The sequence below is a fragment of the Nothoprocta perdicaria genome, unplaced genomic scaffold (assembly GCF_003342845.1).
Source record: "Nothoprocta perdicaria isolate Ctin4 unplaced genomic scaffold, notPer1 scaffold_105, whole genome shotgun sequence".
NCBI lineage: Eukaryota > Metazoa > Chordata > Aves > Tinamiformes > Tinamidae > Nothoprocta > Nothoprocta perdicaria.
In genome coordinates this window covers 2450273-2717211 of record NW_020454150.1, presented here as the reverse complement: position 1 = coordinate 2717211, position 266939 = coordinate 2450273, and the positions used below count along the sequence as shown (strand labels likewise).

At 45.5% G+C, this 266939-nt stretch overlaps 4 protein-coding genes and 1 long non-coding RNA gene across 19 annotated transcripts; 1 reads left to right on the top strand and 4 right to left on the bottom strand.

The window, feature by feature from the left end:
- Positions 1–5036: 5036 nt before the first annotated feature.
- LOC112951785 lies at positions 5037–35782 on the bottom strand. Its single transcript, XM_026044548.1, has 9 exons — positions 35719–35782; positions 25121–25974; positions 18230–18391; positions 14279–14465; positions 13227–13381; positions 11981–12007; positions 10434–10552; positions 6265–6384; positions 5037–5774 (listed from the first exon to the last, which is right to left on the bottom strand). The coding sequence occupies exons 1-8, from the start codon at positions 35756–35758 to the stop codon at positions 6288–6290; spliced, it is 1641 nt and encodes a 546-aa protein (XP_025900333.1). The 5' UTR covers positions 35759–35782; the 3' UTR covers positions 5037–5774; positions 6265–6287.
- A 22117-nt stretch (positions 35783–57899) lies between these two features.
- Positions 57900–78872, top strand: HELLS (helicase, lymphoid specific). Its single transcript, XM_026044598.1, has 21 exons — positions 57900–58004; positions 60081–60203; positions 61504–61563; positions 61960–61996; positions 62092–62156; positions 62581–62622; positions 63017–63241; positions 64510–64692; positions 64949–65092; positions 65896–66092; positions 66777–66873; positions 67765–67926; positions 68419–68561; positions 70551–70689; positions 71353–71436; positions 71558–71677; positions 72915–73031; positions 73878–74037; positions 77041–77137; positions 77354–77430; positions 78324–78872. Exons 1-21 carry the CDS (start codon positions 57900–57902, stop codon positions 78419–78421), a joined length of 2475 nt encoding a protein of 824 aa, XP_025900383.1. The 3' UTR covers positions 78422–78872.
- Positions 78873–82585: 3713 nt separating this feature from the next.
- Positions 82586–114788, bottom strand: PDLIM1 (PDZ and LIM domain 1). The gene is made up of 7 exons (XM_026044587.1): positions 114677–114788; positions 107316–107467; positions 100057–100141; positions 91004–91200; positions 86385–86539; positions 84353–84470; positions 82586–82981 (listed from the first exon to the last, which is right to left on the bottom strand). Exons 1-7 carry the CDS (start codon positions 114770–114772, stop codon positions 82795–82797), a joined length of 990 nt encoding a protein of 329 aa, XP_025900372.1. The 5' UTR covers positions 114773–114788; the 3' UTR covers positions 82586–82794.
- Positions 114789–115863: 1075 nt separating this feature from the next.
- On the bottom strand, positions 115864–217972 carry SORBS1 (sorbin and SH3 domain containing 1). 15 transcript variants are annotated; one of them, XM_026044316.1, is made up of 31 exons: positions 217918–217972; positions 194529–194634; positions 178536–178591; positions 176869–176940; positions 170425–170547; positions 168882–168908; positions 168628–168746; positions 164565–164933; positions 161560–161707; positions 159185–159214; positions 156909–157084; positions 155766–155829; positions 150607–150654; positions 150363–150492; positions 148249–148363; positions 144899–144982; positions 141333–141398; positions 140683–140784; positions 139285–139334; positions 136330–136487; positions 133298–134818; positions 132492–132577; positions 131138–131305; positions 129650–129696; positions 129449–129563; positions 129216–129341; positions 128388–128582; positions 120542–120601; positions 119750–119808; positions 118380–118492; positions 115864–117795 (listed from the first exon to the last, which is right to left on the bottom strand). In XM_026044316.1, the coding sequence occupies exons 3-31, from the start codon at positions 178543–178545 to the stop codon at positions 117728–117730; spliced, it is 4449 nt and encodes a 1482-aa protein (XP_025900101.1). In that variant the 5' UTR covers positions 178546–178591; positions 194529–194634; positions 217918–217972; the 3' UTR covers positions 115864–117727. The 15 variants fall into 15 exon arrangements, with proteins under 15 accessions (XP_025900101.1, XP_025900070.1, XP_025900152.1 ...); XM_026044285.1 differs by lacking the exon at positions 120542–120601 and having other exon boundaries at positions 119750–119940; XM_026044367.1 differs by lacking the exon at positions 133298–134818.
- Positions 124278–126296, bottom strand: LOC112951666. Its single transcript, XR_003250259.1, has 2 exons — positions 126244–126296; positions 124278–124405 (listed from the first exon to the last, which is right to left on the bottom strand). It is a non-coding gene; the product is annotated as an uncharacterized LOC112951666 (long non-coding RNA).
- Positions 217973–266939: the final 48967 nt, after the last annotated feature.

Below are 266939 nucleotides of genomic sequence, written 5' to 3'. Positions count from 1 at the left end.
ACTCCCTCTTGCCTCTCAAGGTTACATGTCCGCTGCAGTTATTCCATCACTGGGAACTTCATCCCCTTGAGTGTTCAGGTGTTCACAGTGCCACCGCTGCCTGCTGTGTCCGAGCCTGGTCCTCTGTCCTTGGAGATGCGCATTGCTGCAGGTAGGAGGGCCACAGCCCTTGCTGGTACCTCTGGGGGCAGAGCTCTGTAACTATCTATAGATAYCTATCTATGACTATAACTCAATAACTAATCTGGTGATAATGGGVCTGTGATGGGCAAATGCTGGCACTGCTTCTCCCCTGCCACATAGAGGGCTTGCTGGTGTGGCTGTCCCTAACTGCCTCTCCTGATCTAAAGTGACTTTTATGTATTTCTTGTGGTGCAGAYGAAAGGTATAGGTCCTACTATATGGACAGTGACTATCCTGTGGTGAAGGCTCTGAGAGACCCCCTCTATGTGGAAGTGCGGCTCCTTCAGAGGACAGACCCAGACCTGCTTCTTGTCCTGCACCACTGCTGGGCTACTCCAAGTATTGGCCCTCATCAACAGCTACAGTGGCCTGTCTTGGTGGATGGGTGAGTATCTGTGGAGAGTGCTGTGGCTCRAACAGGGCCTGACACCTYGTGATTGCTGGTCTTTTCCTCTCAGGTGTCCCTATGAAGGGGACAACTACCAGACACAGTTGGTGCCTCTCCCTGGGGCCTCAGGCCTGCYGTTCCCCTCTCATTACCAGCGTTTCACCCTCTACACCTTCACGTTTGTGGACTCCGCTTCCCAAGAGATGCTCTCTGGGCTGGTAAGATCCTGTCCTGGCAGCCTAGTGTGTTCTTGAGATCAAATAACAACAGTGGGCAGTAAGTGCCAGTCTGCTGCCTTCCTAAGCTGCTGTGTTGAGSCTGCTTGGGGAATGTGGTCTAGCCACATTGATGAGGCCTCTTCTAAGCCTTCTTGGCCCAAAGTCCTTAGTAGCTCTTGTAACCTAGGAAGTGTCTGGGCTCCCTCTCAGATTTCTGAGCAGGAGTCATATGGAGTTCACCATGGCTTCCTTGCTTGCCCAGTAGTGCTGGGATCAGTACTCAAAGCCAGTGCTCACAGCAGTGGTGTTGGAGAGCTGTGCTCATCCCAGGTGTAGGGAGCAGCGTAGCTCCGGAGGGGCCCCTAATTTGAAGTCTGTGTGGTAGGTAGAAAAGGTGCCTGGGACGCCTCTGTTCTTTCCACCAGCTTAAAGTGAATAGGCGAAGCAACCCGGAGCACCTTTATTGCCTCCCCATCTCTGAGACCTGTCCAGTTGTCTGATTCGAGGCCCTTGTCCCTTCTTTGTAGGTGTTCCTGCACTGCACTGCCTCGGTGTGCCACCGGTTGCTACAGGAATCCTGCACCATCGCAGCCTGTCTGGCTGGAGCCAGTAGGTGCCCTGTCCTTGCTGCTGCCTTGCCCCCAGGGTCAGCAAGGACTGGCTTCCCAGCTGAGGGGGAAGGGAATTAGACTGTGGATRCTACTGACTAGTTCTGCTGCTAGTGCTCTCTGGGGGCCTTTTCCTTTCTGCYGAGGAAGGGCTCTTGTCCTCCTTAGGCCAAGGAAGCAGAGGCCTTCATGGGCCCTCAATTGTGCTCCTTGCTCAGTTGGAGGTTGTGGTATCTGTTGAGAGGGGGATTTGGACCAAATGTGGCAACCCGTGCAGTGGGAACACAAACCATCTGCTGCTGTGTGAGACTGGGTGTTGGCAGGGGTGTCTCTGCCCAACACAGTGTTTGAGGCCACACATGCCATGGCCTGAGACTGCTGCTGTTGTGTAGGGGGCAGGAGGAGTGCTGAAGGTGGCCTGCAGGAGGGAGCCTCCCATGTCACCAGCAAGGGCCCTGTGATTCTCCTCCAGGATCGGCTGAGAGGGGGGACTGCCATGGATGGCCTTGGTAAGTGTGCGGGCCTGCCTTGCCCAGGCTGGCCCCAGAGGCTCCTCTATGGAAGGAGAACCTCGGGTGCTCCTGTGCCTCGGGGCCGGGGTCCCTGACAGGCCTCTCGCTCCYGCAGGAGCGGCGGTGCTCGCGGCAGCGCCCTGGGCTCTGGGTGTTGCTGCGGTGGCTGCTGGCGCCGTCCTGTGTGCGCTGCTTGTGGCTGCTGTGCTGTGGCAGAGGAAGGCCCCTGTAATGTGTGAAGAAACCCATGCACTCCAATAAAGTGGCTCTTAAACCTRGCTTGGCCCTGGGGATCCTTCCACCTGACCTGGAGCACCTGAGGGGCAGCAGGAGTGTGTTCCAGGGCTCTGCCTCTAGGCCCTTGTCTGTGGCAGCCAGAAAACACAACCCTGGCAGGTGAGACTGATTTCCCAATACTGTCTTGTGGWCTTACTTGGCCTGCTCTGAGGTTAGTGAGGATCTGCTGCTCTCTATTGGGGGCCCTTGCTGTTGCCCGCTCTGCTGGGAAGCTGCGGTGTGAAACAGGAGAGGTGCTGGGGGGTTGGGAGGCGAAGCTGCCTCCATCAGTCTTCCTCTCTATTCCTCCTGCTGCATTTGCAGCCACTTTCAAAACTAACTGAAGCCCATGGTCTGATCTCTCATACCTGGGAGATGCAGTGCTGGGATGTGGCTGCCWGGGGAAGCTGAGATGTTGCTGGTGGGCACTGCACGTGTCCCAGGGTTTCCCTGAAAGGGAAGCAGCCTTTGAATGCATGGTAGAGCTTTCTGCAGCTGGGGCTGCCTCGTGGTGCTGTATGTGAAGCTGCTTCTCCTGCCCTGAAGAGTGCAGGACATGTATGATTGCTTGAAACTGAGTACAAGTTGGAATGGGGGCAGCAAGGAGGCAAAAAGAATTCTCTTTTACCTTGTATGGGCAGACAAATGTATTTAAGGGATACCTCTGTGGTACCTAGTAGGAGGGGAAGGGCATGAGCAAAGCTGGGGGCTGAGTTGCCCCTGTGAAGCCCTGTCTCGGGCAAAGGCATGTAACCCAGAGGTTTCTTCCTGGGCTGGCTTTCCCCATTCCTCCAGCCTGTCTCTTTCCCTGACTCCATCAGGCTGTGCTAGTGCCCTTAGCTACCTCTCTGCACCGTGGTCCTGCCTCCTGCAAACTGCTCTTTTTTCCCCCTGCTTTTGTTCCCAGGCCAAGCCCTGGCCTTCCTCCGAGGCCTCTTGTCCCATTTAGGTGGCTCTTGCTGGCTTCCTCTGCGAGTTGTAGTTCTGAGTGGGAGTGTTGTGCCATGTGAGCGCCGCTAGCTCCCTGTTCAGGGGTGACAGAGTGTATGGGCTTGGCCTCAGGGATGCTCTCCCTAGGAGAGAGGTGGTGGCAGTAGGTGTCCTGCCCTGTGAGCAGCTGCCAAATCAGTCACGCAAATGTTGGGTCTCTGCCTTGGCCTCTGGTAGAAAGGGCTGTGGTGCAGCTCTGCTAATGAATGCAGACTTTTGGAAATTCCTCTTAATTCTGYRTGTTTGTGCACCCTTCACCCTTTCCCAGTGTTGGCTGTTAGTGTCTGCCTGCTTTGCAGTCGGGTTCCAGGATCAGAGCTGTCCCACACCAAGTGCTGCTGTCAGGCACTATCCGTGACCTCTCCAAAGGCTCCTCTCTTCCTCTGAGTTTCTGTGAGATCAGTGGCAGTCTCTGAAGAGCACATCTGCTTTGTAGAACTAATGGTAACCAAAGGTAAAGGTTTTTTTTCTTGACCAGTTGTACTCACCTGAAGCCTTGAGATGTGTGTAGCCATTTACATTTTCCAGCCTTGGTGTCTATTAACACCTGCAACAAATTTATTTCATAATAGTAATGCTTTTTATTAAATTTTATGCTTGTATTACAATGCATCCTGGAGTAGAGAACTATACAATATGTTACATGTTAAATATATTTCTGGAAATACATGAATATATTTCATATTATGCTGTAGTAAAAAAGCTATTTCATTCTAGTTTAAAAATCTGTAAGACAAATATAGTTACAAAAATATCAGTTTATGATGCTAGTCTTTAAAATACTTCAGTCCAGTTCTACACAGATTCACATTCCTTACAGTCTCAAAGCTGCAGGGATGATGGAGGGTGTAAGATAATGTAGGATTTCAGCCCCTTGTATTTATGGAGATATGTTGACTATTCACAGAATAATCAAGTTAGAGATATCTCTAGCTTTGAGTGAAGCTAGCAAGGTAGACAGTGAATGTCTGAATCCTACAGCAGCTAAAACTCAACTGAAACACTGAAGACAACACCTCCTTCAGGCTGCTAACTCTGAGCCAGCACAAACTTTTTTGAGATGTTAACAACAGCCCTGCTGAAGTTTCCCAAAAGTGCTCTGAGCACTGGGAAAAGGGGCCTGGGCTGCCTCTGGTCACCCCATGAACTACAGCCATGCTGCCTGTGKGGGCTGTTGTTCAAACCAGGAGTAACTCTTTCACTTCATTGTGTTGCTTGCTACTGGAACTCAGATCCTGGAACTGGGATATTCTGAATCTCAGGTCCTGTTTTCCTGGTCAGTGGACTTCAGGGGCTGAGCTGGGTGAGCACAAGTGAGGCAGCTCTTGTTCATGCCTGATTCTGCTGGCTTCTCAAGCCTCAGTGTCCAAGCATGTAGGATCAGTGGGGGTTCTCAACTGAAGTTACTCAACTTATTTTACAATTAAATCATAGTTTAATGAGTAGAATAGGCTTATAACAAGAGGCAGAGCTGACTTATCTAAATTCCTACCCTATGTGCCTGAAAGCTAGTACCAATAACAGSTRGTGTGCAGAGACCAGAGCAATCATRGGAYCTCTGTTATCTGCACATGTTGCCTCTGGCCTGAGTCTGAAAGTAGTGAACACAGGGCAAGAAGGTAGTCACCAAACAGCCTGAGTGTTGTAAGGCCTCCTTGTCTGAGTCCTGGAGCCCTGCTCTCCCCCAGGCCCGCTCCCAGCAGAGGGAGTGCAGGTCCAGCACACAMCATCCTGTGGCCAWGGCAGCCTCCYRGGGTTCCTTAGCCTCTRACTTAAAAATGGGAATTGAAGCTTGGTCCTCTGAAAGACTAGAAGAGCAGCCTGTCAGAGCTGGAGAGAGTCTCTGATGAACCCTCAGGTGTCTCAGAAGACCCACAGTGCCCCTGCAGTGCTTGCTGCAATGAGTCTTCCCTGAAGCCTGTTTTTGCACAGGGCAGTACTAAAGTTAAGGGACCTTCACAWAAGAAGCAGCCTTGCAGAATTAGAAGCAAAGGGTGGATTTAGGAATGGCCTCTCAGGAGGTCTTTGCTTCACAGACTTATTTTTTTTCTGTTGGATGCCCCCCGGTCTGCACTGCTGGCTGGTGCAGCTCTAAGGACAGGAGCTGCTGTAGGTGTGARCAGAGACTGTACCTCAAACCTCCTGAGGGAGGAAGCAATTTGCCCCATCAAGTGTTGCTACCCTTCTAGCACTTCTCCTGGCACTGTTGTCTCCTATAAGTCTTCTCCATCTGAAATAAGCTTAAATCTCCAAAACTCCATAACTTAAAAGCTTCAGTACTTCAGGTTGTTCAGGCCCCAATCCGGAGCAGAGAAAGAGTTGCCAGATCTTATTGAAGAGGCCCTATTGGCTATGTTGCTGAAATGCTGACCAGAGTTTTCATGTGTCTTGATTTCTGTAAGTATACTTCTGAGTTGGGAGTGAAGCTGTGCATAGTCAAGTACATGTCCTTCCACAAACCTCTCTTCACCTCACTGCTCTTGCTCTTCTCTTTCAACATCAAACCAGAGTTGCCATGTCAACTGCTGTAGGATGCAGCTTGCACAAAGTAACCCTGGCATCTTCATTTGTGTCCACTGGTGCTCCTGCTCTTTCCTTTCTGAAACAAGAAAATACAGAAAAGACATTAGAAAGTGCTTCTTTATGCTTAATTAGCAGCCTGAGTTTTTACTGTAGTAGACTAATCTGTGTGGGTATTTTTTAACTTTGATTAGTGGCATATTGTTCATTTCCAAGATGTACGGTTGCCTTATCAATAAAAGTCTTTTGATTAAGGCCCCAGATAACAATTTTCTGTTGCATTTCCAGAGTGCAATGCAAATGTTTTGTGTGGTAAAGCCTTGATCAGAGGCCCTAAAGTTACTGAATTAAAAAAAAAAAAAAAAAAAATAAGTGGGGGAGGGTATTAGAAAGTGTATGGGCCAAGCTTTGGCTGCCAAAAGCCCATAGAGCTTGAACATCAAAATCTGATCTATTCCACTCTTTGTGTGTTGGAGTACATCTGGATGAAGGAAGAAGATTATGTCACTCCTCAGGGTAGGCAAAAACAAACAGAAGACAAGCAGAACCTCATTTGTTAATTATTTTACCTTGTTCCCTTTGATTTGGGTTATCAGAAAGGCCATATGTTTTCATTCTTCGTATTTTGTCCAAGAACAATCATGGAGTTCCTCTCAGTTTTCCTCAGCTCTAAAGACATAGTATCTGGCCTTAACAAATGGAAAAATACAAGTAAAGTTGATGGTAGTCAGAATACATGGCCCTTTTATAGCATTAATGTTCTGTGCGTATGTCCCCAACACCAAAGGTGCACCCCTAGTAATCATTTCCCTCCCATTTAGTCTGAAATTTCAGAAGAGACACTGTTCAAATATTTGTGGCAGTATCCAAAAAGGGAGCTATGACATTCATCATTTAGCATGGAGTCATAACACGAGAAAAAGAAATTTGTGTTTATCAGTTGAGAAGAGCCAGTGTTTTCTGCTTAGCTGGAGGTGAGGGTGGGGGACAGGCTAGTGGATAAATGTCATAGGGAAGTTTAAAGTTCTGGCTAAAGTACTAAGTAGGAAAYGAGACATTGCAAAGAACAAGACTAAACTAGCTGCTCTGGACTMTATCTAGCTTAATGTGTGTTTGCTTTGTTTTGTCCTTCCCTCCTCACTGCATACCCCATGTATTTGAAATAAATATAATCTGTTCAGTGGGGTTTTAATAGCTTGGTTAGGTCTGCCCTCCAGTCTGATGAGAGAAGAATCTTTTGGAACATCTTTTTAAATGGTTGCTGTTTTAAGAAAGAAAAATGTTTTTTGTTTTGCCTTTTGTTTTGTTTTTAAGTAATATTTTAAAGCTACYGATAACACTTTCAGACTGAAGGCATGTTTGCCGTGATGCAGAATTGTTTTCTCTTCTAACCACTAGTTGGGTTTCTTTCTAATGTCAATGTAGCATTTGTTTCATCAGCTTATACAATGAAATAACTGAGAATCTGCTTGGACTTCTATTCTCTCATTCTTTGGTTACCCCACAGCTCTGGCAAGTGGAGATGTCCCTTGGTAGTAATTCCCGTGAACTGCAGTGCTCAGAGCTGCACCTGAGCASTGCTCAAGCTCTGCTTCTGGGGAACTTCTCAGCCTTTGTGCAAGCCTTCCAAAGGCCATGCTCGGAACTGCCCAACTGACTCTGCCCCAGCTAAAACACAGCTTTTGTGTGGCTGTCAAATGGAGACCATCATCCTACCAGTGAAAGATACTGGTAGATACTAGCTTTACCTTGATTTGTTGACACACAGCTGTTAAAGCTGCAGCTCCCCTAGATACAGCCTGAGCTGCATCTGARCAAGAATGCCAACCTGTGATTTTCCAAAGCTTGTTCACCTCCCAAGCTGGGTGTGTCTCCCAATGTATTTTATAATGTCAAACTGACAGGCAGTAGATAAGCAATAAAATTATGCAGAACTGGCAGCCTAGTTTTCACAGGCTGGACTRGATTCTCTCCATACCACTCAAGCTAGCATCTGCCTGTTTATGTGTTTATCTGGGGCAATCTTGGCTTTTTGATGTTGAGCCATCATTTGAGAATAAATTTCAAGTGCTAAAACAAAGTCCAAGTGTCAAAAAGGTCATGTCTTGGGGGCCATTGAGGAAGTGTTCCTTGCTCAGGGCAGAGGGATCATTCCCCCGTGATTTAGGGAAGAAATCTATCTCTCTGCCATAGGTCAGATTCAGGCCCATGTGYTGCTTAAGTTCAATGCACTGCAGTCAACTCATTCATTGGCCTGTTCTTGCCCTTTGCATAAAATAAGACTTTCCTTTGTGGGAGTAAAAGCACTACCAGGAAAAAAAAGAAGAAAAAATGAAAAACTCAGCCTGTTAAGAACAATGTATGACAAACCGCTGAGTCTTGTGCCGTGTGCTTATCTTGGCAGGCCCCCTTTTCTCCTTCTGGAAGCACCGGGTTCTCTCTACTCTGAGAATTCTTTTGTAGATGTTAAAAAAAAAAAAAAAAAACCCACCCTGGAGCAGATCATTCATCAGATGCAGAGTGGGACCACAAAAGGGGATTTGCTTTGACCTAGTTACAACAACAAATTGCCTGAATGACTCAAGTGGGAATGGGTGTCAAAAGCCAAAAAAAAAAAAAAAAAAAAAAACCCGTGCTTCCTTCAGAGCTATATGTAAATACAGGGCAACAGGCTTCAGCCTGTTGCAGTTCAAGACCTTGAGAGATGTCTCAGAAAGGAGGGAACTGGGTAAGCACAATCCCATATGCTGTGTGTACAAATGGGGCAGAGGCCAGGGCAAATATGCTTYATAAACTGGAACAAAAACAGTGCCTTCAAATGCTGAGAACTTTAATGTTTCCTCATGTTAAGAACTGCAGCCAAGCAAGAGCTTCATGGTATTGCTGTGGGGAGAGCCTGGCCTTCCGTCCAGCAGCATTTGCAGAGCTTTCACTGACCCCCTAAGGCCCAACTTTTTGTTTCAATGGAGCCTGAGGGCAGTTAGGTGCCCCAAATGCCATAGGAGGAGGGTGCCCAACCTTTCTAGGCACCAGTGAAAGGCCCATGTCAATGTAATGTCACCCAAGGACGTGGGGTGAAGAAAGTGAGAGCAAAGAAAAGTAAGGCTGGGGAACAGGAGCTAGGAAGGGGGAGAAGGAAGACTGGGGGAGTTCTAGGGCACGTGTGGGGACAGGGRAAGTATGCAGATATGTGGGAGGAAGAGCATTAGTAGTTGAAAAAGAGAAAGACAATTTTAGCAGCAACAGAAATCTGGCTGGGAAATGATGGGGTGTGATTTCTGGGGCTCTCCAGTTCCAGCCCAGTCAGAAATTGCCCCTCAGGGGTCTCGTTCTCCAAACTTTCTGTGACCGTTGTAGCTGRCTGCAACACACACCCAGGGGTAGCAGAGCTGTTTCTATTGGGAGCTATTAGGCTGGCCCCTCCGTGGAGCAGCGCTGATTTATCTTGATGGGATCTAGCCTGCAATTCTCACGCACGGTGCACTGGCCGTAAGTTTAGTGCTACAGAGAAAAGGCCAAGCAGGAGATTACAGAGACAGGACTTTTCTGAAGCCCAAATAATGCTTGTGTCTATTCAGATTTAGCAGGGAGGTTCACGAGAGTTTGTATTTTTTCCCCAGCTGGGTCACTATCTAYTTTAGCTGGAACTGTTTGATCTCTTTCTGCTTTGTGTTTCTTTCAGTTTCCCAAACAATGGGAGGAAGCTCGCCTCTTACGTGCACTTGGGCCCCAACGAGCTCTTCCCAGCTGGAAAAATCACTCCATGAATTATACACGTTTTTCCAGCTGCGACTGCAAGATTCCAAGCTCCCTTTTGCATTTGGTAATGTAGGTACAGGCTACCTACGGGGAACAGTGTGACATTCCTGAGCGCTTAAACAACCGCTGTTTCCCAACCATCACCCCCACTAAAACCCGAGGAGGTTGTAGTGGAGGTTTCAAGCATGTTTGAGCTATTCCGTCAAGATTACTACAGCCACAGCTGAAAAAACACAGGGGAGTGCCCAGCTCCATGGGATAGTCTTGCTGCATTGAATAAGGTACCCAGGCTCTTCCCATTAGCTCGTTACATACACAACCTCCACAAATTCAGCAGGGCAGGTGTGAGCACTTGGCAAGCATATGGAGAATACCAGTGCAATGGGTTGCTATCACTTCAGGAAGCGACATGCACTGCACAGGTGGGCACAGGCTAAGCTGGTACTAGGCACTGTCATGGACCTCTTAACAGAGGTGAGGCCCAGTTCTTTCCCCGAATACCATCCATAGCAATGAGTGGGAACCACTCAAGAGCACATGTGCAACAAATTATATCTCCTCTTCCTCTGAAGAGAAACCTTCTAGTTTATCCTGATGCATCAGATGCATGTGTTAGCATTCCTCTGGATGAAAAGTGTAAAGGAGTATGGGGGAAAGCATTAAACTTGACTGCAGTACTTAGGAGGGACTGAAAAGAAAATATGTTAGGGTATGGAATGGTTTTGAGCTTCCCTTGGCCCTAGGGGATGTAAGTGTCTTCTTTATAGGGAAGCACCTGAGTTTTTCCATTATTTCTCACACMGGTAACATCCTGCTGGGATCTTAGAGCATCTAGATGCTAAGGAAGAAAGGCAAAGCCAGCCAGAACCATCAGGATGCAGTGAGAAGCACAGACAGGTCTTCTGGCTCAGCAGCAACCACAGGTAAATCAACACCCCCTCCTAGTGATAAGTGAAAGCCTCCCACAACTCTGCCTTACCTGTACAGCTGTGGGCAGGACCTCTTCAGAGCAGCAGAGGACAGCCCCAGCTTGCTCTGGTTTCTCAGCCGTGTCTTCCTCATTAGATCTCTCACTCTTCCCCAAGCATGGCTTTCTCCCTAAGGAGCAAAAACAAACCACAACTTGTAGGACCAGAAACTGGTTACTGGCAGAGCCCACCCAGCCAACACATGACACTTGAGTACTCCATCATGATGGGAAGAGAGGTGTTTTCTACTCAAAATATTGTTCTAGCAAGAGCTTCCATCTTGGTAGAGCTAATGCAGGGCAGTGACTTCCCCACTGTTCTGCAGCTTCCCCAGTCAATAYGATGCCAACTGTTGCTTTGAATTTGTTTTGGGAAGATTAGGAAGACTTTGTTTTTTATTTACACAGTAAAATGGGTTGGATGGACTATCAGTAACACCTGCTCTCTTGTATTTTGCTCCTTGTAACATTGCTATGTCCAGGATCCTGCCGTTCTTTTTCAGTTAAATCTTTCAGAGAAGAAAACTCTTGGCTGGTGAGTGCTGAGTAGCTGCCTAAGGGCACATTTTAACTTATTGTTACACTGTATTACAGGAAAAGAAAAGAGCATGATGTGGTTTCCTACCTCCTTACATCCGCACAAGGGGTCTTTTACAACAAAAACAACCCCCAAGAGCAGTTTAACTCCCTCTTTCTTTCTGCTGGGGCAGAAGCATGTTGATGTCAGCTCTTTTCAAGGTTGCAGGGTTTTGTAGTCCCTGAATTTAAACAAGATCAAGGCTTTGTTTCCCTATCTTGTCAGTAAGCCACAGCTATTGGTCACTTGCATTTGAAATGCTAATAGTGATTTTTCAGGAGATCAGGAAGTGCCATAAGGCCTTTCCTAATGTTCCCACCAGGACTGAACTCAAACTGGGGACTTCAAAAAAGCGATGTTTAAAAAAATAATAATAATTTTTGCCACATGGGATGTTTTTTCCCTAAAGTAAGGGCTGAATGAAAAGGACATGGCCCCCAGCTAACTTAGTGGGCAGAAATTATGCCTGTGTTATGAAGCTCTCAGGAGGAGCCGTTGTGGCCACCTCAAGAGTAGAACCTGGTGCCCACCAGCAGCTCACACACCAACCCAGGGAGAACCTAAGGTGGTAACTTTTCTTCAGGCTCCACTAAATTTCAGCTGAAAGCTTCAGATGGAGCCAGGGGCTCAGCTGCAAACTGCAGCACCAGTTTCAGTGCTGTTAATTGCTCTTAACGAGGCTGTTTACCCATGAAAGTATTGAACCTTTGTGTTTATTACTAAGAATAGCACAAGCACTGTTAACAGAGAAAGCCTGGGCGAGTGCTTGCTTGTGAAGGCCAGCTAGCTGTTCAGGAGGTGAGAACAGGTCAAACAGATAGACAGGCGTAATCAGAACAGCATATGTGGGGCTGTTATTTGCAATACACTTTGGGAGTCAAGTGATTCTCTTTAATCATGTATAATGCACACGTGTATAAGGGCTTGGTCTGCAACAGTGCAGATATGCAAATGAAATTAACTCATCAAAGGCGGTACCTACCGAGATGTTCTTACTGATGTCCAGACCCTAAAAACAAACAAACAAAAAAGGATAAATAACATGCAAATGAGACCATCTCAAAGTGTAGGGAAAAGACTGGGCTCTGTTCTCAGCTTTGCCTTGCTTAAGTCCTACATCCCTTTGTGATTCAGGCCTTCACGTGTGGACGATGATCTCCGTTCCTCCACCATTGCCTCTCTTCGTGTTTAGCGTGCCAGTTCACATATATAGCCCTTGTTAACCCAGGAATAGAACTCCCTTACAGTATCTATGGTTGTAAAAATAAATGGGATAGTTCATGCTCAGGGTACACTGGGAAGGACAGATAGTATTAAGGTGTGGTATAATAACAGAGCACTAGGATTTAGGTTAAGGACTTTGGAGTTTGATTTTGCAGCCCTGTGAAGTTGCCAGGGCTTCCCATGTGCTTAAAATAAAGTTCATACTCAAGAACTTTGCTGGACRTAAGCCAGAACATAAAGCACCTTTCAGGATTTGGCCTTGTTGGGTCTCTGAAGTTCATCCAAATGCTTGCTGCCCATTTGCAGCTTTGGGGTGGAAATTTCATGAGAAGGTCTTTCCCGTGAGAGACCTACTCCTTCCTTTTTCCTGTAAGGCTGGGAATACTCCGATTACAGCCTCTGCCCTGGTATTTCAGCACTTCTGATCCCCACAGGAACCTGAAAGTGCTGAGACAGCCACAAACAATGGGAAAGAGAGGGAGAGGAAAAGCATTAGCCCTGGCTTCCTTGGATTTCAGTGATAGAGGTTCTCTGAAACAGGCTTTGGGGGTTGAAGTTAATTACACTGACACACTGCCAGTCTAGTAATAAGCATCCCCAGCTAAGGGCATACTAAGACAGTCAACCCACTAAGATGTTCACTGTTGCTAATAAATGTATCCTGGCTTTAATCTTAATAGTGACAGTACTGAAGGTACTTTAGTCATCAGGTCATCTGGAGTTAGCACAGGATAAGGCCAGTGCTGCTCTCTGCGATGCTGTTCTCCACTGTGCCAGGCATGTGATATGGTTTTGCCTTTCTTGTCATATAGATAGAGTCACCACTTYAATTTGAGGGTGGCCAGGGAGGCACAGACAACCCCCTGTCCTCACTGCTCCTGTCATGCTTAGTAGCAAACAGGACCAGTTTGATCCCCTGGGAGCCCTGCTTTGTCCTGAGCAGAACGTCTCCTTGCCTATTCCTCAGATCCCACTAGGGGTCTGGCTTCAAGCTTGTCACTCACCTTCCTTACTGCGGTGTCCTTTGATGGAAAAGCTKGTCCCTCAGCCACGCCACAGGCTTCTCTGAACTCGTTTTCCTTGTTGCTCCTATTGTTTGATGACTTCCTGAGCCCTGCCATCAGCTGGCTGTTTCCTGATTCCGGGTATCTCTCATTTCCTGCAGTGAAACGCAAGGGCTTGCTCACATTCCTTGGCAGCAGCCTGCTAGCATGGCCTCTGGGCAGTGCCACCAGCACKCTGTGACCTCAAACGGGATGAGACCCTCTAAGGATGGGAGTCTCCACAGTGCACTGTTTCTACCTTGGTTTGCTATACAAATAGGCCAAAACAGTGTCTGACTAGAGCAGACTTTCTAATAGCTCCCTCATGGTCTTATTTTGTGATGTTGCTGTACATTTCACCASGTATTAGAGCTAGGCCCAGATCCAACGTTCAAAATAAATTAATCAGCCTCATTTAGTGGGCTAGCTCACCTCTAAGTTTGAATGCAGCTATTGCGGCTGGCTTTAGTATCAGCAGGCTAAGTTCAGTCCTTCTCAACCTTCTGGAAGAGTTGGTCTCTGGATCCAAGCTTTGCAGCTGTGACTTATTTCTACTTGGCCTATAGAATAAGTCATCTTCCAGGAATGTGTTCCCTGCCTGCTTGAGATGGTGGGAGACTATTAATAGGCTTAAGGCTTCCTACCTTAGAACAAATCATGTCTTGGTGAGGGAGATCTCAGTCCCCGGGGCGGGCTGTGCTAACCTGCTTATTCAGCCATGCCAAGTTTCCACCAGACAAACACTTTTGGTAATGCATTTGTCTTAATCTCTGTAACCACATCTTCACTCGGCCCCAAGGCCTCTTTCACATGTATGGAGAAGCAAGTATTTAAAATCCTAGCATAACCAAAGCATTTTAAAATGCATCTCTTAGTGAAATTAAACCTTAGCTGGGAAGCTAACACCTTGCTTTGATTCCCTCTGCCTTTCCTAAGGAAAAGGAAGTTGCTGGTGAGCTTATTTCACCCATTGGTGACAAGCATGCGGGCAGGTTGGAGGTATTTAAACTCACCACTGCAGCTGCTCAGCTTTTCAATGTTCGCTCCTATTTCTGGAATGATGGAAAGATCTGAAGGGTTTCCAGTCTGAACCAAGAGGCTGTGGGGTCTGCTCCTCCCAGTAAAAAAAGGCTTTACCTCTTGGTACGAGTTGAGGAAGACGCTGGCAGCTCCACAGGAGCAGTGCTGCAGAAGGTACTCCTACACCAGACAAGAAGAAAGAATGCAGAGTGTGAGGTAATGGGGCAGCATGAYAGTGCAGTGAGATTACCAACATTCCAGCCAGGGATGCCCATCCCCAAACCTGTCAGGACCCAAAGAAAGGATTTAATTCTGGAGATGGCTGAGCAGCCAGGAGGTGGTAATGTAGATGTTTCCTTTGGTTCATTTTAAGTTTTTTTTAAGCAAAAATCAAAGGTCAAGTTTCAGCATCAGAAGAGTTTTCTTAAAGCTATAAAGCTAGAGCAGGAATAAAATAAAGCAGTTCCCTGTTTACCCATGCGAYAGCTGTTCAGTGGAGGAAAACACTTTTGACAAGCTGAGCTCCGTGTTTTCCTGAGTCTGTGTGACTTCTCTGCCTGATCACATCTTTTATTTGTGATATTCTGGAGCTCTGCTGATAGCAGAAAATTAAATGACTATATCCAACCTCTGAGAGCAAKGGAGAATCTGGCACTAGTGTTTCCAAATGATGCATTTTGAATAGATACAAGCCAGAAGCACATCTCTGTGTGCAAGTAGGCCTGGACATCAGAAGAGTTTCAACTCAAACTGAATCTGACAGATTCAAATGGGGCAACCCAAACATGAATGAACGTCATTTGTGAAATCCAAATGCTGCAGTTTGAATCAAGCARTAACTTCAGCATTGCTGTAGTGACACGCAAAATTCAAAGAACCCATCTTTATTTCTCAGCTTCTAAATCCAATACTAAATACGAATTCTTCTGGTTCCCATCTGCTTTTGGGTAGGGACAGTGTTTTTTCTAAGAGCCCAACTTTGGACACTGAGGTCCTTGGCATGTAGAAATAGGAGTAGCTCCAGTGATCTCAGTTGGAAGATGTTAGTTGATGTTGGCCACTTAAAAGTAAATTATAATAGTCCTCTGGAGGGAGTTAAGATTTCACATATTTGGTGTTCTGCACCCCAAATGAGTTTGTTAGCTGGTCCCTTAAGGCTAGACACTGTACTGGGTGCTCTGAAGCCTGTGGTTTCTGCTAACAGTTGGGAAGCTGAACCATACAGAGCAGCAACATGTATGTATCAGTGACACACTAAAACCCCTTAAGTTTTTAATTAAATTGCCTGATATTCAGCATCTTTTGGATTTGCTTCCCAGAAGGAGTTGAATGCAAGTTTCTAAACACACAGCTGCTCAACTGAGGCATTTGTGTAAATAAACAAAACTATTATAACAGTGATTCACATTTTAAGATAATATTATTTGTTTAGGAAAGTGCACAAACAATAGTATTTTGTATTTTTATTGATAGGATACCATAGTCTGCTTCTGTGTTATCAAACAGAGGCACTGTATGTGGTACCTCAGTTGTCTGCCAAAGCAGTGATATTCCCTCTGTGAGTTTAAGGGCTTTTGGAATTGAATGAACATCTTACATTTTGTAAAATCTTTCCATTCTTCAGGGCTTATTAAAGAGTAGTGCTCTTGTCCGAGTACACTGTGGCTCACTCCTGTAACCAGTGATGGGAGGGGGGAACTTGCATGTGAGGGGGGACCATTCTACCTTGCACAACCCAGTCACACAAGAGTGTAGGAAGGCAGGAAATCAGAAAGGCTTATTCAGTGGAAGTGGAAAGGGAATCAGACTCTTTGGTGCTGGAGCCATGTCAAGCAAACACCAGTTTAGCACCTTTGGAGACTCACGAACAACTGACTTTGCAGTACCTTTAGCTTTGAAAATCTGATGACAAGTGATAAATTTGGCCCAGTAAAGTCAGTAAAGATTTCCTTGCAAGGCAGTGGATGTGCAGTAACCATGTCCTCATGTGTCCCAGGATCAACACCACGTCCATCAACATCTGCTGTGGTTATGTCTGGGAGGTTTCTTAAGAGTGGAGGAGACCATTAAGCTGATGAGATTCACAGCAAAGGCAGCGCAGGCAAGCAGATGTCCCCCACTTTTGGTGTGGGTTATGGTGAGTCCTGTGAGTTATGCTGTGTGCTCAGCTTGTTGTGGTGTGAACTGCCTGSGGCCATATGGATTCAATCAGTATAGCTCTATCAACTTCAGCAACCTGTATTACCTGAGTGCTTGTAGAAATGTTACTGTTCCTCATGGGGACATCTGTAGTGCTCTGAAAAGAAATGCTGAGAGTGTGGGCCCCCTGCCACCACTATACATACGTGTGTGGTGAGCTCAAAACCAGCTCTTAATGCCACCCTAAACCTTCCCAGCTCTGTGTGTTCCCACGCTGTGTCTGGGATGTGGAAATCTTGACATGCTCAGCCTCCTTGGAGAGTGCATGCAGTCTGGAAAGCAGCCCTAGCACACGCTCCAAGGTGCCGTGGGGACATACCCTCCATATCTCTCAGCAGATGGGGACAGTAGCGTTTCTCTTGTAGATAAAGGGGCTGTGAGACTAAAGAGAAGAATGAGAGAAAGCTGCTCTGACAGAGGAGGTACCGGCACCACAGCAATGCCCAAGAGTGCACCCCATTACCAGAGTGCCCTGGAAGTCCTGAGTGCTGAATGTCATGGCTGGGGATAGAGGGCCCCAGTGAACAGTGTGAGCCGTACAGCTGAAAAGGCTCTGCTGAGACATCTTGAAAAATTCCAGGAAGATCAAAGTTTTAAATATATAAATGAAGGCCCAGTGCCTTTCATTTCAGTGGGAGCTAGGGAGGAAGGGGCACATTCACCAGATGASGATTTGACCCTGAAATTGCAGCTTGGAAGAGTTGCTTTGAGCAATGACTCACAGTTGCTGAGCTTCAGGAAATGTGTTAACAATTCCCAGGCTCTATGTAGGAGGCTGCATTCCTCTGAGTGTGAGAGATGGGTACATGGAAATGACGGACTCTGCTGCTTTGCAACCTGACTCACAACTTGGCTTTGGCTCTGAGAAGGAGTCAGTCACCTACTGCAGATGCAGGCCCAGCAGGTGGGAGAGCAGCACTGGGTGGGGGAATGACGCTGTCGGGAAAATAAAAGCCTTGCCACAGCATGGTTGAGGAGAAACAGCTGAGTGTGACAAACCTCTTCTGTCCCTTTGGGGGTGATAAAATAAATAAGAAGTAGACAGGAGAGAGGGAGGGGAAGGAAAGAGCTGGAAACCTGCGGTGCTGGCCAAAGAAAAGGACCTGAAAAACAGCGGTTGGGTAGAGTTGAGCAAAAGGTGGAGGGCTCAAAAATGCTGTTTGAAAGGAGGCTGAAATGAATTGCAAACTGGAGTCAAACTTCACAGCTGATTTAAAAAAAAAAAAAAAAAAAAAGGCAAAGGAGCACACAGATACATTTCATTTGGAGATTTTCCATTTGGCAGCTCACTTCAGAAAGGCAGTAGGGGAAAGAGAAATGAGGGCTAAGTAGTTGTACCACAGCTTCTCCCCCTGTTGGGCCTCTTTTCTGGGAATTCTGGGATTTTGATAGCTTGAAAGCAAGAGAAGAAAGAGCTTTCAACTTGCCTCAAAATGGACTTCAATTCAAAACAGAGCTACTGGAGGCAGAGATGCTCTCTCTTGTGTTCTTCAATGTAAGCAAACACATGGTAACAAGAACATTTGGGAAACAAAATTGACTAAAATTAGAAACCTAAGCCCACCCTAAGGGAGGCTAAGGCTGCTGTGGTTGGTAAGTGTTCCCTGAAGACCAGGCCATGCAGCTCAAGTGAATATGGGGTCAAGAAAATTCTCTTCTTTCCTACCTGGAACACTTCAACCTTTCCACTTGTGCCTTGAGCGTATACATATAATTTAATGAGGGATATGGTGGTGTCCGCTTACCTCCTTTATCTGGCTCATCTTCTGCTCTTTCTGCAAGCTGCACACCTGCTTTTGGAGCCGCAAATTGTGCTCCTGTAGTTGCCCAATCTTCTCAATCAGTTGGCAAATGTGCTCCAAGTATCCCAGGCCAGATCCCAGGGCTTTGCTGTTCCCCTGGTTCACCTGCAATGATAGTAAAGCTTAGACCACAGGGTGAGAGCAGAGCAATCCTCATTAGCAGCTGAAGCCCAGCCTGCCTCTTACAGTAGTATGAGCTATATTTGAAGCCACCARAGCTTCCTCTCATGACAGAATTTGGTTATAACCAGAACCAAGCTAGAACTTTTTGGCTCACACCTTTTCTTTTTTTCCCTTTCTTTCTTTTTTTTCTAAAGCCATCCAGCTAGATGCTCCATCGGAAGGACTCTTCTGCCTGCTCACAAGCTGGAGCAAAGGGAAAATAGACTGCTGCAGTCCCACCTAGCCCGAGGTAAGCAAAAGGAGTAATACAGCAGATGAGGCGTTGCACTGTTTTGCTGTGCAGTGCTTCTCTGAGACCATGTATTGCTCTTTTGAAAAAGCTCTGCCCTCAGCTTTATCCATCTGCTTGGAGGTTGTGCTCAAGACACAGTAGCTATTTGGGAACTGGGCTGTAGGAGGTGGTGCAATTTTTGTACTGCCTTTGTGCTACCTGTGAACAAGTGCCCCCGTGTTTATGTATAACTATATATAACAAAATAACTTGGGCTACGACCAGACTGTACCACTGATCAACCCCTGTCCAGGCCCTGCAGATCCTCGCTGCTGTGGCACCATTTCCCATCTCCTGCTCGGCACCTCACAGGTTCTGCCCTGATGTTCCCGTGCACGTTACACATGTGCTGCCCTCTGCACTGTGAATGGACTCGGTCAAACACCCAGCTAAAAAATACATGCAGAGTCCCACTTCCACCTTGGCGCTGCCTGCTGATGTGCATGTGATATCAGTAAGTAAAATAAACCTAGATCTTTACAAAGCAGTGCTCTAAGTTTATCTTACTTCAAAAAATAAGTTCCCTCTACAAAAGCAGGAAGCTTACTCTGTCTCCTTTCCCACAACAATCGACATTTTTGGGGAAATGCCAGCTTTGGGACTCTTCCTGTCTTTTCATTATGTCAGAAAGCTCATGGTGTGTTCAAAAATAATCAACATTAGGATTTACTTCTTTTTAAACAAATGATGATACAATGTTATTTATAAATAGGTATTATTATGTCCAGATGCTTTTGTGCCTGAGGTTGGGTCACAGGTTGCATGAAATCATGAAAAACTATGATGACTCCAAGGCAATCAGTCATTCACATTCATGTTTTTCCCGCTGGCAGAGCAGAGCCCAAACGSTGCCTGCTGGGAAGAGCTGGGATCTGTGCACTGCAGCTGACACCTCCAAAAGCAGCTAGTGATTTTAGTGTGCCCAGCTTCACAAACATGATTTTCAGAAAGTACCTAAGTATCAGCTTCTGAAAATCAGGCCTTTCTAAACTATCCCAAAATGGACAGTGAGAATTTCCTCATTCTMTTTGAAAATGTAGGTTTTCTGTGACTCTATTCCCTCTTTTTSTGCATTTAGCAAATCGCTGCTATGTCAGTTTTCTGTTGCAGCCACTGATAACTAGAAGATCTATATTGCCCTGTAGAGAGACAAACCCAGTCCTTGCAGAGCTGTGCAAATGCAAGAAAAGAGCACAAGGGTGGTGAGTTCTTGTAAAAACAGATAAATTAAATWTATATATATTTGGTTATCATCTCAGGAATGAGGAGAGAACATGAAGCATTTGACTTATTTTTTTTGGTGCAGGAACTATCTTTCTGTTTCGTGTGTGTCCAGCACCTGTTACTCTAACATGCTAGTTGGTATTCAAGGCTGCTAGGTTTGTAGGATGAAGAAGGCAGGTGGAGGAGAGCAGAAGGTAGCTCGGATTTCTAATGGTCTGTGCCTAAGGCTGAAGKCTCTCGGAAGCAAGTATGATTTGGGCAGGCATGAGGGAAATCTATCAAAAGTTAGAGAGAACTTCATAGTTCTCTCTAGAAGATAGTTGAATAGAGGGAAACAAAAGCTGTGTACCCATTTTTGAGCTGATACTACCAACCATGCACGAAGAACATCTCACTCATTGAAGGTGGGGATGCAGGGGATCAGACACCATTTTAGAACAGGCTGTTAAAGTTGCAGTAGGATTTTAAAATTTGATGTACAAACAGCTGGCAGATTTTCTTTTCAGATACTTGATATTGAGCAAGACTCTCAGTCTCAGATGCCAGGATCTTCACCTCTGCTGAGCTGTTCTGTGTCACTAAAGTTTTGCCTCTCTTGGGTAAGGGGCACTAAGCTGCTTTTACATCAGTATAACCAAGATCTCTGCCTGCATGAGACTTGTTTTGGGGACAGATTTGCAGTGGATGTAGCCTTGCTCAGATAGCAATAAATCAGCACAGTTTTGCTAGCCCATAGGTTTCTTAGGAAGCCGAAAAATGCAGGACCAACATCTGCACTAGGAGTTTAGCTCTTATCTACAGCCTTTTTGTCAATATTTTGACTGGTGTAAAATCATGTTTTTCTCGAAATCACCAGGGTTCCAGACCTGGGAATCTACCCCTCAGTCCCTGTGTGTGTATAACAGTGTTGGCTTCAATGTCTTGTGTTGATATACCCTATATATATGAACATACGATGGTTCAAAGTTCAGTGGGAGATGCAAGGACAGTCATTTTTCAGGTCTCTTGCCCAACTGAGGTAAAACCAAAGTCTGCATTTCTTATAATCTRTCTAATATTCTGTCTTGCCTGATTTAAATTGTAAGCAATTACCTTGATGCACGTGATGGACTCTTTCTTCTGTTGGGCTCACTAGAGAACTGCTGGGCATGGGAGCAAAAGCCAAGGACAGCAGGCAGAATTAGCTTGGACGCAAAGCTCTGCTTTGTCCAGACTAGAGCTCACCTATACTTTTTGCAGTGTCTTAGATTTCTGCACTTCTTGCCACGCTTTTCACTCTCTCTTGTGGATAGCATGGAGTTATACGCTGCTCCATGCAGGAATACATGCCCCACTACTTGTTCCTGCTGCCTTATAGCACGGCTGGGGAGGAGGCCGTGCGATAACCGCGCCAAGAGCCAAAGGACGTAATTTGCCCRCACGCATCGTGGGCTTAGCATAACTCATCAGTGACCTCATGGGCTGAGAGGGAAACATTTTTCAGTGGGGGCTGACAGCACCAAAAGTCTTGTGAATAACAGGAAAGAGAGGGATCGTGCTGCGTGTTTCTGAATTTCTGCTCCACCCTGCTGTCCAGGAATGGCCRTGCTGGCTGATAACTTCCAGTTTCCTCTGAGCGGCACGCACAGGGCACAGGCAGAGCGTCACAGGTTGCCATGTTCTTCCCCCAAATCCTTGCACTCTGTAGAAATGTATTTTGACTGCTTCGGCCAAGGGTAATTAGCACTATGTGAATAATGAGTTTTTTCATTTGTTGGTGACGCTGCTGCTGCCCTGTCTTTATTTTAGAGGATTGGGCTGGGTTTAAATGTAAACTTTATAGAGCAAAGCAAAAGCATCAAAGAGTATATATATCTCCAAACTGACTCAAAACATTTAACATGGTTTAAAAGAAAATGCTTTTATTTTGGCTTCAAAGATCTTTCATGTGTTAAAAGCTTCCACTGACTTTCATCTTTTTAACTGTAGGTAAATTTCAAAATATTGCCAGTTCAAAACAAAAGATCAAAAAGTTTTGTTTAAGAAATGCCAGACTGAAATGACGTGATGTGTGTGCGGTTTCAGCCAAAGCCCTCACCAAATGAATCCAGATTGTCCAAACATTCAGTCTTTGCAGACTCTCTTTTTCAGACTCTTTTTTTCAGCTTTTGACAGCCTCCTGGTGTCTAGGACATGGACTTGTCGGTGAAGGTGGCTGGGAGGACTTCAAGGTCTATCCTCATCCAGTGGCTGAACCCACCTTGGCTGCCAGAGCACCAGCAAGAACCACGGTGGCAGCTGCACCCCAGCTAGCTGTGCTGGGAAACCCATCTGCGCTCCTGTTATTTAGACGCTGTACTTCCAAAGACAGCAACAGAACTGAGGAAACTGCTATCAGCCATAATAAGCTTATCCTGGCATGAGAGTTACAAGAGTGCCTACTTTGGCACATGGCTTTAACACAACAGGAATCAATTTGATGGCGCAGCTTGGTTTGCCATGCTGTGCAAACAAGCAGGATATGCTGGATTGGTTTGCTGTTTTTTGAACATTTGAGTGTATTTCAGGGGCTATCTGAATCCTTGAGACTAAATCAGGCCAGACAAGGGAGTCCTAAGGGCCATGTAGCTGGGACAAGTTCCCAGGAAAATGTTAAAGCATGGAACACAACCTCAGCTGTGGTGAACCGAGATGTATCCCTCAAGCGGTAAGGCTGGATAGCTGTCTGGGACATGCTTTCTGAAACAGATTCACACCATTCTGCCTCTGCCATGTGACACTGGGGACACTTGTGTAGCTACAGCAAAGGGATGAGGCTCCGGGGCTGCAACAAGCAGTACCTGGTGCTCTCCAGCACGTAGGCTGGAGCAGCCACGGGGCTGTGCRGCAGCCACAGGGGCTTGTTCCTGAAACCAGCCTGGGCATTAGATGGTTTCATAGCAGCTTGAAAAGTGCTGCTCTTGACATACAGGCTCTGTTAAAGGGGCAGACTTCCCCAGTGTCCAGGCCACAGCTGTATTTATACAGCTCGAAAAACAAACAAAGGAAAGTGCTCCGGGGCACAGAGCTTTAGCACTCGCCAGTGAGGATATTAAAAAGGAGGGGAGATAAGCAACTGGGAGCTTCATTTCCTCTTCAGCTCCTTTCTAATTTATCCTCTTGTTTATTTAAATATTTTGCTTTGGGAAACTGAGGCTCCATTTCACAAAGGATTTAAAGGAATGTTATGGGCGGCCAGGCAAGGTCAGCCTGGCTGCAAACCCCCCAGAGCGCAATTGGGAATTTAGGTAATTTCTTATGAAGTCTTCTTGCCCAAACTCTCTTGCTCCAGCCCTTTTCCCAGCTATCTGTCAGAAGGCTGGGTCTCTGTCTGTCTGGGAACCATTGCCCAACACATGTCTGTCTGCTGGCAYGTGCAAGATGGCTCAGATTGATCACACAGTGATCCTAGATAGATAATCCTGCTTAGATATATCATGTTAACAGAGATGGGCCTGACTTAAAGGGTCTATCTTTGCCCTTCCTTGCTGCTCGGGAGGGTTGGGTGTGCTGGAAGGGAAGGCCGTCACTTGGTGGCTCCTGGCCGGATGCAAAGGTCACAGTAAAGCGTGTTTATTTTATGGACAGCACACAGCACTTGTCGCTTTGCTTCCTCYCTGACTCCCAACCTAATTTACTTCTATCACAGCAATGAAGGCCTGAGTGGGAAGTGATGGCTGGGCACTTGATGGCAAAACAGCCCTGAGGACGGGTAACTTCAGGCTGCTCTGCCCCAGACCTGATTAGTGATTTGAGGTGATTCCCTCTGTGGTATCTTGGAAGGGTCCTCCTTCTTGGGGACCATCACTTTCTGGTAACTCCTCCTCATAGCACATTTCATGTTGAGCCACCAGAATTTACAGTTCAACCAAAACTCGAGTAACATTATAAAAAAGTACCTCTTCTAAAGGTTCRGACACCTAATTTCTCCTAAAACAAGGAGTAAATAGGATGCATAAATAAATCTTTTTAGAGTASAAGGCTTCAGTACCCTTATCTTTCTGGCCTCTGTGACGGGCAGGCCCTGCTGCTTTGATGACTAGAGAGATGAGCACACTGCATCTATCGAAAAGAACTGCCCCTTATGCCCTGCTCAATGTGCTTTATGTGTCTGTGTGACAGCTCCTCATCTAGCATGCCTTATCCTTTCCTCTTGTTCATGAGGCTCTTTGGTCTGTSTGCCTGTCTCTCTCTCTCTCAAGAATTAATTTCCCCATTAGATCTTTTCATCGCTGGTTCTTGGAAGCTGCCRCAGCAGGTCGGCACTGAAGCAATCTGTCAGCAGGTCGGTGTGGGGCTTTGGGCAAACACCGGAGCGAGCGTTGGCCAGCATTCAGTGTGGGAGCAGGTGGACGGACAGGCTTTTTATTTGCCCGTCAGTGATTGAAGTGATTCTGTAGCTGYGTGGCTGATTGAGCAGCTGCACAGCACACCTAGCGATGGGGAAGCGGAGTAGGACAAGCTGCTGAAAATGATATGTCTTTGCAGATACGCAAGACCTCTGTGTAGCAGCCTCAAAATATACAGGTTTCCGTCAAGTTGTGAGGGTGAGTTAAAATGGGAGCTCCAGCTCAGCAAAGGCAGGAGTTTGCCCATAAATTCGCTCGTATTCACTATAAGACTGAGTTATTCACTATTAGTCTTATTCACTATAAGACTACAAGACTGAGGCCATTGAGCCAACCCAGACTAGAAAAGGAATCAGGTGGACCTTAGACAAGTTCTTCCTAACTTGTTCCAGCAACCATCCAGGAGTAGAAATAACATGGCCTTACAAAAAGGCACTACATTCTGATCCTCATCCTATACATTAGAGGTGGTACAACCCCGCAAGTTGTTGGGTCATCTACAGGGTCTAACTTCACAACATTTGTGTTTAACAGCAGAAGCCAGAAGCCATTACATGCTCTAATCTAGGGCTCTGTGAATCATCAGATCTTCATGAGCTGTTAGGCAGCTCATGAGCTGTTAACCTTGTCCAGCACAAATAAATGTCAATTACTTTAGAATTTTACTGTGGTGAAAAAAGAGCTCTTAAAATCAATTACAACCATTTGCTGATTGGTACAGACAACAGAATATGAATGAGTTATTTGGACAAGCCTATCTACAAGAGACAGTTTACACGTCTTTCTTACCTCGCTCAGTCTACAGCATTCATCCATGTATTCATCCAGACTGTCACTTGTGGGGTACTTTTTCAGCTGATGTTCATGGATCTGAAGGTCTTGCCCACTGCCAAAGGTCTCTGGGTAATGCTCAGCAATTGTCTTTGTCTCTTCTAAAGGAGCTGGGTTAGGAAGTGTGTTTTCCCTGGGAAGGTCTGTCTCTTGGGTAGGTTGTTTTTCYAGAGATTGCCTTTTACTTTGGTCAAAATGTTGTTTGGGACCTCCTCCTTCCTGAGGAACACAGATGTCCTCAGGGGAAGTTGTGGGGACGTGCACATCATCTGCCTCCTGGTTGTAGTCCTCAGCTTGCTTTTCACTCTCTGGCCTATGGTGACTAGCTGTTCTGACCCGCTCTTTACATGTTCGCATTATCAGGTGGTCAATCTCAGGAGAAGAAGAGGTGCTAAGCACCCCAGAGTCACAAAATGAGTCTCTGCTGTGAAGCACAAAGCTCTTCTCTGAACCTGTTGGYGTTGATGGAGAATTAGCCCCACTAGGCAGTTCAACCCCCGAGTCCTCTGATTCAAATTTGGAGAATCTGTGAAGTCGACCCTTGGGCTCAAAGGCGCTCAGTTCAGGCAGTGTGGCTACATAGTCTGTGCTCGCCTGGGTATCTCCATAATCCGGATTTGCTGGTGTGGCTGCTGCATTCAGGTTTCCCTGGCTCTCCGGTGGGAGGCTGATGCCAGGGAGACGGGATCTTTCTGTGCAGTCTGTTTCATCTGGAGGCTCAGAGATTAACCCTGGGTTTTGAATTCCTTCATTGCTCAGTATCTTCATGTGTGTTAGCACGACTGTGTCCTCAGCAGGTGGGTTCTTCTTACCTGATTAAAAAGAAGCAAATCATCATAAGACACTACAAAACTCAGCTTATTCCATAGTGCATCCCCTGAGGGATGGGAATGGTAGAACTGTCTACACTAGGGAAGCAGAATGCGGGGCAGTCCTGATGAACTTTTCTTAAGCTATATGAACCAAACTGTGTAGACCCAGACTGCTCCAGGGAAGCCTAAATGCACAGAGTTCTGATTTATTACATAGGTAGAAAACAACTCAAGAGTGCAAATGACTTTCCAGTGATTTAATGTGTACAGATGAAGACTGCATGTTCTTTCAGCATGATAAACATTAACTTAAAGTCTAAAATATTTCCTTTGATTGCATTTATTGTGAAACAGCAGAAAAGGGCAGAATTGAATAAGGATTTCTGCAGACTTAAGCAAATTTGGAGTTGTACCAACTTGCCAACTAGTTAGCAGTGTTCACTGCACACAGTCGGGTGATGAAAAGTAGGTACTCATAAGAAAATCAAACCAAGCACTGTAGATCTCTTTTGCTCTCTGTATGAAATCACTTCTTTGAATGAAGTCCTACCTTCCTTGTAAACAGAAAGATTATAAGAGTAGCTTTGTTCATGAGTCTTTTTGCATATGGACAAAGTAGATTTGTTTCCACCTCAGTCATTTCACACAGTGATGTGGATCATCTCTAGAACAGTTTCTAGATGAGAGGTTGATTTGCTTGAGTTGAGTTGAAGATCAGACATGAGGTTTCTTTAGTGTTTTGCTGAATCCAGCATTTCACTTTTTTTTTTTTTTTTTTTTCTTCTTAAATTCAGATTTTCACAACCCAGACTTCCGGTTCATAGAGGGCCAGTGTGTCAGCCCTGCATCCATCCCTTAGCAAAATGCAAATCTTGGATCCAAATCCATCTTTTCAAGGACTTGGGACCATGAATTGCTGCTATACAAAACTTCTGTTTCTCTCATATCTTTCCCTTCCATACTGCCTGACCCAGAGCACATCAGAGTGCATTCGCTTTTCTGGATATCTTCCTTCTTTATTGCCTTTCATTCTCTTCCTCCTACCTTCCTTCCTTTTTTTTTTCCTGACATCAAATGAGCAGCTGCTTCAGAAATTCATTCTTGGAAACATAATTGCTGGCAAGTCAGTAGAGAGGAGACCTGCAGCTGGAAGTAAAGCAAAGGGAGCTCTGTCGCACTGCCCTCCTTCGCTGAATCCACAACACTCCATTTCTGAAATACCCTCTTTCCTGCCTTCGCTCCTCCAGATTTTTAACTCATGACAATGCCCATAGTTTGTTTAATTAAAGTCAAGCTATTACAACCATTTTGTACTTCATTTAAAATCCTTCTATCTTAAGATCTTCTTAGGATACATTTGAAAGATGCCCTTCACCATTCACAACCAGCCACAGGTTTAATTTTTTACACTGGTATTTGCAATGGGGCTGAAGGAGRTAAAGAATCCCATCTGATGGACTTTTGATGGGACTTTTAACCCTCTATCTGCTCAAAGAATTGTGCCTGCTTCCCCAGGTCCCATTCACAGCATCTCTGTAGTGYGAGGAGCCACGTCTGGGACAGTCAGTGCCAGCAGGTACCAGTGCATGGCTGCGATGAGGACAGGAGAAAGACTGCACTGAGGAAATGCCAGGGGAAAACTCTGCCTACACAGGGCTGGGCAGCCCCCTTTTATCCTTTCGGGATGAAGGTGCTGGTCCCTGAACTGTGGACAAGCAATTGGGAGCCTGTCTTGCTGCTTTACACACAGCAAAAGATCCTCAGTGATACCAGTGGCCTGGGGGAGAAAGTGAAGTGACATCTTTACTGATCTGGAGTGAAAAAAGATCACCTCCTCAGTCTCAAACACCTTCTGYGATGCCTCTGCAGCTAGAGACAAAGCACTGTAATTGTGTGAAAAAATAAAACTCTAATCAGCTACTCCAATGGCCTCCCCATCCCAACTGGCACAACAGAGCTAACTAAACCACCGTGTGCCAGCTAGAAAGCAGCTGTTGTGCTGCCTTTTCAAGAACAAATGATGCAGCTGTCATTCTCACCCAAAATTACTGCGTGCAGTAATTTCCCACAGACATCTGGTGGCCTTCATTTATTAATCACACCATGCTTGCATTTCATTGGAGATTCTCTCACTGTCTTTCAATCTGCCCCTTTTTTCTTGCTTAACCGGTTTCACCCTGGCCTACACAAATATTTCTTTGTCTGAAATCAGGAAGCAACATATTAAAATGAGGGCTCACTGGTTACAGAAGATGGTAGGTACCTTAATTCATATTTCTGATGGCTACAAAATCCAATGATTAAGGACATGAAACTCAAGTTCTTCTTTCCTCACCCTTCTGAAAGAATAGTCTCTCCTTCCTTCTTACCAACTGGGTTATAGACTCTAAACTATGGTTCTTCCAACAAGCTGGTCAGATCTGTCACAGATCTCAAGAGATGCAGACATAAATGCTCAGCTCTTCCATGCACATTGCCAACAAGCACCAGAGGGGTGCAATTAAAGCTCATCTGYAAAGCTACAGAAACAAGTGGGCCAGAACAGACCTTCAGCTGCCACAAATTAGCTCATTTCTAGAGAATCTACTAGAGTTGTGTCAACTAATTTCAGCTGATGGAGACCTGTAAGTGCGTTGTGCAACAGTACTGGAGAGTGCTTGGGAAAGTTGGGAAGGTGGTGTGGGAGTGAGCGCCTTGTGCAGGTAAGGTGATGGGGCTGTGGGGCTGAAGCTCTGAGGAAGGACTTCAGTGAGATGAAGAGTGGTGTTAAGGTTGGTAGGGTGTATTTACTTGTGCYGTGGGCTTGCTAAGTTGGATACTGCTTTCTTGGGAAATCAGATAGTTTGAGTTTTGTTTTTCTTTCTGCCCACTCCCCTTTCTTTCTTCTGAGCTGGCTTCCTGCATCTTTCCTGCTTTGTTTAAAAAAAAAAAAAAAGAATCTAAGAGAAGTAGCTTTTTGATTGCTTTTTTTTGGACCTTGGTGCAGTTGTGCTGTAGGGATGGGAGCTGTGTGTGCATAGGAACCACTGCAGTATCCTTGAACCTCCTGCAGCAGCTCTGGAAACACGTATCCAGGACAAGTGTTGTTTCAATTTGACTTGTGCTACCTGCTTAGTAGTTATCTCAGAGGTTATATGGCTCTGTAACAGAGAGCAGCAACGAGCAGATTCCCTGGGCTGTCATATAAGCCTCTAACAGACTGTTACGGAGGTGTGCATCTCTAGGCAAGCTGCTGCTCTTTTTGTGCCTGTAGAATTGGAGAGTAAGACCCTCTCCTGTCCCATAGGGAGGTGATGACAGGAACATAGCTCATAACTGAAGGTGACAACAAATAGGGAGCAAAAGTAATAAATGTCTCAGCTAAATTTCCAGAACCTTCCTTTGTTTCACTTCCAAACTGCTTTCTAGGATACTTCTCAACAGTCAGAGATGCTTAAGTTATTCAAAGGTGGATATCCTCRTAACAGCTGCAGTCCCAAGGCTTCCCTCTCTGTCCCTGGAGTTTTGTCTTAAAATCAAAAATGTCCATTTCTAAGTGCACTTTTCCTGTTACACAATAACCAGTAGCTGCCAGAGCAGAGTCCAGTGCATTAATAAAGAGATCCCTGACCTAAGGAAGGAGGATGCATGTCAAAGAGCTAAATATCAAGCAGTTTCTTTCTTCCAAATAAACTGCCTGTGAGGGACAGTTAAGGAAGCTCCCAGGCATTCCCAGTCCTGTCCAGGTCCAATTGCTGCAAAAGCTCCTGCCCTTCCAGTGAAGGTATCCAAGGTCCATACGCACATGCCCAGGCTTCAGGGCATTCAAAATTCAGTCCTGACTTCTCTGTAACTGTGTAGGAAGGAAGGAAGGAAGCCTGGAGCAGCATTCCACTGGCTGTTCTTTCTGTGCAAGCCCTGGTGGGCTCTGCATGAGCCCAAAGTGTTGGCCTTGGCCTCTAATGTGTCGACTCGAGGGTGCATCGCTGCATGTGGGTGTATCAGTGCAGCACAGTGCTTTGTGAGCTGCTTGCATAGTACAAATCCTGCTCATCATCTCACCAATAATACAGCCCTTTGCTGCTCTCCCTGCTTTGGTCCCTCATGCCCATCCSTTTTCTCAATGTTCATCCTGATTTGTAGATGGTTTGGCATGGGAAGTTTGTGTGTCAAACATGTGCATGGCAGCTGGCACAGTGGAGCCCAACCTCTGCTCATCTCTATCTGTCCTGGTGATACCAGTGTGTGATGGAAGTGTTGGACCCATTACAGCCCCCTTTGTCACCAGGACCATTGAAAAGATGATGCGCTCAGCAAACTGGTCAGTGGTGTGTGGTGTTAGCAGGGCTGCATCCAAAAATGCTCAAGAGAACCTGCTCCTTGCTCATGTGCAGCCTGGAAGATGCAGCCTCTCTGAACTGAACTCCAGCACTCTAAAACGGTGGCCTGGGGACAGAGCACAGGAGAGCAGGCATCCCAGTGACTTGGATCACTGTAGCCCCAGTAACTTTGCTATACAMAAACATCTAGGCAAGCACAGCTGCCCTGCAAGGGAAAACAAGGTACATSCTTCATTCCTACTAGTACACTCTGTCCCTGTTGCACGGGAGCAACATGCACAAGCTGGCCCCTGGGAGGGGGTTTTCATGATGCTGCAGAGGACTGGTGTACCCTGTCTGGCTCTGGTGCATGAAGGCTTCAGGATTCAGTTCTATGCCATCAGCACAGGTCCTGGGACAGGACTGAGCACAGTAAGAGATGATCATACAGGCTCCTGAAGCACTGTTACGCAGCAGTGACTAGTGTGCTGGAGTCAAGCCGATGACCTAGAAGTGAATGGCTGCTCCTGCCATTGAGTCCTTGCAGTCCCTCAGTTGCCTGCCTGCCTTTACAAAGCATCTCCCTTTATTTTCCTTGCCTGCTAAGTGCTGTCTAATACTCTTGGCAATACAGCTCAGGTGGTATTTCCCTTTCACTGCAAAGAGGAGGGTTTTTTTTCTTCTCACCAATGATGAGGTCTCAATTTCCCACCATTTAAGAGAAAAAGGGTCACTTCCTTTCTGAAACAATAGGCATTTTTTGCTGCTGACTCTTCCACCATATGTGCTGTGTGCGGGGTGTGGTGGGGCTGCATTAACACCTCGTTCTCGGCCCCAGCCCCTCAGCTGCCCCATGCGGTGTGCAGGAGCTGTGCTTTTCCTTAGGGGGACATAGATCGGGCCTTGCATAGTCACAGGGAGCTGAATGGACAGGATCTTGAGATACTTGGAAGAATCAAATCCCTCTTAAGTTATCAAAGAAACCAGCAACCATCCCTGATTGCTCCTCTGGGAGTGAAACTGAGCTCCCTAGAGCTTCGCCGTTGGCTTCCATAGGGTGAGGATTTCCCTGTCTCCTGATGTTCTCATGGGCCTGCTGAAGACCAGATCCTGGTGATGCCAGGGGCTGCTTGGCTGGCTCTGCAGACAGGCTGCTTCCCCAACACCCTGCCAGTCTGCCTCGGCCTACAGGGCTCCCTCAGATGGGGCTCTTGAGCTGCCTCAACTGAACAAGGACTTCTCCTGAACAGTCAGGACAACTTTGAGCCCAGTATGTTTCTGTGGGAGGTTATGGAAAGGTCCTGTGGTGACATTTCAGTGCAGCAATTGTAGCCACTATCTAGAAGGGCAAAACCTTGTGAAGATATTAAAATCACAGCGCTAAAAAATGAGTTTTACTGGAACTGTCATTTTAAACCTTCTATCTTTAGAGAAATGCATGCCCGTCTGGAGGCTGTGAATATTTACACAGGAGGCCCGATTCTCAGAATTTCAGTTTTCCCAGACAGGGAACTGAAAAATATGTRGATTTCATGGGAGTACCTATATGGCCCGATTCACTGCAAAGCTGAATGAAAAGCAGTAATTGTAACAAAGCTTTTTATCTCATAGAGTCTGTAAACAGAAAGCACAAAGTTCTCGGATCCTTTGGTTACAAGGTGCTCTCCAGTCTTTCTAGTGGAAAATGTATGAAGTTCCTATGGATGATTGTTTGATAACATAATGGGCCTAGAAATGGTATGGACTTACAGCTGCAGCAGGTGATGATAAATCCATATAAAATAGGTGCTGTGCAAATAATACTGAGTTCAAGGACTTGCTGAAAAGTCATTTATTGCTTAAATATGTACATTTTTAGAAGAGGAGATAGTAATGACTGTTTTCAGGTGTTTTAGGCAGCAATGAGTGGATGGCAGGGAGACTGATTGTTTACAAATGGATATAGTTGGGTAAACTAAAGAGGAAATGGTTTCCCAAGTAGAGAGGCCACTTGACACTTTTACAGCTTGCTTCCATTTAGTCCAAGTGACCTGTGAAGCTTTCGAAACAGAATGACAGGTCTGATAGATTAGTGACCTTTGGCAGAAAGTCCTGGGGCACACCAGGTCCCCACTGATCACCTGGTTTATCCTGGTTACTTAGACATGCTGGAACTYACCGCTTTTAAAGCACCTTACCTGGAGCATAGCACTAGCTAAAGAACTGCACTGACTCCTTTCTGTACCTACTGTACAACTTATTTCCTTAGATAAATAACTAAGAAGGAAAACATGACTAGGGGGCATTTCAGCATATTGGGATCATGCCTAAGTTCTGACTGCTTTGCAGCAAATTATTCCCAGGGCCAATGCCAGGCATCTACCAAGCTTCTTTATAAGACTAGTGAGAGTTGTCGTCTTTTCCAATGTTCTTCAGAACCAATTCTTAGGGGAAGAAATTCCTGTATGTTCCTTCAGGGGAAAGCTTCAAAACAATAAATTAAGGAAACAGTGGCCAAATGGTTGTTGCCTCTGCCACCCAACCCCATGGGATCTGCTCGGGTGGGTGCTGTAACAATCACAAGTTCAGAGATGGTTGTAGTTCCTTCTAGATGAAATGACAAGAAATAGATTTGTAAAAGAGCTCTGGCCTCCTTGCCTAGGACTGCTACAGAAATAAACCCTTACCTAGAGCTTTTCTTCCTAGTGCTGTAGTTGCCCTCCCTTTATGGAAGCACAAGCAGTTTGGTTATCAGTGAATTTGGAAGCTCTACCTGCTTTCCTCACAAACCCAGCTTCACCAGAAAAATACTGGACTCTCTTTGGCTTAACGAGAGCCCAGGAAGGATGAAATGTCACAGTGGAAGTGGATATTTGGCAGCAAASATAATCTAGGGGAGAGATCTTTACTGGTTGTCACTGCTTTTGTCTCATTGACTTCGGAGACTTTTGAGAATTACTGATATATCCCTTCAAGTGGGAGTGTGTCAGAAGGAAACATAGCCTGGTTGAATCTATTCAGCAAGAATCAATATAATTATTTCTCTTTTTCTGTAGTTCATGATCAGCCCTGTATAATAATATAGATGTCACTTGTTATACAGCTTGCTAATGCATCTGAGTAGAAAGTGATGGAAATARATATTCCACACCTTAGCAAAAATGTCGAGGTTGGAAGATCTTTCCTTGATGGTGCGATCTGCAAGTCGTGTCATCTCACACAGGAGTATTCAGCCAGAAACGGATTAGCAGACAGAAGGCKCTCTGCAAGGGTGGGACTCGCCCCCCAGGGATGACAGCTATGCAGTAATTCAGGTTTTATTGCCTATAATAAGCTTGGATAAACAGTTGTCCTGCAGCCCTGAAGTGGTTAAGCCCCCGTGCTTCTGCTGAAGCCAAAGGAACTCATGAATCCTGTCAGAGAGGTCACTCAAGCTCTTAACCTGTTTGTTATGTGCAGTCTTTGCTGTCCCCAGGCAAAACCCTAGAGCCTCCAGCTCGCAGGGGGTGGCAGCGAGCAGGTGGCGTTGCCAGCGAGGGGGTCTGAAATCATCCCTGGTGAAAGTGAGAGCAGGGAGGATTCTGCTCTCTGTGGCCCTCCCCGTGGCCATGCAAGGAGCTTGGTAGGAGAACATGGAGGGAGAGGTGATGCAGAGTTCTGCTGCTACAGTCGGCTGAACTTACCGATGCAAGGTGTCCTGCTACCCCAAAAATCTCTGTTACAACAACTCTAAGAAAGCAGGGCCAGATTCCGTCTACTTTCCCAACTAAAATCTGCCAGTTCAAAAATGTTCATAGTAAGGCAACGATGACACAAGTAGCTAAGGAGGCATCTGGTTTGCATTCTCCCTCCCAAGCTGCCTTTGGATATGCAGCTTTAAAGTCCTTGCCGTGAAACAGGCAAGCAAAAGCAAGTTATTGGCTCTGAGTCCAAGCTATGGCCCAAGCCAGAACAGGGTACTTGATGTTTCCTTGCACCTAAGATTTAGGAAGCTCCCTCCTGGTCTCTTGCTTGGAGAAAATCCAGCTTAATTTCCTCTCTCCCGATTCTTTAATGCTATGTGTGATGTGCCCGTTCTCCTGACATGGCTGTGACTGTCTGGGGGCTGAGGGACGCTGCTGTGTGGCACAGCAGGCCTCCAGCCTCCCCTCCCCTCCTGCCTGACCTTGCTGAAAGGTTTGTGCTGTGCAGCCTGGGGGAAAAAGTTCAGAGCCAAGTCCTTCCTCAGGAGGACGAAAACAGAAAAAGGCTGTTTCCACCCTTTGGAAGGGAGCATCTCTTCAAACAGCCCCCACACCTGGCTGCAAGACTGGGCTGCTCTCCTGGCACTGCCTTAGCGTGGCCCTGCAAGCCAACCCTTTGTAGGGTGGGTGAAGGCAGCCTCCAGACCAAGCCCAGGCGCAGCCTGCGCTCCAGCAGCCCTTGCTAGCAGACCCAGAGTCGCCCGCGAGGCACATAAGAGTCTTTAGCTCACACTGAGCTAAACCTCCCCAGTAGGAGAGCCTGGAAGAGCCCTCCTGGCAGGGAGGGACCGAGCACATGCCCCTGAACATGGCAGTCTGTGGTGGCTGAAGGAGCTGCAGCAGTCCAGAGACACAGGAGTCAGATTATAGGTAGGACCGTGCAACCCTGGGCAGAACAAAGTGCTCTCCAGTAGATGTTCTGCAGAATCTTAACCACAGCACTGTCGCCCAGCCTGATCTGCCGAGGGTCTGACAAACTCCATCTGCAGTCACCTCTGGGCTCAGCAAACTGATCCAGCGCGGTGCTGTCACCCAGGACAGACACTACAGAGTGTTTCCAGCTGGTACAAGCCAAGCTGCCCATAAATGAGGTTCTGCTACATGGGCTCGAAGCTGTGCAACTTGTTACGGTGCGAGACACACCAAACCTGCCACAAAGGCAAACTCAGCAAAGACCCTGGCAGGTGGGGCCACCCCAAATGCTTTGATGACAACCTTTCAAAGTGGTACCTAATCTACTGCAAATTCGGAGCTGCCCTCCCTGCCTCCCTCAGCTCAGCTTCACAGAACAGAAGGGAGAAACAAAAACCTCTCCAAGTGAGCACAGTTTCTGTTTGTTGGGGATGCTCCAGCCTAGGGAAGGTGGCATTCTATCCTGGCCGGTATAGGGCAGCCTTGCAGGGCTGAGGGGCAGAACTGCTCCTTCCCAGGCGAGCCCGAAGCCGGGCACCATCCCCGGAGCGCGGGTCGCGCRCTCCCATCCGCTCGTGCCCTGGAGCTCTGCCCCGCAGAGCCCCTCTTCCTTCGGGCCCCCGCTCGGGGGCGACGCCGCCCCGACCCCCGTTTCACGGCCGCCGAACGGGCGCGTCCCCCCCGCGCCGGGAGCCGCCGCCACCGCCGCTTACCTGGGTGCGCGCAGAGGCAGCCGGCGAGCAGCGAGCGCAGCATTTAGGCGGAGCGGGGCCGCCCCGCGGGCAGCGGGCGCGGGCCGCACCGGGACTCACCTCGGGCGCGGAGCGCGAAGGTCCCGCGCCGGGGCAGCATCGCCGCCCTCAGCGGCGCGGCGCGACCATCGCGGCGGCCTCGCGGCGGCCGCTGCCCGCGCGGGCGGGCGGCGGGGGGCGGCTCGGGGCGGCTCGGGGCGGCGCCGGGGCGCGAGGCGGCGGGGATGGGCGCGCGGCCAGCGGCGACTACGGAGCGAGCAGCCCTGAGGAATGCGTCTCCTTGGGCTGATAAGGCGGGCTGGCGGGAGGGGTTTGCGCCACCTTTGCAACCCCCGCGAGAGAGAGAGAGAGAGAAAAGGCAGGCGCGAAGGAAAAAGAAAAATACTGCGGCACTTGCATAATGTCAATAAACACCCCCCTCTCAAGTGGCGGGAAAGGGAAGGCTGGAATGTTTGGGGTGGGGAGCAATGCTGTTTCGTGCGTTCTTTCTGCCTTTCCCTGGATAAATCCCAGGTAGTGTGCTTGCAATGCACAGCTCTGCCTCGGCTGCCAAGGGGCTGCAGGCTCCGCTAGGAAGGGTGGGGGGAAGCGGCAGTGCTAGTGCTGAACCCAGGCTCCCACGGGAGCATCTGTGGTGCTGCCCCGCGCCAAGGCGCTGGGAACCCGCGGGCCGGGCACCCACCACCCGGGGCCCATGGCCGCRCTGCCTACGTGCCTCTGTGCACACCCGGCAGCACTGCCCCCCGGGCAAGGTTGCAGCAACCCACCCCCAGCCCCAGAGCCTATCCAGGGTCTCTCCCGTGTGTTTGCCAAGGGATTGCCAGTCCCTCCCTGCCTTTCTCCCGTCCAGGCTCCTGCTGACTCCAGCACTGTCAGGAGAGAATGGGGCTGCTCCACCGGTTAAACCAGCCCAGCTGTATGGGCTCCAGCTGTCCCCAGGATCAGGGGCCCAGAGGAGACCACAGGCAGGATCTGGGTGCTGCCCAGGGTCAGATCTGTTCAGAGCTGCCGCAGAAGCCGCCTAGTCCTGCTAGGCTGGGAGAGGAGCTGTTGCTGGAGACCCAGCCCAGCTGTCCCTAGCTCTGCTCCCCGGGGTGCTAGTCCTTGTCCCCCACCTCTGAACCAAAYGCCTCAGGTCAGAAGTCTACTGGGGCAAATTGACTTCTGGTGGTACAAGTCCCTACAGCTTGCCGTTTGCACCAGCTACTGTTAAAAGAAATAATTATATATATATTTAAAGAGCAATTTAACTGAYCCCTTTTCCCTACCACAGTTGCTTTGCTATTTAATTATTATTTTATTATTTCTTTCTGTGCAATGCAAAGAAATCTTTCTGTGGGAAAGCTGAGGAGGGCTGTGTGCAGGGCCAGCCCAACCCAGAGGCCATAAATGCCCTCAGGGATGGAGGTTGCTGTTCCTCTAACACGGACTCAGTCCCAGGCCAGGGAAGAGGTGACCTGCRGGCCCCTACCCCAACACATGGCTGCTTTTCCTTGCTCTCCTGTCACCTTCTTCCTAGGATGTTCTCGGTGAACAGCAGGGCCGACCCTGGACCCAAGCCCGGCTCCCACTCAGGGACTGCTTGGGTTGAAGAGCTGGGACAGCCCAGAAGGTGTGGGGAAGGGACAGAGCTGCTTCTGCTCTCGGTAACCTCCCCTCTGTCCTGCGGGGAGGTGCTCCTAGATTAGAAACCATTTTACAGGAGCAAGGGAAGACAGGCCATTCTTTCTGAGGAGCTGTGGATGGATGTGCTAACAAACTGGTCTGGAGGGCTCGGGAGGAGCCTGGCAGAGCTCAATGGCTTGTAAAGCATCTATTGCTATAGAATGTTTCCATCAAGTCCCCCAAAGGCTCCACACTGCAAACGGAGCCAGGTTTCATATGGTGGGAGGTKTTGGGCTTGGTAGGTCTTGCTGCGAGTGTGCTGAACTGCTAGAGCAGCTGAAAGGTCATTTGCAGGTCCCTTGGTATGAATTCAACAGCACTGCAACAGCCAGAGGTGTCTGGGGGACAAAGTATTGCCAGTCACCCCTGCCCTGCCAGACCCTCCCGCAGTCGTGGCTTGGTTTGCACCTTCCTCTCCTCCTGCCACAGGGCTCAGGGCTTCTGTACGCTGTTCAGCATACTCCTGTATCGCCCAGGGGCTGCTTTTTCTTTCCTTTTTGTAAATAGTTTGGAGGGGAGGAAAAAAAAAAAAAAAAAGCTGTAGTGCTAATGTCTATGTACAGCTGCAATTCCAAATGCTCTGGGCAAGACAAAGTGCCTGGGATAATTATGGCATGGTACAGTCCCCTTTTAATTATTACACAGACCGTTCTTCCTTCTTGTCAGGGCTTCTCCTGCACATCCTTCCTGAGGAGACTTTCCTTTGAGTCACTTTCAGCTCAGACCAGGTCTAAGAGGTACCAAAAACTGTAGCCAGCGTTTTCAGTGTCTTGGGCTTTGGAGGCTGTGGTTGCAAGGTCTAATTTCCAGAGAAATGACTCTAATTTGCAATGAGGGAAACGTTTTATACCACCCAAAAAACAGGTTCCTAAACAAAGTCTCAAATTACCCTTTTCTAAGCTCAGCTTACCTCCTTGTGCTCAACCAATGCTTGGGGCCAACAGAAATGACTCTGTTACCAAAGTGCAATAAATAAAGGCAACCAGTGACAGTAAGCTCTTGAACAAGAATAAGAAAATCCCCTGGAAAGCACTCAAGCCAACTGTTCGAGCCTTAGGCTAGGGCAAAACTTGGAATGCAAGTGGCTGGAAATGAATATAAGGTTTCAATACTCTAGGTGCAAGAGAATGTGCTTGTGTGTATGTAACTGATAATTAATATTACAAGTGCCTCGTGTTGACACAATATGTGACTGTTCAGAGTCCAGAGGGCCCTACAAAGCTGTTGTTAGATGCTGCTGTATTGCTTACAAAGCTGTTATGTGGTTATTTTTGTCTACACTTGAAAAGTTTTAGGGGCATAACTATATTGGTTTTAAAAAGCTATTTTTTTAAAACTCATGTTTATTGTCTGTATTAGCATTAAAGTGTTTTATACCTAAATAGCTTAGCACTGGAAGAGGTAAATGTTATCATTTTCTTAGGACTTTTATTTCAACATAAAAGCATCCATTTGAAACTTTTTTCTTTCTTTTTTTTTYCCTCTCACCCCTCTTTGTGCCCATATAATTCTGAGCAGCAAACAGCACTGATTCCAGCCCCCAAGTAAGAAACAAAAGTGACGTTTATTTTGGATGTCCGAAACCAAGAAAAGTGCAGAAAAGGAAACCAATAACTAATGTTTTGTGCTCTAAACCTTGTGAGCCCTCTGGAAAGGTCCTGTCCCCTCTACACAAACATCTTGCTGTCACAGGCCATCGAGAAGGGATGGATGTTTCCATTCTGCAGCTTCTCCCCTGGTCTGGCAGCGATAATCCTGCTGCTTCTTACCATTCATTGGGGAGCCTTGAGAAATGCTGGGTTATTTTTCTCAAAGTCCCATTTTTTTCAGATTTTTTATAGTGGAGCTGGACMTTCAGCACTCGCAAGGACACCCTGGGTCACGGCACACGCTGCACAAGCCCTTTGCTCTCGGCTGCCGGCAGTTTGCACYCACGTGGGGACTCAGGTCTTGTGCTGGGGCTCTTCCCCTCTCAGCCCTGCATCCCAGTGTGCACGGGCTTCTCCGGGTTGCATTTGGGGCAGGAAATTCCCTCTCAACTTGCAGAGGATGTAACAGGAAAAGAAAGAGGAAAAAAAAAAAAAAACCCTTAGCATAAGTGTCATTTCTGGTAGGTGTATCTGTTTCCTTAGTTGTAAATTTATTTATCTATTTATTTATTTCTTCCCCACAAGAAGACTCCAAGTGTGGAAAGCTGGAGCATGCCTGGATCCCCAGGGTGCAGCTGCATCCTACCCTCTGGTCAYGCTGGTGAGCCTTGGAGTGGAGAGAAGCAGATGCCAGAGCCAGCAGGACAAGGGTTCATGAGAGCTACGCATTGGTCGCTGTGCCACAGTTGCTGGAGTTTGGTGTTCAGGTGCTTCAATCCCAAAAGTGCAGACCGGGGGTCCCGCACTCCTGAAAGTCCCAGGGCTGAAGCAAGGAGGGGAGAGCTGGAAATGCCTGAAATGACATTTCCCTTTCCTGCCCTTTTCCCACCTTGTCTAGTCAAATTGTAAGCTTCCAGGGCAAGTGCTGTTTATAATGTGGTATATTCCTAAGTCAGGCAGCTGGAAGGTGAGACATCTACGTTAGTGGTTACTGTCCAGGCCATGCTGTGATTGCTCTGTGCTTGGTTACTAACGTGCACTGCCATGGTTGAAATCACCCTCGAATCTTCCTGCCAAAGCAATTGCTCGTGCCCACTGAGATGCTCCGCAAGTGCAAAGCAAGAAGCCTGTCAAATGTGACTCCCTGCTTTGAAAAACTCCCCGAGAGGCAAACTATGTGGTGGCTTTGCACGGGCGAGCTCCCGGGCAGGTGTTCCCCTGCTGTTTTGCTTTAGGCAGGTCCCCTGCACAAATAACTTCACCTCCTGCTGCTGCAGCTTGTCTGGTAGAACAGGATTTTCGTGTGCAGTTTCAGGCCCATCTTCTCCGAGGTGAGCAGCCCCCAAATTGCAGGATTCCTCGTGCACCAAGAGGGCCCCTCCACCTGGCGTGAATTACTTGTGGTGAGGAAAAACACGTTCCAGTGTGGCTGTCCTTGCGGTTTCCTCGCTGAAGTGCACAGTGAAATAGCTGTCAATCTCTCATCGTACGTGTATATTAGACCTCTCTCTCCACCTTGTTTCCTGACCCTGCAGTTAGATGACAGATCTGGGCAGGTTGCTTGACTACGTAYGGGGTTGTTTTTTACACCTGCAAAGTGCCACAAAAGGGCCCCATGCAAAGCGGTCAGCCCCTTAACTTGAACTCATTTTCTCTCATGCTGATCCAAGCAAGGTTTTGGGTTTTCTCTAGCCGTGAGATATTGGATCCATGTGATAACTGATGTGGGGAGGTGAGGGCAGAAAAGCTAATGATAATGTCATGGGGTGGACAAGCAAGGCAGGAAGCACTGGCTGGAGCAGCTCTCAGGTCCAGCCCTGTTGCGAGGTCCCAGGAAGCCCTCTRCCCTCTCTGCTCCCTGGCTCCCTTCCGCTTCCTTCCTCTTCTTGCTCTGCCGAGCCCAGRATTTCCCTGGGCCAAGGTGATCTGCCCCCCCGGGGGGGCACCTTAGTGCCTCCAGGATGTTGCATGGCAGGCAGAAAAAAATAAAAACAGTTTTGAACAGGAAAAAGAGGAAATACATGACACTTGCGTTCCTGTAAACAGAGGTTTCCAGAAGACACACATTTCCTGCGGAATGATCCTCCTGCTAACTTGGCAGTGGCCTGCACATGTATGGTTTGTCCAGGTGAAGGTTTGGGGTCAGAAAAGAGGAAACTGTTTTACTGCAATTCCCTTACAGTGCAAAAAATAGCCTGCTGCGATGGCAAGAGGCTCTCCCGTCTGTGCCACAGCATGTTAACCCCTGCACGTCTAGTTGCTAGTGCAACTAGCAAAGCCGGTCTGCACAGGCAAAGTCCTCTTGAGCCCTTTCTCCCTTGCATCCAGCTGCTGCTGCTCCGAGTGGTTTGTGCTGCYTAGCGTGGGGAGAGCTGCCCCCAGCTGAACGCCTCGGCCTCCTTTCTGGTTGCCAGCACRTTCACCAGCCTCTCCGGAGTGGGGACGGCTCAGACTGCAGGACCCCAGCGCAGGTGGGTGCTCGCAGCTCTGCACCTTCCCTGCTGCTGCAGGGCTCCTCATCGCTCCATGAGGAATAGCGGTCCAATGCTTCGGCTGGGGAGCCTGGGGCCAGCGGGCTCACGGGCACGAGCCTTCCTTGTGTGTGCACGCTGGAAGCGCCTCGTGGGCTCACTGTGGTGAGSTGAGGGCTCCTTGACTTCAGAGGCTGTTGCGTCCAGTGGTGCCAGTCAGGTCACAGCTCCGTGGCTCTCCMGAGCCGGGCAGTGTAAAGCAGCACAGCCCTCCTTGCTTTCCCGAGGGCTCACACCTTGTGAAGGCTGACTGCCTTTCTGGTTATCTTACAGATCAAGTCCTCCACAGCTTCCTTTTGATGTCCTACAGGTTCCCTGCACTTTCTGCCACTGCTGGTCAGTGCATGGGCAACGAGGCTTCCCTGGAGAGCTGCCAGCTCTTTCTCCTTCCCCTGCACCCAGTGCGCAGGCATCTACCCATCACCATTCTTCTGCCTGGCCGCAGGTGAGGTGCCCAAATGGGGCACCTGAGCCCACCTGCACCAGGACAAGCTCCCTGCCACCCTGGGAGAGCTCAGCGGGAGGAAGGGGCATGCTCGGCTGCTCCCGGGGTCACCATGGTCGATCACACACTTCCATGCACCAGGAAGGTGGCCAGGAGGTAGGCTGGACGTGAGGCCGGGATGCTGCCAGGAGACACTCCGGGGAGCTGGTGAAGAGCAGGAAAAGCCTCCAAGGTATCCGAGGAGCAGGGCAGCCCCTCAGGAAGGAAGGAAGGAAGGAAGGGTGGAGACCGAGCTGGGCTGGAGAGAGGTACCTTGTTTATCTCTGGGACCTGCGTGTCCTGCGAGCTCCAGGGATGACCAGTGTCCAAGCTGGCAGCGTGAGCCGTGGGAATGGGCACGTTGCTCCTGATGCTCACACATCCCCTTCAGGCTCTGCAGCGCTCAGTAGTCATGGAGAAGGGTATCTTTTAGTTTAGCAACAACCTCACCTCAGCAATGCCCTCCCTTGACAGTGGCTGTGTCAGCCTGGAGTGGGATCCAAGCCCAGAGCCTGGATGGGGGCTCTGCTGTGGTGCCCTGAGGCCAGGGATGGAGGGGAACCCTCGGTCGGTCCTCAGGTGTCTCCTGTCTGTGGGTTCTGTGAAACAGCCCRTGTCTGTGAATAGCTTTTCTGATTACATCCATTTGCTCTTTGAGGAAAGGATAGGATTTGTGTAGGAAATTAAGAACAAACTTCCCTGGCAGGTSACCAGAAAGATACGGAAAAGCAAATGTCAACCCCAGCCCATTCACATAGACAGAGGGYTGTGAATGGCACAGATATACCTTGTTTTGGACAAAACAGTGGTTGCTAAGTTTAAAAAAGACTTGTCACGTGGTGAAGGATATACAGTCAGGGCTGTCACAGTCTGTGTCCTGCCACCAGTTTGGGGTTTGATTCCCATCTGGAACACGTTTGGGGTCAGGACTCAGGGACCAGGATGGCTCCTCTCCACACAGAGCAAGTGCTTGGGCTGGGTTTTGGTAGAGGGAAGGTGATGCTAATGGCTGAAACCTTCTGGGATATTTCCAAAGGGATAACAGACCTGTGTCCGCTAGAGCTGGGCCAAGCTCCTGCAGGTTCCTTTACAAAGACCATCCCATGGGACCAAATAGTGTTTTATCCCCCGTATTTGTGTGTAGGCACAGTGTCTGGAAATATGGAACAGGGTAAGGTGAGGGTCAGGGCATGGGGACATAGCTCGGTACGGACAGTTAAATGACAGCAGGACTTGTTCCCGTCTGCAAAGCCTTGGTGGAGCACACTGGAAGTGCTGCATAGTTTCATGCTCTTTGTCAAGAAGAGACTGGTAAAACTGGACAGGAATCCAGGGAACCGTGACAGAAAAGATCAGAGGGCATCAGGGAGGTTCCTACCATGAAACTGAGGGAAAAGGTGACGAGGAGAAACTGCCAGGGCTCAGAGGAGAGGTGTTGTTGCCAGAGCCTCCCTCTTCTCCCTCTGGGGAGCTTGTAGCCCCTATTTTCCCTGCCACCAACACTGTTAGAGATGAGCAGAGAGGGAGGTGCCGGGCTGCATGTGTCCATGCTGCAGGCAGGACACAGTTCCTAGGAACTGGTGTACAGCCCGTTCCTCCCTCTCACGAGTCTTTTCCTGTGTGGAACTGGAGGCACCTCAGTCCCGGGAGGACCTGCCAGGAAGGCTGCAGCACGAGCGGTCTGGGAGCGTCCCTCCACCTGCTGATGGGCTTTTTAGCCCCGGAGAATCCCGACTGTTACAAAAAGTGCAGCTTAAACCTTGTAGTTAGCAGCCCCGAGGGTTTGGCAATGTTTGTCTCCTCTACCTTGCTACAAACGCTGCGTTGCTGCAGTTTGGAAGTGCTCYCGTTTTAGAGCAATCTGTTTCAGCCTAGTGCAAGAGAAGTTAGACGTGCTAAATACATCAGCAGAGTTCAGCGCAGGGCAAATAACAGTGGAGATCCCTGGCAATTTGCATTGCTTTTCCTTGAGCACATACAGGCACATCAGTAGAACTAAATATTTTTCTTGTGGAGCAATTTAATTAGAACTGATTGAAGTAAACACATCTTGAAGGTTTGAATACGACAGAGGCATTGCATCGTGAACGTCATTTTGGGTGAATAATGGCTCCTTTCCTTGAATAGGAGAACTATCCATCCAAAACACAGAGGTGAAACTTTAGTTAATAGTAAAGCTCCCACCAACTTCAATAGAGTTATATTTTACCTTAATTGTGTTGGCAATTACGCTCACACAATTTAATTACAGAATTGACTATTTCTCCCTTGGAGAGGGTATCTATTGTTGGGKTTTCTTTGTTGTTTTGTTGTTCTTTTATGTTCTTCTGTGAAAAAAAAAAATCAGGATTAGTGACTGTTGAGATGCATTAAATGAGCCCAGCCTCAGGACTTTGRTAATTTACATGGGAATTTGCACCAGTGAAGTTCAGTGACATTATGGAGCACACATGCCCTTGGATGCTACATGAGCACTGCGAGTTGCCACGCGGCTGCTATCACTACAGAAAAAGCTAAAAAGGTTAGTCTGGGCCAGTGGTTGCTGGTTGCTGACTACTCCAGGATTCAGACAAAGTAGCTGATGAAAACAACACTGAAGGTTTTTAAGCCTGCTCACACAAGGTTTAATGTGCTACGTAAGACATAACTATAAAATATCACTATAAAACTTGACAGGGGGTTTCCAGACAGAAAAAAAAAAAAARAAAAAGAAAAGAAAACCATTGTCCTTGATGATAGGATAGTATCCTGTAGCCAAGGACCTGTCTGGATAGCCCAAAGAATCCCTTTACAAATAGCATCTGTTTCTGCAAACGTGCTATTTAAAAAAATCTCTTGCTGAAGCCAAATCAATGCTCTTTCATTTGTGCACGAYGCTGATATCCAGTTCTTGGGTGTGTATTTCCTCTGCACATCCCGGAGGATGTCTCTGGCTCCACTGCTTGCGGATTCGAGCCGGTAACGTGCCTGTGGACCATGCRCCATGGGCTGCACGCGTGGCTGTGCAAGAGGAGCCAGGTTTGTCATGTTGCTTGGCCCTACCTCTGGTGCCTCCTTCACCTGGCATAGAGGGCACGGGAGCTCAGATCTGACACGGGCATTGGGGAGTTCCAAATCAAGCTAGTTCATTTCTGTGTACTTTGTATTTTCCTACCTGTAAAAAGAAGGAAAAACCATCTTCCTTTGTAAGACCTGCCTGGGCAGCAAGTCTGTATGCACAACAAGTAATAACCGCTGTCCAGAATAGCAAAAGTGACTTCACCATAAAGTACTTTTTTTTTTTTTTTTCTTTCTTCTTCTCTCCTCCAAACTAATGCTGAGGTTCTAGGTTCAGATGTGAAGTGCTGATGCGACCTTCAAGTCCTTGCGATCCAAGCCCACTGGAGGAAATGAAATGCTACCAAGCATTTTTTAGAGGCTTGGGACTAGGCTCTTTGTGGCTTCTATTCCAACCACATTACCTCTGTTTTTATCTAGAAAATGCTGCTGCTCCTCGTATTCTTGTTTACTGTGGAATGCATGGAGACAAGTCTGCTATTCTACTGCAGACTTCCCTGTGCTTCTAATTTAGAACTGCCATTCAGACTGAAGTTTCCAGTTTGGCTGATGATGAATCCGTGGTCTACAGGCAGCATGTGAATGATATTTCCGTATCCTGAAATAGCAGGAGGTTTGTGATGCATCATCTCCGAGCTCCGCGGTGCTCTGTGGCTCGTAGTACAGAGGATTGCTGTCACCAATTTGTTGTACACCTCAACAGTCACTGTAACAACCCTGTTGTGCAACCATCCTTCATTTAAGGCCAATAAGATTGAACTGAGTTATGACAGGCTGGCTTCTATGCCAGCTTAAAATAATGGGCATATGTATTTTTAGTGGATTTGTATAATGACAGCTTTCTTTGGTGCTTTTCAAGATGTTCCTGGCACTGCTCAAAAGAGAAGAGGAGGGGAAGGAAAAAATGAGAGAGGGGAGTGCAAGAGAGCAGATACTGACCTCCAAATGACCCAGCTTTGGATCTCAGTGATTTGCAGTCACGCAGCACAATTTACCTGCTCCTGGGTTAGTCCAAATATGAAGCAAAGGCAAAGGGACAATAAATACTGTTGCAGGTTTGCAAACTTAGTTGCCCGGGTCCCAGTCTGTCAAAGTCAAAAGCAGATGGGGCCAGATCTCCATTCGTCCTAACAACTCCTGTTCCCGCAGGCTCGGAGGGCGGCCCTGAGCAAGGCTGTGAGGTGAGGGGTGGCAGAGCAGATGTCAGGTAAGCTTGGCTGCTCAGCAGGCGCCTGCCCCAAATCTCTCTCTTTTTTTTTCTATTTTTTTTTCTTTTTCTCTTTTTCCCCAACAGAAGCTCCACATCTCCATGTTGCAGGGGTATTTCAAGTCATGTTTTTGAAGTAAACCACCATGCAGATGCCCCTGGGACAAGCTGGCTGCTCATTTGAGTGCCACAAAAACACAGGCGAGGCTGTTGTGCAGATTTTGCTCTGTTTGCAGCTGCCCGCCTGTTTTGAAAGCCAAACCCTTTCTCATATAAACACCAAACTGCCTGATGTCGAGTCAGGTTTGCAAGATAAGATAAGCACGCTCCTGGACAGTGAGGAATAGATGGAGAAGACCCAGTTAAGGGAGATAGATGGTGTCAATCAGAAGCTGTTTTTTAATGCAGCATTAAGCACAGCAAAKGTGGTGGGAGGGCGCCCGTAGCCTTTGGGGCTATGGGAGAAGGTRGGTGTTTGCCCCGTCACTGCAGTGCAGCTGCTGCAGACCCAAGGCCCACGTTAGGGGAGCTCAATGCCCCGTCACGGCCACGGGACGCGTGCAGGGCGAGCTGGWGGCAATGCAAGGAATGGGGAGAATGCGATAAGGGCAGGGGAGGTGCAGCGAGCGAAGGGAAGGAGCCACCAGGGGAAAGGCAGAGGCACAARGAGCTCAGGACTTCCCCCTTCCACCATCTCTCTGCCCTTCTGGAGGCAGTTTGGGTCTCTCTGCAGAGCCACCAGGGTTCTTGCAGAACGACTGAGGTTGGAAGGGACCTCTAGAGATCATCCAGTCCAACCCCCATCATCTTGATCAACTCGACAGCTCCGCCAGGACTCAATGTGGTCTTGTCACGCTGAAGAGTGTCCCTGTTCTTGTCCTGACCAGCCTGCTGCTACAGCTGGTCTCTCCTCAGCCACCCCTGATGGGTGGCATAGGGGAGGGAGCGCTGCCCACAGTCCCTCATCCTGGGCACCCACARCCTACGTTGTCTTTGTCCTCATCTCTGTAGAAGACTTGGCCCAAGCAAAGGTGAAAACCAGTGGAAACATGGGAATTGCTGGCCTCCTACCTGGATGTGCCTATGATGATGCACAGGTCGGCAGGATCATACCTGAGGGACTTTTTTAAGGGAGAGTTTTTGCTTTCTGAAAGAGTCCTTCAAAGTCAGTTATTTTTTTTCTCTATATTGCTCTTGATGATTGTAGTAACAATTAATATGTGTAATAACTTGAACTAGAAATCTTGTCATTGTGCTTATTTGAATAGTGGTTGTTTCAAGGCAGGAGTTAGTACCTGTTTAAAGGAGGTACCTTAAAGATCTTGTTTAAATGACATAGGTGTAAGAGTATAAGTCCCCAATGCAGAGCAGCAAAGCAAAACAAAACAAAATCAGGGACTTGCAGCCCTGCCAGTGCCTGGAAGCCGTTTCAGCTGCGCAGAGCACTGCGGTGCTGCTGCAGCCCGAAAGCTGGGCAGCTGTGGCGGCAGAAYGGCTCCTGCTCAGACCTGGTGTGACGTTTCTGGCTCCAGTGCTAGCCCAAGTGTCTGTAGGTTTTCTTATCAGCAAGCTTTGCAGGTAGCSTTACGTGTTTGTGCACTTGAAATAGAAATATTCCTCAGCTCTGAACCTCCCTGGCCTCTCTGTTCATACTCCAGTCTGTCTTGGTGGCTGCAGTACTGTGCAGACTGATACACCTCCTGGCTGTACCCTGTCTTCCTGCAATGATCTGCAATAAGGCAAAAGGAAAAAAAAAAAAAAGACAATGAGAGAAAATTCATGATGTTGCAGATGTGCGAGTAAGTCTGTAATTACGTGTAATCCCTACATACGTGAGCTGATGATCGGGTTGTTTTGAGATATGAACTTAACCAAAGTCTTACATGTGAACTCTGGGGCTTTTATTGAGATTTGACAGAAAGTGGGCTTTGCTGGCTCACATTTTGAGAAAGCTCTAGGAGAAGCAGAGGCAATCTTTAAAAACAGAGATGGAACAAGACCCTGGAATATAAGACAGACAGAGCTAGACAGCCTGGGTGATTGGAGTTAGCACCTGACTGCAATTCTCCTGGAATGTTTAGAGGCATCTTTAGCACAGATTTTTTTTTTTTTTTTTTTTGATTATTGGTCAGTTTTAACTCTCAGTTCTTGCAAACCCTGATATGTTTAGCTGAAAGGGCTAGAAGACAAGGCACTGTAGATTTTCCTGGCCTCTCATACCACACTTCATTTCTGACACGGAACATGCTCTGTGGAAAGACTTGTGGTGAGGAAAGGATTTTGCAATGTCAGCAGTACCCAAATCGGGGGTGAGGTGGAGTTCTTGATGAGTAACAAGAAGTTTGGTGYCAGCAGGTCTGACTATCTCAGAGCAAAGCTGAGATTGCATTCTGGTATTTGGGGAAAGATCTGGCCTACCAAGCAGCCTGTGGCCACCCTGTTTTYCCCTCACCAAAAAGGAGCGCAGCTCCCTCCCTTGCCATGGGGTGAGGAGCTGCTGCAAAGGGAAGGGTCACCTCCATGCTCTTGCACCATCCAACCAGACCAACAGCAAATGCCCCCCTGAATTTTGTAGGTTTGCTTCCCAAGTGCCTTCCCTGTATTTAGTTGACACATCTGGGAAGGGTCTGACTATCCAAACTCTCCCTCTTCCCCACAAACCAGGTACTACTTGCTCACCATCAGACCCACACACTACTAGTGTTGCCTGCTATGAAATGCAGTAACAAGGGTTCAGATCAGTAAGGTGGGTTCCCAGGGCTGTCCATGCCTATGTGAGAAGGCTGCTCAAGTCACTTGTTAAGCATTCRCATCTCTCCTGCTTGTCTCCAGCAGAAATTCCTGCTCTTGCCGGAGGTGCTGACTTGGCCTCGGCACTCCGTGGYGAGGCAGCTGAACTCTGCCTCATGCTCAGTGAAGGGCTGTTAAGCTGCATTTCAGGCAGATATTTTGATCTTGTGGTAGTACAATGTGCCATGGAGAAAGATGTGTGATTGTTGTGCTGCTGATCTGAGCTGGAGGAGAAAATGGCAAGAAGCCTGCATTAATTAATCTTAAACTACTTTTGGCAGATGCTGACTCTTTCACGAAGTACCTGTTGCCAGAGGGCATAAAATGTGCCTGTTTGGATGGATAGGAGAGGTGCCGAGACAGTACCAGGAAGCAGGACTGAAGCAGAGACGGTGCAGAAAGGAGCACAATGTCCTTGGGTGAAGAATCACTGGGAAGCAGCTACGTCCATGAACTATGTCTCCCTTTCACTTGAGCAGTGATCTCTACTGATGCTAGAGGAAAAATAACCAGTGTGTTCTATCCAGGACATCACTAACGTGAGTGCTGTCAACTGTTGGAGAGCTCTGTGGGTTACAGAGGGAAGAAATATCCCAGTACATGGAAATGGGAATATGTATCTACAGGTGTTTCAATGCTAGATCTTACTGTGCTTTGCACAGGGAGCCAATATGGTTGTTTCCATTTTTCTGGAAAATGCAATGTCCCTTCACCTTTTCTCCCCACAAATCCTTGGTTTCCCCACCACCATCCTAAAAAAAAAAAAAAAAAGAAAAAAAGCTCTATCAGTGAGCAAAATGGATTTTTTAAACCTAAACCCATGTTTTTAGCATTACTGCATTGCAAATACAGTAAATTTCAACACAACATTACAAATGTGTCACCTTCACCTTGGCACCGTAGGGGAACTAACACTGTAGGGGAACACTGTGACATTGTAGGGAAATTCTTACTTTATTTGCCCGTGGAAAGGAGCTGTCATTTTCATTGCTAAAATATTTGTTCACTGGATGGAAATAATTACAAATGGAACAAAACAAAATGTTTTGATTAAATGCAGGGCTGGACTTGTTTTTCTTCCAGTAAATGTTTGCTGTTTTCAATTCTCTCCCCCATCTCCTGGGGATAATATAATGGACAGTTATAGATCACCTTTCATCCCAAAAGATCCAGACTGCGTTGGGACTGCTTTCCACTGAAATGTTGCTACCCATGGGGCAAAACATCAGGTAATCATTTAGTCCTGCAAAACACTGTAGTGAAGGCTGGTCAGCTTCCGCAGGGCAGGTAAGTTTTCAGGAGGCTGATTCCAGCTTTTAATTTGTGCCAGGTCCAGAGTTAGCACTTACATGGTCACATCTGGCTACCCTGCAACGAAGCAATGGAAACCAGGAGTTGTCTGGACCCCTAGGAGGGTTCTGGGAACAGTTGAAGGGAAATTAACTTCCACCAACTTTGATTTGGGATCTCTGGTGTAGGACCAAAGTGGTAACTAAGTTGGGCCCAAGGCAAAAGCATTTGGGGAAGTCACAGGAGGAGTTTTTGCTGGACCTGCTGGGCATATGAGGATGGTGGGATTCTTTCAGCTGCGAGTGTTTGAGGCCTCTGCAGGATCTCGGCAGGGACACTGGTGGCCTCACGGTGCGCTCTGCAAACTGCCCCTGTGCTTTGGTTCAAGACATGACACTTTGCCCTGGGTCAGCTCGGCAAGAAAAGATTTGTTCGTGCAGATCCCAACTCCTTCCTCATTCCTCCTGCTTTTCTCCCAGGTTTGTTGTGATCATTTCATGTAACTGTCACCTCCCTGAAATAGGGGCGGTTGCCAGAACCCCCTCTGGCTGCTGTCAGTCCAGCTCAAGACACCGTTGCTGGAGCGGCCCAAACAGACGAGCGCTGCCTCTACAGATACTGCATTATATCTCTGCCCRTGTCAGAGAGAGGAATCACGTCTCCCACACCCCTGCCCTCTGGCTAAGAAAAGGCAAACATATCATAAAGGTACTGTAATAAGTCTGCTAGAGATGTCTTTGCAACCCCCTTCTCCTCCCCAAACTGGAATGTGCCTAAGCTCCTTCTGGTCTGCTTATTTCTTCTTTTTTTTTCTGGCAGCCCTTGGGGAAGGCACCTAATACCTCTTAGCAAACATTATTTATGGACTCAGAATGCCAGAAACGTGTCTTTACAAATAGTCTGTACAACGTGTCCTGAGCTTAGGTGCCTTATGTCTGGCACCTAATTATGTTAGTCCACGATGCTCACGTTTCCTTGGCTTTTGGCTGCAAGACAGATTTACTGATCCTGGGGCACTTCCACGTGAGCTGAGGTCTGTGATGACCCGTTGGCTGTGCTTGTGTGATTCCAGTGATGCCCTAGCACCATGCTTAGTGCTCCAGGAAAGGGTGCTAGCCCCATAGTACCAGTGCTACTCTGCACAGCCCTGGGATGCTACAGCCTGCCCCACAGAGGGGGAATTTCCTTGATTGCACCTGGAGCACCTTTCATGCAGTATCGCTCCTTTCTGMTGAGTTGGTGTTAATTTGTTGCACCTATAGGTCCTTCTGAGAACCCTGCTTATATAGCCAATGCTGAGGTGAAAGAGGGGCAGTTGTAGATGCTCTTTGTATCAAAACTATCTAAAGACCTTCCTCTGAGATGAAAACCACTAACTTTGCAATCATCTCTGCCTATTCAGATCAAGATCAGAGTATAAAATCTTCTGGGAATAGCTTGGTGAGTTCTGTTTCTTCTCTCACCTAAAAGACAGTGGGAAAGGCTGCAATTCCATATGAAAGCAACTTAATGTTGCTTCTCATTCCCCGTGAATTTGGAATGCTTTGTAACTTATGTAGCTCTAGGTCTCCATGGAACTGCTTTAAAGGAAATAGCTCACTCTCAGTCAAGGGTTTGAGGTGAAGAACAGTGTATCCAKTTGAAACCATAGGGCAAGAGGTGATCAAAGACCGAATTTGGTCTGCAAATATTAACATCTCTTTTATGCAGTGAATGCTATCTGAACCTTAATGGCTGCAAGTGCATTAAAATTCCATAATACATTTAAATCCCAGATCAGTATGGAGACATCAGCACAGAACCTGTAGTCTATCCTGTGTTGTTTCCACCTCCAGGTTGTGTTGTAATGCTTTGTGTGACTTGGGAGCTAGGGAAGAGCATCACTAAGCTGCTTATGATGGCTTGTCTTCTGCTCGTGCCTCTATGTTGACTCAGGCATTCTTGGGCTGGGCAGAGTGTCAGGATCCCAGCAGAAGCTGTCATGAACTGCAGACTCTGCAGGTGCTGAAAATGAGTCTCTGCAAGGGCCCTCCGATGGCCACTGAACTCCCTGGGTTGTTTTCAAGGAAGGCTCTAGCATGGTGCTTTGAGAATGCTGGTAGAGAGGATGGGACTTGCTGACTTCAGACAAGATGCCAAAGATGGCAGAGGGGATTCTGCTATAAACACTCTGTTAAAATTCATTTTCAAAGGGAACAGGATGAGGGGAGGAAAAACAAAATAGCTAGAGATGCTGACTTGCCCTCTATGCTCATCCTCCCTCGCTCGTGATTAATCATCTCCCGCTTTGAACCTAACAGATGAGCTACACCACATTCCCTATTTCTTTCTCTCTCTCCTCTCTCTCTCTCTCTCTCTCTCTCTCTCTTTTTTTTTTTTTTTTTTTTTTTTTTTTTTTTTTTTTTTTTATCAAAAATTTGCTTTTTGGCATGCCTTTTGTAGGATTCAAAGTGCATTTGTGCTGTGGTGAGCGTGAGGGAAGGGAGTTGCAGTTCTCAGAAGATGTGCTAAAAGCGCATATTATGGTTTGGGTTCTCCACCCCACCCAGGGTGGGAGAGAAGAGCTGCAGGGAGCCAACTGTGGCTGCTGGATCCCGTACATCTGGCACCTGGTAGGCTTAAGGAGTTGGAGACTCTGGATCTGTGCATATTCCGGGCTCTTGCTGGAGATCAAGGTACTTGCAGGGCGCAAATCCCTCCTGAGTCATCAGAAAGCCTGACTGGGGAGGGAAGCAGAGGGAATGGCATCTGCAACAAGATAGTAACTTTCCTTTGCTGTCTGCATACTTGCGTGGGTCCTGCCTAGATTGCAAAATCTAAATTAAGTACGTAAGTACAGATACTGGTAAACCAGTTCACTGCAGGTTTCCTAGTCTAAGCCCAGTAAAGGAAGTGTGGACTATGCCCAAGGGAGGGTTCCCCATGGCACCAAAAGGTCCCTTTCCACATCCTTGTAGTCTTCCAAGGGAATAATGTGGGGATGGCCTTCTGTAATGCTGGGATTAAGCCATGGTCTTAAAAAAGGTTCCAAAAAACTCAGCATTTTCTGCTGTTACTGACACACCAGAGGTGTTTGGAAGGACTATTAAACAGGCAAAGCAAGTTTTCCCTGGTGATAGAGCGTGTATGTTAGCCTGCTTCTGGAGGAGTTACAACAAGATAAAGCTGATTATCTCATACAAACCRTCTGTTCCACTGTCTGGCTGAATCACAGTGATCAAAAGCCACAGGAAGAAGACCTGATTTACTACTATGGACAGAGTTTTGTGGACACTGTGGGTCTTGGAATGCACTTACAACATAAATTGAGAGTAAATATATGTCTGTAAATACGTGGCTATAAATACATGTATTCTCTCTGTGCTTTCAAAACAAGATGACCTGCATGTTTAGAGAATCTAATTTACAGATATTTGTGTTCCCCTTTGCCCACCAGCATGAATTTCACAAAAGTTTTCCCTTAGTGTAACTTAGAGGTCAATGGCTCATGTGACAGCTCAAAAACAGTAATTCTTGGTCGGAGCTGATTCTGACTCCGAGGGAGAAGCAGAGAGTTGATGTGATCAAAGGCAGACGAAGACCCTTTCTGAATCTGCACTTCTGTGGGTTGCTGTGCGCACAGTGTGAAGTTGCTTCAGTTGTTCAGCATTTGCAGATCCCTGAGAAACAGTCCATGGACAAGAGCTCTGGGAAACAGCAAGCTGGAGCACAGCCTGATTGTTGTGCTCCCTCCCTGCTTCACTCTTCAGGTTTCCTGAGGTTGTTCAGGGCCCATGGCTCCGTCCCCACAGTTGGCTGCATGCTGGTGTTGCAACCACCCTGCTTTCCTTGGATGACTGGAAACGAAGCTGTAAACTCTGTAACTTCTTGCAGTTACCTGGATGTAACTCAGAAAACTCACTGCTGACAGAATTTATGCTTGAAAGGTTTGTACCAGGTGGTGAAATGGATAAAACTGTCATTTCTTAGCAGCAGCTGTTGTATTGTTAGTTATAATGAAAAGTGGTGTAACATTGAGACCTTAGCACAGTGAAAAAAAACACAAGCAATACTTCAAGCACAGTATGAATAAAAGATTTGTATTCAAACACTAAGCTAACAGCTTGCTGTAATGATCATGCTAATGTGCAGATTTTGTTCCCACTTTCACAGCAGCTTTTTAAGGAAGATTCCTGGCCCTAATGTGCAGGTTTTGTTCTCACTTTCACAGCAGCTTTTTTGGTCCTCGAGAGAGCTGCTCACCTGTTGAACCATAACAACCCACTATCAGTCCTGCCCCTGACAGCCTTATTCTGCTCTGGCTTGTCTGGGCTGTGTGTGTCAGCAGGAGCTGGGGAGCTCAAGCCCCGGGTGCTAAGAAGCTGAGATGCAGAGTGGTGGGCAGTGCAACTTAAATGTCTTTGTAAATAAGCAAGTATGGCTGATAGAGGAGAGGTTTCTGCCTCTCTTGCCTTTGCTAGGCACTTATGGGGGTTTCAAGTACTTAAAGAGCCAGGTTGGCAGTGGGTGGCTGGGTGRCTGCTCCACACGTGGCTCCTGCCGACGGAGACACGGCAGCCCTGGAGGGCGCGCGCACCTCCGCGCTCCACATCCTGCTGTTTGCTGGGGTGTCCCAGCCCGGGCGCCAGCCGATGCCTCTCCCTGTTCCCGGGCTCGCGGGCGCGTGCCCGCCAGCCTGGGCCAGCAGGCCCGGATCAACACGTCCCACCACGCACAGTCCAAGCCCACAAGCTGCACACTCGGTGCCCAAAGGCAAAGCCGTTCCTGGGAGGCTGTGCAGCCATCTAGCGTTGTCCTGTACACACAGCACCCCTCGGAAGCTCTCCTCGGCCCCAGCCCGCTTCCACCAACACAGCCGAGACCCAGATCACTTCAAAGCTTTGAGACCCAGATCACTTCAAAGCTTTCTCTGCTCTTACAGTCTGGGCTTTATTAGTTAGAAAAGCAGTGAGCAAAGGAGCACGATGAACCGCCGCGCATTCCTCTGTTGCATACAAGTAAACTTCAAAGGTGACAAGCCAGGCTCACTGCGACTTCACGGCAGCCACTTGGCCAACCTGAGAACAGAACTGTCTTTGTTTACAGTGCGCGTTTTCCTAACTCTTATCTGCTCTCTTTCGCTGTAATTTGCCCCTGTCCCCTCCATGTCACTAGGCTCATCTTTCTGTCCAGCTTGTACTATATTGTTTACATGTGCAGGTGCGTTAGGGACTTTTGTCCTGAAACAGAAGGTAACAGGCTAACGACCTCCTGCACCACAGTGACAAGGCACCGACTACAGAGGGAAAAGAAATTGCTCATTGCAATTTCCTTGGTTGAACTAAATGGTGAATGGAGAGCCATGCTATGAGGACACGCCACTTTCTGCATCCTGGCATGCTCGTGGAGGCACTAATAGCTCTGCTTGTGCAACGTCTTTGCTGATGGGAATTGCCCTACTTTTACTCCCTAATTCATCTGCCCCATGTATGGTTTAAACACACCCTTACTYTCCTTGTTATATCATTAATGTAAAACATTGAAGCCTCAGGAGCAAGGCAGCAGTGACCAGCAGCCCTTACTCACTGCACACTTAGAGCTGGCTCTGGAGGAGGAGACTTGTCAACACTGCCTTGCTCAGGTATGCTAAGCCAGCCTAAGTGCACTTGTCTACTGACTGGACACAGATYTTTTGCATTCTCCCCATGTAAGTGTCCATCTGTGGCATGCAAAAAACATACTGTGGTATGTATACAAGAGGCTGCGGCCACAACCTGTTATCTTGCAGCGTTGAGAGTCATTTTTGAGAGGTCTGCTCTGCTCTACAAAGGCTCTTGTAGCAGCACCAAAGAGGTATCTAACTATTTACCATGCTGTTTTTTATTTCTGCTCACTTTACAGACTAACTGGAAATATATATAATGCCCCTGAAGGTCTTGTTCCACCTTCTTCCTTGCTTCCTGCCTAGAAGTGGCTCTGGGAGCTGCCATCGTATTCCAGCTTGGATGTTGGCTGCTTTTCAGTTGTACTCTGTTCTCTGTGTCACTTGGAAGGCACACTGGGATCTAACAGAATGAAAGATGTCTGACAAAATAAAAGGTTTCTTTTTTCATTGTGATGCCTTGAGATCAGTAGGGAATGAAACAGAAGAAAGACTTCAAAAAGCTACACTCAATTGCCACAAAGCTATTAAAATATCCATATTAGGAGGTGGGTAACGTTCCTATTCAGTAGCATCGTACACACAGATGCACCACCATCTGATGTGAGCCTCCAAACTGCCTTTCCCAACGGAGTCACTTCTCCATAAAGCACGTTACAAGATCCAGAACCAGCCTCTGAGGCTCTGGGAATGAGAGGAATGCCAACGGCCTCCCGTACCACAGGGCTCGCTGTCCTGCTGCTTCTCCTTGTCTCTCCCTATCTTCCAAGGTCTCTTTCCAGAGCCAGGAGCTCTGTTCCCGACGCATGCAAGCAGAGTTTAAAATACCCRTATTTTTGACAGCCAGCTACAAGGAACAACCAGCACAGCACTTTTTATGGATGTAAGGCGATGAGCCCAAATGTGTTTTGACAGTTTGTGTTGTTTAGGTACGTGTTTGTGTTCTGAACACCAGGGGCATTTACTKCCAGGAGCGCTGTTTGGGAAGCAAGCCCTTCCACGAGCGGAGGCAGCTTTGGGGATGCTTGGAACGCTTTCCAGGCGTCCCTCTGCCCTCTTGCGGCACGGCCGCGCGTGTCCGCGCGCACACCGCGGTCCTGGCGCCGATGGCGGCTGGGCCTGGGCCAGCCCGCGCTCCGGTGCCGCTCCTGGGCACAGGGCACACAGGCATGGGAGCTCTCACACAGACCTGTGCCGCCGGGCCTGCCCGGGCACCGCTGCTGCGGGAGGCTTACAGGGAGCCCCAGGCAGCGAGGAGGGGCACGGCGCTTGGCCACAGGGCGAGCGCAGGCGGAGGTGGCTGCCATGGGCACAACCGCCATGGGCAGACGAGGTGCTGGGGTGSCACAAGGCTCCGCATCCCACAGGGAGCAGGGACGCCTTGGAGAGCGGTCAGCAAACGGGTGCTAGACGGGGCAGTCAGGGCCCGCAAGGCCCCGCGGTCTCGCTTCGTTGCCTCACGCGCCGAGCCCGAGCGCTCTGCGGCGCGCGGGAAATGGCGGCGCGCTGCCCGCCTACGAACTGCCGCCTGCCCGCAACCAAGATGGCTGCCGGGGCTGGCAGAGCRKGCAGCTGCCTGCCCGCAACCAAGATGGCGGCCGGGGCTGGCAGAGCAGGCTGCGGCCTGCCCGCAACCAAGATGGCGGCCGGGGCTGGCGGAGCAGGGGCGGGGCGGCGGGCGGGCGGTCTCGCGAGAGCGCGGCGGGCTCTCGCGCGGCTGCGGCAGCGCGCGGTTTTTGGTCTCGCGAGGCGGGCGGGCGCGCGGCAGCTCGCGGGGATGCCGGCGCGGAGCGCGGCCAGCAGCGGCGGTGAGCGGCGGCGCGGGGCGGCACCGACATCGACACCGACACCGGCACGGGCGCCCCCCGGGGACCGCGCTCCCGGGACGGCGGCCGCAGCGGTGGGCGGTGGGGCGAGCCGGGCGGGCCGCGCCGCCGGGGCTGCCGCCAGCGCTGTCGTGTCCGTTGCAGAGCCGCCGGTCGCGGAGATGGGCGAGCAGGCGGAGGCGGCGGTGATCACGCCGGCCATGCTGGCCGAGGAGCAGCAGCTGGAGGCGGCGGGGCGCGAGCAGGAGCGGCAGATGCTGGAGAAGGTGAGGGGCGGTGCGGGGGGGGTGGRGAGGGCGGTTCTGGCCGCCCCGCCCCTAACGGCCCCTAACGGCTCCTAACGGTTGAAACCGCCGGGCCCGGACCCGGGAGGTCGCTCCCGGTGCTGTTAGTTGGCGCCCCAGGCAGGAGATGGCACCGGGCTCTGAATTTTGATGTGAACAGCCAGGGTTTGGTTGAGTTGGTTGTGCGTTGTGCGCATGCACCTAACTTGTCCTCTCCTCGCTGCCTATTTGGTTAAGAAATAACCAACCAAGCACGGACCCTGCTCGCGCCCTGTGTGGCGCTTCCACAACCCTCTTGTCCCCTCTAGAGACAAGTCCAGTTTTCTGCCTCCATCCCCTGGTAGCAAAGCAGGGGGTTGAGTAGCTGCTGCCACTGGCCGCTCCTCTCCTTGTAGTGTGTGTGCAGCCTCGCAGAGCCGCCCCGAGGAGGTGATGTGGTGCAGAAGGCCTCCCCAGAGAGCTGCCACCCCTGCCTGCAGCCCTCTGCAGCCGCCTGCTGTGCAGGCACAGCCATGTGCAGGAGAACAGGAGCTGCTCAAACGCCACCACGCCAAAGCTGTGTGTAATCAGCCCAAGACCTGGTGCTGGGCTTGTCTGCCACTTGCTCGTGTTGCAGGAAATAAGCAGGTTTTGGAAACTCTCTTAAGGAAATCTTACAGCCCGAACACAAACAATGTGATCGTTGCAACGTTCCACTTCTTTTCTGGAGGAATTGTAGGAGTTAAAACTGTTTGCTTTTGAGGTTTTTCCCATTTTTCTCTTGAAATTTTCTTCGTCAAGGGAAAAGTTCTTCTGATGGACTAATTATTGAAGGGATCTGTGTTTTGGTGTAGCAAAACATAAGCAACAGCAGTTAGACGGAAGTAGCTTAGCTTTAGTTGGTTTCTCTTCTGGCCTTGCMAGAAAAGATCAGTCTTCCTGAGTTCAGGTACTTTGCATCAGAATGAAGAAAACTGAAACAAGGAAAGCATAAGCAAAGACATTGTAGGGAGTCACAAGGGCACAATTTAGTCCACAAATAACAGATAGAATTTCTTTTCCTGAAAGAATATGCAAAAAGCTGCTATTTGGTGAGGATGACCTTGATAGTTATTTTGTGAAAATTAAGGTGTATTTTCTGGGAGAGGGGAACAAGTTTTCCCCTTTTCTATGCCATTATTCGGCTAATATCCATTTCCTTCCTCTATTTAGTTTGAGAAAATTCTTTGGCCTTTCTGTTTCAGTGTGCCCTTCCCCCAGTGCTTCTTCTGAAGGCAGTGGTGCAGATAAGCATCTTGTAAAGCTTTGTTTTTTGCTTTTCTAGGGTTTCCCTTGAAGATGCTAATTTACCCCTTTTTACTTGTTCAATATCTCARTCTACCAGACATTGCTTTTTGCTACAGGGTAAATGCTATTTTACTTCTTRGGGAGTTGTGATTTGAGTTTTAATGAGTAATTTGAAAATTCTTAATTGCAGTTTTATTGTAATTCTAGTACAGGTCGTACTCTTGTATAAAAGTTAACTGGACCTGTGTGGCTATTTTGTAAGTGAAGTGGCAGAAGYTTCTGTTTTCATATTGGAACTTGAGTGGATCGCTATAAATTAGTCCTAATGATTTCTGTAGTTGTCTAAATGACTTGCCCACAATGAAAAGCTCTGATGAAAAATTGGAGGTGTCTCTGTGCAGTACTTCAGAAACTTTTGTATTTCTCAATACTTGGGAAACTGTGTACTGAAATTGCTAGATAGGTTTCTTCTTAATTTTGCAGGCTTCAGTCAAACTGAAATTGCTTTTTAATATCAATCTGTACATCTGAATTTAGATACCTTGARACTTTGAATCCCTTGTACTGCTGCAGTAGTAGTAGTAGTCAAATAGCAGAGCTGCTGTTTACATGTGTAAGTGAATCCAGCGTTGTATTCATCTCAGCACTTCAGAGATATGCATGGGTGGTTATACCCACAGATCATTGCTATATGGRAGGGGAGTGCTTCTGCATGTAGAAGATCCTTTTATATTTCAAAATGATTAACATTGAAGCATCTATAGATACTTAATATCTTTTCCTGTTTGCCAGGCCCGGACTTCTTGGGACAGGGAGTCGAGTGAAATGCGGTACAAGAGACTTCAACACCTACTTGAAAAAAGTAACATCTATTCCAAGTTTTTGCTTACCAAAATGGAACAGCAGCAACTGGAGGTAAGTGGGTGCTTGTCTGTAGTGGGAATTACTGAGATAGGTATAGCTCTGTTGCCTCTGTTTTGCCATCCACTTATTTGAAATGCATTAAAAACCTACTGAAGACCCTGTCCAGGAATACAGTGCTGGTTTACCTAATATTCCGAATTTGTCCTATACGTTTTATAAGCATAAGTTCTAATGGAAAAATCCCAACGTAAAAATGTCACCAGATTGCTCTCTCTTCAAGAGAAAAGAAGAGCTGTAAAAAATGCTTCAAATAAGGYACAAAGTTTGAAGAAAGTAGAAAGTCTGGAAGGAAAAGGAAGAAGGCAAGATTAACAAGTAGGAATGGTGCAGCCTGTTGTGCTCAGTGCCAAAGGCTGTGGATGAGGCCTGTCTTGAAAATGATAACATAGGACTCTCTCAAACAACTTACTAATTTACTGTGATCTGTGGCCATGTTGCTCCCAAATAAGAGTTTTCATAAAAGGATTTGGTGTGTGTGGATTGTTTCGTTTTGTTCTTGCTTTTTTATCCATGAGCTGCTGAGTTCACACCAACCTTAACCTTTACTTCAGCTGTCTCATTGTGAGCAAGCTGCAAGAGTTGGGGCTTGAGAGGCAAATGAGGAATGTCAGAAAGCAATTCAGTCCATAATGTTATCAGGAARGTGACACTGACAGACTGCCTGGACTTTTCTGAAACATTAATCTAGTTTTAAGTGTCAGCTCACGTTCATGATTACTGCATTGATAGAGTGCCTGTTTCAATATTGTTTTTATTGCTCCTTTTGATAAGTGCTAGGATCTGTTTTTGTTTGTTCTTGTTGTTTTCTAAGATGTTGTTGCTTTCAGCAACTAAATATAGTAGATGCAATTAAAATCTAAGATGTTTCAAGATATGAAAACATTTTTCCTTCAAGGCATTGTAGACTACTTATGTATATATATACATATATACACATAAGTGTGTATATATATATATAAGTATAATGTAGTTTATATAATATGCTTATATTGCTTTCTCTTCTAAGCAGAACACAAACAGTAACATGTAGAAATTAAATGGGAGTTGCACACATGTAAAACCTAACTGCAGTAAATATCTTCTTCAGTAGTTATAATCTGTTTGACCAGGTCTTGCTTTATGATTTTAAACAATGTCAGAATGAAGGCTTTTAGTGGTATTGCAAAAACAAATCAAGTCCATGGAGTATGCACAACTCTACGTTAACAATGTAATCTGTTATCATTTCCATAATGGATAGTTCTCCTGTGGGTGTTCGTTGAAGATAAGAAATTTGTGTGTGTTTTTTTAGGAGCAGAAAAGGAAAGAGAAGTTAGAAAGGAAGAGAGAGATGATGTTAAAATCTACCAAGGTAAGATTAACTAGTTATTTCATTTCTTTCTTATGAGTCTCACAAACCATCMTGTTGATTTTAAGTTATCTGGTCAAAGTAGGTAAACTAAACAAGCTGTAAGTTAAAAGAATGTAGAATTTCTAATCTAGCTGTATAYTATATTTATTGTTAACCATAATAGGACCACTAGAAGGGCTTAAAAATAGCATGGTTGTCTCTTTCAGGAGACCTTTCCTGGCTTATTATGATTTGAGGAAATGCATTTGTTATGAGATTTTGTTTGTTTAATTTGCTTTAGAAGTAGGAATTATTTCTGCCATAATTTTATAAAATGCTTAATTGTAAAGTTTTTCAAAAAGCTTTCAAAAAGAACAGCCTGAGAGTAACTGCATCTTCCCTCCATGTATTTCCTAGGGTCAGAATTCAGGTGACAGCAAAGAAGAGAAATCAGGTAATATATTGGAATTTCTCTTTTGCAACTACTCTTCTTCTTTTACGTTTCCTTAACATTTGATGTGCTGTATAATATTAAATATTGTCCTACAGCTGCAAAAAAGAAGAGAGGGAGAGAAGATGGAACATATAACATCTCAGAAATTATGTCCAAAGAGGTAGGCCGTAATTGTTAAAGGACTTGTTTGGATTTTTTAACATCATTTTTAACTAGTGAGTTCACTGTTGACACATCTGCATTTCTTGGAACAGTAAAATTTTATACATGATTGTAGGAGATATGTCTTACAACAAAGATCTACATAACAAAAAGTCTTTTAAGACCTGTACTTCTGTGTGTCTGTGCGTGAAAACAATTCTGAACACATAACATCTCCAGAAGATAGTTTTTGTAATTGTAGTAGATTTGCTGATTTGTGGCCTTGTATAGTCAGTTGTCTGATTCATGATGTGGTAAGGAAAGTTGCTTGAAGTAAGTCCAACTTTTTAGATTAGTATATCAAAGTTCTCCTGTAATGCCAATTATAGTAGCCTTTAAGGTTCAAATGCACATWAGTATTTTTTTTTTCCTCTTGTTTTCAGGAAATCTTATCAGTGGCAAAAAAAAGTAAAGTGGAAAATCAGGTATGTTGATACATGTTATTGCAGCTTGAATGTGTTAATCCCAAGAAAAGCCTTTTATGGTTAAGAGCATATCTTTTAAAGTTTTTCTGTAAATAAACAGTTTTCTTCTAGATACAGAAATCTTGAATTAGAAGTTGCATGAGACATTGAAAATTTGCACATAGAGATTTGCTGTGGGGCAGTATCACTCCTGAAAAGAGATTCTRCTCTGGAGTTGAGAGTTATTCAAAAAAGTCTCTGCATCAGAATCTGGCATACTTCTTTGCACAGTAAATTACTGCTGCAACTTTGCCRGAAGTGCATCATGTGCTTCTAGTGCCCCTTGTAGAAGCGTGTATTAGCTGAGTTTTGGTGTATGCTACTTGTCATATATTCTCTAAACTCTCTCCTGTAGGAGGAAAGCTCTTCTGACAACCTGTGTCCAGAGGACTTGCAAAAAAACGGAGACTCAAATAGTGTCATTAAAGACAGGCTGTGTCAAGCTGTACGGCACAGTGCGAAGCAATTCCTCGATCCAGTGCGGAAGTTTAATGGGCAACCAGTGCCTTTTCAGCAGCCAAAGATTTTTACTGGAGGCGTCATGAGGTGGTACCAAGTGGAAGGCATGGAGTGGCTCAGGGTATGGAGCAATGGATTATGTGGTTAATCCCAGTCACTGGCTGGAGACAGAGAGATGTATAGGGGAAACCACCAGGAATCTGTTCATAGCTAATACAGAGGAGGCGAAGAAGAAACAGGCAGTTCTTCCTGATTTTTTTCTTGATATAAAAATGTGGTATTATAAAACAAAATTATCAAGAAGCAGATGCAAATTTACAGGGTGGGGAGAATATTTTGTTTCGTAAAGGCCTTCCTTAGATTTGCTGCTTTATCTTCCCTATCTACATCTCTTGTTCGAGTCAACAGTCTTTTCAACCCTCCSTTACAAGAACTTTTTGATAACACTAGATCTATGAATGTTTGTTTTGAGTCTTACTATTTTCCTCTCTTGGAAGATTTTAATACCTAGCCTCATATGTCTTTAAAGACTTGTTATCTTGCAAGTCTCACATGGATAAAACTTTTTCATTGTCTTTAGGAATCTATGGCTAGTGATATCAATGCTTTGTCTTTAGCACTTGAAAGCAAAAGATAAATTTTGTTTTTAAAATCCCCATGTATGTATTATTACTATCTTCCTATTTTAGCATTCAAGATAAATTAGAACAGCTTTCCTCTTTAACTGTAGGATCCAGACAGAGCTATCTTGCCTCTGCTACCGGTCCCATGTTTCCTCCCTCCTTTTATTTATTTATTTTTTAGTCCCCCCCTGCCTCTAAGTGGATGTATCCTCTTTAACCAGGCTTCGACTCATCTCACCCGTAATTTTTTTTTGAGAGGAGGTGCAAACCTGGTTCCTTAGCTGCACCATGAGGTGTAAGATCCTTATTTATGGTTAGTAGGTTGATTTTTTTGACGGAGGAGCTGGCTGGGCTGTTCATAAATTGTACCTTTTACTTAKGCTAAAGTGGCTGTGCCAAAAATCTACTTGAACAGATGTAACTAAAACATCACAAACRCAATAATTTGGTTTGTTCAGGAAGGAGGTAAGGGGAATTCTTTGGAACTGGGTTTAAAATTTGAACAGTATGAACTGTACTTGCTCTTGACATACTTTTTTTGATATACTGTTATTGCTTATGTGTTCCTCTGGTACTTAACTGGCTAAAAGCACATATACCCACMTATGTCTTGTGTTTAACAAGATGCTTCTATTTACTTTGAATGTGAAGAASTCTTTCTCACATAAGTTAAAATACCCTCATTAGAGAAAGTTGCCATGGGTGTCTATTGTTCTTAAGGTGTTTTGACTATTTTGCATTTACCTMTCTCTCTCTGTGTGCCCAGATGCTCTGGGAAAATGGCATCAATGGCATTTTAGCTGACGAAATGGGGCTGGGGAAGACAATCCAATGCATTGCAACAATAGCACTGATGGTGGAACGAGGAGTCCCAGGTCCCTTCTTAGTGTGTGGTCCCCTGTCTACTCTTCCAAACTGGATGTCTGAATTCAAGAGATTTACTCCAGAGGTAAGGAGGAAAAAAAAAAGTTAAGGCTTTTCTTTTCTTCCTCTTCTAAAAGTGCAAAATATTTAATTCTTACTGTAATTCTCCGCCTTAATTTTTTTTCCAATGTTGAACATCAGTTTGTAGTTATTAAGGTCATTACTGTAAACTATGCCTAGATTTACCCTCTTGTAAATAAATCAACTTTTCTATCATCCATTTAGTTTTACACTTTAGCATGAGCTTAACTGATCTGGCTTCTAAATCTCTTTTCTTTTAGATTCCAATAATGCTGTATCATGGGGCTCAACAGGAACGTCGTAAACTGGTTCGTAAAATCCACGGGCGTCAAGGATCACTGCAAATCCATCCTGTCGTCATTACTTCATTCGAAATAGCCATGCGAGACAGAAATGCCCTACAGGTACYCAACTTCTCCTGAAAATCCTGTGACAGCTGGAATGCCTCATCACTGTTAATAGCAGTGCTTTTGAAGGCAGTAAAAAACTGCAGTAAAAAAGCTGCCTATCTGATGGGATATTGCAGCATTTATGTTGGCATTCACTTCACTGTTTCCTAGGTAGCAGTGGGTCTGGATTTTTATGCTTAAGAAACTCTTAAAATAGAATGATTCATCCTCAAAGTGAAGTAAACAAATAATTAAAGCACATTTTCTTTTCACTACCTCTCAGTAGGTAGAATAAAACTATTCACTTGTATGTTTCCTTTTCTTGTTTACATTTTGGTGTAGGTTTCAAATCCATGCTTCTGAGTATTTTTGTAGAGTGTTTTATAGAGTGTAAGCTGCAAAATAATCTTAAAGTTCTATTAAGGAAGAGTGTAGTTGTTAGGGAAATCCTGGAATGTGTTAATTGTCATGAAAGGTCTGTGCAATGTTCATTTATTTCTTGGACATGTTTGTGTTGAAGACACTAACTGAATATTCATGTGCTAATTTTTATACAAAGTCCTTGTCTCTACTTCATAAAATACATTTTTACTTGGCCAGCAAAGCGACAGCACTGTAATCGCCTCAGCTTCCTAAATGCATTTGCCAATAAGCAAATGTAAGATATTAACTTGGATTAATCTGGCAAAGAGAAACAACACTAAATAGCATCTTTCTAATGAAAATCATCAGACAGTCTTAACCATTTGTGCTGCTCATCTGGTGCATATTTTGATGGAGTAAAGGTAAGATTTATTGAAATATCATATATTTTGCAGAACTGCTTCTGGAAGTATCTGATAGTGGATGAAGGTCACAGGATTAAAAATATGAACTGCCGTCTTATCAGAGAACTGAAGCGATTTAATGCAGACAATAAGCTCCTTTTGACTGGTACTCCCCTGCAAAACAACTTGGCAGAGCTGTGGTCCTTGCTTAACTTCCTGTTACCAGATGTGTTTGATGATTTGAAAAGGTGAGTCCCAATAGCCACAAGATATTTCCTTTGTTTTCTTCGGGCATTGCTGTAATTCTTTACATATTAAACATGTATGAACACTTCAGTTGCTTATAGTGTGACTGTAACTCGTTGGAACTTCCTCATGTGCTGTAGAGGCATTGTGTCTTCCCCTCTTTGCACCTGTAATYGCTTCAGAAAGGAAATGTCAGCTCCATGCTGGGGTTGTGGAAGCTTAAATCTGAGCTAAGCCTAAGCACTGAGGGAGGATGTGGCTATCTAATCATGTTTGAAATTCTGTAAGGTGTTAGACACATCTGTATGAGCCTAAARGACAAGCCCCATGGGAGAGCTGTGCTTTTCTGAAGCAGTAGATAGAGGTCAGGTGAAAGAGAAGGGTCAAAATGATTTTGAATTTAGTCTATATTTGAAAAACAATATCGGCTATAATGAGCACAGCAGAGCTTACTGAATTTCCCAATTAATACCTATGACGTTATTGATCAGTTTAAAACYATATCCTAGACAGATGTATTTCAGAAACATCTTATGCATAGAGAATGAAGAACAGACATGCAAAAATTTTTTTTTCTTTTGTTTTCTTAATCACAGGGTAAGAGAAGGATAGGATACTAAAGTTGCAAAGAATAATAGCTATAAAGTAAGCTGTTTCTTTTTTTCTTTCTTACTTTGTTTTTATAGCTTTGAATCCTGGTTTGATATTACCAGCATTACCGAAACTGCCGAAGATATAATTGCTAAAGAAAGGGAGCAAAACATCTTGCATATGCTGCATCAGGTTTTCCCTTGCTCTTTGTATTGTTTTTCATGATTTGTTTCTAACATGACCCATTATAAACCATGTTGAAATTTTGGGTTTTTTGAGCTGACTTCTAGGTCTATGGCTCTTATTGTAGAACTTTTAGGTTTTCTTAGCCTTGGGGCTTGTTTAGTCTTTCCAGCATATGTAAATGCTGAAAAGAAGGACCTATGTCTTCAGTAATGACTCATTTTGTTCTCGGAACTGAGYTGGGGTTAGTCAAACTTAATTGCAATTCCTTGCCTCTTTTGCCAAGAGACTAAATTGGTCTGTTTATCTGCTTGAAGGGTAGCTTTGAGGGAAGTTAGGTAATTTGGAGATGTTCAACATAAAACATTTTGAAAAAACTAGTTGTGTAATTTGCCTAGCAAAATCAAATTACTACTTTTTTTTTTTTTTTCCCTAAATACTAAGGAAAAGTTGCTTAGGGAGCTGTTGTTTTGTGCTGATGATGGAACATAAATTTCTATCTCATAGACATAACTAGACAGAAATTGTCCTTTGCAGTGAAGTTTGTCAAGGCTTAACCTTGCAACAACATGGTTTAAGAGATGTAGCAAACAAAATGGAACGATTTCATAAAAATAAGATCACTTTAATGTATTTAAAATGAATTGAAAAGTCTGTCATGTAGTAATGGCTGCACCTTTATTAATGACTTCAAAATACTTTTTAAAATGGCAGTAAATAGATTGTTACCAATATATGTGTAAAACCTTTCAAGTATGAGTTCATATTAAAAAATGAAATCTGGAACTCTGATGATGAAGTTCCTTAGTCTAAATTGACAAAATAGCACTGTATCGATAGATCATTTTGTTGCTCTTGAAATTAGCTTGAAGTCATTATAACATATCTTCAACATTTCAGATTCTGACACCTTTCTTGCTGAGAAGACTGAAATCTGATGTTGCTCTTGAGGTTCCTCCTAAACGAGAAGTCGTGGTATATGCACCCCTGGCAAAGAAGCAAGAAACATTCTATACTGCCATTGTAAACCGCACCATTAGGAAACTGCTTGGGAATAATGAGGTATCTACTGAGACAAATATTAGAAAAGTACTTGCTGTTAAAGAATTGTGAGCAAAAATAATAGGCATTTTTTCATTGCTGGTATAACCAAAGCGACTTTTGGCTTAAATTTTGGGTCTCATCCTTTTGTCAATTATTTTAATGATAATTATTGTAACTGACGTCAGTGTGCACACTGAGAACTATGTAATATGCAAGTGAGGACAGCTTCTTGGCGAGGCTTTAAGTTAGGGGGCAAAAAAAAGACAATTTTCAATAGCCTGATGGTTTCTGTTTACAAAAAAAAAATCAATAAGGTACTAATGCAGCTCTTGAAAATAAGGCAGAAGCTGCAAGATTCTACAGTTGTGAACCTTTAGGTTGTGGGCCAGATTGTACTAAGTGTTGACATTGCATGTCCAATACATTTGCAGTATTGAGGACTCTTGGATCAGTATGGGCACTTCATCTGAAACTGTCTGCTGCTGATAGCAACATTTTCATTTTCTGCAGGAAGAAGTAGTTGAATTGAGTCCTACAGGTCGACCAAAACGCCGCAGTCGAAAACTGGTTGATTATTGTGAAGTACATAATGATTCACCTGATGACTTGGAAAAATTAATCAGCAAAATGCAAGAGGAAGTAGAAAGAGAGAGGTACCCTTAAAAAAATATTAAAAAAAAAAAAAAAAAAGATATTTCAATATCAAAAATATTCCTCTTATTTTAACTTACCCCCGGACTTTGCTTATCAGAAATTATCAGGAATGGCAGGCATTTTATAGCGCACTATTCTTGTGGCTTTATGYTTTGCTTTTTTGGTTTTGTCTAAAATTTGCTATTTTGTGATAGCAATGACTATCTTGCACTGTAACCCCCTATGCCATTAACAATGATGGAGCTAATAAGGCATTTGATTCTATTTGCTACACCTCTTCTAGGCCTTTGAAGAGGGAGAACTGCTTCATCTTAGTTATTTGGTAATTGAAGATCTTRTTAATATCTTCAGGCGCTGGTAAGGGTTAGCAGTGAGGACAGAAAGCTGAAGAGCTTAAGTTCTTGCTGGATATGGCAAGGTTCAGGTAAGCTGTTTATCTCTACCAGTTGGCTGTGTCATTTATTGACTCAAAAGACAGGACAAGGGATAATGATGGTGTGCTAATTACAGCTAGTTCTTAAGTTTGAGGTGAGTATCTTGGGAATACTTAAAGCAATGTTTGGTCCCAGGTCTGGAGGAGAGGCAGCAGAAGTTTCCTTGCTGAATTTTGAAGAGGTGAAAAGACTCAAGGTCAGTCCTGGAACCCAAATGTTCAGCAAGGTTATTGTTAGTTTGATGACAAGTTTTGATGCACTTTTTGGAGATTAAGATCAGCACTTGGTATTGAGGACTGCAAGACCCGAGGAGTCATGCCCATGTAGGGTTTTGTATGTAGTCTTGTTTTTGTCTCTAAATTRATTGGAAGGCCTTTGGGCATAAGGAAAACTGTTTAAGCTTCAAGGTTGAAGGAAATTATTTATCTTGCTAGATTTTACAAGATCTTTACAAGAACTGAAATGAAAAACCTGCAAGTGCTACTTTAGTGGCGTGCATGGATCCTTTAAGTTGCAGTCAGTGCTTAGGTGAGGAAAACCTGAAGAGCTGCGTTTGTTGCAGAATCTTTCAGGCTGTACAAGTGGCTGAAATGAGAGCAGTGAAAACTGTGTGACTGTTGTTGATTAGGAGGTGTCTTGCTAGATGAAAGTCAAATTTTAGAGGAGTTCTGTTTCAAGAATAAGAGTTTGTGCTAGAGTTGAAGAGGTTTTGCCATGTTTAATCTCCTCTTAGTAGCTGTGATATTGATTTCTGGTTACTGATAGAGCAAAGGTTGGTTTGGGGTCTGGACTGCTACCACAGGTGCTGGGTTGTGCAGGACCTATATGGTGAGAATGAGTGGCTTCTAGTGATAAGAACTGAGATTGTCTTAAGCCTCTTAGCTCTCTTAGGTCAAGGACCGTGTAGTTAATCATGAGGATCAGGAGTAGAGGAAGTGTTTGTTCCTGGATTACATGAGATTTGGTTGTGATGAAAGAAAATTTTGGGTTATTTACTAATAAGGACCTTTAGTTATTTAATAAGGACCTTTGATTCTTTTTAATGCTAGTGTTAGGCCCTGAAACCAGAGCTGTTAGAAAGCAAACTTGATATTAACTACTTTTAAGACTGCCCTGGACTGGGGACTGTGTCAGATGACAGTAATAGCTGGGTTTAACTGTAACCTAGGTGCACCCATAACATAGGCCTGCAGGATTGGGCAGGATGTTGATTTTTTTGAATGGTATGTGCGTTGTTCTGCAGGAACCCTGACCATTTGTTGGAAGAGGGACTTGCTTCTACCCCTTTTTCTTGTAGGTGACTTGCACAAGTTGTTTTTGTTGCTTTGTGTTTGTTTTTGACTTCTGCTTGCTACTTGATACCCTTTTGTATCTTAAACTAGTGGTGAAAAATAATCTTGTTGGACTAGTAACAACCTTGCTCCCTCTGAAGGATTTTGAGGAAACTTGATGCTCCACAAGAATTTGTTGCTTGATTTTTATTTTCCTTTTGCAGTATTTGTAACAGATAAAGTGCTACCTTTCTATAATAATAAGATGACATGTCTTTTCAAGGCCAGTGGTAGAAGTGAGCATTCCCATGGATTCGGAGGTGAACCTTAAGCTGCAGAATATTATGATGCTTCTGAGAAAATGCTGTAATCACCCCTATCTTATTGAATACCCACTGGACCCGGCTACCCAGCAATTCAAGGTGTGTATTTGTAAAGCGTGACTGGGAGAATTAGTCTAGATGTTAGAAGCAATAGGCCAAATTGACAATAGTGAAGGATTACCTTGTCAGTGTATTCAGGAGAGGCCTTCTGGTTAAATTACAGCAGTGTGATTGAAGCTTTATTTGAAAGTTTAGGCAGGATGTATGCGTGGGCAGATTAGATGTCGAAATYGTCTAAAACAAGAAAGAAATCTGAAGTAGAACATTAAGAATTTATTTTGCCAAATTTTGCCCCTTGACTGACGTGTCTTGTTCAGAGACACTGAACTTCTTTTTTCCTCACTCACTATTTTTTCCCAGTAGATGGAAGCCTTGTACACTAATTACTATTGCTAAAAGCTGGGAAGGAAACGTCTGTGCTGTTCCATTGCTGAAAGATTAAAAATCATAAGGTTTCTCCTTTCAGAAAGGTCATTAAAACTAATTTAATTTTTAAAACACTTGGGTATAGAAAATAACGGGTTTGATTAAACTTAATCTTGATTAAGCTGTTTCAGCATATTTTGTTAAAACAAGTGTTGTCTCCAGCTTTGCAGCTCTTAGTTTAAAAAATGGAACATAGTAGCTTTTGTTGGTGCTTTTAATGAATCCTTTCTTCTGATATATAACTTTCCCTCTTCTCYTCTGCCACACTTTCCTAAGGTTGATGAGGATCTAGTAAAGAATTCAGGCAAGTTTCTACTCTTGGACCGGATGCTTCCAGAATTGAAAAAGAGAGGTCATAAGGTAAATTTATAAGGGTAATGGGTTATTTTGGTTGTTTGTCTGGCATAAAACTGTCTCTTATAACTTAAAAAAACAAACAAACAAAAAAAAACCCTGCTAAGGAATTTTCCTTGTTTTGTAGGTCTTGTTATTCTCACAAATGACTATGATGTTGGACATTTTGATGGATTACTGCTATCTGCGAGACTTCAAATTTAGTCGATTAGATGGCTCTATGTCCTACTCCGAGAGAGAAGAAAATGTAAGTGGATGCCCATACCTACCCTTTGAGTCTGTTCAGTAAAATTGCTGCCAGTTCCTGTGACACTGGGCTACAGTTCTGCACAGCATTAGTCTTTAAAGTGCAAAAGCCCTGAATGTCAACTGACATCCTTGCTGCTGCTTTAACAGTTACTACTCAAAAATCGAGGTGGTGAAGTGTACTACGAACCAACCTCTTGCAGTCTGCCTAGACTGATGGCTACTCACATGCTCTGTGGCCCAGATGTGACATGCATAATATACCCAGATTGTAACAGATACTAATCCCAGTTTTACTCCTGCCCAGTTTACCTCCTGGATTCTGTTGTTTCCAGAATCCAGGGTATGATGCTAACACCTCTAGTAGCATACTGTAAGTTTAATGCCAGATAGAGTAGAATTCCTAGGAAATAGTCTTGTATACTGATTGGGATATCTGTAATTTTAGTCCAAGAGAGCACGTGGATTTGGTCTGGTGTAGGCCTTTGTTCTTGCATTCCTGTTATAATTTGAAGCAAGTATCTGTGCCCAGCAAAGGAAGGAGGAACTTTGGAGGAATAAGGCAGTGCTGTCCTTGAGCTCRCTTGGGTGTCAGTTTTTGCAACCTGTCAAATGTTTTGAAGCTAGAGAATCATTTAGACAGAATGAAAACTGAATGCAGGCAGATTCATCACACACATAGCTAGAGAGATTCTTAGGAAGCACAGCCAGCCCAAGGGATAAATGAGAAATGGAAAAGGTGCAATGTCCAAGGCGATGCCAGATGTAGAACAGTAGCGAGCACTTGCATGCAAACATGCCTTTCTTGTAAATGGTGAGGTGTGGCTTTGATTTGTTCTTTGTTTACAAATTGCAAATATTACCTTTTTTGAGGAAGCAGGTAAGTTAGGGCTTCCTTTGTCCATTCATCAAATTATCCATCTTAAATTATCAAAATATCCATATTATCCTCTTTACTAAACATATTTTTGGCCTGTTTTAAGTGCATAGATAAAATAATTTTGGCATAGCTGCAGTTTTCATCTTGGATGAGTGAATGATAGCTCAAAGTATGCTAGTGTTTTAATAAATGTTGATTTATACAAAGAAATAATAAAGAATATAGTCAGAATGTACAGACCCTAACAGTGTTAGTATCTTTATTACCTCCAGCAAACTATGTGAACAAGGAATAAATGCAGCATGATAAATGCAGCAAACCCTGCCTGCTGTTTTGTAATAGATAACTTTTCTTCCAGATGCATCAATTTAATACTGATCCTGAAGTCTTCCTGTTCTTAGTGAGTACAAGAGCTGGAGGCTTGGGCATTAATCTAACTGCAGCAGATACAGTCATCATCTATGACAGTGACTGGGTATGTGAGTCCTGATGTTTATCATGAAATACTTTCTCTTTTGCTAGTTTTGACGGTCATTGTTAATTTACTATAATGAAATGTTAAMCTGTGCAGTCTGGGATGAAAATGTCCTAGCTTATCCAAAACAAAGCTAAAGTTGCTTTACAGGGCCAACTTGATTGTCTTCTGAATTATACCAAAAGTAGGAGTTTTTTTCTATTACTACTTAAAAAAATGGAAAAAAAAAAAAAAAAAGCATCTCCAGAAGTTTGAAAGCTGCTGGTATTCTGCAAGCTCCCCCAATCCAACAGCAGAGTTGTTATCACCTGGCCTTCAAATCTCTTCCTGTGAGTTGCCATCCATGTTATGTTTTAGCTAGCAAAGATCCCACTGCTCTTGCAAGCATGGGACAGATGGGAAAGGTATGCCAGTGGACATTAGCTCCTTTACTTTCTTGTCATAGATGGCTCTGCTGACTGCACAACTCTTATTTTCTTTCAAGGAAGCTAAAGGAACTTTAAAAATAGCCCATAAAAAAAAAGAATATCTATTTCTCACCTTCCTACAAAAAGAAGCTAACAACCTCAGACAAATTCTTAATGCAGAAGATGTTAATCTGCTTATATAGTGCCTAAGCAGCCAAGCTAGTTGGGTTACCCTACCTGTGTAGCCCATCCTGAGCTCTGCTGCTGTAGCTAGTTTAAATGCATGGAGCTGTGGAGCCAAGTTGCATCACAGCTTCCCTGCTGTTCACTTCAGTTCTGTCTCACCCTTCGGAACTCACTGATTAAAAATGGTCCCTGTGGTAAAATTCTTAAAAGAAACCAGGTTAACTGCGTTATTAACTCTTTTTAATCTACTCAGAACCCCCAGTCAGACTTGCAGGCCCAAGACAGATGTCACAGAATTGGCCAGACAAAGCCAGTAGTTGTATATCGTCTTGTGACAGCAAATACTATTGACCAGAAGATTGTGGAGAGAGCTGCGGCCAAGAGAAAACTGGAGAAGCTGATTATACACAAAAGTTAGTATTTTTCTCTTTGTAACTTTTTTTTTTTTTTTTAAAATAACTAGTTAGCTCACCTGGGATGGGTGAGGTGGGGAGAAAATGAAGCCGGGCTGTAAGAGGACAAAATTCTGTGCTTTTAAGCAGCTTGATGGCAAAGTCACCATTTGTTCAACMCATTTTGAAACTTCAAAGAAGGGAAATGTCTAGGATGGAGGTAGATGGCAAGTCTAACTTGATTACTCTTTTATTTTGCTTATTATTTTTAATCTTATTAAATGAGGCAGAAGATTAAGGGAAAATTGGATATGCCGAACTGCCAGCAGTAACAGTTTATCACAATTTTTCATTGGAAGCAATATGCCTAACCAGTTGTATTAGAGCTGTGTAGAGCTGTGTTTCACGATATAAACCTTGGAGATGGGCTTTCCAGTTACACTGGTAAACGTGCTTTAGTAGAGAACCTGCCCGCTGATATTGCTAAAACGAGCAGAGACAATTTAAGGTTGGTTTCTGGAGGTTTCTACTTAACTTGGTCCAGATGGCAAATCCTAGGGTTGTGGAATTGCTGCACAAACTTTTGCGGCACAGAAAYTTTGCTTCCATCTGTTCTGAGTTTGAGCACAGTGATAACCACATTAAAAAAAAAAAAATCCTTTTTGGGCCGTTAACCAACCAGCAGTGAATTGAACAATAGTCTTTTTATTTTGCATACAGCACAATGGTGGCTTTTGTTGCATTATTGATTATCTAGCTGGGCACACTCACGGTCTAAGAAAACAATCGTATCAAAGCTTCTCATTTTGGATAAATTTCTATTGTTTGGGTGCTATAGGAAGTTCTCTGCTAACAGCTGCTTCTGCCTGTTGTACTCCAACTCCAACACTAGTTCACTACAGCATTCCCAAGTACTAAACTCATTTAAATATAGCAACCCTAGAAGTTTCATATAGCCCTTTGAAAGTACTTACCCTTATATTAAATATTAAGGAATACAGGAACTTCCCTTGATATACTCATATATTTATATATGTATTTATTTTGAGGGCATAGAAAACGTTAYTCTGGCTAATGGATAGTGCACAATTTCATGAGCTTAAACTGTGGCTTGCCTCCATTTTTGAATTAGATTGACTAATCTTTTCTTCTTTAACCTAGTTTCAGCCTTTTCTTTGTAATGTGTCTAACACTGCTATCTTGGTGTGACTTCCCTTAAATTAATGTGTGGGGGTGTTTTGTTTGTTTCTTTTCCCTGAGGCTTGAATTACCATTTTAAGTAAAAGACACATTTATTTTCTATGAATTTGATTAAGAGCTCATTTGAAGATAAAACTGAAGTGGAAAGATCAGCAGAAAAAAACAGGATGGGCTCAAACAATAAATGCCTGATGTAATGGGAACTAGTCAGTATACAGAAAGGAAGCAAAGTGGCAASGGTCAGGCCTTCAGTTTTGCTCTAAGTTGAATATTTTTCTTGCCAATTGTTGATGAATCATATCCAACTCCTGCAGCCTAAGTAGAGGTTTCCCTCCAAGAGCCCTTAGTCCATTGTGTAACTCTCTGTGAAGGTGATGTAATAGTTTGTGTAATCCTGAATAACTAAAAAATACCAGAAATTTGGAGGAGTGTTTGAAGAAGGATTGTCACAAAGCATATGTGCTTAAATTGGGCCTTCCAATAGTGTTTGACTGTACAGGGAAAGTACAGTAGAAATACTTAGGAACTGAAATTTGTTGCAAAACAGTTTGATTTTTTTTTTTTTTTTTTTTTTTTTTTTTTTTTTTTTTTTTTTTTTTTTTTCATTTTTTTTTTTTTTTTTTTTTTTAAAGAATTTTCCTTAGGAAACTATGCAAACCAGCATGGCTTAGTTAAATTAATAGATGTCAGACTAACAAAATGATGCACATGAACTTCTCTCTACTTTTGTAAAGGCTCATAGGATCTCTAATATTTTTCTCTTGRTGTCCTTATTATTACAACACAAAACCCACATGGCACTAATTCAGTGCCATATAGTTTGTGTGACTCTGAGAAGTAATCCCAAGGAGTAAAGGTATCGCTGATAATGTGTGATGTTATCTGCATCCTGTGGGTCACAGCAGGACGAGTTAATGGAGGGGAATCTCCTGTCTAAAACCCCACTGAAACTTTGCCCCTGATTTGCACTTCATAGAGAAGCAGCTGTTGCCCTTCAAGGGAGATGGGGACAGGGAGGAAGCTTTAAACCCAGACAAAAGAACAAAAGTGCAAGGAAAGGGCATGATGAAAACTCGCTAATAAAATTAACACACTTCATGTGTTAATGAAAAGAGAAGTAGCTTAGCAGTCTGAGCAGAGGACACCAAGACTTGCCTGTCACCTTGGAATATTCATGGCAGAGCTTGGCTGCGTTCATGTTCGTCTTTAGGTAATAATCTTGTATTATTTCTTGGATATTTGGGCAGATATCCACATTTGTGTGTAGATAGGTGCTGGTATGATTTCTTTAAAAAAAACAGCCTATATTGGATGTTTTCATGCCTGCCTAAACTATTAAACTGAGTTATGTTCTACAAAGCAACGATATATTTTTCCCATATTTCCTGTCCTCTAATGGTTAATGCTGCTTGCTTTGTTTCAATCAGCCTACATAATAAAAAGGAGCAAACTCCAACATCCACCATCTAACTTTATTTGCAATATTTTTACTGTAAGTAGAACTGATGGCTTTTCTGCTCTGTGTGTGCGTGTGCCTGCATGTTGAATTGGTGTTTCAATCAGCTCCTCTGCATACTAAGACTGGGAACGTGGAAGGCCTGCATGTARACTCTTCATGCACCTTTTAACCATTTAGCCCAAAATCTTAAGTCGTGTTTAGCTGAGGTCTAAAACAGTGAAATGTTACACTAGTTAAAGGAGTTAGTCTGGATGTGCAAGAATAGATTATTTCTGTCTGTGCATCCAGCATTGTTGTGCTGTTATATGGGATTTATTAATATTTCTGCCTGTATATACTTTTTTTCCCCCCTTCTTCCCACACAGATCAGTTTAAAGGAGGCAAATCGGGTCTAGCACAATCGAAGAGCTGCTTGGACCCTCAGGAATTAATAGAATTACTGAAATCCAGAGACTATGAGAGGTATGCAGATTTTCATTTTTCTTAAAACCATAGATTTATAACTTGCAGCTTGCAAATAATTATTAAAAGAGATGGTTTTCTTGTCTAAAAGTGGTATGTGGGTCTTAATAGTGGAAAGAATGTCCTGGGGATTCTGCTATGCAGAAAACTAACTTCTGTGCAATATTACTGTAACAGGCTTTTATCTGTATTAAGAAACTATTTCTTCTTTAACAGAGAGGTTAAAGGATCTAAAGAAAAAGTAATCAGTGATAAAGATCTAGAGTTGCTCTTGGATAGAAGTGATCTTATTGGTAAGTTACAATTTTCATCCATTTTTTTTCTCTTTGCTAAATCATATTTTATACGTAGATTTACCTTACTAGAACCTTTAGAGTCATTCAAGTCTTTATATGAAGAAAATTGCCACACGTCATTATCGTGTTATTGTGTGTAGCACATTKTATACGGATTGTTTATTCATATGTTCTTTATAACAAGAAGAATCAGTATATTAAAACTGGTGTAAAAAATACTAGTGTGGCATTGTCTCCTGAATTTACTACAGCTAGCTSCAGTGAATGCTTTAGAAATTGAAATACCACCTCCTGTCCCTGTAACCCATAAATAAGGTTGACAGAAAGACAATACTTTTTTAATATTCACTGGGCTGGCAACACAGTGATTGCAAAAGCTTGGAAAACAACATGCAGACCTGCTAATTTTTCAAAGAACATAGCTAGCAGGGCTGTAACTTTGTGTATGTGTTCTTTTTTTTCTTATTTTTTCCAATGATTTCACTCGCTAGGTTTACCGTGGTTTTTGTCTTTTTTCTTTTTCTTTTCCTTTTGTTTTTGTTGGTGGTTTATTTGTTCGTTTGTTTCTTCTTCCGTCTTGAGCAAGGCAGAATTGGTACTGGCAGACTTAAAGCTGCTTATCTCCATTCACATCTAGTCAGAGGTGCTGGCTGCGGTGCTTGTTTGTTTAAAGTAAGCAGCTGAGAAATCACTTCCAAGTACAAACTTAATAGTTGCTGACTGTTTATAAATAGGCATCATGAAACGAGGAACTTGCCTTTCAAATCCAGTTGAAACAAAAAACGTGTTGCCTCCCCCTGACAGATAAATCTTTCCTCTCTGCATTGTCTTACTTGAACAGAAAGATTTCAGATGATCTATTACTGTTCATCTTTATTTTTTTATCCTAGATCAAATGAAAGCTTCTGAAACAGTTAAAAAGGAAAAAATGGGTGTCTTCAAGGTCCTGGAAGAATCGTCGGATTCCAATGCAGAATGTGTATTTTAATGTGCAAATAGCCTGTAGCCTTACAGGACAAGGGTATGTCTGACATCAGTTCTTACAAAGATATCATTTATACATACCCATCCTTTATACTGACTTTCAAGTACTTGTTCAAGTCCTTCATGTTCTTTGAGTGAATTTTAATATGTTCTACAATGTAACTTGCATGATAATTTCATGTTTGTAGCTTTAGCTTCTGATAAAGAATTAAGGAAATAAGCATTTCACATTTTCAGCTAGTTTTGTTTGTGATCAGTGGTAGAAACTGCCAAAATTGTTTAAAATCTTCCTGTGGAAGTCCTAAAATACTCTTTTTTTTTTTTTTTCTATTAAGATATCAATTATGGTTTCATTSGGAAGGGAAAGAACACGTGCTTTTGTTATAGCCACTTGTGTAGCTTCGGTTTTAACTTCTGCAAAGTATTTTGATAAATAAATGTCTTGTTTATCCTAAGGTTGCGGGTTGGTCATTATTTTAGCTTAGCTTCCTATATGACATTAATRCGTTAACCTGTCACAAACACTTTGGACAAAATAGGCAGCTGCAGGGAGGAGATGAAGTAGTATCTGCCCTAGGAAAGGTTACAGCTTTGTTCCATGCTGGCTGGCCTGGTGACTCCCACACCACGGTGCCAGTTTGCAGGTACCTAGTGGTCTCAGAAAGCCCGTGGAGGGGGCGAAGGGAGAAGTCTGAGGATGCAGAATCATTTCTGAGGGGCAGATTTGAGGCCCCAGTGGGGAAGAGAGATGTCTAAAGATGCAAAGGCCAAATCAGCAGGAGGCCTGGGTTAATCTTGGAGATGGAGGAGAAGTCTTTGCTGTTCCTCCAAGGAACTGGGTAATAAGGCAGGTAAGGGATGTGACTTAATTGCAGCCTGCGAGGCCAGCTGAGGCACTGTTTAGCTTCAGTGYTCTGGCTTCCAGTTGGTGAAGTGTCATGGAGGTCAAATTCGGGGCTTAATCAGAGACCCCAGTTTGCAATTCCAGCTGGAGCTGTCCCACATGGGGCTGTGCTAGTCATGCCAATGTGTGGGAAATGTGGAATAAAAGCCTGCCTAATTCAGCACACCTTCACAAACGGGTTCCTAAATAGGTGAAACAGGGGAGCATACTTTYCAGCTTTTTTTTCTCACAAATATAAAATTCTTGACCTGAGTTAAAAAAGATTGTGTTAGTAACAGGTATTTGTTTATCCTCGTTGTGAGGTAATGAACAGGCTGGCTTTGCCCTTTGCCCATTGAAAGCCCTATCTTGTTTCCAAAGAGAGAAGTCTCCAACCTTTCCATTCTTCAGTTGCACATTAACCTGACTAATGCAAAGTGCAACGTGCTGGTTCCGCTTCCTACTCACCTGCTCAGCCATTGTTCTTGTCTCATTTATCAGCTCTATTGTGTCTGACCAATACCTTCTTACGAGATTTAAGAACAAATGAGAGTTTTACAATGAACAGTATCGTAAGAGGAATCATTGTAGTATATAACTGTATCAGTGCAATAGCTGACAGGGCTTCTTCCAAGCAGCCTWACCTGAGTGTTTTTTTCCCCTAAGACTTTACTTCTCGACCTGTATAAYTGTAAATGCCACCTCAGGGCAGTGTGGTGAAAAATAAAGTGGAGCAAACGTTGCTACAGCAAGTGCATGCTCTGCTCTTGAGAGGAAGGATGTCCCTGTGCCRGTTTGGAGCCATCCAGTTCTGGTGCAGTTAGTGCCTGCCACCAAAGCCTGGCAGAGCTGTAGGAGGCAGCTGGTGTTTTGGAAACTGTCCTGCCTTTTTGTAGGTGGGGAAGATGCCCATTTAAATGGGGTAAGGGTAATAGCAGAGGGCTTTAGGTGGAAGCACGGGCTGGACCTAAGTGTTTATAGTTGTTTTGGGTGAAATTTTTTCCCCCTGCTTGCTCATCAGGGGGAAAAAATATTTCTGTCTGCTCTTTGAAGCCAAGTTCCTGAAATATGATTGTTCTGGTAACTTGGAAACAGTGCTGGGCTCTCACATGTTGTACCCAATACATGCCCAAGTATGTGCAACTATTCTCATCAGGGAAAAAAGAAATGTTTGAGTTGCTGACAACAAATGCAGATTCAGAAAGATGAGGCATCAGTTTGCTCCTATGTCTCTATTTGCACATCTAGTTGCAGCTTTTTTAAGCTTATTTGTTTTATTATTATTTTAGCTGGGGAGTAACTCATGATTTTCCAGGGAGAGGTTTCCAGGGGCAGGAATTTGTGTTTTTTTCCAGGTGATGGCACAATAAAATATTTATGGAGGATAAATGTAATCTCACAGGGCATGTCACTGGCACTTGCATGTCATGCACGTGTTTCATCTGTGTCTTTTTACTTGCCCGCCTAGCAAAGATGATGTATGAGCCATCAAGATTGCGCCTCGACAGCCCTGACTGGGGTCGTAGAGAAGCCATTAGCAAATTAAAAGTGTACAGGCACAGGTCAAGCAGATGACTTCTCTTTTTTGCTGTGCTGCCCCTTTGCAGTCGGGGCCATAAGGTCAGGAAAATGAGAGCTTTTTCGTGATTACACCATTTGCTTCTTTTTAATCCTTTCCTAGCTGCTTCATCTCCTTCGTGCAGGGGATCCTTGGAGGGCAGCACTGCAGAGTCAGAGGCAGCAATTGGGCTTTTTTTTAACTGTGTAACCAGCTTAGCAGAGGGAAGCCACAACCAAATGTATTTGTTCTAACAGTGTAGGAGGCCTCTGTTGGCCAGTCGCTTCTCGGGAGGGACTAGCTCAGTTACAAATAGCCAGACACTGCTCCTCGCTAACCTTTTGCTTGTTTCTTATATTATTTTTAAMTTCTTGAGTAGGTGGCTCTCTGGCCTCAGAGGCCTGACCCCACTTTCCCTGTGCTGCTCTTGCTGTGGACAAGCTCCAGAGGCCAACAGCTGAACATGGGAAGAATTTGGGAAGTCAGACTGCAGTGAACACGACTGCCAACTATTTTTATCTTGCATCATAAAACCCTATTCCTTCCTTTTTTTCCAACAAGCTGCAGCAGAGAGTGAGTACTGGCTGTGGATGGCGGTGGCCAGCCCGCTCCCACAGCGCTGCCCTCGGCCCTGCCCCAGCCCTGGGTATCCCAACGCGCACATCGGGCCCGGCACCATCCCTGTTTTCCTGGAAGAGCTGCCAGGGAGCTGGGATGCTGTGGCTCATGGGGCTGCTGTGGGAGGCCGTGCACAGACCCCGGCCAGGCTCCCGCCTCAGAGCTGCTGCCTGCAGCCGTGGCCTCAACATGCAGAAGGACTCRGCCTTTTCCAAGGTCCACATGAACCATCTGTAGTCCAGACTTTCCCAGACTGGGACCGTCTTCCTGGCAAAGCAGGAAAGTCACCTGGTCTTTCCCGGTGCCTGCCTCCAGGAAGGGAAGCTGAGCTGGGCACGTGCAGCACTGCTCTGCTGCACTCCTGTCCAGCCACACCTGCACTGCTGAGGGGAGACTATTAACCTCCCCAATCACCCAAGCAAATATATAAAGAAGAAAAGAAAAAGAAACTCCAAAGCCTCCCCGTAAAGCTGACGCTGTGAGCATCCTGGCTGTGCTGCACTGCAGGGCCTTCCCACCGTGGCCCCTGTCCCCTCGGCCGGCAGCTCCCCAGGGACGAGGCAGGAGCGGGTGCTGGTGGAGCTCATCCGGCTGCCTGCCGCTCACTGCTGCCATAGAAGGACGCGGAGGAGATGAGCTAAATTTAGTCAGGTTTGCGAATTATACCCCTTTCCCAGCCCTCCSAAAAGCTGCACGGTCGGAGGCTTGTGCTGTTGGTGATGTTGCAGCTTTACTTCAGATGGGAATATCTTCAGCAAGGCAGCTGTGCAGGGGCACAGTGCACACTAAAGGACTGGAAACTGCGGCACTGCTGATGATAGATGGGGATTTTGGTGGGAGGGTGAGGAAAAGACCTTTCCCGTAGCTATTGCCAGCAGAGACCCATAGAAAGCAGGGGGATCCCCTTCTTCCCTCAAGTCCTAACATTCATTATGCTGCTGGTTGGCTATGCCWGGCCGCCCCTGCCCTCATCCCGCACACAGGAGCGGACACGGCTCGCTTCGGATTCACCCYGTTTATTGAACACGATCCGAGGGCAAACAACAGACCCGCAGCAGCTGTAACAGGGCTCTGGCCTCTGATTTCCTGCACAAGTGACTGCGCAAAGGAGGAAAACAAAAAAAATCTGTGTATCAAAAAAAGAAAAAAGTGAACGGATGAAAGAACATGGTAGAATTAGTGACACCACGTGTGAAGAGACGGAGCATTAATTGGGCAAGGAAAGGCAAAGCCGTGCCTAGCGTTCCTCGCTGTGAACAGGGTTTGGCAAGGGAGCAGGGACGACGCTTTCCGTGGGAGAGGCGGCGTKCGGCGGCCGCTACTTGGGGAAGACGGTGACCACGTCGTAGCCCTCYGGCGGCACGACCCGCTCGCGCGCGTGCTTCTCGCAGTAGATTTGGTCTTCCACGAAGAAGTGTCCTTTGTGCTTGAGGCTGGTGCCGCAGTCGCTGCACACGTAGCACTCGGGATGGCGCTGCTTGTCGCGCAGCTTCACGAAGGGGCCCCTGCGGAGGCACCGGCACCACTCAGCTCCCGCCACTTCCAGCCCTGCCACCCTGGCCTCCCCATGCCCAGCTCAGCGGAGCACCCTGAGCTCCCACCGGGCAGATGCTACTGCCCCRTTGTAGCCACCCACCCAGACGAATGGGAACCTTCTCTGGGAAGGGCTCTCTAGCAATGGTCACCTTCATTGCTACAGGGACTAGCTCCTGTGCTGGCAAATGTCTTGAGGCAGCTGGAGTCWGCGCTGCAGTGTTACAGAATCATAGAATGGCTGCGGTTGGAGGGGACCTCTAGAGATTGTCTAGTCCAACCCCCCTGCTCCAACAGGGACACGCAGAGCATGTGGCACAGGGTGGCATCCAGATGGGTTTGAAGACCTCCAGAGGAGACTCCACAACCTCCCTGGGCAGCCTGTGTCAAGTGGCAGCAATCAGCCTGACCAYGTGGGAGGGCACATCCAAAGCATCTGGACTCCCAAACGGATYGAGAAATGAACACTACTACCAAAGGAGGAGTAACGGCTGCAGAACCAGCAGCTGCCTTTGCCAGGGACGTAAACACCAGGTATTTGCAGGTGAGAGACACCACATCCTGCTGTACTTTCAAGTGCTGCTACTGGAAAACCCTAACAGCTTTAACCAAAAGGTGAGGAGCAAAACWGTGTAAGTTGTTAACTCCCACCACCACAGCCACCAGATTGCCAGCAACGTAACTGTGTTCCAGCAGCCATCTATGTTTTCTCTAATTCATTAGTCTTTCGTGCTGCTCATACGCTTTCTCTCCAGCTCTATCCAGCTGGCAGAGTAACTGTAGCACTTGTGTTTGACTCATATTTTGTAGGCTAAGTATTGCCTCTGTCCATGAGGACACCACCTTGCCCAGCAATCGAGGCAGTCCAAGGCCATGCCCTTGCAGCACAGAGGCTCTCAGCAAAGAGGAGCGACAGTCAAAGAGCTGCCAGAGAGAAGCCAGCACGGCGGAAACCTGGATTCTCCCGTGAAGATGCAGGTGGGCTCCCAGCTCTTGACCACCATGGTTAAGCTATGGGGCTAGCAGGGAAAGAGGCGCAAAGGAGAAAAAGCAGGGTAGAAAAATTTGTGGTTGGGAAACTAAATTGCGATTCAAAACCATGCTTGGGTCCCTTGTGCTTATGCTACACACAAGCTCCTGCTGTGACAGATGCTGGACTTAACCATGTGAGGATCCTAAAAATTCGCTCTGCACAGATCCAGTGGAGACGTGTGGTGCTGCAGCAGAGCTGGGAGAGAGCGCAGCTCTCGCAGCCCACGCTGTCTGCCTGGGGCACTGCCACTGCCCCACCGTGACCCCCACRGCGCCGGGCGCAGCCCCAGCCCCACACCACGGGTACTCACACGATGCCCGAGCCGCACTTCTCGCACATGGGCAGCTTCTGCGCGTTCCCGATGGACGCCGCCACCTTCGTCGTGGGCGCTTTGACGCTCCTGAAGCCGGACGGTTTGGTCGGATCGCCTAGGCGGGAGGAGAGCATTTCAGAGCGTGTGGGATGCATTGGCACAAGCTCTTCCTGCAAAGCTCATCTGGGGAGGGAGGGCTCCCTTTAACCCTGGCTCATAGGCAGGGATTCATGCATGAAAAGGAGCCTGGGAGTTAGGGGAGGAATGAATGGATTGATCCAGCTGAACCCTGGAGTGGGAATGTCCCTGGAAATGCAGGTGGTCTCAGTCAGCACAACCAACACAGCATCCACCCTGGAGCAACACAGCGCAGGAGCAGGCCGGGAAAGCGATGTTTGTCACCACAGCCCTTATCTGGCTTCGAGCAGGGTGGCCAGGGCCGCTGTGCCATGCTGGGCTGCACTGTGCCAGGCTGCACCGTGCTGTGCCAGGCTAGGCTGCACCATGCCATGCTGGTCTGCACCCTGCCAGGCTGCACCATGCCAGGCTGCACGGTGCTGTGTCAGCTGGACCATGCCAGGCTGGACCATGCCAGGCTGCACGGTGCTGTGTCAGCTGGACCATGCCAGGCTGGTCTGCACCGTGCCAGGCTGCACCATGCCAGGCTGCACGGTGCTGTGTCAGCTGGACCATGCCAGGCTGGTCTGCACCGTGCCAGGCTGGACCATGCCAGGCTGCACGGTGCTGTGTCAGCTGCACCAGGCCATGCTGGGCTGCAGGGGAAGCGCCCACTCGCCGACAGACATTCCTGGGGGGGCTGCATAACCCGCCGGCCCTGCTCCGCATCGATKGTTATCAGCTCGTGGGGAACCAAGCCAGAGCCTAGTCTGGCCTGTGATCAGGCAGGCAAAGCCCGTGCCAGAGAATCCCAGTAATGCTGCAAATCTTCAAAAGAAAGATAAAATATAGAGGCCTTTGCCGCTTATCTTCTTCAGAGCTGTTAAGCAGCGGGGAGGACTTCCTGAGGGTGCTTCAGTGCAGGAGCAGAACCCCCAGGGGCAAGCAGCAAGCACAGCAGTTAAAAGGTGCTTTCAGGCAGGTATTTTAACAGAGGATTAAGACTGCAAGACCCCAGGTTCTTTCTTTTGTTTTGTTTCCTTATTTCACTCATTTTCCTGCTTCCTTGGGACCACAGCCCTTGGCTGATCTGTTCTCCTTCCTGGTGAATATCCTAGCACCAAGCTTTTGTTGGATGAAATTAAATGTCCCACTGCCAAGCTAGCAACACAAAGGACAAAGTCTCAACTGGTCTGGTGAAAAAAAAAAGTCAGCATTCCTAAAATTCCTTTCCTATTTCTTTGCTTATTTCATTTTACTTAAGGAGAGAATGGAATATGACTTGGTCCTCACCTAAGTTAAGGGAGTTTGAATTTGAATCTATGGTCATGAACTGCAGAAGTCCAGATATGAGATCAAAAATGCCAAGCAGCATGAAATTTCAGAAGTTAATGGCCTTTAACTGCTTGCCACAACCCAGATGCATATTTTTACATGCAGCTGTAGAAGTGAATCCTTTTTCCTTGTATAGCAGGATGAAAAACCAAAARCTTTAGGACTCACCAAAAGAGCCCTTGCTATCTTGCATTACCTCCCAAAAACTTGATTCTAAAATGGTCTTTCTCAGCAAATATTAATTGAAAAGAGCAAAAGATAGAAAGTTTTGTGCGATGCTTTTTAACTCCTTCTTAACAATGAAACATTGTAGAAGTTTATTTCTTAAACAGCCACTCAATTAATGAGAAATGCACTTGAAATGCACTCATGCACTGTGAAACGAAACAAGGAGGGGAAAATTAGGGTGAAGTTTGTGAAAAGTTTGTAGGTTTTGTAGAAACCCCCTAYGCCTGCCACTTCAGACAAGCAAGAGCTAAGAAAGCAAAGTCAGGTTTTAGATGCTGGTCTGGAACAGGGCGTGTGTTACAGAGCAGGCACAGGCAAAAGTGCAGGGACACACACAGCAACCGCTGACCTTTCTCTTCCGACTCTAAAATCTCCTGCAGCACCAGGAAGGAGGCCGATTGCCGCGGTGGCTCGTTTGACTCTTGGTTCTCCTGGAGCATCTTGTAAACCTCAGACTCTCTGTCTATGGCGATACCACTCACGGGCGGGATGTGCTGATCCAGGCTGAGGAAGGAGAAGAGCGTGTGCTTGGTAAGTAATGAACAAATCAATCCAGCCCCGCTACCAAAATGACCCCCGTGCATCATATGAACGTGCAAAACGGGCACAACAGGACGCCACGGAACACGGAGGTGCTGGATGTGCTCGCGCGGGGCAGCTGCCGCCCTGGCAGGACGCGCACGCCAGGCGTCACCGGTCCCACCATCTGCCCCCAGCTCCCTGCTTTGCAGTTACCACACACTACAGAAATTAAAACCTTTTGTCCAGGAAATAATGGCTCTCCTAATAGAAAAGTTAAGAACTAAGTGCAGGGCTGGGAACCCCCTGCAGTACTACATGTTCCTTGCAACCTGCCCTTCCTTGGCCTGCTACCTTACACTTCCATGGCTCTTAAACTATGTAAATGTTATTTCTTGAGGACATTTGAATACCTCCCAGGAAAAGCTTTCCTGCAGATGGACACTGAAGTGCAACAGGAATTTGCCAGGAATAGGTGAGGAGCCTCTGTAATGAAGGATTTAAGAACAGGCTGGACAAGTAGGTGCTGGAAGTGGCTTAGAGCCAGTCAGCTGATGGTCAGGAGATGGACTAGAGGACACTGGAGGCCTCTCCCAGCCTTGTATTCTGCAGTTGGAATAAAATACGCCTRGAAAAAATGAGACAACTGGCAACTCTCCTCTGACTGCTCAGTTACACGAAGGCAGCCTTCTCAGTGCAAATGGTCTCTTAGATTTCAGCATTCCTGCACCCTGCAATAGCCTGAAACGTATATAAACATCCTGAAGCTCAGACTAAAGCACAGAAGGAAATCACTTTCTTGAAGAGGCAACTGCATACTTTCCATGCCAATGTGCTATGGAGTCATCTGGGAGTTACTCCACAAAATAAACTTTGAGGAATCAGAGGTAAAGTGATTGCATATGTTATAAAATGCTATTCCCATTAAAAAAAATTCATAAGATGTTTCCATTTTTAGTAATTTTCACTGGAGTGCAAAGTATATTAGATTTGCACGCAGCTGAACCTCAGAAGCATGAATTTTATTTACTAAAGCCTCCCACCCAATATAAAACCAAGTCTTTTCTATTACACAGAAAATATCCCAGATTGGCTCAAATGAATCCATGCTGCACATCACACGCTGTTTATGCAAACTGAATTCTCCACCACTCTATCCTCCCATAAAAATACAGAGCTGAGGAGCCCGTCGTTACAGTTTGTATTCTAAGACTTATTCACTAACATGCATTCAAAAAGCAAAGGCTAAACCATCCTAAAGAGAATGTGTCAAACAAACACAGCCATCACATTTCAACCATGCATTGTGCCCGTGTGCAGACATACGGATCAGCTCTTCCCGATATGCAGCATATCCACATACTTGCACAGTATACACAGTTCAGGCAGACTTCGTTCAGAACCAACATCCTAGAATTTGTACACAGAAGAGTGACACATCTAAAGCTGGCAGGGCAGAGGGATACCCAAAAAGAAAAATGTGAAGCAAAGTAAAGTAAAATAAACTAAACTAAAATAAAGGAAACCCACATACATGTCTCCAGGTGGAATGACACAGGCATATGAATTACACCTGCAGGTGATGTGTGTCCCCATGACGGCTGATGCTGGAGGCTGCTGCTCCACAGGGATGGACCCTGCTGCAACTTGAGCCCCTGGAGCCGGCCCTTTTCCAAGCGCAGGTTTCCCAAGAAGCTCTGCAGGCAGCTCTTCCAACAACCTCAGAGTACTTCACTGTTCCCACATTGGGCACTGCAAAATGCTCCCCAAATACCACCACCTTACTGAGCTTATTTGCTCACACGCTGCAAACACAGCTCACTTCTTTCTTACTAACGTGACTTTACTACGTCACGTTAGCACGTTTTGCAAAGTTGATGAGGATCTTTCAGCACAGCTACAGCAGGACCTAGCACTTCCAGCTCAAGCTTCTGCTACAAAACCGCAGCTGACGCCCGGCTTTCTTTGGGGACCCTTAACACACCAGCACCAGCCAGGCTGCTTGGGGTTCGCAGCACTGCAGCCAGTGGAGAGGAGACCCCGAGTCCCTGTGTGGCTCAGGAGTGAAATGTGTTCCTCACACCACACAGTCTGGCACGTGCCCACAGATGGCAAAATCAGAGCTGGTCGCAGATTATGATGTTTTTCTGGTCCCAAACTGGTCAGTTTGGGGGATAAAATGCCCTTCCTCCTCCACTCCAGCATATCTGGTCACTGGCAGCAGCTCCCCCAGCGCAGCGGATGTCTCTGCTGCGCGGGCACGTGGGACACAACGGACAACATGACTGAGACGATGTTTCGGTGAGTCACTGGACACAGCGAGACACGAGGTGGAGGTGGCCGTGACGTGTCATGCACTAACACGGGAAGATGCAACGTGCCGTCGCCGCGCGCCAGGCCACCCGCTGTGCACGCAGGCGGCCGAGCGCGACAGGGCAGCGGCCGGTTACCTGGGCACATCGGGGCTCACGGAGGAGATCTGCCCCTGCAGCGAGTCCAGGATGTTTCTCTGCGAATAGAGCTGCACGGGCGAATTGAACTGCACGTGCAGCACCCTGAGGCCCGGCACGGCCAGCTCCACGGCGCCGCTGGGGCGGGCCTGCGCGGCGCGCTTGAGCTCCGCGGGCCCCACGCGCACCGCGCTGGGCACCACGGAGGCGCTGGGGCGCCACGGCCCGCCGGGCAGCGGGGCATAGACCGAGGCGACGGGCGCCTGCTGCGGCGACGGGCTGCCACGGGCGTTCACGGGGGCCCAGGGAGTTGCGTTGGGTCGGGGTTTTGCATTGAGAGAGAAATGCAGCGCAGGGAGAAAGGAGAGGAGAGATTAATGGAGAGCGGTGATCCGAGCGCGTCCCGATCGGCGTCGGCAGCCCTTGCTAGGGGCAGGTGGCAGAGCGTTCACGCTGCAGGCCGCTGGCTAGTGCTGTGCCTCCTGCCTCCCTTCGGGGTGGCGACCGCAGCGCCAGCCCAAAGCCCATCGCTCCACAGCTCAGCCAACACTCGAAAGCAACAAAATGGTGGATTTGCCGTGAACCAGCGCGCTGAGCACATGGCAGCKTCTCAGGGCCTCGCCCTGCAGAAAGGCCCGGCCGGGGTGGCCCTCGGGGTCTCAGCCCGGCCCTGTGACGCCAGGCCCAAGGGCAGTGGCTGCCGGTGTTTGTTTCTCTCTCCAGCCCAGCACGGACTGCACCCTGCTGCGGATGGGCCGGGGGCTGCCCTGCTCGTGCTGCCGCCACACACAAGGCAGGGCTCTAAGGAAAAAGGGGAGACTGCCGGGGACATGGGCCTGCACGTTCCTACGGAGACCAGGACAGGCTGCAACGGCAAAGGGCAGCCCCAGGCTCTCACTGAAATCCCTCGGGCCAGCACAAAGCCAGATTTCACTCCTGTCTGCTCAGCCCCTGAGTGATATCTCATCAAGGTCCATCGGAGGTGACCTGGGGTGCGAATCTGTCACCCAGCTGCAGCATCACAGCTCTGCCTAGGAGGGTCCATGCTGCAGACTGGCCTTTGAGTGTGAGCAGCAAGTTTTCAGGCTTGCGCTAAACCACAACCTCAGCTTTCTGAGGTACTGCAAAAGCAGAGGCTCAAGTTACTTCTGCTGCCTCACTCACAAGCCAGGAGCTTAGCCGAGCACCATGCAGAGCATGAATTTTGCAGCACTTACTGCAAAAGTGGGCAAACTCTTCTAAGCATTTTGGTGCTGTTGCTCAGAGACTTAGGGCAGTTTTTAAGCAACTTTTTGCCAACACGGCCAGAAAGACTTCTGCAAGGTCCTGTCTCCTCACTTACTGCTTCAACTAAAAAGAGGAGCCCTGGACATTTGGCAAACAGTAATGTCTCTGGCAAAGCTCAGAGGCTGTTGCAAAAATCAATAGTCCCTTTGCAGGTTGGGACCATTTCGATTCCACATATAATACTGCTCACATAGGAATTAGTGTTTCAGTTGCTTCCTAAACTTCATCTGAAAGAAAAAAAGGCTCAATAATAAAAATAAAGACCTCCAAAGCTAGACAGAGCCTGTGTAAGCATCACGGGCCACAGGGAACAAGGACACGCATGCTCCCTGCACGACGCAGCACCCTTCCTGCCGGCATCACCCGCAAAGCCGAAACAAGCTGCTAACTTTACAAAGTGCTCATGACAAGCTAGCAGGCACCTGTGCACACCAGAGGGCTGGTTTGTCAAGCTGAACGCACGCCGAAACTGCGTCGGTCTCTGCTAAACAAAGAAACACAACAGCATTAATTTCAGTTCTGCATCTTGGAAAATGTCCCCCGYGCTTCTGAACCCTGCCCTGGGAACCACATTCACGCTCACGCCTTTGCTCCTTCTCCTGTTCTGAAAGAGAGTGTCTCCAGGTTAGAGATTTTGGACCCTTGCAGCGAGCTCTGCCTCCGGGAGCCTTCCCTTGGGAAGCAGGGAGGCAGAGGCAAGGGAGATACTTACGGCTTGGCAGGCTCCGGAGCCCCAGATGATGACTTGGACTCCACAGCATTGTTGAAGGTCTGGATGTTCTCTGAGGAGTAGAGGCCTGCTGGGTTGTTGTACTGAGCAGTGATGACTTTGGGGGCAGAGCTGGAAGCCGTGGCAGCAGTGAAGGGCACCGCGCTCCGGTTGTGTGCACTTCCTATGTGCCTTATTTCCTGCATGCAGAGGAGCAAAGGCAGAAATCAGAGGTGCTCGGGCATGCGGGTGGGACGTGAYGGGCAGCGCCAGCATGTGCAGCCCTTGCAATGGTTGCGTTGGTGTGGGGTATCAGCTGGGGAGCACAGGACCCAGAGCAACACCGCAGCAGCACAAGGGCATCCTCCACACCACAACTGAGGTGTCCCCATCCCCATCCTGCATCACTAAGCAGCCCACACAAGGCTGACATGGAAGAAGCTTCGGAGTTGACGCACTGGGCACGGGAGTGCTCAGAAATGCTGCCAGAGCTGTTAGCTCAAGCCACCACATGCCTGCGAGCRCCTGCAAGGCCACTGCAAGCCCTGCCTTTCCATATGCACCACGGATTTTAAGCATTCCTTGCAATTCCTGAGAMCAGGGCAGACTTCTATGGGACAGTGAGGATATGGGGCAGAAAGAGGAGCTCTGCTCAACATTTGCAACTTTGCCCTTGCTGAGATGAGCATCCCGAAAAGAAGGGATTTATCATTACCGATAATGCTCTGGAGCCCGAGTGAACTACCCTACATGACAGGGGTTCGCAGTCCTCTCCGACAAGCAAGGCAAGATTTTCTGGACAAGAAATTCCTCCAGCAAAGAGGAGCCCTTGTTTGTAGTTAGTAGTGAGTTGAATACCTCGATAACAGCAGAGACCTCTTCAGGGCCAGAACAATGTGTTGTAGGTCTGCTATAAACCTGAGGTTTCCAGAGGTGATGGGGGACACTTAGAACCAGTGGTTATAATTTAATAAGAAAGGGACTAAATCCAAGTTAAACCAGACAGGAGGTAAATTTCTTCTGCCTAAAGAAAATGGTGAATGTATCAGCCTTGTCATCAGTTCAGCCCACCGTGAGCTCCAGTCGTGGGGCTGTGATTAAAATGCTCAGGGTTTACTTCTATATTTCTATTTCAAGGCAGGGAGAAATCACATCAGGGCCTCGTTCAGGGCGATGGGAGAGAGCACCAACATCCATAGAGCTGTCTGAAATATCTGGGGATAWACGATGGCACAAAAACGTGCCCTCTGGGGTGTTGCAGCCAGCTGGGGAGATGGGGAAGGCTCTGGTACYGGCTGATTCCCAGTGGTGCAGGATGAAACAGGGCCCGCACTGGCACAGTGGGCTCAYGCTTCCCACCTCGTATCAGCACAACCGCTGCCTTCTCCCACTCCTGGAGCGACAGCAGGAGCCCTCGCTGCCCTTTGAACGTTTCGTGGCATTTGTTTGATATAGCTATAGTTACAGAATAAACACTCACTGGAACTGCATATGACTAATTTCCCCTACAGATTTTTTCTTTATATTGCTTTTATATCCCTAGATGTCCTCAAGCAGCCGCTTAGTGCTCCCAAACATCCCCACGTGAGTCACGTTGCCTCGTGAAGCTCAGAAGTGCTCTCGGTGGCATCAAGGGCCCCTCAGAGAAAGGCAGAACAGACTCAAGCAAGCACCCCCGTGAGTTAAAGGCCACTGGGGACCAGTGGGGCACCCGGGCTGCCCAGGTGTGGGGCAGCAGCATCGCCCTCGCCCGGCTGGCTGGCTGCTGCGTGCGGAAAGGAGCCGTGCAGCTTTCCCACACGCCGGCGGAAGGCAGACCCTGGCCTAATTAGCTAATCTCCCTTTGTTACAATCACCTCATTCAAGGCACACAGCGGCACTCATAAAACCGGCCTTTCCCATGGTAGATATAGTGTATGTTAGCAAAAAAAAMCCCATTACTTCAGCCTGTAAATCACACCATGGGGAAAAGTATGAGTGAGCTTATATCAGCATTAAATACATATGTTACAACACCATTCAGAGGCTGCATGTAGGAAATGTTTTCAGATAGGCATATGAATAGTTGTTCTAATCAAAGACAGAGGCAGAAATTTTAGCCTAAGAAACTTTCATACTCTTTGCTCAGAAAGGCTCAGAGTTTAAATCATGTCACAGTCCGTAATGCAGAAACATTTAAGTATTAACCAAGTATTAGAGAAAGGGAAGTAATTTTTTTTTCCTGGCTTCCTAAGGAAGTGAAGTAGCCCAAATATATACACACACACACCACGGGCATGTTGTCATCCAGGCCAAGACCTCTTGATCCCATCATTCAACCCCAACTGTGTGCCAGAGGGACACAGTCCTTGAGGATGGTTCCATTCATGAAAATAGAGTCAGATGGTGCAAAGAGACTTGCAGTCACATTAATAATGCTGCTTTACCCCGAGAAGTGCAATGTGAGCTCCAGTACAGCATCACAGGGTGATAATGCAGCCCCACTTTCAGCCAGAGGGGATGTTTTCTACTGTGCAAGACTGTAAGTGAAGTATTCAAAGTGTTAGGACATTTATAGTAGCTCTCACAAGAAGCCCACTGATTAAAATGGAGCTTATAATAGCTTAAATTGGTGTTGAAGATGGTGTCTGAAGAATAGGTTGGAAAAAATCCTGCCTGAACATGACAGAAGTTATAAAAGCTAAGTGTCCTATAGATAACTATCACAGGAGCAATAACATTATAAAGCACATTTGGACAACCCAAATTCGACAGCAATTTCCTTCATTCTGTGCTGCTCTTTCTGCTTGAGCTGCAAGGTGAATTGGTGAAGAAACAACACCTTCATGCAGCAAACACAAAGATCGAGAGATAACTTGTTCTTGCTGCCAAATGCCTCGGTCAGGTTGTGCCCTGGCCTTTAGAAAACCCAGCTCCTGGTACCGCGTGTTTACGTGTCTCAGATGAAGGACACGCTCGGGAGCTGCCAGCCGCGGTGCCGGGCTGCAGGGCCCAAGTAGGAATGGGATCAGCGTTTCCTCCTCTGCCRGAGGAGGCAGTGGCAGCACGGGAAAGCAACGTCTGCTTCCTCACATCACTCCCCTCCTGGGGAAACCCAAGCCCAGTGGTGGAATCCCCCAGCYGTGCCAAACATGGCCCTCATGCCATGGGCCATCCGCACGGCACAGAGACGGGCCAGCTGCTTCCCAAGGAGGCTCCCATCCTGTCCCGGCACCCACCGGCGACAGAGGCATCCGCCGCCACCTGCCCCATCGTCCTTGTGCTCAGCCTGGCCGCCCCGGGCACCCTGGGCCCAATGCCCTGCAGGGTGGTGGCCCTCGTGGCTCTTGGCCTTGTCACCGGGCACACTGGTGTATCCAGCAGCTTGCAGCAGCACTGGCCTCAGTGGCATGAGCAGCAGCAAAAATCCGGTGGGTTTTATATTCACTGAATAAAAGAAAACCAGACTTGCGGGCTTGGAGCCTCCCTTCCTTGAGGGAGCRTTTTCCTCTCCCGCCAGCCATGCTTGGAGGGAGCCAACACAATTTGGAGGCTGGAAGCTACTGTCACAAACCCATTGCTTCCTTTCTTTGTCCCAGCCCTTGCCTGAGGGAGGCCCGTCCTGCAGCTCCTGCTCAGCTCATCTGCCACCCCTTCCAGGAGACATCTGGTTGGTAGGACCTGTGGGATGTGTCTGTGAGTTGATGGTGGCTGCAGAGAATTGCTTCTTCGTCAGCTCTACAAAACTACCCTGGACATAATAGTGCCATGAGGCGCACCTCAAAACCACCGAAAACTTGCTTTGGATGATCCCTTGTGGATTTAGACATTTGCATCTTAGTTATTTCTTAAAGCTCCAGCTCTTAGAGATGGAGGAGCACGAGAGACAGCCACCTTTCCTTAGAAAAAAAGGAAAAAGTGCAGGGAGCCTTTGCAGCTGCAAGGAGAAGCTAAAAAGCCCCAGAGCTTTGCAAGGCGCGGGTCAGAGTCCGGGCGATGCTGGAGCGCACGCCTCGCAGCCCCGCCAAGAGGAAACGAGATTAAACACGGCTCCCTGCAAGTGTTTACTCAGCTCTAAGAACACGGGCGGGCGACCAAGGCTGGCGGGCTGCTCCTGCGGCGGGAAGGCCGGGCCTAGGTGGGCAGCTCGCCCGGCAGTCACTCCAACGGCAACGTTTTTGTGGCCGACTTTCTGCTCCCTGGGCCCGTGCTCYAGCAGCTGCCATCACAAACATTGCAAGGGCCTTTAGTTTCACCTCGCTCGCTGGTGTTGCTCGAGGGGTTGAGCTCTGGGAACAATCCCAGGCAATGCTTTGAGATCTGATTAGAAATGAGGTGGGTTTGGGGTTTTGTTCTTGGGCAGGGGTGACTGGAGGCTGCCCTTCCTCATCTGCTCCTCACGAGCATCCCAGGTCTGGGCCCTCACGGCCCTGAAGCCAAAAATGGGGGCACAACAACTCACACACCTGAAACTTGATGGTGCTGCCTCATATACCTCTCGGTTCTACCTCATATACCTCTGGCTTCATACATTGCCCATGCATGCCTGGCCTTATCAGAGGCTAGGCCAGGCTCACACCCAGTTTCTATAGCCCCAGCTCCTCGGTATCCAGGGAGATAAAATACACAAGACGGAAACAATGACATCAGGCCTCAAGGATGGGGCCGGCAACCTCACAAGAAGTCTTGGGAAGAAAAAAGTAGCTGTCTGCTTCCGTCATCCCACAAACGCTGTGATTCACCTCCAAGCCTCCCCCGGCTGCGTGCCTCGAGTTATTTCTCATTAAAATAATTCATTCTGGAGTCTGAAAGCCAGTATATTTYGTGGTTAGAAAAAAAAAGCTGACTTGTTCATCTCAGGCAGTGACTTTTCACTGAGGCTGCTGTGGAGGCTGTGCTAGTGCCTTGTGCCACACTCTGGTGTTACCTAAGGGCCTTGCAGACCCTTGGAGGGTCTGGATCTTAATCCCTGGCCCAGGGCTTGTGGAGGGCCTGTGGCAGAGTGCAAAAGTTATGCCACGATCTGGCCCCTGTCATAARCACTAAAATTATCTTAATCACTGGAATAATTTGCTCTTTCCTGCTGTGACCACTTTTCTTGAGGAAAGCTAAGCAAAAGGGGTAGGTAGAGATGCTGCTTTTCATAGRAGTTCTCCATGGGAAAATGACACAGAGTGATCACCCCTGTGGGCTGGGTGCGAAGTGCAAGTGAAGTCATTGAGCAAATATCCAGCAAAGGCTCCGTCATTTCCTTCCTCCAGCGTTGCCATGTTCACACCAAAACAAAGCCTGCTGAGCCATCACTGCTGCCCTCATCCTCAGCCTCATCCTCAGCCTCTTACTTCACTTCAGACCAATTTAGAGGGGTAGTGCTAATTATAATGAAATAATATTAAAGCTAGAAGAGCTCTTTCCTTTCCAAAGGTCAGTGGGACAATGAAGGCAGTCTTGGGACTCGGGTGGGATGCCTGGCAGGCTGCGGACTGCCCTTTCCTCAGAGGCACTTAAAATACCCTGACCTCGCATTCCAAACCCGGGAAAATGCTTGTACAGAAGGACGCAGCATTGCACCGAGGATCAGCCGCCAAAAGGATTAGAGAAGTAAACAGAAATGCTAAACAGTAATGGGGCTAAAAAGAGGTTAGGCAGCGATCTTAAATTATTTGTATTTTTAGCCATACAGCTCGAAATTCATTGAAAATTAATTTCTTTTTTCCAGATCTTTTGCAAAGACTTCAGTTATCTAACTGTAAAAATAAAGTGGAGACAAGAAGAGCAAACGGACATAATGCTGAAAGAAATTTCATTTAAGACAGTGAAGGTGAGGGAAAAACATTAAATTGTGTCTAATTTCAAGAAAGGGGAAAAAATATTTGGATAATTGTGATCTGATCTCTACAACCAAAGCTTTAGAGCATTTTTGCTTTGCACCTCTGGTATGATTACTCACATGTATAAATACATGTTTCTGCATTCATAACAGTATGCTCAAGCACAGTGAGAATCATCTTTGGCAGATCCTGGATGAGGCCCAAAATGAACTACAAGACTCAGTGTGTCCTGCTTGCTTGGTAAGTGAATTAATAAGTGTTTGGCATAAGAACGTGGCCAAGAAAAGCAAATACGTTGCTTTCACTGGCACGCGAGATAGAAAAACCTGAACAGTTCAGAGGGCACTGCCTTCGCCTTCGAAGACTCCGCTCTGCTCTCAACTTTCGCCAGTCCTGCTGGAAAATGAGATCAGCATCCATCACAGTGCTGAACTTCACAGCAGTCTGCCACGCTGCGTACTCGGCGTGTTTTGCTGTGATGCTGCCCTGGTGATTTGGAGCAAGCCTGGCTGAAGCCCCTGCTAGCAGTCCAGAGGCACAGCCCCAAAGGCAGGAATCAGCTCACTCGGCTGATGTCACGTTTAGAGCAGACCGACTCCACCACAAACTGGTACTTACTGCAGCCAGCTACTGGAAAAGGAAACGAGTGTGTATTTAAAAAGCTTTTAAAACCTGGTGTTGGTCATGACACTTTTCCTTGGCACGCTGGACTAGGATGTTCAGGCACTGGTAAGCAGGAAGGGTAAAAGGGAGCTGAGGTTTGGAGACACCAAGCAGACATCTTCCCTCGGCCTGCCAAATCCACGTGGGAGCACATGGCAGGACACAGGCATCTGGAAGAAAGTCTCATGCCCTGAACAGCAGCAAGCACCATTCACMCGGTTCCTTCGGTCACGTAGGCCATGCAAAGGATGTAGCTGGCTGCTTTTTCAATTCAGAGAGAAAAGGAAAGGCAAAACTTCAACAAAGACCACAGCAAATGAACCTAACTCTTCATTTTATACCAGGAAAAACAAACCCTCCAGTATTAGCAACGTTAAGGGTTCTGTGCTTAATTTTCAGGCAACAGTTAGAGCCCAGAGTGAGACTAAAGCCAAGGTGGTCACTGTTTGCCGAGGCACAGGGTTTGTAACAGGAACCTCTCTGCAGTCAGCCCCTCACCAAATCCTGCTGCTGAAGGCACCTGAGCTGCTTGCACCAACAAGCCTACTTGTACCCACTGGGGTCTGTGAACACACCACTAGGGCCCCTCTATTATGGCCAAAACTAAAGCTAGGATTAGGACTAAGGCTAGGCTTTAGGAGAGGATGCGCTCCACAGCCAGAATTACTGCCAAATCCGGCAAGGTCTGCCCTTCYGATGCTCTTTTTGCGGGCCTATGCTTGGGGTTTAGAAAGGGCAGGACCTATGACCAAAACTAGTATTATTTCCTCAGCACCCATATTTCTTACTGCATTGAAGGGCTGGCCTCATCAGATCAGTCACCTGGGTTTAGTTTTTGGACCAGAGCAAATACTTGTCTCTAGATTTGCCCAAAGGCAGACACTAGGAGATCTCTATAGGCAGTTCCTCCTGGTTCTCCCAGTGTTGTTCCAAGGTCCACCCGGGAGGATTGGGGCTTGATGACATGACACAAGCTTTCAAAATCAGTGCGGGGTTTCAGAGTGACAAGCAATAGGTTCTATGGTTGGACCCTATCTACTCTGCCCTGCAGTGCTCCCAGCTTGCCCTTCAGAAACAAACATGTCCCCTCCTCCATATGCAGAGAATTCAGCGCATTTCCACACAGACTTCAGAAGAAACCCACTCGTGGATCTATTCAGAATACATTTCTAAAATACTTTAGCCATTTGCTGAGCAGTGAAGCCACATGCTGAAGCTGCTGCACAGGCAGATTTACCCGCCAACACTAGCTTCTACAAAGGCCCTGTTTCGCTCAAAGTGCTAGCAGGGGACAAGGTTATCTTTGCCTTTAGGACAGCACTAGATGAGGTTGTATTCAGAGGTCCAACACTTCCCACTCCTTCAGCAAGGGATGGCTGCCAAGTCTCAAGTTCTGCTATGCTTGGGCCGCAAAAGACAAACCAGATCCCAGCTCCAGCTGGGCCACAGGCTGGCATCACTGCACATCCCCAGCCCCGATGGCTCTCTCTTGTGCTGTGCCTTAGCTACGCTGCAGGACACCTGCAGAAGGCAGCACCATGTGCTAGTGCTCAGCGGCACACAGCAGTCCAGCAAGAAGGGCAGGAGAGCAGATCCCAGGCCTGGGTCTTGGCGAGGCTTTGTTGCACACCTGCTGCCTTAGATGCAGGGCCTTTCCAGCCCAGACAGACCTGTTAGCCCTTAATTGGTTGCAAAGTCAACCTATTTTTATCTCTACTACTATTTTTATCTCTACTCATTTTGCATGTACTAGTACATGTACTAGTACCACATGTCCACACAGGGGACGTGGTAGGGCTAGAATCCAAGTCACCACTCCAGTAAAAATCCAGAGTAATACCATTGATTTTAGTATATTTATTATAGATTTCTGCAGCATAATCCTCTAAACCTAGCCCAGGCAATCCCCTCGCACCGGTCACGGTTGTTACTACATTTACTCGACAGAGGCAGCAGACCGGTGAAGCAAGGCCACTAACAGGTTACAAAACTAATCTCCTAGACAGAGGCTATAAGATCTTCCACACAGATAAAGGATATAAAATGCTGTAATGTTTCTCTTGCCCTTTCTCCAGGGCTAGACTGCTAGGAAGAACCTTGATATTTTTAAGAAAAAAATCCCCAAGACAAACCAAGAAAAAAATCAAACAGAAAACACTGTAGGAGTGAATCATTTTCCTCCCCTTTCAAGACCATGAAAACCAATAGGCTTAGCAGGGGCAGTGGCACTTTATTGTTTGCATCAAGCCATCCCTACAGAGGGGCCTTCTGCACCCCTCGAGATAGGGTTGTGGGGTGACAGGGCACGCACACATCAGGAGACATTCACCTCACATCCAAAACAGCTTACCCTTGGCAAGGTGTCCAGCTTAGCTCTCCAAGGCAGCAGGCCTCCTCCCAACCACGAGAGCCTCTCTGAAGGCTTCCGAGGGCCTCCAGATTTTGGGTGGGTTTTGAGCACGCGCTATTCCCAGTGCAACCAGTGGAGTGATACACATTCAGCTCCTTGGAGGATCCGACCAGGAATAGCTCCGGCACAGGATCAAGAGGGGACCCAGAGCATGCAGATACACCGTTACCTACCTGGGGCTGAGAGGCCAGGTTCATCTTGTAAGGATGCGTCTTCCCCTCCTCAGTTACAAGTGGTGACCAGACTTTTGACTCCGTCCTGCAATACATGATTTTTTAACAATTTAATAGTCTACTTCATCACAGGACACTGTTATTATCATTAAATTATCATTGTTATAATAATATCATTGTTATTATCATATTATCATCTGTTAAAAGCATTTCAAAAGCCTTTGTTATCCATATTCGGAGGGAATCTGGCCTCATTTTTAGGTATGTAACTTCGATGTCTCAGTCATGCTGAAGAGGTCCTTGGAGAAAGGCAGTGCTCCTCCTGGACTGCCCTTTGGGACTAGCAGCACCACAACCATGGGCTGCAGTTCAGGGCATTCAACAACAGGAGCTGGAAATACCCCCCTGGATACACACTTGCTAACTTAAGCAGGACAGCTCATATGACAACGTGTTTCAGCTTCTCCGCACTGAGCCTATAAAGAACGTGTCCTCCTTTAAGTGGGGCTGCCTTGTACAAGCTGGAAATATTCTTTATTTTTAGCATCTAGAATCTTATTATTATTATTTATGCAGTGGTGTCTGTGCTGAACAAACAGGAGCTTTAGGGCGTTATGAACGGACAGGTCCAAGCCTGTAATGAGACCACGAGCAGAGACAATATAATATGTCCAAGGAGACATATGCCTGCATAACCACTGCCAGTCTGTGGTCTGACCCTGTTACTCACAACAGCCTGAAACACAAGTCAAGATCTGTGAGCAGAAACTAYTGCTTTTGCATCATCACTCTGGAGTTTTGCTATGACTTCAAAGAACAGACAAACAAGTGGTGTGAAAGCAGCAGAGCACTTAGATTAGCTCGACGTACTTTGTGGGAAACACTAAGTTGCTCATGAGTAGAGCAGGTAGCCTTTAGAAGTGACTCTTTTGGGACTACAAGCGCTGCTGGGCACAAAGGTCCTCAAAGGAGAGGAGTGACAGCTGTGCTGCTGAATRAAAACCATTGTGCATTGTTAGACATTGCATAACGTAGCAATCAGACAGCTGATAAACCCTTCGCATGAGTTTTGAAAACTATATCCTGTTTGGACAGGAATCCTTTGTAGAATTTGCAACTGCAGATAGATGGACTTCTTAGATAGCTGTGGGTCCAGGGTGAGCTGTGCACGGAGGACCTGGTTAGCAGAGCACGCAAGCTCCCACTTGGAATTAACTGSAGAATGCGCAAGAGACTTAAAACAAAAAAGGCATATAAAAATGGAAAGCTTGGGGAAATGAGGACTGTAGCCAAATCCCAGCTGGCCTATATAATTTCTCCAAAAACTCTACAACAGCCTTTTTAAAAAAAAAAAAAAACAAAACCCAACAACCCAGACTTGACTGAGATGTACGCATATATTTTAGATGTTTTAGTATTTTAAAATAGTATTTTGAATTAGTATTTTAAAATTTACATTTCGATGGTAACTCACTGGAAGGAGCCAGGAGGCAGAATTTTTATRGGGCATTTATTTATGTGCGGTTGTATCTATTACACTCGGGACTTTACACAATAAAACCTCTGACAGAATCCCGGTGTGCTCTAYCTCCTGCCATGGAGAAGCACAAAGACACGGGTCACACCAGCTATGATCTTCAGCAAGCAGCTACACAAGCCTTGGGCTCCAGACTATCCCTTCCTGCGAGCCCAGCTGCAGCACCAACACCCACCCCAACAACCTGCCTTACCTGCACCCTGCTGCCTGCCAAGGCTGGGGCACTCGGAGACCAGCACATAGGAACAAAACGGCTGCACGGCCAGCTTATTTCTTGCATGTGGCCTCCTAATGACGTTTCTAGCTGCTTTTGAGGTATCGTTTCTTTTGCATTTTCTCATATATTTCCACCTTATTCAACATGCAAATTTAAGCTCAGCTCAAGGCAATGGATATGGAGCAAAATCCTTCTTGCTAGGGCTTGGGGCGCCCACGCTCGTGCCCCTGGCCCTCGGCATGCAGGGAGCACGGCCTGTTGGTGTCCAGAGGAGCTCGGGCCAACTACTGCAGCCAAAGGGGTTTTGAGCAGATTTTTCTCCCCTTTTAACAGGAATGCAAAAAACACAAGTTTGTTTCCAAGTCCACTGCCATTCTGATTTGTCACTGGATATAAATGGAGCAGCAAGGTCACCGCAGGCTTTATTTTCTATCCAAGTTACAAGCTATCCAAACAGAAAGGTTAAATATCGCACCCGGTTATCCCTGTAAGGCCGGGAGGATAAAGTCCACTTTGTGTCCACAACAGCTGTGGCAGAGCCCAGTGGTTGCCTCGACCACGGGCCATTTAAGGCCCCAGACATGGTGCAAAGAGAGCAGGGAGCACTGAGAGGGAGGCACCTTCTTGGGTGCACCCCATGCCAGCAGGAAATGGGCTGCGCTCCCCACTGCTGGAAAACCATTTACCGCTTCCTCCAGGCAGAAACCTAGGCCTGAGATAAGAAGGAATTTTCTCTGATGCTGGAATACACACGTAGAAGCAGCTAGCTTGGTCTGCGAGGAACTGGTACGAAGGAGAGGAGGGAAATTGCATGCAAGTCAACACAGGAATCTGGAGAAGTATTTATAAAACAACATTTTTCAAGAAGCCTGGCTTGAACATGGTGTAACATAAACAGCACATGTGCCCTGCCTTTGCTGCTGATGTTCTGCATGCAGTGCTGGGCCACAGCTTGAAGGGAGAATTCCGGGCTGGAAAAGGAGATCCCTAATTCTGTGCATAAATAAGTGCAGAGAGAAGAGGGGCATCTACATTCCTACAAACATTGGACTGAACGTGACTATGAGAAACCAAAGAAGCAATTAAAACTGTAAATGTGGAAGAGCTCCTTGCACAACACAACCTTTGATAGTCATCAAGCATTTTTTTGCACTGATAGATGAGGAATAAGGGAAGGCCTAAGGAATGCCTCTTACCACAGAGTTTCAGACGTGCATTTCTAACAATGGTTGGTGACTACCAAAAGAGCTTTCCAGCTACCGAGGAAGAGAGGCACCTGTTTAACTGGCTTTTCAACTACAGCAGCTGCGAAGTACCTACCCTTGCGTTCAAACACAGCAGCCACTTCTGGCAAGGCTTGTGCTACCCCCGGCAAGCAGAGCCTAATTAATACCTGTGCTCGGGCTGCATGCAGCCCCTCACAGGGTCTAACAGCAGCAYTTCAGGGCTTACTGGGCACAAGAGCACTCAAAGTCATTTCTCTACATAGAGGCCCCTGCTCCTTGCATTTCAGGTCTCCCTTCACGCAGCCACTATAGATGAAAGGCCTGGATGCAACCCTGGCTATGCAAAGTGAGCCACAGAAGAGCAGCACGGGCAGTTTCATTGCAGAGCTGTGAGGTTTTAACACACGTGATAGCTCAGACTTGCACTGCTCTTCYATCAGCCAGCTCCAGAGTAAACTGCTTTTGCCACACAGAAAARAAGCTGTAGAAGTATGCCAAGCCACAGCCTTTATTTGCAAAATAAGTCTGAAYACACCAATGCATCAGCAAAAGCATTTAGTGAGTGCATTGGTGCGAGCTCCCGGCATGCACCCAGGAGGGCTGGTGGCACCAAGCCATCCCGGAGAGCTCGTGGGCAGCCGCAAAGGGTCTTGCCCATATATAGATGCACACAGAGCATCAAGCTTTTCCCAAGGCCAGAAGAATTATTAGTAAGATGACAGAGCTGGAAAATTTTCGCTGGCAGGGAAGCCAAAAACAAACCTAAGTGAGTCAACAGACTCCACGGATTTCCTAGAACACCAGTTCAAGCCTTTCACTTTGCACAGCTTGTCTGCACGGCTGATGATCGGCAGCACACGGACGGGGAGCCCCTGTGCAGCTGAACCTGACGAAGGAAACACAGGACATTTCCCTCTCTGTCTCCTTTTCATCTCCCTGAGCCTGACAATGCATTTAACGTGTGCTTTTAGCCAGTCTGCCTTCCCTGATCCTGGCAGTTTTTAAAGAACTTCACTCACCTTCACCATTTTTGGCAGAGTGACAGAGCGTTTTGCAAACAGAAAAGCTGTAGTTTAGTTTATGCTGGCAGCCAAGACTGGGGAAGAGCAGCTTGCAAGCTGAAGAGGAGGACAGTGGGCGCGGAACAAGAGAGGACATGTTTGCAATCCCCATGCATAAACATTCCTCTCATCGTCCCACCCGCAGCCTGCCTCCGGTCCCGGCAGGAAGGGCAGGATCGGGATCACTGCAGGAACGCTGGGTTTTCGGTAGCAGCAAGCCCACTGTTTACCTCTGAGGTGCCCCCAGCTACATGCGAGCCCAACGCTACTGCCACTGAGGGCAGCCCTAAGGGCAAAGCCCTTCATTTTTGAACTGATATTCACCCAGGCTGCTGATAGAGCGAGTGTCTGTGCGTGTGTCCATCTGTTCTGCCCTGCAGCTCTGGCTGCCCCAAGCTGTGTGCCCCAGATCCATCAGGAATCGCTCCTGGCAAGGCCTGGACGCCTGTTGGGCTGCTGAATTTGGTGGCAGGAGAGTTTGTTTGCCCTGAGCCTTTCCGTTTCTGAGCGTTCCCTTGTCAAAGAGGCTTTCCTTCCCAAAGCACACTGTGTTTCCAAAGCAAGCTGATGGCTTTCTCCAGGCTGCCGGGCACGTCTTGATGGTTTCCCCCTTACAGGGAAATCAAAGGTCCCCTTGGACCGGATGCAGCCTGGGGGAAGGTTTTACTTGACCCCAGCATTTCAGCGCTAAGACGTACACACCCTAGTTAGAAAGGGAAAAGGGCTTTTCTCAAAGACTCAACAGCCAAAGCTTCCTTTTTCCAATGAATGGGAGAGGCTGAAAATGCAGCCCGTGACATTTCTCAGTTTGGCAATATAAGTTCTATTACCTTATCATCATGTGCTTTGGAGTCTGCTTGTGCAGGCAGCCAGCTTTTTTTTTTTTTTTTTTTTTWWKTGCACTGAGCAAAATCAAGGTACAGAGCTTGCTCATACASCAGTCGAGACAATATTGGGACCTTGATGTTGGTTTCCTGGGAGCAGCATTTCTAAAGCACACCCCAGGCTGAAACAAAGAGCAAAGGGAGTGAGCAAACAGGCTGGGAAAGGAGTGGTGCTTTCCTAGACAGGCTGAGGCCAGCAGGAATTTGGTGAATGCGCCAACTTTGCAGAACAACCCTTCTTGACACAGAAGACGGGCCCTTAGCTCCACTCACTTGGCCAACAGCAAAGCACCTGGCAATGCCAGTTAGAAAAGCATATTCAGAGCAAACAGCTCAGGGCTGGGTTTAACTCCTAGGAAATTAATAGATTTCTACCAGCAATAAATTCGCCCCTTTGGGTGAAAATGCAGACCGGGCGTGTTCTCTTCTGCTAGTAATTCGATCCATTTTTAACAGCGACATGCGTTAGACTAAATTTCCTGCCTACAATCTGATCTGAAATATTTTTGGACTGTTACCATCATTAAGGAAAATACCGAAACAGGAAACATGGGAATGCCGTTGATAATTCACAATCAAGCACGCGGTACAAACAGCATTTCCTTTACCAGAAATGTTAAAGTCCTTCCCATTCTCTACATTTATACTTCTCTTAAATAGTCATAAGCACAGCCAAAGATAAGGAAAACTTCACCACCCAGCTAAGGTTAAAAGAAAGGAGCATTGTATGATGCTTAACACACACGGTTTTTGTAGGTCTAGGAAAAGGCACAAGGGCACAAGAGTCTTGCTGCTCTCCTCAGCCGTGTTGCCAGTGGCCCTCACTGATCAGCACAAAAGCAGAAGGGTMCATCACAAATGTCCTGCCACCTCATTCAAGCATTGCCTGGGAGGAGATGGACTGTTCTAACTCAAAGCCACTGCACACTTTTACCTGACTGCACATCCAGACAGAACTGTCCTGGGCAGCTTTCGACTCACAGATAATTAAATGCACACGGGGTAGCTAGAAAGTTAACAACTTTGTAATTAACATTAGCAAACACATTTTACAGACTCAACGATGTGTAAGACTGAGCTTGTTCAGCAACTGAAACAGCCCTTCCCTCCTCTCTCCCAACCAGGATCACGTGCCGGGAGGCTGCTAAGTCAGGAAGTCTGGCATTTCAGAGGGAGGAACGAGATGCCTTGGCAGGAGCTGCCAAATTCACAGTTACTTGGAGAAAGCTGGGGCTATTGTGCTGCTGCAGTGCTTGCCACCCACCCATGCAGCCTTCCCCATGATATTGTGCTGATCACCCCTCCATACAGTTTTCCATATGCCATTTTCTTTGCTTTACAAACTATCTGACTGAAATCTATTTTTTTTGGCCAAGACCATTAACTTCTCTCTTAACTGGGAAGTGCCTGCTGACCTTAACCATTCTGTGATTCTGTGACCTCCTGGCATCATCCAAGCCACAAAAAGGGATTTCCACTTACCACAGAACAGCCTGAACACAGAACTATGTCTCATTTAAGGCATGTTGTTGTTCCCCTTTCCAAATCACTACACCTGCCATCACATASAGTCACTCTGTGGAGGAAGGCAGCCAACTGAACAGCTCATGGTAGAAAGAGACATGCCAAGGTGCCTTCTAGTTGACTTTCAGAAGTGAAGGGTACCCATGGCTGCAATTCAGACCAACAAGAAGCACTCCAGAAAAATCAGGCTCCAGAAATGGGTCAATGAAAAAAGGAGACCCTCACCTTTCCAGAYGCTGTTGCTTTCTGTGCAGATACAACCCAAGATTGAGACATGGGTGGAAAAGGGAATGAAGCTGCCCATTGACCCTCACTCCAAGATGGTAGAGAGGCTGAGGTCACCCCCTTGCCCCAAACTGGTGATCAAGATGGTGGCCAAGACAACCCTTTTGAGTCCATGCATGGCAAGAAGCAGTCAATTAGTGTCTGGACAACACACAATCACACTGTTTAATTGATAAATTACTGCAACAGGAAGAAGTACTGTCTTTAGTCACACCTTCTCTGCTATTAGTGAGGTTTTCATGAGACCTGCCTTGAATTTTCTGTTGTCAGAAGCTGCAGAACARGCTAACAGACTGTATCACAAATTATCAGTCGATTTCTCACTGAGAAATTTGTTTTCATAAGGTCAAAGTGCAGTAAACACAAGCAGTATTAAAGGCTGAACTGAGGTTCCCTGTTGCAACCCAGTGCCTGGCCAAACACAGCAACGAGATGTCAGATTAAACAAGGCAGTGGGGAAGGTCTGCTATCAAACTAAAACACATCCACCAGGCGCTGGGTGTCCCCCCTCGCTGGGGGCCGTACCTGCTGACCGTCAGAGTCAGCTCCTCTGTGCAGCCCTTGATTTTGTTCTGCGCCTCCAGGTGCGTCATGTTGTCCGTGTTCACGCCATCGATGGCTATGATCTGGTCTCCGATGCACAAGTTGGCTGTTGCAGCTTTGCTGCCCGGAGTYACCTAGGAGAGAACAAAAAGAGTGACTGGGCTTTCCAAGGAGCAGCTTTGCTACCAACACCGYAGGGACAGCGGGAGCCCTCAGGGCTTCTCTTGCTGCTACCTGGAAATGAGGAGGTGAAAATTGATGAAAACAGATTCTTAACAGAAATCTGTCTGGCCTATGGGAGTTTGGATCTGCATCTTAGAACTTCCTACCCCAAACTAAGTTCTGTCTAGGGATGCCAAAATATAATCCTGCCCCTAACTTTAATAGTCAGGAAGTTCTAAATGTTAATAAATGTTGATGAGCAAGTTAAAGGTACAAAAAAAAAAAAAAAAAAAAAAAAAAAAGACTTTTCTTTCAAGGAGATTGACATTGTACTAACAAAGAACAAGCCAGCACACAATAAAGAGAGCATACAGAGAACAACTCTGCTTTTCACTGGAAACAAACTTCCAAAACAGGAAGCGCTCAGGACAGCCAGAAAGTCTGATGCTTGGAGAATAGAGATGCCAGAAAAAGAGAGGGAATCAGAGTCACTCCAGTACGGTCAACAGCAATCACTGCTTCTTTTGCATCACAGTCTCAATTGCTTTGCTGTCAGAATGAAAGTTTGGGCTCATGACTTTGGTTTGCTTCTTYAGTTTTAATAATTGGATTTTGGCTTTCATTGTTTTCAATGGGATCAAATCTGATCTATCAGTACTTGGTCTATCAAGAATAAAGCAAAAAGGCATCAGAAATCTCATCTTTAAACTGCGATCTGACAGTACTTTCTGAGAAAGTGACAGCATCATCCCCAGCACCTCAGCCTGAGCACAGCTCRCCTTGACACACATTTTGCCACCTTCCATCTCTGTGTACCGTACTGGGCTTTCCATACTTACTGCTGCACTGCTGAGGAGCTGCTGTGCTCTATCCAGGAAATACCTGATGGGAAAGGTCCTGGGATAATCTCACTTGGATCCCAGACAGACACTGTGTAGGAAGGCCATTCATATAACACCCCCAGAGAAACAGGAAGGTCACAGCTAACGTTTTCAAGCTACCTAACAAACACCTTAATTGCTTTTCACTACTACATCCACTAAAGACATGTCCTTTCGACAGCCAAGATCTCCCTAACCCAGAATTAATACCCGGGCTGTGGGTGAAGCGTGTGGYAATTGCTGGCTGCTTTGCGACCTCTCTGTAAGGTTTTGGGCAGCTATAACGACTTTGAGGGAGAAGCATCCTGCTTGCAGAGTGCTTTAATCACTTATTTAATAGGCAGAGGAAATCAGAAGGGTGGCCTGCTCCCATACACAAGTACGGACTAGGACATGCCTTGGAGCTGGGACACACCTCGGCTACGAGGCCCTCCCGACTGGCATTCACCCTGCACGTTCATGCTGGGCTTCCGTGCGCTGCAGGGGCTAGAAAGCAGCCGGGCAAACCCAGCAGAGCTGTCAGACATCAATAAACATTCTTCACAGGATTTAGACAGTGCTCCCATTATGGGATTACACAGCAAATCATTTCCCCATGGGGTATACCCACCTGCTAGGGGTGTGACACGTTTGCYGCAATTGCAAAATTGAAAGAATTGAGAATTACAAAAAGGAGACTGCTCAGCACTCCTTCACAGCTGCAGTGGGACATCATCCCCAGTGAGAGCAAAGACTACCAGATGCTTTTCCCCTCTTTCCATACCCATGTCAGAAAGAAGGCTGGAGTACATCACAGACGTCCAGCTTGCCCAAGGTGCTTGGCATTAACCCWAAGACTTTCAAAAGGATCAGGAGAACAGTGTCCTCACCTACCTGCTTGCAGTTTTATTGCTGCAAGCAGACTGCAAGTTCACAGAGGATGTGCTAATGGAAAGGCCAGGCAAGGTACTGCATGGATACAAACAAAAATGTGCTTTCCAAGTAGAAGATCACAGCCTCTGGGAAAGGCGCGGTGCTCACCTCCGTGCGGAGCCCTGAGCTCAGCACGCTGTGACCATCACTCATTTTCAGCCAAGTCAAGAAAAACAGTGGAGTGACACCAGCACTGGAGCGCTGCCGGAGGCCTGGCCTTGTGGGTTGTGTTTAAAGACTGATAATGTGCAACATTTGGCCGGCTATTAGAAATGATCCTGTAGCTTGAGGAGCAGCTGAGTGTGAGCAGCCAGTGCCACTGAAGTACCAAAGCCTCCTTAAGAAATCCTAGTACGCACAGAGATGGGGACAGATGTCTGCAGGAGCCACCCCTGCACTCTGTGGTGTCACATTCCCTTTCTGCGTCCACTTCAGAGGCCCCTGGAACCTGAGTGTGGCCCTTGCTCGGAGGAGAGCACCCACAGCACGAGGGTGGCTGTGGCCACGCAGGTAACCTGCAGACCTCTCCCCGAAGGGCAAACCGCAGGGCTGCACAGGCTTGAAGGAGACGAGCAGCCTTGCCAAAAGGAAATACGCCCCAAAACCCAGCTCTTGTAGTTCCTGAAATAACTTGCCCTGAAACGTAACCTTCCGTAAACTTGTTTCCCTGCAAAATCCAGCGTGTACCCTCCGCCAGGGCTGCTCTAGGAAACGTGTCCGCACACGAGCGCGCTGCTGCGGGGAACCCACCCCATCCTTCCAGGGGGTTGGGAGCAGCTCATCACACCTTCCTCCGCGTTCTTGTGGGCTCCTCTGCCTCGCTCCGCGCCGCTCTCAGACACGCTCGCCTGCCACCAAACCAGCGAGGCGAAAGCATCCCTGATACGTGAGAAGGCAGGGAGCTGCCGCAGGCAGGATCCATTTCTGCAGCGCCACATCCCTCGCTCGCCCGCGGCGCAGCCCGGCCGGCTGCTGCTCCAGGAGCAGTTTCCTCGGGAAGGAGGGGAGAGCACAAGCACCCGGCGTGCCAGGGAGTCTTCCTCAATGCTCGGAGGTTTCGGCATCCTGCACATCCCTACCAGTCACCAGGACCGTGTGAGAAGCCCCCCCCACCTGCACTCAAGCTTCAAATACCCCCAGAAGCTTCTGCCCCCGGCACATGGGGCCTGGGCTGCCACAGAAATAACCTAGTGCCTGTAACCTGCCGCTTCAGACTGAGCCTGGATGCCAGCTCAGGACTAAGCGCCAGCTCAGACACACTTGCCAGCATATGGAAGAAGCAAATAATCCCCGTAATCTACGGGCTTGACTATGTACTCCTTACTCAGGAAATCCCAATGAAATAGATAACATGTTGACTAAGTACTAATTATAGGCTGGGATGTGCTTTGTAAAGACGCCAAGGGCATCTTTGTATAGATTCAGGGATGACATGGATAGTAGAAACGCCTGCATGACTTTCTTACGCACCAAAGCCAAGTTTTGTCTACACATTCTTGCATGCACATATATATAAATCCTGCAATCGAGAGACATGGGGTAGGCCAAATTGAGCGTCACCGCTGGTCTAGTCCCTGCTGTCTCCAAGGCCGAGAGAGACACCGAGCTGCCCCTTCCTCCAACAACAAGACATCTCCGACACGCCACTTAATCCTGCCCTGGCCCAYGGTGAGTGATGCTCTTGGTGCTGGAGCACACGCCAAGCAGCTACGGCTTCTCCCGGCCAAAGCCGGGTCAGCAGGGAGCAGGGGCTGTGGGAAAAGACCCGCGGGCACCTTGCCCACCCTGAGGGACCACCGCCACCTCCAGCGGCCCCTCAGGGTTTACTGAAACAGGGAAGGTTTACTGGGCAGAGCACGGAGAAGACTGGCTCCATCTCAGTTTATTCCATGGGAATCGCATGCTCTGGATGCTGTGGGTTGCAGCTCAGTCCTCATATAACCCACCGTGGAAAAGGCACYGGTGACATGTTTGCCTAGGTGGGTGCACAGTCAGTGGTTGAAGAGTTAGCCTCAAAGCTCATGAACAACATTAAAAAAAAAAAAAAAAGAAGATTTCTTACAAGACCTGAAAACCTTTACAGAAAGCAAGCTGCTCATAGCCGAGCCTTTCCCCATAGTTTATTTCATCCTCTAAATAAAACATGTCCAGTAATCAGCAACTATGTAAGATACTGTGTCACTGTCCAGAACAACATCAACTGTTTATGCAGTTAAGGCATCCTTAATTTCCGTGTTTATTCTGCAGAAAAATGCATTTGCTGTAGTTTTTCTGATGCAGGCTCCTTCCAGCCTGACATGGCCCAGAAGGACAGTTCTGTCCAGCAAACAGCCCTGGCCACAACAGAACATCTGCTTCCTTCCTCAGCCCACTAAGCAGCTCCGTCCCCCTTGCTGTGTAGTAGGCTACTTTAGGCTACTTTCTCAGTGGGGAAATGCCCAGTTTCATACCAAAAATGTAGATACTGTTTCTGACTCATTTCACAGGTTTTGACACATGTCCCTTCCAAACGAGCCTGGGGTTTTGTTGGAGAAATGTAAAATCAGATTCTCCCCACCTACGTTCTCCTCGTTCTTGCTCTAGATGAACACACTCGGAGTTYAAAACACCCCAAGCAGACGGAGAACAGGGTTCTTTGCTCGGTTCTGCACATAGGTTCAGCCAGAGCCCCAAATCTGGGCTGGAGTAACATGGAAGCACCCAGGAAACAGCTGCTACCTGAGGGATGGAAAGGGATGGGGTCTGTTAGCGGCACAGCTTTGCAGACAGCTCTGCTTTGCCAGCAAGTCTCCTCATGYACTAGGTTGCTTGCTCCTCCACCAGATCCACTAATCTCGCAGGAATTTAGCTGGAAACTGCCCTGACCACAGGCAAGCCACAGAGCTACTATTACCCTCTGGCATGTCAGCCCACCACTTGGAAAGCACTGGGAAAAGCTGGAGCCCATGAGTTCATTGCACTCTATCATCTGAGGAGTGATAGAATCCATGGTCTTTCTTTATTCCCATAAGGAAATGAAGCAGGTTTTGATCTAGGCTTCATCTCACAGAGCAACACAACGTTCCCTCCGAACAAAGRCTTTGATAAAGAGTTCACCACTACCCTACAGTTACAAAAAGAAACACGAAGGCAGAAACATCTGCAAAGCATCCCTTTGAAAAAGAACGGGAAATTCCACAAGGACGTCTCCCACGAAGCACTTGTGAAATCCCCGCGCTCGGCAGACCGATCCAGCGAGCTCCAGCAGCCAGCAGCGTTTGCACGGACAAGACGCTCATGACATAGCTCAGCCTGCAGCAGTTTCAACATCCAGCAGGAGCGAAAAGGGAGCAGGGAGGAAATAAGAGATAAGAAGAACTGTGGAGACGCCGTAATCATTCATCCGCCTCTGGTTAGGACATGACAGCCCGTGAGGGGCTTTTGGTGGCTGCTAGTACCGGTCCCCGTGTGCTGGACACCCCGTCAGCRCCCAGCCCCATGGCCAGGCCTGGCTCCCTCCCCTACCTGCTGCCTCGGCTGGGCCACAACTGTGCAGGTCACAAGCACAGTAAGYGACAGCAAAGCTACAGCCCCATAAAAGCACCATATAAGAACCACACTCTATAAAATTGGGAAAAAAGAAGCAGACTGGCTCTTTTTTACATGGTAAACGGGGGAGATCAGCAGGAGCTCGCTGCTGACCCAGGGGGAGATGAGGAGGAAGGTGAGGAGCAAACCACAGCAGAGATCAATGGCTTGAAGCCTAGGAGGGGGGATTAAAAATGTCAGAGGCCACAGGAGAGAGCTGTAACACGAGCTGCCCATTGTCGGCATTTACGTCACCCAGATACGAGCGGCGATTTTACCGCCGTTGGTCTCCAGTGTCACAATCAATTTCTCCCCTAAGTGGGGAATTTCGCCTCTTTGCAGAGCTGCATCCCCCCAACACGTCCCCAAACACCAACACAGACAATGAGGTGCCCACAGAGGCAGCTGAGCAGATGCACTTCTGCCCACCAGCCTTTTACTGGAAGGAAATGGCAGCAATTATGGTWACAAGGAGGTAAATATCGCTTCCCCCAGGCCACAGCCCCTGTCCTGCCCCAAAATGCTTCCTAAGCATGAGGATGGTTGCTGTCACTGAAAGAGGCTAAGGAGAACATTAACCTCGTGCCTTCCTTGGCCAGTCTGAGCGCACTCGTCGGCCTGTCTCCCCCAGGAGTGGGGCAGCCTCCCGGCCTCAGTGGGTCCTGGGGCAGCAGAAGCGGAGTGGGAGCAGGCGGCATCCACAAACCACAAGTTTCCACACAAGTTTCAGCACCGTGTTCCTCAAACAGCAGCTCCTGAAAGCTGGAGGTCGGGTGTACCGGCCACCCCAGACCACAGAGATTCCCCACGCACTGACTGGGCACTCGTGCCCCAGCTTTTTATAGTCCTAGGACGAACTGGGGGCGTAGGGACCGRCTCTTCACCATGACCTGCTGGATGCAGCAGCAGGGCCGCGGTGCCGGCACTCGGTGCCGTGAATTCCCATGCAGGAACGCGGGGCAGAGCGGGCAGCAGGGCCGGCAGAGCCCTGCTCCGAAGCCGGCAGACAAAGCACTTAAGCGAGGYTGTGCAAATTAAGTTACACCATTAAGAGGCTTTAGATGTCAAACTTTGTCACTTCCTAACTTAATTTCCTTAAGTTGGGGGCGAGATGGACATATAACAGAAACAGAGAGATGCACTTAAGGGAGGTTAAGATGGTTTCTGTAAACAAAGGATTTTCTTTCAACTATACATGGCAAGTAAAAACACCGCAACACCACCCCAGCACTCAGCACCACCTCAGTGCAACTGCAGCTCACTGAACCACCACTGCCGAAACGCCGCTGAGGCAGCACAACCCCAGTTACCAACCGGCCGGAGCAGGGACGGTCCCCGAGCCTGACCCCAGAGCTTTGTTACCGACAGCTGAAAAGGGACGGTACCTGAGAAGCAAAAGCACCCATAGAAAACACAATCTGTGGAGGCAACCAACAAGTCTGAGGAGGAAAGGTATAAAAAAAAGGCATATAAGGCATATAAGGTATAAAAAAAGGAAAAGGGGATGAGGGGAAGGAAGAAAAAAGGAAAAATATAAAAGGGGAAAAAAAGGAAAAGGGAAATGGGAGAAAGGGAAAAAAAGAAAAGGGAAAAAAAGAAAAAAAAAAGAAAAAAGGAAAAAAAAAGTGAAAAAAAGAAATGGATAAAAAGAAAAATAGAAAGGAAAAACGGAAAAAGACAAAAAGTGAGGAAGAGCGAGAAAGGGGAAAGACATAAGAAAACGAGAGAACAGAAAAAGGTGGTGAAAGCAGGAGTGGGGAGGCAGGACAGGGGCTGGGGCGCTGCCCGGCGCGCCGAGCCACCTGCCCGCCGCCGCCCTACCCGGGAGATCGTGAGGGGCTGCTCGAAGTCGCGGCCGCCCACGAGGCGGAAGCCCCAGGGCCCGGGGCCCTGCAGGGCGATGCGGAGGGTCCCCATGCGCCGCTGCTCCTCGCGGCTCCCGCAGCGGCCCGGCCGGCGCAGCGCGACCCGGCCCGGCCCGGCCCGGTCCCCCCGCCCCCGGCCCGCCCCCCGCTCTTAACGCTGCCGCCGTTCAACCTGAAGCCTAATGACGGCCGTGTAACTGAGGCGGCAGTGCTTGCCGTGGACAGCAGCACTGGTGGGAGTTACGGGCTCCAGGAGGGTGGTCCCGTTGCCCCAAGTCAGCTCTGACTAGTCCTGCTTTAGGCCGACCTTTGCCCATCTCCAGCCCCGTGCTCCCGGTGCGGGGACAGCGGTGTCACCSCGAGGCTGCCGCGGGGCTGGGGCTGCCCCTCCAGCCGCCCTGGGTGCCGCAGGGCACCACGAATGCAGCAGCAGAGCCTGGGGCTGCCCCGTGGCACGTACAATAACAGCTCCGCTTTGGAAAGGGCTGCGGCCGCTGCCCCTGGGTGCTGCTGCCCCCTCGCCCGCCCAGCCCCACGGCACAGAGTCTGCATCTGCTGCCCCACCTGGGCTTGCAGCGAGGTGGGTGTCCCGCGTGAGGGGAACCCCTTGTGAACCAGCCTTTGGGTGAGCAGAAACCCTCCAGGCACCGCGTGAGGAGCCACCCGGGCCGGCACGGAGCACTCGGGAGGACTTCTCCACTCCCCGCACCTGCACCCCGCTGTCAGCAGCACCTTGGCCCCGCGCTGCGCAGGATCTGGGTGCAACGCGGTCTCTCCCTCCACTTGGGCACGTCGGTTCCTTCAGGATGCAGTCACGGCCCTCCTGGGGCTCCAAAGGGCACCGCTACGGGAACAGCGGCRACAGACTTTAATAATCTGAACAAGGAACACGAGGGGAATTCAATACTTCCATTTATTAATAGCCAAATTTTAATCCACTGCAATAAGAAACAAAAAACACAAAAATAAATTGCAATTTGTGTATTTGTGTGTGTGTGTGTGTGTGGGTGTGTGTAACAGAGTCTGTGTGTATGTATGTGTAACTAAAAATGGCAAGAGCAAGAACAAAAAAATAAACCTTTAAATGAGTAGGTTATATACAGTCAGTATCATCATGTTACTTTGCTGGATATATTAAATTTGGTGTTACCCAATCTTAGCAAGAGGCCTAAATATTGAGGCAGGTAGCTGGAGGGCAAACCCCAAGCAGAAAAACAAACCCATAAGTAAGAAGCAGGATTCAAGTCATCTCCTGCAGAAAGAAACAATGGTGCTTTGTGTCATATTTGTAACCTTTCATAGTGGATATTTTGTGCTAAAACACTTCATGTGAACATACAAGGAATYCCATCATTTAAATAAAAGGGGAAAAATCCCAACCTTTCATAACTGCCTTTTTTTTTCCTTCTCCCTTCATTTAATGTGTTTAAATTATTTTTCTATACAAGGTAAGTACATTGTCTGTACAAAGTTAAATATACATATTTACAGTCAAACTTCTGAGACACCGAGTCTTCTCTTCTGCTTACCTAGGCAGAAGACAAGCCTGTTTGATTTTAAACCCAGGGGAATGGCTAAATTTATCAAAACGTATTGCAGGTCGTGCTAACAGTTAGTTGCAGTTACACTTACTAAATCTGTATAAAAGCATCAGCATAAAAATAGGCATTTTATATTATTAAATACGACTTATGACAAAATAGCAATCTAACCCTTTGCTATTTTTATGGTAACTATAGGAAGCAGAGTCTGATGCAACTGGTTTTGTTTATGCTTTTTTTCTTAATAATAAAACATCTATCAAAAGAGTATTTGTCCTGGATTTACAGGCAAGCATACAGGCAAGCCTTTCTTTTTTTTCCTCAAGGAAATACAAATATATGTAGCTGGTAATACCTGTGGAAACACAGCTTTCCAAATTGATTAGGCTTTCTTGTTTGACTAAGAGGCAGCCAAAATGCATATATTTATTTGAGACTTACCATCAACACTGTAACCCAAAGAAATAAAAGGCACCCTCAGTGACATGTGGCTTGGGTCTATCAGAGCCTCTAGGACGCAACGCCGGGAAGGAGGCGACATCTTCATCCCATACGCAGGATCCCAGAATCCCAGAATGCTTCCAAACGYGTGCAATCATGTAGGGCCAGCAACAGGGCAGGAGGAGCAGGGAAAGTGAGCGGCCGTAGGACTTATAAACAGGATTTGCTCTCATGGATGTTCTGTTTATTGGCTCTATTCTTTGTGCAGATAAACGTCAAAGCTGGGCTGATCTCTCCTTAAAACACATGACTGTTTTGATGCACACAATACACTCACACACACACACACCCTGCACAAAAGAAGATAAGAAAACCCTGCAGAAATGAGGAGAACGAAGGGTCTAGGCAATTTTCATAGTTGCATTATGTTCTGGCTGATCTCTATGGATTAAGCTATGGATCTCCAACTCCTTTCTCACACAGACTCTGCAGTTTAAGCACACGAGCTGTCCTCTGCCTGTGCTGGGTCTTAGGGTGCACGACACGAAGGGAGGGTTTTCTGTGTCAGCGGAAGGCAGAATGAAGTGMTTCTTCGGCGGGCAGCAAGCGCGGCCTCCCGAAGCTCTTCAGTGAACGGCGGCCGCCGCGCGCCCACGCTGCCCCCACGCACTATTGCAACYCAACACACAAACAAAACCTGCACCAGGTGCTTCCCCGAAGCCTTCTCAGAGGTAAACACTCCATACAAATTAAGATTATCACCAGGACTCTTGCCGGGGAGGGGAGAGGAATACACAAAGGCAGCACTGTAAACTAGAAACTTTGCCTCTTCTTAATCAAACAAATCACACCCTGAATCAGTGGAAGTAGGGCTACACATTCAACTCAGTACTGTACCACATAACCACATCCTCCTAACACTCTCGTCTCTTGTCTAGTACATTCATAAATTGTCTCTTTCTTTGCTATTTAAAAACACCATCTGGAAACGACTCCATCCTCGTCACTGTGGGATCACTGCTTTGTTACAGATACAGAAGCTTCACGTAGTTGCCTGGGAAGGTGCCGAACTGTCTTGTTCTCCTGGATGTACCTGTGGGGGAAAGGAAACACAAGGAAGCCAGAGTCAGATGGAGTCATAGAGGGAAAGCTTAGAGGTTTAGAAGGAAGGTGAGGCAGTTTGCTTTTAGGCATTACTTCCTAAAATWAAACAGGAGTCCTGGTCAAAGAGCCTCTGGGGAGCAGAACAAGTTCTGCTACTAATCATCTTTGCCCTTTGTTTTCCATGTATCAATAACAATTAACAAGGTGCTGGTAAAACTCCTGGGCCTACACGCTAAGTGCCAAATTCCTCTCAGTTTAAATGGGCTRACAGGGTGTAAAGCCTCGATTTCCACTGCTGGAATGGCAAGTACTGTCCAGAAGGCTACATTTCTAAACCTATAGCTATAGGTGAGGCTGGACTTCCAGGGGCTGCAGCTCCCATTTCTCCTTACTTGCACTGCCACCACTCTGCACCTCATTTTAATGCACCTCATCTTGGTGGGAAAATGAGAGAAAAGAGGTGATTTTCTTCCCCTCTGTTTTACCCCTGCAGATGAGGGCAGCTTCCAGCTGCTCCGCGAAACCGCTTGCCTGCATCTCCAAGAGCGCAGCCAGCAGGCAGGGGACACTCACCCACAAACCAGCCATCATCACACTTCTCCATGACATCCACAATGTCACCGTCCCGCAGCTCCAGCTCATCGTCGTTCTGAGGAGTGTAGCTGTACAGGGCTTGGTAGCTAACTCTGAAAACAGAGGGATATTGCACATTAGTCAGTGGATTTTTCTGACATGTCAGTAGAAGACATCCCCATTCCCTTTTCTAATTCCCACAATGTTTCGTTTGGTGCAATCTAGACCTCATGCGATTTCCATTTGAGAGGTCAAAGCCAAKTGCATTAATCTGGCTATGGTCACAGAGCTGTAAGAGCACTGAGCATGATGCACTGAGCACTGAGCATGATGCCTACGCTGCGTGAGAGCTTCTGCTTCCATTTTGCCACAGTCTCCACAGACCATGGCCACCAGAGCTTTGCTAAAGGCAGCRCCAGGAGAGGGTCAGATACCACATTGAATTCAATATCAGACCCTGGATACACTCATGCCTGGGCAAAACAAGACTTTCCTTTCCTCCCCACCCCAACACAGGCAGAGCCACAATTTAGCAAATGGCTGACAGGGTGAAGGACTTCAGGAAAGCTGCTGTCTACTCTGCTGCACTGACGTTGCTCCACGACTCCAGGCCAAGGAGGAACAGCGTAAACAGAAACCAAAAACTGAATCCTGTTGTGAACTACCTCCTACACCTGYGACTACCAGAAGGGAATATTATGGAGTGGAAGCAATCCCTGGATATACTGGGGAGGTTTGGGTTCTCTGGCTACAGACAGTGGAAATAGGGATGGTGTGGGATTTTCCATTCTGCATGAGAACAGGTGGTGGGAAGCAAAATCTCCTGTTGGGAGCCAAACAACAACGAACTTCAGTCCCCAGTGGATACCACAGTTTGATATTCCCAAAACCATCAGTCAAGGACCCAACTGAGCTTAAATGGCAGCTCCAGACTAGGGGACAGCTTTGAAAATCTCAACCTTAGTTTCTCAGATCATTCAGCTACTGGTTTTTCAGTGCACTTGCCTGACAACGCAGCAGTTGGCACTGTGAAAAGCTAAGAACAAGTGTGCCCAATGTCAGYGCCCCAGGTAAGCCAGAGAGTGGATGATGATTTGACTCCAGCTTCAAATTCAAGGACATTGAGATAGTCTCCCATAACCAACATGAAACAAGTGCCCAAGGGAGAGCTACTTGTGCATCATGAGATCTTTGTTCCACACAGTACACAAACACAAAGGTACCAGTTTTAGGCTTCTCACTAAGATGATGAAACTTTAAAACTTCTCACATTCTGGCTCTTTAAAAAACGACTGCCACCTTTACCCTTAACTGACTTAACTCCTGAGATGCTGAAGCGCATAGAAGACATGGGAGCCAAAAGGACTTACATGTCTCGCGGGGTATGACTTCTGTCAGGGCTGGCTCCTTGCTGCTGTGCTTGAGGTTGCTGAGAAATGATGAGAGATGGTTTATGGTCATTAGAGGTCACCTTGTGGCGAGAGTCAAGAGGCTGAGAAATAGTACTGCAGTAATGAACAGACTTTTCTGCAATGTTTATGATCTCATTGCAAACAGCTTCCTGCGTGGTAGGCAGCATTGACATCCAAGAACACCCAAAGAACAGTCAACAAGGGGAGAGGGAGGGGAGAATATAGACAGGAAGAGATGGGACATTCCAGATGCAGCACATAAGTCCAGCAAAAATAAAGAGAGTTGTAGATCCAAGTAAATATCCAGGTAGTGGAGTGCAGAAGGGATCCAGGTGTAAGCATGGAAAGACAGGCAAGATACAAAAGAATTTCGCATTTAGTTTGAAGATATGTAACAAATGCATACACATATRTTTTAAAAAGCAGCAGCATAAGAGGTTGCAATTAGTTAGGCAGTGGCACCAATACAAATGCTATGGAATCAGGTGTAATATGTAAGGTGGCTGCTTCACTCATGCATTTTGTCTTATTTAACTTATACCCAAGGACTGGCAACACATTTAGCCCAACTCTTCATTGACAATGGCAGCTTTTAAGTGCTAAATCCCCTTTTTCTATTGCAAACATAACAACAATATGTAAAAAGATAAATACCTATTGTGCAGCTAAAAATACTGCTGGTAATTTATACTCTACTGTCTGGGTGAAGAGAGGCTAGGACTACACATCTGATTTAAATGGTGGCCTTACCACATAGCTCTTTTCAGACTCTGTGAGATCTGGTCCAGCTCTCAATGAATGGTGGGAAGGCTGCGTGATCACCAAGCAAATGATAAGGAAGACATTTTAGCAGATGTTATATTGCTCAGAATTAAAAATCTGTAAATGGTGTGCAGACAACAAAAGAAAACGAACAACTCTTCCCCCACCCCTCACCCCAACACTGCTCCTCTTGGCCAGCAGGGTCTTTCATTGACGTGCAGGGACATGGAGGCTACAGTGATGCGACTGCATCATGTCACACAGAACGCTGCAAAGAGAAGCAAAACTGAACATGAGAGCGGGGAGCCAGARGACGAGATGGAAGAGCAGGGGCACAGCTACAACGAGAAATGACGCGCAGTGCAACACTGCGTTCCTGGGAAACAAGGGCAGAAGCACATATGGGGGCTCCAGACTCCAAAGGCCAAAACCAAGCTGAGAGGAAACTGCTGCTGTTCTCCCTTTCTGACTTTGACACAGRAAAGACCGGGAATTTGCTTGCTTCCTAAAGGCAACCAGCTCAGCTCTTCAGAAGTCAATCTTCTCAGTGCAGCCCTATCAAAATCCCGCTCCTTGTAGCAAGTGAGGATCTGAGCTGCTGTGTTAATGCTCYGCACAAGGACGAGCTTCAGGTCAGAGAACATCCTGCCTGAAAAGTCCAGCTTCAAACACCACTAGCTGTGACACCTTCCGGACCCRAAGCTGTTTTTCTCCCCACTCGCACTTCTTTTTGCAGGGCATCACGTGTCCAGTTCAGGGAGCTGCAGGRAGACTCAGTGAGCTGCAGCTTTGCAGGGGGAAGTGTCACTGCAAAAGCTGCACGGAAATACCCAGAGCCTTGGCTGGGCACGCTTTTGGCATGTTCAGACTCCTACATGGTGTGTGCATGCACGAGAAAACAGAGCATGTGAAGCCATGTAGGGTTATTCCTACTGTCTGCAGTGCGGACTGCACTGCATAAAATACAGAGCACTGCCTTTCTGTGATCATCCAATAGACTGCTCAACCCAAATTCCAAAAGCCTCAGTTTCACACTTTCCCTCCCCTTATTTCTGCACTTCAACCATACCCTGCATCGTTTCTGGGCTCTCAAGGTGTGGATGTCTCGTCTCTTTCTCAAGAGAGCAGAGAAGTGGAGGATAAAGAGCTGTGTGAGAGCTCAGAGCTGTGAGTGCAGCAGGCAGAGCCTGCCCAGAGCATCAGCAACTTGGCCATGTTCCCTCTGCTCACACCAGGATGTAAGCAGGTGCTCAGTGCCCTGCCAGAGCAGTGTCCATGCCTCCCTGTCTAGGACTACACCCTTATGTGACAGTGAGTCCTGACATGGAACTGGCCACTGTTTCCACCTCATAAGCACCTTGATGATGGATCTAAAAAACATTACAAATTTGTAAAAATACCACAGAACAGGRCATCCTAGGAAAGTCCTGAGATAAGTTTTTACTGTTAGGAGGAAAGACCCTGAGGCTCCTCTATACACCCCGCTTCCTAGTGAAGGCAGGTGCCACCTGCCAGTGTGTTCATCCATTACAGCTCCTGTCTTCATCCCTGTCCCACCCTTTCTGCTCGGAGCGCAGGGAAAGCGGGGCAGAACACTCCAACACACAGGACAGACAGAGGCAGACGAATTACTCTCCAGAGAAAGGCAGAGACGTTCCTGTGCRTGAAGGGAGAGCCACGAGCAGCTCCTCAGTTGGGCATGGGAGGAAGGGAAAGCCTCGGCGCGCACCCAGCCCTCGYGCTGCAGAAGTGAGGGGCTAGCTGGCCCAAGAGCCCTCACGAAGGAGCCTGAGAAGGTTGCAGGGCAGGGAAGCTCAGCTAAGGGCTGCCAAGCCCGGGACCCTCCGGCAGCCCTCGTTGTCCTTCAGCTCTTCGGGGCCTCAGCTCCCGCATGTCTAGAGCCCTCCCTAGCACCACTGCTCGCGGGCACACGGGGCAACAGGAGCTCGAAGCAGGCATCAAAACAGGAAATTCCCAGGGGACCCTTGAGGTAAGTCAATCGATTGATTACATTGGAGTTCAACAGTCATGTTTTAGGAAAACGAGTACCATTGGCACCTGCTTCCCACATGAGCAACCTGCTYGATTCACTGCTCAAGGCAAGACTGCTTCCCCCAAACCTGCCACAAACTCACTGCAGTTCACAGCTGTGAACTTTTCCCTTCAAATATTGCCATCTTGTGGATGCTGCCTGGAAGGACCAGGAGGCAAGAGCACCTGCAAGCTCTGCTCGTCCCCAGTCACACGATCACAGAGTGGTTGAGGTTGGAAGGGACCTCTAGAGATCACCTAGTCCAACCCCCTGCTCCAGCAGGGACACCCAGAGCACATGGCACAGGGTGGCATCCAGGCGGGTTTGGAAGATCTCCAAATCACTCTTTACCCTCAACCTGCTCCCGCTCAGTAGATATTCAGGGGAATACATGGCAAGGTCACTTACAGTTTGAATTATGTGCCTTCTACGTATCAAAATACAGCTTAAGACAAATGTTACGAATAGATAAAACAATTCAAACATAATTAAAACAGGAAAAATTAAACAGCAGTACTTTGGAATGGGCCTACACGCTTTGCTTTCCTTTCTGAGATAAACCGAGCRAACTCCATAAACTGACAGAATGAGAGAGTTGAATTGAGGGGAAAAAAACACTGAAAAGTAGTTTGAGGAGAACAAGAGGGAATGAACAGGGAGGTGAAGGCACCAGAGTGAGTCCCTGTTCTCAGGAAAAACCACGTTTAGACAGACATCTGGATGGTATTGAGAGAAATGAACTTGCTATGAAGTAGGGGCAGCAACAGATCTCAAATACTGCAGGAGATGTCCTAAACAAGGACGACGTCTTTCTTCTGACTACATAACCCATAAGAATCCCACCTTTTTCAACAATATCTCACAAAAATCTTGAAAAAAGTTTTGGAAAAATGTAAAGCAAATTCTGGGCATTTCTCTGTAACCTCTTCCTTTCAATAATCTATGAGATTCTGATAATATTATCACTCGTAAGCTGCCTTTTAAACCTCCAATTACCTTCAGGCTTACTCTCCCTGTTTACCCTAGTGGTACTCGCCCTGTTTACCCTCAGGCATCCTGTGCCGTGCTGAGGCGAGCTCGGGATGCTGCACAGGCACTGCTGTGTCCCTGGTCCCTCTTCAGTGCTGGTGTAGCTCTCAGCAGCAGAGCTCAGAGCCTCCAACAAACCAGGATYGTTCCTCAGAGGGCTGGGACAGATCTCCTGCATTGTGGAGGTGTGTCCTACACTCAGCTTGCAGTCACTCAAACCTGTATTTAACCATCTCAGGTGGCTAAACAAAGCTTGTGCCAAAGCATATCACATTATATCGCTCTGGCTAACAAGGCCACTGATCCCGCCTGGCAGGTCCCTRTGAAACYGAGCTGAAGGCACTCAAGGTCAGAACCCTTTAGCAATTCGAAGTGCTAAATAAGCCCTGGGTTAATCCTTYGGAGGAACAGAAAGTCAAAGCCTCAGYTGGTGCACATGGGCATAAATCCACTGACTTGCAGAGCTATGAAGATTTGAACCAGCCTAGGGCTTTGCCCACACCTGCCCTTCTGCACAGTCTGGAAGTAATTTTAATTTTTTTTTTTTTTTGAAGACAATGCTGAATTAAAAGCAAGAGTAGTATCTCATTTATGGAATCAGTAAATGGAGAAACAGGCATATGACAAAACTGTGGCATGGCATGGAAACAACTCTAAGAGTAATCAGCAAAGATGATTACCTTATTGACTCTGCGTGTAAGTCTGGGAGGTGGTTGTGTTGTGACAGTAGAGGAAGAGAGGGCAGAGGAAGAGAGAGGAGCAGATGAAGAGAATGCTTTTGAGTCTGCAGTCTTTTGAAGAAAAGAAAAGTTGGTCAGCTTGGCACATGCTCTCTTATCACAATCACTGCTGGTGATAAGAGCATTTACTATCCAGTTAAATTTGGTGCATACACAGCAAACTTAACTCCATGCAAGGGTAGATGCAGCTTTCTGTCTCAGTTTACCATCCCCCTGTGTTCTAAACATGCAAGTTACATCTGTAAAAACTGTCGTTAGAAATGCATCCAGATTGGAAGCAGCACAGTTTTATACAGCTTTCAATACACTCCTGCTTATGACTGCTGATTATAAAATAGAAATCAAACCATTTGTCTTAAGATCTCCCAGTGTGAAATGTATCACCCTATGCAGCACAGTCCCTCTTTTCTTAATATTAGCTAGACTGGATATGTCATGGAGGCTATTACAGAACATTTAAGTTTTTTATAATGCCGTCATTTAATGCTCTCCAAATCCCCCCTCTCRTGAAAGATAATGTAGCTCTGCTCCAATGTATTTTGGCTGGCTGTGGCCTATAAAGGACCCCAAGCCAACTGAGAATTGCACCTGCAAAGTAAGATASATCTCTTTTACCAAAATTAGGAGCGGAATATATATTGCAGAAGCTACTTAATGGTTCTCCTAAATTTCTTCTTATTGTAAACTGTAGTTACCTATAAACAAATACTCTTAGAGGAAAATAACACTGGGTCCAGCTCTCATTTGGGCCTGGACCCTTTCATATCGTTTTGGAAATGCAAAATCAATGAAAGCTACTCAAAGCACAGAGGGCAATCCAGCCTCCCTGACCTAGTAACACCGATCTCCAGCTCCAGGATCTTCTCTCCTGTGTGGCCACAACAAAGGATGGCATTTGAGAATCCAGAAGCCAGGCTGACATTTACAAGGACTTTCAGTCTTTGGCTTTAGGGGAAATAAAATAGAGCCCAGCACCAAAGATGGCCCATTGCACACTGGAAAATCTTTTAACAGCAAGGAGTGTGTTGTATTCTACACATCTGGAAATGAGATGTAGAGGTATAGGGCCTGTGCAAACATGTCTGGTTACAGCCATTTTCTGGCACAGTTACCACACATTTGATATGATCAGCTAAGCTAGTCCTGTTCTAAAATAATCTGTTCTAAAATAATTCTCACTATGCTACTCCTGAGCCCTCTTCTAAGGTTTTCTGGCCTGTTTTCCAGAGATTGCTACTGCTGATCTCTGGAAGAAGGGCTCTGGAGTCTCAGAAGGGCATGTGGTAGCCACTGGCATTGCCTGGCCAGCTGAGCAGCACAAACCTCAACACACCAGCAAAATCAGCGATCGAGAGCAGCACACACACATGCAGGAAAAGTACCTTCTTTGCCTCGCTTTGAAACTTTCTTAGATCCCCTTTCCTCAAGGCCTCATTGCCTCTTTTCTCTGCTTTACCTCCCTGCACAATAGCCATTAGCTCCTGACACAACTGGTTGTCCTCAGAGGAGCCCCCGGGTCTCCTTTCTGGGCTYGCACGCATGTCTAGCTGGGACGGTTTCAGGCAGCCCTCCACAGAGATGCGGGGAGCAGCACGAGGGTCTTGTTGGAGGTTGCTGCTGCCCTCTCTGGTCTTTTGGAGCCCCCCGTGGCTGCCCGCAGCGCTGCTCGGCTCCGTGAGGACACCTTTGGGGCTCCCAACGGCCCAGCGAGGCGGCTCAGAGTAGCCCACGCTGGCAGACGGGGAGCCAACAAACTTGTCTTCGCTCTGTGGGGCGGCCTGATAGAAACTGCGCGTGGCGGCCTGAGGCCTGGAGGAATAAAAGGGCAATGGGGATTTGATGGACCTGGGTGTCGAGGAGCCCGAGAGGTGAGAAGGGTGGAGGCTGACCGAGGGGGAAGGGCTGGCGGCAGCAGGAGGCGAGAGATAGTCAGAGCGAGAGAGGGAGGCTTCGGACGGAGGAGGCAATGGAGGAGCTATGGCAGGAGTGGTGCTGGGAGACACTCCCACGGTCAGCGCGATCCACTCGGAGGTGACCGCCTGCACCTCCGGAGACAACGCGCGGCGCGCGAAAGGCAAAGGCGGAGGAGTTGGTGTATGGAGCAGYTCGGGGCTGGCAGACTTGAAGGAGACAAAAGCAGAAGAGAAAAAGAAAGACGTGAACAAAAGAGTAACAAAGGAAAATACAAAATGACTATGTGAAAGTGAAAGGGGAAGCAAGTGAGAGTGGAGAGGAGCAGATCTGTGACCAAGCATGGTCCATAAGTCTTTCACAGGCAGGCCCATCCTTGTGGACCTGTGGTGCTGTCCACAGCTACTACAACCTGAGTCCAGTCCAAACCTGTGTGGCCTATATCTTTCTCCAGCCTTTGCCAGGATATCAGACACATAGTGTCTTGTGGAAGATCCTTCAGCTCTTACCACATCCCAGGGAGCAACTGAAGGCACCATCCACGATGTCAAAATGAAGCATTTAATGGGCCTGGCAGTATCCCCTATGAAAGGACCCTCAGCAATTCACACTGTGGACCCAGTCAGATTTCACTCCTGCAAYTAATTGTGATTGAATCCACCTCTCCAACAAGCAAACCCTTGTTCCTCAAGAAACTTGCATTGCTGATGCTGTGGAAGAGAAAGGTCTCAAAAGAGCTAAATATGGCTACAGCAAGCTCTGTGTTTAGAAAGGCAGAACACAGGACCCAATTCTGGCCTCAACTGTCACCACCAGCATTATTATGATCAGCAACACTAGCACTTACTGGAGCGTTTCTCAGTTAGGCATGCAGCCCTGCCAAGTTAGGCCAAAAGGCAAGCAAGAAAACAGCTTTACTAGAGGGGAATCTAAGAAATAGAAGAGAAAACAACAACAACAAAWGATGGATACAATCCCTTCCATCAAAGGGATAAATTTGCAGAGGGCTAGTGGCACACAGGCCAAGCCCAAACATCATAAAAGCTCAGTGGTGGTTCACTTTGACAGGGAACCCTGAGAAGGCAAAAACTCTCTCTAATTAACAGAGGAATATGATAAAGAATATAAATCAAAATAAAGAATAAAAACTCTCCCTTTAGGGAAGATCCAGATACTAGACACGAGTCATGGCAATACCTCCCATCCATTCTGCACCCTATTTTCCCTCCTCCTGAACATAGCTCTCTGCAGTCCTTCCTTACAGTCTGGACCTACAAATGATCTTGCTTTGGTCCCATAATGAGAGAGGGGACACACCAGAATCTTACAGTGCCCACTCAGGCACATATGCTGACCTTCTACAATGAGTATTTGCAGAATGAGAGCAAAACAAAATGATTTAGAGACTCACTGTCTCCCTGATATGTTTTCCACAGCAAACATCTGGGACTCCCTTATTCTCCCCATTCCACAATTATCTGCTGCCATCTTGATTTCTGTTTTGAACTGCAGTATGGTTTGAAGTGAACGACAGCCATGAAAGATCCCAGACTTGCCACTCTCAAAATCCAAGTTCACTTAGCATCAAGTGCAATTAACAAAGGCCACAATCCTGACCCTGTGCCTTAAAATATCAGTTGTTATCTAGGACAATTAGAAGAAAGGGTAGGGCCTGTTTCAAGCTGCTTGGGATAGAGAGAATGAGTCAACACAATATAACACTCCACGAGACCATCTTAATAATCATAATAAAAAACTCACTCATCACTGTGGAGGTGTGTAAAGTACAAACACCCACACAACAAAACTGAATCACAAATTCATCCCATTTAACAGTGAAATTCACTCAGAGGGCTATGAACTGTAGCCCTTTCTCCCTGACCTGATTTCAAGCTGCAGATCACAGGTGAAAAGCTGAGTCTCCATATTCCTAAATGACCTAGTCATTAATCTTTCTGGTGGATGAAGCATGACCTTTTCCTGCAGTTGCAGCACACTGTAGGGAGCACACAATTGGACTGTGCAAGAGAGTAGCTTCTCTCAGCTATTATTTCTGGAGCAGCAATGACAACATCCCGCAGCTCTGGAAGGCTCAGTAAGTGGCTGCATTTAGTCCAAATACCTGTGGCGAAGCYGTCATGCTGCGGTTAGGGGAGAGGGACATTGGCGGGTCAGGATAATCGATGGCATTCTTGACCACAGGCCGTTTGAGCACTTCCACATAAGTGACAGGGAAGATGCCCTGGCGATTGGTACCAGAGATTTTTCCTTCATACCAATTCTCATCCACACGTCGAATCAATGTGATTCTTTCACCCTGTGGGAAGAAATGGCAAGGTATGTCATAATTCCAAAGTAGATAAAGTTTTTAACCTTGCTTCAGCTGATTTAAAAAAATCTGTGGCTCATAGCCTCCGCTATTCCATACTTATGTTGCCCAAAACCTAAACTCTGTGTGGGAATGATATTTTTTTCAGTTCAGAGGAAGAGAAAATGTAGAGCTTCTGGTGCTGCTTTGGGCTGTCTGTGAACCCAGGCAGGGTACTGTTATGCTCATCTCACATTTTTAAGCCCATCCTTGCCAAAGGAAATGTAAAAAATGAAAACCAGAATCTTCAGTCTAACAGTGAGACCCTTGTCATCAAATATATACCTCACCTAGCAGAGCCAGGCTTCCAGCACTGTACTCAAACCACCTTCTCAGCTAGCCCTAAAGAAGCAAAGAACACTGCTTAAGCCAGGCTGTGTGCAAAATTCTTACTGTAATACACTACRTAATTGTTATGAGGTAAAAGCAAGGGTCATGAGATTGAATCTTTCCCATCAAAATGTTTAGGAAAAAAAGTGTTAACTTTATTAGAGACTTCATTTGGAAATGTTGCAAGCTACCTGCATTAACAGCCTTCAGCAATTGTCTGGATTCAGTTCATCAGCTTGCCAGCAGTCCTACCTTTCTGAAGGACATTTCCACTTGGGTATCCCCATTGAAATTGAACTTCGCAACAGCATCTCCATATTCCAACACCTGCAATGGTGCTGTCTTTTTGGGTTGAGCTTTCTCAGCTGGTGGAAGTAGCTAGAAGGAACAAACAAAACCAAGTGAGAGACAGGAAAAAAGCTCAGAAATGGGTCACTGCCAGAAAAGGAGTGGGCAAAGAAAACACTTCCAAGGAAAGCAGCTACCTCTATGTATGATCGTGGGAAGATGCCAACTCTGCCATGGTGTTCACCTTCATACCAGTTCTGGTCAATCTGCTTGTAGATGTAAACAATATCTCCTTTTTGCAGAGGAAGCTCCCTGTTAACAAGAAAACGTTAAGTGTTGCACCYTAGGATGCAAAGACAGAAAAAACACCCAAGGAGGTCACAATGAGCTATACTCACTTTAGCGTCTGTGCTTTGAAGTCAAACTTGGCTCTAGCAGGTCTCATCTAAAGATCAAGAAAATCAACACATTAAAAGAACAACTCTCTTCTGAGGAAAAGCACCCTAATTCTTCTACAGCTAACATGAGTCTGGGGATGAACTTAAATGCAGGTATTCTGCTACAAGCATGTTTGCAACTAGTACCACAGTTCAGATATGCTACATGGGTCTTCCCCACTAGGGCAAATGGGACAACTTCTGGTAACAGTAACTAAGAGCTCTAAGGAAAAGGGACCTAACAGGAGTAAACTTCTATATGTGACAAACCTTGGTGGATGAACAACCACTCCAGTAACTAGTTACTGGGGCTTTGGGACCAACTTTCCTTGACATGCAAAACAGAAGGCAAAATTTGGTAACTGGAAAAAAGCAGCCGGGTTTTATTTGATGTGGTACTTGCTAACCCTGCTAAATCCTGCAAAGGGACCCAAGGGGGACCTGTATCCCAAAGGAGAACCTGTCTCAAAGAGACCTGCATCAACTGGTAGGAAAGAGACAAAGGTGAGGAGAAAGTATGACTAAATTAAGCAATATGTCAAAAAAAAAGTCTTCTGTGGCTATAAAACCAAAGAGGACATGTTGGCAGCAGGCCCAGGCATTAAAATTTGATTTACTTGCCTGAGTTTTTAATGGCCTTAAAATATTCAGGTAATTTTTAAGCCATTAAGGTAATAAAACATAAAAACACAGTAGTAGTTATATTCATGTGGCATTAAAGGATTGGAAAGCACTATATAAACAAAAGGCATATAAATGTCTCCTGCTGTCACAGAAACAACATCATCTACCTCTGGGTGAAACACAGCAGCAGTTAAGTGCCATGGCAGCCATCCACAAGGCAAGGAATGGGCTTTGGCTGGGGCACCAAGTTTCACAACCAGCCTAAGCACCAAGTGCCTTTGGCTCAAGGGAAAAGCCACCATCTCCTCCCCTTTGTCCCTTTCAGCAAGGCTGATCGTGTTGTACTTGGTGAAACATGCTGGGACTTCCTCCAACTGCTTCTGGAGGACATTAAGCATCGTTCAAGAGAAGAAATGATCTACTTCTACGAAATAACTATGAGAGTCACATGGCCAGGATCAACAAGGCATGAAGATTCTAAGCATAAGGCACAGACAAGAAGACAATGTAGGAATATGATGCAGAGGATGTAAAATGCCTTTGATTCACTAAAAGTAGCTGATATTTAAAGACATGCATCACAGGTGTGCACCAGCAATTCTCAGCAGGCATGCTTTAACATATGCAGCTTGGTATAGAGATATCAATTAATTTACCAGGCGTAAGAGTCAAAGCGGTTCTAAATGAAGCCAGAATGGGAAAGGGGAAAGGGGGAAAAAAAACAAACAACATTCTCTGGAGAGCTAATGTCGGCCTAAAGCGCAACATTGTGAGAGGCAAATATTGCTTTGGGTCAAGCAGCAGACTGAGGTAACTAAAACAGACCTCTGACCCAGATTTCCTCTTTGCTGTATCGTCTATATTTAGGAGGTCCCCAAATCGCTCATTAGTGATAAATTGATGGTGCGTTGGAATAACCCCTGTGTGCCTTCTAGCTGCAATATCAGCTTCTTCTTGCTCACGTTTAAGCCGTCTCTGGTCCTCTAAAAGTTTCTGCCACAAAATTGCATAAAATGGGCGGTAAATCATCTAGTTTAGGGCATTTGACAGCTGCCACAAACGTGACTTCAGTAAAACTTCTGAGGTCCCAGCAAACAGCTGGGGCTTTACAGGAACATAAACCACCAATTCTGTTCACTACACAAAGCTCCTCTTTGATTTAGCAAGCGTAAAAAGAACATATCTGTGGTATATCTGAAACACACCTCTCAGAGAAGACCTGATCCAAAGCTGATGGCTATCAGCAGTGTTTCGGGTCAGGTCCTGAGAGTTTCTAAGATAAGGGGGAGATTTTGGATAATTCAGAGGGYTGATCCAAACCTCCTTTGGCCAACAATGAGTTTCTCGCATTGACTTCCATGAGTTTTCTTGATGGATTTTGGGGGTGCAGGGGTTGTTTAGCTGTTCCATGGGAGAAGACAGCAAAAATATATTTTTCACATTGAAATCAAAAGCAGGTCTTACCATACTCGAAGCATACAGATTTTTTTTTTTTAAATGGAGAAAAGTAACATGCTTTTTCACTAAAAATATTTTGTTTCATTTTCTGGTCTTTTCAGACAACAAAAACTAGCAGCTTCCTAGAAAGCAACTAGTTTATTACAGTTCTAATATAGTCATAAAAAAAAATACTGCATAAATTTCTTAATATTTCAAATTATATGTATGTTGGCCAGCCATTTCTGAAGGGACTGTTACATTTTCTATTCAACAACCTGAGATACCATGAAGAATTTTAGTTTTCACCCAAAGAGAACTTCACGTTTTCTGACAGTAGTTTGCATTAAGTAGTTTGCATTGGCTACTCAAACCCTGAGCTCCCCACAAGACCAGTCCATTCTCACCAGGTTGATTAAAACGATCTCAAATGGCTTGCTGGGAAAGCAATAAAAACATATTCACTTATAGAACARCCATTTCATTCATGAAAAATTGATGTGTTGTACTACATCTTATATATATCTCCAACCTTGTTACATTCTTTAAGGTCCTTATATACCATCAGGTTCACTTTAAATAACAGATAAACTAAAACAAAGACAGGTCATACAGTAAATCCAAAGCAGAGGTGACATTAAGATTCAAACACACTAGTTCCAACTCGTTGCTGTAACTTCCAACATAATTCTTGCATGTGATGCTGCTACTATTGTTCTCAGGCTATAAAAGAGGGCATTACCTCTTTATCATCATGACGTCTGCGAATAATTTCTTCTGGAGTTTCCATGTAATCGACTGGTGCAAAATGCCTTGGTGATTCTGAATCTACTTTGAAACAACATAAGGCAGTTAAAATACACATGGATGTATTTAGCATAACCAGAAAGGAAGGAGAAAAAAAAAAAGAGGGTTTTCAACAGTTTGCTTCTACTATGGCAGCAAGAAATCTCAATTRCTGTTGACCAAATTGTCGATCAAATGTCGATATTTTGCCCATTTTCATTTCTTCCCTTTTGGGCTGTACTTGTGAACTTAAATCCAAAAAAGGGAGAAAATAAAGGTACAGGAATGAGTAAAACCTTAAGAACTTTGTGAAGAAAAGATTTGCTGCCAACAAAATAGAATGTGACATTTCGTTATTGAGAAAAGTTTAACACACACGCACACACACACAACTAGACCTTGAGAAACTGCTCCTTAAAGCAAATCATCTGGGTTTATGTTCCAAACTATGCAAATGATATAGGACTAGAAGTATCTCATGYTGAGATTCTTGTATCCCAGGAGTTGCTTGAGACAAGCTGTGCCTGATGCGTTTAGAAAGGCAGCGGAAATCGTTTCTCAGAAGTGCAGCTGTTAACAAGCCCTGAACATAAATTCTCAGCAAGACACGCAAAGGACATTAGACATATTGGAAAAAATAAAAAAAGAGTCAGGGGATGCAAAAGCAGGGAATAAAAATGCAGGGGTTGTGAAGGAAAGGGGAAGAGAAAGTGAAGCRAGAAGACAGATGAAGGGACACGGGTAAAGAACACAAAAAGCCACCTCCTAGGTATGTCCCAAGTTCACTTTGCGGGTTGTTGTTTGTGTCCAAGCTGGGATAGAGAGCATATGGAAGAGGGTTGCCATTGTTAAAGCAGTCAGGAGCAGCAGCCCGGCCCAGGAAGCGCTCTCGACCACATCCCACGGTGGGGAAGTGGCTAAGCTTCTCCACAACGTCCAAGGAGGACAGGCGCTTCGGGGCCAGAGGTCTGCTTTTGAAGCACGGTCCGTGCTGGGAGCAGTGACTCTTGTCTCCTAGGCTGCCTTGCAGCTGTATGGGGTCATTTGGGCTCTCGGGGCTGGGTGCGGACGGGCTTCCCGGGCAGTCCAGGGGTGGAGTCCTCCTGGAATTGTGGTGGAAGGGTTTTTTCAAGCGGAAGGGGAGAGGGCTCATTAGGTAGACGTTTCTGGGGAGCGTGGGTCTGTCCCCATAGACATCCCCTTTGGAATCAGTGTTCCTGGAGGACTGCTGCTGCTCATGCCTTCGGATGGTAGTGAACCTGGTGTAGGAAGCTGGACATGTGCCTTTGCATCTGTTGATTTTGTATTTCTGAGGCCCATTGAGGTTGCTGCTGCTGCTGCCGCTGTCATTGGAAGCATTTGAGAGGAGATCTATCTCATCCGTGCAAGCTGAAAGTGTGTCCATCGGGAGGGCATCGCTGACATCGGAAGCTGTGTCCTCCACGTTGCTGCAGGAGTGGGAGGATTTATCTGCCAAGCTGGCAGCATCCTTCTCCTCTTGGAGGGGTTTTGGCAAATCCAGGACAGACTCTGCAGAGTAGGCAGAACTCAGACAAGTTTTAGACTGAAGAGAACTGGGAAATTTGCCTTGTCCAATGGAAAAGTCAAGCGAGGGCATTGACCGGGATCTCTGGATCAGCTGCTCAAAGGCACTGATACGGGAGGAAACTGTGTGCTTGGGAATTTGCTCTGAATTCCCCTGGCTGAGACTGTGCTCCGTCCTATCCTTGGCCTCATTCTCAAACTGGGATGCGATATCCCTCACGCTGCAGGAGGAGACTGTGTCCAGATGGATCCTAGACCTGTTGATCTGGTGCATGTCTTTATACAGCATGGTAAACTCCATCCCACTCTTCCTGGAGGCAGGGAACAGGTAGCCTTTCCCAGAGTTGGTGCCATATTCCTGCAGGCTCATGGTACTGCCAGATTTGATGGCATACTCCTGCTTCGACTTCATCAGCATGTTTTCTATGCCTTCCCCTATGTCTACCATGAAAGCTTTTTTATTATCAAACAAGGCAACGGAGCTACGAAGGTTTTCGCAGCTTTGAGCTTTCTCATGAGACAGCAAGATACCCTTCTTGTCCTGCACAAGAGCAGCTGGGACTGCTAGTTTGGGTTTGAATTTAGAAGGGAGGATTTCAGTAATGCAGGCTTTTGCAGCTGATAGGGGCTTCTTATGTTTACATGCGTGACCTAACATACCGGTATGACTAGCGTTAAAGGTTCGGCTATTAACTGAAGAGGGTGCAGTCATATGAGCATTCCCACCTTTACGATCCACTGGTAAGCATGCAGAATAAAATAAATACAACCTGTTAGCTTAAATGCTAGAAAGCCATCGAAAAAGGAGAGAAAACATGCTTGGAATTCATAAAATGCACTTTTGAAAACAAAGGTCAAAAAAACTAAAGGAAAGCAGAAAGGCAGAGCACAACAAGCGGTGCGTATGGGAGTAGGTGAGCGCTGCTAATATTTCTAAAATGAGACACATGGCTGGGAGCACTTTGAAGGGACCATCCCAGAAAGTGCTGAGTATCCTCAGCTTCTAGAGAAGCTGTGGCACCATGGAGAAGGGCACCTCAATGCTGGGAAGCATCAGGGTGTTAGCAAGAATGCAGAGGCACTAATGCTGCAAAAATGGCTTCGTACTGAGCTTATAATCACCCCCACTTGCATAGTGGTATAATGCTTGCAGAGAGATTAATCCTGGTGGGGAGAGGGACAGCAAGGGTGGATTGTGCTTGCACAAGCACGCCCCATCAGCTGGCCTTGCCCAAGAACTGCCTGCTTGGAGATTCCCCATACTAGGAATAAGCTGAGTCTTTTCCAGACAGTGTAGTTGGGCTGTGTTTACTTTAAAAATCAGTGAGTCAAATCAGGACACTTTTCAGGTCAGATCCAGTCTGGATTCTGCAGCTGTAACTACAGGACTTTTTTKGGGGGGTTTGTTTCTGATCTGAGTTCAAACTAAAGTGTCAAAATAACCATTCAGGTTCAATCGTAATTTTGGGAACAGTAGTTGTTGTAGCAGATTTTTTTTYGTTCAGATCCAGTTTGACTCCCTGCCCTACAGGCCTGACATAATGCTGAAGAACAGCTGGAAGATGGAGACAGACAGACCTTTTTGGTGTGATGCACTATTTTGAGGGAGAGCAGCTCAGAGACCCAGTGAATTCCCTCCCTGTCTTTTCCCCATCTCAGGCCTTTTTTAGGTTGCAATAGGCTCAGAGATGGGGCAGCAGCGGGGAGAACACAGCAGTTTCTGCTGCCCTGCTCTCTCTCAGACTACAGGGGCACTGCCAGGTTTGCAGTGCCCGGTGCCCTGCACAGCCCTCAGGGGCAGGAGGCTGCTCGGTCCATGGTGCCAGGTACACAAGGGCCGCCAGGTACCAGGGCCTGGTGTGGCCTGCTGAGATACTGYGGTGGGAAAAGCAGAAAAGGCAGCAAGGGCTCCGGGGAGAGCAGGGGGAGAGCAAGGCCCAGACTGAGCAGCCCAGAAGAGGAGCATGAGGGTGTGGGGAAACAGTGGTTGGTGCCTGCTGTGCTGAATGGAGGGAGTGGGTCCCTGCTGGGAAGGGGAACCTGGATCAGATAAAGGGGGCACGAAGAATATTGGCCAATGTGGGGCTAAGAAGAAAAAGAAGGGCAGATTTGAGACGGCAAAGAAGGACAGAGAAACCCTCGGTCGCCTTGAATAGGACTCCAAACTCTACAGGAGTTTGCCCTGTATCACCTGGCTTTTGATAGCCTGTGCACAACGGAGGAGAGAGGTTAGTGTGCTGCTGACCTACCTTTCGTGGAAGCAGAGCTAGGAGGTCGCTTTAGACCACTCAGCCCCTGCAGTGGGATATCTCCACCTTCCAGCACGCTCTTGTAAATCTGCCTTTCATTCTCCAAGGCAGCCGGGTCCCCTGGCGCGAACTCTGCCTCTCGCTTCACTGCTTGGTAGCTGGGCGAATACGTGGAATTGGTGAACGGTTTGCAAAACAGGGAAAAGGGGGAAGAACACTGGTGGGTTACTTCTGTCTGCTGAGAGCATCAGGAAAAGCAAAAAGAAACCACGCTTATGAAGCCAGCCTGGACTGTGCATAAGGAACAGATGCTTCAGGCTGGCAGAACAGCCAAATGAAGAGGATATGATTACGCTGCAATTTTGTTCCAGGGTTTGCACTACCCTAGCATTTTCTACATAAAGGAACTGTCTCAGCTCAGTCCCGCAGGAAATAGGTGGTAGGAAAGCATTGCTCTGTTTTTTTTTTAAATGAGAAAACAAGAGTCACAGAGCAGCTACATGCTTTCCTTGCAGATACACAGGAACTCAGTCGCTAGCTGCAAGCAGATGATACATCTTACAGCTCCCAGTCCTCTCTCCTTATGTACAGGTCATGTCATTTTCTTGGTTACAAAGCACAACTGCTCAAGGAGTCCACCTCAACCAACTGAGCCTCCCAGCTAACATGAGGGGCCAAGATTGCCAGGGCAATTCTCCGAGCCCACCAGTATGGTGCAAGGAAGCAGCAGGATCACACGATGGACACTACTACAAGAAGAGTCCCAGGAGGGCACAGCTCTTTAGTCCAGCTTTGGCTCAGGCTTCTCTGTAGGGAAACAGAATCCTGAACTCTAAGTCTACCGCACACACGTACAAACAAAATGCTGGATTCTAAGATGCATATTGAAAGCAGACACAACTAATTTGTTAGGCTGTTATAAACTGAATATATTTATTACAAATTCCTCAGTTACGAATCTAAATACCCGTTTGGTCCCACATCTGATTTCTGGAGTTATTTTCTATAAAAACATAACCAGAACTGCCATGGTATAAATTGTCTTTCCAGCTACAAAAGACTTGCTAAGCAATCAAACTAAGTGTTTTCCTAAGACCCGATTCATCTGTTACCAGTTCTTGTTCATCCTCAAAAAGACTCTTCAGAATAAGATACAGACTTACACACAAAACTATTCTGGGGCCAAAGCATGCCTGCTGTAAAGATTTTAAAACAGGTCATTTGCCAATTCATGGAAATGTTTTGAAAGCTGTTTTACCTCCTGATGTCCATTYGAGATTCAAATTTAAGGGAGTGTGGAGGTGCTTGTGGTTATGCGTGCTTGTGTGAGGATAAATTTGTAAATGCATCTGGCTATGCTGGATGGATACTGTGCTTACAGGATAAACAGAAAGCTTTGAAATACATCAGTGGACTGGTTATGGGGGTGGAATTACATAATGTCTGGATCAAAAAGATTTTRGTTTCTAGACAAAGAAAATCAGGTCATATGAGTGCAGAGCCATAAATTACTTTCTGGATAAAACAGCTAATGAAAAACAGCACCACAGAGTAATACTGTCACTTTTTCAAGCTAGGCAATAGTCAGAGACATATCCACAGAGCTATTTTGTCTTATGTGGGTTATCCCAATGCCTCTATCAGGATCCTGAGAAAACCTGACCAGTTGCTGCAGGGGATAGCAGCTCCCTGGAGTTTCCTCTCCTGGGAGGTGGAAGTCTTTTACTCTCCTCATTAAAAACCAASGGGCTCCAATGATCCTCTTTTGACCTAGGGGAGTGAGGGGAGGCATGGGGCAAAGCCCCACCACTGGTTGCTTCCTCATCAGTATTGTGTGAGACTAAGACAACTAAGGTGAGCRAAACCAACATTCACCCAGAGAAGCAAACCTAGTCTGCCTAGCAAAAATAAGATTCACAAGGTTTGTAACTCCTACAGGGCAGTCAGGAGTTAGGAWTCTTAAATTAATCTCCGAGATTTCCTTTTACTATTTTGCTCTCTTTCTCCCAAAACAAAACCAAAAAGTCATAGGAGCATCTGATTTACAGAGATGAGACAGCCAACAAATGAGAACAGTTCTGGTTTTCCTGCAAAATGAATGAAGACAGCGGGGAACGGAGTTGAAATAAGCACAGGAGACCTCTAGGGCAAACCATGCGGGGAGGCAAACACATGTGATTTTAATGGACATCTGGAGGAGAACATGCCTTTCCCAACAATGCTCTCATGCAGAGCGGATCACTGTGCCTATGAGGACCGTTAAGTGTCCACTCCAATTAAAGGGAGCAGCAGGGTCGCAGCAGGGGCTCCACAGCTCCTATAACTCAGCACAGCTCAGAATCTGCCCCTATTTTATTTTCTTTCCAAACAAGCTTTCTCCATTTACATGTTCAGACAGAGTATGCTGCTCATGATCCATTTCTCCACAAAAGGTGGACCACGTTACATTTCTGAGAAATACKGGTGCTACTGCTGCTCTTCCCCCGTCCTGGAAGCTAGACTACCATTGCCATTCATTAACAGCATCCTTCTGATCTGGTGCACATAACTGGGAACCTCTAACAGGACCTAAATTTTTAATTCGTTTCTAACAGAAACAACCCCTGTTCTTGCCAGGCAATAAGCTGATTTGCATGAGTTTAGGGACAATTTGTAAACTTCATAAAAAAAAGARTTACAATTTTTGCTTGTTTATCTGTTTTTTTTTTAATTGCTGTCTAGCACAATCAGCAATTCCTAACTAGCCATGCAATCATTCATGTAATCACTTTAGATTTTACTCAAGATCAAAGAGCAAATGTATTTGGGTTCAGCTAAAGCACACACGTAAGTATCATGATGATCTCTATGTGCATCATCAAAAACACAAAGCCAACCCTTTTCCAACATCCTCAGCCCTGTCCTACATACCATCAGACTGTAAAAACTACATAAAAAAGCAATTTGAAAACTTACTAGGAAGACCGGTCTGTGGAAGTTTCCAAAGGAGCAACACCTGCTGTATTCTGCAAGAGTCCAAACAAAGGAGTCATTGAAACAACTCACACGCGAGGAGAAAGGAAAAGCCTTGCATAAGAAATTTCCCATCTATTGCTGGAGTATTAGTTTTGGGGAGACATTGAGATTTGAGTCTAAATGCAATCTAAGCTGTCAATGTCTCTGCATAAAAGCGACAATTTTCTTGAGCTCCTTCAGGGCAGTGACAGGTTTTAGCACAGCCGATGCCTTTCACAGCGCCTATTCTTTTGTCTGCAAATGAGTCATTGAGAATAAAGCCAAAAGCAAGAAGATAACCAGCTGGGCCATGACCAGGAGAGACACATGCTTATAACTATTTCCCCAAGCTTTTCTCCCAACCAGTCACTGCCCCCCTTTGCTTTAAAGGTATATTACATTTCTGCAGCACAATACGTTCCTCAGCGTTCAAATGAATATGATAGCACTAACAGGAAAAGCAATTTTCAGCCTAGTTTCCTTACTTAAGAGAAGCAATGCCAGCTGCACAGGTTCAATAGCAAAAGCCAGTTTTCATCCGCTTGCTTTAAATCCATCTAACACTTCTTAGGCACATTATTTAAAAAAATGAAGGCAATTTGGGAAGAAATGCTATATTTGGTCTCCCCTTGTCTATCTGAGGATTCCTATGTAGGAAGAAAAAGCAAATCTTGGTTTTGAAAAAGCAGCTTTCTCAAGTCCTGGTGAATCACCACAGTATTAAAAAAAAAAAAAAAAAAAAAAAAAAAAAAAAAAAGAAAAGAAAAAAGAAGAAAAAACGGCGTGTTACCAAATTAATCTATCATTTCATAGTCCTGCAGCCCTCGGGAGCAGCAGCAGCGCCCGACCTTCCCTAGAAGGCCACAGCAAGGTGCAGCTTAAGGAAAATTGTGTAAAATCTCTTGAGAATATCCGAATCGTGGGGAGGCGTGGGCTCCTAGCAGAGAGCAGGGCTTGTATGAAGGAAGGGTAGATGGCAGCACGCTCGAAAGGCACGAGATGATGACGTGACGCCAACCAAGAATTTTAAGCTGATTGCTGCTGCCTATTCATGTGAAAAATAGAGAGGGGTTTTTGCAGACACCGAACTCCAAACAAACCCTAAGAGGGGGAACGGGGCGGGGGGAGAGGCTGAGAGGGAGCAGGGGAGGCAGGAAATCACTGTATCTGAAATGGATTTCAAGCCGGATTCTCAGCATCATGTTCTATTATTTCTGACAGCTACACAGCAAGCCATGCAGTCAGAACGGTCAGAACCATTATTTATCCCAACCTCATTTAATAATCATCCAGCAGTGAATAGATTAGAGCAGAGAGTTTGGAAACAGGGATTGGCAGCATGAAAAGAATAGGAAATACCTTCTGTAGCTTTTTATCTGGCGCTTTATAAAGCTTCTCCATTTTTTCTAAATCTGCCTCTAACTCAGTCTGGTAGAGGTAGAGGTCTTTTTCTAGATCAGTCTGGTTAAAGAAGGAGAAGAAGAACGGGAAAATAACGCTTACGGTTAGGGGAAACCAAAGGAATGTTAATTTTGAAAAAAAAAGCCTTTTTAATTGAAAAAAATAGACAAAGATGGTATGGACAATACATAGAAATTCACTAGCAATTAATCAATCATGTTTCAATCATTACAGAGGTAAACCGCTTTAGGCATTCAACATTTAAGATCAAGAGATGCACAGGCCTGCTAGAATCTAATTCTATGAACCATCAAGTTATAAAACCCACCTGTAAAAAAAAAAAAAAAAGATACTGTAACAATATGCAGTATGTTGTTAGTATAATTATCATTGCAGATCAAGACAGCAAAACCACCAATCTAAACTACGGCTGATTATACTTTAGGAATTATTAAATCAGTTTACTACTTATTTGTTAGGCTAATGAGCTCAAGCCCAATTAAAAAAATAATCACTCACAAGCACACAAAAACCAAGCAATGCTACAAAAAACATATCCACACACACACACTAGATGCTGTAGTACAACGTACGCGAGACAGAATTACCTTTCTATCCTCTCTAGTAAGGATAGAGCAATCTCCAGGAGTATAATCCCAAATCTTTTTTGGAGGCTGATGGAAAGCAGAGGAAGGAAATGAGGAAATGAAGATAAGGAAAGACATCACAAAGAATATGGAAACTGGATTAGAACAGAGGGAGGGTACAACAGGGGGATTGCATCAACACTGAAAAAAATAGAAAAAAGAGAGAGAGAAAGAGGGATAAATCTGCTATAGCACAAATACCAAGAGACCACGGGAGGTAAAAGGGAGCATGCATGCAGTCTGGGAGGGGCTGTTCTCAACGCTGTTCAAGGACATTTTTATTTTTGCAAGATTCTCCTAGGGATTTCGCACTCTCTAGAGGGAGCCCACGGCTGGTGGTTAAGGCATTCTTAACACAATCAAGGGGAAAAGGAGGAGGGAAAAAAAAAACAAAATAAAACAGTAAAAAAAAGCACTTGCTTTGCTCATTCTTCTTTTCAAAGGGGAAGGGTAAAACAAGGGCCTTTCAGAARGGGCAGGGAGAGAAGCTTCCCACCCCCAGCACACTCTGAATACATACCATGTGAGCAAAGGGCTGAGTTTCCAGTGTTGGCATTGTGGGGCAATGAGAACGCAGAGTTGTTATTTTTTATTTCACTGCTTTGAAGGGGGGCGGGTCTGTGAGGGGCTTTGGTGGAGAGGGTGGGAAACAGGGAACTTTTGGAACTAGGTATTTAAAAATACAGCCTACACATGAAGATTCCGATTCCCAAATAAGATGTGGATACCTTACGCATGTGCAAATACCATGGGAGGGCAGTTTTTCAAAGTTAAAAACCCTTCTCCTGGTATTCCTATCCAAGTAATGCCATGCTAATATCCTTATCTCACCAGAAATGAGCCTCGCTAACACCCTCAAGAAGGCTTTACTGCTGCCTTGTGAAATCGTAGTGTATTTGCTCTGCATGGTAGATGCAGATACACAGGTAGCAAGAAGRCAGGACACAGTGCCCTTTTCCCAGCTTCCTCCTTCTCCACTCGGAGCAAACAGCTCGCTCAGCACTGCTTGAGAAGGGGTTAGGAGGCCACGCCCTGTCAATGTGTGTCCATAATCCCAGGGAAAAGCACCAGATATCTTGACTTAATGTCAAGCTCCAAGGATGGCCTTCATGGTGCTGTGGGCTCTGGAGGAAGGAAGGAACGAAGGAAGTGACAAGTGAGCATGTGGGGACTCAGCATCACGCTGAAGAAGCATCCATGCTGCAGAGACTGAACCTACAGGTCCCTGAAACATGAAGYGCGTGTGGGCAGGGCATGCGGGGCTGCCTAGAAAGGTGTGTGATGCTGAACGAGCAGAGTCACTTCATCCACCCTAGGCTGGCGCCTGCGCTTTGCTCAACAGGAAGTCACAACCTGGTCTGTCCTGGGTGTTTGAAGAACATCAGTCACAATCTCGTAAGACTCCTGTGCTCCCTTTTACCCAGGGTGGTTCCTGGCTATGTCATGTTACTGCTAATAAAGACACAAAACCATGGGAAATCAGGCCTACAAGTTGCAGGCCTGAGGTACATGTAGGCCTGAGGTCTGCAGCGCTAGAAAAATAAAAAAGTTGGGGCAAATAGAGAATTTCTTAAAATCCCAGGTCCTAATAAATACAAATTGAAATGCTTCATTTAGCCACAAACTGGTCACAAAAGTCTGGTCTTCTCAAGTGAGTACGAGAGCAAAGACACATAAAGGGTCTCTTTTGGCTCTAGTGACTTAGCTCTAACAGAGTTTTGCTGAATTTCTTCCAGATTACAGGAAGGGACATCTCTCAGATCCTGAGATGGTATCTTCAACTCCAATACCTGGCAAAGTACAACAGCCCTGATGTATTCACGGGCTGACAGAGCCCATCGGGGAGCAGGCTTGCATGGCTTTGAGCTACAGGAAGGTGATATGGGAAATCATTCCAAGGTAAAAGCAGTAGAAAGCAGCTCTGATCATCAGTGCCTTGAAATAGGGAAACTTGCTCCCAAACCAGAGGTTCTGCTGGAGGAGGACTGCATTGCTAATGCAGCCCGAGACATCCTCTTCCAAAGGAAGGCCAAGGCTGCACAACTGAAAGCACAAGCACTTCTAAGGAACAGATTTCTCACTTTTAGAAAGCCTGAGGGCATAAATGCTCTGTTTTCTCTGATGTGTGAAGCACTCAAAGGAAMCTCATCCTAGAGATGACAAACCTTCATCTCCTGCAAGGGTGTGCAACTGTTATACAGGTGCAGAGAGAGGCAGGTTCCTTCTCACTTTGTTTCTAACCCCAAATGTTTTTGAGGCTCCTTTTTTAAGCTTGGAGCRGAAGGCCCACAGCTACAAAACACAGCAGTCTGTGACAAGGAAGGATTACCTGGCCTCTGAACACAACTTTTTGCAGCAAATATTCTGCAGTTTAGATGATGTGCTCAGACTGGGCACCTGACTTTAGGCAGCTATGTTCAGTGCAGAGGAATTATGCCACTTTTGCCATAAAAGACAGTAAAACTTAGTTTTAAGGGAAAACTGTCCTCTGGCATCCACATACAACTGCGTTCAGAGTCTGTGAAGGTAGTACTGAGCCCTAAAATACATTTCTGTTTTGCTGTATGTGCAAGCAAATTTGAGCAATGTTTAAAAGTTCTTTTGCAAAAGCATTTCACAGCTGACCTCAAGGAGGAAGAGAAAACAGTTCCACACTTGAATAAATGTTAGAAGCTGATACTGGCACACTTGTGCAATCAAAGCAGACAACAGTATTTAATAATGAAGTTAACACTGTTTAACCAGTGAGAGCCAGGCCATAAAATGCTACAGAAGTCCCTCAGAACATTTTCTTCTAGTAGCTCTGTCCATTGATATGCTCCTCTCCCCAAATGCTCTCTGTTCTATTAAATAAGTAAGCTTTAATTCCTCAGGCTGGAAGAAGATAAAGCAGGGAGCCCCTCATACACAGGGCATTTGAAAAGAAAGCATGCAGCTCTCAGACTCTTCTCTTGATTTCACAGAATGGCCAGGGRTCTTTAACACAGATTCCAGCATGTGGGTGACAGGCAGCTATATGCATAAGGAAAGGAGCAGGGAATAGGGTCATGATGTGGACCCTACAGATAGCTGGAAATTACCGGTCTACAGTTTACAAGCCAAAGGTAGGAAGAAATTAATTAATTTAATGCTTTAAAGTTCCTTGATTCAAAGCTACCAAGCAGGGAATTAGCAGTTTCCTAGATCTTGCTAGGAAAAGAGAGAATAAGCACTTTGAAAAGGAACTATCGTTAATGAGATCAGGGCRCTATTGTTACCATTAACAACAAAGAGGCAGGCTGAACTATGGCATGTTAAAAATAATGCCTTATTTTTATATATATAATGCCATTTGGTGGTTAGGTGAGGAAAGTCTGTAAAGGGCTTCATGGAGGGCTTTGCCTCAGCACCAGGACCCAGTTATGGACAACCACATTTTTAAATGAGCGAGGCAGCTGGTTCCAGGTTTGGGGCTTAGCAAAGAGACGTGACAATTGTTAAAAAAAGGCAGGATTGACTTTACTGGTCATTGCAGCTATCAAACTTACCGGTTTCCCAAACTCCAATTCCGAAAAGAATTTATACCAAGGTTCATTCTTTAAATCTATCTCTTCTGGGCTTATATCCCGAGTCTAAAGGAATTGGTGATAGGGGAATGGAAGAAAGAGAAGTATAACATTATGCAAAGAATACACAGAAAAGGGACTGTTAGAGATGCAGACTCCATAGTTTACATTCTGAATTGTGGAGATTTAGCTTTATAATTTGGAATTTCTAAAGGATGTATCCCCCAAAGGCCATAGACTGCTTTGCAARCACCAGTTAAGCCTAGAGGCATCACTGAAAGAGACATGAATATGACAGATTCCATTTTACAGATTAGGAGTCACACACAGAAAGAGATCATGCAGCTTGCCCAGCATCGTGRGGCAGCTCAGTGAAAGAGCTGGGACCCCACCAGTTCCCCAGTTACACTGGTAGCCACTTTCATTGCAAAAATACAAAGCTGCATGTACTTTTTCTTGATCATTTCTTTAATCTTTAATTAGCCAGATAGAGAACTTTTTTTTTTTTAAATGTATTTTAAGACCTGAATTAAATACTGCAAAATACTGCATCTCTAACAGCACATGAATATGTGAGAAACTCTGTTCTTCACACTGCAAACAGAGCGAAAGGTGGTTTTCTGAATCAAAGGGGACACAATCAGAGAGAGCGTATTCCTGAAAGATCTCTGAAGGGATGGGTACAGCGACAATATAACTGGTTTCTTCACAAATAAATGTTAGAGAGTCAGACAAAACCAAAACGAAGGAAAACCAGACAGGACAGATAACAGTACAGTTGAAAAGAAACTTCCATTTTGTTCTTCGTATCCGTTTTATGAAACACAAATAGCTGAAACAATTGCAGCTGATTAACAACACTGCTGGTGATATAGACGTCAGAGAGCAAAGTCCTCTGCGCAGCTTTGTAAGGTGCCACTCCCCAAAAGATACCTAGTTAACTCCTGCATTTCTGTGTACCTCCCCCTGGATATAATGGATCTCAGCATGCCAGAAGTATAAATATGTGATGTTCAACACACCATTTCCCACTGCTCCCAATTGCCCCATCTCACCACATGGTGAGCCACACAGACACAAAGGACTCATGTTAAGTGTCCAGAGACAAATCTTAGTGTGACGGGGCTATGGAGGCATGGGAGCAGGGGGATATTCCCAAGAGCCCCACATTTTACTAAGTGCCCTGCACTTGCACACACACACATGCATAAAGCTCTAGCAAAAAGGCTCAAAGTTCATGCTTGAAAAGTGGAAATGCTTAGATATGAAAAATGAACCTTTACCATCACATTTAACCTCTAAGGGCCTGGAGAAGTATTTGGACATTTCTCAAATACAAAGTCGAAACAACATCTCCATTTTTTAATTTATTACCTTCTGATTAAAATTACTCATCATACCACTGTAGTCTACTGAATATAATAGAAAGCCCTCTGACATTAATGAAAGGCTCTTCTTTGCAGTGGTTTTGGATCAGACACCTGATAATCAGGGTGCGATTGCCAAGAGATACCCATGAATCTCTTGCAGCTCATAGAACCTCCTCAGAAAAATGAAGCAAGAACTAGTCATGACACTGTACTACCGTGGCATTTAATGACACTGATAGAGATCATGAAGTCACTACTTCCAGACCTTTTCTTCCATGTCTATGATCTATGATTTCACATAGAAGCTCAAAACATAACACCGGAATTAACAGAGAAAAGTATCCTCTTATCTTGGATGAGTTCTGTAGAAATTTCTCAGTTATACTGGTCATGGTCCTGCTTGTGGCTTTTAGACTCAAGAATTCAATTAAACACCTGATGAGGTCCCATACATGTGAACAATACCATTACTTATGTTGGACCTTCCAAAAAGGCTCCAGCGCACCAATGAAGCAGACCTTTTACCACAAGGTTTAATCCTGTCTGTGAGACAAAATTGCCACTGAAATCATCAGAAATCTTTCTCCAGGACTCACAGCAGGACTGGAGCTGTGATAATGTGTTTAAACCACTCCTCACTGGCCCTTCTTTACTGGCCTGAGCCAATGCCCAGTGAAATTCCGAGAGAACCACTGCTCATTTCAATGGGCTAATGGATCATGCCCTGATTAGGAGCGACTTTTTGAAGTTCATGAAGTGATAAAGGTGTGAAGAGAATTCAGCTGCATGATCTTACAAAAGCGATGGATTTTGGTTGTATTTGGAGGAAAGGAAAAATCACTAAAGCACCAACACCATGTCCCAGATCAGACCTGATTCTATATTTCTACTTATTTAATTTTCAGTTCACTCTTGTGTTTCAGAAGAAAATCCATGTTACATGTTTCAGCACCACGCCTCCACTACCCTGTGAACAGATCAGTGTCTGAACTGTTAATGCACAGAGTCCAGTTTATACTCTGAATCTCACAGTCAGATGGTCCTTCATATTGAATCCTCCAAATTAATGTCCATATAGAACAATCACACTCGTAGGCACCTAACTGGTTATTCAGTAACCATCTCACTCAGTATTTTCTAGCACCTGCAGTGTGTCACACCTGCTCCACTGAGGGACACCTCAGACGAGCTGTGGTCACTTATGCAGGACTGGCTGGTGAGGTTAGCACCACCTCCTTGCCTTGCCCTGGCCAAGCATCCTCWGCCAAGCCTGGAGAATGGGACTTTTGTTATGTCCCCTGGCTGCTGCAATTCACAGCACTGCTTATTAACTCAAACTGAAACTGCTGCCAGCTCAGTTAATACTCCGAGTTATGCCTCAGAGTAGCTATGGAGCCAGCTCATACTCAAATCCTCCAGCCCTGCCACATTAGTGGTGGGCTCTAGCAGAGGAACAGGGCACCTGAGGGGAGGCTGCATTTTTTAAAGCACCTCAGCAGGTAGCCCCACAGGGCACAATATGGGCGCTTAGAAATTAGTGGTGGGTTTAAAGGCAATGACATAAGAGGAATAGAAATAGAAACGGAGCCCGCCTACTTCATTACATAATGCCTTCTTGCTACATCAACTAATGCTGTGCCCTAGATAAAGTACAGCTGGCAAACCAGCTGCTGAACAGGTCACAGTGTTAAACATGGATTAAAAACTAGGGTTAGTGATCCATACTTAACACAGAAAACAGCACACTCGAAAAAGAAAAAAAGCCTCTCAGACTCCCTGGACCTTGCTTTACAGAGAATGACAATGTTAAAAGTTATGCAAAACAGTTTCAGAACAAAATATATAGAAAATACACAGTAATGTAAGCGTAAGGAATCCTATTGGAATGGGACTGCACAAGCACTTGGGGAGTGCACTACAACCATGGGATCAAGGCACAGACTAGGAGAAAACAAACATTACCATCTTTTCGTTGTTCAGAACCGACGACTTTCCTGGTTTATAGTCATAAATGCTCCTGGGCTCTGCACGATATTTTCTAGTATCCACCTTTTTGTCAGGAGGCTCCCAGTCAGTCCTGAGGAAAGAAAAACCAATTAGCCCAAAAAACGGTCGTCTCCATGGAGACAAACACTTTCCTTTGACAGGCACCATCCCCCGTTAATCCTGGTTTAATCAGGGAACTTTTTATAATCTAGGAAGGAAGCCTGCTGCAAGAGGAACCGGAGCAATAGGGCTCTGGACATACATTCATTTACTTATAGCAGGTGGAGTTTGACATGTTCAGCTGCTGAAGCCACAGAAAGAGAGAGGGGGTTCCTCCAAGCACCTCTAATGAACTGCCGAACCTCCATATCTTTCACTATTGGAAACAGCTTGGCAGTGGGCTTCAGATAAGCTCACAAATGCCAGCAGGTCCAAACTTTGAGCTGAACCCACATTAAACTTCTTTGTTTAGGCCATATGCTGGGTTGAGGTGGTCTTTTCTAGATATGTGAACCAACTAGCTCACAGTAGTCTATATAAAAATGGCTAAGAACAGTGCACTAAATCCAAGCTGGCAAAATTTTGTGCTGTGTCCACAAGTGCACTCTTCGGACAGTATTAGCCACAAAGCATTCAGGGTTCACATCCTATCACATCTAATCCCTCTTTGAAAAGTAGTATATTCAAACACGCTCTGCAGGACAACCAATACCTTTGAAAAAGCCCCCAGATCAGGCCATTTAACCTTGCCCACACTCATGCTGCCAATTAATTCAGAACTTGCTGTTAATATCATCCCCTTGATTGGCACTGGTGTGTGGATTTACCTCTCCTAGCATTCTCCAGCCAAAAGTGAGGCATCTAACCTGAACTGCTACCCCACACTTCCTCACACTTACCCTACTGACTTGGGATAGGTGTGAGGAATCTGCCCACTGAGATGCCCAGGTTTCTCCCCTGGCTTTGGAGAGACACAGATGACAATTGGTTTGTTTTCTTTATGGCACAATGACAGTCAGTCTGACTGGCGCACAAACACCATAGGCACTTCAAGGAGGTTGCCTTCTGCTGCTTAGGTCTAACTTGACTGCATAAATAYTCCAACAGTAGAGAAACATCTCCCTGGTGAAACACTGTTGTTTTATCACTAAGTAACAGGAAGAACTAATTATTCTAATCCTTTCACTCCTAAGAGTGTTCTCGGAGGGACAGGGTACTATGTATTCAACTGTTGTGCAAGGAAGAGCTGTTCTGTCAGCAAAGTTGGTCTCCTGGTCTGGTGGCCCGAGATGCTCACTGAATGGGCAATCACAAAGTACGGCATTCTTCATTTGAGACAATAAGTGGAACATGTAAGAGGATGCAGAAAACGAAGTAGAGAGGAGTAGTTTAAAAGAGAGAGAGAACTAAGCAATACGTAAAATATTCATAGCTGTTTTGCTTTCTCTCTATTTGATAAATGCATTCACTACTGTTACAAATCAGTTTAAAATAACCTGGTAACAAACAAACAAAAAAAGCAGAGAAGTTAACTTGAAAGATAAGAATTAGCGCAGCTCATTAGAATCCACTTCCAATAAAGTCCATATGGGTGGTTCTTAAGGACAGACAATGGAAAAAACTTCTACCAAGACTCAAGCTAARTCAAACTTCTCCTTCTCCATTACTACTGCTATTTGCTTATATTCTAAGGCACCTCCATGGTGCCACGCTGAGCTGAGAGCTTCCCTGTGCCTCTGCTGTGGGAGGCACTGAACAGATGACACACAGGGAACACTGCTCACCCCAGACAGGAAACCAGCCTCATGACAGAGAGAGTGTCGCCTGGTGAAAAAGGCAGACATGGTTTGAGCTGTGACAGTAGAGGAGCTCCCTGGTGTTTACTAGAAGAGTCATACTTACAATATCTTCATATCCTCCCCAAAAGTTGAGCATGAGTTGTGAAACTAACTTTTGCATATTTGTCCTCTTTTGTGAAACTAAATTTTGCTTCTTTGTTCCCTTCCAAATTCACAGAATTTGGAGATTCTGTGAGATTATGCAAAGAGACTCTCACAATATTGATCCAAATAGATCTTGATTCACATCACCTTTCTGGGGTTGATTTCAGTGATGAAGTACGGGCTGGCAGTGGCAAAGTAGCAGACCTCTTAAAAACCTTCTCTGAGTCGATATTGTCCATCTCACTCCGGGAACGGGGAACTGAAGGCTGGGTTCTTGCTGCAGAAATTGTCAAACATAGAAACGTCAGTGAATTGGACAGGAAGATGATAAAAACATTCTTTATTTGCCCTTTCAGTTTGAGATATCGCACAAGAAAAATGAATTACTTACTGTCCTCAGAATAGGAGTAACGAGGAGAATATGAATCAGAATCTTCATCTGAAAGACAGAAGCATTTTGCAGGTAAGCTCAAAGAGACCCTGAAGAGGAAACAYCAGAGACTTTTCTCGTTCCTTCTGCTAATACAATGGCCATGAATTCAGAGAAATATATTCAATACTTACAACAGAGAGAAGATTCTAAAAAAGAAAATCCAAATGAGGTTTAAATTGTATTTAAAAATACTTCTTAGATTACACATAAATATTAATGTAGTACTTGCACTAACACCTTTCCCTGGGCTCTTGAAGCACCTAAAAAACCCCACTTTTTATCACAAAACTCCTCCACGGTGAGTATTATTAGATCTGCTTTATCAAAAACTGAAAGATAAATGGAACACCTGAAAGTCAAAGCACTTGCCTAAAATAACTTACTAGGTGCTAGATACAGCAATAGACACAGTAACAGAGCAGAAGAGTCCTGCTCCCAATCCCATATGACAATCACTGGGCCTTCTTCCCTGTACAAAATATGTTCACCCATTCAGATTCTCTTTTAAGTGCAGATAATGTTCCTGGCATGAAACACACATGAGTGCTTGCACCAAGAGACTCTTCTTGTCCTGATGAGCTTACATTTTAAATAGGAAAGATAAGTCTACAGAAAGCACTGTACTCAAGCAGCTCCAAACCAGCTAGCAATGACACAACTCAGTGGTGTGGCCTGGACTCCAAATTCAGTAACTTYCCCTCACTGACAGTGTTGCACTGCATGACTAAGCTAGATTGCTTCCAAGATCACACTGAAGCTTTGTAATAAGCAATTATTTACTCCTCATTCAAAGCTCCAAAGACAGACATGCTCCAAAGCAGGGTGGCAGGTTGGAAGCTTCACCACCTGCATTTCACAGATGAGGCCCAAAGAGATTAGTGACTTTATCCAGAGATCTTCACAGGTCTGTGAAGAAACAACTAAAAGCATAAAAAGGCATAAAAAGACAGAAAAGCAAAATACAGAGAAACCTGATGKAAAAACAAACAAACAGCCTAAAGAAGGGACATCAGTCAATCACTGAAAAGAATCTCAGCTTCTCTCGGAAGGGCCTCCATGAGCTATCGCACTCCTGCACCCAGCTTCCTCTGCTAGCAAGACTACTTGGGATAACACAGCTAACCTGAAMTAACCCTCATGATCTCAAACAAATCTTTCAAAAAGGCTCAAAGAAGTCTTAATTTCTCTTAAGCCACTGGCGAATTCTTTTGCTGAAGGAATTGGGAGGTTTAAGCTCCAAACACACGGTTATTAACTTCACAGTGCCTATTATAGCCTTCAGGCTAAATAATAGTACAGATCTACTTTCAGGCCAATTTCCACATTTTAGACCGAAATGACAAAAAATATATATTCATTACAGCTCATCATTCAGACAAGAGTATCATATAGGAAAAAATGCACTTCAGGTACATATTAGTTTCCAACTGCAAATATCCTTATATCTACAATAACAAGGAGAATATATATAATGTTTTCTGTCTTATGAAGAAGAGTGACTGTATTTCCTTCCATAGCAAGGAGTACTGAAACACTGAAATCTGTAATGACACAATAAAGACTGAAAAATAAATCAGAGATGAGTATTAAAAAGATATCCTAGCTCTTAGACTTGCATTCCATATTTGAGAACTTCCTCAATAGAGGTAGGAATCACAAATTCAGTTTCTAAATTAGTTTCTTTTATCAGGAGAGTCATTTTTCTTGCAGCTCCTAGAGCATCTGCAAAAAAAGTCACTGGTTTTAAGGGGTAGCCCAAATTTCTGCACCTCAATGCCTTAGACTCTACAGATATTTTAGAAAGAAGCCCAAATACTCATGTTTCTAGGAGATCCTATGTACCAATCCATATAAAAAAAAAATCTGATGTTTGGATTGTGCTAAACTTGAGCACACCTCTGTACAAACACTATGTGATTAAATACATGGCTTTAAAAGGTTTTCAAAACATTAAACATGAACTCCAACCCATCTACAACACCAAGTGTTCTGGATTCCTTACTGAGGAAAGAATCCAAGCAGATATTAGGGAGTAAAACATTTCCTAGTGTACTGACAGCAAAGTACAAGTGCGTGGTCCAATAAAATTTCAAATCGCTAAAAAACAACTTACTTTCATCTGCACATTTGTAAATGCACAGGAGACACTTACGGGAAACCAGGCTCCTAATGTRTTAACATCATTGGTTTATAGCAAACTACATTAGTTCAGACAAGAGGAAAAAGGATTCTTAAACTTCACTATGACGGAGAAAACCGAATCACGGTAAACAGCTTCTTTATCACCAGTTATGGAGGCGTTTTGTCTCTCTTACATCCAAACCCACATATCATTTTGCCAACAGAATATATTTACATTTCATTTATGATTTGCAGGGCAGGACTATTCACCTTCAGCTTTCACTAAAAAATGAGCAAATATCTGAGATAACATCATTAYACACTCATTTTAACTGTGAAGTGCACCTTCCATCCCCTGGTCTTCTTGACCATCTCAGTTGGAAGCCATAATTCATGTTTTCTTTCACAGCACTCCCCAGATGTTTAACATAAGCACTGAAACAGTTAATTAACAGTCTCACCAGGGATGGCTTGAGGCACAAGCTAAGTAGGCAAGTTCCTAAATTGCAATATCCAAGGCAGTACCAAAACACCAAAAGCAACTTCCCACACAAGAAGCTGCTGTCTGTCCAACGTGTGCAGCAGAGGCCAATATTTCTCCTGTGCAAGCGTTTTCATGGCTATGCACCTCTACACATAATTACAGTATTCTCGCTGCAATAAATACTTCTCCACTATCCCTGAAACATGAATGCAAAGGATTACRGATTCCAAGAATCTGCTGAGCACTTGAGAAGGCTGAGGGGTTATTTCAGGTTATAAACAAGGTGTGCTGAGCAGCCTGGCAAATTCTGTCCTTGCCTAGATATGGCAGTGCACCTAAGGCCAACCCTGAAAGTACATTACCAAGCTACGTCTCTTCTRAAAGATTATATTGAGGGACTGATCCAAAACCCACCGAAACAAGCAAACATTTCTCCTATAGCCTTCTGTGGTATTTTGGGTCTGTCCCTAACTCTGTGTTAGCATTAAAAACCAGAAGTGAATAATTAAAGAAATGTATTGATCCAAGAGGAGGGCAGGAGAATCTCAGTTAAACCATGTCTTTAYGTGTAAGTCAGCATATAGGCGTGTTAAGTAATCACTGCAAACACATAGCTAAATACAACTGATTAAGCACATAAAAACAAGCAATTCCAGGACTGCAGCATTAGTCAAAATCTAGTTGAAAAGCCAGAGGAGCACTGCAAAGCCAGAAAGGCATCACACGGTCAAGGCAATGCTTAGAGTGCAGCAAATCATCAGGAGGCAGCATAATGCTCAGCAACTAGGAAAAACTCCAGGGAGAAAATAAATGGACAAGGCAGCATTTGCGCAGAAAAGTACATATGGTCCTTGATCATTACCTTCAGAGATAGGACTAGGAGTAGACGCAGGAAACTGGTATGTAGGAGAATAAGGATTGTCTTCTGCAGCAGAGAAAAGCAGTGGATTTTGAGACTATCCACAGTGAAGTGGAGGTACTGTTTCATCCCCCAACTTCCTATCACCATCTGATTTTAATGCTTATTTTACTCATATTACAGTAAATGGTATCATACTTTAGAACAGATTAGAAGGATTTAATTATTTTATACACCATACAAGAAGGTATACTGGGGTAACTGAATTCTCAGTCAGCATAACAGATAGATAATGGAAATCTAGAACCTGGATCTAGTTAATGCTATGGTGCTACAGCACAGTTAACTCAAAGCACAAGACAACAGATACTCTGACTAAGCTTCTGGTACCTTCAGGTTTTTGCTGGATTTCAGGAAGTTCAGGAAATACGTACGTAGGGCAATAAGGATTTTCTTCAGGAGTGTCTAAGCAGAGGATCATGATTTGAAAAAAGAACAGAAAGGAAAGATTTAAAGGGGAACAAGGATGAGACATGAATCCATGCAAGCTGCAGAGAAGTCCCTTTCTTGCTGACGTTGCAGCATGACATGGCCCAGATGCTTCCTTGCTCATTGCTGCCTTGCACTCCTGGACTTTGTGGGAGATCCTGGAAGCAATGGGGACTGAACTCATTCTCCTCCCTGAAGTGTGAGCTCTAACGTTGCTGAAGAAGAACCTCTGTTAGGGAGCACTGGGATCAGGAAACACAGTTTAACTCATTCCAATACAATGCAGTGCCTAAATATGCACAAAGCTCATCAGGACAGCATCTGCAGCACAAATACAGCTCAAGATTTGCATGCTCTATGTTTCATTTTCAAAGCGCAGTGCTGAATGGCATCTGCCTGGACATCAGGCTGCTTGGAGGGCTTCATTTGCAAATGCTACTGCAGCCATTTCTCGCACAGAAGAAYGTGAACACAACAGACAATCAGGTACAGAAGTGCTATGAAGTAATGGATTCCCTGAGAATGCGCCACTACAAAGTTTGCAAGTGTTCACCAAAAATTTTAAAGGAGAAAATTTGGAATCTTGAAAAGCAGAGTTTTGATCCTGAACCCACTGAAAGCAACAGTTTGCTTTTTTTGCTTCAGAAAGTTCAGCTTTCTGAACCCACAGAAAGCAACTGGTTTCAGTGAGTCGCAAATGAAGCCTTATTAGGCAGATCTGAAGTTTTATAATGTAAATATTTTCCTTTGTTCACAGAGYAGTAGTTTCAGTGATAACATCCTATACTTTAAAAGTGGAGAAAAGTTTTAAAGTTTTTTTTATACTTGCCTATGCCRTGGTTTAGAAATATGTTTTCACTAATTATAGATTTTTTAGCAGCTTTTTGATTTCAAATCTCAAATAGTATTCCTAATTTCATGGATGCTCTGCAGTTCACCTCTTTGAACAACTCGTACTTTTCCTTGAATTTTACTTGTTTCTCACTTTTGTCTTTAGGGATGTTAACACAGTAGTTGGCTTCTCTGCACCAGAGCAAACACTAATATATTAAAATGCTGTTATTTAACATTCATTACAATTCTTCATGGATATAAACCAAAATATTATTAACACGATCTTTTAAAGTAAATTAAAAAAAAAAACAAGCAAACATGTTACAGTACCTCTGTTTAGCTTGTGGATCTGTTTGAACATTGTCTTGTACCAGTCCTTCGATCTCTCTGTATTCTATTGGGAAAAAACACATACATATTCACAAATGTGTATTATGACAGCCTCTCAAAGATTTTAGCAATTTTTCTGCAATTAATACTTGAWATTAAAAATACGAGTAATTTCCCTCAGATGTCTCATATTTAGTGAAGCTTCATGCTTGACTCAAGTTACTCTGCAAGCTTTGCAGAAGCAGATTATAACAGAARTTACCTGTGTAGATCACATGGAAGGCTTTGCAGAGTAACTTATCAACATAAGAAGCAGAATTTTATCTTAATTCTGTGTGTCAAACTCATGGGACATTTGTGCTYGGAGTCACTGCTTAGACTACCCAGATGTGACTGCCTAGCCTTGACTTCAATCTCTGTGCTTAAGGTTTTCTATTGACCAGTTCTAGGACTTCAGACATACTGACATAGGTCCTTAGGCAATAGTTACACTGGCTGAATACAGACTTTTTTTCCCCCAGTTCAATTATTCTGCACAGGCCTGTAAGAAGTCAGGCCAGATCTCACAGCAGTGTGCAAGAAGGACTCAGCAACCCTGATGCTATCCTGTTTAGTCGAAGAATTAAGCTTAGGTGCCTCAGAGTGGACTTGATTTTATTCATCTAGAAGTAGATACATTGCTAATCTGGCCCTACTCCTCTATATTCAACAGACAGTCAGACACATTGAGTTTTCAAGTCACCCAGGCACTAATGTTGAAGAGTAAATTGTTCTTTTCCTTTTAATTCCCTCAATCATTATTTAACCAAATAGCTTAGAAGAGCTATGCTCTMTTTAAGACGGATAGAATAACATGAGGTTAATCTCTGCCTGAGCTGTTAGCAGTGACGAAAACAGAAGAGCAGAAAACAAAACCCTCAAATTCTCTGAGAAGGAAAACTCATTTCTATTTTTTTTTCACCCAGGGCAGTTGAAACCGATCATCAAAAGGAAGGAAATATAATGGAATACATGAGATTCAGAATTCTTTCTTCCACCAACTTTCTGAAGTCTCTAGTGCTTCAGTGAATTCCCCAAGTCTAAAGGCAGGGAAAACCTGGCTCAGGTTTTTATGCACTGACCACATGTCCAATGTTGTCTTACCCTTAGTGGAATGCCAATGTCATCGACAGACGTATCAGGCATATGCTGAGGGCTCTTTACAGTTCTTCTCTTCTCCTCCATTGCTCTTTTCTCACTCGGAGCTGTCTCCCGAACTGGTCTGTCCTGGGTATGTGTCAAATCTACTTTATCAAGACCTGCTCTGTCTGGCACTGGATCTGGAATYGAAAACTGGAGATTCTTATCTTATCCCAGCACTTCACCACATCRTTGTACTCCACCCTTTAAAGACAAACATCTTGGCAAATTATTGATGAGACAGACTGTGTCACAGCTGCTTGTGCTCAGTGTCTGGATTGAAGATCTRCTGAGAAAAAAGGTCTGATTTTGTAGCTAGTGTCCCTCAAGYACCCCTCTTCACAGGTCTTGTGATGGGATCAGCCATTGCTCGTGTGAGGCTATAGCAGGAGATTTTGGCATCTGTTTTTTGCTCTTTTTGTATAGTTAGTGACCCTGAAATCTCCATCAAAATTCCCCACTGACATACTCCTGGAGGTCTACTTTTATACTGTCACTGCTACCTAATGGAGGATCCTATAATGSAGTAGGTCGCTACTCTCAGCAGCTTGTGCTGGCCTTTCTGACTAGCAGCCTGGTTGTTACAGGTGGTACCCAACCCTTCTGATTTGTTTCTGAGCCCCAAAGTCTGCCTCATCAAGACTTTGCCACGTCTTATCCTTGTTATATCACTGCATGCATTGAAGACGGAGAAAGAGAGCGGAGATGTTTACCCACATGCACATCACCATATTGCTCAAAGCCATTAAATGCACAGATATCTGAAAGGGGCAGTTAGCAGGGRAAAGGCTCATGCATAATGAAGCACTGGTCTGTTGGTACCCATAGCAAACACMATTCTGCCCTGCAAAGTTCAGAAATCCTTCAAATGCTGTTTAAGTAGCTGTCTTATAATTACCATCAGACTCAAGTCTTTCTCCTCCTAAGAAAGAAGGAAATAATGCCTGGAAATGGTCAAAATGGGGCAAAGTTCCAATAAAATCCCTGCTTAGCATTCGCATCCTGTTTTCCCTCCTTAGAAATGTAGGTGCACTATCTTTTGGTCTTTTTGTCTTGTTAGTGAGCATGCTGTGACCAAAAGCATGGGGATGAGGGGACAACTAGCACCTCTGTATGGTTGTTTTATCTAYTGAGGGCAGGTGCAGGCCCCGCTGTGCCACAGCTTGTTCCTGACCAGGGATTGCTTGGACTAGAGCAAAACAGTCCTCTAGTTTAGAAAACAAAAGAGCTCATAATCAAGGGAGGAAGCATCTTGGAAAAGAGAAGGGCAGGAGGAGACCTCTGTCTGGACCTGCAGGTATGCACTAAACTCACGGGTAAGAGGTGCCTATATYACCTACACTGAGGGAAGGAGAGGAGAGAAATCCGTGTGCAATAGGAGTCCTATGGAGCCCACTGACATCCCAAGWGGTGACAGCAGAGGAGAAAGGGACTGGCGTAGCTAATCCAGATCCCATGTAACAGAGCACAAGAGAAAAATATAGGCTTTCTTGTGTTTGTARCTGTAATATTTAAAGTATCTAGGAAGACTCCGTAACACTCTACACCCTCTTCGCCTTCTCCTTAGGACAGTCACCAAAGAGCAGTACTTGCAGCACACCACAGACTGGGCCCTGTTATTCTGTGGTGAGAGGGAAGAAAAATGAATGAAACCACCACTTACTGCCCTTCAAATCAGAGACTTTGCAGATCTATTGCAAAATCATGTAACTGCCTGGGGAGAGAGGGCTGGCAGTGTATGTGCTTACCTGCACACTACAATTTTATCATGTATTTCTTGAGATCTGACCCAGGTATTCATTCCTGATCTTGCAGCCATGTATACACTGATTTCCTTATCTCCTCCCTCCTGATCCAAAGCACCTCCACCTTCCCTCCACCAACCCTGACTCATGGCTGTGAAGAAAAACATGATAATATGACCCAAGGGAATAAATTTAAAGATCTAAAAGGAAGAAGACAACAAAAGCAATCAAAATGTATGCAAATCTTAGGAGTTTGGTGGAAGAGACTAATAATTTTGGGGTTAGATATTTTAACATGGAGCATTTGGAGAAAAGACTGAAGTCAAAGATTCAATGACTGAACTGAGCCAGGACAMACATTTACAAGGAGAACAAACTCATTTCTTTGCAGTTCCTGAGAAGCGTGTTTGCTTAAGGTACCCAACMAGCTACAGAGCAGCAGCTTTGCTCCAGAAGAGGCAGCAGCTGGAGGGCAGCAGACCTTTTACACCATACCTGCCAGGCTACTAAGCCTTTTTTGCTGTTCTGTGGTGAAGGAGGAAACAAAACGAAAAGAAATACAGAACACATGGGTGAGACACAAACAGCAAGTGCTCTGGTGCTGCATTTCTGACAGGCAAGAAATACGCTGCAGACAGAACAGCAGCAGCTGCTGGAGAGAATCTGTTTTCAAACACGCTGCCAAAGTGACAACCCACGGGCCTTTCTGCACACAGGAGCACTGCTGAATAACACAGTCTCATGATGCAGCGACCAATACATTTGGAAAGAGCAACTATCTTTACATCAAATAGAAGTAAAAAAGCTGGGCAGGAGACAATTCAGAAACCAGAGGAAACTYATAGAGTCAAAAAACCTTGACAAATAACTGTTACCGTTAACATGMAGTACATGACTAAATGATAAGGCTTTAGTATTTTGTGGGGACATAGCAAARGATCATGCTGATACTTGCTCAGTCTTGGCACATCCTGCTGAGCTACAGATTCAATGATTTGCTGACAGATACAGTTAAGGGTTAAGGATATGATTATGAGAATGGTACCCCTTTTTTTGAGGATTTTCATTATGGACTTTCCAGTTGGGAAAAYCTGCAATAGCTTCCAGGGTATTTGGTGACCCTAATATGGATAATCAAACCTGCTTTATAAATTGGTGCCTAAATGACCTACCAGCAGCACAGCTGGGACTGAACCAAGGATTCTCAATTCTCTGCTCTATACTCTCCCTAGCAATTAACCATGTGAAACATGAAAGCCATTTTAAAATAATATTTTATTGACACATAAAATGCAGCCACTCTTGAAAGCTCATACTGTTAATGCAAAGATTTCAAAACTTTGTGTACGTAATCACACCTGTTATATATTCATATTAAACCATGCCATGCAATGTCCATCCAGGAGTGTGCTCTGAGGTGGTGTGAGACATATCTTCACCCAAGGAACTGTGCAGTAAGCAGGAGTCCCCCAGTTGTGCACTGCTTGCTAGGAGAACCAGACTTCTCTATATATTGGTACTTAGTGGAGCAAAGGAAGCTATTTCTCCTCATTAAGTGCAGCTCCCTCATCAGTATCTGTGAACTTTGCTTTTTAATCACAGCATTTCTGCTCTGCTAATCACCATTGGAAAGCTTCTCATGTGTCTCACTGTGACAGCTGTCAGCACATGAAACAAACCCCTGAGTGAAATGTGGAAAAAAGGGTTTGTAACCTGAAGCTGACAAGCAACTGGAATCTGCCCACTGTAGAATTCACTCTTCTGAACAGAGCATCAGGAGTACGTGGGGTTTATTGCAAGAGAGGAGAATGGGTGGGAGTCAGGATGTCTCAGCCTCAGTCATCACCTCACTGCTGTGCTCAATCATTAATCTCCTGGCACACGCAGGTGGGTTAAAGGGTCTGTGTTTGAGGAATCTTCCCTATTTCTTCTTGCTCAGARGAGAGGATATTATGGATAAGTGGGCTTTTCATTGAAAAAAATACATTTTTCAGGTGAAAAGAAGTTTTCCTCTTTACCTCTGATTAGAGGACAGAGTACTGATAAGTGGAAGCTGAAGGAGAGGAAGGTACCTGCTACCTATCTGCCCTGCCTCCCCAGGGCTGGCTTGTAGCCCAGGCACCTACTAAGCTGACTCTAAGCTTTCTTCTTTCATCTTGTGTCCTGGAAGAACAAACAAAGGCCAAAAGCCTGTAGGCTATTCAGAGCAGGGGCTGAGCAGAGGAATATAACTCCAGGGAGCAGGAGAGGAATCATTAAACATGTCTTGAGAATTCCCAGAGGAACATTCAAAGTTAGACTTGAAACCAATAACAAAAGAGGAAGAGGAAAGTATGTGTTTGTGCAAAATTCAACATCAAAGAGAAAATTAACAAAGGCACTAATGGATATGAAGGGAAGAAATTCAAAAGCTACAGTATTAAGTGATGTATAACTATTGATCTGGGAGGCTGGGATAACGTCAACCATCAGGAGAACTTAGGAGAGGCAAAGTTCCCTCTAAGGTTAGAGGCAAAGGGATGGTACTATCCACTCAGAGAAAACCGTGGGTGAGGTACAGAAAGTCTTTTATCAGTAAACAAGACAATGTTTTGTGCATAAACAACCTCAATCAAGGTTTTTTATGCACAAATCCAGAGGTCAAAAACTACTACAGTGATGGTCTACAGGCACAGTCCATGCCTCTAACCATGCAGGCATCATTGTTACTTGAATGTTTTGTGCTTCAGCCACTACATCTTCCTGGAAGTATCTTTGTTATCTCTTAGTAGTCTGGCCCAAACAAGTCCATAGTGAACTCATGCTCCAGTTCCTTACAGTTTTAACAGCTTGGCTCAGTCTGAGCCACAAAGATCTACGTGCAATCTTACCTCGGTTGTGTTGCAGAAGGACAATGGTGGGATTGACAATGGTGGTAGAGGGGTAGGCAGAGGAAGGCTTGTTGATTGATGTGAAGGAGGTTGAATACTCTGTGCCAGTGCTAGGCTGGGGACCTTCATTTAACACAGGACCAGGGTCCTGAAAAGGAGATAAGGCATCAGTATCAGAATGCAGGGCTGTGACAACACTGGAAAAATSTTCTAAATGCCATTTTAATCAGAAGAAGAAACATAATCACAGCAGAATTTAGTAAAAAGGCATAAGCACAGATGTTACTCTGCTCCTTGTATGRGCCCTGCTCCTTGTTAATGCAATAAGCTTGCTAAGGCAGGACTACAATTGTTTGGTGTTGGTTTCTCAATTCCATCCCCCAAGAGGAGATTCAGTTGCCACACTCTCTGGAGCAAACGCAGGGTGGCAGGAATGAGCTGTTCTGGTTATGGGGAACCAGAACATGAACCTCCTTCCCCCAACACAAACACACTGTGCTGTTTTCTGTTTTAAACAGATTCCTTTCACAGCAAGAAATCAAGTCATGCAAAACTCATGCAATACTGAGTGAAATATCATTACTGCACCTGGTTTGGCAGGAAGATCAGAGAAATAAGGTTAACATCTTCACTTAGGAAACAATAGACAGTGTGATACCACCATGGTTAAAATTAAGCAAAAAAAATAGATGGGGGATAAATAGTAGGACAATAGCAAAGAAGATGCACAACACGGCTTTGCTGCTGGAGCGTGGATTGCAAGCTGCTCTTCTCTCCTAAAGCATCTGGCTCTGTTATTTATTTTTAACTCACCTCTGGTAAATCATCATAACTCTGTAGGAATAAAGGCTGTGTCAACAGGGAGACTTTAAGAAATAGTTCACATCTGAAAAACCTCAGGCCAGAACTATCAAGCTTTTTTTTTTTTAAGTAGGAAGGGGGAAAGATAAGGAAAGGACAATGGCATAAGACTATGTGCCTGTTTAGACTGAGATATTTCAAAATTCTTAAGGGATTTGGACACGTCATTAAAGTTAATGGGGAATGAGCATCTAAACAGAGTGAGTGTGGAATAATGGTGTACCAGATTTTTTCACTCCCGCTACTCCACTATCAGACTGAAATGCTACCAGCCACTGATCTGTGAAATAGAACTGAGCATTCAAGGGGACTTTCATCATTTTTAAAAGAAATATAGCAATGCACACAAAATATTGCTCCAGGAGAGCCTCCGTTTCAGCTTTTTTCTTGCCAACCCAGTACAATTTCATATACAACATTATCAGTGAGAAAGACTTATAGGATCAGAAACTCTCATGTCCCAGAGCAAGGGCTGGCCCCAGAACTCAGAGGAATCATGGTCATAATTGGCTATAACAAGAACAAGCACCTACAGTCATTGGACTCCTGAAGGGATGTAAGGAAGAACAATCTTGTTCTGCTGGATAGAGGTGACCTTGCTGCAAGGAGCATCTAATCAGGCCACAGATGTTTCATGATGAAATAGCAAGCTCTAATTAACAGTCCTCAGAAATAAAAGTCTCTGAGAGGTGCAACCACTGCCACTTTGATGGCTTTAGTAATATTTCAAAAAATGGTCCTTGGGAAAAGGTAAGTCAGGGAAAGCTCACAGAGTAGGGTCTGATGTTCATTTGATGAATAGCACACAAAGAACTCATCAAAGAAGACTGGCAGGGCAGGGCAGGCTCAGCAGACCTGGCTAAGTCACCAAAGTGGGTGAACAGATACCTACTCAGATCATTGTGGAAAACAGTTCTGTGTTTTCCACAAATGCCCAACATGAGCATACCCTTAAAATAATCCCTTAAAATTCTCATATCACCAAAACTAGGTACAACAGAATTCCCACTACTCCTTTGGACTCCTGATGAATTTTTATGAACTGTGGAGTTAGTCTCCAAAGAAAAAACACTTCAGCTGTTCTCAGCAGTAAAAACACCCACTGATTTCAATCAGAGCAGAAACAGGCCAACATTGAGAACTACTGCAGATGCCATCCTTCGTTATTTCTCTTTTTCCATCTGCCTGTTACTAGACCCCTGTACTGTCATCAAAAGACAAGAAGGCATCATCATGAKCAGCAGTGCATTCTGCAGCGCTTTCTGTCATCTTCTAGTCCTTCTATTACCAGCAATCATGTAAAAGAGCTGGTAGTTTTAAGACTTCTGTTGTTATGAGGACGGTCAAGTAATGCTTGCTTCCTCTGCATCCTGAACTCAAAGATAACTTCCCTCATTGACCCCTAGGATTTTTTTTTTTTTTTTTTTTTTTAAGAAGTGTGACGATCTTAAGGAGAGTGGAAGCCTCATGCAGAAAAAATACAGTGAAATCCAGGTTAAACTTGCTTCAGTTCTTTTTGAAAATTCTTAAGAACTCAGTGAAAGCCAGACAGTTCCAAACTGAAGGGACACTCTCCATGTCTCCTCATCTACTCTTGTAGGAGTTGCTGGTCAGTAACACACATTGCTGCTTGTAGGTCACTGGCTACTGGCACCAGCAGCAATCTTACTCTGATTTCAGCAGGTTTTTGCAAAGAGGTCTAGTGGCTCCAAGTAGAATAGAAAGCTAGCTCTAACCTTTCACAGCCTTGCTGTTGCTGCTTTAAATGTTATTCAAACCCTGTTTAAGGATGCTATTAAGAGAGGCTGAGGAGAAGAGGCAGGTGCAGCTATTCTGCCTACACAGAACTCGTCACCCTGAGCACACCCTGTGGAAGGCTGTAGAGGCGTGCATCACCTAGCACAAGGGCACGGAGGGAGACAGGYGAACGCTGCGTGAGAGAAGTTGGCAAGAAGTCCCAAGCTGCATAGGGCAGGCAACTTGCATGCACTAGTACAGGACATAAACAAGGTTTCAGTTGTCATGCTGCTGGCGGGGAGTGAGTCAGCACTCCTCTCTTAAGTTTAGTATGCCAAGGAGAAAGTCGTTTTAATCTGGGAATACAGATTTAGGAGAAGGGTGAGGAAGGTACTTGGCAAGCTTACTGTATGTGAGATGACTCCAGTGATTTCAGGCTTCAAGCCCCTGTGCAAAGCCCCCGTGACTGGAGGGACAAGTGAAGGTGGTGATGAGAAGGATGGCAGTTTCGGGTAAACAGGGGGTAACGTGCCAGATACGGAGGGTGCTTGGTTATGGTGGGGACCCCTCTGGAGGTGTGGGGGAATGAAATCGTCTAGAGTCGGAAAAGTCAAGGGTGAGCCAGAAGAAACAGTCTCGGGGAATACGGAGCCTTGCCCGAAAGGAACCAGAGGCGGTGGTGGAGTGCTGGAGCTGCCTTCTTGCTGCTGTCTGTCTGGGTTAACCTGGAGGAGGGGGACTACTATAACTCCAGGCTGAGCAGTGCTGCTGGCATCCTGTAGGAAACAAGGTGTTGTTATGCAATGGGGGAGACTGGCACTCGAGACAGCCACGTAGTGTCATGCAAGGATGCACCCAAAATAGTATGAAGCCCCAACAGATTTTCTTTCCTCACGGAAGATAAATTTGTTCAGCCTTGCAGCCCTGGCCTCTGTGAACATGCAGAGCATTTCACAAAACCTTCCTTCCCCTCACCACCCGCTCCTCTTACCATCTGCAATGAGGCTAAAGCAAATCACAGAGCAGTTCTGCATTTCCCCATCACTTGAGAAGCATTAACCACCACATCAGTTTGCTGCTTTTCCATCTCCCTGCTTACCCAGCCCAATACAACCTCCTACAGACGCACACACGCAACCACCACRTATCAATATGGGGGTGTTAAATATTATTGCATAGAAGACCACAGGATTCAGATGGAACAACAGATGCTCAGAAAGTAGCAAAAGGGGAATAAAGCATTAAGGAAAGACCGTACTAAATTAAAGAACCATTCACACAGCTGAAAGAAAACAAGGTTATGGAGAAAACATGTACCATGCTGCGTCCCATTGCCTTGTACGGCGGCTGCCGCTGCTGAGTAAGGTCAGGCTCTTTTCTCATCCTGTCCTCTCTGGCAGCTGCGCTCGGGGGCTCTACCACTCTGTCCCTCACCGCTTGCGAAGGTGGCGACTGAGTCCAGGAGGGCTGGCCCGCACCAGAACTAAGTGCGTCTTTACTGAGGACAATGTGAAAATACGGCCTGGGAGGAATAGGAGGAGGAGGAGGAGGAGGAAGAGATTTTCCAGTATCTGTTACAGAGGAAACAATGTCGGTGGCTGGTGCTTGAGTGAGCTCAGCGCCCAAACTGGTGCTGGCTGCCGGGTCATGTGCGGTGCCAGTGGAATTTTCAGATGTGGCTGAGCAAGTGCTGTTAGATAAACAAGCTACATATAGTCTGCTGACCTTTTTATCCGCTTTCGTCCCACGACTGGAATTCATTCCAGCCTTACTACTGGGATCTGCCCTAGCTGGGGTGGGTTGTATGGATGATGTGTCTGACAACACGGAGCAACTTCCCAAGGGTGGCTGGCCAGCATGCATCTTGTCTTTGGGGCTCGAGGCAGGGGGCTGCCCCGCTTGCAAGCCTTGCTTCCCACTGGGGACTGCCCCATAGGGGGTGGGTGACGAGAAATAGGACCGTGCGCTGGCGCTGGGTGATGCCCGCTGTGTATAAGGCTTGGGTAAATTCGGGTACACGCAGTCCATGATGGGCACTGGCAAGAGGTTGGACGCTCTAGTGTCAGTGCGAGGACGCCATGCAAAGCTTTCCTCTTTGGGGAGAGGAGGACGGGGGGGAGCAACGGCCTGCCCAGCCAGGCACAGTCCAGAAGAAGAAAGAGGGAGAAGAAGCAGCACCAAATGAAAGGGAAAAAGGAGAAAAAAAAATGAACAATTTGAAAGAATGAATTTAGTCATTAGATTTGGGTTAAGCAGGTTTTAATACAGCAAGAATAAAAAGTAAATATAGTATCTGGAAGGCCAGCGCAGAACTCGCTCACATCCTTGATCTCACACATTCTCTCCTCCCCAGCACTGCTCCCTGCGGCACTCAAGCTTTACCCAGCTGAGCTCCCTGTCCAGGCTAACTCACCTCTCTCAGGGCTAACTTTCAGCTAACTGTTGTGTAGACAGGCTTCATTCACCATTTCCCCAGGATAGCCTGAGTAYGGATTTAACATCCTGGTTAACTAAATCCAGACTCATGACCGTGTAACCAAATACTTCCCAGCACTGGAGCCATTTGTATTGCAAAACCTGATTTGGAGCTTTAGACTTTCTCTGTCATACTCTGGAAAAATGGAAGTTATGAAGCTGTGTCGCTACTAACAAAAGCAGATGTCACATGAATATTACAGTTTGACACATTTAGCTAAACAAAAACTCAGCATCTGTTCCCAGCAAAAGCAGACACTCAAAATATGTTTAGGATTGTTTAGTCCTAAAAATGCTTTAAGCAAAACCAGAACAATTAAAGTTTCTTAAGGAAATGAATTCGTAAGAATTTGCCTCCTGAGTCGAGATTGCTGATAGTGAAATTCCACTTCCAGTAAAGAAAAAGAAATGCTTTACTGTTTTCAGTGCTTCTGAAGGTTGCCACTCCAGAACTGCTTGCTGATTGCCATTCTGATTCCTATTACAGTGAATTTTTACCAAAAGCCAAATTGYTCTGAAGCAAAATAAATAACTTAGCAATAGAGAGGTTTCGTTTTATTTACTGCTTTGCTGCCAGCAGCTAAAACCAATAAACTGCTGAAGGAGCAGAGCTAAAACACCAGCGCAGTGAACAGTAGCTCCCCGCATTCTTGCAGATTAACCCTTTCAATACTATGAAACTGAGTTTTGTACACATATCCCTGAATTAAAGAAGAGAAAAGGAGGTCTTAACAGCTTACAACATTCAAATCTGAATAAATACCACCTTTAAAATTCATCCATGCATGATGGTTTTGGGTCAGCACCTATTTGTATGACATGGATATAGATCTAGGATGGCTTCATATAATCRCAGGTGCCATCCTGAGATGTGCTTTCCTCAAGACACTGCTCTTTCCCTCTGCCCTTCCCAGGTGTGTAAGGAATAGAGAAGTGAGTTGGTAAGTGTTTCCTCCGAAGGGTTTCTGGTTTTGGAAGAGGCTCATTCCTTTCTGTTCCTTAATCCTTAACCCAAGGACTATGCCTGGAGAGTCCAGACTGCTGCCATTTCCTGAGTTAGGCCAAGCCTCACTCCACCACTACTTACTATCATTGGGAAATACTAATTCACTATGATTGCTGTTTTCCATTTGTTCCATTTCAGCTTACTTTGAATAATTGTCCTTGAGAATCCTGTAAGAAACTAAGTGCAAGAGTACTCTCTCTGTTCATTGACATGACCAAAAAGTGACTAGAGGACAGCTGTGCTCCTCAGGCAGTAAACAGATCCGTCCTTTAGGAAAGACCTTTGCTCCTTTCCCATGCCTTCATCCGAGTTGTGCTCTCTTCCACCTYCACTTAGTTTCAGGCATGGTGTCTGCTCTCTGGTATTGCCAGGGATTCCTGAGGATGGAATCAGTCTCCCTGACTCAGGACAAAGCTTTAAGGGGGCTCCTCTTCACACCGGAAAACAGTTTCTAAAGAAARGTTTCCTTACCAGCTCTCAGACTGCTTGCTTGCAGACCAAACACTCAAAYGAAAAAGCATGAAGATCTTAACAGATCATCTTTAACAATTTACTATAGGGTACAAATAACATTTCCCTTGATGACCTTAACAGCCTTGTATCAGTTCTAGTGTTAAAACAAAAAGCCATTTCCCCAATATCCTATTTTCTACATGGTGTGTGTAACYGCTTTCAGAGTTTTCCTCCAGCAACCTCAAGGAAACTGTCCACACACAGAAGAAAATGTAATAGATGGCGTAATAGATGGCTACTTTACCGTTTCCTTGCAAACAAATGGCTTTGTCTTCCTTCTTCATCCACCGAAATGTAGTGTGTCTGAACACACTATCACCACGCACTCTGCTGACATTAGGTAGGAAAAACTGAGGCACAGCAACTTACCCAAGTCTGCAGCAGTGTTTGGACTTCAACCCAGAACTGACTCCTGACCACGAATCCAATGCTTGAACCAGRAGATCACCCTCAGCATCACAAAAAGAAGGGCTTACCTGTGGCTTGTTGTCTGTGGAAAGGTTTGGACGCACACTCCTATAACCCTTGGCAGCCAGAGAAGATGGTTGGGCATCCCCATTGGCATCGGTRTTAGACGATGACGATCTCCAATCATCTACAGAGAAGGAAAACCTCAAATCACAGAGGGTTCCCTCCAGTTACAGAAGAAATGAAAGGAGGATTTTTTTTTTCTCCAGGCAACTTCCAATAAAGCAACAGAAGCAACAATATAAATAGCCAATGTTTGTACCTGTTTCTGGGTTTTCTGGCTCCAGACCTAAGCATTTCACGGAAAGCAGGGATGGAAGAAGTGGGGTGAAGGGTAGGCATACAGGAAAAGAAAGGGGAAAAAATAAACAGTTACATTTACAGAAACCATGTACCAATTGAAGTTAAGAATCGAGCTACTTCACTTCAAACACAAAATTCTTTCTGCCGGGGCTGCCTAATTACCATAGAGACCAGCCCTAAACATGATGCCCTCCCTGTTTCTGACCTTTGTAAACACAAGGCAATTCATTCAGAGCAATGAAGAAACAATTGTTCATTGACATTCTTATTTCTGAGACAAAAAGGCAGCCCAGCTAGCTACTTTCTAAAGCTGCAACTTCAAGTCCAAACGCCGCACATTACTGGAAAAGGAGGGCCCCATATTCAGCAACAACATAAAGACATACCTGTTCTTATCAACATTGCTCTGTATGGTTAACCTGACAACAAATAGATCAGGTTTCGCAGACCAAATCTGGGTGCAAGAGGGAGGGAGTATAAAATGATGTCATTTTACAACCCAGTCCCTGCAGCTGCATTGGTCTTGTTGCCTATTTATCCCCCCTCCTATCAGACTCCTCCCCATGTTAGTCATTTTGCTGTTCAAGTTGTATGCACACAATTCTACCAGCTCCAAAGTGCATTTCATCAAGTGACTGAGGGAGTAAGCAAAGGAAGTATTAATGGACTCATTTCCATAGTAATGGCCTCATTGCCATTCAGGCTGCTGGAAATTTATGGAGCCATCAACMGAGAGCAGGGAGGCAATGGGGGGCAGGAATGAAGAAACAGAGAATGGCAAGCATGAAAAGAGAGAAGGTCACAGGTGGGGCAGAAGAGGAGGAACAGAGAGAGGCAGAAGGCAGCACATTGGGGCTAGAATTAATGGAAGCACCCTCCCTATAACAATAAATCCTGAAACTATGTATGCTTTGCTTTCAGTGGCAAGTTTGACCCCCTTCCCCTTTATCGGCATCTTGCCTTTGGGAGTTCATCCTCCCTGCCAGACCCACGGTACGGGCCAGGTTTGTTATGCTTTGCCTGTCTGCCACAATTAAGTAATTACACATCTGCTTTTGAAAGACTGGAGAGCTCTGTGGCGACACTGTCTGTCTGGGACACCATCCGGGCTCCCTTGACAACCACAAGCGAAAGCTGCCACAGCAGCAAAGCCACCCGGCCTCTTTCGGCTCTACCTCATGCCTGGCATAAAAGGAGGCAAAATGGGCCTGCTAGGAAAAAGAAACACAACAACAGCAACATCAGAGTTCACAGTTTTAGGTGCCCCTTACAGCAACAGGGAGCTGTAAACAAACTTACCCTAGGAGTAACCCACAGGATAAGAGAACAGGACTCTGTCTCCCTCCACTGGTTTTGTCCTTCCAAGAGGCTTATGACTCTACTGTGGGACTTAGTGCTTTGGATTATAGTCACTAAAAGATCATCCCCAGCTCCCGGATTGACCTCATATGACATTACTGCAAGTTACGCATGCCAGTTAACCTTTTACCCACAACACTTACTTTCATGTTGCTCAACATCCTGAGGACATGGCGGCGAAGAGATATTCTGATTTTCTTCGTAGGCTGGAGATGCCCGGAGGGTCACAGCTCCTTTTCCACTACAGACTTTGCTGGGATCGGTTTCTAGAGGAAATGCACAAAGGCAAGACATTGAAACAGATGATACAACACTATTAGGAGCCATCACAGCTCTATGGAGTAATTGCAGCATGACTGCCTCTGGGTGAAACAATCTAGTAATGTTTATGTGGATGAAGATTAGCTCTGGATTTAAAGCATTGAGAAATCAAAGCAGTTTTGTATTCAGGTAATTGATGAATGTAGGAATAAGATCTGAGTCAGTGTAACAGAGCTAAGAAGGTAAGAAAAAAGATGAATGCTTGAACCAGATTTCACAGGTCCATTTGCTTTATTAGGTCTGCTTTCCATGGAGATATTGTGCTAGTAAAGTTTTCTACCTTTATACCTGTGGCTCTGCTAAAGTGATGTCCCAGTGGTACAAAGCAACACAATTTGTGTGCTGTGGCCTTAGAAATGCCTTTTGTGCAGGACTGTAAGAGAAAAAATGTCTTATGACTACTGGAGGATAAAAATCTCATAGCTATGCTGAATACAATTGAAGGCACTGCAAGTCACCCTTACCATCTCCCTCATTTTATGGTTGCTTGTAATACTTTAACACAGAAACTTGCCCACCAAAATTGAAATAGATTTAATACCTTATCTGTTCAGATCACCTTGTGAGCCAAACACCAGTTCATGACAACTTTCTTGCTGAGGTCTTCAACACAACTTCTTTGTGGGCTTATCCTTGTACATTTCAGTCCACTCATTTTGGTTTTTTCCCATGCCATCCCGCTAAGCAATAACAAAACTTCAGGCTGTCTCCCTCCTCTTAGTAAAAAACTTTCCAGTGAGTTGTTTCCTCTGAGATATTTACTGGAACAGTAAGTCTGAAGAGTCTCTCACTTATCCAAGCTTCTTCCCCTGCAAGACACATCCCTTCCCCTTCTTGTGCACTATCTGCTTGTGCACTATCACTCTGCAGTGACCACCAGTGTTTTTACTTAGACCTACCTAAAATCAGTTGCCAGTCTTACCAATCCACAAAGGGCCTGAAGAGGTTCTGGGCAAGTGCTATGTTGCATAAATGGCAAAACAAGGTGAACATGTTATCTCTGCAGTGCAAAAAACATGGCTTTTCTCCAGAAAATAGTATTTTAATGGAAGTTACATCTTTTGAATGGAGGGAGAGGGCAAAGGCTGCTACTCGTTGCCTAGATAACAACCCRTGTTTGTGAAAAACAGCATCTCCTGACTGATTTCAGTAAGAAATATCCAATTAAATTCACACAAGCAGAGTGCCCGCAGATTACAGAAACAGCTTATCAAGGCTCCAAAAGGCAACTCCAGAATGAAGAAATAACACTAGCATTATATGGATAATAGCCATAAGGGGAGGGACTCAATGAATGCAAACATCTGGTTCACATTGGAAGTCCTCTGCACTGGAATTACAGTGTCCAAGTTTTTGCATGAGCTTCCAGTGCTTTGGAGTTTTCTGAAAAATGATTGTTTCAAGTGGCTGACTGAAGACTGAAGTAAGTAGGGAACCAAAAGAGACTTTCAGGTCCTCTAGCTCAGCCTCCAGTTAATTTGTAGCRTTGAGGTGGCCCTTAATTATGAAGGGAAAAGGCATATGCATATAGACAACCAAGTAGTGCTTAACCCTGTTTTCAGGTTTTAAATATGCAAAATTTGCATTCCCACCACATATCTGGTCATGCCTTAAGGTCACCCTTCTGGCTAGATGTTGACTTCTGAATGATTTTCACATGATGCAAGTATGAACAGAAAATGCTCTCGCTCAAGACTTCATTTCCAGCTATCATTCACATCCACATAGCACATACATTAGGACTCCATCAACTCCTGTTTAGGCCAGAAAGTCAAGGTTTAAGCTCTAAAACTCCATTTTTGAGAGCTGTAGCCCTCTGAGGTGAGGGTCTCTCCAAGCACTGCAAGAGTCTAAATGTCTACCTCAGCAGTATTTGTTGAGAAAAATCCTAAGAGATTTTCTCCTAAGAGAAAATGCTAATTTTCCCCTTAGAAAATCCTAAGAGAGTCAGAGAGGTTAAAGCTGCTCATAGTCGCCACACTTTATTAAAGCTCAAAAGAGACACATCAGCATCTTCCTGAACCATGATTCCAGAGGCTGAGGATGGAGCTGGTTCCTATCACACAGCCTACTCCTGACMTAGGGCAAGCAAAGCAGCAAAAGCAGAAAATATCCCAGAAAAGTAGCTGCTTCTAAACCCCTCAACACTAAATGTTTTATTTAGTTCCTTTAGTTACTCTCCCCCCGTCCTCTCCTTTTTGATCAACATTTTGTTCTGTGCTCTTTAAGTTGCTGAGCAAGTGAAAAGGTTTTTCTTAATCATTCTGGCAAAAATAAACATATCCTGAGCAGACTGTGAGAGCACAGTCCGAGCAAATAAGGCCTAGAAATAACAGATAAGGCTGGAGGGGCTGTAAATGTCGTGTTTTCCTGGTTGATAGGCAGGTGTCAGGCAGGGCAGAACGCCCATTTTGTGCTGCGCTCTGACACATCCTGCAGCGGCTTCCTGAGGTGCCCCCGGGCTCGGCCTTCCCTTAGGCGGCCAACGTGGCCCACTCGCCTCAGCCATGTGGCGCGCGGGCCCCACTGCGACGACCACACAAATGTTGGGCTTTGGTGGGGCCGCAGCTGGATCTCCCCCGCTGGCACCAGCACCAGCGGTTCTGCTGATCATTCGTCTTTCATAGAYGACCAAAAGAGGCTAAAAATCAGTAGTCAGGTGGTTAGCTTGGGAATCTACCTCAGAAAGTTCACCCTCGGTCCAAACCTTTGGATTCTGTAAAACAGTCCTTTACAAGGTCTAGTGTGGAGTGAACAAAAGTATATTTATTAACTATTTGCATAAATATATAAATACATCCTAACAATTTAGAAATGGGACTGAATTCTGAATTTCTCCCCTTGAATCTAATGAACTCTAAACTTTGAGTTKTCAAAATTCTGGATATAAAAACAATTCTCAGTTGTTGAGAATGTTGTCTTGATTTCTAACTGCATTCTCACAGAAATCTGCCTGAAAATTTTCCACTAAAAGTGTCTTCCACTTCAGACTGATTATTTGACAAAACGGAAACACTATGAAGAAACCTATCAACTTCATAGAAATTCTCATAGCAAACTATCAAAGCATTTAATTTTGATAAGATTCAGACATTTCATTTTTACTTTCTAGTTCTATCTTTGTACAATGTATTACAAACAAATGTAATAACAAAAGCCAAATAGTAAGAATTAGAAAAAGAAGTCCCAAACTCAACAAAATTGGAATGTTTTAAAAAGGTGTGAAAATGGAATAATCATTTCATTTTAGTAAAGAAGGACAAATACTTATCATTTTGTATTTCATCACAATTAAGGTGAAAAGAAAGAAAACAAATATCTYGATTTCTCAGTATAGAAATTCAGTAGATGGTAACAAACATGATATTAGCACTGTCCTAGTGCAAAGGCACACACACACACACTGAATACAAGACAAGTAGTATCTGCTGAACTCTTCACACTGTCCAAACTCATCAAAGTACAAAAATAATCTTGTACTTTTATCTGGAAAACATGTTTCTGGGGAATGGGTGACAGTGAGCCTATCACCCTTGCTTATCCACACAAAATTTCTGTGAAGTCAGTGCATGTAGAAGACAAAGAAAAGGAAAACCATTCCACAGATGTTGAACTATGCTTGAACCTGTAAAATAAAATCTCCCATGTCTATTTATTTTGATAAAGTCCAAAGATATTCAGGAAATATTCTTTGGTTCATCGGGAGTATGGTTCAAAAGGAGGCTGTGATAACAGTATTATCCATTCCCAAGCRTTACTGGAAGAATTTACGATGATCCCAGATTCAGGTAGGCTCAACTGTGCCCACAGAGCAGCAGTGCAACTGAGAGCAGCGTTGCATCATCGTGAGCTAGCTTCATTAGCTACTGATCCAATCTACAGCTCTGGAAGCAGTGAAAAGGGGATGAAGCTAAAAACTAGCTAAAGCGAGTGAGTGAAGCACAGAAAAAGAAAGACAGAGAGAGTGCGAATAATGGCAAACTAATGCACATGGGGAGAGAGAAGAAGATACCTGTAGGCAGCACTAGGTGAGGAGAACTTTTCACTTTCTTCACAGGGATTATTTTAACGGCAGAAATAGAGCGTGTACATAAAGGGACGTCAACAGCTGCAAACACAAAAGTGTAAATGGCACATCCAAAAAGGAAGAACAGAGTTGGGAAGCATGCCACAAAGGTTTCTAATGTACTTGGAAACACAATAGCAGGAAATTTCAGAAACAAAAGCGGTCCAAAGAGCAGTGATGCAACCGTTAAAAATATCCTCTCGTTCACCCTGATTCAGGACGTGCCTGCTTTACGCAGCATACAGAGCTGCTTATCAAGTTGCCTGGCTGCTGAGCAACAGGGAAATGAATCTGGAAGCATTAGTTTTTAGAAGCCATCGATAAAGTTTAGTGTGATCATTTAGCTGAGATATACGACGTGCAAAAGTGTTAAGTCAACACTAAAATTACTCAGTTAATGCAAAGTAAGTTGAAAAAAACAAGAGGTGGAAGGTTTAGAGAGAAACATTACACCAGTCACATTGTATGAATTCTGGATTTTACAGTACATATTTTACAAGGTCAGCAATAGAAAGTAGACATACGAGATAAGGAAAACAGATCCATGCCACAGGGAAATTATCAAAACATCCAATTCAGAAAAATCATTTAAACAGTAAATCTAAGAGAACACCATTAGAATCTAACAGCCAGTACACCAACTATATTGAATTCATTTATATTAGAAACACTGTTTTTCAGGAGAAAACTCCACACAGCACTATGCAAAACCCTAGCAATTATTACAGAAACTCCCCAAAACTCCTAATACTTCCTCTCTAACTCCATATTGCAACTAACATGGAAGTCTAATAAAAAAAAAAGAGAGAGAGAAGAAGGCAAAATCCCTCATAGCTGAAGCTCAACTAGATGAGTCAAGATAAACACCTTGTAAAATGTGGCTCCATAAAATAACTTGAGTTTGGCTGTTGATTTCCACAAAGTCAGACTTTTTTCCTTTAAAACCTACTTGTTTTCTGTGCATATTAGCTGGAAAATACTATCTGCTTCCTTGAAATCCCTCCTATCTCCTTCTGGCCTGCAAAATAGGGGTTAAGAGAAAATACTCCACATCCCCAGTGCTGAGCACTATGTGCAAGCAGCTGATCTCCTGATTGCAAGGCAGTGGCTCTTCCAGAGCATAATTCAGAGCATCTGCCTGGCCCTCAAAGAGGAGCCAAGAGGGCTCCTCCGCCAGCCTGAGCGAGGTGCTGCGGGTGCTGSGGACACCTCCCTCTGGTGGCAGGTCTTCCTGGTCCGAGGCTGAAGTGGAAAGCATAGATTTCACTTACCTGGAAAAAAGGCTCTCAGGTAACAGGATGGGGGAAGTGCTTGAAGGATTTCTCAAATCTCAGATAAAATTTTATTTTTTATTTGAGGAAATTGGTTTTAATCTATTTTTATTGAACAGGAAGCAAAATACAGCCTATGCTCCATGCCTCTTTCAGGTCACTGGGGACTCTGTGAATACAGCTGAACCCAAATCCAAACAGCCTGTATTTTAAAATAACACCCTACTCATGTCCTGCTCCATAACTGACTGAATTCAATCACCTGCAACTCAGTGGAAATAACACTATACTTACACTAAAGAAAAAAAAGAAAGAAAAAGAAAGGAACACAGCCAAACACACCCATAACAAGCTTTCACCTTGCCAAAATATACAAAATATATATAATCGCTGTGCATGTCGGATGCTATAAAGCACAGTCCCAACCCACTCATTTGAACATAAAGACCACTCTGCTTAGATGAGTTTGGGTTCTAAACTGTTGCTGCTAATGACAGATTTATTTTATTTCTTAGATAGTTGCTGCCTACAATCCTTGGCCCAAACCTTCACCCCTCGTTGGAGTTAATATGGTTCACACAGAGGCACCCACAAATCCATGCCGTCTGAATGCACTGAGCTCCTGAGGCACAGGTGCTCAAAATTCCTGCAAGGATGGGAGTACACAACCTTCTTCAAAACAGCACTCAAAAATACACTACCAGACAAATCTAGCTGCCACATTTTGTTGCTTAAAGGACAAAGAATATCTGTTCAGCTCGATGCTGCTGCTGCTGCCGCCATGGTGCAGCACAACGCTTTTCTTGTATCAGTACCCGGGAAACTAAATTTGGAAGCTCCCTCTGCAGTGAACGCCAGGGGAACAAGCCACATCACTCTGCTGACATGCAGGGGGAGCTGCAGAGATGTCTCTGAAGCTCTTAACCCACCTTTTTCTTGTCCATTGCTGCTTGAGATCAGCCCGTTGACAACCGTTTTTGCAACGTCAGTTTCTTTGTGTTCTGAAAGACAAACATGACAGCAGATTAGCTCTGTGTTAAAACGCTTGCAGCTGAAATCAGCCTCTAACTATGAGGAGATGGCATGGATCAGCACTGTATGATTCAGGAACTGATACTCCTATCTTAAAAGATGTTGCTTGGAGACACAAAGCTTCCTCCTTACGTGATGTCTGTTCCTCCTATCCCTGTGCCCATCTTGATTGCAGCCTGACTGAAAGAGGGACTATCTCTGCACATAGATGTTGGAGGCCTCTATAATCTAGTACAGAGTAACCGCTCTTCACYGCTGTATCAGCCAGATGTCCGTGCACAAGTCCCAGACAAGGGAGCTGGTTCTGTGCTCTCTGGTTTTCCAGCAGTGTGCTGGGTTGTGGCACTCAAGGCTGCCCTGCAGCRTCCCAGTACCTGTTGACCTGGGGACTCAAGGGAAGCCAAGAGAATATCTAGCTTTAGCTGTCGCTGACACGCTCAAGGTTGGATTCTCAAAACTGCTGGGGTAGTTTTCTGAGTCTGAATCTCTTCAAATTTGTGTTTTGAAGAGAGCCTAAAATGAAATCCAGCTTCATGTGAAATCAGTATTTGCTAGATTTAGGGTCTATAAAAAGATTTCAAAGATTTTTGTTGGAGAGAGAGGTTTTCAAATCTGCAAGGGTCTCAGCTGACACAAATAAACCTTGCTCTGGCGAATTTTGTGAAACAGAAGAGAGTGCTGGGAAAAGACCTCCAAGGTCATCTAATCCATCACTTAACCTATAGCAGGAATAAACCTACCTGTGTCATTGATGACAAATATTTACCTAACCAGTTCATACAAACTTGCAGCATCATCCTAAACSCACACATTCTAGTGCTTCAAATCTGGAACTTCAGAGATGTTCAAGTAAAATTCCTAGGCCGCATTCTTTAGATCCCTAATTATTTCCTCATTTTTTTCTCAGGATTCAATCCAATTGGTCTACATTGTTCTAATGTCAAGAACTAAACACTATACTCTAAATGAGACTCGACAGACTGGTAAAATCAGCAGAGATTATTTCACATATCCAACATATGACACTTCAATATGATGTCTGCTTTTTTTTTTTTTTGCAACAGTATGAAAACGGTTCAATTTGATTCTGGCTGTCAGAAGGACAAGCCTCGAGGTTCCCCCCAGCTTACCTAGCCCTGTTTGCTGTTCCCACATTTGTCTTTAAACAGCTGCTTTTTTTCCAGTCCAGATGKTAAACTTGGCCTTTGTCCCTACTAAAACAATCACATTTTTTTCCAATCGTTCCTTCAGGTAATTAACACAATTTTAAATTTTTGTATTCCAAAATGAAAGAAGCTAAAGTGACCAACTGCAGGGCAAGATTTAACCATTCTAGTCATTTTTGAGCTGTATGAGTCAAACTTAAAAGAACAAAAATCAAGCCAGGACTAAGAAGCTGTTTCACTGTTTCATCAAGAGTCAGATTCCCTGAGCAGGGAGCACTTTCTGAGAGCTTGGAAGAAGACAGAGCAATTGCATTACAAGCAGACAGGAATGATTCCAGCAATAAAAAGATAGGTCAGGGAAGACAAGTAGAAAATAACAGACTTAATAACAGACTTACCAGAGCTCATTGTGGCCGAGGGACTTGCCTTTTTCAATGCTGGATTTTCTTTGTCTCTGTTTAAAATRAGAGAGAGAATGATTACATTATGTTTCATGTCTGCCCAGACTGCAGTGGAGCTCAAGCTAAACACAGTATCACAGAAGTCAACATGGGAGACAGTGTCTTTAAAAATGTATTTTCTCAATTCAAATGAATTTAGTTAGTTACATTTTTTGTTTGTAATCAAAAAATAAAGCAGTATTTCAACCCCAAAATAGAAACTACTAAAAACATTTTCAGATTAGTCCTCAAGATGAAATCACAAGATATCAACTGAAAAATAAGAGTCTGTATTTAGCCAACTGCAAATCTGGCTAGTCTCTAATCTTTGAAACACATACCATTAAAATACATATAAATAGTATAAATGTATATATAGTTCAGTGACACTAACTCGAAGCACAAGAGTTCAACCTTGCTCCTCAGCCACAGCCAGATCTCAAGGTGATCTGTCCAGACCACAGTTTGTCTCTCCTTYGGAAAATGTTACAATACAGATGTGAGTTATCTATAAAAAGTCACGTTAGCCTCTGTCCCAATCACTTCCAGTCCTGCTTGCCCCTTCTGAAGTCAAAAAGAATACAAGGACAGGGTTAACATTTTCTATTATAAAGCTTGTACTGAGATACCAATGAAAGGCATCAAGAGTTAAGGGTAGATTTCTTTTATCTAGCATAGATCTAGGTATCTGGCTGAACAAGCATTTTGTTATTCTCCTTAACCATCCTCTCCTGGAGAAGAACATCTCATCTCTGCTTCTACTAACAAAGTTTCTAACAGAAGGCAGTACACAAATCTCCCCTCCTTTCTTGCTAAGAGAAATAAGAAACCTAACAAGATGGAGATATTTGCTTTCCTGTTACATGAACAGAAGGCAGCAGTGGTTCACTGTAAAAGGTGGAAATTGCCTTCAGGGAAGGAAGTCTGTTCTGCTTCTTGAACCATCCCCATTCTTAGCTGGCATTCATTTCATACCGGCCAGGACATAATGAACATGCTCAACTCAAGCTCAAAGAAGAATGGAAAGAAAATTCAACAAGCAAATACAGTAACAGACTGTTCACTGCTAAAACTAGCCAGTATCTTGCTTCTAAATTGCACTGCTTTAGCAACAGCTGACAACATTTAAATATTTGAAGCATTTTATTAACTCAAATACCAACATAAGAAATGAACCACGGGAAAGTGAAGGCTTCACAAGATGCAGCYTAAAACTTATGAATATCAAAAACTTCTGAGTTAAAATCACTCAAATATCTCTGTAGGGCAGGGAGAAAGAAGGGTCAAAACTGAAGCAAATCCCAACTCAACTTTAGAATTAAAATCTCTGCAAACTGTGATTTGCACAACAGGCTGTGGAGTCTCCTTCTCTGGAGGATTCTGTGATTCTATGAAATGTCATTCTGCAGCTGAGGAGATCACAGGCACCCAGAACCTGGGCAAACCAGGTTCCACAAACCCAGAACCAGGCACCACAAACCTGGGCGAAGACAGAGCCTGAGGTTGCTAAACCGCAGAGCAACACAGGCCCCCCTTCCCCAGTGGCTGCCAATGAGCAGTTAAACTTAGTCTGAACRACACAAAGCATGGGCCTATCTCATCATCATGAAGAAATACTGGCATCRCAACTTCAAGAAATCTCAGATTTCAATATTTTCTATTTGGATTCAGGAGACTTGACACAGTGCAAGGGCAGCTTTAATGAAAGAATCCACAAAAAAACACACAACTATTTGGCTTTAAAAGAACAAATGACTTTTCACGGGAAGCGATTTGGAGATTAAAGTGGTAATTAAAGAAATAAGTTTGCTATAAGCAAATGAAGCAGGCAGAGAAACTCATTAGAATTAGATCTAGAAAATGACTTTTCCACATATCCCTAAACTTACTAGCAATTATGGAATTCAATTAAAATAACAAGCATTCAGTGTTTATTAACAGTGAAACTAATCAGTACTATTTAAGCACTTGGCTGAACACACACCTAATGGAGGTCCCCATTCAAAGGATTAAATTCATAGTGCTTGCTGGATAAGGATTATGAACCCCAGCAACTCCATTTAAAAGTTGATTTAGATCAGCTGAGGATCCACGTCATATTTACTGCACGCAGGTAAAAATAACCACCTTTTAGATGCAAGAAATTACAATGCAAGTTTGAAGTTTAGGACACACKTTAGCACTTTCTGCACTAGGACTAGATGGTTATTCTACCTATCTCACATATGTTTAACCTAAAGCACATGTTGAAGTTAGATTAGGCCTATCCTGTTTATGGAGAAGCCTGAGGCTGCTCTTGAGACTAGATTCCTGGTCCAGGCAGGTAGCACCTAGAATCACAGAATCACAGTGGCTGGAAAAGACCTTTGAGATCAAGTCCAGCTGTAAGCCCCTCAACACATCTGGCTCCAAGGCCACAGTGTAGCCAAGCGTCGTCCTCTGCACATGCCCCTGGACATATACATGTACCACCTKAGCATATAACAGAATCACAGAACATTCAAGCTTGGAAGGGACCTCTAGAGATCMTCTAGTCCAACCTTCTKGCTCAAGCAGKCACACCTAGAGCCTGTGRCACAGGGTGGCATCCAGGYGGGTTYTGAAGACCTCCAGAGAAGGAGACTCCACAACCTCCCTGGGCAGCTGTACATTAGCATGCCAGGAGTGTGGGGCTCGTGCATCCTCTGGCAAAGCAGCCCCTGCCAGGCTGGCCAGACTSCCTGTCCCTAGGCTGCCTGCAGACTGTGGGAAGAGGGGGATTTGGGAACATGTGCTGTTCCCGGAGCTGTGGAGCAGCCTCCCGGCTGGCAAAGCCGAGCTAGTGCTGCGGACCGGTGCAAGGAGAGCAGCAGCACTTCAGCCGAGAGCTTGTCAAAGGGAACTAGCAATGAAATCCCTCACGTCAGGCCCAAGAGCAGAGAACTGGTACTGCCAGGTCAGGTGACACAAAAGAAACAAGTCGCTCCTTCCACTTCCCTGCTCCAACCAGCAGACAGTCAGTGCCCTTGTTAGCACTGAACTCAGGCCTTTCCCAAAACGTGACAAAGAAAGCAAAGGCTTTGAAGCTGCAGACATTCAAAAGACAATGAAAGGTACCCAGTTCCTGAGGCAGGAGGCACGGGCTGTGATTCTGCACAYGCCAACAACTGTACGTAACGCCGACCGAGCCCTTGCCAGTTCTGCTGCAGCTCTAGACAGACGTTCAGTGGCTCCTTCTTCCCTTTCAGCCCAGCACGTTTCTTCCAAGACTGTAGCTCTTTCCCTACTTGGTGTGGAAAAGAGCACCAGGGATTTGGAACCCTATTTAGGAGGAATGCAGATAAGTGGTGACTACTGCTGCTCAGCATGTCTCTGGATTATCTCACAGGCTCTAAACATTCAAGTACCCACCCCTGCAATAGCAGGCAATAACAAACAGCTCATTAATAGCTCCGAGTAAGGACATATGCTCTTAAGTCACTGGTATCTTAGTTAAGGTCACAGGAGCTAGTTATTTTTGGTGGTCAAATGTGCGTGGAGAAGTAATTTCCTTTGGTTTCTTCTCTTGTTACTAGTAACAGCTCTGATGATTCACAGAGGATTTTAATATGGAAGCTGCTAAACATAAATATTCAAAATTCATGAGGCAGGTCCCTAAATTCCCGAGATTTGCCCTCCCGCTTTATTTTCTCAGTTCTGAGCTTTTACACTTCCACCTTTATTCTCTCCATACACAAGTACTTTAAGGGGTTTATGATTGTTTTGAAGTGAAAACTGTTATTTATACTAGTATAATTTAGGAGTTGAAGCTTTTAGAAAAAGGCCAAGCCTTGAGACGTACATAAACACCRGGAACATCAGCGATCGTATCACCTACTCTCGCTGGGGTCGGGTCTCACACATTGCTTGCGACACGYGGCTGCCGAGCTGCTCGCGTCCCTGCTGCTCCCAGTGGTGGGCTCACCACACCTAAGAGCTCGGCACAAATAGCAGCTTCTTCCTGCCCCACGCCAGGCCCACGTCACGCGTGCGGCTCCGTCCTGCACGGCTCTGCCCCAGGCCCGGAGAGATGTCTTGGCCTGTGCTTGGTTTGAAGTCAATGGTGTCGACACGTGAGCTGCCCTGCTGCATTCCTCCCGCATCAGAAGCACAGCTAGTCTGAAGCATGGTTATCGAGGCTATAATACCACCCCTGCACTTCTCACCTTGGGTTACATAAAGTGGACAGAAAAAATAGCCATAATAGAGGATGCAGCTTCAGGTTAACCCAGGCAACCATCTCTCTAAGTACCATTCATTACCGTACCTTACCCTGAAGCACCAAAAGAAATACATTGCCTGACACTGCAATTTTAAGGGTTAAAGAACATCCTGCCACTCCTTCAGAAGATCTTATGCTCCTTCTAAGAATAAATCTCACAGAAAGACTATGAATAAGCAGTTGCACTAATGCTGAGCAACACAGCGGCCTCCCGCGCTCTTCAGCGAGCCTTAGAGCAGCAGAGAGGGCGCACGGCGAGCTCACCAAATGAAACAASTGGCACCAGAGAGCACAAGCTGCCATTAGATGTTCTTATAAATAATTGAGCTTACAGCTGTTAGAAGAAATAAACATAGCACATTTCATAGGCAATATCCCAGCTTTATTTATTTATTTATTTTTAGGTATGGAACATATTTCTTTCCTTCCTAATCTGCGATGTTAATCTGGGGACATCTGCCCCAGCTAAATTTTGTATGATTTATCAGGAACGCGTTACTCGGAAAAACAGAAGCAGGAAATTTAAAATAGGATGTGTGGCTTTAAGAACTCAGTGAGGCTTTTGAACTAAGTCACCCACTTGGGAGTAAACACCCAGAAACTCACCCACAACCTGCCTTCACTCGGTTCAAGGTCATCACTTGGGAASGTAGGGCAGGAAAGGCACTCCCGGGTCATCGAGTCGACTCCAATGCTATTGCRGGCAACTGTGTCATATAATCCTCTGGAGAACATTGCATGTCCCAGCGTAAAAGTGGTAGCACTTTCTGCCCCTGCTGCTCCTCCTGAAGGCTATTCTGGAGCTCACTCATTCTTCTGACAGTTAGAATTCAGGTTCTGACCGAACGCCTAAATTTAATTCATGACCAGCTAGCACTAGTTTGTTKCACACCATGGCTATTTTTCTGTTTWAGTAGTAGTTAAGTAGCTGCTTAAGTAGGTGATGCACACCGCCACCCATGTATTTTTAGAAAGCTAATGCATCTCCCAGACTTCATTTTTCAAGCCYGTAGCAAACATTTCCGAAGCAACTGGCCTGCATATTGCCACTCATCTCATTAAAATGAAGATAAGAATTACAGCGACTATATCCAAGATCTTAATCTGGAAAACAGTGGAAGAAACTAACGACTGGAAGTCCAAAGTCTGAACTCTGCTTAATGTCACAGGAAAAAAAGGGCAAGGCCTAAAACTGATATGCTCGGCAGCACAAAAGGAAGGGAAACTTGCAGGTTTAAGAGATGAATCAGCTTTTTCAGCCATTCTAATTCTGGCCCGTCAACTATAAACAGTTCTGCCATCAGTGCTAGTTCAGACAGCGATTTTGGTGTCTCTGGGAAGCTCCCTAGCAAGGAATAACTTCACACGAGCCAGGAATAGCCTTGTGAGGTGACAACTCCTTGCTGGAGGGCTGGGGGTAACGGGAGGCTCCTGCTGGAGGCCCCTGCGCGGCTGCGGACACGGTGCTCCAAGAGCAGCCCAGGGGCACCGGTTGGACACAGCGGGCAGAGGGTCACACCAAGAGCCTGACCAGATCCATGTGGCCAAGCTAACAGCTCTGATCAGTAGTACTACAACCAAAAACTTGCCTTCCCACGACAACAGAGTTCACTACACCGCAAATAGGCTTTGACTTCCTCTAGTTGCCATYAAAACGACCCTCTGTTTGCATTTGATAGTTACTGATCCAAGGCACGGCATTTGGAGCACCAGGAGCTGAGACTCCTGCTCTGAGTCACTACRATACGTACACCAACACCCTGCAGATGGAAGTGCTGCACATACTGACACGTCCTGCACAAGGGACCTCAACCAGGCACAGCTCTCAGGCTGCCCACTATGGARGGAAAGCAGTAAATAGGAGAACTGCCACCCAGCAGCCTGGGACAGCTCAGGACACTTCGTTCTGCCATGACTCACAAGGGAATTTGGGCAGGGAGCACATTAACTACCGAAGTTTCATTTTGTCTCTGGCTAATAAGGGGAAATAAGTCAGYGACACGAGATTTATTTTTTTTTCAAAAGGGAAATCTTCTGAGGCATCTGCACTGACCACACCTAGCCAAGAGGATGGTGGTTTGTTTCAGCTGGAAGAAAGTTCCTGCAGGTACGTAGCACATTCCCTGGGGTCAAGCTGTTCCGAGACTACCTGTAAGGCTGGTGACGCGTGCACTGTGAACTGCCCTTACCTCCGTGACAGTCCTGGTTGGAGGCCAGTTTTGTTTCTGTAGAACAATTGCTGCGCGTAAAGAGATTTAAATTCCAGAAGCCCTAACTACGTGGGACAATGAGTCCATTCGGCTGACCACAGGATTGAGGGACAAACAGTACACAACATTTACTACAGTGAATGGTGCTATAAACACAATAATTTAAATCAACTGAGCAACATCCAGCAGCTTCCCCTGACATGAGTTTGTATAGCAAAGACAGCAAAAACTGTCTTCACTACTGCCACACACTCCTAAACAGTGAARCAGGAAACAAATGGATTGCAGTAAGTAGAAACTGGTAGAAATTCCAATTAGAGAATGAATCAGATCACAGAGTTCTGATCCAGACAAACAGATCCAGATTGTGATGCATCTCCAGGGTTTGAAGCAGATACTCTATGGCCAGAGATGCCACGTGCCAGCCCRGACAAACCCGAGGCTCCTGGTTGCGCTGGGCAGAGGGATTGTGCAGGTATTGCCAAGCGCTCCCCGCGGCAGCCACGAGCACACGGCAGTCCTGAGCGCTGAGCTCAACCTTGCACGGACACAGAAGGCACTGGCCTCTATTCTACCCAGCAGCTGCAATCAGSCAGAGTGGCCCAGCCTGCACGTGTCAGCCTTTTGGGGTGTTAGGTGAYGTGGCCAGAACAAGCAGGAGCAGTCTGAGAGCTGTTCCCTTTTACACACAAATGCAATGACTTTTGGGGTCCTCAACAAAAGCTACATCTTGCCAACACTAARGTGGGTTCAGGGACGCTAAGATCTGTTCTAACACACCTTTACAAGTATGGGGATACACCTGGAGGTAAGACGGAGTCATTCGCCTTGGCCTTTGCCTACACGGAGACATTGCAATGCTAGAGGAGTTTCCAGGGAACAGATTCCTGCACCTGCACATCTGGCACAGGTCCCTGAGAAGGCCAGAAGAGTGGCCCCTGTCACGCACCCAAGGCCACAGAGCAAAGCAGTGGCCACCAGGGAATTCGCACCGGAGCCCTGCTGCCCAACKTGGGGCTCGGCCGCCTGGACTGTGCTGCTCTGAAGTCACCTACACGCTGGAACTGACAACACAGCGATTGCTTCTTATCTCAGCACTGCAAACGAGCCAGGAAAACTAATCTGCTGGCTTAAACAATGGTCTGAGGAGTCTCCAAAAATAGCAATATGACACATTCCAGAAGCCAACCCTCATCTTCACCTCCCTCTGACTCTTCCAGTCTAAGGTGACCAAATTTACACATTGCTGAGAACTCCACGTGCATTCTCCTCGCTTTCATTTTCACAATAGGCCACAGACTCAGGGTTCAGGAATTGCCTTTCATCACTCCTTCCCATTAAATTGGTCAGGAAAAAGATCCAGTCATTTTGATAGAAAAGCAAAGACCTACCCATTTCCCTAGCTACAACACAAACCCATATAAGTATGTAGAAAACTGTCCATTTTTCAAGCAGCAATTGGTAACATCTATCCTGATATAAGGAACAATCTGAATAGTAACCTGTACCACCCCAGCAGAATGACCCACTGCACATCAGCAAGTGCCCCGTCACACAATATCCTGGGAGTTGAATCCATCAGCAGCTCTGGAAGGGCTACCTTTTTACTAATTGGATAAAAATTATTGGTGTCCTTACCGTGATTTAGGTTTTTCAGTTAATGGTGCCATTTTCTCAGTTTGGTTTCACCCCTTAAGAGGCATGAAGGTGTTAAGGAAGCTTTTCTTTGTGTCACACAGCCCCTAGGCTTGCTGAGATGCAAGAAGAAATTTGTGGAGGCCTCTCTGTCTCTGGCACCCTTAAATACTTCGCTCCTCCTCCCGCTGCGCTTTAATTAGCCAGCTGGCTCTTAGTCACACCACGTTGTCACTAGGCTTGCTCACCAGGGCCACCCCCGCCCAGCCTGCCTGTCACTCCCTTGCCACTGTCATCATGGTGCAAGACACTGACGCTTCCCGCAGCTCTGGAGCTCCTAAGAGGGAGGGAGAAAGTTAGGAGGGGACTGTCCACAGGAACAAGGGTATGGGGTGCTCCAGGGAAGCAAAACAACAGACCTTGAAAGAAATTGCTGATTCAAGCACATGGCAAGTGCTTTAAAAAGCACTTTTTTTTTTTCTTTTTAAATAGTCAATGAGCATTTGCTTGACAGGAAGGACAGTGTTTTCATTAGAACTGGCCACTGCRGATCCTATTTCAGTGGACAGGAGCTGAGGGGTAGCTAAAGTTTCTGCACTTGGCAGATGACATTTGTAGCACAAACCACACGATGCAAAGGGAAGGTGTCTGCTTGCAGAGCTAGGAGGATGAGGGGCCACAACACTCCCTGGGCATCCTAACAGGCACCAAGGAAGCTTTTCAGCCACCACCTGCACCGGGTGCCCCGGCACATCGTGTGCCCCACACAGAGCCGCCGGGCTCCCCGTCACCCAGCCCTGGACGCGCGCTGCACTAGCAGGGTGCCAGCCTGCAGCAGGCCCAGGCTTCACTCACCCCATCCCAGCCGGGCAGGCTGTGGAAAGGAGGGCAGCAGCACCTTTCTTCTGCTGTGAGCACTTGCTCAATGAATGAAAGGGATTAAGATTTCCCCAAATCTTTCAGAGTTCGGAGCTTAGTTACCCAAGGTCAAGTAGCAGTCTAATATCAGAACCAGTGTGAAGGAGAAGCCAAGTCTCTTGATTGCATCCTTTGCCCCCAGACCAGTGTAACCAGTGCGTGCACCAAGTGCTTCCGTGATTGCTACTTTAGCATCTCTCCAGCTACAGTTTTCCTTCAAGTTTGATGTCTCAATTATGCATGCATGTACTGGCATTCATTTTCAGCAATTTATTGATTGAAAATATTCTGAAGATCATTGCAAGGCAGTCTCATCATTCAGTCAAGAGCTACAAATCAATGCAGATGGAGAGAGCTGCTGACTGACTCTTAGAGCAGAGCTCACTGCACAGGTCAAAGCTTATTCCAACCTCAGGCTGTTAGCAAAGGACACAGAAGAAATGTCTCCAATATCTATCCCTGCAAAAGGGTTTTGATGCCTGAGGTTCTGCTGTGCCAACCAAGCCCTTTCTYCTCCTCCCCAGTTTAACTTTTAGCAACCCAGTAGCCATCTCTCACCAACGGGAACCATTTACTCGTTTGTCCATGGATGCAGAGTCCTGACTTGGTAAATTGGCTAAGGGGCCTAAAGAGATTGGAAAACACTGCTCTATTTTACCRTTTTATTTAAGATGGATCCTGTACYTCAGTGTGATCATGCCACTGGTAGTACACAAACAAAGTTAGCAAAGGGTCTCAATGCCCAGAATTAGTATGGGATCCCAGGATCACTAATGGTTTTAATGATTTTTTGGGTTYGTTTACCCCAGCAGATAACGGAGGCTTTTTGTGAAAATTGATTCCAGATCTAGGTTTAGACTCTAATCCCTCTAAATAGACACCTGTGTTTGCACTGGCTGGAAAAAGATGATGGTTATTTCTGACCTATCAACAGCCAGAATAAATGATGGAAAACTACGTTTTGAGTGGTCAGACCCTGGTGTCCCTCTGGATAAATTTAAAAAAAAAGAAGAAAATTCTCAAACCAGAAAAGACAAAAGAGAACACACAACACTGTCCAAAGCAAACAGTGCAGCAATCAGCAGCTCCAGTTACTTGAAACGTACTTGTTAATGCATCGTATGCATCAGGAGACCCCATGCTGAAGATATCTTCTTTGATCTACTTCCCACATCTGCTCTGGAGCCTGACTGCATGAGGGTTTCTGTCAGTTGGGAGCCTCTGCTTGCTGTGTACCAGGGGTTTATAAACAAGTTCCTGACAGTTTGTCTTCAGGTAATAAATGAGCATCATTAAAGTGTCAAGAGAGTAGAAACCATACCTTGTAAAAACAACAGCTAGGGAGAATGACACCTAGGGAGAGGCAAAGTAGGGAGGAACCAGAGGCCGCTCCAGATCCAAATTCAGATGGAGAAGTTCAGGTGAAGATGGGAAAGAACAGATCAGAAAGACTTCTGCCTTTAGGATTTGCAGGATCCAGCTCAGATAAGCCTCAGGCAGCTTGACTTGAGGTACAAGTTTGTACTAGGGGCACCCAGCCTGTGTGAGGGACCCTCATGGGTCCATGCTGCTTCACATGGGTGGAGGAGAATGGGGCAGCAGGGTCTGCACAGCCACTTACCATGGCTGCATCTGAAGTCAACCCCCAGTGCAGATGAGAAGCTTTATGATCATCTGCTGCCGCTTTACCACCAACCTGTAGCAATGTTGTCGTTTCTGCTGTAATCATCCCGGCATTTACACAGCCCCTACTGATGTACTGGGACATTTCCACAAACACTGCATATTTTTTCCCCTCACAGTACCCTTATCTTTGTAGCATCATTATGGTAAGTGCAACAAATAGGAAAASTGACAAAATTGCATGCCCAGCAAGGGACGTCTTTGGCATGACAGAAGCAGAGGCCAYTTCTAGCAATTTCCAAACCACCACTCTACCCACCAGAGAATTTACCTTCATCTTGTCTCTGCTTTGCTATCAAAGCCACAGTCATACATAAATCCTTTCATCAGAAGAATGACCTCCAATGTTCAACCAGCTCTTAGCTAGCCCGGAAAGTTTGCTGCACAAACTATATCGTTTTTGTGTTTTGCTAAAGTCAAACAGCCAACGTAGTTCCCTCATGCCACTTCAATAGGCYGTGGGGCTGGCCTTTTAACCAGAGGACACGCAGGTGCACTGGAAGCCACTTTAGAAAAGGAGACAGTTTTGACAGATCAGGGAGAGGTTCATTAAAAATAACAGAGCTTGTTTGGCTCTGCAGATAGAGGATAAARGGAAGCAGATTTACAACCTCCTCATGCTTTTCACTAATTCCCTCTGAGTTTGTGGGTTTGAATGGCAAAACAAAACAACCAAAATAACACACTGTTGATAGAGTTCCACCCAGAGCTGTTAATCAGCACAAAATCATTCACCCAGACTCCTCACCCTGCTGGGCTGGAACTTCTGCTTTGTTGCAAAACAGCCGCCCAAGTTCCAGTTCGGACGGTTTCAGAGCTGTCTCCCTGTTGCTGCAGACGAGCCCTAGTTTGCCCCAAAGTTCCCAGCTTCAGGATCCCCGTGGGTCCCTCAGATCTAAGCGTGAACTCTGCAGCTCCATCTTTCCCAGCTCAGACTTAAGGGAGTCAGTGCCAACAGGGAAGGAAATATCACAGCCAGGCCACTGGGTGCATGGATGTGGGAAGCACAGAATAATCTGAGTGGTACAAAGGTTTGCAGACTGGACACAAAGCATAACTCTACCAAAAGAGGAACTCCATCTGACACAAAAACACACCCTCCCAGCTGCTTCTCCTAAAGAAACCTCCTGCCTCTGTATGCAATGGGAGCAACTCTGAAGGAAAGAACAACTTGAGGACTAGCAAGCAGTTTTGTAACAGCAATGTGCTTGCTAATCCAGTGAAAGCTGTAATCTGCTAAAAGTGCAGAGACAAGCAGCTCAAAGACCTTTGCAAACAGATGGGGAAAGGAAAAAACACACAATTTGACTTCCTTGTTGAAGGATGCAACTCTACAGGAAAAAAAGACTTTGGGCACACTATGCTGACCCAAGTCCCAAGAAAATGAGTGGTAGTTACACCGCTCGTGCAATCAAGGAAACACCTGCAGCTTCTCCTGCACTTCAGCTTCTCTATCCCTTTGCACCTTGCGTTGCCACTTCTGCTCAGGCAATGTGGAGATTAAAATAAAAGCTTTCATGCTAAGATCTGTGGCCAGATATGGGACACGAGCATTAGGCACATGGAGATGACTGGGTTGTGTGGGGCAGGAGAACCCCAGAGCCGTTCCCTGGCAGGAAAAGCACAGCAAGGGCACTGCTTCAACAAGCTTAGTCAACTGAAGGCCCGACTCTGCCATCATTACTGATCCAACCAGCATCTCAATCAATAAATGGCATCACTGGCTGTAAAGGTAACACCATGAAGCCAAATCAATATTAAAAACTTCTGTTTGGGGACATGTCAGCTATTTACCAGTGTTCTTTACTGCTGTGCTGTAGGGCTTAAATTAACCTTCAGGTTCAGCCATCTGAAAGTCATCTGCTACACGGCATGCAAGGAAATAGACATTTGTCAAGTTCTCCCACTCCTTTTGCAGACTCAGAATATGCAGATACTTGGCATAATGTCTGGCTGACGATTTGAGCTTACTGCTGATACCAACAGCAAAGATTTGAGCAGTAGTCCAGGGATAAACGGGAGAAGCAGGAATGCAGTAAGAACTAGAAGAAACCACAAAGAGAAAATCAAGATTGTGCTTTCTGTCCACCCTGATATTTTCTTACAGTGCTTTTCCTATGTTCTAATTGCTACAGACAAGTGAACAGAGAATCAAGCCACGGCTGATTCCCTGCACTCAGGGAACAAACCAGAAAGGCAACTAGTCTTCCAGAAGGCAAGCCTGAGCATCCATGGAAACTGAGCAGCTCTGCCTCCTGTACATACTGCATATATCCTCAGCAGAGATGGGTCCAGCTCAAAACACCAGACTAAGGAGCAATTCTGATTTGACTCCAGCTTTGCCAGCTGGCTGGAATGATTAACCAGTAGCATATATAGCTATGAAAGCTAATGGGAGAGTAATTGAATCTCCCAKGCTGAAGTCATTGCCTTTGGGAGTAAATCATGATTTAAGACTCCCTTCTTCTTCCTCAAACCATCTTTCCATGTTTTGAAACCATCTGTGAAGTTAGAGATGTTGAAGTTAGATCTGTACTCTAAGGGCAATGCTGGGGAACACTGATAATAGATGTGCAAGGAGATGGAGAGGAGGAAAAAATAATCATGGACAGGAGGAGAGAAGCCCCCATCTCCTTCCACCACACTAAGTTTCTCATCAGAGCTGAGTAATGCGCAAAAAATGACTGTGGTTCAGCACACTGCTGCGCTCTGATTTGTTTTTTTTTGGCTTCTAATCAGATTAAAACAAACACGGGCCACTTAGAGAAGCAGGACTGGTCTATCAGCTTCAGTACCAGGCCTGGCCAGACACCTCGGTGTTAATGTTTSCATCCAGAAAACTCCAGCCCCTTCACTGGGGTAGTGGGGAATAACACAAGTGGCCATGAGCTGCTCCCATGACACTTTGTGTTGAAAGCCCTTGAGCCCAAAGGACACAGTCCCGCAAGTCACGGGGCAATTTCACCCCTAGGGGCTTGGGGGACTTGAAATTTGTGTCTTCTACTACCCCATGCAGAAGAGGCAGGAATTATGAATTTACAAGCAGATTGAGAAGACATTAAAGAAAGCATTCGAAACATACTGTCCCTTCCAGCACTGCTGCCTCATCGACTCTCCATCTGTTCCCAGAAAAAGAAAATCCCATCTTCCTGCTCTCTATAAACTCACTCTGTCGCTGCTCTGGTTTCTCATGCACTACTACACTGCTTAACCCCCACTTCAGAGTCTAACACAGGCAGAGCCAGGGTGACCAGCTGGCTGGAGCTAAAGGAACGTTCTGGGTGACACTTTCTTGCAGGAGCTCTCCTGCCCTGTCCCTGCAGGGGACTAGTGCCACGGGGTGAAACAGCAACTCCCGAGCAACCTCTGCTCAGGCCTCTGCATGCACTAATGCAGCAGGGAAGCTCCCCTTTGGGGGAGAAGCAAGAGAATCAAATGGAGAGCCTTAGACCCACTTGGCAAAATTTTCCATTCCTTGCCCCACAATACAAGGACTAAACATATACTCAGGATCTCCCCATCTGTGTTTTCATAGACTTATTTTTGTTTCCTGTAGCCCTTGCCAGATAGAGTATTTCTATGCAGTCTTTCTATTGGGCTAGAGATCCAGCATCTTCACAGAATATTAACACCGTTTACATTTTTCCTGCTGTCAGCACCTTTAGTCCAGATTGTCACGCTTGGAAACGTTTTCTCTCAGCACGGTACTAGATGCCTGGACTGGAGGTCTGCAGTGGATATTTGTTTTGCAGCATGTGTTGCAGGACTAGAGTAAAGCCAGCTTTTCTTTTTCCCAATAGAAAGAAAACATAAAAGTAGTCATTTAAAGCCTTTCCTAATCTGGAAGAAGGACTAAGCTGTGAGMTTTTCTCTTTGAAATGCCTATATAGGCTACGCAGGCCGCAGTACTTGATGCTACGCCCACCTCAGTGCATAGACATGCCCTGCCTCGATGTCACTTGATGGCCAGGAGGCTGAGCTGGTTGGGGGGCAGGAGGGGAGGCYGTGCTGCCGTGTAGTTGTTGGCAGGGGCCAGGCAGCAGGCAAGGGCAAGCTGTGGGAGCTGCTTYCTGTGGCTCCCAATCATGCCTCGGAGTCACGGCTTCGTGGAGATGCTCTTTACCCAGACCCGCGACTCAAGCTGCCTCTGTCTGGCTGCAGGAAGACTTAAGTGCTCAGTTGCCTTCAGTCCAGATAAAACGTAGCCAAAGCACCGGATCAGATTCAGACCCGGTGTGAAATGGCTTAGCTCAAGCAACGTCCAAGGAACTGTGCCAGTTGCGCAGTGGGGCCAGCAGATTCTGCTTATAAGGCAGCAGGACTAGAACAAACTTGGGCATGACACATCCCAAAAGCTTCTCCGCTTTCTTCTTCAACAACGTAGACTTCTCACAGAGAATTAGTTCATAGAAGACACAGCGCAGTCAGGCTGAAAACAGCCCCTGCATGTTCAGCATGCAAGATACTTTGACACAAGCTCCATTCCTCCCCACTCTCCCKTTACTGGAAGGGCTCTGCTTCCCTGAAGATATGAGCAACCGTTGAATCACTGTGTCAGTATGTGTGTGATGTGCACCTGGCATGGAGACAAGCATCAGGTACAGAGAGYATTATGCGCAAAAGGGGTCCAGACAACTGTAAAGAGAAGAAATTTGTGACCATGAGAGTACTAGGACAGAAAAAAAGGGAAAAGGGAGAGACAGAAGAACCACTCCCCTGATGCTGCAGTCTAAGAAATAAAAAAATAGCCCAAAAGACTTGTCTTTCCTACTTCTTGGATGACAGAGATCGAGTCTTCTGTGACTTCTACTTTGACCTTCACCTTCCTGCCCACAAACAGGCTCCGTATCAGTCACCCCTGTGAGGCAAAAGTCTCTCGAGAGCTGGACATGTGAGCATCAGCCTTGATCACATCTAGCTCTTCTGCTTCAATGAAGAGCTCTCAAACCCTGCAGCACTTTTGCTTTAGAAAAGTAAAAATACCAAATCTTATCTCAGAACTCTCAAGTCTTTCAACCCAGGGATTTAATCTTGAGCCAAATGGTACCAAAAACCTTGTACCATCTCCTCTTTATGACAAAAAGGAAAACAAGTAAACATCTTCACCAGCATTTGTAGCTGTACCCTGTCTGCAGCAGCCCTAAGTCTACCTAGCATCCTCTTGGGAATCACTTTATTGTAAGGGATAGAAATAGATGCCATTTTGGTGCTCCAAGACAGAATTARGTCTCCTAATGACATGCTGCTTCCCCTCCCCATACTCACACTGACCAGCTTGGCTCAGCTCTTCAGGCCCAGTCGAGAGGGACGGGATTCTCTGCCGGCAATTCCAGCTTCTTCTCACAGGCAACTGTTACATAATCGTGCATACCTAGAGAAGGCAGAGGGAGGACAGCATGCCATCAGTGCCACGGCCCCAGTGTTCAATTGATATACRTGCACATATGTGTGTCTGTACCAAAAAGATGACTCTGTAGCAGAAATAAAGTTACTTTTAGACAAGCCAATTCCTTGCACTTACCACGCAGGAAGCACATTTAGTATAAACAGCGGTCTTAACATCCACATCACAGTATCCTCTATGCAAGAAATTTAAGGATGTCTCCAGGGAAGGCTGAAGCATCTGTTTTCCGGCCCCTTTCCCAGAGATTCCCCCCATAAGTAGCAGGGATGACTAAATACCACAATTACTCAGACCTTCCCAAAACCTACGCTCTGTTTACTGATGTAAATCACTGCTGGTTTCAGCTTAACGTGCTGGTTTGCAAGCTGCAGAAGCTGAGATGTGGATAGCACATCCCAGTCAGCTATCTCTGATGCATAAGTAGGCTTGCCCAAGAGGGAATCCAGGCTCAGAGCTAGAGGCAGGAAGAGGCACAAGAGAGAAGCCCCTTGCATGGGAAGGGGCTCTTGCCATGGCTTGGAAGCCATGGGGCAGAGTGCAGATGGGGAATAAGACACATATATTAGCTTGTCTTTGGGTGCGTTCTTTGGTTAGGGTATGTAACTACACAGACAGCCACTTTTTTTTTTTAAAATTGCCTTGGCAGTTACCACATGTGACTATAACTGCAAATATGTATTAAAGGTAAATGGTTAGATGGATTTGACAGATGACGGTGCAGCTTTGCTATTTCACTCAGGAATATTAACAGCAACCTGGCTTTAGAAAAGATGTCTCTGTACTTTGATTTATAAAGTAAATTCTGGCAACACTCAACTTTAATCATATCTTACATTCGGCTGAACTTATCAGCTAGTCACTCTGTCTCCCTGGTAGAGAGGAGGGAGAGCAGCTTCCAGAGGGCAAGTCAGTGTCCTCTCCACGCTGCCTTCCCTACATCTCTATTCATTAACTTTGGAAGAACTTGSGGAGGTCGACCAGGCAAGTCGCAGACCAAAAGATGCACAGGGACCTCACAGGGACTGAGGTGGCCAAGGAGGAGGAGAAACTAAGTGTCCCAAAAGGTGACTGACGGACACCCCTCTGAYACTGAGAGGTGTTGGAGCAGAGACTCTTCCCAGAATGCAGACAGTGGGTACAGACAGTCAGARTAMTGGGGCAGCCCGGGGCTGGCTGTGYGTGCCAAGCTAGAGGGGACAGCTCCCATATCCAAACTTCCCCCTCGGAAATATGTTCCACATCAATTCCTGAGGGACCATAAGATTTTCTGTTGTTGTTAACAAAAATAATGATAATCACAAAAGTACACAAAAAGGATTCAGTTCTGGACAAACTCCCACCACTGTGAGTAGCAAAATTCTCYTTCCTGTTAGCGGCAGCGAAGTCAGAGCATTAGAGGTCCTCCCTTTGCACCTGCCAGATATGCCCACTGCCAGTGTTTTCAGCATTTTCAAACTAGATTTTGTTAAACTTCTGCTGTTAAGAGGGTGATTTTCATGGTAACAGAAAAACCTGCTGGAGGAGACTGCTGGAAGGGCCTCCCCGAGCAAGGCRAGGCAAGGCAAGGTCAGCCAGCTCCGCGGCACTAACACGCAGCCAGGCTCCCTCCCAAACAGGCACCACAAACACACCCAGCAACGTAATCAYTGAGCGTTTTTGTCTAAAACCAAAACTGTTGTTTTAAAGGGGCACAGGGGAAAGAGATTTCCTGCAGTCTGAACTCAACTGCAGCAAAAGTAGAGGTGAGAAACAGGAGAAAATCCCAGAAAATGCCACACACGGCTCTGAGCCCAGGAACCGGGCATGCCAATCCAAAGAAACCCAAGTTTCACATTGTCTTCAAGACAAAAACATTAAGAGCCTGACCCTGCTGGACTTGATCGTTGTTTATACGGCACCCTGTGCTTTGGGCACTGAGCTGCAAAATCAAAGCGAGCGCTGCGGCAAGGAAAACAATCAGACACCTCGGCGGTGGGCCCAGCTTTACCACTGAAAAGCAAAAGGCTGAAAAGAGAAAAACAAACAGAACATTCAGATCCAAAGGCCAGGTCTACAGCTGTTTGGAAAACAAAACTTTAAGCAGCTCTTTAGGACTAGCCAGATAATGCTGTTTTGCTGTTGTCCACATAGGAACAGGCAGCCCCTTTACCAAGGGGTCTAAATGGACAAGACAGACGAAGGGGAACCAGATGCATGCGAGAGAAGCAAAGTGAACCCAGCCACACAATGAGCAGTGCCAGGAAAAAACTACAGTTCCCAGCACGGTTGCTCTTTCCACTGCCCCATCCCGCCTCCAAGGCCAGAGGCGGACACCCATCCCTTGGGTCTGGCTGGAGACACTGGAGAAGTTTCCGCTGTAAAGGGCTTGTCACTGCCGCAGCTGCTGGAGGTTGTCTCTCCCACAGTGATAGGAGACACCTCCACRCGAGTGCTCCTCAGCCTACAACAGGCAGAATCCACCAAGTTGATTTACGCAGCCAGTGAAARTGACTGAGGATGATCCACATGCTTTTTGGGGGGCAAAACTACAAGCAGAGCTGTAACCATCAATAGCGGTGCAGCACCAAGCAGTGAGATGGAAGTGGAGAAGGCGGCAATGCCTTCAACCAGAGCAACTGCTTGCTRAATTGATGCTTATTCTTGGTCTCAGATTATGGACGTGTTCTTGAGCTCTGAAAGACCTAATACTATTGGCTCAGATAAGAACTTTTTATAAAATCCATTGATTGCTTTTCTCATCCGAGTCATTCTAGATTAATAAATATTGCATACATCACCATACTCAGTGCAGCAAAGAGGAACAACATTTTTGCTCATTACAAATAATACTACTACTGAGGATCAATCTGTTAATGATAAGATATCTCTACTGTTATTGGCTGTCAACTTCTGAATAGTTTTATTAGATTTTAAATCAAACAACAACCTATTCTTATGTGATCTAGATGTGCTGTCTAGAAACAGATGGTCAGTCAAGAGTGCTCAGTCCACAGCTATGGCCTGAAATGACCCATAGAATATTGTTTTATGCCTATAAGGAGAGTACAGGGAACARTAATATTATTACTAACACACATGTAAAGCCAAATTCTGCTCTCTGATGAAAGCATGTGATTCCTAGCAGTGTAAATGAAAGATGCACAACTATATTCCAGGACAGACCTTAATCTCTTTAAACTATTTTGCAATTTCTCCAGTATAAAAATGGATTCTTCTTATTGATAGACCTTTTGTCTTTGTGAGCTTATGTAAGCCACTAGCTCTGCTCCCTCACAGCTCAACATGACCTACAGAGTACGTGATCTCCAGACACAGACACAGATTACCCGGGATTCAAGTGTGTTGAGAAAACACTGTCAGCACAATCACAGATTAGCCCGAGCCTCACCCACAGATTTGGCTGCTGTCAAAAATCCCTTGTCAGGTTTGTCCAGCCCATGCTTTACCTGCCCAAATGAGTCAGCAASATCCTCCTGCCTCTTCTCCAGCACCAGAAGGTACCAGGACACACTGCTTGGAGACAGCTTATWCATAAATATATATACACTAACAGGGGATATGATAACATGGTCACTGCAATAAGCAGGGATGCAAAAGGCTGAAAGTAGAGGTCAGCACAGCTGAGCAGCAGCTCTCAGTCTAAYGCAAGAGTTTAAGAGCCTGTCTGCACATAAAGGGGAGGGGAAGGTGAACAAATGCAGCATTGATCTTCAAGAAACTTTTAATTGAGCACAAGACTGCATGAGAGTAATTCCATTTTAACTAGAGGAGAAAAAAAAATCATGACTCTACATCYCAGTTCCTGGACTCTTCTGCACCTCCCACTCACATATCAGGATTTTTGTGGACAGAAATAAACAGAACACAATATGTGCTACCAGTAAAAAAAATCAAAGTCACAGTATATCTTCATCCAGTCAGTGAAACAAGTTTGTACCAACACTGCTCCCCTTCAAATTTGGTCCTCAAGATGTAATTTCACTAATATACAGCTGTTTATCCCTGTGATTTGTTGCTCACTCTCTTGGAAGGGAAAAAAGAAAATAAAARGAGTCAGCAAGATGTAGAGGTAGAGAAGCAAGAACAACATTGCAGCAATTGCAGAGCTTAAGACGCATTCTCACTTGTCTCCATTTTCCATTAGCCAACATTGTCAGCTCGGCAGAGGTGACATATGACTTACCCCAGAGTAATGCTATCCAAAGAGAGAGGTTACTCTTGACTGACCCCAGCCCCAGGGAGATTAGTATCAACCCTTTCCCCTTTCCCGCCTCTTTCAGCACTTCTATATTTAACTGCAGATTAACTCATTTCCTCTTTCCCCATGTGAGATTAAAGTGCACCGAGCCCATCAGCTCAGGCAGAGCCTCAAGTGCATCCTCATGTAAACCACTGCTCATTCCATTTATTAAAGCATGTCAGAGAGGACAATGAGTCACGCTCCTCATACTCACAAAACTTAAATACTTGTATCTTAAGAAGCAGAGCTGGCAGGCAGCCCACAGCCCCAAAATAGTAAGAGATACCTCCAATTGTAGTCTCCCCTCGCCTGTTACATAAATCTTAAAGGCACATGAAGTGTCTGTACTTACAAACGGGTTTGAATGAAACGTGGGCCAGTGACCAAGGCAGAGGGTCAAACACACGGCAACTCRGCCTCAGGACACTCTGCTGATGGCACTTGGCTCCTTGGAAACACAACAGTCCTTCACACCACAGAGGAAAAACGTGCAGGAACATCCCACACCACCCACCTCAGTCRGCCCAAAGGGCTGGACATTCAGGGTGGAAATGCTGCAGTTCCTGCCCTTCTCTGCCCCTGCTGCCCGGGAGCACAGGGAGAGCAGGCTCAGCCCCGAGGGCTGCGGGAATCGCRGTGCTCCCGTCCGGCTCCAGCCTTAACAACACCCGCTACTGCTGGGGAAGGCAACAAGGGCCCCTTGCTCTCAAACCCCCTCTGAATCTCGTAATGTTGCACAAGGAAAACAGCACTTCTGTTCCTACCTGARCTCCCTGCAGATCACTGGAAGACCTGAGGGATAAGATCTTTATCAGAGCTTGAGACAAACAGTTGTTGCAAATAAGGCTGGGACTTTAAATCCTGTCAGCTGATTTGATTCCATGGTGAATACAATCTTTCATAGCTAACAACTATGGTAATGAATTTTATCCCAATGACCACAGGCAGGGTGAACCATGCAAAATTCAGAACAGGAATAAGTTCCTGGTCTTAGATTTTGTACCAATTTTCCTTTCGGTTAAAGCACAAGCACTTATTGCCACAGCTCCATAATACTTAAAGCTCTCTTATTCTAGCACTTCAAGGGAAGAGGCTCCCCCTTAATTTTAAACAGCTCTGAGAATCGCCCTCAATTCTTGCCATGAATAATAGAAACATCAACACAGACAGCGAGTGGGGAAACACAGCTAAGAGCTGCTGGCAAAGCTGCAGCAGAGCAGCTGGAATAAGTTGTCAATTCCCCTTACGGCATCTTCCAAGTGCAGGGCCCGGCAAAGGGAACCACTGAAGGAAAGCGAGAGCTTGCAACAAGCTTATGGCACATCTCAAAGGCGACGGCAACCTCGCTGTTATTCGAGGAGCTACGGAATGACAAACAGATGGGAATGAGGATAGGAAGAGCGCTGTCGTGAGCAGGGCCCTTCTGCAGCGTGCAGGAGCAATGGTCTATGTCAGGCGGTGGCGCTGCTGCCAGAGCACGTTCTGCCTGATCTAATACCGCGAACGTGTTGCCAGGAGTGAAATCACAACAGGCTGCACAAAGAGACACAACTGTTGTGGTTTGGTGCTGCTGTGTGTCTGCTAGAAAAAAGACAGATCATGCACCGAAACACAAAGAACAAAGGTAAAGCAGGGAACTTCAGCAAGAACAGAAAGATTTATTCTGCAGATATCAGTAAAGCCTAAGGTGCTGGTGATTCTCTTTCAGCGCAGACAGTTCCTGTGGGTCACAAATAGATTGCAATGATTTGCAAACAGCCACTTCTTATTTAAGGGCAGATGTAGGGCCGATAGTGTCCCCAAATCTTTTAACCCTAACAATATACAGTCACTGCATAAAACCTATTGCAAGCTTATGACACACCTCCAAATCAATAGGAGGGTTTCAGTGATCTGAGAAGCTGCAGAATGATAAACTGATGAGAAGAGGAATAGTGCATTGCATGGAGTTCCTACTGCAGCACAGAAAAGCTACTACACATGCAGTCTATATGAGCTAATATGAAACTATCCTCTGCTTTATCTGTGCAGAAGTTGCATCTTGGGATGAAACTTCAAGTGTGGCTCAGAAGCCATTCCTATTGTAGGCTTCCCACCAGGTGTGGGCATGGATTTGCACTCGTTTACACACCTGTGCTTGTGCAGGTGGCTCTTTATGTTAAGATTAATAAAGCTCTTTCTTTCTTGGTTATTCTAATTCAGAAGTTGGTCTCATGCTGGAAAAAACCAAACAAACCTCACACTATTCTTGGTATAATAAAAGGCAAATGCCAAAGGTCTAGACTAGGACTACGGGAAAAGAAAAATGCTTCCTGCTCTAGAGAACAAACTCTCATAGTTCTTTAAACTTCACGCTGTTTTGATATGTTTGTACAGAATAGAATGAAGGAGAAGAAAATTGATCACAATTATTCCAAGAAAAAGTTTCATGAGATTCCCTGCCAACTCTGTACCGTATGCTTGAATCCTGCAAGCAACAAAAGCAGCTGGCAAAGTCACATCAGGCACAAGTGAAGTCACAGTAATGGCAACAGATCCTTAAAACAGGTAAAAAGCAACTCCCTAAGAAACTCCTGTTCAGGAGACTTTTCCAGGAGTTTAAAGATGACCAAACACAGCTCTMAGAGAACAGATGTCCCTAGCATGCTGGGTGACAGCTACCAAACACCGCTCCAGGACACCCAAGGGGGTGACACAGGCGGCTGTCTCCAGGCTACTGCGATTGCTGCTGAGCCATAGAGCACCCCAAGCCCGCAGTAAGGGCAATGCAAACTTGCATAAAACACAATACCTGTCTCAGCACAGGAAGGGAGTGAAGGAAAATTAATGGACAAGTGGCAGGAGCAGCGCTGGGCCAGCTGGAGCCTGGGGCACCACACACCGTTACCTGGTCTGCAACCTGCAGCGCTGCCTTCGGAGCAGCGGAAAACAGCRGGCTCCTGCAGCAGCACCTGGAAAACCTGACTCACTAACCAGTGTTAAATCCAATAACACCAAAAAACCCTGAAAGGTTAGAGCACAAAGTCAAATTAATAGTTAAGAGACCAAAAATATGAAAAACATACRTTTGGGTAATGAGGAAATATTAGAGGAACATTTAACTGGAAAAGATAGAAGCAAAGGCARAAAGCTGATTGATTTCAGAGCTACAAGTGAAATAATGAATGAGTAACTCTGAAGCCAGACTGGGGTGTGCTGATTTATCCTACTCCGTGCTATAAAAAGGCAATAAATGTAATAGGAGGACATTATTTTATTTAAAGAAAAATGTGGCGTGAAATCAGCCTGAGGAATTTATCACCACAGGACAAGGAGGAGGAAGGTTCTGTAGGGTAGTAATAGTTGTACCAGATTTTAAAAAGGATTAGACAATTGTATTAACATAAATAATGCCTACAGCTGGGAGAGTTACGTGAAGAATTACAAGGGAAACTAGTCCCAAGACCTCCGCTCTGCCATCTGCACCTCTGCACTTGCACCTTCAGGCAGGGTCTGCCTTTTCTGAGTCACGGTTTGAATTACAGAGGTTGTTAAATTCCCATTTGGCCCTTCCTCAAAAAAACAAGCAATCAAACCAAGACCAAGGAGTTACTRACACTCAGAGCAAGCAAAATGAGGACCAGAATGCATCAGAACCCAGGAACTGAATAAAAACTAATGTATTCCTAACATGACAAAAGCCCCTCAAGACTCTTTATATGAAATCTCTTAATTTGGGGGCAGAAGTGGTGTAGGAGACACAATGATTCAAAAACATTTGAAGCAGCAGCAGTCCGAAYGTATTGCACATGACTTGATACCACCCTCGGCGGCGTTTCTGAGGCATCTGTGGCTTTGGCGGCCGCTCCGCAGGCCGAGACGGGCGATGCYGGCCCTGCTGCTGCTGCTGCGCTCGGGTTGGGAGCCCGGGGCAGGCCCAGGCCCTTGAGGCCGCACGCGCRGAGCGGCTGGCGCCTCACGGCACAGCCGGGCTGGGCAGGGCTGAAACGGAGCCAAACTCGGGCACACACAGAGACTTCAGGCCGCGTCTTAGCAGTGAGACCTGACATGTCCATCAGTACGTCCACACAGTTAAACTTGGTCGGGTTTGGCATCGTTTTCCCAAGCACCTTTCAGGAGGGTACTGCCAGGCAGGTGAGCCTGGATGGACAGTAATGCTGCAGCCCAGCACACGAGGCAGGCTGTCCCTGCTGCCCAGGTGAGAGCAGCTAAACACTCACGTAAATATTTCTACCACACACACACACTCAGCCTAGGCAGTGTTTACTTCTCACATTCCTGAAGAGCTCCCTTGTGGGGCCCTGTTGCCTTTGAATGCGCAGAATGTGAGCATCCCCCTCCAGAGCCAACAACTGCCTGCCCTTCCCGGAGAAGGGAGCATCGACCTCCTGCTGCAGGGAGCACTGGGGCATCCATCTCCTTCCACGGCAGCTGAAACTGCCCTTARCTTTTATTTTATTCTTTTAAATAACTTCTTTGCCCACTATCACAGTCCTACTGTGAATTTTCCAGATAAACCTTCACTTCTTGAAATCACATGAGTGTGTAGGATCCTCAATTTTGCTTGTGGCTACAGAAAAAAAAAAAAGGCTTAAAACCCATATCAAAGGCCCAAACCAACCAAGCAACACCACAAAAACACCTGCCCAACTCGCCCAAATGGCACAGAAAGATCACAGTATCCTTTTTAAAAAGTTAATTAGCTCACAAGAGATTAACCACAGCAATCTCATTATTCAATTGAAGGTGCCGCTGTTCATTGGGATTCTATCAAAATGCAATGGCAAATCCATTTCACTGCTAAATACCCCATGGGATGTGAGAAAAAATAGCAACSCAAATAAGACTGAAGCACAAATGTTCATGTTGTACAGGATGTCTCACAGATTTTTTCTATGTATAGGAAGAGCACTATAATGTCTACAGTCAGTGCTGCTGCATCGTGCATCTGTGCACTGGCTCCCCAAATTTCACAGATAGCTCTTGTGAATGTGGWAGGGTAGTACAATAGCAGGACTTACCTATCTCTGCACCCACTTCGAGARATGATTCAGCAGAATAGATTCACCTATCCATGAACCTGAACACTTAAACTCCTCATTTATACCCTGCAAGAAAATATTAAGTATTCATGTCTGTGGATCAAGCAAGTTCTGACTAGTCTCCTCTTGTTTACAGTTTTGCATAAAATGCAAGCTATTAAGTCAAGTTGTTTTTCAGTTTCTGTAAGGACACTAACTTTCAGGACTAATCTTATAAACTGGATTCTCTGCGCTTTCATAGCTGACCTAATATGGTCATTAAACAATCTGAGAGATGAGGGAACCTCACAAATATTCAAATGAACTATAAACTCTGCAGACTTATCATTAAAAAAAAAAAGTTAGAGACAAAAGATAGAGCATATTACGAAGTGAAGCCAGAAGAAAGCTATGCCATATGCCTGACAAAAGCAACAAAGATGTTTAGGATAGCTCAGGCAGAACAGTCAAATATGGTTGGAGAATTTCAAAAGGGAGGAAGGATATTGTTGCAGGGTTGACTAAGGCAAAATCACCCAGTATCTTTGTTATTTGTAAAATGGTTTTGAGATGACATTGCTCCCTTTTTTTTCTTCTCCATCTTTTAAAACAAGAAAATACATTAAAATCTGTGAGGAGCACTTGTGAGTCTAACTGATCTGGACAGATCAATTTAAACCTGATGTGACTGTTGTGACTTCTTAGAACTTCACATGGTTGACAATGTGTTTTGGATACTAAATGCTGTAAAGACCTTTTGTCCATGACTTGACAGCAAAAGCGACCATGTTTCAGACCAGTAACTGACCAGCAACTCAGCTGCTTCCTGCYTGCTCTATAACACAATGAGAAATGCTTTGTCTCTTCCTACCATTCAAGCAGTAATGAGCTTGGCTTTATTCTAACACAGCTGGGCTAGTTATAATGTTGTTGAGCCAAAATGTTTTCAACAAGTTGTTCAAAGATGATCAGTTTTGTCCTAAAAAAAGAGCAAGGTACTTACTTGTCTTGCGATTTACTAACTAAACGCTTTCGCAGATGTTCAAACACTAACAAAGACATGCAGTGCCTATTAGCTAGGCAGCTGAGACCTTGGGAGTGCCCGCTGCGTGGTACTCCTATTCTGAGCAAAGGCAGGTCAGCAATGTTCTGCGTGTTCCTCTTAATCAGGGCAAGCAGAGCTGCTCCCAGCATGACAGGTTGACTATAGGTTAGGTGGTCATCCCCATTCCAGACATCAGAATCAAGACATGCAACCTTGCAGACTTGGTTCCTTGCTACTGCCTTGCTTAAATCTGAAAGACATGTAGGCAGTGTCAGTGACCGCTTAATTGTTGTACAGCCACTTCATGACCATCATATTTTAGTCATCAAACACGTTCAAACCTTAGAAGGAAAACTATTTCATTCTAAACTCTCCATGGCTTACACAGGGTATACAAGCTCTCAACTGTGTTAAGTGCCAAAAGAAGCTGAGTAAACATTCATAATAATTATTAATATTTTTCTCCCCAACTTCCCACTTATATTGGATCAGTCACTTTTTAAGTTGTGTTTTCTCAACTAGGGCTCAATAGAGCAGGTGTAAGGAGGCATTTTGATAGCCAAGGTACATTCCTCCATACCACGGAACTAACAGCATTAGTGGTCTCTGCACAATGAGCTTTATATTCTCCACCCCAGAGACACCCACATAACGTGAGAATGGTTGAGCCAGGCCTACAGCCTTCTACTGAACCTTTGAGCCAGCAGTTGCCACATCTCCTTGGTTTGTCAATGATGAAATGGTGATGAACTTCAAGAACCTGAACCTGTACGTGTACCTGCACATGTATGTAAGTGGATTCTTGAGCCCCATGTAACAGGCAATGCAGATAAAGTTCTTCACTTAACAGGAATCAAGTCCTGTGCTCTTGAAAAAGGAGGGAACAGATGAAGGGAAAGGAAGTCTACTGAGCTGCTGACATGAAGTATGATCCATGACCAATATTACTATGCTTATGTTGCTACTGTTATATCCATACATTGGGGATCCTGCTAGTTCTTTTTAAGAGGAGAGGTGGAATCATCTCTATCTAGAAAGTACATTTTTTCTGTAACTTGCATTTACAGTTTATACACATTTCTATTACAGTACACTAGAGAGACATTCTTTGTGTGGACCTGGCCTGCATTCTTGTACAAATTAATCCTGCTATTAATCCAAATTAATCTTGCTATTAAGAAGTTATTACGCAAGAAGAAGCCAAGAGGAATGCTGCATGCACTTGGTGAAGAAGTGGGTGACCAAACATGTTTTGCTGCAGCTTTGGTTATGTATCCGAGAGCATTTCTCTCAACCATACAGAGATCTTCTGCAGAAGACATGGACTGATTCACAGAGATCACTGGTAGTTATGTTTCCTCGAAGAAGACAGGTTTCTGAAAGGGAAGGAGACTCTCACAGCTTCTGAGAGTCAAATTTGGACATACTCTGGCTTGTTTCATTCTTGCTTTTTGCACAGTTTATAAGAAATCAGCCCTAGGATGCTAACAGCTCATTCCCAAAACCCAAGTAAGTGGAAAAATTCTAACAACTTTCAGAAGTTCTATACAAGATGACAGATTTGATATGAGTAACTAAACAATGCCTGCAGTTAATTAACTTACCATGTTTGAGATGTTTCCTGTAACAGCTTTAAGGAAAGAAGCAAGGCTTGAGCTGTTGATGCTTTATCATCATACGTAGCTAAATTATATTACAAATTATAGCCCTATCATCAGCAGAAAAGGCCCCAGCCACATCAGGAAGGTCCAACAGCATTCTGCATTGCAGAAAATACCCTATGAGCAATTCTTCAACAGCAGTCGAAGCTCACATTCCTCTCCTCATGAACTCCGTGTCACACACAGTGTCCCTGGGGCTCAGTTCAGAGGCACGTCTATCATCACCACAGGGCAACCTCAAGCACACAGGAGACAAGGCATCTCCATGGAGAGCTCACAGCTTTTTGAAGCTTTTTGCCTTTTGAAACTCTGTGCTTTGCTAGCCCCAGGGTTCCTTCTTAGCCCAGACTGAAAAGGATGTATTTCATGTCTTAGCTAAGGTAAACCATGCAAGTGCCCTGCATACCTGGCCAGCAATATCCTTTCCCAACTTCTTATCTAATCCATGCTAAGTCATGCTGTTCTACTGACTCACCTGATAGAAAGTGCTGCTCTGATTTCTAAGACCCATTTTCTGTAAGATCTTAGAGGGGGTTCAAGACTGTGGTTTAAATTTACAGAGGATAAGACAAACTGCTTCACCCAAGGACCTTTCTGGGAGTTACCAGTGCCCCTAAAACGGCAGTTTGTCACATGTCCTAGTCTAAGCCATCCTTCATTTTTGGCTCCTGTGCACAGAAAACAAGGGATTTCTTCCGGAGGCTGGAGGTAGCTGCGACACACAAGAAGTTGCAATTCTTCAGGAAGCAGAAGGCAACAGCCAGCACAGCACTGTTGTTTACTGAACATGAGATGTTGTAGGACATCTTGTAACACACATGATAATTGCCCAGAGCTGCAGAAAGATGTTGCCTGATTATGAATTGTTAGTGACAGGCAACAGCACTGCTGGCCATTAATCCAAATTGCCATGCAAGTTGTCACTGGCAGCCTATTCCCAGATACAGGCCTGCTAGGAGAGCAACTGTGAGGGTGGAATTCAGTGTCACCTCCAGGGCTGGAGGTGACAAACCAGCAGGACTGGGCCTCCATAGGCCCCCCATCCTGTCTACTGTAGGAGCTACGTGACATCTTAATAGGCTTGCCAAAACAAAGAGAGTTTGCAATTCAACTCCTGTCTCTCTCTTGCATCAACAAGTCACTTGTATTTTAAACAGTGCTAAGAGAAATTACTGGCTATGCAGAAGGATGACCAGCTCTCGRGAAAGCAGCCTTGCTTCTGTCAATGCCAGCATGATAAGTAAGGTGAAGAGGAAACAGAACAAAAATATTTAAGCCTTATTTAGTCTCAGTAAAACCTTGGGTAGTTCAACCTGATCTACTGCCAACCCACTGCATCTGGATCTGGTTTCTGATGAAAGCATCTACAAAGTGATATGATCCAGTTGCTAAATAATGAACAGAGCTTAGAAATAGTCTGTCATGGCAAATGGAAACAATGCTGTTACAAASAGCAAGAACTCTCCCTGTGATGCAGTAAGAGAACTGCTGTGAGTACTAAAGCCCCCGGCACTCTCTTCATAAAGGGAAGTGGCAATCTTGCATTTCAATCTGAAAAAAATTACACATTTCTATCACATGCCAGCTCAACAGCTTAAAAGCACCACTAAGCTGGGGGGTCCTGACTACAGTGAATATGTCAGTGCCGTCCCCACTGCTGGCAGAGAGCTGAAGCCCAGCAGGATACAATCAGCCTGAAGTCCCATAGGAAGTCACGAGCAGCGTGATGAACTGGGCCTACAGGGCAACCGCCTGCCAGCAGCCTCTGAAACAGCACGAGGAATCCTTATTCATACAGCAAGTCTTCTCTCGACTCTGTTTCTCTAAATAACCCATACAACTTCAGGCTTCACATCTACAATCAAGATATTARGAGTTAATATGCTTGGAGAGTCAAGTGTCAACAGCCGTCAACAGATATGCTCCACTGATGCGTGTAGAGAAGGGCATAAACAACCTAATGAAGAAAGTGGATGACTCAGAGGAGAACAGCTCTCTAACACCACTCCACTAGAACGCTGGCTTGAAACTAATGCAGGAGTGAACAGAAGTCGCCACCACATCATAACTACTTGCTGGACTGTGCAAACCAAGTCAGATGTCCAGTGCCTTGTGAACAGGAACCCTTGTCTCACAGGCATGAAACTACCTTCCATCCAAACTGACCTTCAGCACTGCTGATGTGAGGGCCTCGAAGACAGAGACAACTTCCTGGCTCTGCACTTGTCAGAGTGAAGATCTCGGCASATGGCAAGAGTGGCATCTGACACGGTGCACCAAGCTCATGACTCAAGGATTCAATATCCCTGGCAATCAAAACAGTATTTTCACCAATCCGAAAGGAGAAGAATTACACGGGTCACACACACACAYGTCCTTCTTGCACCCTCGGCAAAACGAATGCACACAGAACTGTAGCCCTTATGCCAGAGKGAAAGATCAGGACTCTCTACATAAAACGTGTTGAAGAATCTAAGGCACAGCTTGCATTCTAGCAAGAAAACTTTTCAAAGAAACCACAAGGCTAGAATTTATCCCTGCAGCTATTTAACTCTATGCATATGATCACTTTCACTAAAGTGAACAGGATTATGTATTAACATCTCTTTATATGCGTGTAAACGACTGCAAGACTTTGGCTTSAGAGAGACGTATTCCAAAGCTGCTAACAACTTGTGTGACTACTCATGCTGCTATACAATGCTTTATATTCAAACCTATCTTCCTGTGGATACTTGCATTCCTTGCTAGAACAGAAAAAATTCACATTATATATCTTCAGTTTTCATCTTCACACAAATTTTCTTTCCAAATTAAATAGTGTTTGATGAACACAAACACCAATAGGTAAGTCCAGAAAGTTTTCCCCCCCACATTCTGTTAAGTCACACTGTGAAAAACTTYGTATAACAACATGTTATTTAACATGCTCTTTAAGAAACAGTGCTGTTTGCACCACAACACCTTACACAATACTGAGCTTCAGATTTCAGATGCATGCTATTGCAATATAAATATCACATTCAGTAACTATACTAACCTCATGGGATGGTCCCGTYTATAATATTTGTGGGACCATTTCAGAGATGCATGGAATCCAGTAATACAGTGTGATAAGAGTACTACTGACCTCACAGACACAAATTCAGAACAGGTTTTCAGAATAAATCCAAAACAGAGCACAACTGTTCATTTCTAATTAAAAACGTTACAAAAAGATGACCAGCCATTCAGATCTAAATAAGCACTAAATGAACCACACAACTGAAATACACATTGAAACTCTCAGCTTCTTGATTTTTTTCTGAAGTATTAGATCTTGCTGACAGCTGCAGGTTTAATCATCTCTTTATGGCCCYCTGTATTCTTCATTTTTTCACCAACATCAGCTGGTTGGTGCTTTCCAGCAAAGAGAATCTCTCACAAAAACGTGGCCAAGTTTGGCTTGCAAACCAGCATGCACACAGAGGGGCTTTGCAAAACATAATCCTCACTCAAGGTAAAATTGGTGATGCCATTGGTTCCCAGCAGGACCATTTCCACTTGCAAATATGAGGCAAAGCTGATAGCAGCCCGATCCGTTTCACTCAAATGCCTCTCCCCAGGCATTCAGTTCTTAAAAGATACGCAAGGCCATCACGGAACATTTGGGATCCCATAACATTAAGAATACCAATAAAATGCCAAATAGCAAAGCTCAGGGTGAAAGTGTTAGGTCTGCAACACCAAAACATTAACCTCATAGCACAGCTGCAGTTTCATCCTCACAAAGGTGTCGTGAAGGTTCAAACGAGACTCTGAAATCCTGGCAACCCTCTCCACTCTGACACAAATGAGGTCAGGGTCCTTAATGAGACACTKAAAATACGCTGCACTGGACACTGAGATAGCAGAGATTTCTCCCAGCTGGAGCAAAGATCCACAAAGTTACTAAAGAAATGCCGATTTACTCAACTCCATCCTGCTTGACTATTCCTGCGTTGAAAAACCACAGAGATCTTTTTCTAATTGTAAATCAGCTTGCATTCCAGAAACAGTCGATATTATTAGCTATATTTAATAGCCTCTCCTGGCAGATCCTGTTCATTCCAATGTTAACAGAGAGAAAATATACCATAAASAAGGAATAGATTAAGTCCATGAAAGGTTTATGTACATTACTGACTGTGTAAATTCAGAAGCAGCACTAGGGACTGAAAATGGAATGAGCCGTTTCCTCAAGCTACACTTCAGATTATCATTATTTTCATATCATATAAATTTATTTAAGGAGAAGACTGGAGAAATATGCCTGCAACCCTATGCCTCAAAATAACCCATCAYTGCCACAGAATATCCATCTTTCACTGTTTATGGAGAATGTGATTTTTGCAGTGTTGCAGATGATTTCCTGAGACTTTCCAAGAGCAATTCCACAAGCAGCAAGGCACATACTCACCTGAGCAGGGATTCCTCTCACAAACCAGTATTTGCAGGGCCAGGCGTCTGTTAGTACGTGTTTGTAGAGCAATCTGGGTTTATATTAAATTGACCCTTAATATAGCAGTCTCTTAATTTATCTAACATCTGTCTCAGATCAGGTAACGGGAACACCCTAAAATATATTTTTATTTACTTCTGTTAGCACTTTAATAAAAACCAAGAGAGGCTGCCCTCAGCTAGAGACTTTGGTATTAATTTGAGCTTTAGAATGTCAACAAGAGAAGCAAAGGCAGTTCATTTTAGTCCATTATCAATCTGCAAAATACAGACGGTATTTAGAAGACAGCGATCCTCATATCCATGTGAACTTTAACAAGGATCTGTTACAAAATGCCATGAGCAATTGATAAATAGTTGTAGTGTTGTGACAGAAAGGAATTGGCTCTGATTAACAGTCTTGTGATCGCAGCAGGGCTAACACGGGACAAAACAACCTCTCACAGCGATGCAATCCTGCACATCAGAAGACTATATAAAACTAAGTTACTTGAATTTAGGGGTGTTCTTCAGAGAGATACAAAATATAAGTCTTCTATTCTTCCATTAATAAATTAATTTGGTCAAATTAACGATGAGAGTTGGCATTCACATGTACTGCACATCTTTATATGGCTGCACATACATTAATAAAGCTTTGTTGCAGTTTTATGAGGTATGTATCAGCTCTATTTTAATAAGATGAAGATGCCAAAGATAAAGATTTAACAAGATGATTATTTTTTAAAAAAAAAAAAGGCTGCTGTGTTTGTTTCTTCTATTAAAGTCAACTAAAGAACTGCCAGAGCCAGATTTGCATTTCATGGAGCCACTCTATAACACTTCAGCAATGCAAAAATCCTGGTTTTAAGGATCTTTATCTTGCCAAGCAGCATCATGATGCCTTAGGGGAAAGATGAACTAGGCCTCCATCAGTTTGTGTTGGAACAGATTTACTTAAGTGCTGTATGCTTTTGAAAGCCCTACCCCCATAAGGTGCTAGATAATTTGTCCAACATGACACAAGAGACTAGTGGCACAAGCAATATGCACCTCTGTCCAACATGAGCACACACTAGACCAAATCACCTGCTTTGACTATCTCTTACCTGGAGGAAAGATCAGTCTACATCTTAAACTATTCTAGAGGATATTTTTAAAATATAAATATGGAACTTAAGGGACAGCAAGAGCTTGCCATCCACTACCAACCTGCTCAAGGAGGGCTGTCTGTGCAAAGCTACTATAAGGGGCGAAGCAGATGCCTCAGCAATGGGGGTACGTTGTACAACATCCACGGTGCTGCCACATTATTTCATCTCTACRAGTAAAGGACAGACACTAAGAGGAAAAGGCTGAAGGAAACCTGTAGAAACCTGATTTCAAAAAAGGAACGTGCTATGGCAAGGGGCCTGGGTGGAGGTTTGGGCAATGTGTGAACACGCTGCATTCACTGTGTACACGTGCACGTTTTCGTTAGCTTCCAGCACCATCACAGCTGAGAGATGCCCCGTGTGTGTGTGTGTGTGTGTGTATGAATACACACACAGATGACAGAGAGGCCTGAAATGCTGTTTTAAGAAAACCACCCAAGTTTGTTTAAAACTCTATCATTTCAGTAAGTTCTTCCCTCCATCCTCCCCCTCCGCCCCCGAACAGTAGTTCCACTTTAACCATGTATGGAAGAGATTTCAGAGGTCTGAGTCATTAAAATCTACAGAGAATAGAAGAACTTGGCAAATATGAAAGCAAAGCGTTTTCAATGGCTCTGAGACAGCCTGCTCCCCTTGCTACCAAGGACGTGATAGATGAGTTACCATCTATGCGTAGGAGTTGATGATTGGATAAGTCTATAAACTTTAATTATAGGCAGTGTCCCCCAGATCAGTTCAGATACGAATTATCATGCCAAAAATGGTGGGAAACCTTTTCTGATTTTACCAAAAAAAAAAAAAAAAAAAAACCCAAAGTTTTAATGCAGTAAGCTTGTGTGCTATCTGCAGACAAAACTTCCTGCCAAATACTCTTGTCTGTGCCAAAGACTATGGTATTTTTGGAGAGTTTCTTATTTACAACCCTTTGGTGTGCACGAAGCACTAATGCTTTGCCATTTTTAGGAACAGTTGATCACATTAAAAACACATACAATTTAGACTTGCAAACTCTTCTTCCAGCACATGCCTTACTGAAGAGCAGGTTACAGCTTCCTCTTCTCTATAAAAAGCAGACATTTGGGAAGAGAGAATCCTTTGAGGAACGATCCTGGATACAGGAAATACGTGGAAGCTTATATAAGACCATGACATTACCTGGAAACACGTGGGACTTACGAGGGTGAATATCTTGCTCTTGGTAATACTGCAGCTTACAGGCATGATTAGGAGAAAGCAGGTTTTGAGGTCTTTCTTTAAAAAGTTTATCCATAGTTCATGCATCCTTTTAGGATGTTCCTAGTCACAGTGTTGCCAAGAGAATGCAATTCAGCACGATGGTTTCTCCTCAGTGATAATTCAGGAGGGTTCATCTCAAAAAGGTCATTGAGGAACTGGGACCCAGGAAAGSTGAACTTTATTCCCAGACCAGCTCCAGACTTCTGCAATCACTGCACTACATTATGCTTCAGTCTTCTCCATGTAAAAATGGAAATACGTATTTTTCTAGCACTCTACAGTTGACCAGTGCTGTACAAGAGCTACCTACTTTTATCTGTGCACTCAGCATCTCCATCACAAACATTATAGGACTTTGACATTTTTACTGTATGACACTGGAAAACTCAGCCAACATTCACACCAATTTGAACCYAACAGCATTTTTCAAAAGCACAGCTCTCACTCACTGCTGCACTGGTCCAGAATAACTGTTTTCAAACACAGTCACTATAAATTTCAGTGTATTGCTACAAATCCTAATCATCAGCACCATCACGGAACCTGAGCCACATCAGTATTTGCAGGCAGTATCTTCATCTGACCAATTGCAAAAATTTGGGATTAGCAACTCAGACATAAGAACAGGCCCAAAGTGTTTCCTAGCACTGCTCCATTTTCAAAAAGTATCACTAATAATTACTTCTAAGAATCCCATTCCCCCCTCTCCTCCAAACTTATCTCTGATCCACAATCTAAAAAAGTTGGGAAGGGAAATATTGAGTACAGGGAAAGCAAAACCACCAATATCTTTTATTATCTCATGGCTATCAATCTTTCTGTACATACTATCTACAGGAAAACATTCACAAATTAGTGTGAACACTCTGCTCTTCACAAGGTATACTAACTTCATATAAAGATCCACTCGCATATCATGCAGAAAATTCTATGCTTAAACAACATTCCCTACAAATATTTTCGTTTCACTTCCTCCTCTTTTCCATTAAAAAGGACTCCAACTTCCTCTCTACTTATTTTTCTTTTTTTTTTTTTTTTTTTTTTTTTTTTTTTTTTTTTTGGTTTTTTGACATCACACTCAGCAATAATGGAAATGACAACGACGACTGCAGCACAAAGAAGGTTTAGGGACACTGAGCGAGAACAAAGCCTCTGAGGAGGTATCTGAGATCCGCGCCAACCTGTTTTGCGGCTCACTCCGAGTGCCCAAAGCTTCTCAGCCTGGTAACACGATAAGAAGCAAACAAAACAGCCACAGGCKTTGGGGTTCATTCTCTGTCAAAACTTAGTAGGTCCCTTAAGAGTCTTGGGAGCTCCAACTGCCTAATGGTTGGGATTCACAAAGTAATCGAGTCAGCTGCTGCACGGGATTTCTCAAACGACAGGACATCCCCGAGTCATGTTCCTGTGGCCCTGGGGAAACTTCAGTGCATGCAAATGGAGCCAGTAGATTTGAATGCAATCTAAAAATAACTTATAAAAATTAAATCATATCCATATGCTAGACAGTGCTACAATCTAGCTGGTAAGGGCCATTCAACACAAATCTATGCTTGTCTCCATTCAGAGGGTACCAGGGCTTAATATAAAAAGGAAATGGGGGGGGAAAAAAAAAACAACAAAAGATGCACAAAGATCTCACTTTTATGGATTTTTAGTAATAAAGTGAAGTAGGACTGACAGTATTGACAGATGTGRCACTTTTTTAATAAGTTTTTCAGTAGACCCCTACTTCAGCACTTTAAATGTGAACAAAGGTGATAAAATTGCCTGAAAGAATCTTTTCTGTATTTCAGTACTTCTGTTACAGCAGTATCTAACAGCCCAGATAACCCCTGGCCCTGATGTGCTGGCTGTGTTTAGGGAGACACTCCCTACCAGAGTAGCTCAAACCTACACAGAGAAAATACTATTCATTAACAAGTATGGAAATTCAGCGTAGATAGAGGAATTAACATACCGAAGACCACACAGCACCCGTATAACAGAATTAGGTGTTAAACACACTCCCCTGATAAGCCCGAGTTCAGTGCAAAAACTAGTTTTCACGGTCCGAAGGCAGGCTGGGCCTGCAAGGTTGTTGTGCCCACCTCTGCCTGTCACGGGCTGGTTGCATCTCCCTTGATGGCCATGACCTGAGGGCTCTGCAGGATGGTAAATACTGAACCACTGGAGCACAGAGAGGATTTTCCCCATGAGGAGATAACATTCGGTCATCCCTGAAAAGACTCACAGAAGTCATCTTCGTAGAATGCATAGGAACCTCCTTACTGGAGTGTTTAAGGGTTGTTAGCCACATGGTGGGAAAAGATGTTGGAAATAGAAATCGCTAGAAAGAGGCCTAGAGTTGGACTACTCAGCATTTTCCATCCAAAAGGATGTGGAAGAGCCAAAAACTGCTGCTCCAAGAAGACAGCCTGCATAGACTGGCAAGAACTTTTCCAAGGTAGTCTGGAAACAATTAAAAACATGGGATCATTCGGAAAGGAACATCAAGAAAAGGAAGAAAAGGAACAAGGMAAGGAAGGCAGGAAGGAAGGAACAACAACAAAACAACCACCACCACCAMCAACAACAACAAAAACACCTCTAAGTTGTTTCTAAGTTTTTTCTGTTAGAGGGYTTGCTGARGTGGGACAATGACAGGTATCTCTGGGCAYGGCTCTCCAGGGTGGACAGGGTCCACTGAACATGGTCCTGAGGAACAGGACTCCTCACTTGGAAGCAGCAATATGTAAGACAGCTCCAGCCTTTCAGAGTGGCTATTACCTAACAGATACACTAAAACTGAGGCCCAGTGTTGAGAGAGACAAGATTATAACCTTCAGCTACCACACGAGAGTACCTAAATCAGAAGTGGGCTCTTAAGATGGAGTTGAAGTTATTCTAACTTCTAACTGGCTCAATTTAAGCCTGGCTTTCCCAAACAAAGAGATTCAGGCTCATAGCCTGGTGTTATATTAGAATGGAAACCAGACTAGCTGCATTTTCCTTTCTCAATCAAAGCCCAAAGAAGAATTTCAGTAGCTGAGCGTGGTTGCTGGGTCACTCCATGCGACACATGGTCACCTGTGGCTGTAAAAACACCCCAAGACCCTGTTTCTGCTCCCCTCTGGGGAAGGACAGGTTTCTACTGCCATGCAAAGTCAGGTGAGGTGAAGAGTCCTGCAGCAGACACAGGTGGCTGCCAGAGTAGCATAAAATTGGGAACTGATACTGAAGATCCTGAACCACAATGCCTGTCAGAAAGGCCAAGTGTCTGCATACTTGCAGAGCCTGGAATTTTTAAAATGAAAGGAATTGTCCCATATTTATGCCAGTGTAACTAGGGGAAGCATCTAGCTCCATGTCTCTCAAAATATTTTAAGCCTACTACTAATAATTGTGTTAAATCATCAAGCTGGGTCTGGCACGAGATGATTCCAGTTGCAGCAGAGAAGTCCAGAACCACGCCCAGGCATTAAGTGTCCAAGGCTTAGTGCCAGTCTTGATTTTTCTATTAAACTAAGCCAGTAATTTCAGCCACAAATTAGCAGCTATCAAGAAAACCTGAAGCCGAGCCCATTTTATTCCCCAAGCAGTAAAGTATTTCTTAACTTGAACTTGCTGTTAGTCACTGGGAACCTCTTTTCCGTTTGTTGGGATGTTCATTTAGGGGGGATTTAAGGCCATCTGAGAATGGAATCAATGAGGAATATAGTCCTAGCAGAAGGTACTTCAACAGACTGGGAGGTAGGGGGAGAAGAAAGGAGGGGAGGGAGGGAGGGAGGGAGGGAGGGAGGGAGAGAGAGAGAGAGAGAGAGAGAGAGAGAGAGAGAAGGGAGGAGGAAAAAAAAAAGGGAAGAAAGAAAACCCTGCTACAAAATAGTCCAGCAAAATACAACTGTAGAGCATTTGGGCTGCTTCCCAGTACTCCATAGGGAATTCTGCTATTTGCTGAGTTCAGTGAATGTAATCTAGTGCCGAAGGAAAAGCAGCAAAAAAGCACTGCCGCTTTCACCATTTTCTCTGTTCTGCTTAGTGYGAGACGGCACACAAAGGACAGAGAAATTATTATATTACTGTGAAAGCAAAAACTTGCAAAACAGACCACACCACACTTAGAAAAAAATCAAGCAGGCAACGATAATTCAAGAAAAAGGAGACTCAAAATAGTTTTAAAAAAGCTTCTGTAAAGAAAGTCCCATTCAATTATAAAACTCTCCACGCACRTCGTGCACACCACCAAGCGAGTTACCTTCCTCCAAGGATCTGTGTGCAGCATGAGCTCKGAGTCTATAAATCATTTAGAAAATACATAAACAGTTAACAGGAACCATGAAATAATTCAAACAGAGCCTACCTCCAAAGAGGGCAGATATTCCACAAATTATTAACGGGAGGAAACAAAAGAAACTGGAGAAGTCTTAAATCTTCAGAGAGTTTAAATACTTACTTCTTGTGGCCAAAGTCACATCAGCTTAATATCCAGGGAAATTTTTAAAAGCTTGCCTTGAGGAGCTCAGCCAGCTGAGAACATGATGTAGCCCTTGCTCTGGACAGTCCAGGCAGAGGCTTTTACTCATTCAGCACAGCCCAGAGCGCGACACTGCAGCACAGGCTTTTMCACAGAGATGCCAAGGGGGGAAGCCCTTCCCCAAAGGTTTTAGTTCAGCCCACTCATTAAAATACTGAGTGGAAACAGCTGCTACAGAAAGGAAGAGGATGTCCAGGCGATTTTTGATTAAGTTCTCTGGGTGTAAAATAGTTTCATTCTGGAATCTGAACAGGCGGAAAACTCAATGCTTTTTTTTCTTCTGAATTGCATTCTTCCTCTGCATTGTTTAAAAAAAAAAAAAAAAGAAAAAAAAAAAGAAACGAAAGAAAGAAAAAAGGCTCTAAACCGGCTCAGAAATGAGTTACATTAACAGCCTGGACAGTCAATTCTTCATTTTCAAAACCATTACATTTTATTAGGGAAAACATAAACCTAAGATATCTTCCCTCCTTTCCCTGCAAGAACTACTGTCTGTATGCACATTCTTTATAAGACTAAAACCTACATGTAAGGGGACACGCTATAGACTGCCCACCAAAAAGCCTGGGAAAAAGAAAACACAAGTATTTCATGAGCAGTGACATTTGGAATTGATATCGTGCCTGTTTTGGATTAGCGCCTCAAAGATAAAACTGGAAGAGGAGCAGACGAGAGCGACAAGAATGCTGAACTCTCCAGAACTGTTTCTTTACAGGAGTGAGTGAGCAGACAAGCAGGGACTCCAGGCTGGGGAAGAACTGCCAAGAGGGGAAACAAGAGCCCACTCAAATCTTGTAGGGCATTAAACCCCCTAACCTGGGAATGATGGCTCACTGCTTCTGCTAGCACAGGGACTAAGGGGTAGGACAGAAATCATTAGGCAGGAGTTTTAGAACAAACAAAAGGGAAAAAAAGTTCTTCACATAATACATAACTGCTTCGCAGAACTCCTTGCTACAGGATTTTGTGGAGGTCAAGCTCGTATGCAAGCTCAAAAAATGCAATTCAAAAAATGAACAAGAGATCCTCTACAAGCTCTTAACAGAAACTCTTAGCTTGAAACACAGTGAAGCACAAGTTACTGGAAGGCAGGAGTATCATAGAGAAAGCAGCAATTTGTGTTTGCTCTCTGCTTTAACCCCTTCCCCAAACCTCTGATGCTGCACACCAGTAGAGACAGGAGATGGGATTAGAAGGATTTTTGAGGCATTCTTATGGCCAAGAAGTGAATTTGGACTTTCTCAAGAGCAGCACCTGAGCTGGTCTGTTCTTCAAACCCCTGCATACGTGACTGTTCAGTCCTGTTCACTCCTGTGTAACAGCTTCCATGACCAAAGTTGCTCACCAAGAGCACTTATTCCCTAATGGAGACACCRGGAGGAATTACTCCTATTTTGTGCTCTCTCATGCTGTTCCCGCTTTGCCTACAATTACAAAATCTAATCAGTAGTAAAATCTGCTTGTAAAAATAAAGCTATTTTAAACACTTGTCTTTTTTATATTGTCAAATAGCATTTTTCAGTGTAAGGCAGGCAGCCAAGCACTGGGCAATGACTGCTCTCCCAGCAGCAGTTAAAAACTAGTGGTACAATCAAGACTTTTTTTTTTTTTTTTTTTTAATAAAACAGACATCTTTAAAAATATCATTAGAAAGTCCAAGCACTCCGTGTGGCATAAACCATAATTGCCCCAAAGCCCTTCTGGTTCAGCAGCTGGTGTCAATTAATATTCAGAAACAAGATACTTTTATGCAAAATAAGCTCAGCAACTCGATACCCTTTTCCCACTGAGCCTGAGAAAAGCAGCCACAAACTCCCTTTCCTCTCCACTCCTACTTTTAAATTAGGTCTTAATAAACAGCTGGGTTTCTGCCTTTGTGCACTAATGTTTCTGGCAGACCTGTGAAAGCATGAGAAATATTTGAGTTCAGGGTCTCCTTACACTTGTAGTAGGAAAYCGATGTCTCCTTTGAAGAGCTGGCTGGTGCAGAAACAGAGCTCCTCTCTGAACGGCAGCAGTGTCCTCAGTGTTTATTTCCCAGTGAAGGAAAGCACGGATAAACATTTACTGCTCTCTGTACACATTTGAGAGGTACAGATGCTGCCTGTTCTTGGCTCCTGCCTTTCAAGAGATCCAGGCGAAAGTCCAGGACTCTTCCCTTTGTCAGACTTTTTTCATACTAAAAAGAAAGCGCTGATACCATATCTGCTACACATAGCTCATTAAAGCTGCAAAGGAGCCTCACAAAGAGAAAATTGGTTTATAAATCCTGGGCTGGTAGGGGTCTTATGCTATCTGCGCAAGAGATGTGGCCACCAGGACAAACTGAATCACAGATCTTTTTGGTTTAGCTAAAAAAGTACATGAATCGTGTGAAAGACTTCAATATTGGAAAAGCCCTTTGGAAAATTCTGGGTATTCAGCTTCCAGCCATGAGAAAAGATGAAGACATGGATGTTTGCTACTCCTCTCCCCTCTCTCGTGCCACACATCCTAGAGAAGATGCTTGCTAGGCAAGTGCAGGGGACAACACAGCCAGAGTAGACTTGCTCCTTCCTTCTGCATAGGCCCCTGTTGAAAACACTGGTCCAGCTGTGGCAGCAAACTGTAACTCTGAGGCTCTTCACCACCATTTACTGACAGACTTATCCTTTCTCTTCCACTTTTACAGGTACCTACTGCCAGAGAACCAGCAGAATCCTTCCCTAGATGCAGTCTTATCTTCCCTTCTTCCAGTTCAAGACCAAAACTGACCGTTTTCCCCCTCTTACTTTCCTTCTGTTAACTAATGGCATGGCAAATCAAAAGAGTTTTAGAGCAAATCTCATCTTCCCTTAGTTGCAGGTACACATTGAAAATTAAAGCTCTTTTATTCAAAGTGTGCAGGACATCAGGAAATTTACTGATGGAATAACTCACAGATAGGACATAGCAGAACGTTACTTAACCAAAAAACTTCCCAGGGACAAACAGACGTTGGAGAGGTCAATACACTAACGGSACATGTTCTGAGAAGCCTCCTTGCCCGTGGGTTTCCCTCCTTGTGCAGCAGCTCTGTCAAAATCTCCTACGAGCAGCAGCCTGYGTCAGTCCAACAGCTTGACAGGAAACCCCCGGGCGCTGTAGGCAGCAATGGGGACTCCGTGTTTACTCTGAATAAGTGTCCCAGCACAAAGCCACACCAAGTGTGTACTCATCAGGAGATCAGGAGTGTCCAGTCAGAGGGCCTTTAGTGCGCCCAGGTGACCAGGGGAGTTACAACTGAATGAGCTGAAACAGCTTGTACGTAGTTTACTGCAGCAGTTGCCACCCAACAGGTTTTTAGCTAAGGCTAAACACAAAGTTTTGTCAACACAAACTGCCACATTTACACTGAACTCCAACTGGAGGCTTCGGCACCCTTCTGGAGTACAGGGGGTCCCAGTTTCTCAGGACTGTTCAAAACACCCATATTTGCACAGAASCAAACTGGGCCTGACCTAACTCCAAAGCCTGGAGGCCTGAGGCAACATTGTCAAGCTTGAGAGCCACTGAACAAAATCTCCACAGTCTGAATCTGTTCTTGGATCATTAGGCCTCTCCCTCCCCATCCACGCTGAAAACACTCGGGTTTGGGGAGTGGCCTTTTCCACCAGGGAAGCAGAACTTGCTTTTATTTGGCCTAATGGAAAATGTTGCTGTTTTCCTTCATCCAGAAAAAGAAAACAGTCTCAATCAAAATCCATGTTAATGACTCTGTTTACCTTTGCTCTTCACTTGGAAGTAATCCCACAACTGCAGTTGCTTGTGCTTCATGTGCAAATGATGGTGAAGCTGTATTTGAATGGTATTATCTTCCTTACTGTAGAGCTGCGGAGATACTTTTGTCCAAAACCAAAACAAACACAAGGAAAAAACACCCACAGAAGTTTGAAAACAGTGACTAGATCAATTCTAGGGCAATCATTGTCTCTGAGTGCAAGAAGACTTGCTATAAATTCCAGGGGTAATAAAGACAATTGGATATACAAGATGAATTTTATACTGGCTTCTTTTCTTTAATGTATATTTTATGGGATACAAAGCCTGAGCTGTGACGTATAAATTGTACAACCCCAGGCACAAAAGCAGAATTAATTCCCGATTCAAAGACTGCTATCAGTAACATGAAGCCTATGATTGCTTTCATGGGCTTTGGATCAATCTCCCAAGCAGCAACGTGGAAAAAGATATGAAGTCAAACATCTAGAGAAACAAGGAGTGCCTCATTTTAACAATTTATGGGAAAAATATTTWAAAAACTTAATATCTTTTCTCAATACCAGATACATCACACAAAAGAAACTTATCATTAGATAAAAAGATAGAAAGCAGCTTCCCCAGGTCAGAAAGTTACCATTTTGTCCTTGCTGGCTAAGATTTTGGTTGGATCAGTTTCCACTTTACTTTATCTCACCATATCCCATCAACACGGGAGCTAACACATCTTTCAGTAGCAACCAGGACTTGGATCCGTTTATAGCGATTATGAAACCTCCTTGATTTGGGGCTGATGAGCTCTCCTCCATGAAGGATCTCACRCTTCCAATAAATCTCTCTTTGTGCTCGCTGACGGCCCTGCATGAATGCAAAGCTCRCGGCTCCCTCCCCTGGGCTAGGTTAGGTTAAAGGGCGGCCACGGAGGCTCTAAATTTTCCCTTTCAGCCTGGATTAGAGATGGGTCTCAGCCACAAGGCTGCAATTTGGGTCCCCACGCTGTCTGTGCAGAGCCTTGTCACCACCGCTGCCCRCTCACCGCAGCACTGGTGGTCTGCGGCACGCAGCACAGCTGCTGCTGCTCCTTCCCTCTCGCTGAAGCTTATTTCCAAAATGCCTCCTTGGAGCAGATGTTTCCCATGTGTTTCCCCTTTGTCGGCATCCCATACCCCTTCCTGTTCAACTGCAAGTAACAATTTTCCTCCTAGATCTTTCAGATCCCAACCTGAAAATGGACAAACATCCTTTGACCCAGCTACCCATCCTGGTCCTGAGGCAGGTCAAAAATGGCATTATTTGTTTTCCTTCCAGAGACMAAAATTTTATTTCTTGATAATATTCTGTTAGGCAGGATTTACATGTGCCTCATTTGTGACTCTCTTCTACCTCATTCCCCTGTTTTCTAGTTGCCACCAAATTCTCATTTGGAGATAGTGCCTTTCCTTGGCACCAGTGCCCACCAGACTCTATACAAATTACCTTTGCCCTGCTTTGTGTTTCCAAAATTAGCTTCCCTATCAAGTCAGTTCAGGCCAGTTTCACAAGTCAGTGCTRAGGGTATGTCAAATGTAAAAGCAAGCACTCCACTGGAACAGTGATACTGCAACTCCAGGGTTACAGCACTATAACCTGTCCCCTCCCATGGACTCTAAGGTGACTTGGAGCAGGACTACTCCATTGAGGTCCAGGTGTGAATCCTCTCATCACTCTGCAAAAGGAGCAAACAAGCAGGTCCCACAGCCTGCTGGGCCAGCCCTGCCACAACAAACACGGAAGGGCGAGCAGCAGGGGAGGGAGTTCCAAGAGCTGCCCACAGACTGGATCAATAGAAGAACCCAAGCACTCAGAAATGTGAAGTCAATGAATCAAGTCAAGTCAAGACTCAAATCAAGGCCTTCAGATGAGAAGTTTGCAGGGAGCAATGCACACAGCATTTGTGACAAGGATTTCGTTCTTTGACACCTTCATACCAGGCACGAGCAGCAAGTGGCTGTGCTGTTGCTTGGTATCCTGCACACGTTACYGCGTGGAAGGGCTCACACGTGGACACAGACTTGCCCTGGCAGGACGGCTGGGGTGAGCAGCCCCTGTGCTCCACTGGTAGCTGTGTCAGACAACAAAAGCTGGTGACAGGATGTCCCTTTCCCAACAGCTTATTCTCAAATTTGCTGTCTTGGTGCAAGTAGCTCTCCAACATGTGATTTCTCACATTCCTCAGGCATTTTGATAAGAATTGCTGGATTCAGCCAAATGTTGAGTAACTCTGCTGATAGCTGTGCATTAAAAATTACTGTGGTGGTGAAGGAAAGKAACGAGAAGTATAATGGCCTGAGAACTCTAAGTGCCAGTGCTGGGCAAAAGAAAGGCTTTGCTTTCCAAATATCACATGCAGATTTGTTGAAGGGACCAGGATGGTCCAAGAGGCACTAAAAAGCCATGGGCAAAAACATGAGATTCATGCCTTAGCCTTACACTGAGGCTCTCTCTGTGACTAGACCTGAGTCCTTTCATCTTCTGCTATTTCAAAAACAGGAAAAAAGTTTACCTTAATGCTACATATCTCAAGGTTGTATATTAAGAACATCCACACTTCCCAATGACAACGTGTTCCACTCTGCCTAGATCTCACAAAACCTCAAGACACCACAGTGATACAAACAAAACTAGCAGACCCTACAAAGTGTTTTGGAAATGCCATGTTGTTACTTGCAGTGGATACTACTAAGAACGTGAACGAGTTGGTTTTAATGGGCTTGCAGTTTCTCAGCAGCAGAGGCAAAACACACTGGACAGAGCAAGCACCGGCTCGCTCTGGGTCAACAAGAGCCATGCCACGGAAAGAGGAGGCAGGGACACAAAGCGCTTCCGAGACGAGCACGAGTGGCAGGAGAGCCCCATGGAGCCCTGCAGTTCCTGCTGCTGCCAAGAGACAGCAAGGAGGAGGTGCCACTGCTTTTGCAAACCAAAACCCCTGCTGGTTTATGCACTCTTGCCTTCAGCCGTGGAGCCAGCCTGGTTTTTCAGGGCTTATGTGCAGACCAAAAGAGGCCCTGACTGTTTAAGCCATAGGCAATCTAGTGCTGCATGCATCTTTTCTTAGACTCAGCTCTGGCTAATACCATTATTTCTCTTCTCCCATACAGTCACCTGAACTTAGGGATATAATGAGATTCCATTTGCCTGCAAGCTCATTATGCATTTCCCGTGTAGGACATGGACTCCAGGCAACAGAAATAACCATCTGTACAGTCCTTTGTTTTATAATTCCTTGATATTGCTGTAAAAAGAATTCAGTACTAACCTAGAGAGAATCAATCCACACAGGTTTTTAAACTGGTGTTCAGAAGAGAGAGAACAGACACAATGCTCAAGATAAAAGGGCATCAGAGGAACCACCACTACATCGTGATCGGTGCAGAACAGAGGAGCTGTGGGTGCTGCACTACATACAGTTTCAAGACACTTTCACAGACTTGTTTCCGTTTTGCCGAGATGCAGAGAACTGTGGCAGGAAACTGAAGTGTCCCATCCTCAAATCTGCAAAGCTTCGTAGGCAGCTCTGGGTGGTGCAGCAATCTCGGCTTGAATGTTCAAAAGGCRGCAAAAATAGAGAATTCTCCTTTTCATTCCTGCCTATCGCAGACTTCTCTCAGCTAACAACATCTTTTCCATTTCATATTTACCTGCTATTTATTTATTTTCCTGCATTATTTCATTGTCTATTTCCACTCTGCTTTACAACTTTTGCTAGACSTGCAAAATCCCTTTTGCAGTTCTCGTCTTCTCAGAAAACATTTTTCCTTCAGCAAAACCTCACTCCTCCTCTTCTGAGCAGCTGTGCATGATTTAGGCTAGAAGCTCCACAGCGCAGGGAATAGGTTTTATTTATGTTTGCAAAYCTGTGCCTAACTTTATGCTGCTGTATAAATGTTTAATAGGTAATAATGCATTTGTTGGAACACGCTGTGCAGTCCTACTCAATAGGACTGCTTGGATACCATCCTACCGACTGTAAGAAATTTCTGGATTAAAAAAAATGTAGGTATTTGGTGACAGAGTACAGAAGTTGTCTAACAAACTTCCATCAGAGCACAGGAATGGCCACAYCTACTCTTATGATTTAATGAACTTAGCACTAAAGATATAGGGCTACGATTAGCTAAATGTTCCTCACCTCTTCTGTATTATCTACCATCTTTTAAGATATTTTTAAACAAATATTTCAAGTCTCTGCTTTCTCTCTAATATTGGCTAAGGGCTTTACAATGGTCCTATCCATTTATTATGCAGCTCTGGACATGATTTTTCTCTGGTTTTGGTTGCATTGGTAGTCCTGAGTTAGTATTAATTTTGGGAAAAAAAAAATCAGCATCAGATAGGAAGCCTAGTTTTTATTTTAGGGACTAAATAGGAGTTGGATGATTCATCATTGGCACCACAGAAGCAGTGAATGCCCAAGTAAACAGGGAACGCACGATGTCCTGGCCTCAGGGTCAATGAATAAAATATGCTGATGTTAAAGGAGAAAATCCAATGCAGAAGCTACAGGGTCAGACCTTTATATCATCTAGCCTCAAGTTAACACTGATGAACATCAATAAACCGCATCTGAAACCTCCTCAACCTGCCCAAACAGAAGTCCTTATCCTTTGCCCTCTCCCTTCTCTCTCCAYATCACGTTGCTCTTACTGGTAAAGCGGATAATTCTTGCCCTGTATTCTCTAAATGTTGTCCATTGTAGATGTGAACTGCAGAGGTATCTTAACAAAACAATGTGCAGGATGCTCCACAGGGGCTGCGAAACAAGGAGGGTTTGGGACCCTCTCCACTCACCTACCTCCAACATTGCAGCAAGGGATCCGGAGCTCTCTGCTAAGCTTACTGCAGTCTCCTAATAGCATCGTTGATATTTTATATAGCTGCTATCAGAAACATCTCACCTGCATCCATAATAATTACCATGAACTTCGCAGCTCTTCAAATCCCAAAACTCACATGCAAGAAGATTTTCAAGTGAAAACTGTGCTCCACAAGGCCAAACTACTTACTAGACCCAAACTAAAACAGACACAACTASAGGACTTTGGTTTCTTTTAAATCAACTAAGTTAAAACCCATACTTACTTACTCTGCCTAGTCAGGGACCAAAAAAGAAGACTTTTATACAGAAGGCTGCTCTTGGTGAAGTCCTCCTTTCTGCCTCTAAAGAATGTGGTTTCAAGTATCTAAACAAAAAATTTAATTGAACTAATATGACATAACTTAGAGACATAACTTAAGAGTCACAGATATCCAACATCTTGAAGGAACCATAAACTTGTAGCTTAGCATATGACTTTTTTTTCCTTTTTAAATGATGCAAAAGTCAAAGCTGGTTTCGTCAAGGAAGCCAAACCTAATTCACAATCATATCTTCCCGTATAAACTATAAAAAAATTTTACATTTTTTGCTTTGTCTCTAGTTTCTTTATAAGAAACTGACTCAGATATAATTAGAAAAATTTGCATTAATTCCAGTGCTGCACAGAGTTGTGATATCTTGTGTATTCACTGAGCAGTCACATCTTCCAAAGGCTTCAAGAATGAACTGATAAGCCTCAGGAAATAAAAAACCCTTTTGGGCTGGTGTCAAATTAGGCATTTAGACTCAAAAATAATAAATCCATTTGAAGACAATAGAGTATTGTAAATCACTCCTCCAAGAAAACCCATGGARGGCTGAGTATTACTTTGGAAAAGTGTAAATTCATTGAAAAACATTCTCAGTTCTTTCTTCCCCATGGAAATGAGGGGGACTGGGCAGCATGAAAAGCACCAGGGAGTTCACGCAGGGCGAGGGAACGGCCTTCCCAATGCACAACTAGAGTGTTGAGGCATGGACAAGCGGCACCTCCCCCGTGCGCGGCTCTCTAAGAAATGGAACACCATGAGATCCAGCTCCGGATCCAACCTGTTATYCCAGCTAACAGGTACGGAAGGGAGCACAAACTGCAGTACTGGGGAACGGGCTGCCCAGGGATGTTGTGGAATCTCCTTCTCTGGAGATCTTCCAGATCAGCCTGGATGCTGCCCTGTGCCCCGTGCTCTGGGTGTCCCTGCTGGGGCACGGGGGCTGGACTAGAGGATCTCTAGATGTCCCTTCCAACCTCAACCATTCTGTGATACTCAGGGGTTACGCATGCTAGGGTTAAAGAAACCACTTCCTTCCCTCTCCTGAAAGGGGCTGGGGTCTCATCAGTACCACTGCTCCTCATCACACATGGTCTTCGGTGCTGCCCCACGGACACGGCCAAGCTGACCAAGTGTGGAAAGTGAACTGAGTTCAGTGGAGGAAGCAGAATTTTACACAGGATTTTGGAGAATCTTATAGAATTATGTAAAACTGACCACCAAGCTACACCTCTTTGCATTAGTCAGAGAAACTGTGGAAAATACCATCTTATAACATGAACTTTTACAGTAACATTTAGGGAAAAAATCATTAAGTACACTGTCATCATATGTTACCAATTATCGTCACAAAAGCTATTTCAGTTCTTCCAAGTTATGCAACAAACTAGACAGCAGGGAGAGCTTTGAACATCAGTTCCCTATTTACTTTGTTCCCCTGTACTTAGGCCAAGCGTTTGCACATCTGCTGAAAGCGCCGCCTCCTGCAGAGGCGATTTCTCATAACAGACACCAGTTCAGGCACCAAGCTGCTGAAGAGCAGAGATACAACCTTGATTCGGTGCCTGATTAGAAAACAAGATCTCCTTACAGAGAGCTAGGAAGGCTCTCAAACCCAGCCAGCGCGTGACGGAGGCTCTGCTTCCAGCAGTGCATTTGCTCACCCAGAGAGATAACTGAGTCAGGTTTCGGAGGAATCACATTAACCAGCAGGTACTGGCCATGATTTTGAAGTCAGTGCAGGCTGCTATTCCAAAGCTTCATTCCTGCAGCCAACGAAGGGTTTATCCATTACCAGAGAGCCCAGTCTTGCACACCACTGGCAGCAGGCAGTACCCACAAAATGGGCCGTGCTGTTTGCCCTAGCCTGAATTTTCAAGCCTAGTTCTAATTCAGGGCGGCTTTCTGAGGAAGAGCTTTGTAATGTGTTTAAGAGATTGCATTAAAAGTCATCAAGTATTTTTCTTTTGCCAATAGCCTTGCATCTCACTTTTCCCACATTTGAAAGTTTCCATACCACATTTAACACGAATACTGGGGAGAGTAATAGGCTGTAAAGTATGTACCTTTGGCAGAGCTTGGAGAAAAGAGAAGCCACAACGCTACAGGTATGCTCTGGCCTCCTGGAAGAGAGAAGAGCAATAAATGCTATAGAGTATTATCATCGAAAGCAGCTGCTAGGAAAAAAAAATACATAATGTTCTCTCAGTCTAAAATAGAAGAAAGCACCACCCTGAGTCTGGTAGGAAATCTGACAGTTATTTCTAGTCYATCTACTTCAACTAGCGCTGTTATTTTTAAAAGCTAATAGCAACCATTTGTCTATGAATCAGCTTTTATAAGGCAAAGCATGTATGTCTATATGAAATTCAATGCAGCATCATCTGTGTTGTTTATTACTCTGTAAAGAGAAATGGTGCCAAATTTCCTGCAACACCCAGTTCAGCTGCCGAAACCCAGTGGACTCAATGTGCTGCTGTTAGCATTTGGAGGCAGGAATATGTTTTGATCTAATATATCAGACAGCACACTTGGTTACAAGAAGGAACTGGGCTCCACAGGAAGTTAAAATATAGCAAAACACACACAAAAAAAGTATGTAATTCATCCAGGATAATTCCTATTTATTATCTGTGAAAATTTTCAAGATCTTTCTAAGCATCCCCAAAATACCATACTGCAAACAGCAGTTAAATTCTCCTGCTTTGTCACAGAAAGGACAGCCTGGCTGATGTACACAAATGTTTTAACATTACTTTTAAAATGCTGCATTTAATGCAAAGATACACGAGTCAGGGCTAGAACAGAAGGACTCACGAAGAGAGAAGTCTCTTCTGGAGGATTCATCCTGTGCTGCTGCCGCCGAAGCCAGGAAGGGGCAGAGCAGCAAGGGGCACAACAGCGGATGATGCAGGTAAGGCCTGYGCTCCAGGTCACCTCGTGAGCCTCGCTGCAGAGTCTCGCTGTATTTAGAGGATGATCAGGGCACATCCATGTCCTCTATGAAGTCCACGCACCAYTCTTACCTAGTGTTAATGCAGGCTGCCAAAGGGCTGCCACTTCCATGGGTTTGCCATAGAGCAGAAATTCTGAGCTCAATGAAGTTCACATCACAGGCACATGCTTCCTATCGATACCCCCAAGGACCAGACACACAATGCCCTACTATGTTCCTAACAGAAGGCAAACACAGCAAAATAAAATGCTGCTTTTACACCACTGGTTTACAGCTTGCAGAAACAGCATCCAGAACGCTGCTCAATCCCCACAGAATGGCCAGGTCAGGGCAAYGTATGCACAATTTCCATCCTTGCCAGTACAATGATGTAAGCTTTGATTTGGCAGCAGCCACACAGCTTCCAAACAGCTTGAGACAGATGAGAGCACAGCAGCCGAATGATTATCTTGTATTGTAAATATCATGCAAAGTGTAGAAAATGTATGTTCTGACTGGGGCACTACTCTAAGACTCCTGTATATTTTCTAAGTGACTGAACTGTGCAAATATTTGGATCTCCAGGTGCAAGTAGCAATTTTTAAAACTGCATATCCTAGGTACCAGCAATAAAGATGCTGCAAGGAGACATTYCAGGCAATCTTTCCTGCATCTCATGAATAGAAATCCTACTCACATCCACTCCACCGCCTCCTCTCAAACCTCCCTCTGCGGTACTTTCTAATTACTTCTTGCCATGAGCATTCACTCATGCTCTACTCAATCTCTTGGTCTATTCTTCTGCCATCGCTATTAAGCACTTAAGCAGAAACAAGTCAGATGTGACAGAGAGAATGTATGAGGAAGCGTTCTGCACGCATGTATGTGTGCTGAGAACCTACCCAGGAGGAAGCTTACACAGAGACGTTTTGCATCCCTAATATGAGCTGGAATGTGCGACAGAGAGCAGCAACCTTCTCCTGAGCTTGGATTTTGATGAGAAGTAACTTCCCGAATTCACTGCACYGAGCATCACCTGCTAAATGTGCCACTCTCCAAGCACATCCTATCTTCAGTCATGCCACGTGTTTTCTTGCCCCTTGTCCTTTCCTTCCGCAGAGCACATGGCTCCGATACAGCAGTATCCTGGCTCTGACCCAGCAATGCCACTGTCACCGGTTGCCACGGGTGGTGTGGATCTGCCAGGCTGGTGGGATGCCAAGAAAGGTGTCTTCGACACTCAAAGCTCTTCAACGCTTCACCCTTCCTGGTAGCTGTATGATGGTGTTTTTGACCAGGAGGGCCACATGACCCTAGCACTAGGATTAACAACCCATTCCTGCACATCTCAGGCAAGACCCCACGGGCTCAGCCTCTTCCCAGAGGAGCTCCTGCCAGGCGGAACACATCCCATAGCCTCCAGAGACCCTGGGACTATCCTGTACTGTTTTGACCCCTGGGAAGGCCTATCAAGCTCAGGGTTGTAGATGGCTCCTGCACTGACTACTTTGTTGTTTGGTTGGTTTTGTTTTTTTCCTCCAGGAAAAGATGATAGTARGATTCCTGAAATAGGCACTGCAGCTTTTGGGAGCTGAGCTCTGTGGCTCAAGCTCTCTGTTAAGTGTGCTGCTGAACAGGCTGCACATTAATAAGTGCCCACACCATACAGAAGTGCACACRCTTTGATCAGATAGGACAAAATACACATAGCCATTCTTCCAGTCACAGGAGTCTAACYCAGTGTCATCTCTGGCCTGCAAGAATTGGTCCGACACATCCCAGGAGGGCTGCTGTGCTGCCTACAATAAGGTGAAGACTGTCCTTTTCCACACACCTTTCGTGGAGCAGAAACCAGCCCAGTTCTGCACCGTATGTGATGCACCAGAGGCAGCAGCCCTGTCTGCTAGAGCCAAGTGCCAGGGGAAGGGAGGCAGAGGGGGACAGAGCCCAGTGCCACTTCCCCCTCACTGCAGGGCACTGTCCCTTCTCATCCCACGTGAAAGCAGTCCCCAAGCAACATCCTGAGGGTTTGACGTACCATAAAATGGACAGGAATTATTCTCCCCAACTTGGATGAATATTTTAATGCCTGTCAAGCCAAGAGCCAGGAAAAGCGTGGACAAGCAGAGCAGCAGCAACAGCGCCGCAGCCTAAAGGGCGAACAACAAACCTGTCCTTGGAAAAAATGACTTCACTGATGGGGAGAAGAAGAGATGGTCTCCAAAGGAAGCTGATGACGAAGGGACACCCCCCTGCTCCAGCTTCACATGGGCTGCAGGTCTTCATAGGAAGCAGAGCTCTTCAGAGCACACGGAGCAGCAGCGGGGAAGAAGGGGCAGCTTTGTTTATAGGACATAGAAATAGAGGCTGCAGCAGTAGCCAAAAGAGGAGAATAACTTTCATGCAAGAGCGGAAAAGAGTGAAAGGAAATGGTTAGGTAAGGACAATTGTAGCATTTGTACTGCGCGGAAGAGAACCCCCTCCATGTAATATGCAATTTCTTCCATGGAAAAGGCAGGAGCTGGACGAAACAGCTCATCTGGAAGAGTAACCTTTCAATGCTGTTGATTGTAGTTCTGTTACCAGAAGGGTTGCAGCTCATACTCATAATGAGCATTTCACTGGCTAGGCAGCCGGCGTKCACATCAGTGCAGGGAGCCACACATCCCCTTTGGGAGATGTCACCTCCACCAGGCAAGCCCAAAGCAGCGCCTGGGGCCATTCGCCACTACCCTGAAACATTCTTGAGGTATCAACACTTGACTCTCCCTAAATAAATGCTCTGGAATAAGCTGCTGGGTCATTTCTTTGGGCTTTTCTCCCTCTTTTATGGCTAAAAAAATGCAGGTAAACAGAGGCACGAGGCCGTATTGGGTTTTTTTAAGCCAGTTTATGTACAAGCTGAAGAGAATGCAGTTGGTTTTTTCCCCAGCTGTCAAGCACCTGCAGATCTCACTGGGAAAATTACACCCCACCTGCAGAATGCCAGAGAACAATCTGAAAACTCATTAAGAGACWCTGAATAAAATCCTACAGGATTTCAAACAAGTGCCTACCAAAAAAATCCATCGAATTAAAGCCCACACAAGCTCCTCTACAGAGCACTAAAGTGGTCTGCTGGTTGACCTGCTTAAATATGAAATTAATTACTCGGTCTGCGAGTGGGAAAACACCTTCCAAACGGAACTATTTCAAATCAAGGGAAGAACTGCACTCAGAATCCCTGTTTTTGGGCTCATGGGCATTTTTCTCCCTGCAGCATGGACTCTTGCTCCATGGCACTAGGCAGSTTGGACCCGGCTGCCACTCACCCCCCTGGGTCACATTCCGGCTCCGAGGATGCCCACGAAGGACAATCAGCAGCAGCAAGGCTGCCTATCCTGAAGCTTGATTCGGCAGGCAGTGAGCTGGGGTGAGCTGGAAGAAGAAATTAGAGAGCCCACACATAAAACAATACTGAAAAACTTATTTTCACTCTTAGTATACTAATTGTTATCCCTGAAATTAATTACATGAAACTTCTGGACACAGTCTATACATAAACATCATCATTTGGTGCCATCAGAACAACAGCTGAATAATCCACACGAACAGCAACAAGGCAAAAATACGCTAAAGYGAAAAAGGATCCCCAGGAACTGATAGACAAGCGTCCGAAAGAAACACATTTCACCACTTAACTTTTTCATGTTATTTCCAACTGWTTTTTTTGACACTGGAACTGGCTTTTAATAGATGCAAAGGAGATAAATGCCTCATTACCAAAAATAAATCCGTCTGTTAAGGATGACATAGGGAGGCAGAAGCACTGCACTGCCTATTATGGTATTGAGCAACAGATTTCACTCCCTCTGCTATATGCCCATTAATTAAAAATCTGACAGGCTTTTCCAAAGAATTTCTGAGCTTCTTTGGTCCTCTCTAATTCCTCCATAATTCTTTGTATATATAAACATGTCAGGCCTGGAAAGAAGAAGCGGGACATTGCCCAAAAGTTTCCCATTACTGCAGAACTCTCTATTCAAATACAAAATGGTAATAAATAAATAAATAAAATAACAGGCAAAAGGGGAATAATGTAAGAAATTATTGCAATGAAACAAACGTGCCTGCAATTCCCTGTCCAGTCGCCAGATGAAGCTGCTCCAAACCTCAGCACGGACGGGCGCGTTGGCCTCTGACCGCAGGCGCCTCCTGCGTCGCTGCCAGCACCGGCTGCATCAGCTCCCGGGAAGCTAAATCACTTTGCCCGCCAGGCTCTTTTTCCTGAACGGACAGACACTACTTTAATAGGCAATGGTAGCTCACTTGAGTGTTAGCAATGTGCTGCACGCAGGGAGCACAGCGAGGCCTCTGCTCCCTTTGCAACGCGCTGCCCTGCCACAATTCCCTCCCTGCAGACGGGCACAGCAGCCGCTCTGCCCTCGCCACTGATGCGACCCAGACACAGCCCCTGCTCGCTCGCTCAGAGAGGTCTGCRCTCACTGATCTCTGCCTTTCTTCTCGTTCTCCTTTGATGGGTTTTTCTGCTCTCCTTTGAGCAGAAGCCACGGAATCAGGAGAGTTTCTGCTCTGACTGTTGTTGCTCTCTACATGGGACCCGCTTGGAAAATCTCTCCTGGAAGTTGTCGTCTAAGTGATTCCAAGCTGGGTGCAGATGTAAAAAGGGAAGAATAGAAGGGCTTTACCATATTAGACATCAAATGGGATCCTCTAAGCAAACAGAACTGAAACGAGCCTTTGCTGGCAGGCAGGAGAGCCAGGCAGCCCAATMGGTCTCTCCCACCTCCGAGCAATTCCTGCCTTGTGGGGCTTGTTTATATGGACCTGTCCTGCTGGCTGCTGTGGGCAGAGGCACCTGCCTCACACAAAAGCTGAGATCCCCCTCTATTTGCTAGGCTGTTGTGCCAATGAAAGCAATYGGAATTAAACCCCACAATTTTCCTCATCAACAATTAACTTTGCATCAAAACACATAACCTTTACATACACGGGAGTTTCAGCCATACCACCTCAGATATGTAATACTAAATGGTTTAGCCCTTCCACATCAGAGTTGCAGGCTTGGCAGCTCCTTCTTCACCATGGGTTCACCACGGCTGGTCTCCAAGCTGCTCTGCCAGGATCTGAGCTCTACCACCTTGAGCAGTGATTCCCAGGGCACTGAGGCACTGACGTCTCCACTCCAAAGACAACTCCCAAGAGAGATGAAAAAGCAGCCTGAACACGGCAGGCTATCRGAGCGCCTAGGTCTGAGCACTCCAGGTTTCTAACTTTTAATCGTGTTAAAAGAACAATCAAGTAAGCTGTGGTTTTAAAAGCTAGCAGCAAAACTTTACTGCAAGAAAGGAAGGTCTGCTTTCACTGTTTGAAAATGTTCCTGATTTGAAAGTRTTTCTGACCACTTGTTAATTTTTAACTCTGTGCTTTTCCAGTATTGCACCATTCTTCCTCCAGTGGCACTGAGGAAGGTAACAGTATAGCTGAACTGTCAACAAAAAGAGAAAATACACACAATTTCTGAGAATAAACTTTCTGTTTGAACATGACAAGAACATCTTCGTGAGCCAGCAATTCACATGGACAACAAGTAATGAAAAACATGTAAATAAAAATACCAGCTCCTTTCCTTAGAGCAAGTAATGAAAAACATGTAAATAAAAATACCAGCTCCTTCCATGTGAAGAGAAACAGCACTGATTTACCTGGTCAGTCTGCAAGTGCAACAAGTCACTCTGACTGGATCTGCAACGATCAGCCAGTGAATGCCTGCTCACTTCCACACCTACATATCTATAGGGGTGATGTCTCCAGTTCCAGGCCAAGCATCCCTGGCACTTCTTTGGGGATGCCCAGGCTTCCCTGCTGCAAAGCATTATCATTGACTAGTTTTGTGTAAGCTCATTATGAGAGAGTCCTTCTGCCTGCCTGCCCAGTTTGTTCTTCCCTGAACGTTTTCCCAGGCCATTTCCTTGACTGTGAGTTAGGCAGAAACGAGATTTTTCAAGTCAAATGCTGGATGGAATTGCCGCATGTTCACGGTAAGACCCGAGGCATCAAGCAGTGGGTGTCCGGAGGGGGCTCTTACCCATTGGGGAATGTTCTTCCCACCTCCTCCTCTGTGCCCCCCACCACGGCACTGTCTTGTAGGGCAGCTGCAGCCTTGTTCCTCAGACACGCTGGCCAACAGGACACAGTGCTGGAAGCCAGGGAAACCTAGGAGCAAGCATCACCTTGGAAAGCGAGACACGCTGCTCTGGAGATAAAAAGGACTAAAAAAAATGCTTTAATTCTGGAAAACAGAATGACTGATAGAAAGGATTACGTTTCCAGATGTAAGTGTCATTCCCTAATGAAATGCAGAAGAACAGGTCGATATTCCTACAGACAGCACAAAAAGCTGCTAGTGTCAGAGCCCGCTCTCCTACTACCATTCTGTTCAGCCTGCTTTAAGTGGGTGGTATTCTGCAGCCTTTCATACCTGACCTCTTAATTAAAGCATGGTAAAATTAGTATCTCAGATACTATATATCCCTTACCCACCTACAGCAGTAATTAATCTAATTCCCTAGGGAGCAAGAACATTTGCTATGTGTAAAGTAACTTGAGCAGGGATATTCCAAAGGAGGAGAAAGAGCTGAGGTAATAAATGCAGTCATTTATATTTTAAGGAAGCTATTTTAAATGAAAGAAGAACACCTGTGACAGCTTGAAACAGCCCCCAGATGAATGAAATCTTGTCTCACCTGTGGAAGTTTTATGTAGCCTCCTTATTCCCTACTGCGGTATCAAATAGCTGGATAAGCAAGCAGGTAGACCAAGGGTTTGCAGACTCTCAGGTGCAAGCATTAAAATCCACTTTCAAAACTGATGGAACTGTATCTTATACTAATTTCCTATCAGTTCTACATGAAGAGCAGATAGGTCTAAGGTCCTTTGTTTTTCATTTGTGAATCCCCRAAGTAGACTTTGGCTCTTTCTCAAAGCAAATAATTGAATAACATAGAAAGATTACATGAAATTAAATATCCCGGTCACTGGAATGCAACTACAGCTACAAACTATTCACCATTGCTACTCTAGCAGCTCCAACCACATGTCCCAYGGCCTAAACTTCACATAACATCTATCCCTAAAGCACAGGGAGTAAAAGCAAGGAGTAGCTGGGAGTACCACACTGTTAAAATGACTACAGCTTTCAGTGAAAGGGAGTCGCATCCCTGCGCATGGTGACAAACAACAGTGTGAATGGTGCAACTGTCCCCGGCTCATGCTCACAAACAGGAGGAAAAAACACTTCAAAAAGCTCTGAAGGGAACTACCCCCGACTGTAAGACTCTGAAGTCCTAAGGAGACTCAGTGTATGTGAAATACACCCAAGAAATTAACTATAAAAGCATATAAACACCAAAATGTAGCACTATGTCAGAGATAATGAAAATAAGTCACAATACAAATCCCTGGTCTCGGTCCAGAGTTTGCTGAGTAAGTGGCCACCTCTCAAATTCCCAAGGGAATCTCTCTCTCACGGAGGCAAATCAGAGACCAACATACAGCTCAACAACTTCCACATTCAGGAATTGCTCTATTACTGCTACACAGCAAAACCGTAGGCATGCAACCAGGTTACTGCTGGGAATTCTGCAGCAAGTTATCGAAACAGTGAGTAAACACCATGAAGAAATACTTAATTTCTGATTTACTTCAACTACCCTTATCGTGGCTTACACTACTTTCTATGACTAATCTTTAAAGGATTGCTGGGGAAGTAAAACAGTGATCATTTGGCTGTCTTGAATATACCCTGAACACCTCTGCAGCCCAGCCAGCTTATTCCAGCTCTGCTATGTAAAGCATCAACTACGGAGCACATGACAGCTAAAATAAGCAGGCACATTCTGATGTGAATAAACAAGGCCAAAGCAGAACACAAATGTAGGAAGAGAGGATTTAAAACCTCTCTTATAAACAGATTGTTATTCTCATCCCATGAAAGGCAAAATTTACTGGGCAAGTTCCCACCCTAACCATGGCACCATCTGGAAAATGAAGGGAACGCTTTTAGAAGTAATTCAGAAAACTTATTATGATCTTAACTGCATTGATCACAGAATATATAGGCTTTTAAGACCAGATCCTCAGCTGGTGCATTGAGAATATCTGCTCAAGTCAATGGAGTTACCCCATTATATTGGCAGTATCAGAAGTAGCACACATTTCTACTTCTCTTCCTCTTGCTTTTATTGCCAACATCAGAATTTCAACCCCCTGAGGAGGTGAGTTTCTGTTAACAGAAACCATGATCGTGTTCAAGCTTCTGATCTTCATGGCACTGAACCCAGGAYCTCTACTCTAAGTAACATTACTGCAGATTTACAACTACGTATTGAGAATCTGATGCAATATTATTAATACTTGAAACACTGACTAGTTTAATTCCTTAAATGACTCCAGATAAAACAATCCTGCATATAAAAGCATTACAGAGGAATTCTGTGATCTGTGTGGTACAAGCCCTAAAATCACCGATTTGACTCTTCACCCCACACCCCGGTATTGTATCAGTGCCAATGACTGACACACATTTCCTTGTCTGCCTCTTTATAGACTCAGTTACTTGTCCTTTCACTAAGGCATATGGCCTATATCTCCTAATAACACAGAGTTTTTTTATTCCCAATACTGGGATACTCAGGTTACAGAGTTTAGTTTTGTACGAGCAAGACCTGACAGATGAGTAATTATATCCAAAGGAGGCTTGGGAAGGTAAGACTACCACAAACATCACAGAAATTGAATCCAAACTTTTTTATTTTGCTACATAGGATTTTTTTTAGAAGTTTCAGATGTGAAATGACCCAAAAAAACTTGTCCCTAAACATTCTGACTTATAATGGTAATCAAATGCTACAAAATACTCCAGTAAAAAAACATGAACTTCAGGGGTCTGATTAAAACAACACAAAGTTCATAACTAGCTAGAAAATGACCTGCTTTCCACAGGAAACTGCCCCAACTTCACTGGAACTACCATGGTATGAAAAGAATAATTTGTCTCCCTAATTTATCTAAGGGGTTAGTTCCTAGGAAATATTTGCAGGTTCCTGATTTACAGGAGAAACACACCCTAAAATGTCCATAATAAAAGGGAGAATAATATTCCAAAACTGCACTGCCAAAAATGCTGCTTTCTCTAATCGGAAATACCGCAGAGCATTAGCCTTGAGGTCACTTCTGATCCTGGAGAAGAAAGATGGCAAGAGACAATAAATCCTGCACTTGAGAAGCTCCCCCTGAAATTCTCTGGGGACTGAAAGGATTTAAGCTGTTCTGAAGATGCAGYAAGAAAACTGCATTAAAAACAATAATAATAATAAACCCCTACCATCACAAAATGAGTCCCCAGCTCTGTTTTCTTTGGAGGGCAGAAAGAKGAAGAAAGTTTCCAGGGAGGTTTTAGCTGCATCTTTGAGTCCTTCCAGACCACCCCCTTCAGCCTGTGCTGCACATTGTCACCGCGCGATGGGCGACCCCCTGAACACTTGTTTTGAAGGGAAAACATCCCGGAATGAACTGCACACAGCACGTGAAATGCACGGGGCGCTGTACACGAGGCAGAGCGCAAGATCCGTAAAGACTCCCTGGACACGTCGGCAACTCTGCTGCGGAAAGGACAAATCACCCCTCACAGAAATTAATCTAAAGACCTAAGTGGTTTGGTGAAGAAAAGCATGAGATCTACTTGGTTTTGTGTTTTTCTGCTGCAATCATTATTTTGAGGATCCCAAATCTTTGSATGACCCAGGCTAAGCAGCGGGCCTGAAGATACCCCAGAGCTCTCACAGCTTCTCAACAAAGCTCGAGGACGACACTGCTGGAGATTTGCTGGCAACTGGCATATCCCTGRAATAACTCTTTGCTTACATTACACTAAGTACTTTTGATTACGCATTAATATCATGATTAGYTCATTCTCACTTCAAGACAGTAAAATTGTCTGACTTTCCATTCGCAGACAGGAACCCTGTGCTGTTTACAGGTTCCTTGGTGTCAAGGAAATGAAAATTACGGTTGCAAAATGGCTGCATTTTTCATTAAAATCCTAAGGAGTTAATTATATAAACACTGTTATGCACTGCACTTCAGTCTCTCCCCAGGAAGCCTCCTAGGCCCTTTCGATAATGCACAAGCATCATCTTGTGCCCATGAGATGAAGGCCATAAGGCTGAGCAGGGCCAGGGCTGTTCCCGCGCACTGAGCATCGGGATCAACCCCTGTGCACATCCAGCGGCTGACCCCGGCCCTCGTCACGGCTGACACGGCCAGGGACATCCGAGAGGACAACRTATTCCAGGGGACAAGGGCACGGTGCTCCCTTCGAGGGCTCGTCACCACTGCCCATTAGGAGCTCTGAATGCAAAGCCTGTTCTCACTCTGTAGAGATGCAGGCAGAACAAGTGCAAGGGAAAAGCAAAATAAAAATGCAAGATTTCTGTGCAATTGGCCCTCCGCAGTGACAGAGCAGGCACACACTTCTAGCTTTCTTTACAGGCCCCTGTACAGGCTCAGAAGAACAGAGAATATTTTCTCATTTTCTCCTCAGCTTTGCATCCAGTTTACATTTGTTAAGGTATAAGCAGCAGGTGCTGAACGACAGAAGAGCAGAAACAAGCCCATTTTCTCCTCCTCAGCCTAGCAACGACCGGGTATTACTGCACACTCCCTCAGGAAGTTAGGGCAGCCCTAATCAGTCTGTGATAATGAAGGACACTTTCCCGGCTACAGCCTTTCTGCCACTCACCRGGGGCCGACGGAAGTTTTTCCACGTTGAACCCTGGGCTTTGACCCACACGAGCTGCGCTCGAGTCCTCACGGCGCCAGACCCATGAGCACCGGCTGGGACCAGCGAATCACCCAAACCGCTGACAGCAGCGGGACACGGGGCAGCAGCTACAACACCAGCRGTTGTCCCTGCCGAGAGCCCTGCTGCAGCCGAGAGAAAGGGAACGCTGCTGCTGGGAAGGCCAGTGTCTGCTAAGGGTACCTGCCATGCTTTGTTAAAGCTAAAGAAAAATGTAAGGCTAAATAAAAAGCGGGGTGTCCTACCCTACTCTTYATAGTTTAAAAGTCAGGAAGGAGAAAAGTCTCCCACAGCTGCACCCACACACTTACCCTCCAGCATCTGAGCCTGAACCAAAGCACAGAGCGGCTCCCGCCGAGCAGGAGAAGATCCCTATTTTTACAGCTGAAGCACACAGGAACAGAGCTTCCAACTCGCTCACAGTTCAGACCTTCACCCACCACCGTGTCCTCACACCCACACAGGCACCTGGAGCCAGCGTTCAAGTGCAAGAAGAAGGTCCCGTTTTACAACACGAGYGATTCCACCGGAGGTAAAGATCCCACCAAACCCGTGGCTGCAGGGGAGGAGGCAGCAGGAAGTGTTGGTGCTGAAGATGGCACAGAGTTTTCTCCATGTGGGAAAGCAGACGGCGCCACTGCTGCCGGCTCGGGAGCCGAGTTCAGCTTCCTTTGAAGGAAGCTCCCAAACAACTCAGACAAATCATTTAATATCTAGAAGCTTCTCCTCTCCCCCAAAATTTAGGGATAGCTCTGATCTTCTGCTTTGCAGGGACACCATTCCCCATTGTGCAAGACAACAGTCATCTGGATCTCTAAATCGACAGAACAACTTAAGCTGTCTCTTTACTGCCAGCACGACGCGCTCAGGAACAGTGCACACAAAAGCAGCGCCAACTCAGGAAGAATTTTTCCATCTTGAGTTATTTTTGTCACTTTAAAGTGTCACGTTTTTGTCCGTTCTCTGCAAAAGGACACCGAGTTCTGCCCTGGCCAAGCCACAGGTCCGGGGAGCCCGGAGCCCCCAGCCCAGAGCCTCCCACAGGGAGCGACACAGACACAGGGAGATTCCACAAAGGAGCTCCCAGGACTGAGACAGGGACCCAGACAGGAACCGTGCTTGGCAGCGAGGACCCTCTCAACGTTTTGTCAAAGCTGAGCTATCTCAGAAGCATATTTCGTTTTCAGGGAATATGCGACTTGCTAAAAATACCACACTGGAATTTTTCCAGCCCGTTCTAGTCATTGGAACCAAACTGTACTGAACTTTCGTGGGCATCAACATTAGCTAAGTTTCAGGTGGCATTTACAGATTGAACATTATGAGCCCTTCGATGAGCGGGATATTTCTCAGGTTCATGCACAGGCTAAGAATGCTCATTCTGATGAGTGATTTTGTAATTTTATATATATATATATATATTATATATATATATATTGTTTTTAAGTTGCTAGTGCACATTTTGCTTGGCAGAAGTCCATTACAGCTAGAATCTTCCCATGTTAGGTTTTGGGAACATCCAAATCACAGAGGCTGTTTAATAACCCCTCAGACATATCTCAGATAAATCCTATGAATTGGCTGAAGCCATTTTAAACCACAACCAAGCCCAATTATGCCATTAAAACAACATATTTCCTACAGAAAAATGTTAAGCATGTTCCTAGATAGATATAATCAAATTTTAGTGAAACAACGAATGCACTGCAGTAGTACTAGAAAACACAACACTGGGCAACAGTCTAAAGCTTTTCCTGACACTTAAGACATTATAATTCTGTCATCCCAACAAAACCTTTGTCCTCATTATTTATATCAATGCAGAGGGCTGGCCCTTTGCCAAAAAAAAAAAAAAATCAAAAAAACCTCACAAAGGCCATGTAATTTGTTGAGAGAATTTAACATGCCAAAAAACACCACCAGCACCACCCCCATGTGTATTTCCAGAGGATGTGTTTCAGAGCACATCGTTTCATCAAGTATCTGAGAAGTTTCTTTTGCCCCCAAACTTCCTAAAGCCCTGAGGGTCTGGACTTGTYTGGCTTCACTACACGTATTTCATGGCATGACCAAGTGAACCAGATCCACTGCATGACTGAAATGAAATCATCTTCCAGCAATGACACACTGAAAAATGCCATGTAAAAGCTGTGCTAGTAGCACAGCCATATTTCAACCCGTATTTTCATTTTATCTATACTGTGGTCCTGCACACACTGTAACACACTTGCTCAAAATACACAACGTGAGCCTAGAAAACAAGACAAAAAGCTTTCCTTAAGTTTTTTTTCAAATGTACAGTATATCCAACTTCCAATGTTCAGTACTCCTGAAGTAAGAGAACATTTTACTCTAAGAACAAGCTTATTGAAGGTAACAGACAGACAGGCTTAGATTCAGGATGCAGATGTCAAATTAAGGGAGAATAAATGATCTGGAAAACACTTCTGAGCCAAAACTTGATACTCTGAGTAGCAATCACTGCCACAGCTTAAGAGTGTATGGAAAACAATCAGCAATGACTTCCCCATCTTCAATAAGGAAAAACTCRGCAGGATTGTTTCAGACCAAGTGAAAATTGCTTCCCATTTCTTCTCAACTTGGCACTTAGTTATACTATTCTGCAGCTGAGCAGATAAAGGTATTTTTCACTGGCCACAGATAAACCGTGTTTGCCCTGCAATGTCTGTTTGGACTGTAAGTTCTTTGGGGCAGCCACTAAATTTACTTCAGTGCAGAGCCTMGGAATGGAGGTTCTGGTCCTGACTATGTACAACTGGCATCAGTGCAATACAAATAATAAAATATTAAGATCACCTCCTGCTCAATTGAAATCAAATTGCAGCAGTTTACATACTAGAAATCTCTTGGCTACGTACTAGAAGTTGTCCACTGCCAGAAAGCCATAATGTAGTTCCAGGGAACTGGGAGGAAAAACACATAAAAGATGACCAAGTACAGTCTGGTTTGATGAGTCTATACTTATGAGGAYAAAGAAATAACAAACCATGTTTCCCCAGGAACTTTATCACTCTCTGAGCTATGCAGATTTACTCCAGCCGAGATGCCATCCAGTGTCACTACCAGTACTCATTTGTCTTATTTCCACTTAAGCTTTGGAAAGACTCCCCTAAGRACATATTCAGCCCCGTGTGCGGCGGGAGCAGCCCTGCTGCAGCTTGCTGAGACGCAGCGGGAGCGAGCGCCGGGGCCAGAAGCCACCGCCAGCCTCACGCTCGGGCAGCTCCTCACACAGCCTCCCGCCTCCCCACAGAGGGGAAACTCCAGCAGCGTTACCTTGGGCTGGGACTTCAGCAAATGAGGGGGTTTGAAAGGCATTCAGATGGTGCTCTGAGGGTAACAGGACGATGGGACAGTCTGCCTCATTAGATGTGCCCGTCTCTTCAGATCCACAGAATCAGAAGTTGACAAGACAAGAAGTTGATGTCAGGGACAGAAAGGCTTTTACTGAGGGATCTGAATTTGCCATTTTGGTCACACCACGTAAATTCATCGATTTAGTAAAGAGACAGACAGATGGGCATAAAGGAGAGCAACGATGCAAATGGGTTTTGCTTGCTACAGTAAGTTAAAACTATCTTCTATTCTTCCTAACTATGAGGCACTGCATCCTTCCAAACCAGACATATGGAAATTGGAGATATGACACCCTTTCATCTTTACTGCCCTTGCTGACATGCAGGCTGCAGTAAAAGACAGTTTATCATTTTGCTGTTAGCAGCAAAAGAGCAGATACACTGACTGACCTGGGGAAAAGGCTCTTGGAGAACTCGCCAAGCTACTGTATCTCCTGAGAAAACTGCCCTCTTTTCCTCTGACTCAGTCCCTGCAGAGAAAAGCTGAAGGACTTGAAACTGCAAGATAACAAATAAAGTTAAATACCATTTCCTGAGTCTGGATCTTGCTCTTGGCATTACACAAAGAATAATATCCACAGATCCTCATCACAATAGGTTCTTTGTTTGTTTCTTTTAAAAAAGCTCTTTTTTCCATGATACACAGATTTCCCACAGCACTCACCAACATATCTGATCAAGGCTTTAGGCTTATCTTACAGTCCCGGCTTCTTGTTAGTGAGATCATCTCTCTGGGAATAGTGCTGCAGAAAGTGCTCAAAGGAGGAAGCCACTACGAAGGAGCATGTGTGAAAAGCAATTGTGCTCCCAGTGTTTTCAACGTAAACGGCTTTTCTTTCCAAGTCTCCAACATTTTCATGTGTAAGCCATTTTCATGTTTAATGAACAAACTACTGCAGCAGGATCACTGCTGTCGATGAACCATTAGAGCTTTTGATAGGGAAATACAGCAACTGTGAAACAAATAAATGTGATATCCAGGACAGCCTGAGCCCGCTATCAAATGGACAGGTCACCACATCTAACAGAGAYGCACAGGAGTTGCTCTGTTCTCAAGCTGCAGCGTCATTCACCCCAACACCTTGTTTGTCTCRGCGCTGAATGCCCCGTTTGTTGGGACTCGGGACTAACGCGGGATCCGCAGGCGACGTGATGCCTGATAAGCAGCGGCCAGACTGGTGARACTGCAGCACAACCTGCTGCAACCTCCTCTCATCAAGGCAGGAGGTGYAGATCCACCAGCACGCAGAAGAGGGAGGACCAATTTGGGGCTCAGGCCGCMAATTCACTCAGGTGCACACCCTATTTCCAAGGGTTTGAGTTTGTTCACTCTTCACACACTTGCTGTAGCTCCTGCCATTGCACTGAGGATTAAGGCAGAATATCACACCTTAACTTCCAAGCCTGTAATGTCTGGTTCCTCTCCTGCTTGACRAGTCTCTAGACAGTAATAAAGGCTGGAGTGAGTTATTTATTGTTGGTAGTATCACRGTGCTTAGAAATACTGCACAAACACATAACAGGCACTGCCCGAGTTTCAGCCTAGGAATCAACCACCACGATCTTCTCCATCGTGTTTGATCCTTCCCTTTCCAGCGAGCTCCAGAATTTCACAGGGCTTTGCCTCGTAAGTGCTAACAAGGAAAACCAAGTAAACACGGAGCTTCCACATCAAGCCGTATCAAAGATGACTTAAGTCAGAGTAAACTAGAAAGTCTCATAATAAATATTCAGAATTCTCGTGCGAGGGAAGCCCTAGGGGCTTTTCATGTACAATATAGTTTCTGTATGTAACAAGAAGCTCCGCATTAACAGCAATTAAATATTAATTAACTGTACTTAGTATGCAACCCAGTGCAAACCAAAACTGCCTACTRCAGCCCAAACCTAAGCAGATGCATTCAAGCTGCAGTGGAATACTTTAAAATGTATATTAATAGACTTAGCAGCGTACACCAGAGTTTCAGCCTTTCAAATGCCAGAAGCATGCCATTATAACTAGGAATATAGTCATATTTTCCTGGCTGTACTTACAGCCTTTTGCAAACCATTGNAAAAAAAAAAAAAAAAAAAAAAAAAAAAAAAAAAGGTGTTTTGTCCTCTCCATATGGTGCATTCTCAGAAAAGGTTATTGACTTTTTCTATTCATGATGTTCCCAGAGTCCCAAGATACTTGGGAATTCAACTGCCATTAAGAACTTCATGCCTTTCAGTATCTGTGAAATTCCCAGTCATAAACAAGGAAATTTGACTTGACTTTTCAAAGTCAGTTTTGGAGAAGAACGACTCTTTGATATTTGAGACTTAAGCTTTATGGCATAGCAAATATCTTTGAACACCACTGTGCTTCTCTGTAACATTTTTTTGCTGCTCTTTTGTTATTCATTATCCTTTTCCTTGTCCAAAACCAAAAAAATTCTGGGAGTATTGGCCACATGGAAACCAAAGCTTGGAACCCTGCGCTTAAAAGGAGGAACTTCTCCTGCCACTGCTTAGAAAACTTTGTCCATAAGCTCAGAGGCAGCAGCAAATACTACAGTCTATGCATGTGGTCTAGCTTTGGGCTGCGTTGAACAACCATTTATTACTGAGGGCTATTCTACCATAATACTGTTATATGCTAATAAAGATTTTCTTGGCTGCACTATTCTAATCCCTTTTAATGGTACTCATTGTCATGCTCTTTAGCTCCCCATGAATTCTTGGGTTTTTTGACAGGAAAAATTCCCAAGGGTTGCACAGAAAAGTCAAATACTTTACATTCGAGATCAGATGAGGAAGATACCTCTAAAGAGTGCTTTTTTGATGGATAGTTTTCCATTCATTTCCAGAGAATTTCTAAGAAGAAAATGAAGAAAAGACAGCAATGGTGTAATGCTGGAACAGGTAAAACAGAGCCAGAGTACACACATGATGCACTGCACAGGGCTGTTGCAATTGCCCAACATGCACTGGCTGCTCAAGAATCTCAAGTTTAAGCCATTCCAAAAACAGTGATAGGAAAGTTTTCCCCGTGGAATTCACTGCCCACCTTGAACAGTCTTGGTGAAGGGGCACACGGGGACGAGGGACGGTTCAGTCTCTCTCGCCCTTGCAGCTCTCCAGCTTTCAGAAGAGGGCTGTTATTCAGGCTGCTCCCTGGACATGCAGAACTTGGGTGTTCTGACTACTGTGGCATTTAAACTCAAGAGAGGAATAAGCAATTTAGACTGCCTGAAACTCAGGACTGCCAAAGTCTGACTCTCTACACCACCAGTGTACAAGAATAAACAGAACATCCACATTTTCTCATTTCTCCTTTGTTAGACATATCAAGGTAGGTACGAAGGCAAATGGAAAAAATGTAAATCATTTGAAAGGAATTTGTTTGGAACAAACAGCAGGTCCTGTGTGATTAGTCTGTTGAACACATGCCTGAAAGGCAAAGTTAGCTTTGCAAGAGCTGGAGCTGACTGAAAGCAACGCAAGGAATGGTAATGAGGAGACACTGAGGTTCACGCTGACGAATACCTACTGCCCAACTCTGACAGTTGCTAATGCCTCTTGTAAAATTTTATTTTTATCCAAAGGAAGAAGCRTGAAATAGCTTCCGACTGCAGCCCAGCTACAGCGAGAGCAGCAAGGACTACATGTGCTGTCAGCCCCACGGCCACGGCAGCCCGGCCCTGCAGTACAGAGCCAGGCTGGCGACAAAGTGCTCGGGAAGACAAAGAGCCATCAAAAAATGGAGCTTGCAGCTCTCCTTCAGCACTCGAAATCCTCCTCATTTCAACAGCTATCAAAACCCATTGTGTTCTGACCATTGTTTTGTGGTCTTCAGGGAAAGCTGTAAACTATTTGCTCGTCTCCAGCAGGACACTATGCAAAGGTATTTAGGCACCCTGAGATACATGAAGCCTCCTAATCAGATTTACAGTGTGAATTAGGTGGCTAACTTGCTTAGGCAATTCCGAAATCCCATTTAGAGACTAATGGTTCTTAAGCAAATAAATACCTTTGAAAATCTGGCTCCAGGTCACTGAAAGTATAGAGATGATAATAAGGGATGACAGCAGTTGGTAGCCTCCATGCAAAGGCTGCATGCACAGGCAGAGGTGTAATTTGCTGTTTAGCTCCAAGAATAAATCCCCTGGAAAATAATAAGGGCCTTACTCCATACGGAGGAAGCTGGGCAGCCAAACGGGAATGACTGTTTGCTGCTTGCAGCAGGGGAAGAAAGTGCTGGTTCTCCGCTTTCAARTGAGTATTCAACTGCATGGAAGACTATTGCTAGTTACGCACATTATTATAAATATCATGCTTGCATTTCCCTAAACCAAAAGTCACATTGCATCAATTATTATCAGGGAGCATTTTGAACAAGTACCAAGCAGGATCTCAAATGTAAAAGATTCAGAATGATTTCGTTAGCATGGAACAACGCTGAAGTGAAAACACAGGGGAGGAAACGCATCTCGCTGGGGATGCCCCAGGGGAGCGGCCTGCAGACAAACACGCGGCCGCCGGCCCCAGAGCAGCGCGCTGCCACCACTTCCCTACGCCAGGCTTCTGGGGAAATATTGCAAGGCAACCCCAAGGATAAAAACCCAAATACCCACCGCTGACCGTGCTGCGGAACCCTCTGAGCTCCCCCATGCCTCCCACCACGGAAAGCAACGAGTCTCGGAGGGCTGAAAGGTGAAAGATGAGGCCAGCGACGGCAACCGGGTGGAACTGCTCGTGTTCTGGCCAAGCCAGCGCTGGCCAACACCAATGACCAACACGGATGCCATTTCTTCTCCCTTTTTAAACAGGGCCTCTGTTATACACACGTGGGTTTCATTTCTCAGTAGCTAAACTGAGAACACAGTGACTTCAATACGTCGCTTTAAACAAAACATTTAAAGAACACAACCCTGGCCTGTGCCTGAAAATTCCTGCCTTTTTTTCCTGAACCAGCACAGGGCAGAACTGCAGAGCAGTGCAGCTCCCTCACTGAGCTGGCCAATGAACATAAACACAAACGAAATTACGGCTCGCTAAAAAATATTTTCTAGCTACCCACTAAAATAGCTTTGGGAGACCAGGGCCATACATGGAATAAAATGGCTTTCACTGCACTCCCATGCCAAGCTCTCCTCTGGAATGACATTTCCAGTTATATAAACAGTCAAGGCAAGCGCAGAGCTGAGCTGCCTAGTTTTATACAATCGATGCAACAAAAGTGAGATTTATTCTGCACCGAATTAATCCCTTTATGTTGTTTCAACTTAAAAAGGAAATACATTGAATGCAACAGTTATAAATTTATGTCTTGTGACAAATGCTTTCATAACCTCTGTTAGATTTTACCAAAAAAATACCCGTCCCAGTAAAAACAAAGGCAGAATTCCAGCTCTGCCCTTCCTCCTGCTCAGACAACCCAGTCGGTGCCCTCAGTCCTCCCACCGCCCTTCCAACAAACTTTGGTGTAACAGCAGTTACACCAAAATCCTCGAATGCACGACCTAGACTGCATCTCTTACTATTACTACTACTACATAATTCTTGGAATGTCTCAAAATAGCTCTAAGCAAGAACTGCCAGGAGGACTGCATGGATTTAGCACAGAATGGAGGACCAAAGCCACCGGCAAGGCGGCCTGGGCAGCACATCCTGCTGCAGCTGAAGCCTCCACCGCTCGGACACACAAACGTTCCAACTCCTGCTCCACGTGCACGGGTGGACTGGGTGGGTAAGTCGTGTCGCCCACCCGTTTGGCACCTGAAATAACCGAGGTTAATTCCTTGGTTAATTCCAAGCAAGCCTTGCAATAACAGCACGCACACTGGTTCCAGCAACCCGCTGCAGAGTGGGAAATTCTGACTTCCAGCGTGCCGACTGGAAAACACAACTGCAGTATTTTGGGGGAATAAACTGCAAAGCATTTGCAGTATCCGCTGTCTGCGCCAAGTCTGAAGCTCCTTACAGCTGGAAGCATCGAGGCTGGAGCTCTGAGGCCAGATCTGTGTGTCACGAGTGACACCAGGATCCAAGTCATCCACCTGTAGCTGTCCTAGAAGGTCACGACACGGAAATCCAGGCTGGGGTATCAGAAATGAGCCGAGTTGGTCCCCTCAAGTCATCACATTTTTCTTTTTAAATGGTGAGGTTTTACYTTGTTCTTAGCTGCCCGCTCACACAATACATTTCGTATTTCTATAGTTTATTTTTACTTCTGCATTCCAAATTCTTAGAAACCACATTTTTACCCTTTCCTCTGCAACCAGGAGGGCTGTAAATTTTACTGACAGGAAGGAAGGAAAGACAAAAGAAAGGAAGAAAACTTGAAAAAGAGACATATTTGTGGCACTGGCCATACAGTAGGGAGTCAACACTTCTCTGAGTCCTCATGCTCATTCACTTGGATTCCAGAAGCTTCTAAGAATTTCTTCGCCTTATCTAGTCATTTTTGCAAAGAGGTAATAGAACACCTCATGAAAATAACACTTTATTTTTCCTGTTCTAAGGAGGTCAAGAGGGAGATAGGAAAGGAGAAAATATCTAAATCATCTGAAATATCTAATAAATTAAAGTACATGAAAGCCATCAAAGATCAAATAAATCAATTTTAATATGATCATTGGAGTCTGAGCCACYCAGCATCAATCTTAGTTCTAAAATGCCACACACTACTTCAAGGATAYAAGATGAGGAGCTCTGGTTCAGACCTTACCAGCAAAAGAAGAGGGAAGACAGAGAACTCTTGGAGCATCCACACTGCTTGGATCATGTTTGGATAGTGTTTTGGAGGACTGACTCCGAAGACTCATGAAGACACGTGCGGATACGAGAGGACTTTTGGATATACTTTACAAAACCGTTCAACAATTTCTCTCTGCCACTCAACTCTCCCATGCTTACCAGCTGGGAGTTTGAACACAATCACACATGCCAGTGAAGGAGGGCATGTGCAACACCCCAAYTACACACTACAACTAGAGCAGCTCTGCTGCTGGAGCAGAATTACCGCGTGCCTGAGCCTCGCGGGCCCGCATGCGGGGCAGGCCTTCCACGAGAGCCTCATACAGCCTGTCCTGAACTCGCCCTAGAAAATTAATGACACAGAARAACGTGAACTTTTGTCCAGGTATAAAAACAGGGTTTTGGTAGCCCTGAGATGGCTCAGAAAGAGAAAGGACAATATTTTATTCCTGTGTAGACCACTGAGGTTCCTCGAAGAGGGAGCTAAAAATATCCAAAGGCCTTTCCCCAGAGGCACACACAGCTGAGGGRCCTTCAGGAAACGCACGCTGGCCATCGCTCCAGGCTCACCGCAACGCTGACGTCCTCAAGGCTGCAGAGGAAGCGTGACCAAAAGCCACAGCTCCCTTCTGCTGTTCCTGCGCTTCCCGACAAGGTCCTGCCTATCCCGGCAGAGCTGGACAGGCCGTGCCACATGCGTAAGGAAACACACACCAGTTATTAGTCTTACTGGCATCCCAGCAACACGATACCCTCTGCAGGACTTTCAACGTGGTTTCCCTTCAACAATCTTCCTTTCCTCATTAGGGCGTGCAAGGCACTGCTGTCTTCCCGTRCCAGCTTTTCAAAGTATCCTCGTTCAATTTGACACCAGCGACYGAGAATCACAGACCTGAAAGGTGTCACTAGACTAATCAAAAACAGCCACCTACGGGTAMATTTTTTCTTTCCTTACTTTGTCTATCAGCACAATGGACAGAAAATGAAGGATGGATGCAGTGCCCATAATAGGACCGATCTTGCTTTTTCTGTATTTTATTGGGTTTTACTCCAGTTATTTAACAGGGGCCAGATTTTTCACCTGCTTATTCACATCTATTGACACTCCTCAGTGGTTCAGAGGATCTCTGGTCTTCTCTGTGTATGTTAAAAAAMTGGTGCCCTAGGACACACCATGTCACACAGTGTGTACTTACACTGCATTAATAAGATGAAAAATGAGACCAGATACCTGCAGCTCAAACRAAATGGAAGATTCACAGGGGACTGCTGGGGCAGTACTAGCAGTGTTGGTAGCAGCCTATTTTACAAGCAACACCTTTACTAAGAGTTGGTTCAAATTCAGATCAAAATTCTATTCCTAACCTAGCCTAGAGGCTAAACCTCAGCTTAAAGAGAGCCACATTCTGAAACAAGTATCAACCCCTCATACATTCCCTAAAAATAGGCAGCAAGAAGAAGCGCAGAGGCTGGAAGGACTCAGTTGGGATTGTGCTCCCAAATGAAGTGCAGTGAGAAGACACGTTCCCATGATCTTTGTAAATGGCAGGGAATTTGCTCCAAGAAGGAGCATCTCCGAGCACCAACACCATGCGACATCCTCCCCTGTAGGAGCAACCTGGGAGAGACCTGAGCACTCCTGAGGCCCCAGCACATCCCGGGAGAGACCATGCGGTTCCTGTGGGACAAAGCAAGGACACTCCCAAGCAGAGAGACACCAGACTCGGTTAAACAGCCCCATCCMTCCCACAGGGCTGAATAAGCATAATCCTGAACAGCAGCTAACGAGAAAAGCTTTCAGGTTGATATGAATTAGCTTAAGAAAAAAGTCTCATTTTTTAATACTTCTCCTAAGCCTCTCGGTGAATCGAATCAATTCAATAGGATAACTAATTTCAGGCTTTTTTAAAACATTTCCCAGAGGGCATACATTCACGGGATTAACCAGATACACGGAGTTAGTAGGAGAGAATAGGGTGCCTGGAGTTTGTTTCCCATAYGGAAGCGAAGCGCGGGGTCTGACTGGACGCCTCATCTCCATCCAGGATTGTTCTCCAGAAGAACAACCGTGTCCTGCACAAACAGGGAGCTCCGGGCAGCCCCGGACAGCCCTTCCCATCCCAGCCTCGAGCACCCCGCTCACCACCCAGGCACACACATACATATATACATATATATATACACACACACACACACACACACAGGCACACACACATATTTAATATATACATAGACATACACGTATATACACACATGGACCCTTTGTCAATGGCAGCTTTTATAAAGCAAGCCACTATGGTGGGATGAGGACCCAATAAAAACAAACACACAAATGCAATCACTCCCTAAACCAGAATAAAACTCATCAACAACTAAAAGGGTGTTTTCTCTACTCAGCTATTTCCAGCAGCCCCGAAACGGCAGCAAGATCTGCAAGGCTGGGAGGACAATTTTGTAACTCATCTTTGCTCGTAGCAAACAGTGACACATTAGCCAGCCGGATACAAAAAGTCTTGTTGAACTTATTGAGCTAATATTTACTACCACAAATAACATCTTGCTTATCAGTCCGATGTACCCAGCAAGGACTTCTATGGCATAACACACATAAGATGACCTTTTGAGTATTGTACCCTCTTTTTTTTTCTAGTTCCTAACAGCTTGAAAACTGTCTAAAAAAACGGAAACGCTTGGGACATTTCTGCTGTCTGTGCCTTTCATTTAAAACACATCTCCATTTTGAGCTTYGTGGCTCTTCTCAGGTGTCTGGTATAAACTTACAGCTCCTTCAGGCATTCGTCGGGGCAGGGGGTTAAATTCTAGAAACCAGCTTTTCTCTCAAATATTTATTCAGGTGTGCGAGTTGCTTTTCTAAGAACAACAACAAAAAAAGTTTCCCAATAGTGAACCAGCTTTCAGTCTCGTGGTATCCCTAAAATAATTCTAGCAGATCATCAGTTATGCATCAAATCTGAGAGAATTTTAAATAAGGAAAAAACAAAATCTCTCTCACACAAGAAAACTAGAGTAAGAAAAGAAAGGCCCTTTGGGTCTTTTGTTTTCTGTTGAACAGAGAAAAACCCCACAAAGTTATAAGGCTACTTTTTATCTTTTGTAGGTCACTCGATAATAGTTTGCAAAAGTCCTCACGCAACCAGCAAATCTCACATTCATTTCACCCACTTTGCATATGCTGGGCACAGAAATAAAACCTCTCTGCTTGACAATCGAGCAGGAAGTTAGCTGCTCTATGAGATCATAAACAATTCTTAAATCCAAAATTACATTTTCTTATAAAATATTAAAATAGTAGGAAAGGAAATTATCATAAGATTTGCATAACATGAAATTTCCTATATTAAAAACATTATAAAATCCAGCRGGTTTTTCTTGTGGAATAAGGAAGGAAAAGCAGCTGCTGGTTGAGAGTGAGCACAGAAAACACCATCCGTGGGATTCTCCAACCCCTTCCACTCCATGATCCTGTTTTCTGCCCTCCTCACGCTCCTTCGCTTACATGGATCCAGCTTCCCTAATTTGGGCATCCAGAAGTTGGCCGAGGCCTGGCCCCGCAGATGCCTTCTATAGCCAAGGGAGCGGGGTGGCACCAAGGGGCACTCGGCACCGCCACGGAGCAGCAGTACACTCCGGTTCTCATCCTGCTTTTCCATGCAACAACGCCTGGGCTCAGCTCCGGGAATGGGGAGGATCCCTTGGATCCCCTGGGCTGGTGCGACCTCCTGCTCCACAGCTGGGGCTCCCCGGCACCAGGGCCCAGCGTGGCCAGCCAGGAGCCACACACGTTATTTTAACAGCTCCGGCGGCCTTTGGGCACTGCCCTTCTCTTGACGGAGGCTCTGATCTACGATACATCCCCGAGGAGCAGCTCCCACTGCAAAACCCGTAATTTGGGTATATCAGCATCCCGAGTTAATCCTGTGCTAGCACAAAAAGAAAAAAAGAAAAGAAAGAAAAAGCAAACTTAYAGACCTAAGCAGCCCAGCCCTCAGTAGAAGAACGCTAATACCAGAGGCACACGCTCTTATACCCAAGGATGCAAGAGCTGTATGGGGTGAACTTCACATCACCCTCTCTGAAATTCAGAGAACTGTGGCTCCATTAGAAATACAGGAACCATTTGGGACCCTGGGGACAGCACACGGGACTTTTTAAGTTATTTATGTGACATGCAAGAGGAGTATTTGGAGGTGTAGCAAGGCTTGAGGAAAGTGACAGCCTGTTATTTTAGTTCTTTTCTTTTCACGTCCAGGGTACCCAGTGAAGAAATATCCTTTTATTAGACCATGTATCTGTCTCAGAGTCCCTGTTGCTCAATTAGACGATCCAAGAGCATAAATAGAGGTCCTCTGCCCTTGCCTATTCCAGGGCACTTACAGCATGTGTTCTCTGCTGTATAAAATTAAASCATTTTTCTCACTCAGACTTAGACCTGGAATCAAAAACTGCAGCTGTGCATTTGGGTTTGGTTCTCAACTGCGGCTACCAGCAGTGCACGTAGCTGGGTTAGCAGGCACACAGCACACATCCAGAATCCAGGCTTATGGGAACAGCAGCCCTGCGTGGGAAATGACAGCTTTTACAGGAACATATGCTCCACAACCACTCTGTGGCTATAAAAAATGTTTATCTCAACATTTCATGAGGGGAAAGCAACATAGAACCCAAAGATAACAGAACTGCTTCTGAAWATCTTTGATTAGCAGCTCTCTATTTCAACTCACATAAAATACCGACCATAGAAAACGATGAAAGCTCCATTTTTCAAAGCTGAAGCTTATGGCAGTAAAGATCAACTCCAAAAATGTCCCGTTTCCACCCAAATCAGTGTCTTGCCCTTTCCACTCATAGTGACCCCTGCAAATGACRGGCAGCGAGGGGTCCCGCACCCCCTGCAGCAGCTCTCAGCAGATGGTCGGACCGGTCTCTGCGCCACGGCCGGACCCGGGGGTAAAGCCGGAGCTTTGCACTCTCCGCACTCTTGCCAAGCACGAGGCAGACACGGTCAGGCCTCCTTTCCACGTTTTCACTCACGAGTCCACTCACCAGGTGCACTGTCAGCACGTACCTAGCAGGAGTGCCCTGCTCTGAGCCATCAACATTGCTTCCTGCATCATTTATGTGTTCACGTAAATTCAAATATTAGATGCAGAAACCATATCCCTTTCCTGTCGAAAATGGGAACAATGGCCTTGAGCTCTAGCACAAAAACCAGGGTCCTTATTGAGCAATAGAAAGCAACCCCGATCAGCAATGCAGAACTCCCCAGTCATGTCATAAACGGGAGAAGGGAAACACAGGAGAACGTTGTGCAATCTACCTGTCACCACGCACTAAAGCAGAAGCAGAGCTGGAAATAGAAACCTCCCTTGTTATAGAGATGCTACATCAAGTGGCATGACAGGTACTGCTCAGAGCCCTGCCCCAAAGCCCACGTGAACTACAGCAGGGCAACCGGAGAGGGCCAAAGACGGGTCAATCACATCCCTCTTTTGCCTTATTTTACTAAGCCACAAAAAAAGAGAATTAATTGTTTCTGAATGAATACTAGGCCAGGCCACAGTTTGGCAAGGGACCAAGTGAAACAGACTTCTCACAGGATTAAGCACCTTGTCTAAGCAGCTAACTACCACCTAGTGACCAGATCAACATGGAGTTATGTAGGACATGGACGTCCGCCAATGTCCTACAGTTCAAGAAGCCAGAAGCTCTCGCTGGTCAGTGTCACTGGGCTAGCAGGAGGCTCCCGTGTGTCCCCGCACTCCTATTTTAGGATTCACAAAAGACACTGTTTGCCAGGTGACTGAATTCTTGTTGATGGGCCAGAGAAGTGCAATATTCTTGAAGGTCATGGATCTACATAAAAATTAATCTGGTTGATCTCCTTTTATGGAACTGCTAGATGTCACTTGTAAAAACGTCACTGAATTGCCTTATGCGTGCACATAACCTGGGGGAGTCTAAGTGCAGAGCACTAAGCTACTGATCACGGCTTTTCTTTAGCTTACATCACAACACATGGATCTTAATTAAAGCTGGTAATGAGCCTCAAGCTCCTACAGACTTCCCTATCTTCATCACAAAGGTGGGGGAGACCTAACAGCCTAAAACTGCTAGAGTACTGGAAAATCCCAGTAGAGGACTAAAAGCTGTGATAGACAGGTATGAAATCATTTAGTATAAAATTTTAGCCTTTTTCTTTAATTCTTAGTGTTAGACTACAGTTATTTATCAAAAAATAAACTACATATGTAGTATTTCACAGGGCTGAACTGCAAGCCTTTATGACACTGTGCAAGTTTGATAATTAGCCTTTTTTTCTAAAGCCATATCATTTCTCTTACCACACATTCTCACTTAACGCAGCATTAGAACAAATTTTGGCAGAAAAATGTCATATTACAAAAAAAAAGAAAGGAAAAACAACACACACCCAGTTTCAGTGGTAGTCAAAAGTTAACTGAAGTGTTTGTGCAAGCAAGTCAGGATTGTGAAAATCCCCCAAGAAACTTGTACAAGGCCAGGACTAAGAGACACTAACACTGCCCAGTTTGTGACCTGACCTTCCCCAGAGAACGGCCTTCAGAAGGTACCGGCAGTTCCTCSTTACACCAGAAAATCTCTGCCGTGGTGGCAAGAGTCACAGGGCTGGGTGTTTGACAGGAGTTTTTGGCACCTGCTGCGAATCATGCGGGTTGTGGTGGGACAGTAAGAGATTATTCCATCTTTTGTGCCTGAAGCGTTGCTAAAAGCAACAAAGAACTAAAATACTATTGCAGAATTTCCACATTCTTTCTCACTTTCTTTTAATTCCAGGCAAACTCATTTCGATATACAAAAAAAAATGGAGATCTTATTTAACATCCAGTCCTGACAACTCGGCCCAAAACCTTCCCGCATGAATCTCACCCACCGAAGCCAGTGACAGTGTTTCCATCAGCTCCAGCAAGCCTGGATCAGAGCTCGGGCTGGCAAGGAGAGGCTGTGGAGGAACGTGCAAAGGATGAGTCGCAGAGCCCCACGGCTCTCCCTGCCCGAGCCCCGACGGCTGCGACGGCAGCAGCAGCAGCACTCGCGTCCCCACAGTGGGAGCACAAATAAGCAAATCCGAGCACTCAAAGAGGACTCAAAGGCAACCCAAAAGAGCAGGAAAGGGCAAACATAAGAGAGGATGACGTCCTCTCTTCCATGATGCCACAGCTCTGCCTCACAGAACAGCTGGTGCTTCTCCAGATGCCACCCCCAGCTTTAGACTGGCCACATCAGACATTGATTCCATGACCCCTCGTATGCAAGGGGAGATGCTGGGGYGCTTCTGTTCCTGTCAGCAACCCGACAATCTGATGGCAAAATAAGAGACCTACATTCTTGCTCATTAAAATCCCATGTGAAGACAAAACGACACGGATATGTAAATGGAGGAAAAAGACTTACTGGTAGGAGTGCCACAAGCCCCAGCCAGCTGCAGTGAGAAGGAACACCCCTGCCTTACTCCTTTCCTACACGAAGCCGCATGATTTTATACGGAATATCTGACTTCTAAGGCCATCTCATTTTCCATCCTTCAGAGCTAAATAACAAGATTCCCTTCTGTCCTTCCATCGCTTCTAGCCCAAGAACCTCCAGCTAATTCACTTGCTTGATATATCATTTCTCTTGGAGTTCTTTTTATTTTTAACACAAGCACACACAAACTGGCACTTTTACAGATGATCATAACCATGGCATCAAGATATATGCCTCCCATTTCTCTACTAATTAGAAATGAAATACGAACAACATAATTTAAGCTTAATAATCTCCTGCTCAGCATCATAAGCATAAAGATTGATTGCCAGTTGTTGCCCCTCATTCATATCCATTTGTTATACAGACAGGCCGGTGACCCAGGAATTGTAATATAAAACAGCCTTTGGGGTTCTCTTTGTTTCCATTTTCTATGTATAAATCATTTTTAAGAAAGCAAGCATGGCCCTATGATTGAACTATGAACACTGTTCTCAGAAAAGTGTTCCAGAAAATGCCTAGCAAATTTAAACTGTAATGATATATATTTTAAGAACATTTCCAATACAAGCTTACTGTTAATAAAGAGAAAGGAGAGTCAAGCTTGAAGATCTGTTCTATCATATGAGTATYCACCTTACCAACAGTAAAACAGCTTTTCCTCTATTAAGACATCAACRGTTTCTTCTTTTTAAGTACTTTCTGACACTTTTGCTACAGATAACGTGTCTCAAATTGAATAACCAGAGCATTACTTAGGAAAACACTGACCTACAGTGGAAGTCTCCTAAAGCAATGTAGCCAGCTGAGAGGGAGATGTTGGAAAGCTTTCTCTCTTCTCCTGCTGCTGGCTTTGTCCCGTAGCCACATGGGACAGGGACATTTGTGCTGAACACACGAAGTGTCCAACTATGCCAGGCGGCAGCCCCAAAGGGGCCAAATGCCCGGCTACCATCACAGGGGAGGGAAAGGGCCTCCAGGCTACATGGTCCTATTTCCYTCTGTTCCCAAGAGTCCCAGCAGAAGCACCATGCCCCACTGCCTTCATCCTTGGAGTTCCCCACACCTGGTCTCCTTCCTCACTTGACATAAGGACATAAGAGCACACTGGGGCAGTGCTGTCCGGTGTATGTGCACAAGGCCCAGTGTCAGTGGGACTCAGATTTAAGTGAGTGCCAGCACTGTTTGCACACAAGCAATTTAATGGAAGCTGCTGTAAGAAAGGTCACAAAGACCCAGCAGTCACTCCAATGACTGTTCCTGTTACAGCAGTGCTGTGGTGTGTGCAATTGAGTATCCCCTGTGAAAGAGCAGCACCACAGTTTGCAGAGAGCTTTGAAACATCTAACATGTTAGATCACCAAGCAAACACGTACCAATATTTTGTTAATCAGATATTAGATCACCAAGCAAACACGTACCAGTGATGAAGGCACTAAGTTCAGATCCAAGTGTCTTCAGTGTTTGTGGAAATGTGAGTCTCAGGATCCAGTTTTCTGTGATTTTTTATACATCTGAATATTTGGTTGTAAAAACTCTCAGTTCACAGAAGTGCTGAGGCAGGTGCCCAAGAACATGCCCAGGTAGGAGACAAATCACCAGTTCTTAATAAATGTTATGTTTAGTTCACTCTCATGCCTTGTCTTCTACAAAATAACCCTTGTGGCACATGGACTTGCATTTACTTCACATTCGTGTAACACCTTACACAAGAAAAGCCCAGATGTGCTGGATATAAGTGCATAGTGAAATCTCTATTAAAAGCAGACAATCAAAACCCCTAAGCCCACAAGGAAGGGCCTTTGGTGGCAGTTCATCAACAAAACAAATTAGGAGAACTACTGTAGGGAAAGTGAGGAGGAAGACAATGGCTACATGGAAGATAAAAATGTTTTACAAAGCTTTGTTCTTCTTGAATCTTTTATAGGAAGCCATATAGATTCTTAGCATACACTGTGATTATTTTATTCCTCCACTGTTTTAAACTCTTAAAAGAAGAAAGTATCAATAAATTTAAAAAAAAAAGTAAAAAGAAGGTGTAAAATATTTAACATCCTCTTTTAATAATTCACCAGCCCCAGAGCTTTCAGTCTAGCTGTCCTGGAAGGTCTGGCTGCGCCATCAAGAGAGGAAACAAAACTAAATATCTGGTTCCTATTAAAATGTGTTACAGAAGTGCTATTGCTCACAATGTCACACTGCATGGGTGGGCACGCTGATACCTCAGCATACCTCCCCTGAAGTGCTGCCTCTGGGGCATATATAGCTTTTCCCTGCCATCTAACATGCAATGTATTTTTTCCCCAATATGTGATGATGCTTTGTACCTAACACGTTCCTGAGCTTTCTTCTCGAGATATACATTGCACTAGTACAAGGTGCCAAGCAGCAATTTACTGCAACTCTCTTTGCAACAAAAGACTTGACTAGTAACTCTAAATTGATATAGAGGACTAGTAACTCTAAATTGATATAGAGCACATGTGAGGTGCCTGCCAGTACTCAAGGGAGGGGAGTCCTGTAATTAATACCTGGATCTTCTCTGCAGCTTCAGCAGATAGAGGCCACATCCTCACAGTTGTATAGAGCAGCCTCTTGGCTCACTTCCTCACAGGGACCTTGGAACGGGCGTTAGGGAACTCTGCTGGCATTCCCGGGGAAGACTTCGGGAACAGCCACATGCAGCACAGCGAGGAGCCCCAGACTGAGCAGTCTCCAGACACCACCCCCTTGCAGGGCTAACTCCAGGCAAGCAAGATGCAGCAGGAATCCTCCTTTGAATGTGCCCTCCATCCTTTCCCAAGAGATTCGCACACCACCTGATGTCAGGACGGGCAGGATTGTTAAGCAGCCTTACTTGGCTGGAGCTCAGGCTCTCTGCGGGGGACGATGCCACATCTGATCCCGGCGGGTTACCTGGAACCCAGKCCCTGGCCCATCCACCAGCCTCAACAGAGGGATCCCCCGAGTCTTCCCAGCAATTGCCCCCATGCCCAGCACCATCTGGGCTGCTCCTGTCACAGCCCGGCAGGTCCAGGAGCCGAGTGACAGAGCAGGGGCTGGCAAGGGGAGCCCGGTGGCCTCTTGGACAACCTGTGCTCCAGGACGCTGCTTAGCCCCAAAGCACAAGCACGGCCTTTGGCAAGGATCAGAGGTGCTCCACATGTCAATATAACACACCCAGGCTTCAAAAAAACAACCATGTGCATAAGCAAGGCTGTATTCCCTAACTCACTACAAAATTTAGGCAATAAAGGGGAATAACAGGTACCAGCACTGAACAGACAGGTCTCATGTGAGCACCCGCTTGCAAACACCTTGTCACAGCATTTGCAGAGCGCGCACAGAGCACGCTGCAAAAGAGAACAGAAGCAGCAGGAAACAATGGTTGACTTTAGTCGCTCAGACAGTCCATCACAACCCAGTACTGTGCTTTGTTTGAAGGCCACCCATGATAAATGGAGAATGATCTACAAATTTGTCTGGAGAGAACAGTTTTATGTATATATCATTACCTACCACAAAAGCTGTATTTAAACTCTTAGACAAGCYGATCTGATTCTTTTTCCCCTCAATAATGCAGCTAAAAACACCACATCACATCGASTAAGATGCTATTCCATCCCAGGGCTCAAATAACTTTTCCCCAGTTTTTCTAACACATGGGCCCGAGTTTAGCACAGCGAGAGCTAACGCTCCCTTCCACGTCACTTCTGCCCTGACAGAGCTGGGCAAAAGCCCAGGGACGGTCCCCAGAGCAGTCTCATCCTCTTACCTGCCCGCAGGTTCCACCACATGCCTGACTGCAAAAAGACCCAGGAGCGAAGCCTGCGGCCACGAAAGGAGCTGGGTGCCGGGACCGCCGCGTCCAGCTCTCCTGCGAGGGCCCCACTGGGGTCTCTTGCAATGGCAGGCTCTAAAAAACGGGCTCCAACTCACAAAGCTCAGAACAACAACCAACCAGCAGCTACTTCTGCCCTTTCCATGCCGAGATCAATACAGACACAGAAACAAAGAAAAATGGGCCCATATTCTCTTATCAGTCTCCCTTTCCACACAGTCAGCTCCATCCTAATTGTGTTCATTTTGCTCTAGGAAAAAGGTAATTCCTGCTCCTTGCATGAGCAAGTGCTGCAGTATTTAGAGAAGGTCAGAGGAGCCTTCTAGTCTGGGGAGAAGGCAAAATTCATTATTACAATGTAAGTAACTAATGATTTGAAAATCCAGAATAGCTATAAACCAAACCTGCAGGCAAACTACGTTTTTACCTATGCTACTGGGTTTCCTCTTTACCCTTTCGATAGGGTCTGTGAAAATCTCTGGTCTTTGCAGCACCAGATAATTTCCTCTTGGTTCTCAGGATGTGAGGAAGCGGAATTACTCCAGCAATCATCCCAACCCAAAAGAGTTAAAGCARCAGTTTGCTTTCGCAGATAAGGCCACTCACTTCAAAGCCTGTATTGTTAGTAAAGAGGGCAAACATCAACAAGCTGTTCCAAGATAAGCGCTGGATATTAAAGACCATTTCTCGCAGAAAAGGATATAAAAGACCATTTCTTGCAGAAACTGCTTCACTTCTCCACATCTCATTTCCCTCACCTGTAAAATGGTGGAAAAACTGCCTGCCCATGCTGGTATCTGTAGATAATAACCCCTTAGGTTTAGTGCTAGGGAGACTGTACACAGGGCACGGAACAAACTTGCCTATGTATTGATCCAGATCGTCTCCTCTCACTGGGAATGGGTGACAAATGCAAACACGCGGGTTCCCACCGTGCAGTTTAGATGGGTGTCAGAAAGGAGGACGGTGAATGAGCCTGACCGAGTGACACAGGGGCGCTCGCACAGCCCCACGGCGGCGCGAAGGCTCCGATCTGAGGAGCGCTTCACAAACCAGCTCCTCTGCCTGCCTGCTCCCCTCTAGCACTGCTCATTTCTCTAAACACGCTCCCGTGAACAGCATCTGTAATGCAGGATCCCAAATCATTTAATTGTGCTTCGTGACACCTCCGTGAGGCCAGGAGAAGGCAAACACAGCGGCACTCCTCCTGCGGGTCCTTATTTCTGAAGCATCTCCCTCGGAGCCGTGCCTGCCTYGGCAGCGCTCGGCAGCACGGAGCGTAGCCAGGCACGACCACGCGCCGGCAGCAGGGACGTGACAAAATGGCTGATGAGCATCATCCAACCTGCGATTTGGCACCGTCAGCTCTCACGCACGAGGAGCGGCAGGGTCCCGAGCACCAGAGCACGCGGGACACGAGCGCGACCTCCTCCTTAACAGACCTCTCAGGCAGCCCTGCTGCGCTCCCTGCCCGGCTGGCACACGCGACACCTCAGCTGCCTGTGAGCACAGGACAGGGCACTACCCGAACCCTCGCACCRATCCAAACCCCAGCCTGGCCAAACACACACTTAAATTGTGGCGTGGAGAAGGGCCGTGGCATAATCTGCATAGGAAGAAAGGCTGAAATTATATCAAAGCCCAAGGTCAGGYTCACAAGTCCCTGTTTAAGTATACAAATTAAGTGCCAGTCACCCACAGGAAAAGGAAGGGAAAGAAGTAAAGGGAAGCTTCTGGATACTCAGCATTGTTGGAAACCCCAGTCTTTTGTTAGGATCCTCCTTCACAAATCTCCAGCAGCAAGTAAAAGCCCTGGCATATTCTTCTGCACAATAATGGCAATGAATAAAACAGCCTACCCATGACCGAGAACTTCAAAAGGCTTCAATTAAAAACAATTTTCAAAGAACAGTGAACGCTATTCTTAGTCAGCATTGGGAAATGAACTAGCAGCAAAGTCCAAAGCAAGAAGTCTTGCAAGAAAAAAACCCATTTGCTGAAAATTTCTTATCCACTTTTAAAGGTACAAGCAGTTTAAAGGTACAAGCAGTTGCCTCTTTCTGACACAAGCCACACAAAGCAGTGCAAGTGCTGACCTTGTCTTTCCGTGTGCACCACAAGGAGCACATGCTGCACAGCCTGACTCCACACTGCTCATTCCCACCTCCCATGAAGTTAATGGGATTATGGACAGKACTGACGACCTCAGGATCAGACCAAAGAATCTCTCTCACACACACCAGAGCCCTCGGCTAAAGCACCATGACTGCTCACCCTCGTTACCAAATACACGCTTGAAGTYTCACCTCAAAATAAACAAAAGTCATCAGCACTAACCCGGTGACCCCATCTGCCCCACTCTAAATCRGGGTACAGAGGCATTCAGTGAGTTAAGGAGCAGAAAACTGAAAAAGCCCCAAAGCAGCAGGTAGGAACTGGTAGTTAACCAGGGGAGATGCCAGTTACTGCTCCGTTTCATTACGTGGCAGCAACAAACACAAGGAGAGATCAACCCTCCAGTGGCCCATGTCATATGAAATGAAACTCTCGTACCGCACCAGATATTGCACTGCATCAGCAGTATGAGCGGCACGACCAGGTAGAGACAAATCACTTCCATCAATAGATCAGCCAATCAGATAGAGTTACACATCAGGATAAATTAATTCTATGATTAATTAACTCTATTCATTAYCCTGTCATCTCTTCACAGAGGCCGGCATGTCTGTGCACACATGCATGCTCCCAAGTACCAACATACAGTGCACACTCTTCAAAACAGGAAACATAATTTACACAAAGGGTTAACATTCCTGTTTTTTTCCTCCAGATTCAATCTTAACAAAACCTATAAACTCAGCCATTCCACGTTTGCAAGGTGCTTCAGAGTTTCACTGAACTCTCCTTCTCCCTCCTGCCCAAATATCTCCTGCCTCCTCTAAACAGAGAGGACACAAGGGACCTGTTTATAACATAATATGACACTGGAGAAGCTCTCCCATTTGTATTCCCCGAATCGTCATGTGCTGAGGAGAAAGGAAGCCACCAATAGCATCCACACCATAATTCTTGCCTTCCTGACTTTTAGGTTCGCCTTCTGGACATGTGAAATTTATTAGGCGCCCTTTCTTTCTTCTTGCAGATGGGGATGTGTGTGTGTATGCGCATGCACACACGTGGGCTTGCAATAAATCTCATCTGGAAGCACAACCACTGTGCTTTGTCTGCCTAAATATTGCTATTTCTGCCTGCCTTAATGGTAACATGCACCAGTATTGCCCTTATAGGCTGGCTCATCTTTAAAAAGAGTATTTCTGGTTCTAGTTAATGAGTACTCAAACAGAAAAAAAAAAAAAAAAAGAAAAATAGAAGTTATGAGAAACACTGATACATATACATATATGTATGCATGTTTATATGTCTTACAGAATCAATATGGTCCTGTCCTTAGCCTCGAACTCCAGAGGTCCTAACTCTGCCAGTAACCTTGAGAGGGCTAAATATCCCCTTGCTTGCGCTGTGCTCAGAACAGGTACTGTTTCTTATTTTTATTATTATTGCTATTATGATTGCTATTATTATCATTACAGGTTATCAACAAATACAAGACCAGGTCAGTCTTGCAGGGGCCAAAGCCACAGGACGCGAGGCACTAAGAGGGCAGCAAAGGCTGCACTGGAGCAGCAGCGTGAGCAGCGTCCCCAGGCAGAGCAGACACCAGAACACAGAGGACCCATGGCAAAACGCACCCATGGCACCAGGCTGAGGGCAGCACRGATCCCTCGGGCCCCGCCGATGCCCCAGGAGCAGGGACAGGGCCGGTGCTGGAGCGCGGGGCTGCGGCAGCCGCTGTGCTGACGCGCGCAGGGCACTTACTGGTTAAAAACCAAGCAGGGGCGGCAGCAGGAGCACAGGCAGTTTTGCTGAAATGAGATCTGCACAGCAGGACATGCATGGCTTTCCTTCATTACCCTAACAGCCTAATAAATAAATAAGGAATAGTTGTGTCCATGGTAATATGCTGGAGATTTTTTTTTCTCCCCTTTCTTTTCCAAGGCATCTTATGAAAGAAGGAGCCATATCAGGGTTGCAGAGTCAAAAAGCAAAAATAAAATAACAGAAGTCCTAAATGGAGCCTTTCCGCAATAGGATCTAATTAAAACAGCTACGAATTCTCAGCCATCGGAATCATGCACCATTCATCAGGCAATGGGGATACCTGAGGCTGTCGCTGGTTATTTTTCACTCCTGAATTTTTCATAAGCGAATTGCGAAAGGTATTTACACCTCCGCGGGGGCGCGCGTCCCGGCGCGGCCCAGGGCGGCGGGCAGCGAGCGGCGCCTCGTCCCCGGGGCCGCGGGCAGCGAGCGGCGCCTCGTCCCCGGGGCCGCGGGCAGCGAGCGGCGCCTCGTCCCCGGGGCCGCGGGCAGCGGCTCCCGCCCGCCGGGCAGGGCGGCCGCGCTCCCGCAGCCGCGGGCACCGAGCGGCAGCCGCTCCAGGGGCCGCGCGCGACGCCGCGGGCTCGGCGGGGACGCGCTGCTCCCTGCGCCCAAAGTCCTTCCTGGAGGRACTGGTCCCCATCTGCAGCCCGTTCCACCGCGCGCAACGCGCTCGAGCAAGGGCGAAAACGCAGTTTAACACTAACCGGACCCTCCTATAGCTCCAGCCGCATATATAATATACACACATGTATATGTGTACGCGCCGCTAGGCTGCAGCACAGCGGGCACCCCCCGTCCCCCGGGGCGCAGCTAAAGCTCACCTGGAGCGCGCGG

Coding starts and splice junctions, on each gene's coding strand:
- HELLS (XM_026044598.1), top strand. CDS start 57,900: ATGGGCGAGCAGGCGGAGGCGGCGGTGATCACGCCGGCCATGCTGGCC. Junction 58,005..60,080: donor AGCGGCAGATGCTGGAGAAG/GTGAGGGGCGGT, acceptor CCTGTTTGCCAG/GCCCGGACTTCTTGGGACAG. Junction 74,038..77,040: donor GAAGCTGATTATACACAAAA/GTTAGTATTTTT, acceptor CTTCCCACACAG/ATCAGTTTAAAGGAGGCAAA.